We start from the raw sequence: 278,627 nt of genomic DNA on the forward strand, positions 1-278,627 counted from the left end.
TGTGTGTGCACTAAGGTAGTAGGACACGTTTCCTAGTCGTTCATATCACTACCTGCACCAGAGCCCTAGAATAACTTTATTTAAGAATTCAAGGAACATTAATCGTCATACCAGCTCACATTTACATGTTTATTGTACCAAATTATAGGACTCAGGTCCCGCTTGACTCTCTAAGCTGTCATTTTTAAAAGCTGATGCCATCTGTTGCCTTCACTGCCACTGTGGCCTGCACACAGGCCCCCCACCACCACCACCACCCTTGAACGCATCCCTTTTTACTTTTTAATGCTCCAAACTTCTTTTTTTTTATCTTATCTTTATGACGGGTGCTGTGGACCATTTGTCATGCAACAAACAAAAGACCTTCCTGTATTGTCTGAAAAGGTGCTGGTGGTGGTGGTGGAGAGGGAAAAGTGGGGTGCACCTCAATCACCCCTTTGGGGGGTGAAGGGGGGGTGGCATTTGAAAGCTAATTAGGGAGCACAATCAAGGCTTTGCTGTGATATGTTAGTTAAAACAAGGCTGCACATTAAGTTTAATAGATGGTTATGGTGTAATATTTAAATTCCTACATTGGTTATAACTGCCATTATGCTTCTTTTACTATGCATGTGTGAGTTGTCTGTTATCAGGAAAGTACCATAAAAAGTGAACTTTGATCATCAGCATACGTAACCATTCAAGAGTGGAAATATTGATAAGATAGCAGGTCTGCATTACATGTCAAAAAACATGTCCGGTGTAGAGATTAGTATTGACATCGATCATAGTTTGAATGAATGCCCAAAATTGTTTTAGTTTATTATTTAAAGTGGAAAAAAATCATGAAAAACAAAGCAACAGGGAGTTTGTTTGTTTCTAGGTTTTGGTTAGTCATTGTTATGTCAAAGGTGGTGCATAACAGGAAGTTAACACAAACAACCAGCAGGAAGTAAAGAAGTCATCTGCTCTGTGTGTATGTGGAGGTTCGTTTTTGACCAGAAGATACTCCTGATTCCTGATACTCATTCATAAGTAAAAGGGAAGTTACATTAGCGCCATAATCTAACATGTCCATCTCCATCTCCAACACTGCTGCTTTGGTTAGGCTTATTTTCATAGCGGTGCATGTACGGATGTCTGTTAGGATTTGCATGGCATCATTTGCATGGCTTGTCACATATAAACTTGTCTGGTTTTATTTTCCAGGACTTCAGATGTGTCCCCTTCCAGCCAGAGTGGCCCTTCAGTCCTGCGATGGATTCCAGAAGTCAGAGCGACAGCGATGGGGGAGGAGGGCGCCATGGGTGGTCGCCGCCGGGCACCCCGCATGACGAAGGGAGACTGTCTCCACAGACCGATGATGGTCCTCCAGATCCTGGGCTGAACAACGGGCAGCTGCCTCATACACCACCAGTGCTATCTCTGGTTCAGATCCAGATAACTGGAAGTACTAATGACTACACGGAAGGACCCACAGTTGCCCAACGGTCTCCGGCTACTCAGCAAAGGCAACAGAAGGGTGACTTGGTTACGTCACAGGGTTCAAGGACCAGCGGGCAGCAGGAGACTCGGGAAGAGAGGCCTAATAATCTCCGCAACCTGAATTCATTGACTCAGCATGGAAATACTTCCAATTCTCCCAGGCAGGGCGTGCTGCGGTCCTCCAGCGCAGAGGACTCCCAGAGCAGCATCAGGACCAGCGTGGGGAGCTCTTCTTCAGGCCAGAGGCTCCTCAGCAGCCCAGCAAGTGGCGACCAGATAATCCGGACGCAGCCAAAACGCTCAGAGCTGAATTTAGAAGAGCTGAAACCCCTGAACAACGAGGCCAGGACAGTGGTGGCCGTGCCAGGCAGCGGAGCCAATAGAAACGCAGGTATACACTCCAGCAAGTGTGAGGACTGTGGTCGCTGTCAGTGCACAGAGTGCAGGCGCCCGCGGGGGCTTCCCTCCTGCTGGATGTGCAGCCGGCGGTGCATGTGCTCGGCGCAGAGCGCGGTGGAGTACGGGACGTGCGCCTGCTGCATCAAGGGCCTTTTCTACCACTGCTCCAGCGACGACGAGGACACATGCGCAGACAAACCCTTCTCGTGCACACAGTCGCACTGCTGCATCCGCTGGGCCACCGTGTCTCTCCTCTCCTTGTTCTTCCCCTGCCTCCTGTGCTACCTCCCAGCTAAAGGATGCGTGGCCATGTGCCAGAGCTGCTATGACCGAGTCACACGACCCGGCTGTCGGTGCAAGAACTCAAACCCAATCCACTGTGAGGATGTTGCCAAGCCAACGTAGGCGGATGTGTGTGTTGAAATGCAAAGAGATGAAAAGACTGAACTGGTAGATTGTGTAGCTGTCTAGCTGAAAAGTTTGACTGTAGAGTTCTAATAATGCTGTTGTGCTTGTATTTTCCATCTAGACCTTTACACCAGCCTTAAAAATGGTCAATTTCACCGACTGGCTGATGATAATTATTCTACTAAAGGCACTGGAGGTGCATTCACTCACCTTAGCATTATGAGTTTCACATGAAAGGTAAAATAAGGTAAAATAAGCCAAAATAAGCGCTCCACATTTTAAGGTATGAAGATAAATTCAACTACTGGAAAATAATCTTTTCCCTCAAGTGCCCTGATATTGTGTTATATTTGCTAAAAGAGTCCAAAAGGATAGTTTTTTTTGAAACATTTAATACAATTTATATGCTAAGACCAGACTCCTGTTACTAACTGTATGTAAAGTAGTAAATGCAAAAGGGTATGTACATTAGAGATTTTTTATTTTTGTACATATAATACTTCAACTGTGAAAAAAAAGGTTTTCTGCCATACCAGAGGCACCTTGATAAATCCACAATGTTCATTCACACAATGTTTTTACATTCACTGGAATGTAGATCAATCATTTTTATATTAAGGAAAGATCTTATCCCTTCTACTTGTAAATTGTACAGTGACCTTATAAGAAAAACTTTATTTTCTAATTCCAACATTGCTTAGTGTAAAGTTAAAATAATTATATATTTATTTGAAGTTTTATTATTTTATAATGAAAAAATATTTATTTTGAGAAGAAGCATTGTTAACGTCTCACCTCGTTTGGAGCTATTCTGTAGTCACTGCAGACTTGAGATGACCTGTAGGTGTGTCAAAGCTGGATGAGTAGTTCACTATGGATTAGAAGACAAATATATTAACGTTTGAAATTAAACAACCTTGAAGTCTGACAGTGTATTTTTTCCTGTTTCATTTTCCTCTCCATTGTTGTCGTTTCTTTTGTTGCCCCTCAAAATAGGGGGAGCTGGTTTTAACGTGCAAACAGGAAGCTCGTTCGTAACTTTTACTTCAAATAATTGAACCTCGGCACGACATCTGAAACACGATCAGTTGTTTACAGAGATCGAAAGAGGAAACGCATTAATGTTCACCTCTGGCACCCATGTTTGTGTGTGTAGGAATGTTATCATTGCTTCTTTTCCATCGTATAAATCAAACGCTCCACATGTATTTGTGCAAATATGCATTCATGTAAGCATGCTATTAAAGCCTGGCTTCCCTTCAGGTTCAGTTCATACACAGTCCTGCAGATACAAGGCTCCTTTTTCCATGTTGCTTCTTTTAGTTTTTTTTTTTTTAAATCAAAGGTTTGATCAGGAATTCCTGGGTTTTGAATGTCCCCGCAGGCGAAACATAAGCCTGAAACATAAAGCCTCTGACACTTGTTGACAGCATACGGACGTGTTTGCAGCACGGTATGCATTCAGAGCTCTGATTGACATGCTGAGGCCCAACCTGTGCTCACTTGTTTGTTATTCATCCCCAGCCTTGGACTGATGAGGGGGGGGGGGTGGTTGTTTGACATAATTAGTAACTTTTACCTATTTTTACAGAGGTGAGTGGAGGAGATGGCAGTATAACGGGCAGAATCCCATTAGAGACAGTTGATCTTGTGTTTAGTCTTTATCTTTCCTGTCGCAGGCTTTCTCCCCTCTCCATTCCCCCGCATTGTCTCAGCTGTGAATGAAGGAAGGAGGAGGGGAGGAGTAGGTTGTTAAGAAGGGTTAGGAACCGCAAAGGGTTAAAAGCATCACTTTGAATGACAAAGACCTAACAGTTTAGCCCCCGTATTCAGCCCGGCATGCATTCATCCTGTTTTCAATAGTCGGGGGGGTTATTTTGGCTCCCCAACGCTCCTCTCAGCTACCTGCTCCTACTTGGTATTCCCATAAGGAGATGGTTGTCTTGTTGGGGGGTGGGGAGGGCAGTTGTGTTTGAAAATAGTTCTGTTATGAAGTTCCCTGTTTGAAGGACACAACTTTTGTCAAAACATCATGTGCAAAAGTGGCGCATTTTGACCACTAGATCATTTTTGACATTTTTTTTTTTGCCAGGATGCTGATGTAAATGTTGCCATTTACATCCAGGCCAATAAACCATTTTAATAAAAAGGATTCAAAGAAAAGTGAACGTTGGTGCTAGAAAGGACAAACACAAAAGCTGAGAAAGATTGTTTATCCACCCGCCAGTCGCAGAGATTTGGCAGCAGAGAGTACTAGCAGGCAGGGGGAGGAGAGGGAGGAGGGGATATGAATTGGAAGGAAGAAAAAAAAAGGCCCCAGAACGGCTCTCTTTGTTGGTTTTAGCTGCCGTGGCCCCTGCGGTTCATGGCGGCTGTGGGGCAGAGCAGCCTATTCACCCTGCTCACCAAGGCAGAACACAGCACAGGAAGACAGGAAGGAAGCGAGGCTATTCTTCATGGATGCATTGTCTGTCTGTCTGACAGCCAGGCTTAAGCAATCAAACAGCACTGTGAGAGAGAGGGGGGGGAGAGAGAAAACTGGTAAAAATAGAAAGATTATAAAGTGAAGAAAGTTCTGTAGAAAGTGTTTAATACTACTAATAATACACGGGTAAAACTTTATTACATTTATTTATTTGAGGTGTGATTTATTCTAACTTCAAGTCAGCATCTGTGGTGCTTCAACAGAATGTAGGTGTCGAAGAAAAGTCACCACACCTTTCTCTCCTCTACCCATGAAAATGTTTTCTCAGAAGCTGAACTTTTCTTTCTTGTTTTCCAATGTGGGCGGCAGAGACATCTACATCTACAGCTACAGCTCAAAGGCGAAGCGCATCCCCCACCTGACTGTGGTTTTACTTTCCACTGAGTTTGTCCTCTGCTACTGTCACACTTCACTCAGTCGAGGTATAGAAAGCTTTTAGGACTGAACATGGGCCAAGATTTTGGCTGCTGAATGTCCTCTGCTGCATGACATTTTTTTCACCCCGTGCGGTTTTTCAAGATGCAGTTTAAAAATCAAAAATCTCATGCAACGCTGATCTGTCTGACTGACAGCTGAACTACTGTTGTGCCTTAAAGAGGGAGATTACAGCAGCCAGGAAGGCGAATAGAGAGAGCAAGAAAGACACTAGAGCTGCATCTCTCATTAAAGTTTAGAGGGCGTGAAGTCGATGAAGATTGTGTGTGTGTGTGTGTGTGTCTGCAGAGGAAGACACCATACATGCTGCAGACAAGTCTTTGCACATGTTGAAAAGGGTGAAAGCTGGAGCTGTAGGCGTGTGTGTGTGTCTGTTGATGTTCATGTGTATTCTTGGACACGTGTGTGCATCTGTCAGCATAATCAAGTCTTTCGCCCAGACAGTGAAGCCCGACTGGAGGCCTAAGTCTAATAGCAGCACTTAACTTCAATCCACCACAGGAAGTTGGCTCATCTGCACGTCTACACACACACACACACACACGCACTGAGCTGGTCCGATGCTGACAGCCAGTGGATATTTGTTGGCGACACTGTGGCTGCAAGTGTCTTTACAGCTTAGCGGCCAATTGTTGTTCACCCAGATACACACACACACATACACACTAAGAGCTTAGAGCTTCAGTTGTTATCCTGAAAGGCAATCCTGATCCCTGTGCTACACAGTAGGACAGACACACATAAAAAGAGGAATTAGTGCGGTCTGACAGCTCACTATACCACATCACATTTAGAGTGCCTATGTGTGTGATGGTGGCAATTATGTGTGTGTTTTGGGGAAGGTGCATGCACATGTGGATGCATGTGTTTAATCTCGAAGAGACTTTGAATTATATAGTTACGTAGTCTGAGATGAATACTGTTTGCACACATGCGAGGAGGGAAGTGGGTCAGTCACATCAGCGGGAGATCAGATTGTTACCTCAGTAGAAAAGACTTTTTGTAGGCTATTTGATGGCTTTGTAACACTGCAAAGGGAGCAGAGTCCTAAAGTAGTGTGTACTCTAAGATGCTGCAGGCTTTAGGAAAATATATTTCCATATTGGAGTAATGTTTCTGCCTTTTTCTGATCACGATTTGCAAGCCAACTTCTGCATTTTCAGATGCCCCCACTGACATCACCTTTATTCAAACTACAGCACAAGTGATTTGCAAGTCAAATCCTCATAGATGTAACTGCTCACAAACGTACACTCATCCTTTGTTTAAGAACCAAACACATTTCATCTTTCCCCTCTAATATTACTATATATGTCTGTTCCCACTGATGTAAGCAGGAGATTGGGGAGAGAGAGGAGACCATGTGGAACAAAGCTGTGGAGGGAGCAGATATGATCGACCTGTGAGCCATTCAGCTCCATTAAAAACAGATTTCCTCTTACTATAGGCTCAGACTCAATGATGCGTTGGCTCTACCTCAGAGGTTAAACAGCTGTAGCTAAAACGGGCTGCTTTGTGCTGCATTTTGTGCAAAAAGCTAAAATGCACTGGAAACTTTTGTGTCTAAACAAATTTCAGAGTTTGAGCCTTAAAGCATGTTTGGCTTCACACATTGCTTTAGACAACTGCGAATTGCCAACTCAAGTGTTAGCCACAAAATGTGCAGGTTGCAAAGGAAAGGCAGCCTCTGTCCCATTTTATATACACAGGTGATTACTTTGTGTATTGTTTATGTGCACTGGTGTCAGCTTTTGCTAACGTATATGAGACAAGCCTGTGCCGCTCTCCATGCTGGAGGAAATTGATCTCTTGAGTCTGTCATGCAGCTATGAGAGCGCTGCAAGCCACAGGGTCTTGTTACCGTTCACAGGTGCGGCACGCTGACAAGCTGATGATGACAGCCAAGCCAAGGTGTGTGTGCACAGGAGAGCTTGTGTGTGTGTCTGTGTGCACATATGTGTGTGTGCTTCCCCAGCCTGAAGACAGAAATTTGTCAATGGCTGCAGAGATTGTCAGCATACCTGAGATTCCACTAGTTTCCAAACAACCAGTGACAAGACAGGAGGCATAGAGACGAGAGAGACGGAGGCTGTCTGCCAAAAAAATCCACTCTGCAGCGAGCACAGGTGCAATGTTTCACAGGATAAAGGCCCCTCTGTTCAGGGCATGATGTATGGACAGGCAGGGACGTACATTATCATAGAGCATGAGTGACTGGCTTCAATTCATCAGTTTACATGTAGGGCCACGATGCTGTTTATTGAACGCACCCCCTCCGTGTCTGTAGGCTGCTAAGACAGAGATTGCCTCATTGCTAGTTTGAGAAAACGAGACGCACACTTAACGTGTCATTTCACAGTGAGGCGTCTTAAGAAGCAGCACTAAGCTGGCCCCACGCCAAAAGCAACAGAATTCCTTCAGCCTGGAATGCCAGCTTGATTAATATAGAAAACAGAGTCTCACTTGAGGTCATTTGGTGCATAAGTGTGGCACTTTACCGCCTATCAAAATATTTAGGCCCGTCTGCCACGACCAGAACCAATGAATTATCAAACTGCTCATCCTGCAATAATGCACTGTGATTGAGTCATATAATAGTCAAAGCAAAGGCTAAAAATCAATGCTAAAGCTGCTGCACAAACAGGATTGCTAGTTCTTTAGAAACCGAGTGTGTGTACAGGTGATGTCTGCATGTGGGAATCTGTGTGTGTGTGTGTGTGTTTACCTGAAGAGGAAGTTCCTGTGGTGAGACAGTCCTAAGCTGAGCACACACACCACTGGAAAAGCTCTGGAAAACAACTTCCTGTGGTCACCTGCGCTCAATGACCCTGAAGAAAGAGACCCTTACAAACCAAAACTCTCGCTCTCTCACTCTCTCATACACAAGCTGTACGGCAATGGTTCCACGCACACACACACAGACACACAGGGAAAGGTGGATGAATGGCAGTCTCAGAAAAACCTCAGAGTCCTTGCTATCCTTTAAATCTCCCTGACATCCTAAAATAATCATTTCCTTTTCACTCATTCCAAAAAATAAATTTTTGTCATGATAATGGAGCTAATTCATGACACACAACAGTTGTATTGAGTAGAATCTGCATGTTGTTACTACACATCCTCGAGTTAGATTACATACGTTTTCAGCCAATGAAATCATCATGCCTACTTGCTTATTTAACACTGTCGGGTGGACTATGAGGTGCCCACGCCTGTGGGCTTGTTGAGTGGCTGCATTCAAGACAGAAAGCTAGTGTGAAGAATTTTGTATTTTATATGTGAGTGGGGAGGAGAAAGTTGGGAAATGTTCACATTCCTGGAGAAAAAGTTTGCTTTAATCAGCTCAGACAGACATTTTTTGGTGTTTAACACAATGATCTTTTGAGAAAGGTGCAGTATGGTGATAGCAGTGGAAAATGTGTTTATAGATATAAAATATATCAACATGAATCCTTGGAATCTGGGGTTGCAGTGTGTTACAGCTTGTCTAGATGAGAGGTTTCCTCAGCTGAAAGTGATTTTTAGAGCTTAAAAAACTGCCCTTCCTTTGAGCCCGGGAGCTCGTCTCTGACCTTGATGTTGGAGCTGTTTTTCCCCTAAAAATTCAAGCGCCACCGCTGCTGACATGTAAGCAGTCAAGACCTATTTGTTTCCCCGTCCCTGTAGGGAGCACCATGCAGTGTCGTTTTCCAGCCAGAAAGACGGGCAAGCGAGTGAGGACAACCTTTTGCTGTCCTGAAAAAAAAACAACATGCACGAAGGACTGAAAGGTGCTCTCCTCCAAGATAAGACACTAAATCTTTTTGACCTGCACAACAAAACTGCACGGTCAGGGCCATGTTAAGGCAAACAAGATCATTTATGTGCTGCAGGCAGCAGTTGCCATGGCAATGGAGTATATCTGTATATCCAAATCTGATAAGGCTGCTACTGTTAGAAACTACTAGCAGAAACGAATAGAGGGCTTTTAATAAGCAGGGAAAGCAGATGCATTATGGGAATTGTAGGCTGGGTTGAGAACAGAGTCACTGTGTTGCCCTGAACAGTGGATTTGAGTGACATATTGCAGTGAAGTGCCTATCAAGACTTGTGAATATAATTTGTATTCAGTGACTTTTAGGCAAGGAGTCGTTCCATGGCCTATTTTTTATGGCTGGACAAATGTTGTCTTGTTTTTGTTGGCCTCACCATGTGCTAAAAGGGAAGTTACTTATCAAGGATCTGGGCTGCCTGTGCCAAGCTAAGCCTCATGTTACTGCCTCTTTAACCGACCCAATATCCTGTAAGTGTGTGTGTTTGTGTGCTTTCCATATGTTTCTTGGAAGGAGGCTGAGTATGGCTCTTTCATGTTTAGACTGTCATAGACACACAGAAGCTGCTGCTCTTTGAGAGAGCAGCAAATTATTGCCGTAAAATTTGCTGTTGCTATTGACAAAGAAGCCTCTGTTCCTCATTTTGTGCCCCTTTGCTGCCGCTGCCACCCCCTCCTCCCACACATCTCATGCCTTCTCCCTCCTATATCCCGCTTCTCGCCTCTCTCTCTCTCTTTTCTGTCTCTATGTCAACCCCCTCTATTCCCCTCTTCTCTCTCTCTCTCGCTCTCTCTCTCTCTTCATCTCCACCTCTTAATTCAGTTCACTTCTACCCTCACATTTCGGATGTAGGGCAGGAAAAAGGAAACAGCGCCAAGCCCTGTTTAACAGGGGGAGAGCAGGGGCTGAGACTGCGGCAAATGGACTATTTTCAAGGGGGGTGTGTGCTGCATGGTGAGAAGAGTGAGGTGTCAAGGCAGGAAGAGGAGGAGGAGGTCTTGTACCAAAAATAAGGAAGATCTGCTTCACAGATCTGTGTGGGCTCTGCAGGTTTCTGTGCAGCTTTACATCACATAGTAGTGAAATTTGTGGTAGAATGATGAGGCACCTTCACCACTGAACATGAGGCATGTGTTTTTAAGGCATGAAAAGGGGGATTTGTGTAACATGTTGTGTCCACCTACACTTATTTTGTAACTTTTTCTATTTTTCTGCAACATAGCAACCATTACATTACGTGTGTGCATCAGTGTCATGTTCACAGCAAGTTTGTATTGAACACTAAATATTAGATGTAGAATACTTTGCAATGTGGACAAAAAACAGATAGGAAGTGAAGGAGATAAAGACACAGGGTGAGGTCATCTGCCTGCATGGATTAATTGATGGATCTGGGATGAAACTGGAGGAGCAGCGGGGATTGTAGGTCAGAATGTAAAGTTGGAATTAATTAGGGCCCATCTCAGCATAAATGAATGGCTCATTGTTAACAAACACAGACAGCGAGGAAGAACGGACACAGCGAGGAAGAACAATTGGGGCTTTGTGCTCTGAGTTTACCTCTCTGTCCTCTTTCTCTCTCACTTTCTCCCCTCATGCACATTCGAAGGGTACTGCTAAGACATCCATGCTTCGGCTGTGATGCATATGAGTTGTAGTGAGGTCTGTTTGAACTCAGCAGAGGGAAGAATGGGACAGGCAGGTGGCTCTTATCACTGGCAGACAACAGCATGGGGACACTCGCTGCATTGTATTCTCCCTCTCCCTCTCTCTCTCTCACACACACACACACACACACACACACACTAACTTGAGCGCAGGCTGGCTGGCTCGGTACCAACCATCTGCTTTGGACGACAGGAGCCTTCCACTCTTCAGTGGTGATGTATGGTGTCTGGCTGCTACTTGCCACCTCACCCTGCAGTCACAAGTTCAGCACTTCATCATATAGAAGCACAAGTGGGTCAGACTCCAGCGCTAATTACTTTAAATGCTTTGAATTGTTCCTGGCTTGTGGGAAATAGAACTTTAGTAAACTTTTGATATTTTTCCACATCAGGGGTGTGAGTGCTGTGAGTACAAACACCTTAGCACTGTGCTCCAGAGAGCTTTAAAAAATATGTTGCAGCAGCATCCAGATTTATTTTGTTTTAAGTGATTGACTTCAATCCTGCTTTCAATCTCAGCCATCTGCTTGGGAATCAGAGAGCATTTGCTAGTGAGTGCTGTTTATTTTTTCCACCTAATAGGGATCTGTGCATCCGAAAGACTGTTAGACAACCTCTCCTCCCCATTGACATCTTGATAAGTGGAAAATTGGGCCTGGAAATGGAGCTGGAGAAGGTTTACGAAGTCTCTCTCTGCCCTGCATAATTGCAGCTTCGAAGCTGGCTGTAATTAATCTTTGAGAAAACGTGTCAAATTATTAATAGGGCCCTTAAGTGATGGCCCTGAAAGGAGGCCACTGTTCGGAGACGGAGGAGAGGCAGTGCGAGCCTTTGGAGGGGCTGTTTACTGTGAAAATATGAAGAGGTCACTCTCCAGGAGTTCCACAGCTCCACGTGTCAGAGCTCTCCACACATGAAGGAGTTAAAGGGAAACACTTTAAAAACAAGCAAACTTGAAATGTCATCAAGTACAAAGTGCTCGGTGGACACTAAAAATGAAGGACTTTTTTTATGTTTTATGTTGTTGAAGGAATTCTTCACATCTGTGTTGTCAAGCACATATGCGCGCCTCTGCCCCCTCCCCCCTGCTCATCGTGAACACAACGACCATTGTATTCACCACCTCACACCATCCCAGTCTCACTTTTGTATCTTAACAAGCTAATGTAGCGAGAAGAGCAAGTCTATTCACACCTATTTTGTACCCATCAAATGCATGTTGTCTCATTACAGCTGAGATTTATTTTCATTTATCTAGAGTTGATCACTGCTGTCGATTGAGTTAGCTGATAATACACTCTTGTCATATTACTCTACTGTTGGCAGCATGGAAACTAATTACACGCTTGAGCACAGTTGAAGACTAAATAGAAGCTGCATGCTCACAATAATAAACATCCATTTGAAACCATAGTAGAGGAGGTTTTTGCTCTTTTCACTGCACTCTGGCTGCTTTTTAGAACACAGTAATCCCTTTTGCAGGTGGACATGCGACTGCATTGCTTGTGTGTTATTCCTCAACTGGCAGACCAGGTGGCATCCGCAGCAGAATGTCAATATTTGCTGACGTTAAGTTTGTGCCGGAGCGCACGTGACTTCAAGTGCTGTTCCAGAAACACAGTGCTGCATGTGGGAACAAGGTATAAATGGTGCGGAAGTCAAACAAGACTTTAAAAAAAGAAAATTGTGGGTGTAACAGCTGTCTTGGAGCAATATGTGGAGTGGATATTGGTTGGTCTAGTTAGCAAAATTAGCATCTAAACAGTCATTTTATGTAGATCTGTATGTGGCCACCTTCCGTCTTCTCACCCTTTTGCTGAATTTCTTCTTCTTTTGAAGGTGTTGCCCTCTAGGCCACATTGGAGGTGCTGCTTAACCTCCTGGGTTTCTCATTTCAGTGAAAAAACACCAGAAAAATCCCAGAGTGTGTGTTGCTTTGTCTACGTGCCATCTTGTGAAATGTCACAGTTCCACATCTGACATTCAACAACAGCCAGGCATGTGTCCTGGAAGCCGTTCCAAACCTCATTCTTCCTGTGTGTACGAAAAGACACCCGAAGGCCATGCTGTTTGCTGCGCAGTCCTGAATGAAGGAGGCGTGTGAGTACATGTGAACACCAAAAGCGGAACACACAGCTATTCTGCTCTCCCCACAACACCATGTTTCATGCCCACTTGAAAGCCAAAGAAGAGTGAATGTTTCCTCACCTACTGCCACAGGGTTCGGTGTTCTGTTGTTGTTGTTGTTGTGAGTCAGTAGAGGGTTATTACTGTACTTGTAGCATCATTAGTCTTTGCATGTGCAGTTAAATTTCATCTCTACATGGAAAGTTTTAGGTTTGTGGGGTGATAACGCTGATACACTGACAAGTGGTTTTCTTGATAAGCTATTAGGACTTTTTTTTTCCACTACGTCACCATGTCACCAGTGTTTATGTTTAAATTTTGGCACTGTTCAGCTTAAAGAATCACAAATGGCAAAACATTAAGAGATGCTCTGCTCTCTTTTTTTCTGCAGTCTACTTTGGGACCGGGCTGGGCCCTGACGAGGCTCCACCTGGTCAGAACCAGGGCGAGAGCCATCCAGATAGAGCAGCTGAAGCCTGCAAAGTGAGTTCAAACAGGAGAAGAGGGCCTCATAAAGGGAAACATTTGCAAACCGGAAGGGAGTTATGTAAATGGGTTAGTCATTAGGGCTTTCTAAAAGACAGGAGGCCAGATTGGGGCCAGGGGCAGGCGAGCAGGGAACATAAACCCATTATGTGAATGGGCCTCTGTGTTCACCGTAAGCTCCTCTTTCTTTTACTTTTTTCTTTTTTTAGGATAAAAACTGTATTTCTGTGTACACTACTTAGTCATCAGAAGAATATTAATGGAAAAGGTGCACACAGTCATTATTTCCTGCAGAAACGTGGTTCTAACTTGACTCATCCCTCCTCTGCAGCCTCCCCCGGTGGACACTGATTGATATTCACAGCGTAGCTCTCTGCTTTCTGGCTACAGCAAAACCATAAGCAAAAAAAAAAAAACACACACACACTTTCCATACAACATATCAGTCATTTATTACAATGACCACATATTTCTGGCTACCAGTTGCTGACAGTTCTGGCAGCTGTAGCTCACATACCTGCTGTCAGCGACTTTAAAAAAAGACAGAGGACGGAAGAGAGGGGCCGAGGGGGAACAGCATCCTGTGTCTAATGTGACACTTATCAAAACCTGGTGTATAATTTACACAGGAAGGGAAGAGCAACACCTGAGCCCTGTCTTTCAGGAGGCAGGAGACAGCTTGTAGCTCCAAAGATTTCACAGCTTACAGGGAAATGTGGTCTGGCACACACTCCTCACAGAAGGGATCAAGTCAAGTCTTGGCCTTGTGTTGGGTCATTTTTTTTAGGTTTCTGTTCTTTCCCCTTAGTGATACAAGAATAAAAAATAATTCATAAATGAGCTTGACTTCAGGAAAACAGCTAAAAATGCTATGACTCCCTGGATGTTAAACATAGAATGCAGCCAGAGCATTAGGGTGACAGAAACACCACTTAATCTGTAACCACTCCACTGAAGTCAAACTCCAACATTACCATGTCTGTGCTTTCACTTCTATTGCTGATGGTAAAAACAGTGCCACCTTGTGGAAAAACCAGGCAATGGTATAGTAAATTATCTGTATAATATCTGTAGAAACTCATTGTCTAATGGGAGTGTGTTTTTTTGCAGAAATTCCTGGTTCCCAGATGATCTCTATTGCACTCAGACATCCCTTGACTCTCGCTACAGCGCCACCATGAGGTTAGTACTGATCTGACACCTGTCCTGTGATTGATTGCTAGTAAAGTGCACTAACACGTCCCAAAATCTGGAGATTAGGAGACAGCCTTTTAGTTTTGGAGCATGGTAACCTTAGCTTTTATACAGTTACTACATACATTCTCCAGTGTGTCTTTTTATCACATCACTGGTTGAATGCTCTTGTGTCTATTTTCACGTCATCCTGCACAGTCAGTCACTTAATGACAGATTGTTCTGCCTCCTGACGAGCAGTGTCTTCTCACATAAAGCCGAGCTTTTAGATGTTAGCTGTGTAAAGCGAGGGTCTTGTTATTAGCCTGAGGCACTGGGCTGTGAGGACACATTGATCTAGCAGAGAGCAAAAAAGCACTCCCAGAGCAGCTCTAAAGAGCCTCTGGCTTATATTTATCAAGCCTCTGCGAGTGGGACTGCTGAACTTGGATCAGGATTAGGTCACAGTAGTAGGTATTTAAACCTCAATAAAATCACACGGGTGCTGCAGCACAGAGAAACAACAACATAAAAATGTCAGAGCATCAGCCATTTTAAACATTGACTTTTAGATTTTATAGATTACAGATTTATATATAGATTTATCTCAGCCTTTTTCAGATGAGAAGCTAAACCTGAGCCACAAGTGCACCTCAAGTTTTAGAAATAATGTCAACACGACAGACTTTCTTAAGATATGAAAGGCTGATTAAGAAAAAAATAGGTAAAATAACAGTAAACTTTGACGCCATCTAGTGGCCACAATGAACGTAAAGTACTTATCGAATCATAGTCAACACTTTACACATTGTTTTTTTTTTTTTTTTATTGTACACACTGGTTTGGTTAATGGCAGATGTGTTAAAATTAAAACAAAACCAGACTGGATGCAGCAGTCCCAAACATAATCCAACACACATTCATATAAGTGGCAGGCTTTTGAACTTTATTGACAATTTTTGTCTGTCATTTTAATTCCAGGTACGAGAAATACATAACAACTGCTTCAGAAGATGTTACAAGGAGACAAAAAAATAGTTTGGCTGCCGTCTCATGTTGGTTTTTCTCATCATTTATTTACAAAGAAAGTATTTGTACTAGATTAATCCTAACGTTACCCCACTCATTCAGGTGGACAAATCATGCAGCAGAGCTTTAATTCGCTAAAAGATATTGATATTGCTGAAAGAAGCTTTTAGTGGGATAAGACCAGAGTCTAAAAAACAAAACAAGTTTGGCAATACTCAAGCTGTCACAGTTTAGGCTAAAAGCACACACAATAACAATATCATCATTTTGAAAAATAAGTGCAAAAGGCAAATTATCCATTTGGGATGATTAAGAATTCCAGTTGAAAAACTTTGATGGCTAACTTGTCTTTTTCTACCCCTACATCAAGTTAAGCAGATTCAATAATCATACTGTACACAAGTTCTTCAAAGTGCAAATATAATGAATTGGCATAAGCTGGTATATACATTTCATTTTTCTGGATGAAAAAAAACATGATTTAAAAAAATGTTTTTTTATTCAATTAGTTTTGTCTTTGTCCAGTCTGTCCGCATTTTCATGATGCACAACTTCTTGTGCTCCATTAACACTGGACGAGAATCACCTGTCTTCATCGCCATCACATAAATCACAACGTCAGCTGATATTGTTAAAATTAATTATAATAATATGAGGAGCACATCACCAAAAAGCTTCTCAGTCCATAATAGGAAAACAGGACGAAATCTTGTAGCTGCGATCACAGAGAGAGATCCATGTGTTGGGTTTGTCATGCAGAACATGCTTGTTTGTGTTTTCCTCAGATTTTTACCCAATGGTGTTGTTGGCATGTGTAATCAATACCTCAGCTAAACACTTAAATCTGGGCCGAGCCACAAGTGGATCTACATCTGTGATCGTATTAAACTGTTCATCTACATCTAATGTCAAAGGACTTTACATCCACAACATTTGCAGGTCATTACAGTTAAGTAAGTTGCATAAGACTGTTGTACTCCGAGGAGTTTTTACTCAAGCCAGGCGTGTTAACCGCACTGTGTGTAAAATGCTTATTAAACTTCCACAGCACCAAAGCAGGAAGCATCTGCTTTAGGGGCCACCGTTCCGACCGCAGCTGCTCGGCAACACCGTTTCCACAGAGCTGGCACCAGGTCACTCCTCTGTAGCTTATTAATACAGTTTTGCCAGTCTGTGTGTATTTTGGAGTTGACAAACTTTTTATAAGCAAGCAGAATGTTTTCATTTTTCTTTGATTCAATCGGAGCCGTCCATCTTTGTTTAAAGGCTCAGAGAGGAGAGGAATGCCTTCAAATGCAAACAAATCTGAGCTAATCCCTAGATATTTCTTGTCCTATGTATCAAGTCAATTACAGTTAGAGCTCAGGTGTTTGTTTTAAAACCAAAGCACCTCAGTCTGTGATATGTAAACTGATTTGTTCACATTTGATTGACTAAAACCCATCACTTTTGCCTCTTGATTTCCTTCTGGTTGATTATGATGCTACATTATAATTAAGACTTGATCAAAACACCCTGAACTTAGAAAGCAATAGGTCAGAAGTGTCTTCTTCTTGCATGTGTTTGAAAGGGAAAATCTGAATATCAAATAAATAGGTTTCCACCTCCTACACATTTTCCAACCACAGAGGTTTTCTCCTCCGCTTTAGGCTTTTAGCACTGCTGTCACTGTTTACACAGGAAAGCTATGTCATAACTACCAAACTTAGATCCTACTCAGTTTGACACCATTGTATTGTGCTTTTTTGTGAGTCAGTGTCACAGCACTTGAGAGACATGACACATAAGCTGGACTGGTGTTAGCTCCACATGATGAGCTCTGAATCAAAGGAAAATGAAAAACAAAAAAACCACATTGGGGACCTGATCAAAGATTTTTTTTTGGCTCGGTTCAGAAGTGGAGACTTCAGAGTGGGGGATTTTAATGAGACTGCTAACACTTTCTCCCAGCTTCTCTTCTTCATTCCTTCCCTGTCTCCTCTCTTCGCTGCATGGCTCCTAAGTCAGGTCATTCGAGGGGGAGGGAAGGAACTTCACATTGGAAAGGAATGGCGATGGCGTGGAAACCTGAGGGACATTTAATCCAGTTAAAGCAGAAGACCCTTGTCAGTGTGTGGCATATGCAGATTGTTTTCTGAGTTTACCTTTAGTAGAGAAAGAAGAGGCGTGTTCTATGAGACGTGGCCATGTTCTCTGACATGTTGCGGACTTTTAGGTAGTTCACAAAACCCCTGAAGAACAGCAAGAGGCCTGCAGAGGGAGAATCATTGACTTATGATAAGGTTAAGGACAACTGAGTCAAGAAGAGTAGTGTGAGATTAATAATCACTCACCAAGAAGCAGGAAGATCCACCAGAGCCAGTACTGGCCATTGAAGTAGCCAGTGAAATAGTCTGAGAACTGAACACAGAGAAAATTCACCTTCAGGTTAATTATTTTGAAGTGACTCCAAAGGGTTTTATTAAGCGAAATAATAAATGTTGTTATGCTTTTAGTTTAGGTCTGTGTTACCTCATGTAGTAGTACATACCCTCACAATGAGAATCCACTTGATGAGAGAGAGGCCGAAGCCGCAGATTGCTCCATAGCGTCCCGCGATCGTGTTGGTCAGGCAGAAGGACAGACAGAACCCAATCCAGTTGAACAAGAAGGCCACTACAGGGACAAACAGAAAGATTCTCATATAAGACAGCTTTATAAAAAGATGCCATCTGAGTGTAAACATGAGAGACTTACTGAAAAAGGCCAACATGAAGATTCCATCATTTCCGACTCGCAACTGATCTGCGTCACTGAAATCGTCTCTGGGAGGGAATTCGTCATCCTTACGTGGACACAAAGAATATTTGGCACACCTTCTACACTAAAATCAATAGTTGAGTTGCACAACATGTCTCGCCCTTTGACTCCCTTTAATAGGGAGTTGAAAGAGCTGCTCAAGTTCTTTGTCAAGTCTAAAAAAAACTACATGCCGCTGTCAAGTAACTCAGTTTACACAGCAGGTCAATATTCAGAAGAGCTCTCCTGCTAAAACAAACACCTGACAGCCTTTTCTTCTTTGGCCTTACCCGTGGCATCACTTCCACCGTGGAGGCAGCCATGGCGGCTGCTTTAGCCTTCTCAGCTTCGTCATATGTGGGCAGTGAGGTGGCGACGCTGTAAGGTGGAGGCACTGGGAAGTCACCTTGGAAACTAGTCTCTGTGGAAATTACAACGAAAGAGGGGGCTCAGTTTTAAAGGACAGAAACAGAGCTCAGAGAACTAGAGCTCTGCCTATAATGTGCAGATTTTGTCATTGTTATCAATATGACTCATGCGTACAGACACGCCAAACATTACCACAAAACTACCTCAACTTTTAAAACAAAGTTGTTTTGAATAGAAAAGTAATACCAGGTGTTGCAGCAGTTGCTCCCAGGTCGATGGAGGCGTAAGGAGGCGGTGGTGCCTCTACCTCCCCCTGAGACCTTGCTCCTGATGCCTCCGCTGCTGGCGCAGGGTTCGAGCTGGCCTGGGCATCCTGGCTGGATGCACTAGCTTGGGCTGAGGCAGAAGTACACGGCTGCTGTTCACTGGTTGAGGCCTCTGAAGAGTCGTCCTCATTGTGCAACTAGGTGGGAGGAGGAGCCAGGGGTTTTTAGAGGAGTTGGTTCAAACAGTCAGCCAAAAACTGTAGGTGCTCAAGGGGAATGCTCAGACTGTCCCACATTTCTAAAACTGGAAGTGATCTTGTGCTTTCTTTTATGCAGCATGCACGACTTCTTCTGAGTTAATGTCAGATTGTTGAGTTGGTTTTCATTTCCTGTATTCAGGGGATGTCACTATGATGTGGTCTGACATTTGTACTGTTTGCTGAAAGCAGCAGCAACATGAGGTAGTCATTATGTAGCAAAATCAGCTTTGCAGCCTGTTTTTGTTTGTCAGCAACAACTGTGGTCGAGGCAGCACTTAATTTCCTTCCATAGTATTTTCATGGCTGTTTGGTGGTTAATTATTTATCTTGCATTGCAAAACATGGTGTTCCATCAGAACAAGAAAATTAGTAGTAGTGTCTATGGCACGGGGTAAGGGCGCTGCCTCTTGCCCTTGACAGAATGTTTGACGCTGTGGAGCAGGCTACATGAGTATGTCAACAGACAGCCACACCTTTGAAAAGTGATCCACATCTAATCAGTGAGTGTGGGTTTCTGCTACATCTGAGAGAGTCATCTACAGGATTAAGTAGATTCATTTTTGTCAGACCCTGAGTGCCAAGCACCTTCTCAAATTACTTAATCTCCACTATGACTTCAATCAAAGGTGCCCTTATAGAGCTGAACTTGAACCCAGACAGCTGCAGTCCATGTATTCTGATATAACCCAAAGATTAACAATAACAGGTTCAGCAGGTTTAGCTTGTTTGTAGCCTTCAGGCAAATTCCTCCACTGCACAAAATGGATTAGAAGCGGATAACTGCAAGCAAAAGGCCCAACACATGCATACAGGACAGGATGAATCAGTATGCTGAAGTTCTGTTGACTGAGACTGACTCATAAAACAACCCTGTTCCCTGTAATGTTGTAGAAAATTTGAGCATCAGATTAAAGACCTTTCTAGTAAGTAATGACCACAAACTAGAAAGTCACAGATGACTAACATAAGGAAAAGCTTTTTCAAAGAAACACACTCATAATTAACAGAATAAAATAGATTCTCCTGGTAATTTAAACCACATATTAAAGCTCCACCAGTTCAGGGTCGACACACAAGGCAGGGAGCGGTGGACCACTGGCTCAGAATCAAGGTCAAAGCGCAGTGCACCCCCACACACAGGAGATTACATAAGATGTTAACACAGCCACAAACCTCCTCGTGTGTCCAAATATACCCGTAACTAAGGCAGGCCTGCTCGGGGCAGCAGTGCATTTGCAGAAATCAGCCTGATTGTGATGACCTGAAGTTATCCTTGACTACATAGATCAACATTTAATTTCCTTAAAAAGTAAAGTCTTAGTTTCTGAATTTATCAGCAGAATGTGAAAAATTATCTAGTTGCTTGTACTTCCAGGACATAAGTTGTGTAATGCTGCGTACATTGCAGCTCATATGGTGAGTGTGGCTTCTCTAAAGAAAGAAGTTTGTATTTGTAGCACCTTCAAGTTTCTGATTCGCTCAATGTTGAAAAGTTAGACCACTGTTCTGATTTGTTTTGGCTCAAGACTGAATCCTGAGGGATTACCCAGGACCACAGGAATCCAAGCACAAAGCCTGACTGATTCCAACTATTTTATTATTGTTGCTTTACCGGCCTGATACAATACCTTTATTACAGGATTTAACTTCACATGGAATTTTTTCCTAATTATCGTAACTACCCACTCTTTTAAGATGGTTAAACGATAAAAATTAACGTCTGTATCACAGTCCCTTATGACACATTAGTAAGCTAATAATGTCTCCTGCTAACATTAACTAAACTATGCTTGTCAACGCTCGTGTTGACGACAGTAGTCGGGTTTAATGTGTGTTTATTTGTTACCATGTAAACTCAGCTAAATTAATGTATTTTAATTTGTTACAGCTGTTAAATATACATTTTTATTTCAAAGGCTAATACGACTAATCTTAGCAGGCTAGCTACCGTTAGCATAGCCGATGCGGAAGTGGTGGATACGTCACGTTGTCCAAACAAAAAGGAGATCAAAACACAATTATTATCAGTAATAACAAAACAGTAACTATTAACAGGTCCGTGTTTGTTTTGGCAGTATGTTAACAGAATACATACACATGTATTTAATCTGTAAGTGCTTAGTTGTTAGCAAGGCCTTGTTTCCTGTGACTGGCAGGCCGAGCTATCAAACGGTGTTTTGATCTCTGTCCACACTCACCACTTGATATCGACTTGCTGGGTCCATCCCGACGATATTCAGCTGGCAAGGAGGCCAGCCGAGGAGAAACAACAACAGAAAAGTCTCAAATATAAACTTGCGTTACGAAGTCACGGAGAAGGAGACGCTTCTCCTCTCAAGTAACCCTGAAAAGAGTCAGAGCGATGAAAAAGAAATGGCTGCAATCTGCTCAGCACTCGCCTGGAAAAAATACAAAAACGTTGGCCAACAAAGGCAACCTGACGCAGGGTGACGCACTTCCGGATAAATATTTCAAATTAAAAGTATGTAAATATCAATGCGTCACATTTTTGGAAACTTCAATACCAATGTAATAAATGTGTGTTCTTCACCCTCTTCCTTCTTCTTCTTTTTTATTCTTCAGTAATAAACACTGTTGCACTTGTGTCACATGTGATTTGCGTCATTTTTAAATGTAACTAAATAAATAAAAACCACATGAAGCAACAGCCGCTCTTTATCCCATTTATCACTTGTTCTGCCCAAGTAAAAGCACCTGTCTGTATTTATATTAAGATTAAGGAACTTTTATTTGTCCCACAATGGGGATTTTTTTGCAACAGCAGATACAGAAGGCAAAGATAAGAAAAGCTATATACATAATAAAATAAACTACCAATAAAATATACAGTAGAATCAAAAAGAGACATAAATATTAACAAATATTAACAGTTATTGCACAGGTGAGTGGAGGTAGAAGTGGTTTGTAAAAAACTGTACATCATCATCAGAGAACCTAAATAAATAATTTATTGTACACTGTGGTGTGTGAATATTGTACCTATCAAAATTGTTCATTATACAGTCTGACAGCAGCAGGAAGGAAAGACCTTCTGAATCTCTCTTTCACACACAGAAGGTGGAGCAGTCTCCCACTGTAGCTGCTCTGCAGAGCTGACAGGGTGTCCTGCAGGGGGTGATGGGTTTTCGAAGCTTTGTTGAAAGCTGAAAGCACATGATTTAAGAAAATGGTTAATTACTAGATGCTTCAATGACACAGTGCTCGAGTAGGACTTCTAGTGGTGAATAAAACGAATTGCGGTGTGTGTTATTGGTTCATGGATTGTTTGGCATTTGAATAGCCGTGCACAGTCTCGTTCGACTACACTTGAATAAAGGCTGACACAATAAAGTACATTAAATTTTCAGTTTCACTGCACAAAATTGTTATACAAAGTTACATTTGAAGTAGATAAATAATAATTAGGGTTAATCAAACGTAATAATTAATCCGCTTTAGGTGCGAGAGGGTCCGGGTTCGAAACTTATGATATGCGAATCAGCGAGGGGTCCTCCACACACACACACACACACACACACAGAGAGAGAGTTTTGTCTATACAAGAGAAACGTGATCAATAACATATTACACATATTGATATAGCTACATTAATAGGGATGTCCTATCCCTGAACACACTCGATCCCAGCAAGCGATTCACAACCCGAACCAATCACATGACTCGTATGCCGTTCGAAGCTGCTTCAAACGTCACTGAAGTGGTTCTAACGTCACTAGTCACAAGCAAGCCTCGGCACAGTGGCTCGAAACAAATGCTTCATGAGCTGCCGCGCATGTGTCGGAGCTTCGGGTGTCAGAGGACCATCCTTACCTGCAGGGGGTGGGACTCATTGTCCAGCATAGATGCCAGTTTTGTCAGGAGCCTCCTGTAACCCACCTCCTGCACTGAGTCCAGACAGACCTGGACTTCCTGATGACTTTGTCCAGCTTCTTCCTCTCCCTCTCAGTGATGCTGCTGATCCAGCAGACCACACTGTACAGAATGACTGATGCCACTACAGTCATAGAAGGTCTTCAGGAGTGCCCCTTTCACTCCAAAAGACCACAGTCTCCTCAGCAGGTAGAGCCTGCTCTGGCCCTTCTTGTACAGTGCGTCTGTGTTGTGAGTTTGTTGTTGGGGTGAACACCCAGGTACTTGTAAGAGTCCACCTGCTCAATATCCATTCCCTGGATGTTCACTGGTGAGAGGGGAGCAGAGTGTCGTCTGCGTAAGTCCACCACTATCTCTTTTGCATATCCCTGCATTGATCAGGAGGTGGTTTCGCTGACACTAGTCCACAAAGTTCTGCGTCAGTCCTCTGTACTCTGCGTCGTCACTAATGAGACCAGCAAGAGAACTTCTGCAGCACACAGCCATCAGTGCATATTGTTTATATTTATAAAAATTATTATATAATTATTATATATCACATATATATATATATATATATTGTGTGATATATAATAATTATATAATTTATATAAATAATTATATAAATTAATATATGAAAAAAGTCCTGTATGCATTTGACAAAATAAATTAATGATATAAAAATACAGTCAGTGTTTAGGAAGACCCAGTGAAGACACTTACCATGCTGCTGTGGTTTTTTTGCTTTGCAGAACCAGTGTTTCTTCACCTAGAGGGCGGAATTCCTGCGAGTATGGTAGTGTATTTGCAAGTCATACCAGTTACCAGATGGTTCCAGTGAAGATGCCTGCTTACCACTCTGACTTTATTGCTCTGCAGAACCACTGAGTTTGCACCTGGATGTCTGCAAGACGGCTAATATGTCTGCAACTTGTGAAGATTCTGCCAGTGAAGACACATCCCATGCTGCTGTGTGCCTTTTTTTGATGCACAGGACCACTGATTCGTCACCTGGAAGGCTGGATTTCTGCAAGTAAAGTACTGTATTTGCAACTTATCTTATCACATCCTTTCAGTTAACATTATTCATGACCACTGTGGGTTTTTTTTGCTTCACAGGACCACTGATTCATCACCATGAAGTGTTGATTTCTGCCGGTGAGGTGATGTGTCTGCAACTCATCGTAGCACATCCTGCCAGTAAAGATGGGTGCGATACTGCTGTGTGACTTTAGAAGCCAGGATGTGTAGGAGGTATTAAGTCTGCAAGTCATGGTAACTCATCCTACCTGAGCAACTTACTTACAAAATTGCTCTGTGACCATTTTGTCCTCCTTAGGCCTCGAAGAAACTGCGAAGGCCTCGGTGGCCACTGCAGTTTTTTTCAACCTGGTGAGATGAACTCCGCATCACAGATTGTCAGCAACTCACAAAAGGAAGCTTACTATCTTAAAATGGTCTGTCCTCTCCGCCGCAGATGAAGGGCACCCCAAAGCATCAGCGCATCGTCGCCTCTACCTGTCAGCGTGGTCCACAGTAATTGTTGCAGTATTCTGTCTGACCGCGCCCAAAAAAGTCTATTGCAGATGCTGAGGTACTGTAAAACCTTCTGAAACTGTTGGTATTGTTTAACCTGTGTGGTTTTCTGGTGGGTTTTTTTTCAAATGCAGAAACTGTTTTGAAATGTCAAAGGACTTGTTTTAGGTTTGGCCGAACACCAAACAGTGTTTTGCCGTGTCTCCAGAACCCTGATGGGCAGAATTTTAAATGACTCCGCGTCGGAAATCTCACCAGGAATTTGGCTCCGGATGGATTCGGCATGCACCAATGTGCTCTGACTATTTCACTGACTGAGGGTCTGGGTGGTATTGTGTTGTGCAATGTAGGGTCAAGATTGTGGATGTTGTAGCTTAGATCCTAGAATTAGGATCCTGCTTGTTTTTTGTCAATGTGTATTCCAAGGTTTTGCCACTTTGTCCTTGAAGTGTCCGCACTTTGCTGCTGAGTCCTTGTTTGTTATTGTCATGTTAACCTTGTTCAATAATGGTCTTGACCTGCACAGTTTTGTACCAGACTTGTCACGACACACTAAAACGTGCTTTATGTAATGGATCCGTTTCAGTCAATACAGCCGTGTGCAGAATTTGCCTTTGTCGATCACGTCACGCTCGTTTCTGCAATTGGGGCACCATTGACAAGGAATGGTAAGTGTAGCTGGCAAGCAAAGTGTATTTTTAAATGCAGTGTATGTTTGATTTGGTTATTCACTGAGTCTCTGACATGTCTGTCTCTTGTCTTCCAGATGTTCCGGTGACGTCACTCCCCGGCGGTGTGTTCCAGGCTGCAACCGTTCCTTTTGTATTATTGCCATGTTGTGAAATGACTGAATAGAAGTGTGTGATGAAAATTTTTGTTTTTTTGCTCATATTTGTGAGTTTGGAAGAATCTAATGTGTTTGGATAAATAAAGACAGATTTGAAGTTCACACAATTGCATGTGTTATATTTTTGTGTTTTCTGGAGTTGGCGGTCTTGATTTGCAAAACAGCAGACTTGGTTTTACCTTTGCTAATGTCAAAGGGTTGATATTGTAGTTAATAAATTGTCCCATACAAAATTGTGTTGTTGTTGACAATTGAGTGAATGACATTGTTGTGATAAGGTGGCTTTAAAGAGTACAACCTTAAATGTGTCATTAAAGGTTGTACACATACTCTTTGAGTGTGTAAAATGTTGTCGTGCCATGAAATTACAATGGTCACATACAATCTGTATTTGGATAAAAAATGTATGACATGGCTTGTGCAGATATAAGAATCGTGATTGGGTGTCTCAAATGTTTGAAATGCATTGTGTATTCATCAGTTAAATACGTAAATGTATTGCCTGCCACACAAAGCCAAACACTTGGGTGTTGTAAAATTTGTGAATCCTGTGAAAGATGTTATTCAAAAGAGGTACGATGACCAAGCTGACTGTTTGTGTCTTTCCGCAGGCCCACGTCGATGTGGAACTGCAGTCTAGACCTGTAAGAAAGCTAGAGTTGTCCTGTCTTCCCGTCAGCAGGAGGGGTTCTTCAGTGTGAGTTGGGTTCTGACGTTGCTATTGCTATTTTATTGAGTTAAAACTGAATAGTGGCATCAATGTGATTATGTAGAATGTGATTTGTGTAGCCTGTTCTGCATGTAAAGTTGTTTTAAAGAAACCCAGAGCCTGAACCCCAGATAGAAACTCCCTTTTAAAATGAAGAAACCTTGAGCCGGACCTGCTCAAGGTGTGCTCTTGCACATAGTCGGGCCGGGGTAAGATAGAGAAGAAAAGCTAGTCAGGTTGGAGAGAAACATACATGTTAAACATCATACATTAGAAAGGACGAGTGTGATAGGTTGTTGTAGTTGTAGTGTGGAAAAAGTATCTTTTGTATGTTTTGGAGAAGTAGAAGTGGAGAGGAGGATTGTTAAATCAGTGATAGATCAGTGATGTAATTCTTGAGTGAAAGTGAAGTGATGGTGTCAGGGTGTTGTAGGCTAGTTTGGATCCACCTCACCTAGCCTCGCTGGAAAGCTCATCCTCTGGACTGACCACCGGTGCCTCTCCTTGGAGCTATCTCCACACACCCACAAGGTCATTCACTGTAATCCAGCACGCACACATCATTGCTCTGCTTCGTATCACACCGCAGATCCATTCCTCAGCAGTCTTCAGCTGTTGCTTGTGAACCCGGCGTATCCAGTTAGCCGCATAGCCGCTAGCGCTGCCTGTAACTCCCTCGTAGAGAACAACATATTTCCCACAGTCGACTGTATCCTGTGAGGCTCCGGATACATTCACAGAGTGTATTATTGTCCATTAGCTTCGGAGCATCTAGCATGCGTGTGCAGCAGCGACAAGGCAAGGTGACAACAACAGTCATGTGGTCTACGGGTAGTCATTGGGACCAAACCAGCCTCCGAGCGCTGAGCAGCAGAACTGCCTCATTTTTAGGGCCTGAGCACCGAACGGTGCGAGAGCCCTATTGATTTTTTTTTACTTTTACATTTTTTTTAAATAATCTTTATTTATAACATTGCCGTTTACAAATTAGGATGAATGCAGTGCAAAAACATGAAATGTATCAAGAACAATGTAACAGAAGCAGTTGTATAAGAAAACTACAATCATGAATAGTCCGATTGAACGTTGCTGTAAAGTACGGGAAGTGCTCCATTTGTGCGCCATGGTGCGCATGCTCTGTCCCGATCGGCAGTTTGGTCAGATCTTTTTTTTATAGCTTTATATTTTTACTGTATGTCTGAAGAGAAACATTAAAGCCTTCCACTTAACATTGACTGTGTTTATGTGATTGACCAGAAAATCAACTCAAGTAAACAAAGAAGGGTTCTCCATCCTTTTTTATTCAGGGACAAGGAATAAAACCCACAACACATGAACACATCAACACATCAACACTGATCACATTAATCTGGAACCACAGAGTCTAAAGAACTAGTACTCTTCACCAAACCTAGTTAGGATTAATATTCCTCTCCCTCCTCCTCTCCTTCATCACCAAGGCTGTCGGTTCCCACCTCCTCGTAATCCTTCTCCAGGGCAGCCATGTCCTCTCTGGCCTCTGAGAACTCTCCCTCCTCCATCCCCTCTCCAACGTACCAGTGGACGAAGGCCCTCTTGGCATACATCAGGTCAAACTTGTGGTCCAATCGGGCCCAGGCCTCGGCGATGGCGGTGGTGTTGCTCAGCATGCAGACGGCCCTCTGCACCTTGGCCAGGTCTCCTCCAGGAACCACAGTGGGAGCCTGGGAGTTGATGCCCACCTTGAAGCCTGTAGGACACCAGTCCACAAACTGAATGCTGCGCTTGGTTTTGATGGTGGCGATGGCAGAGTTGACATCTTTGGGGACAACATCGCCACGGTACAGCAGACAGCAGGCCATGTACTTGCCGTGGCGAGGGTCGCATTTCACCATCTGATTGGCTGGCTCGAAGCAGGCGTTGGTGATGTCAGCCACAGAGAGCTGCTCATGGTAAGCCTTCTCAGCTGAGATAACTGGAGCGTAGGTGGCCATGGGGAAGTGGATACGAGGGTAGGGCACCAGGTTGGTCTGGAACTCAGTCAGGTCCACATTCAGGGCACCATCAAAGCGCAGGGAGGCAGTGATGGAGGAGACGATCTGTCCGATCAGCCTGTTGAGGTTGGTGTAAGTGGGACGCTCAATGTCCAGGTTCCTGCGGCAGATGTCATAGATGGCCTCGTTGTCCACCATGAAGGCACAGTCCGAGTGCTCCAGGGTGGTGTGGGTGGTCAGGATGGTGTTGTAGGGCTCCACCACAGCAGTGGACACCTGAGGAGCTGGATAAACTGCAAACTCCAGCTTGGACTTCTTGCCGTAGTCAACGGAGAGGCGCTCCATTAGCAGAGAGGTGAACCCAGAGCCAGTTCCTCCTCCAAATGAGTGGAAGATGAGGAAACCCTGGAGCCCGGTGCACTGGTCAGCCTGCAACATTCAGGTTTAATGTGTCAATCGCACACATCCAAATGCTACATCTCCACAGTGTTCAGACAATTTCAGCTCACCAGTTTACGAACTCGGTCTAGAACCAGGTCGATGATCTCCTTGCCGATGGTGTAGTGACCACGGGCGTAGTTGTTGGCTGCATCCTCCTTTCCGGTGATGAGCTGCTCAGGGTGGAAGAGCTGACGGTAGGTTCCTGTACGGATTTCATCTGTGGAGCAACAACAAATGTATTAAAAAGCACTGCACAACTTCATGCTTTTATTAAAATGTCATTTTCCAATCACAACTTTACCGATAACAGTGGGCTCTAGGTCCACAAAGACCCCTCTAGGAACATGTTTTCCAGCTCCAGTCTCACTGAAGAAGGTATTGAAGGAGTCGTCTCCTCCTCCGACGGTCTTGTCACTGGGCATCTGACCATCCGGCTGGATGCCGTGCTCCAGGCAGTAGAGCTCCCAGCATGCATTGCCCATCTGGGCACCAGCCTGACCTACATGAACAGAGATGCATTCACGCTGTGGAAAAATACAATTTAGTTAGTTTTAAAGCAATTTAAGAAAAAAAAAAAAAAAATGTAACATTTAAGCTTTACTTAAGACTGATTATTAGATATACTAACAGAAAAACCCACTCTATTGGAAAAAAAAGAACATTTTAGCAGACGATCCTCAGACACTCTGAAATATAATTCAATCACATGGCAGCTAGTGCATCCCACAGCAGACCAGTAAAAAAAACAACAAGGAAGTAGCATGAACAGCCACGCAACCAGGAAGAGGCTCCCCTGCCTCTGTACCACAGATCCCACCTATGTAAAGTTCACGGACAGGGCGGCGCCTCCCCTCCAAACTACCTGCTTCTTTAAAACCTAGTCTGTCACATGTGCACACATAGCACACACGTCAGCGATTTATCTGGCACCTATTTAGACGTTTACCAGTTTATTCATGCATATTTTACATTAACCGCCATGGTAACTCATTTAACAAAGCGTGAGACAGACACGTGGGGGGAAACAGGGAGGGCAGACATTTTTAACAAACAAGCAGCATTGCGGGCCCTCGCACACCTTGCGATCTGCTGGGCCATCACTGTCTCCTCTCCTATGCTCTCCTCTCCTCTCATTTTCAGAGACGTACAACAAACACATGTTTACAACAGAAATTTCCTGCTGCCAGTAGGTGGCACTGTGACGGTATCATCCTATTAGCATATACACTCAACAAAAATATAAACGCAACACTTTTGTTTTTGCTCCCATGTTTCATGAGATGGACTTGAAGATCTAAACTTCATTCCAGATACACAATATTACCATTCCTCTCAAACATTGTTCACAAATCTGTCTAAATGTGTGATAGTGAGCACTTCTGCTTTGCTGAGATAATCCATCCCACCTCACAGGTGTGCCACATCAAGATGCTGATCTGACATCATGATTAGTGCACAGGTGTACCTTAAACTGCCCACAATAAAAGGCCACCCTGAAATGTGCATTTTGTTTCTGCTTTATTGGCGGTCTGGGGACTCAGAACCAGTCAGTATCTGGTGTGACCACCATTTGCCTCATGCAGTGCAACACATCTTCTTCGCATAGAGTTTATCAGATTGTCTATTGTGGCCTGTGGAATGTTGGTCCACTCCTCTTCAATGGCTGTGCGAAGTTGCTGGATATTAGTGGGAACTGGTGCGCGCTGTCGTATACGCCGGTCAAGCACATCCCAAACATGTTCAATGGGTGACATGTCCGGTGAGTATGCTGGCAATGCAAGAACTGGGACATTTTCAGCTTCCAAGAATTGTGTACAGATCCTTGCAACATGGGGCCGTGCATTATCTTGCTGAAACATGAGGTGATGTTCATGGATGTATGGCACAACAATGGGCCTCAGGATCTCATCACGGTATCTCTGTGCATTCAAAATGCCATCAATAAAATGCACCTGTGTTCTTCGTCCATACCAGATGCCTGCCCATACCATGACCCCACCACCACCATGGGCCACTCGATCCACAACATTGACATCAGCAAAGCGCTCACCCACACGACGCCACACACGCTGTCTGCCATCTGCCCTGAACAATGTAAACCGAGATTCATCCGTGAAGAGAACACCTCTCCAACGTGCTAGACGCCATCGAATGTGAGCATTTGCCCACTCAAGTCTGTTACGGCGACGATCTGGAGTCAGGTTAAGACCCCGATGAGGACGACGAGCATGCAGTTGAGCTTCCCTGAGACGGTTTCTGACAGTTTGTGCAGAAATTGTTTGGTTATGCAAACCAATTGTTTCAGCAGCTGTCTGAGTGGCTGGTCTCAGACGATCTCGGAGGTGAACCTGCTGGATGTGGAGGTCCTGGGCTGGTGTGGTTACTCGTGGTCTGCGGTTGTGAGGCCGGTTGGATGTACTGCCATATTCTCTGAAACGCCTTTGGAGACGGCTTATGGTGGAGAAATGAACATTCAATGCACGAGCACAGATCTGGTTGACATTCCTGCTGTCAGCATGCCAATTGCACGCTCCCTCAATGCTTGTGGCATCTGTGGCATTTTGCTGTGAGACAAAACTGCACATTTCAGGGTGGCCTTTTATTGTGGGCAGTTTGAGGTACACCTGTGCACTAATCATGATGTCAGATCAGCATCTTGATGTGGCACACCTGTGAGGTGGGATGGATTATCTCAGCAAAGCAGAAGTGCTCACTGTCACACATTTAGACAGATTTGTGAACAATGTTTGAGAGGAATGGTAATATTGTGTATCTGGAATGAAGTTTAGATCTTCAAGTCCATCTCATGAAACATGGGAGCAAAAACAAAAGTGTTGCGTTTATATTTTTGTTGAGTGTATATCTGTTCAGACTTGGGTCCATAGTAGTACTGTAAGATTTTGTCCACATTGCATAAAGTATGTTGTTGGTACTGCAGAAAATACAGTGTTTCTTTGTAATGGTGAATGGTCAACTTTGAGGCCACGCCCCCACCACACATGAGTTTTGGAATGCGTTTTTTGTGGACTGTTGACATGGCAACGTACTAAGCTAAACAAAGGGGCTACACGTTAGGGGGCGCTATAGAGCCATTTTCCCATGTGCATTTCAAAAGCAAATTTCAAAATTTTTCAGCTGAATTAATTTTTCTACCAAGTTTGGTGAGGCATATTAAGACCTCCAAAAATGCGATCTTGGGCGGGGGAATAAAAAATAATAATGATCCCAGTTAGATGGAAGGTGCAGGCCTAAGCGCAGGTTAGAGAGATGTTTTTAGGCATCTCCTCAGCCTCTCTCCACTCTGCTACATTCCACCCAATACACACAAATGTTAAACTCAGAAGACACCTCAAAACCACTTTATATTTAATCACCTGCCATTTGAAGACTGAATTTCCAAATTCTGTATGCAAGTTCTGAAGACCAAGATGTTTGAAGTATTTTAAGCTTTGAATGGTTTCTCTATCTTGAAATTTATAGGAGTAGCATTTTCCAGTAGGCATGCTTTGAAGGGCTCTCTCATTGACTCCCATGTTAATTTGAAGGTGGAAAATGTTTAATATTTTTAATATTATAATATTTTTCATTATTATTGAAGGTTTCTGGGTGTCCTGAATGAGCTGAATCTTTTGATTCCAAAAAACGTACGGAATAATAATAATAATAATAATAATAATAATAATAATAATAATAATAATAATAAAGACGTAGAATCAAACTAATTATTCTTTGACGCTCACCATTTTTAAGAGTTTTCCTTCTTCGGTCCGACGCTAAGGAATCAGCAGTTGAAGGCAGAAGCGGAGAGTGCTGCTTGTATTTGTACGTTGTGCAGGGGGCAACCGGAAGTAAACGAAACGTCTCCTAGGCTACGACACTGCCCACGTGACTCTGACAGAAACAGCTCGTGTGTCTGCATCATATTAGTACTACCTCACCATTACCTAATATTCGGCCTCCTCCTCCTCTCCTTCATCCCCGAGGCTGTCGGTTCCCACCTCCAGGGCAGCCATGTCCTCTCTGGCTTCTGAGTCTTTAACATGAAGTGGAAGAAAAAGAAGAGCAATAGCAAATCATCTCAGAGGCTTGGCAGTCACGTGATTACACGTCACCAAACACGGAAGCTAAGTCTCTGCACAGCTAACTAGCCGAGTGACAACACTTCAGTCATTATTAATTATCCGCCATTACATTACGGTGGTAACGTGCAAATACAATATAAGGTATTTATCTTGACCTGAGCCGCGACCGGACTTCTACCCTGTTTGCTCGCTGTTTGTGTTGTCTTCTTCTTCTTCTTCTTTTAGTTTATTGGCGGGTCCTACTCTGTGCATTACCGCCACCTGTATTATACTGGAGTGTGTGAGTGGAGAGAGCAAAACAAAACAAAGAAAAAAAACAACTAAATTCTAAATACTAAGCCTGTTTAGATAACAGCAAATATTTCCAAGGTTTCCCTTTTAGAATGGATGGTATCTGAATTCATTTATGCCTGCTTTCCTTAGGTCCCTCTGGAATTTATTTCTTTCTGTTGTCAATGCTGGACATATGCATAACACATGATGGACTGTTTCTTCTTCATTACAATTCTCGCATAGCCCTGATGTATTTTTACCTGTTAGTTTCAGTGTTTTGTTTAATCCAGTGTGTCCAAATCTTAGTCTTATAATGCCTCTTTCTTCTCTTGTACTGCCCCCTGCTGGTCTCATTCTGCCTACTTCCCTTTGAATTGGGTATTAATGTCTTCCTGTTACTTTCTCATCCCACAGCTTTGGCCATTCTTTCAGGAGATATCTTTTGATTATAGATTTTGCTTCTAGTTTGCTAAATGCTGTTACCATGACACTATCCAATTTAAGTGCTCCCTTTGCTAGTTTGTCTGCCCTTTTATTACCTATAACTACAGCATTTTAGTATTATTAGTAATAATAGCACTCTCACCAAAACTACTACAACAATACATATTAGGCTAGACATGTGTCATGAACAGATGCTTCTGCAATGCCGAAAATAGGAAAAAAGATATGCATAAAACCACCACCTTTGGCTCCATAACCCCTGTTGACAAACAGGTGACTTCTGGTCTTCTCTTACAATGCTGAACGTAGACATTAACCAGAGATGGCACATATAACCAAATGATTCCCATTGTCTGGTTTACAACATGTCTTCAATCACAAGTCATCACTGAAGGGTAAAAGATTTTATTCTGCACGGTGTTATGCAGTTTCTAACATGAAGTTTTTATTTTTATAAGTGACACACATATCAGACCCCCACTCAGACAGTACTGAGCCACCTACTGCCTCTGCTTCCCTCTAGTGGTCATATTTTCATATTGCAATAATTCATCAATCAAACAAGGTCTGCTATATAATTCTGCACCCTTTTCTATGACTTTGGCAGGAAGGGAGCATTACATCAATACAAATTAAAATGTCTAATCTGTATTTGTCCCTCCTTATGGATGATAAACATCAAGCCCTATTGGACGTCAGACCTTCACCCATTTCACTCTTCACTTTGAGTGTTGAAAAGTGTAAACTGTGACATAAGAATCAGACATTACATATATACATATATGTTAACATAAATAATAGACCACAGACAAGTACTAACAGTCAGCAATAAACTGTTAGTGAACAGGTGTGTGTGTTATTGATTTGCAAAAATCTGGCCCTGGTGGCTGCTCACATCACAATCATCTGTCACTTATTGACCCAAATTATTTGTTTCCTTTTGTCATCTGGTCCCAACATTCACATGAACTACTGCAGGAGGTTAAAGTGCAAAGATAAAAAAAACCTTACACTTAAATAGATATTGCGTGAAGTATGACCACCTTTGATCTTTCAGACCTACACGCACACACTAGACTGACACAAGACCTGGGAAACCCAGTTTTAGCACCAACAGAGTTATGATGTGAGCCACAGTGTCACAGAATATGGACTGAAAACAACAGCTGTGTGTATTTTCAGAGCAGCAGCAGGGCTTCACCACAGCCTCCAGCCCTGAAACAGAGAAGCAGAATCAAAGCATTAACAGGACCTGTGATTTCCTACAGCGATCACTAGATGGCAGCACAGCCACACAATACTGACACTATACAGTTTTTTGTCTTTTTCATCAGATTCCTCAGTGTTCACTTCACCTTTGTTTTCACATCACTTCAATGATAGCTGTGGAAATACAGCAGTTGTTCAGCAACAGCACCTACCCACACTGTGAGCTTATCTGCACGTCTCTGATAAGTGAGTCGGTGACAATGGCGTGCAGGATTTTCTTTTTTTTGGTGATGTTTTTAGATTTAAGACAGAAACATAAGAGGACACATTCCTACCAATACAAAGTGGCTGCCACACATGGGGAAGTCTGAGCCACCTGGTGGACAAAAACACAATCTACATCAAGAACAGATCTGATTCCAGATCCCTGTCCAGCATTTGTAATCTGTCATGCCTGGCTCACAGAAGGCTGACAAACAAAATACCAAACAGGAGGGATGCCAATTAAGCTGCAATTTATTAAAACAAATAACACCAAATGATCTCTAATATGTGGCCTATATGGGTCAGATGTAGAATCAGTAGTGTATGCAAGCTTGGATGTGTGAGTGTTGTAAGTGAGAGCTGAAGTGAAACAACCTAAATGTGTGCCCAAACAAAAGAAAAGGTGGCCGGTGGTAAGCAGTCCAAGATATTATCATGCCCTTTTATATATTTTTTTTACTTACTTTTTTTTTTAAAGGCTGCTGCCAAGCAGTGTCATACAATGACTAGCAAGGCGTGCCACAGGCAGGGTGAAGTTTCTTGCCCAAGGACACACAACAATGACTTAGGGAGGAGTTGGGATTGAACCACCAACCTTCTGGTTATTGGACAACCCTGCTATACCACAGTGCCACTGCTGCCCCCTGATGTTCAAATCGTAGCCCTGTAAGAATAGTGACCACCTAATCAACCTCTGATTGGGAGATTTTAAACTCTTTAGAAAAGTCAGGGGGTTGTGATTGGTGTACACCACTAGAGGCGCCACACTGCCCACATAGACTTGTGTGTTGCAACACCCAGAATAATGCGAGCACCTCCTTTTCAATAACAGAATAATTGCCCTGATAGCGATTAAACTTTTTAGAGAAGAAGCATACTGGTCTCATTACCCCATCGTCACGCCCCTGGAGCAGGACGGCTCCAGCCCCGACCTGGCTGGCGTCCATCTGGAGCTCAAAAGTCCTGTCAAACCGAGGGACCACTAGAACAGGGCCAGAGCACAGAAGTGTTTTAACATTTTCAAAAGCTTGTTGGCAATCTGACAACCAGATAAATTTTGCTCGAGCTTTCAACAGCTTTGTCAGAGGGAATACTACCATCGAGAAAATTCTGCAGAAGCTCCTATAATAACCAACAAGACCTAGAAAACATTGAAGTTCTTTTTTAGTGGTGGGCTGGGGAAATTCAGCCACTCCCGCAACCTTGGCATCAACAGGAGCAACCTTACCCTGGCCAACCACGTGTCCAAGGAACGTCACAGTCGCTTGGGCAAATTCAAACTTTGCCAAATTTACTGTTAACTGTGCCACTGTCAACTGCTCAAACAAGGCTTTAATCCTCTGCAGGTGAGAATGCCACATGTCACTAAAAACCACATCATCCAGGTAGACCGAACATCCATCCAACCCTGCTGTAACTCGATTCATCAGATGCTGAAATGTCGCTGGAGCATTTTTTAAACCAAAAGGCATCACAGTATATGAATACAGGCCAGGGGGAGTGACAAAAGAGGCGATCTCCTGGGCACATTGTGACAGCGGCACCTGCCAATCTACACTCAACAAAAATATAAACGCAACACTTTTGTTTTTGCTCCCATGTTTCATGAGATGGACTTGAAGATCTAAACTTCATTCCAGATACACAATATTACCATTCCTCTCAAACATTGTTCACAAATCTGTCTAAATGTGTGATAGTGAGCACTTCTGCTTTGCTGAGATAATCCATCCCACCTCACAGGTGTGCCACATCAAGATGCTGATCTGACATCATGATTAGTGCACAGGTGTACCTCAAACTGCCCACAATAAAAGGCCACCCTGAAATGTGCAGTTTTGTCTCACAGCAAAATGCCACAGATGCCACAAGCATTGAGGGAGCGTGAAATTGGCATGCTGACAGCAGGAATGTCAACCAGATCTGTTGCTCGTGCATTGAATGTTCATTTCTCCACCATAAGCCGTCTCGAAAGGCGTTTCAGAGAATACGGCAGTACATCCAACCGGCCTCACAACCGCAGACCACGAGTAACCACACCAGCCCAGGACCTCCACATCCAGCAGGTTCACCTCCGAGATCGTCTGAGACCAGCCACTCAGACAGCTGCTGAAACAATTGGTTTGCATAACCAAACAATTTCTGCACAAACTGTCAGAAACCGTCTCAGGGAAGCTCAACTGCATGCTCGTCGTCCTCATCGGGGTCTTAACCTGACTCCAGATCGTCGCCGTAACAGACTTGAGTGGGCAAATGCTCACATTCGATGGCGTCTAGCACGTTGGAGAGGTGTTCTCTTCACGGATGAATCTCGGTTTACATTGTTCAGGGCAGATGGCAGACAGCGTGTGTGGCGTTGTGTGGGTGAGCGCGTGCTGATGTCAATGTTGTGGATCGAGTGGCCCATGGTGGTGGTGGGGTCATGGTATGGGCAGGCATCTGTTATGGACGAAGAACACAGGTGCATTTTATTGATGGCATTTTGAATGCACAGAGATACCGTGATGAGATCCTGAGGCCCATTGTTGTGCCATACATCCATGAACATCACCTCATGTTTCAGCAAGATAATGCACGGCCCCATGTTGCAAGGATCTGTACACAATTCTTGGAAGCTGAAAATGTCCCAGTTCTTGCATGGCCAGCATACTCACCGGACATGTCACCCATTGAACATGTTTGGGATGTGCTTGACCGGCGTATACGACAGCGTGCACCAGTTCCCACTAATATCCAGCAACTTCGCACAGCCATTGAAGAGGAGTGGACCAACATTCCACAGGCCACAATAGACAATCTGATAAACTCTATGCGAAGAAGATGTGTTGCACTGCATGAGGCAAATGGTGGTCACACCAGATACTGACTGGTTCTGAGTCCCCAGACCGCCAATAAAGCAGAAACAAAATGCACATTTCAGGGTGGCCTTTTATTGTGGGCAGTTTAAGGTACACCTGTGCACTAATCATGATGTCAGATCAGCATCTTGATGTGGCACACCTGTGAGGTGGGATGGATTATCTCAGCAAAGCAGAAGTGCTCACTATCACACATTTAGACAGATTTGTGAACAATGTTTGAGAGGAATGGTAATATTGTGTATCTGGAATGAAGTTTAGATCTTCAAGTCCATCTCATGAAACATGGGAGCAAAAACAAAAGTGTTGCGTTTATATTTTTGTTGAGTGTATGTGAAATTCGAAAAACCCTCTCTAAACAGAGAGGGAGGGCTGAGGCATCAGCTCTCACCTGTTTACAACTCTGTCCTTTTATCCCTTCCTAGCAGACTTCACTCCCATTCAAACTCTAACGATGGGCCGTCAACTAGCAACTAGTGAGGCAACAGCTCTCACCCGTTCACAACCCTGTCCCTTCATCCCACAGTTTCTGGTCGTTAACTGGCCATTAACCAACTATAGGGATCTTAGTCATGTGAGCTCCTGCAACATCCACCCACAGAGGTCCTAAACACATAAAACTCAGATTCCCAACCAGAAAAGTAGCAGAACTGAAGAAGCCACTTGGGGGAGTGGTGAAACGTCTTCAAAAAACAATCCTTGAGTCCAGTTGCCTCGATTTAAACTCTTGGAAATGACTATGACCTGGATGAATGAGAGCATCCACAGATATGCGTTAAGATGTGTTTAATGTGTAATGTGTTTTCCCGATGCCAGCCACTCCCTTTGTCATCACTGTTCTGATTGGTTCCTGTCTTCCAGGTGAGCCTTTAAAGATGTCTTCTTGTCTGATGCTTGTTTCTGGTCTGTGTGCTTTCCTGGATGCTGTTTCAATCTGTCTGACCTCATGTTCCTTGTTGACCTCTGCAGTCCCTCCCTCTGTGATGTAGAGCTCTGTGTAGATCTGTTTCAGAAGGGTTGGCTCTCCTGCTTTAGTGATACCCTCAAACACACACTGGAACTTCTTCTTCAGGTTAGACTTGAGTTTAGGTCCACACTCTGCAGCAGGAGTTCTTAAACAAACAAAAAATGTCATTAATACGTGAACGCTACAATAAATGTCTAAAATAAATATTTTCTGTCTCCATTAAAATCTGTTCATCAGTTGTAGACAAACAGTTCGTGCTTTCAGTCAGAAGAATGTATAGATGTGCTGCAGATGTTTGCATCATATTGACAGCAGAGTGTGTAAATGTAAACTTCATTTCCTCTTTCCATCATGTTAGCCCTTTGGTGTTGACGGCATCGTATACAATGCGCATGTTTTACAAAGTCGCTAAATTCTCAGGATTGGTAAAAGCAAGAGACTTAAATTTTTTTCTCTGATAAGAGGACACACTCCACCATGTCTCTGTGTTGTAAACAGGCTGTGTAAGTCAGTGTCAAAATGGACGATCAAATGAGATCACAAGGTGCTCAAAATCCAAGTGTAGAGCTACATGGTCGTCTACATGGCTGAAAAGTGGCTCTGAATGCAATAATAGATGCGTAGGAGATGGACAGACAAGGCAAATGTGACACTTCAGGGCTGCTTTGAAGTGACTGCCTGGACATGAAGGACATGAGGACATGAAAGCCATTTTAAATAGAAAAAAGAAGGTATTCAGAGCGGGCGACAGGGAGGAGGTGCGAGCTACACAGAAGGACGGAGAATAAAAATCAGGGAGGCCAAGGAGACGTACAGGAGGAAGCTTGAGTGGAAACGTCGGTAAAACAACACGAGAGAGGTGTGGAGTGGCATGAGGACCATCACTGGTTACAGATCGAGCAGCAGTGGTGTAGTTAATGGTGTGGAAAGGGCAAATGAGCTGAATCCGTTTTTTAAGATTTCATACAGTTACCCCAATTCACCCTGCTAACGACTCTTCAGCAGCAGAGCGACAATGACCAGCCACTTCACCCGCCCTCTCTTCCCCCACAGCTCATCCAGATGGCCCTGCTCACACCTCGTCCTCAGACCCCTCGGCTGACGGTCATCACCTGGGAATTACTGGTTCCCCACCTCCACCGATCACCACAGAGCAGGTGAGAAGACAGCTGCAGAGACTCCACACAGGCAAAACTGCACGCCCCCAGCTAAGTGGTGTACTTCATCATGTCTTCAACCTGAGCCTGAGTCTTCAGAGAGTCCCTGTCACGTGGAAGACATCATGCCTCATTCCTGTTTCAAAGATGCCGCGTCCCAGCGACTTGAAGGACTACAGGCCCGTGGCTTTGACATCACACATCATGAAGACTCTGGAAAGACTCATCCTGATCTGCCATCTCTTTTATCAGGTCGGCCAGAGTGATGAACCAGAGCTAGCAGTGTACCATGGCAGTTATTGTCATCAGGAAGGAGATGGCTCCTCTCCACAGCACAAGTTCTTTATGTACAAAAGCAGTATTGTGATTTGTTTCACATTATTGTGGTAAAGGTTACAAAAAAGTTGTTACATAAGGAAAAGAAATATGCAAAGTCTATAATTGGAGGCTTTTAAATCATTGTTTTTATTTGTGTAAATGTGATGCATTTTGTAGACATCATAATAAAGGTCAATTTAACAGAGATTTTCTGGATTACTTGTAAGCCAAGTAAATCTAAACAAATACATTGTGTGATGAAATGTAATGACCTGCATTAAGTGACATTTTATCTTCTTAGCTGAATGAAAGATTTTAACTTGAGAGAACCTAATAAAATTGCATGTAACAAATTAGTTTTATCCAAAGTAAAATTGTAAAAAAAAAATTCAGGTCAAACTAATTTAATTATTTACATTCATGTCAATGCAATAATATTAGGTGTGACAGATTACTTCAATTTTTTTAGGTTGAGCCAATATTTCAGTTTTTTAGTGTGTTATCCTGTGTTGTACTAGGTGTACTTTTGGTGGCTAACCACTTTCAGGATATTAATATTTGGTAGTTTTGAGCAAGGTTGTAGTTGTTTAAGTGATTTATGACAAAAAAACTAAAAAAATATTGATGTAAATAGCAGTTTAGCAGTTTATGCAAAATGCATAAAGTCAGTATAAATGGCAAAGGAACAAAAACAACACTGGATTTAAAAAAAAATGACTTAAAAAGAAACAATCCATGCCACCAGCTGTACCTCAGCAAAAAATTATTAGCAAATGAAAAAGTTGCAACCAAAATTTACCAAAAAAAGCAGAGGAGGGCACAAGGGGTAAGCTTTAGTCCATAAAAAACATAGTATTTGTCATTTGAACTTATTTGATCGTTCTTCAAGCAAAACCTCCCAAGAAATTTCTCCACACAAATGGTCAGATGGTCAGATCACCCATTTGGCAAACATATGGCTAGTGTAGAAACACTACATGTTGAATGTGCACTCTTTTCAAACAGAGATGTTGTTGTTATGTGACATTGTCATGCTTACATACCTATTCTGTGTAACTTTATCTCAGGCTTCAGGAGGATATCCAGCAGTTTGCGCTGACGGTCCATCTCTTCCTCGTACTGGACGATAGTTTGTTCAAACACTCACAATATTTCAACAGCAGCAGCAGTTAGCCGCTAGCTGATAAAACCTCTCAGAAACTCAACAGCAGCCATTTAGATGTAATAAAACACTCACAGTAGTTACACTTCTGTTCAACTTCTGCTGTCGCTGTCCTCGTCTGTTTATTTCCTCTTCCTCCTCCTTCTTCTTCTTAAATTTTTTTGGCGATTGGAAGCCAACTTCTAAGGCGCACTACCGCCACCTACCGGACTGGAGTGTAGACAGTAAATTCGACAGGATATTTTTTATGTATAAAAACCTAAACTTAACTTATCTTCTATCGTTCTATCGATCTGTCCTGTCCCTGTGGTTTTAACATACTTCATAAATGAGTTTATTACTTTTCCAGAACGTTTCCCTAAAATACTGCTGACAGTCAAGTTTTTATTTTCTCTTAACATAAGAGATAAGATAAGACTATTATCTCATCTGATTATTATCCGCTGTCGCTGTGCTCGTCGTCAGCTGTGTTCCAATTCAGGGTCTGCATCCTTATTGCCTCAATTAGAGTTGAATCTGAAGTTAAATATTTAGGGCTGACAATATCTAAAAACTCAATCAGAAGAGAAGACATCAATATTTCTAACTGTATTATAGATATGAAAAAAATCAGTCAGTCACTGGTTAACTAGAGACCTTACTATCTTTAGTAGGACTATTCTATCTAAAGCTGAAGGTATTTCCAAGCTGATCTACCCCTGTCACTCTCTATATATTTCCTCTAAAAACCTAATTCTCTTGTTTTCTCTGTCTTGTTATGACATCACAGGTCAGTTGCTGTGTTAAAGAGACCTGCTTGGTTGGGTTGTGACATCACTGTTTATTGAGTGTGTTACTGCTTGTTGGTCTTGTTATGACATCACTGTTCAGGCAGCTGTGGCTCAGGTGGAAGAGTGGTAGTCCACTAACTGTAAGGTTCTCAGTGTGATCCTCATTCCTGCAGTGATGGTGACGTGTCCTTGGTGATAAGCAGGCATTTACATTGTACCTCTGGTTCATACCCACACCTTCACAGACAACATGTTGTACCTGACAGTGACCACTTGAGGGCAGTGGTGATTAATGCTATATCTACTGTTTATGAACAAGAGGATTATTAGTGTAGAGAGAGATAGAGGAACAGCTGCAGATATCAGTGTGATCTCAGTGGTTATTACAGAAAGCAGCCAATCAGATGGCTCTGTGGGTTTCTGTGGGTTTCACTGTGACAGAATCATGTGTTGTTGTGTGTTATGTGTTGTAGCTGATATGTTGTTGAGGTTCCATTGAACACATATACTAGATGGAAGCTGCAGCAGGATTGACTGATGACTGATCACAGGTGTGAACATCAGCTGGTGACGAGTGGAGCAGGAGCAGCTGCCCATGTTCCAGAGACACAAACTGCAGCAGCACTCTGTGACCAATGTCCACTCTGTGTGTCCTCCAAACAGTCTTCCTCATGTGCTGTCTCTGCTCATGTCTTTATCAGGACAGCAGTCAGGTCCAGCCCTCTGGGGGATTTCTGCTCTCACCTTTTTAACTCTGATTTCCTGATAGCAGCACTCACGCAGCTCAATGCTATAATCCTTTCATAAATATGCACTGCAGCTAATACAGCAAGAAAACATTCACCCCTTTCACTCTCACACACATACACACACAAAGAAGGAGAACCAGCAAGTACCCAGACCATGACACTCAGTCCGTTATGGCCTTCTTCAAAAAGTGAATACTCAGAAAAGTTGAAAAACAGCTTTTCTGCTAACGATCATGCATCATTACACTTGTTACATCAAACTTTTTTATTGGTTTTAGACATAAACACAATTTAACATGGCAGATCTCAGTCATAGCTTAGTTCACATTCAATAGTATTCTTAAAGAAACCATATACCTAACAGTGTTGAAAACTGAAAGTAAATACAAACATACACCTTCAGCTTTAGTCCATAAAAGCAGAATATGTATATTGTGTATTTATTTGATCATTTTTTTAAACAGAACCTCCCAAGAAACTTCTCCACACAGTTGGTTCACCTGTTTGGCAAACATATGGTGTGTGTGTTGTCATGTGATGAATAACATGGAAACTGTCACTGAGAGGTTTATCACCTGTGTGGGTTCTCATGTGAACAGTTAAAGCACTGTTGTGTCTGAAACATTTCCCACATGTTTTGCAACAAAATGGCTTCTCGCCTGTGTGGGTTCTTATGTGGGCAGTTAATGCATTAGATTGACTAAAACATTTCCCACATGTTTTGCAAGAATATGGCTTCTCCCCTGTGTGGGTTCTCAAATGTACAGTTAAATGACTAACATTACTAAAACATTTCCCACATGTTTTGCAAGAATATGGCTTCTCACCCGTGTGGGTTCTCAAATGTACAGTTAAATGACTAACATTACTAAAACATTTCCCACATGTTTTGCAAGAATATGGCTTCTCACCTGTGTGGATTCTCATATGGACAGTTAAATGACCATTTTGACGGAAACATTTGCCACATGTTTTGCAAGAAAATGGTTTCTCACCTGTTTGAATGCTCTGATGTCTATTACGTTTCCACTGACATGAAAAGGATTTTCCATAAGGCTTGCATTTTAGAGATTTATTCTGTGGAGGAAAATTTTGAGAAGCAACCACGTCACAGCTTGGGTCTGGATGAATATGGTTACTTTCATGAGCATCAGTCACTATAAAGGAGTCAATCTCCTCACTCAGTACATGCTGCTCTCCCTCCTGACTGCAGCAGAGAGCCTGCTGTTCCTCTTTAACCTGTGGGGGTTCTGGTTCCTCCAACATCTGACTGCAGTTTCTCTCCTGGTTATAGAGCTGCTGATCAGCTAGAATCACCTCTTCCTCTTTACAATTATGTTGTTGAATGAGATCTGGGGGGTTAAAGGAAACAAGAAAACAATGTTAAAAATGAAAAATGCATTCTAGTTCAAAACACTGCAGCATCCCCAGTGTAAAGCGCAAACAAGTTGCATTACATTAAAATGACAAACACACACAGTCATGTTGTTGAGGGAGAACTGAAGGGACAAATGGACACAAAGGCTAATGTGTTAATGGAAACATCTAAAACCTGGAACAACCAAATAAATTGATCCAACAATACTAACAGAAAGTATAAACATGTAAGTTCTGACTGATATGGAAAGGATTTTACATAGACTTGGCATTTTAGAGACGTTTTACCTTGATCAATGTTGTGAGAGAGAACCATGTCATAGTTTGCTTCTGGTTGATCATAACTAGCAGTTACTATAGAGAGATCAGTCTCCTCATTCAGTACATGCTGCTCTTCATGACTGATGCAAACTTCCTGCTGTTCCTCTTTAACTTGTGGAGGTTCTGGTTGCTTCTGGACCAGAATGGAGTTCTTCTTCTGGTTACAGAGCTGCTGGTCAGCCAGAACATCCTCCGCCTGTGAATTGTGTTGATGAGGGAGATCTGCGGGGCAAAGGGACAAAAGAAATGATACACTCCTGAACAAATATCTGAAATCATTTGTAGCTTAAAGTTAGGAAGTCACTGTCCTCCTGCTATAAACACTATTTGTAGAATATGCACTCTTAAGAATAGAGACATATGACAGATTGTCATGTTTACATACCTGTTCTGTGTAACTTTATCTCAGAGTTCAGGAGGATATCCAGCATTTGGCGCTGACGGTCCATCTCTTCCTCATATTGGAAGATAGTCTGTTCAAACACTCCCAATATTTCAGCAGCAGCAGCAGTTAGCCGCTCGCTGATAAAACCTCTCAGAAACTGAACAGCAGCCATTGAGACTCTACTAGTGTGTCCGTTGTGTTTTGGTTCTCCTTATAAGTTTAACAGCAGTCTTGTTCTTCTGTTAAGTTTGCTGGCAGCTGTTTTCTTCTTTCAAGAACTTGAAGTGAGGCAACTGGTCTTGTAGAGTTTCTTTAGGACGTTCCACTGCTCCTACAACCAGCTTCATCAGTTCTAACTGTTTGGTGGGGGACCAGGTTTATACTGTCTGTGCTAGAGGAGCTCAGTGGGTGGATCTGTGTGGAACTTACATAACAATAGCTCTAAAGGTCTCCATACTTCCCTGTGTTGGATTTTCTGATTGTCTGTTGAAGCTCAGGTGTGTCTAACGACTGACTAACGATCATGAGACTGCAGGGGGGCTGTGGCAGGCTGACGACCCATTGTTCTTACTGGACGCATGTGACTTGGTGTGAAGCTTCCTGGGTGTGGATGGAAGCACTGCATTGTTGTTACTGTGGTTTTATAACACAATTTATTGTTAGATTTAGTTTTGTCAGCTAGCTAACAAGTTTTTGTGTAGAGAGTTGTCTCAGAAAAAGCCACAAAAACAGAAATGTAGAAGAAAAGAAAAAATATTTATCTTTTAGATGTTGTTGTAGAAGGTGGAGAAATGTTGTATAATATTACAACTTTGGGCATGAAGGGTAGCAGAACTTCAGTGATATCACTCACATTGTGAACACATGATGTTGTTGTTTGTATGAAAGATCAGCAGGGTGTAAATACATTGGTGATGCTGTGAGTAGGTTTTGCACATTGTCAGCTACAAGGGTGTGGCTACCCGAAGTGGGCACTCATCAAAGCCACAAAAACAAAACCCCCCAACAACAAGAAGAAGGACAACAACCGGCGGAGAAAGAATCTCCATTCCATATGTGTCAGGAGTATCAGAGAAACTCCGCAGGATCTTCAACAACCATGACATCCTGGTCCATTTCAAACCGATGACAACACTGAGACAGAAACTGGTTCACCCGAAGGACAAGATTCCCAGGGAGAAACACAGCAATGTGATATATGCAGTCCAGTGCAGTGAGGAATGCTCTGATCTGTACATTGGAGAAACTAAACAACCACTCCACAGAAGAATGGCTCAGCACAGGAGAGCCACCTCTTCAGGACAAGACTCAGCTGTTCACCTCCACCTCAAAGACAAAGGACACTCCTTTGAGGACAACAATGTTCACATTTTAGACAGGGAGGAAAGGTGGTATGAAAGAGGAGTCAAGGAAGCCATCTATGTTAAGCTGGAAAAACCTTCCCTTAACAGAGGTGGTGGCCTCAGACATCATCTTTCTACCACATACAATGCAGTGATTCCATCCATTCCCAGGAAGTTTGCACATACAGCAAGAACAAAGGGCTGTCAACCAGTCCCCCTCCGGCAGTTTCATAGTCGTTAGACACACCTGGCCCAGTCAGCCAGAACATCACAGGTAAGTATGGAAACATTTAGTGCTATTGTTTTTTCAGTTTTTTAAGTTTTTACCCAGACCCACCCACATAGGTCTGTAACCACATTAGGGTTGATTTTTTTGGCAAAAAAATTAATCACGATTAATTGTGGCATTTAGCCGATAACGATTAACTTGACGATTAATTGATGACAGTTGCACTTACATGTTTTTGACTCTAAATTGGCACAGTGTTCTAGCATGATGCCGACAAATCATCAGTCAAGTTAACTACTTCATTCACAACAGGCTAAGCTGGTGATTAGGCACCAACCAGCCATGGAAATATGTATTGATAATATTGAGGCACAAACTGCTTCAAAATAATAATGAAGCAAACATTTAAAGTAACTTTGTCCTTCAAATGTTTTTATCTTAAGGTCACAAAGCATGTCAACATTAAAATTAAACAGACAAATAGACAAACAAAGTTCAGAAAAGTCACATCAGTGATTATTTCAAGTTAAAAAATGTGTCTGCGCAAATGAACCTGTGACTGGAATATGTCCCACACTAGTGCATGTTTTCACTCAGACTGTAGAACAGCAGCAGAAAAAACAAACAAATAAACAAACCGGACAATTTCACATTTAAATGTGTGTCTGTGCAAATCAACCTACGTTGCGTTCTTCCAGCGCTTCGTTTGGTCGTAAGGAGAACAATGACTAAACGTACCGCGGATTCTCGGCTGAGTGGAATTCTTTCCAATATCTGCTGGAGGAGACTTCGCTGTTGTAATGTTTCCTATCTTGCTGTGGAGTCCGTAAATAAAGATCGGAGTTTATTCATTTGATACGAGCAAAAATTCAGTTACTATAGCAACAACCAACGCTACACACTTCACCTAATGCATGTCGCGGCACTATATACAGCTGTAGTGTAGTGTTGTGTCCTCGTTGCGCTTTCTTCGTGCTCGGGCTTATGGTGACAGACGTTGAACTTATGTTAGAAACGTGCTGCTCCGCATTATTTAACTGAACACCACTGTCTTTTTATTGTTATTGTGGGCTCACATGTGCGCGGGTGATGGTGAGACTACGCCGCACACAAAAATGCGTCATCATGACGAGGCACTAATCGCCGTAATCGATAAGTGGCAAATATTAATCGATTACAGTTTTTCTGACGATTAATTGCACACGATACGATTTTGCACAAGCCTAAACCACATATAAACCATGTTTCCCCACCAAACAGTTAGAACAGATGAAGCTGCTTGGATGAGCAGCGAAACGTCTTCTAGAAAACTCCACAAGTCCAGATGCCTTGCTTCAATCTTCTCTACGTATGATGACCTGGATGACTGAGAATCAACAAGGGTGAACTGAGGCACTGAGGCCACTGACACTACTATTCATTCACTGTTATCTTTATATCACAATTGCCACTTTTTCAGTATGATACTCAATATATGCTATATTTCTTGATTTATTTTATTAGACTATTTCATATATTGCAAATTAATTTTACATTCTTGTGTTCATTTAATAGTTCCTTGTAATATAATTTCTTACTGGGTGTCAATACTTCTGGTCTGATCTGTCTGTGCTGTATAACATCTGTAATATCTGTTATATGTCATGTTGAGGAAATAATAAAATGGAGTCCCTGTTTTTTTCCCCTCGTGATCACATCCTGACAGTCAGATGAAATCGTTTTAAAGATAATAGTTTAACAAGAGGAAGCCAACTCATTACACTTGTTACATCAAATCTTGGGCTTTTTTATTGTTTTAGACATAAACACAATTTATCACAGTCACAGCTGTCAGTTCACATTCAATAGTCTTCATAAAGAAACCATATACCTAGGTAACAGCTTCTCATACGAGGCAGTTCTCCTTCAACACTTTTCCCACTTTTCACTGTGATATCAAAAGTCTTCCTGAACTTCAGGCTGGAGGAGCCACAGCTCTGTATGGACCTGTGTGTAACAAAGTCTGTAATAAAGACTGTGAAGAAATGGACCACGGAGGCAAAGCAGGACCTACAAGACTGTTTTTTTCCTGCACAGATTTGGGTGTCTTTGAGGCTGCAGAGCCTGATATAAACAAACTCACACTGTGACCTCTTCAGTTTGTGTGAGGATGTATGTGTGCCAACAAAGTCTTTTCTGCTTACAACCATTCATCAGTGTCGAGATCACAAACCACAGGAGACGACCTGCCCCACTGTTGATGACCTCAAGACTTTCTACTGCAGGTTTGAGAGGGACCACTTCACACCCCTCACCTGTACCACAATGACCCCACTCAGCAGAACCCCTAGCAGGGACCACCATCCCCATCACAACCACCAACATAACGACCCCTCTCTGCAGCATCTCCATCATAATGACCACCAGAGCGACTCCACTCAGCAGCAACCCCAACAGCCCCACAGCCATCAGTGCATCCCTTCCCCCTGACACTACAGCCCAAATTAAAATCTATCTATTCAGATGTGTTGTCAATCAATGGAAGATGTCAGCGAGTGTCTGTTTTACTTAAACAACAGTGATCAAAGTCTGAACTTCACGTGTGTGGAAGTGTATAATGGTATAATAAAACATGACCATCTACACAAATCCACATCTATCTATCTGTCTGTCTATCTATGCAAGGAGAAAGTCACGGCTGCAAGAATGACAGTTTTTAAACAGGCTGTGCACTTTGATTGATATTGTTAATGTGACCTTCTCCACATTGCAGACCATTCATTTGAAGTAAAGCAGAAGAAAAAAGTTTTTGGTCTTACCTTTCATAAAAATGTGATGTTTAATTATCTGACTGATGTGTAGTTATTATTTCTGGTTGTGTGTCTGTGGTGCCCATCTAAAGTTCAAATGCAGACAAAATTCAACTTAAGCCCTTGATGAACAGATTAAATGAAGGGGTTAAGTTTAGCTCAGGATGATATGTGGTAAAGTTGGGGAAGGTCTTTTGACCAGTGATCTAACAAAGACAGCAAAATCCAGCTCAAATCCCAGCAAAAAGATCAGCAACGACAAAGAACAGAGGGCCAAAAGGAACAAACTCAGCAGAGGCCGCAGGAGGACTTCTCTGGTCTAAAGAGCTCAGGTCTGGTCCTCTGGTTCAAAGCCTTGGTCCTCCACACTGTGATCCTTTGTTGTACCAGGTGTAGTTTTGGTGGCTACACATGTGTTCAGAAACTATTCTGTTGTAGCAGCTGAGCTTACTCCAATCCACTGTCACCACAAACACTTCCCCCTCTCTTTTCTTCTTCTTCCTCTGCCTCTTCTTCTTCTTCTGTGGTGTTTTATGGCAGCTGACATCTATACAGTGACATTTCTGCCTCCTCCTGTCTTTGGTCAGTCTGTTTCTCTTACAGTCTGTAGAGTGAAGGTAACCACACACACCTGTGTGAGCCACACTATAATTTCTAACAATTACATTGTTACATTGAGTGACAGCAAAGCAGTGAGCCACCTGCTGGTGATCAGCTGCATGTACCAGAAGCACACAAAGATTTCCAATATGATGTTAAAGGTGTCACAGAGGAGGATCTGACTGTCTGACATCTGATTCTTCTGTCGACATCAGACACATCACAGTTTGATCAGTTTTCAGATCACACACAGCAGTATAAATAATACTGAGCAGACGTTACACACACACACACACTGCTCACTTATAAAAGGGATAATAAGTAAAGTTCTTTACAATAAATTCACATTTTTATTATCGCTTCACTGCACAGTATATATGGCATCAAGTTAAAGGTGGAATATGTGGTCAGAATTAATACTAAATATTGTCACTAGGTGGCAACACTTCAGCTAAAAGTTGTGTTTCATCCTCTCCTCCAACCCACTGCTGCACTACCAGCACCACTCTCAGTGCTTTTTGTTTCCATTTACTGTACAACATGATTCAATTCAATGCTATTTATATGAAAAACTATGTATAAGTATTGAATGCTCTGATGTCTATTACGTTTCCACTGACATGAAAAGGATTTTCCACAAGGCTTGCATTTTAGAGATTTTTTCTGTGGAGGAAAATTTTGAGAAGCAACCACGTCACAGCTTGGGTCTGGATGAATATGGTTACTTTCATGAGCATCAGTCACTATAAAGGAGTCAATCTCCTCACTCAGTACATGCTGCTCTCCCTCCTGACTGCAGCAGAGAACCTGCTGTTCCTCTTTAACCTGTGGGGGTTCTGGTTCCTCCAACATCTGACTGCAGTTTCTCTCCTGGTTATAGAGCTGCTGATCAGCTAGAATCACCTCTTCCTCTTTACAATTATGTTGTTGAATGAGATCTGGGGGGTTAAAGGAAACAAGAAAACAATGTTAAAAATGAAAAATGCACTCTAGTTCAAAACACTGCAGCACCCCCAGTGTAAAGCGCAAACAAGTTGCATTACATTAAAATGACAAACACACACAGTCATGTTGTTGAGGGAGAACTGAAGGGACAAATGGACACAAAGGCTAATGTGTTAATGGAAACATCTAAAACCTGGAACAACCAAATAAATTGATCCAACAATACTAACAGAAAGTATAAACATGTAAGTTCTGACTGATATGGAAAGGATTTTACATAGACTTGGCATTTTAGAGACGTTTTACCTTGATCAATGTTGTGAGAGAGAACCATGTCATAGTTTGCTTCTGGTTGATCATAACTAGCAGTTACTATAGAGAGATCAGTCTCCTCATTCAGTACATGCTGCTCTTCATGACTGATGCAAACTTCCTGCTGTTCCTCTTTAACTTGTGGAGGTTCTGGTTGCTTCTGGACCAGAATGGAGTTCTTCTTCTGGTTACAGAGCTGCTGGTCAGCCAGAACATCCTCCGCCTGTGAATTGTGTTGATGAGGGAGATCTGCGGGGCAAAGGGACAAAAGAAATGATACACTCCTGAACAAATATCTGAAATCATTTGTAGCTTAAAGTTAGGAAGTCACTGTCCTCCTGCTATAAACACTATTTGTAGAATATGCACTCTTAAGAATAGAGACATATGACAGATTGTCATGTTTACATACCTGTTCTGTGTAACTTTATCTCAGAGTTCAGGAGGATATCCAGCATTTGGCGCTGACGGTCCATCTCTTCCTCATATTGGAAGATAGTCTGTTCAAACACTCCCAATATTTCAGCAGCAGCAGCAGTTAGCCGCTCGCTGATAAAACCTCTCAGAAACTGAACAGCAGCCATTGAGACTCTCTACTAGTGTGTCCGTTGTGTTTTGGTTCTCCTTATAAGTTTAACAGCAGTCTTGTTCTTCTGTTAAGTTTGCTGGCAGCTGTTTTCTTCTTTCAAGAACTTGAAGTGAGGCAACTGGTCTTGTAGAGTTTCTTTAGGACGTTCCACTGCTCCTACAACCAGCTTCATCAGTTCTAACTGTTTGGTGGGGGACCAGGTTTATACTGTCTGTGCTAGAGGAGCTCAGTGGGTGGATCTGTGTGGAACTTACATAACAATAGCTCTAAAGGTCTCCATACTTCCCTGTGTTGGATTTTCTGATTGTCTGTTGAAGCTCAGGTGTGTCTAACGACTGACTAACGATCATGAGACTGCAGGGGGGCTGTGGCAGGCTGACGACCTATTGTTCTTACTGGACGCATGTGACTTGGTGTGAAGCTTCCTGGGTGTGGATGGAAGCACTGCATTGTTACTGTGGTTTTATAACACAATTTATTGTTAGATTTAGTTTTGTCAGCTAGCTAACAAGTTTTTATGTAGAGAGTTGTCTCAGAAAAAGCCACAAAAACAGAAATGTAGAAGAAAAGAAAAAATATTTATCTTTTAGATGTTGTAGAAGGTGGAGAAATGTTGTATAATATTACAACTTTGGGCATGAAGGGTAGCAGAACTTCAGTGATATCACTCACATTGTGAACACATGATGTTGTTGTTTGTATGAAAGATCAGCAGGGTGTAAATACATTGGTGATGCTGTGAGTAGGTTTTGCACATTGTCAGCTACAAGGGTGTGGCTACCCGAAGTGGGCACTCATCAAAGCCACAAAAACAAAACCCCCCAACAACAAGAAGAAGGACAACAACCGGCGGAGAAAGAACATCTCCATTCCATATGTGTCAGGAGTATCAGAGAAACTCCGCAGGATCTTCAACAACCATGACATCCTGGTCCATTTCAAACCGATGACAACACTGAGACAGAAACTGGTTCACCCGAAGGACAAGATTCCCAGGGAGAAACACAGCAATGTGATATATGCAGTCCAGTGCAGTGAGGAATGCTCTGATCTGTACATTGGAGAAACTAAACAACCACTCCACAGAAGAATGGCTCAGCACAGGAGAGCCACCGCTTCAGGACAAGACTCAGCTGTTCACCTCCACCTCAAAGACAAAGGACACTCCTTTGAGGATGAGTATGGAAACATTTAGTGCTATTGTTTTTTCAGTTTTTTGAGTTTTTACCCAGACCCACCCACATAGGTCTGTAACCACATATAAACCATGTTTTCCTCTTTTTCAGTATGATACTCAATATATGCTATATTTCTTGATTTATTTTATTAGACTATTTCATATATTGCAAATTAATTTTACATTCTTGTGTTCATTTAATAGTTCCTTGTAATATAATTTCTTACTGGGTGTCAATACTTCTGGTCTGATCTGTCTGTGCTGTATAACATCTGTAATATCTGTTATATATCATGTTGAGGAAATAATAAAATGGAGTCCCTGTTTTTTTCCCCTCGTGATCACATCCTGACAGTCAGATGAAATCGTTTTAAAGATAATAGTTTAACAAGAGGAAGCCAACTCATTACACTTGTTACATCAAATCTTGGTCTTTTTTATTGTTTTAGACATAAACACAATTTATCACAGTCACAGCTGTCAGTTCACATTCAGTAGTCTTCATAAAGAAACCATATACCTAGGTAACAGCTTCTCATACGAGGCAGTTCTCCTTCAACACTTTTCCCACTTTTCACTGTGATATCAAAAGTCTTCCTGAACTTCAGGCTGGAGGAGCCACAGCTCTGCATGGACCTGTGTGTAACAAAGTCTGTAATAAAGACTGTGAAGAAATGGACCACGGAGGCAAAGCAGGACCTACAAGACTGTTTTTTCCTGCACAGATTTGGGTGTCTTTGAGGCTGCAGAGCCTGATATAAACGTAGAGAAGGTTAAAGCAAGGCGTCTGGATTTGTAGAGTTTTCTAGAAGACGTTTCGCTGCTCATCCAAGCAGCTTCATCAGTTCTAAATGTTTGGTGGGGAAACATGGTTTATATGTGGTTACAGACCTATGTGGGTGGGTCTGGGTAAAACTTTAAAAAAAACTTACAAACAATAGCACTAAATGTTTCCATACTTACCTGTGATGTTCTGGCTGACTGGGCCAGGTGTGTCTAACGACTGGCTAATGACTATGAAACTGCCGGAGGGGGACTGGTTGACAGCCCTTTGTTCTTACTGTGAGTATGTGCAAACTTCCTGGGAATGGATGGAATCACTGCATTGTATGTGGTGGAAAGATGATGTCTGAGGCCACCACCTCTGTTAAGGGAAGGTTTTTCCAGCTTAACATAGATGGCTTCCTTGACTCCTCTTTCATACCACCTTTCCTCCCTGTCTAAAATGTGAACGTTGTTGTCCTCAAAGGAGTGTCCTTTGTCTTTGAGGTGGAGGTGAACAGCTGAGTCTTGTCCTGAGGAGGTGGCTCTCCTGTGCTGAGCCATTCTTCTGTGGAGTGGTTGTTTAGTTTCTCCAATGTACAGATCAGAGCATTCCTCACTGCACTGGACTGCGTATATCACATTGCTGTGTTTCTCCCTGGGAATCTTATCCTTCGGGTGAACCAGTCTCTGTCTCAGTGTTGTCATAGGTTTGAAATGGACCGGTATGTCATGGTTGTTGAAGATCCTGCAGAGTTTCTCTGATACTCCTGACACATATGGAATGGAGATGTTCTTTCTCCGCCTGGTGTCGTCCTTCTTCTTGTTGTTGGGGGGTCTTGTTTTTGTGGCTTTGATGAGTGCCCACTTCGGGTAGCCACATGTTTGCAGGGCCTTCCTGATGTGGTGTTGCTCCTTCTTCTTCCCCTCTGAGCCGGTTGGTTTGTGCTCTGTGCTGTAGGGTCCTGATGACTCCCAGTTTGTGTTCCAGTGGGTGGTGTGAATCAAACAACATTTAGTGCTATTGTTTGTAAGTTTTTTTTTAAGTTTTACCCAGACCCACCCACATAGGTCTGTAACCACATATAAACCATGTTTCCCCACCAAACAGTTAGAACTGATGAAGCTGCTTGGATGAGCAGCGAAACGTCTTCTAGAAAACTCTACAAGTCCAGACGCCTTGCTTCAACCTTCTCTACGTATGATGACCTGGATGACTGAGAATCTTCATCAACATGCAGCCTGATATAAACAAACTCACACTGTGACCTCTTCAGTTTGTGTGAGGATGTATGTGTGCCAACAAAGTCCTTTCACACATACAGCAACAATGAACCATGTTTCACTGCCAGATACATCTTTGCAGGCCAAAGAGGAGGTCTACAGGAGTGGGGACAAAGTCCTGTACAGGCAGGAGAGAAACCCTCTCACCAAGGAAATCAAGGTGGTAAAAAGGGAATACTCAGAAGAGTTGAAAAACAGCTTTTCTGCTTACAACCATTCATCAGTGTCGAGATCACAAACCACAGGAGACGACCTGCCCCACTGTTGATGACCTCAAGACTTTCTACTGCAGGTTTGAGAGGGACCACTTCACACCCCTCACCTGTACCACAATGACCCCACTCAGCAGAACCCCTAGCAGGGGCCACCATCCCCATCACAACCACCAACATAACAACCCCTCTCTGCAGCATCTCCATCATAATGACCACCAGAGCGACTCCACTCAGCAGCAACCCCAACAGCCCCACAGCCATCAGTGCATCCCTTCCCCCTGACACTACAGTCCAAATTAATATCTATCTATTCAGATGTGTTGTCAATCAATGGAAGATGTCATTGAGTGTCTGTTTTACTTAAACAACAGTGATCAAAGTCTGAACTTCACGTGTGTGGAAGTGTATAATGGTATAATAAAACATGACCATCTACACAAATCCACATCTATCTATCTGTCTGTCTATCTATGCAAGGAGAAAGTCACGGCTGCAAGAATGACAGTTTTTAAAAAGGCTGTGCACTTTGATTGATATTGTTAATGTGACCTTCTCTACATTGCAGACCATTCATTTGAAGTAAAACAGAAGAAAAAAAGTTTTTGGTCTTACCTTTCATAAAAATGTGATGTTTAATTATCTGACTGATGTGTAGTTATTATTTCTGGTTGTGTGTCTGTGGTGCCCATCTAAAGTTCAAATACAGACAAAATTCAACTTAAGCCCTTGATGAACAGATTAAATGAAGGGGTTAAGTTTAGCTCAGGATGATATGTGGTAAAGTTGGGGAAGGTCTTTTGACCAGTGATCTAACAAAGACAGCAAAATCCAGCTTTTGTCCAAACTTGAATTAAAGCAGAAAGTCTAGACTTCACTCACATCTTGACTGTTTCATTTCAGCTTCAATGTATACCACAGCAGCATCTTAACCAGCTCAATGTATCCTGGAAACTAAACAAACAGCCAAAATAAAGTGTACAGAGAAACACTGTGTCCTCCTGTCTGTACCAGATATTCAAATTCCAACATAATAATCCAAAATACAGGCTGCTATGTCAAAAACATTCTCACATGATACAATTATATAAATACATCAGCAAAATACTGCAAAAAGATCAGCAACGACAAAGAACAGAGGGCCAAAAGGAACAAACTCAGCAGAGGCCGCAGGAGGACTTCTCTGGTCTAAAGAGCTCAGCTCTGGTCCTCTGGTTCAAAGCCTTGGTCCTCCACACTGTGATCCTTTGTTGTACCAGGTGTAGTTTTGGTGGCTACACATGTGTTCAGAAACTATTCTGTTGTAGCAGCTGAGCTTACTCCAATCCACTGTCACCACAAACACTTCCCCCTCTCTTTTCTTCTTCTTCCTCTGCCTCTTCTTCTTCTTCTGTGGTGTTTTATGGCAGCTGACATCTATACAGTGACATTTCTGCCTCCTCCTGTCTTTGGTCAGTCTGTTTCTCTTACAGTCTGTAGAGTGAAGGTAACCACACACACCTGTGTGAGCCACACTATAATTTCTAACAATTACATTGTTACATTGAGTGACAGCAAAGCAGTGAGCCACCTGCTGGTGATCAGCTGCATGTACCAGAAGCACACAAAGATTTCCAATATGATGTTAAAGGTGTCACAGAGGAGGATCTGACTGTCTGACATCTGATTCTTCTGTCGACATCAGACACATCACAGTTTGATCAGTTTTCAGATCACACACAGCAGTATAAATAATACTGAGCAGACGTTACACACACACACTGCTCACTTATAAAAGGGATAATAAGTAAAGTTCTTTACAATAAATTCACATTTTTATTATCGCTTCACTGCACAGTATATATGGCATCAAGTTAAAGGTGGAATATGTGGTCAGAATTAATACTAAATATTGTCACTAGGTGGCAACACTTCAGCTAAAAGTTGTGTTTCATCCTCTCCTCCAACCCACTGCTGCACTACCAGCACCACTCTCAGTGCTTTTTGTTTCCATTTACTGTACAACATGATTCAATTCAATGCTATTTATATGAAAAACTATGTATAGTATTTCTATGTGTTTAGCTGACATGTTGTTTAGGTTCCATTGGACACATATACCAGATGGAAGCTGCAGCAGGATTGACTGATGACTGATCACAGGTGTGAACAATCAGCTGGTGACGAGTGGAGCAGGAGCAGCTGCCCATGTTCCAGAGACACAAACTGCAGCAGCACTCTGTGACCAATGTCCACTCTGTGTGTCCTCCAAACAGTCTTCCTCATGTGCCGTCTCTGCTCATGTCTTTATCAGGACAGCAGTCAGGTCCAGCCCTCTGGGGGATTTCTGCTCTCACCTTTTTAACTTTGATTTCCTGATAGCAGCACTCACAGCTCAATGCTATAATCCTTTCATAAATATGCACTGCAGCTAATACAGCAAGAAAACATTCACCCCTTTCACTCTCACACACATACACACACAAAGAAGGAGAACCAGCAAGTACCCAGACCATGACACTCAGTCCGTTATGGCCTTCTTCAAAAAGTGAATACTCAGAAAAGTTGAAAAACAGCTTTTCTGCTAATGACCATGCATCATTACACTTGTTACATCAAACTTTTTTATTGGTTTTAGACATAAACACAATTTAACATGGCAGATCTCAGTCATAGCTTAGTTCACATTCAATAGTATTCTTAAAGAAACCATATACCTAACAGTGTTGAAAACTGAAAGTAAATACAAACATACACCTTCAGCTTTAGTCCATAAAAGCAGAATATGTATATTGTGTATTTATTTGATCATTTTTTTAAACAGAACCTCCCAAGAAACTTCTCCACACAGTTGGTTCACCTGTTTGGCAAACATATGGTGTGTGTGTTGTCATGTGATGAATAACATGGAAACTGTCACTGAGAGGTTTATCACCTTTGTGGGTTCTCATGTGAACAGTTAAAGCACTGTTGTGTCTGAAACATTTCCCACATGTTTTGCAACAAAATGGCTTCTCGCCTGTGTGGGTTCTTATGTGGGCAGTTAATGCATTAGATTGACTAAAACATTTCCCACATGTTTTGCAAGAATATGGCTTCTCCCCTGTGTGGGTTCTCAAATGTACAGTTAAATGACTAACATTACTAAAACATTTCCCACATGTTTTGCAAGAATATGGCTTCTCACCTGTGTGGGTTCTCAAATGTACAGTTAAATGACTAACATTACTAAAACATTTCCCACATGTTTTGCAAGAATATGGCTTCTCACCTGTGTGGATTCTCATGTGGACAGTTAAATGACCATTTTGACGGAAACATTTGCCACATGTTTTGCAAGAAAATGGTTTCTCACCTGTTTGAATGCTCTGATGTCTATTACGTTTCCACTGACATGAAAAGGATTTTCCACAAGGCTTGCATTTTAGAGATTTTTTCTGTGGAGGAAAATTTTGAGAAGCAACCACATCACAGCTTGGGTCTGGATGAATATGGTTACTTTCATGAGCATCAGTCACTATAAAGGAGTCAATCTCCTCACTCAGTACATGCTGCTCTCCCTCCTGACTGCAGCAGAGAGCCTGCTGTTCCTCTTTAACCTGTGGGGGTTCTGGTTCCTCCAACATCTGACTGCAGTTTCTCTCCTGGTTATAGAGCTGCTGATCAGCTAGAATCACCTCTTCCTCTTTACAATTATGTTGTTGAATGAGATCTGGGGGGTTAAAGGAAACAAGAAAACAATGTTAAAAATGAAAAATGCACTCTAGTTCAAAACACTGCAGCACCCCCAGTGTAAAGCGCAAACAAGTTGCATTACATTAAAATGACAAACACACACAGTCATGTTGTTGAGGGAGAACTGAAGGGACAAATGGACACAAAGGCTAATGTGTTAATGGAAACATCTAAAACCTGGAACAACCAAATAAATTGATCCAACAATACTAACAGAAAGTATAAACATGTAAGTTCTGACTGATATGGAAAGGATTTTACATAGACTTGGCATTTTAGAGACGTTTTACCTTGATCAATGTTGTGAGAGAGAACCATGTCATAGTTTGCTTCTGGTTGATCATAAGTAGCAGTTACTATAGAGAGATCAGTCTCCTCATTCAGTACATGCTGCTCTTCATGACTGATGCAAACTTCCTGCTGTTCCTCTTTAAGTTGTGGAGGTTCTGGTTGCTTCTGGACCAGAATGGAGTTCTTCTTCTGGTTACAGAGCTGCTGGTCAGCCAGAACATCCTCCGCCTGTGAATTGTGTTGATGAGGGAGATCTGCGGGGCAAAGGGACAAAAGAAATGATACACTCCTGAACAAATATCTGAAATCATTTGTAGCTTAAAGTTAGGAAGTCACTGTCCTCCTGCTATAAACACTATTTGTAGAATATGCACTCTTAAGAATAGAGACATATGACAGATTGTCATGTTTACATACCTGTTCTGTGTAACTTTATCTCAGAGTTCAGGAGGATATCCAGCATTTGGCGCTGACGGTCCATCTCTTCCTCATATTGGAAGATAGTCTGTTCAAACACTCCCAATATTTCAGCAGCAGCAGCAGTTAGCCGCTCGCTGATAAAACCTCTCAGAAACTGAACAGCAGCCATTGAGACTCTCTACTAGTGTGTCCGTTGTGTTTTGGTTCTCCTTATAAGTTTAACAGCAGTCTTGTTCTTCTGTTAAGTTTGCTGGCAGCTGTTTTCTTCTTTCAAGAACTTGAAGTGAGGCAACTGGTCTTGTAGAGTTTCTTTAGGACGTTCCACTGCTCCTACAACCAGCTTCATCAGTTCTAACTGTTTGGTGGGGGACCAGGTTTATACTGTCTGTGCTAGAGGAGCTCAGTGGGTGGATCTGTGTGGAACTTACATAACAATAGCTCTAAAGGTCTCCATACTTCCCTGTGTTGGATTTTCTGATTGTCTGTTGAAGCTCAGGTGTGTCTAACGACTGACTAACGATCATGAGACTGCAGGGGGGCTGTGGCAGGCTGACGACCTATTGTTCTTACTGGACGCATGTGACTTGGTGTGAAGCTTCCTGGGTGTGGATGGAAGCACTGCATTGTTGTTACTGTGGTTTTATAACACAATTTATTGTTAGATTTAGTTTTGTCAGCTAGCTAACAAGTTTTTATGTAGAGAGTTGTCTCAGAAAAAGCCACAAAAACAGAAATGTAGAAGAAAAGAAAAAATATTTATCTTTTAGATGTTGTAGAAGGTGGAGAAATGTTGTATAATATTACAACTTTGGGCATGAAGGGTAGCAGAACTTCAGTGATATCACTCACATTGTGAACACATGATGTTGTTGTTTGTATGAAAGATCAGCAGGGTGTAAATACATTGGTGATGCTGTGAGTAGGTTTTGCACATTGTCAGCTACAAGGGTGTGGCTACCCGAAGTGGGCACTCATCAAAGCCACAAAAACAAAACCCCCCAACAACAAGAAGAAGGACAACAACCGGCGGAGAAAGAACATCTCCATTCCATATGTGTCAGGAGTATCAGAGAAACTCCGCAGGATCTTCAACAACCATGACATCCTGGTCCATTTCAAACCGATGACAACACTGAGACAGAAACTGGTTCACCCGAAGGACAAGATTCCCAGGGAGAAACACAGCAATGTGATATATGCAGTCCAGTGCAGTGAGGAATGCTCTGATCTGTACATTGGAGAAACTAAACAACCACTCCACAGAAGAATGGCTCAGCACAGGAGAGCCACCTCCTCAGGACAAGACTCAGCTGTTCACCTCCACCTCAAAGACAAAGGACACTCCTTCGAGGACAACAATGTTCACATTTTAGACAGAGAGGAAAGGTGGTATGAAAGAGGAGTCAAGGAAGCCATCTATGTTAAGCTGGAAAAACCTTCCCTTAACAGAGGTGGTGGCCTCAGACATCATCTTTCTACCACATACAATGCAGTGATTCCATCCATTACCAGGAAGTTTGCACATACTCACAGTAAGAACAAAGGGCTGTCAACCAGTCCCGCTCCGGCAGATTCATAGTCGTTTGCCAGTCGTTAGACACACGTGGCCTAGTCAGCCAGAACATCACAGGTAAGTATGGAAACATTTAGTGCTATTGTTTTTTCAGTTTTTAAGTTTTTACCCAGACCCACCCACATAGGTCTGTAACCACATATAAACCATGTTTCCCCACCAAACAGTTAGAACTGATGAAGCTGCTTGGATGAGCAGCGAAACGTCTTCTAGAAAACGTAGAGGAGATTGAAGCAAGGCGTCTGGACTTGTAGAGTTTTCTTCTGATGACCTGGATGACTGAGAATCTTCGTCAACATGTCTTCTAGAAAACTCTACAAGTCCAGACGCCTTGCCTCAATCTTCTCTACACCTCAGAACAGTTTGATTCCTCTGTAAATCACTTCTTCACCTGCTTTCAGGTGGACTTTGAAGAACCTAAGGATGTGCTGTCACTGCCCAGGAGAACACCACCTATTCCAAGCCATTCATTCCATTCTAATCAAATCCAAAACATCCCACTCTTCCTCATTCCTTTCCATTCGATCCCATTTTATTGAACAGCAAATTCCATTCCACTACATTTGAAGCCAAACATCCCATTTCATTCTCTTTCAGTCTATTTCTTTCCTAGGCATTCCAATCAAAATTCTTCTATTCTACTGATGAGGAGACAAACAGCAGTTCATAATCATCTTTGATAGACAGAACGTTCATCTCATCAGTAGTTTTAGTTTGCCCATTTTAAAGACTTTCCTGGTGGTTGGTCCTGTGCACCAAACTGTTCTCATGTGTTACTCTTGTTACTAAGGAAGAGTCTAAACAAAGCTTTGAACGAGGGACCTTTCGCATGTGAGGTGAACATGATAATACTACACTACAGAAACTTACATCATACTTGTTTTAGAAAACAGCAGGGTAACATTTCAGTGCTCCTGTTAAACTTTCTTCATGTCTCAGTCAGTCGTAGACAGTCCAGGCTTTTATGTGCAGGTGTGGTTGTCAAGAGACACAAAGTGCGTCTTTAGCCAGTAAACATTTATCACTTCACTCATATATGCATATGCACACACATACAAAGAAGGAGAGAAAAAGAAAGGAGGACAACCAGGAAGTACGCAGACCATGACACTCAGTCCATGTCAGACACACAAATGTTGACTTGCTGCCTTATATATCACCCACTGACAGTTGCTATCTCTGTTCAGACCCCGTTTACACATAGCCGGATATTTTGAAAAAACGAAATATTTCCTTCCCTCCATTTTCCAAAATAACATCGTGCACACATCATCTTTTTTCAAAATAGTTTCTGTTTACATTAACCCGCATAAATATGAGCCATCATGACTACGCCAGACCTGTGGATGGCAGTGTAGGAAGGAGAAAGCCATTCAATCCAATCAGAAGCCTCATTGATGCAGTCTGGCTCTTTGTGTCGGAAGTTGTTCCAAAACTGAACCTCGAGACCTAACTTACACCAACAGAAATGCAAACGCCACCCGGAATGCTTCCATTATTAGACTACAAACTGCTTTGGCAGCCGTACTACACAAAAAAAAGGTTGCATGAACTGACATGCAGACTGCCGCAAACCCTGTTTCAGCTCAGGGTGATATGTCATAAACTTGGGGAAGGTCTTTTGACCAGTGATCTAACAATGACAGCAAAATCCAGCTTGCTGATGAACATTTTCTGGTTGACTAGAAACATTGAAGAGTCATGCAGACCACACATACTGGTTCTTCATTGCATGTGCTGCTGTCCCACCCAACCAAAACTATACTGTTCCCACACAGCTAAACAGCATTAGGGTGAGTGGGACAAAAATAGCTCAAATGGTTTAAAAGAGAATAGTTTAACAAGAGGAAGCCAATTCATTACACTGGTTACATCGAAACCGTGTGTTTTTATGTTGTTTTTAGACATAGACATCAGTTCACATTCAATAGTATTTATAAAGAAACCATATACCGTATTTTCGCGACCATAAGGCGCACCGCATTATAAGGTGCAGTGTCAGTTGCATGGTCTATTTCTGTCCTCAGCGCATACACAAGGCGCACCGTACTATAAGGCGCAGGTTACGCTAAAACATACCAGTACGTAAATTCAGTAAAAACCGGCTGGATATCAGCGAGGAGCCGGTGCAGCCTCTCTCTCAACGGTGGCAGCGACAGAGAAACAGCGTGTGTGTTTCTATGGGCAGAGCAGTGGCTGCTGCTGAATGCCTGTTGTGATTCCAACTTTATCTTTACACTTTATTAACAAATAAAGACTGTCATCGGATATAAATTGCACCACAGTGATTCCTAAGTCATTATCGCTGCCTCCCAGTCTTGGTAAAGCTGTGCTCGTCGTCTGCCATCCATCGCTCCCACAGCTTAGCTTTAAATGCCCTGTTTACTCCGATAACGGCAAGCTCCGAATTCGTCTGCTTCACCTGTTTTTTTACTCCAGCGGTGAGATGGGCGCGCATGGAGTGATTCCAACTTTATCTTTACACTTTATTAACAAATAAAGACCATCTTTGGATATAATTTGCACCACAGTGATTCCTAATTCATTATTGCTCTGAAATTACGCCGGCTTTCACAAAAGCTCGGACAACAGTCACTGAGACGCTAAGACGCCAGATACCAGTACGTACGGTAAATAAAAAGGTAATGGGACAAAAACGAGTTAAGTCGAACTTTATTACAGCTATGTACAATACACTCACATTTTAATCAATCCTCTCCCACAAACCCATCAAAGTCCCCATCTTCAGTGTCAGAATAAAACAACTGTGCGAGTGCTTGCAACCAGCTTCCCTCTCGTCACTGTCGGAGTCACTGTCACTGTCGTTGCCGGCTGGCTGTTCTGAAATTACGCCGGCTTTCACAAAAGCCCGGACAACAGTCAATGCAGAAACATGAGTCCATGTGTCCACAATCCACTCACATATGGTGGCGTAACTCGCCCGACGCTGCCTCCCAGTCTTGGTAAAACTGTGCTCGCCGTCTGCCATCCATCGCTCCCACGCCGCTCGCAGCTTAGCTTTAAACGCCCTGTTTACTCCGATATCCAGCGGTTGAAGTTCTTTGGTTAACCCTCCCGGGATAACGGCAAGCTCCGAATTCGTCTACTTCACCTGGTTTTTTACTCCAGCGGTGAGATGGGCGCGCATGGAGTCACAGATCAGCAGCGAGGGTGATACGTGGAAAAAACCACCCGGTCTCTTTACGTAAACTTCTCTGAGCCACTCTCCTATTTTCTCCTCGTCCATCCAGCCCTGATCTGCGATCGGACCCTCGCATCTCAGCTTTAAGCTCCGCATCCTCCGCAAGCCGCTCACATCTCTATCAGCAGCGATTCAGTAAAAACCGGCTGGATATCAGTGAGGAGCCGGTGCAGCCGCTCTCTCAACGGTGGCAGCGACAGAGAAACAGTGTGTGTTTCTATGGGCAGAGCAGTGGCTGCTGCTGAATGCCTGTTGTGATTCCAACTTTATCTTTACACTTTATTAATAAATAAAGACCATCTTCGGATATACGTTGTCCCGCATTTTAATCAGATGCACCACAGTGATTCCTAATTCATCCTTACCAGTGGCTGACTGTACAGAACATTTATTACAACAATAAACAGGAAACAACTGCGCGAGTTCAAACCTGCCAGCTTCCCTCTCGTCGCTGTCAGAGTCACAGCCACACACGTTGCCGGCTGGCTGTTCGGAAATTATTATTATTATTGTTCGGAAATTATGCCGGCTTTCACAAAAGCTCGGGCAACAGTCACTGCAGAAACATGAGCCCATGTGTCCACAATCCATTCACATAACTGACGTAACTCGCCCGGCGCTGCCTCCCAGTAAAGCTGTGCTCGCTGTCCGCCATCCATCGCTCCCACACCGCTCGCAACTTTACTTTGAACGCCCTGTTTACGCCGATGTCCAGCGGTTGGAGTTCTTTGTTAACCCTCCCAGGATTACGGCAAGCTATGAATTCATCTGCTTCGCCTGTGTTTTTACACCAGCGGTGAGACGGGCGTACGCGGAGTCGCGGATCAGCAGCGAGGGTGATGCGTGGAAAAAACCATCCGGTCTCTTTACATAAACTTCCCTGAGCCACTCCTCGTCTCCTCATTTCTCCTTAACAAAGACTCCTGCTGGAAACATTTCTTTAGGCAGAGTCTTTCTCTTCCATAGGCGGAAGTTTCTGTCCATTACCATCCAGTCCACCACTACAGTCCGTATTGATACCGTGCTGGTCCCCATTCTCTCCACAGTTTGGTTCACGGGGATGTCGAAAGTGAGGTGGACTTCATCCATGTTGGTGATGTGGCTGGGCTGGATGTTTTTGCTGGCAATGTTGTCACTGCATAACGAGGAAGCTGTAATCCGCTGGAAGTTGCTGCGCCAGTACCGTAGCATTCAGCTGATTGGTGAATTGCAATTCACCAATCGGCTGAACCGGTGTGTTACGTAGTATCCATCTGATTGGTTCATCGCTGCTAGCGTGCGTAGTGTACGTATGACGTAGCGTTCAGCTGATTGGTGATTTGCTGCCAGCGTACGTACTTTACGTATCATGTCCCCGTGTCTGGTACTCAACCCATACACAAGGCGCACCGCATTACAAGGCGCAGGGCCGACTTTTGAGAAAATTTTAGACTTTTAGGTGTGCCTTATAGTCGTGAAAATACGGTACCTAACAGTGTTGAAAACTGAAAGTAAAGGCAAATATACACCTTCAGCTTTAGTCCATAAAAGCAGAATATGTGTATTTTATATTTGATCATTCTTCAAGCAAAACCTCCCAAGAAACTTCTTCACACAAATGCTTCAGATGGTTTACTTGTTTGATATATGGCTTCTTCTGTGTGTGTCATCATGTGATGAATAACATGGAAACTGTCAGTGAGTGTGGGTTCTCATGTGGGCAGTTAAATAATCTTTTCAACTAAAAGATATCCTACATGTTTTGGAACAAAATGGCTTCTCACCTGTGTGGGTTCTGTGGGATTATATAAGGTTAACTACACACTGACATGATACAGAGATCTTTTACTTTTTATGTACTCTTATGTATGCTTTCACTCAGAGAAAAAGGGAGACTCTCTGCACACACATACCTTACAGAGAGTTAGGGAGGATATTGACATTCCGGGAGCCCTTTTGATGCGGTGAAGACCGAAGCACTGGAAGGCATCGGAGGTAAGATAAATCGTCAGACATAGGAGTGATACAGAGTGTTCCACAGAAATCTGTTAGACCAATTATAATCATTAGTAGGTGGGGATAAAAGGGTAACATTTCCCAATATGGTAAAACTGTTTATCTATTATGCAAATGTACTTCCACTTTTGAATAAAACGAGCCTGTATCCAGGGAGGGGCAGAACACTTATGGAGGGGAGTGAAGCAGACTGAAAGGCCTGTGTTCACTGAGTGTTCTCCCTTTTGCAAAAGGCGAAACTATAAACCAAGTGTATTGTCTTTCACTCAATGTTCTGATTACAGAAGACGGAGTCTGACAATCCGGGGTGACCAGGGAAGGTCACAACAATTTGGGGGCCCATCCGGGATCAAACAATTCTTCTAAGATCCGTCAATCGAACACAGGGGTTGATTACGAACAGACAGAGGACACGTGGCGCGCCAACAATAAGGTGAGCAGACCTTTTATATCTGCATTGACTACTCTAAAGTGTAACGTGTCCCGAGTCATAGTAGTAATCTGCCTGTAAATTATACGAACATTGACTGAAACAAAAAAAAAAGAGGTTAAAGAATTCTTGTAAGAGTAAAGATAAAGAATAAGAGAAAGGAAAAAAGGGGTTGCAAAATCCTGAGTGTGGCGACTCCACCGGTGCTCTGACGAGAGGCCGGAAAAGCTGGGTTTGAGTCCCGGGGCTTGAGGAACCCTAAATCACTAAAAAAAGAGAGAGGAATAGAACAAGAACTGGCAAACACAAGGTATGGATGTTGGAACGACTGGAAACTGAAACAACAACCACATTAGTTAGGCGGAAGTTGTAGTAAGTCAACAGGCTTCCAAATTACAGACGTATAAGATTCTGGTGTCGTGGAAGAGAGGCTAGTCTCAAATCCACTGGACTGAGTACTAGGGACATAGCGTGCCATATTTCTCAGTTGGCTTGAATCTAGACAGTGAAGAACACTGTTATTATAACTGTGAGCCGTCTAAAAGAGAGACGGCAAGAACAGATGAACTGTGAGTAGTCGGACCGGCTACAAGAACAGAGGAAAGTCCTGTGAGTTCAAAAGCACCCCTACTGAGACACACAGCTGAGAGTGAAGCTGTAACACACACATACTGAGCGCTCGGGTAATGCATGAATGAGAAATGTGGATGAGTGCCAGGGACGTGTGAGCTGAAGCAGCAGCACTGCTGGAAACCTAACCGGTGTTAACGTAAAGCAGTGGTCTGTTGAAGTAGGTTCACTCACGAACTGGATTAGTTTTTTTCTGATGTGTACATAGTTTGGTAGAAGATATAGAAACATTGTAACTGTAGTTTTGTAAATTTGAATTTGAACTATAGTTTTGTAATTCCTACGTGACCACAAGATTAAGACTTTAATGACTGACGACATGGACTTAAGTGTGCACCGAGACATGACTGACGATGGGTGGGGTCCGCACAGCCCACTAAAGACGGTAGAAGAACAGCTGACGGTCTTAGGCGAAATACTGAACCAGACTTATGACTCTAAGACTGCAGCGGCAGAAGTGATTCTTATGAAGGACGCTGTAGATAAGTTGTTGGCAGAGATAGGGCGAGGTGTGAAAGATAAAGGAAGTTTGCAAAAGGAGTTTTGGAGAAAAGAGGGAGAAGCGAGGTCAGACAGAGAGAGGGCCAAGAAAAGTGCAGAGCAGTGTGGTTGGACTAAGAGAGGAAAATTCAGAAAAGAGCAGGAAAAGGCAGAGGAAGAAAGAACTCAGTGGGCGAGATGGGCTTTGTTATGTCAGGGTGTAAATCACCTCATGAGAGGAAAGCCCAAAGCAAAGAAAGGGAAAACAGAAAAGAGTAGCGACCCTCCTCCCTACACACAATCTAATATACTCCCCAGTGCACCACCTGGTGATCAGGCGGCTAGACTGTATCCAATTTTGGGGATAACTCAAGGTAAATTGTCCGTAACAGAACAACCAGCTACTGTAGAGGCAGGAACTGAGGACAGCTCCTGCAGGTCTGAAGTTAGCAGTGTGTCAGCAGGATCTCCTAGTACTACCCATAGTGCTCGAGAGGGGTCACCAGCGGCCCAACCTTTTCAGCTGAGACGAGAGAAGCTGCAGCAGCTCGAGTTCAGGAGGTCAGAGCAGAGAACAGAGACAGCAGGAATAAGATTACACAGGAAGATGCAGACAGGATGCGGCAGGTTGAGGAAGAGATAAGGAAGTTACAGGTTGTAGTAGCTAAAGAAATAGCACAGCATACACCATCTAGTCTACTGCGTGGAGAGGTAAATCTCCAAGCGGAGGGTGTATGGCTTAACGGACCACTGGCAGGGAGATCAGTTGATGTGCAGATGCAGGCTGAGGGTGAGTGGTCCCTGGAAGAATTAGAGGAGCTTGCAGAACTAAACAGACAAAAGGAGGAGCAGGATGGGCAGCATAGTAACACTGTAGAGTGGGTGAGAGCACAACACAGAGCTGACGCACCTAGACTACATCACATGCGCACGAGATCACAAGGACAGGATTACACACAGACATCTCTTCAGTGTCCATTGACACAATTTGGCCCTCACACAAAATATCGTCCATTCCCTCTAGGGGACATTCAGGCACTGGTGGATAAATTACCACCCGTTGCCGAAGGAGGCGCAATGTGGCTGAGTCAACTAGACAGTCTCACTGCAGGACACACACTTGCTTTGGGAGATTTTCGGGCTGTGCTTACCAGGTGCCTCACAGGGTCAGAAGTGAGAGATATAGAAGTAGACGCGGATACTGTCAAGAAAAGCGATAACATTCCTTTCACTGAAATAGGCCAGGCAATGAGAGCTAAATATCCTTTACCTAGTGGAGCAGCCTGCCCCACCTTAAAATGGGATCTGAAACAGAGTCCAAGAGAATATATTAATCAAAGCAAAGACGCATGGATTAGACACACAGCTCTGATGACATTGTTACGGCAGATCCGATGTTGTCTATGCGAGTAGAAGATGAGACACTGCCTTTTCTGGTAGACACAGGGGCCACCTGTTCTACTCTGATTCATACATCTTCTAAGAAACTGTCAAATGACTCTATCACAGTGATGGGCTTCTCTGGGGAGAAACAGACTCTGCCTATAACCACTCCAATGACTGCTCAGCTGGGACATCAGACTGTGTCACACTGTTTTGTATGTTCACCCACAGTGCCTCTGAATATACTGGGGAGAGACTTACTGATTAAGCTTGGAGCATCTATTTTGTGCAGCCCTGACGGGTTGACAGTGACACTGCCGGACGGCACCATGTTCCACTGTAATGCCTCTGGCACAGGTGGACAGTATCTTGTGAGACCTTTAACTGACCCTTGTGCGGACATCTACTGGGGTCTGTTACATGCAGAAAAGCCACACGACCCGGGAATTCTCTCTGCTTACCTGCAGTGGAAGCCCTGGATAGCCCAGCTCGAGCCATATGTCTCTCCCCCTGACCCCCCTCATGTGACTTTGTTTTATGACAGGCGGCAAACTGATTGGTATCATGATAACTTCACATGCTCCCTAGAGGAGAAAAACTGGTTGATTTCAGTCCGAGACATTTTTGTGGCATCGGAGGGCGTAGCAGCTGGTGTTCTTACACTAGAACAACAGGCTTGGTACATGATGGGGGATGAAGGACATCCCCACGTCTCATTAGCTGTACATCCAAAACATCAGGCAAAAGAATTAGGTGGCATGGTTAAACGTGCCATAGCTCAAACAGATTGGCAACCTACACCTATAGCGCAAATCATGTACTCTCCATCTGCCAAAGCATATAGAATACATGTTTCAGCTACTAACACTGTCACACTAGCACACGAACAGCTGTCCAGACATCATGGAAGAGAAAAAACAGACCACCCTCTTGCTCAGGCCTTGATTAATGACTTGCCGACACATTTATGGGCAGAAGGCCCCACTGATGTGGGCTTAGTGAACTGTGAGCCTGTGACATTCCGGGTTAACACATCTGAACCTTTGTGGGTTCGACAATATCCTCACAAACCAGCGGCTGAAGCCGGCATTGCAGACACTATTGAAGGGCTGATTCAAAGTGGTGTTCTGGAACCTTCCCACTCAGACTGGAACACTCCCATCCTACCAGTAGAAAAGAAGGGTACAGGTAAATTTCGTATGGCACACGATCTGCGAGATATCAATTTCATTGTGACTACTCCCACAGTGCCAGTCCCTAATCCATACGTAGCACTGGCACAGATTGATCCCTCACAAGCCTGGTTCACATGCATAGATTTGGCTAATGCTTTCTTTTGTCTTCCATTGGCTCATGAATGTAGAGACATTTTTTCATTCACATATCAGGGCGTGCAGTATCGTTACACCAGGCTACCACAGGGTTTTTCACTCTCTCCTGGCATTTTCAATCAGGTTCTAAAACAGGTCCTTAGCAAATGCACTCTTCCTGAAAACACTACACTCATTCAGTATGTTGATGATTTTCTCATCGCAGCTCCAATGGCAGCAGCCTGCCTGGAGGCAACAAAAGTTGTTTTGCAATATTTGGCCACGACTGGGTTTAAGGTCAGTAAATCTAAACTCCAGTTGGTAAGAAAACAGGTTGCGTTTCTGGGACGCATGGTTTCTCAAAAGGGGGTAAGCATGTCACCCTCACATAAGTCTACTATTTTACATCATCCCCGTCCGGACAAAGTGAAAGACATGCTCTCATTTCTTGGACTGACTGGCTACAGTAGAAACTACGTTGCAAACTACACTGGTCTCACACAGCCTCTTAGAGACCTAGTCAGAGAACATGGCATGCGTAATTTAACAGCCCGCCTAAATTGGACACAGGAAGCTGAACGCTCTTTCATTGAACTAAAACAATCTTTGGCTACAGCAGCAGAACTAGCCACGCCGGACTACACTTTACCATTCTATTTAGATGTCTCTGGAACGGATACCTGTGCAAACGGCATCCTGTTCCAGAGAAAAGGGGGAGAGAGAGTAATACTGATGTATATCGGTGTCCTCTTAGACAACATGGAAAAACGACACCCTCAGTGCACACAACACGCAGCAGGAATAGCTAAGCTAATTCAGAAAACTGAACACATGGTCATGGGACACCAGCTGTATGTACTCACAACACATAGTGTAGTCGCATATGTAAACTCAGAGACATTCACACTCACCCCACTGAGACAGAGGAGGATGAGCAAGATTTTGGAAGCACCAAACATTACCTTCACACATGATGGTATAAACATGGCAGAACAGATAGGAGCTGGAGAACCACACACATGTGTAGAGAGGGTAACCAGAGAAGAAAAAGTCAGAATGGATTTACAGGCCACACCACTAACAGAGGCTAGAAATCTGTTCACAGACGGGTGCTGTTTCAGACATGACACAGAAGGACTCAGAGCAGCATACGCAGTTGTTGAAGACACAGGGGAAGAGATGATAACACTGAAAGCAGAAAGACTGGAGGGACAGCAGTCAGCACAGAGAGCAGAGGTGAGAGCAGTGATTGAAGCACTCAAAATAGGGGAAGGACAACACATCAATGTTTTCACTGATTCAGCATATGCAGCAGGAGCAGTGCATGTGGAGTTGGGGCAGTGGCTGAGAGTAGGATTTCTCACTGCAGCTAACAAACCCATAAAACATGAGGCAGAAATGAGAGAACTTGCAGAAGCCCTGTTGTTGCCTAGCAAGTTAGCTGTAATAAAATGCAAAGGTCATGGAACAGGCGCTGACAGGATCACCAGAGGAAATAATGCAGCAAAGCAGGCAGCAGGCTATGTTGAACAGATGATTTTGATGTGCTCAGAAACGGACTTACCTCCCCCTGTTGACTGGAATGACTTAACACAACTACAAAACAAAGCCTCTCCACAGGAAAAGACTTTGTGGAGAGCGAGGGGGGCAACTGACACAGGAGGAGTATGGAGGGGACCGGATGGACGACCCACACTGACACCTGGATTGAGACAAACTGCCATGGAAGAAGCACATGGGGTCGGCCATGTGGGAGTGGCTCAGATGTTAAGAAATCTGGAGCAGTGGTGGCACCCGTACATGAAAGACATGGCTCAGTATTTAATTCGAATGTGATCAGTGTATTAAATACAATCCGAGACCAACCATCAAACCAGAAGCAGGACACTACACACTAGAGGCCAAAATGGGCAAAGAAATCATCATTGACTACACTGACATGATTAACTCTGTGAGGGGATTCAGATACATTTTGATGTGTGTTGATGCATACTCAGGATGGCCAGAAGCCTGTCCTGCTAAAAGGGAGGACAGCAAAACTGTCATTAAATTTCTGATTAATACCTACATCCCTAGACATGGTTTTCCTGAAAAAATCAGATCTGACAATGGAACACATTTCAGAAATAAAGACCTCCAGCAGGTGGAGGCTATGTTGGGACTGAAGCATGCTTTTGGTACTGTTTATCATCCACAGTCTCAAGGAAAGGTGGAAAGGATGAATCAAAACTCAAACAAAAATTGGCTAAAATCTGTGCACAGACCAAATTTATATGGGTTCCAAGTATTATCTATTGTATTGATGTTCTGTTAATAACGCCATATAATCTACACCCTATGAGCTTCTTACAGGTCGACAGTTTCCTGGACCAGCTGGCCGGCTGAGACTGAAGAAGCAGGCAGTATGGTATTAATATAAACCATAATATAATGAATTTGAAGCTTTGGTGTTAGAATTTGTATTACAGGAGAAAGGAGAGATGGTGAGTCCAGAAGGAGCCACACACAGCCGAGTGGGTCCTCCTGAAGGTGATAAAAGGAAGTGGTCGGAGAACAAGGTGGACAGGTCCCTATCAGGTGACGGAACGCACCTCACAAGCGGTTCGGCTGAGAGGAAAGGGGGACACCTGGTTCCACTGGAGCCAGTGCGCAGCTGCAGAGGAGCCTCAACGATCTCTACAGGACGTCCACGCTGATCTGAGGGCGCAGAAGTCTGAATTGGCTGATTCAGATACGGATCCTGTCACAAAAGGGGCAGAATAATCCCCTGACAGGAATCCAGGATCCCGGGTAGTCTAACCCCAGGGATCCGAAGAAAGAAAACACATCCTGAGGACCAGAGGACCAGAGAACCAGGCGGGGCGCTGTACGATGAGGCAGACGGACAGGAACACATACATGAACTGATAAAAACACAATTTTGAACATTTTTACTGTAGAACAATTTTCATTATATTTGAATTGTTAGGAGTATCTGGGGGCGGGAACGGTGAAAGACCGACCGATTAAAATACCCCCACATACTAGGATGTATAACATGTCGTACCCTCCTTCTACTCGTTCTCTTGTTGGGATAACCATATTAGGGCTGCTCATAATTTCTTTGATCTACTGGTTACACTGCGAGTTCCCTGGACAGAGGTGTAATACTACATATTAATTTTTATACTGTTCTACTCGTCACTCATATTACTTTTAAATTATTCTACTGGTTACAATCATGGTTGTGGTTCTATTCCTCCTGACTGTCTATGCGCTGCTACAGACAGGTCAACACACTGTACTATTCGATCCATGCACTAACACTACTAATACTTCCCGAAACACCGAATGGCATCAGGTATTTTGGTTTTGCTACACTGGAAAAATTGATGCACTGATTATCATCCCACGTACTAGCCTGACCAACGCTCAGCGCAGCTCTGCCCAGGGGTGGCAGGGTTATCGCATGTACTTAGATGCAACATCTGCCCCTCGACCAGGCCATGCTGATTGGAGAAATGTCTTTGCTACCACAGCAGGTTGGTCTTCAAGGTCATATGGTTATGGAGGGGCTGCACAGCGTTGGAAGAAGGTGCTTAGCAATTTCACCGTGAATAATAAAATGATATCATTTAGGCTAAATACAACCTTGTTTGATCTACCCCACGTACTGCCTATGACTGGGCACCCCTTACCCTACTGGGTAGGTCAGAATGCCACATGGTTCCTTGTCTGTGCTGTGTTTGCAGGTCATGACCCCTGTTGGAAGGTGGGATTCTGGCGAACACATAGTCTGCCTAACACAACCACCTCCACAACCCCAGAGAGTTCAGCAGTGCAGGGGAGCTTAGTGACTGGTAAGAATAACGCTAATTCAGGAGGGGTGGTTATTGTATCTGGAACAGAAGGATTGTCTACTGATCAATGGTTTCAGGTTGCGACAGGAGTCACTGGCTACAGAAATAATTGGCTTTTATTAGCTGAACAGTCAGCTAATGCATCCCACAACCCCTGATTGTGTGGTATGCTTGGGACCCAGACCTTTGTTACAGGTGGTGCCAGCTTCTCTGACCACCGACTGTTTTATACCAGTTATGACTCGCTCGGTTCCCCCTAAAAAATGCATGGAATGGGATGTTATATTCCCCATCACTAAACCATCTGTGAAACATCCTGTGTTTTCCGCAAATGTGGCCCCTGGACATTTTTCTTGTGTAAAGCTTACTGGTACAGGTGCAAGCTTAGGACATATTAACGAGACATGGTGTAACTACACGCATCGGACGACGGGTGTATTTTCGCCAGTGTTGCGTGCTGACATCTGGTGGTGGTGTGGGGGCGTGCGTCTTTTTGACCGCCTGCCCACCAGAGCCACTGGTTTGTGTGGTTTGATTTCTCTTTTACTGCCAGTATCCATGTTTCCTATGTCAGCTGACCAATTACTCCAAGTAGCAGCTGATTCCGGGAATCCTGGGCTTTTGCCGACTCATCAGAAGAGATCTTTTGCGTGGCTGAATCAGGGCGACCCCACTTATATTGATGCAATTGGGGTTCCACAGGGTGTTCCTGACGAATATAAATTGGTTGATCAAGTTGCTGCAGGCTTTGAATCTGCACTTTGTTGGTGGTGCACTATTAACAAGAATGTTGACCGCATTAATTATGTACATTACAACGTGCAGCGACTAGGCAATTGGACTCAGAGTGGGTTTGAAGCAGTGCATGGGCAATTGGCTGCCACATCTTTGATGGCGTTCCAGAACAGAATCGCAGTTGACATGTTGTTAGCCAAGGAGGGAGGTGTATGTGCTATTTTTGGTGAGCAATGTTGTACTTTCATTCCTAACAACACGGCCCCTGATGGGACATTAACTAAAGCTTTGGAGGGACTCAGAGCACTTAATGCTAAAATGAAGGAGCACTCGGGGGTGGACACCTCCATGTGGGATAGCTGGATGGAGGCATTTGGCAGGTATAAATCATTGGCTTCTTCCCTCTTGTTGTCACTCGTAGTGTTTGTAGCCACACTCACAGTGTGCGGTTGTTGTTGTCTACCATGTCTCAGGACTTTGCTTACCAGACTGATTACTACAGCTTTGCCACCTTCCTCGAAGGATCAGGTTAACATGTTTCCTCTCTTGGCTATGGAAGACCCTGAGGATGGTGAGGAAGATTTGACCGATCACTAACTCTTCACTAACTTTTGATTAGCTTTGAACACATGTTTACTGTTTGACTGCTCACAAACTTTTACTTATATTTTTGACACATATAACCTTTGTCACAGTTTTCTTTGGGTGTTGGACTCTAGTAGAGTCCAAAAGGGGGAGTTGTGGGATTATATAAGGTTAACTACACACTGACATGATACAGAGATCTTTTACTTTTTATGTACTCTTATGTATGCTTTCACTCAGAGAAAAAGGGAGACTCTCTGCACACACACACATACTCCCTTACAGAGAGTTAGGGAGGATATTGACATTCCGGGAGCCCTTTTGATGCGGTGAAGACCGAAGCACTGGAAGGCATCGGACGTAAGATAAATCGTCAGACATAGGAGATCCGCAGAAATATGTTAGACCAATTATAATCATTAGTAGGTGGGGATAAAAGGGTAACATTTCCCAATATGGTAAAACTGTTTATCTATTATGCAAATGTACTTCCACTTTTGAATAAAACGAGCCTGTATCCAGGGAGGGGCAGAACACTTATGGAGGGGAGTGAAGCAGACTGAAAGGCCTGTGTTCACTGAGTGTTCTCCCTTTTGCAAAAGGCAAAACTATAAACCAAGTGTATTGTCTTTCACTCAATGTTCTGATTACAGAAGACGGAGTCTGACAATCCGGGGTGACCAGGGAAGGTCACAACAGTTCTCATGTGGGCAGTTAAATGATGTTTTCGACTAAAACATTTTCCACATGTTTTGCAAGAGAATGGCTTCTCACCTGTGTGGGTTCTCGTGTGGACAGTTAAATCAGATCAGATCAGAAATCAGATCGGAAATTACTTTATTTATCCCCGAGGGGAAATTCTTGTTTGTTACAGACACATAGAAGAAAAAAGAAGAAAGAAAGGATAATTGAAATGAAATAGAAATATATAATAAATATCTAAATACCTAGACAGCATTTAAATCCCTGAGTTGTTACCTAAAGAACATACTACTGTATAAACCTTTACATAGTAAAGAGCATGACATGAATGTACCAGTATGAATGTACAGTGTCTGAGTGACTGTTACAGTTCAGAGTTCAGTAGTTTGATTGAGACAGGCAGGAATGACTTCCTGTGTCTCTCAGTGGTGCATCGTGGGAGTCGGAGTCTGTTGCTGAACGAGCTCCTGTAGCTGGTCAGCACAACGTGGAGCGGTTGGGAGGGACAGTCACTAATCACTAACATTACTAAATCACCAACATTACTAAAACATTTCCCACATGTATTGCAAGAGTAGGGCTTCTCACCGGTTTGATTAAAACGTTTCCCACATGTTAAACAAGAAAATCGTTTCTCACCTGTGTGGACTCTCATGTGGGCAGTTAACATACCTGTTTGATTAAAATGTTTCCCATATGTTTCACAAGAAAATCGTTTCTCACCTGTGTGAGTTCTCTGATGACTTTTAAGGTTCCATTGACATGAAAATGATTTTCCATAAGGTTTCCATTTTAGAATTTTTTTTTCTGGAGGAGAGTTTTGAGAGAGAACCACATCACAGCTTGGTTCTGAATCAATATGGTTACTTTCATAAGCATCAGTCACTACAGAGGGCTGGGTCTCCTCATTCAGTACGTGCTGTTCTTCCTCATGACTGCTGAAGAGAACTTGCCTTTCCTCTTTAACCTGTGGGGGTTCTGGTTCCTCCCAGTCTTGACTGCAGTTCCTGTCATGGTTACAGAGCTGCTGATCAGGTAGAATCAGCTCTTCCTCCTTACAATTGTGTTGTTGGGTGAGATCTGGAGGGTTAAAGGAAACAAGAAAACAATGTTAAAAATGAAAACGCATTCTAGTTCAAAACACTGCAGTATCCACAGTGTAAACAAGTCTCATGGAATTAGAATGGCAAACATACACAGTGATGTTGTTGAGGGAGAACTGAAGGGACAAATGCACACAATGTGTTAATGGAAACATCTAAAACCGGGAACAACCAAATAAATTGATCCAACAATACTAACAAACACAAAATATAAACATGTAAGTTCTGACTGATATAGAAAGGGTTTTCCATAGACTTGACATTTTAGAGATGCTTTACCCTGATCGAAGTTGTTGATCAAGGTTGAGAGAACCATGTCATGGTTTGGTTCTGGTCCATCATAAGTAGCAGTTACTATAGAGGGATCAGTCTCCTCTTTCAGCACATGCTGCTCTCCTTCATGACTGATGCAGACTTCCTGCTGTTCCTCTTTAACCTGTGGAGGTTCAGGTTCAGAATGGAGTTCTTCTTCTGGTTACAGAGCTGCTGGTCAGCCAGAACATCCTCCACTTGACAATTGTGTTTGAGGGAGATCTACAGGGCAAAGGGACAGAAGAAAACAGAGAGTTTATGTGATCTCCATGATAGAAGCTCATTTGTCAAAAACTGAACCTCAATGATTCATCCAGGTCATTTGCTTTGAAAAGCTTGCAGCAGGACAACTGGACTTGTTAGAGTTCCTTGAAGATGTTTAGCTGCTCCTACAAGCTGCTTCAAGCCTTTGAACAGTTCAGCACCTTCTTATACTAAAACTAATGATACACTTAAAACCTTTGTGTTTTTACAGTTGGTTTCACTTTTTGGTAATATTAGAGCCTTTATTTAAATATTTATTCAGAATACAGTTTATTCACATACAATTGATGAAGAATCTGTCTTGTGATGAAGAATCTGCTTTGATTACCATTTGCTAACCTTTTGTTGTCTACCCCATTGATCAAGCTAATATACATTTCTTTGCTAAGGTGTCGCAAAGCGTCTAGAAACCTGGACCTATTCCCTACCCCCTAGTGGTTGAGGTGTTACTCCTCCTGTCTATTGTTGACTCTCCCAGACCCCAGACCTTGTGACTCCACTCATTTGTTCCTTTCATCCTGTCCTTGTAAAGTCTCTTCCTGACCCCTACCTGTGAACACACCCACCACCCTTTTATCCCACCTGTATAAATGCTGTATCCTTCCACTGCTCTGGGTCGGCTTATCATCTCAGACCCACTCTCTGTGATTGTAAGTCCACTGTATACTGGTATGCTATTAAACAACCCACTACAGCAAACTTGGTTGAGTGAAATTCTTCAACACAGTCCACCTTTACTGTCAAATCACGTTTAATTACTTAGCAGCACAAACATGTTAATCTCTCCAGTTTCAGATTGCATGGTCTCCTAAATTAACATGTTGTGCTTCTGACCTCAACAGTAATCTGTTAATATTATTTGTATTCTAGAAAAGCTGTTTAATGCTAACTAGGAATGCCAGATTACTGATTACTGATTACGATTTCAAACCACTTTACAGTGGCACTGTAATCTGGCCTTTTTTCTATCTTTAGATCAAATAGAATAGAAAATCCTCAATCAGCTTTTCACTAATATAATGTCTGTTTACAGAATTAGAACAGGTGAACAGACAATCTTCAAGTCTAACATTATATAGGGGAGCAGCTATTTTCTATATAGCAGCAGATCATAGCAGAAGTCATTTAAGGTCCTTGTTCTTTTATTAAACAAACTAAACAGCCTTATGTTATTTATCTTGTTTGACAGGCAGCAAATCATTCATTAATTCACTGATTAAATGTAACTTCATACTGTCTGCATATAGGACGCATGGCACGTACACACACACGCATGTGCGCACACTCCCACAAGCGAATATAGAGCGTTTTGCTCACTGTTGCTCATGTTGGACAGACTGAACTTCATACACTCAGGTCTTCACATATCTTCCCCCAGTTCTGCACCAAATGGTGTCAGCTCAGCTGCTGTTTATTTTACCTTATAAGGTACTGGTCAGGACTGAGAATCAGGGGAAAAGCAGGAAGGAGATGGAAGGGGGTGATCATAAACCTGAGTTGAAAACACACTTCCATGAGAATAATTACTTTCAGTGAGAGAGTGGTTTTATCACACGCCATTAAAGCTTACACCTCTTACTGTTTTCTCCACATGTAAGTGAGGCCCCGTTCACACTGGGGAAAAAAATGTGGCTTAAGCAGGATTTGGCCGCATCCAGATCAATCCAGATGTGTTTTTTCCAATTCGGCTGAATCCAGTTTAATTTCAATCCTGCTAGATCCACCCTCGAGAGGTGGATCTAGCAGGATCACACAGTTGTGTCCGCACTCAATCCGGCTTCATCCAGCGTTTGCTGTTCTCCAAACCACTAGGTGGCGCCTCGTAATATGGCTAATAATGTGGCTAGCCGGATTCGCTAGCCACATTTGCGTTCACACCTGAGCCACATTTGAGCCAATCCTGCTAGATCCACCTCTCGAGGGTGGATCTAGCCAGCTTGAAATCAAACTGGATTCAGCCGGATTGGAGGTGTTCACACTCAGAAAAAAACACATCTGGATTGATCTGGATGCGGCCTAATCCTGCTTAAGCCACATTTTTTCCCCAGTGTGAACGGGGCCTTAATCTCATAGCTTGTGAGTCAGATCTGGGGATGATCAGGAGGAGTAAGACAGGAGAAAGGAAACTCATAGGAGGGGGTCGTAAACTGGCCTCTAGGAAGCCCTCAGGAGACGGAAGTAGCATGTCGTAGCTGCATTTGCGTTCAGACCTGAGCCACATTTGAGCCAATCCAGCTAGGATATATCCCGAATCTTGCTCTAGCTGGATTGATTTCCCCAGTGTGAACGGGGTATAAGAGAACAATGGAATTCCACACTTCTCAATGCATTCAATATCCTTGACTTGATTGTCTTTAAAACTTACTAACACATAAACACTAATAAAAACACAATATAGTAGTTTGTATAGAGTAATAAACACTTACAAGAATGAATACTTCATGTTAGGGACACACTTCTAGATATGTGAACCCACACTGCATGATAACATCGTGCAGAATAAAATCTTTCACCCTTCAGAAATACCAGCAGCTGCTCCGTAGCTTTCAACGTTAAATAAACGAAGCACAGAGCAGAGAGAGAAAAGCTGGAGGGACACATTTTTAGCTTCAAGGCATGAAGTTAGTGTCTCCTGTTAGAAACACTAAATGTTGAATGTGCACTCTTTTCAAACAGAGACGTTGTTGTTACGTGACATTGTCATGTTTACATACCTATTCTGTGTAACTTTATCTCAGGCTTCAGGAGGATTTCCAGCAGTTTGCGCTGGCGGTCCATCTCTTCCTCGTACTGGACGATAGTTTGTTCAAACACTCCCAATATTTCAGCAGCAGTTAGCCGCTCGCTGATAAAACCTCTCAGAAACTCAACAGCAGCCATTTAGATTTAATAAAACACGCACAGTAGTTACACTTCTGTTCAACTTCTGCTGTCGCTGTGCTCCTCCTCCTCCTTCTTCTTAAGGTTGGCGGTTGGAAGCCAAATTGTAAGGCGCACTACCGCCACCTACCGGACTGGAGCGTACACTGTAGATTCAACAGAATTTTTTTTATCTCTAAAAACCTAAACTTAATTTATATTCTATGTCCTGTCCCAGAACTTTCCCCTAAAATACTGTTGGCAGTCAAGTTTGTATTTTCTCTTAACATAAAAGATTTTTTGTTCATGTTGGTCCAGACCTAGCATCCAAAATCCCTGATCATGTAACAAAGCTAAATATCAGAACCATCAATAGTGACTCAATCGTTCTGTCTTCAGTTAGTGAGCAAGAAGTTATCAATATTGTCAACAAAGTACAATATGTGAAGATGGCAGTTTTCTTCTAGGTGTCTTGACATTGCTTGTGGTGTCCACCAGGGGTCAGTATTAGGCCCTACACTATTCAACTTGTACATGAATGATGAAATCAATGTATCTCAATGGTTAGCATGCATATTATTTACAGAGGACAACGATATATTTTACTGTGATGACAACTATAATAACCTTATAAACACTGTAAATAATGAACTTGGTAAAATTAAAAAATGGATGGATAATAATAAATGATCATTAAATTTAAATCAAACTAAAGTCATGATATTTGTAAAGGACAAAATACATTCAGAACTACAAGTAGTCATAGATGGTGCACAAATAGATAATGTATCTGAGAATGCATTTTTAGTTTAGTAAGTAATAATAGACAGTAAATTATCATGTAAAACACACACACATCACACATCACACATCACCAAAAGCCTCTCAATAATAAACAAACAAAAAATCACAAAAAGTCACAAAAATGACAATATGTATCATACACAAGGTGCTTGGAACACACAGATCCACTTTTTCTGCAGTCAAGGGTATTAATAATCCATCATCTTGTTACATTCTGCACAGCACAGATCCTGTTTAAAGCATATAATAACTTATTACCTGGCAACATTCAGAAACTATTCACTCTGAGAGAGACGTCTAACAGTCTGAGAGGTTATGAGAACTTTAAAGTACTGATGGTGAGAGCCACCAGGTAGAGTCTATGTGTGTCTGTATGTGGAGTCAAGGGGTTAATACTAATAATCAATTCTATTAGATTATTGATGATTCTTGTATATTGTTTGATTCTATGTTTCTATGCATAGATTCATAGTGTGGTGTTGTTACGTATGGAACAGTATGACAGGAAGCAGCTATACTGGTTATGTTCTGATGGAGACGGGGTGGAATCAGATCAGTTCTACTTCCTTCCGCTCCCTTTGAAGCGCATATAGTGTAGACTTTATGTACAAGCATGTATCCAGGGTCAGTTCTGCAGGCTTGTTACACTGGCCCTTACACGGTCCTAGAAAAAGAAAATGACTGTGATTACATAGTTGCCACACCAGACCTTAGGTGGAAAAGCAGGCTGTGCCACATTAATATGTTGAAACCATACTTACAGTGGCTGTTGACTTCACTGTCTCCTGTTACTGAGGAGAGGCCTGTTCTGTCACTGTCTGGTGCTGAAATCACTGACCCGCTGTATCCTGGTGGCGCTGTCCAGTGCTGAAACTGCTAGTGGGGCTGCCCCTTGCTGATGGTTGTGATGAACAGCTGGGGACTGAGGGTTAGAGTTCAGTAAGGGAAACTACAAAAACAGACAATTATTTGGTTAAAATTAAGTCAGCTGGAGACAGTGGAGACAGTGCAGTCAGAGTCCAAACAGTGTGTCTGACTTCATATCAGGATGCACTTTATCATTACACAGCTTTCCTTTGACTGCACACAGTGTTCAGACAAACAGGAAGCAGTGACATGGGTTTACTGGTGATGTGAGCTGTTGAATGTAATATCTGTTTGTGTTATAATGTCATCAGTAGTGGTTTGATTACACAAACATATAGATGCTAATCTAAAAAGTCAGCCAGTCACCATTATCTGATCTGAGGAGGACAAAGGCTCCAGTGACCCCTACCAGCAGCAAAGGGGTCAGTGTGGAGGTGGTGGAGGAGTACAAATACATGGACTGGAGTAAGAACGTGGACACTGTTTGCAGGAAGGGCCAGAGTCGCCTCTACTTTCTGAGGCAGCTGAGGTCCTTCAACATCTGCAGGACGATGCTGAGGATGATCTATGTTCTAATTTATCTTTTATTTCTATTTGTCTGTAACAAAATAGAATTTCCCCTCGGGGATAAGATCACAGACTCTCCCTCTCCCCTGGATGCACTCTCTCTCCTCTCCCGCAAACATTTCTCACTTGCTCCTTTTGTACCTGAGCCACTCCAAGGGGACGGGCCAGAAACAGGAACGTTTTTTCCTAAACAGGAAGGAAGTGACCCATATATCCACAAATACACATCCATGGCTGTGTTCAAAATCCCTCCCTAATCACTATATAGGGCCCTATATAGTGCCTTCGCCATTTTGTAGTGCTGTCCGAAATCTTAGTGAGAAAAATTAAGACCCCATATGATCCCTCAATGTATCCCACAATGCATCTTGAAAAGTAGTGTCCATCCGATGGTCATTACTTTTAGCGATATGTACCATCATGCATTGCGCAGACTGGCTAAAAGAACAGGAACGGAAACAGGAAAAACCCAAGAAAACAACTGTAAGTCACATGCTTTTATTCTTGCAGGAGCAGTCACATACACAGACATAAGTCTCAGAAGGAATACGCAAGGTCTTTCCCGAGCAGCTTATGACAAGGAAAAACAAAATTATATATCAAGGTAAAAAAATCTACATGTCACATGTAACACATGGGGAGGACATGTGCTGCATTTTCACTGACCACTTTTTTTAAAATCTAAGAACAAGAGCAGGACTTCATGTGTGGCTTCTAATGTGGACAGCTAGACTATTGGACCCAAACTGTTGCTTGGACTAAAATGTTTCCCACATGTTTTGCAAGAAAATGGCTTCTCACCTGCGTGGGTTCTCATGTGAACAGTTAAATTACCATTTTGACTAAAACATTTCCCACATGTTTTGCAAGAAAATGGCTTCTCACCAGTGTGGGTTCTCATATGGCGAGTCAAATCATCATTTCGACCAAAATATTTACCACATGTTTTGCAAGAATATGGCTTCTCACCTGTATGAGTTCTCATATGGACACTTAAATGACCAACATTCCTAAAACATTTCCCACATGTTTTGCAAGAAAATGGCTTCTCTCCTGTGTGGGTTTTCATATGGCAAATCAACTCATTATTTCGATCAAAACATTGGTCACATGTTTTGCAAAAAAATGAATTCTCTCCTGTGTGGGTTCTCATATGGCGAATCATATCATAATTTCGACCAAAACATTTGCCACATGTTTTGCAAAAAAATGGCTTCTCACCTGTGTGAGTTCTCATATGAGCAGTTAAATGACTATGATTCCTAAAACATTTGCCACATGTTTTGCAAGAAAATGGCTTTTCACCTGTGTGAGTTCTCATATGGACACTTAAATGGCCGACATTCCTAAAACATTTCCCACATGTTTTGCAAGAAAATGGCTTTTCACCTGTGTGAGTTCTCATATGAACACTTAAATGATCAACGTTCCGAAAACATTTCCCACATGTTTTGCAAGAATATGGCTTCTCTCCTGTGTGGGTTCTCATATGGCGGATCAACCCATAATTTCGACCAAAACATTTGCCACATGTTTTGCAAGAAAATGTATTTTCACCTATGACAACTCTCTGATGTCCATTACATTTCCGCTGACATGACAAAGATTTTACACAATGTTCATATTTTAGGGATTTTTTTCCTGGAGAAGAATTTTGAGACAGAATGATGCCACGGTTTGTTTCTGCTTCTACATGGTTACTTTCAGTCACTATAGAGGGCTCAGTATCCTCATTCAGTACATGCTGCTCTTCCTCATGATTGCTGTAGAAAACCTGCTGTTCCTCTTTAACCTGTGGGGGTTCTGGTTCCTTCCAGGCCAGACTGCAGTTCCTCTCCTGGTTACAGAACTGTTGATCAGCTGAAATCTGCTGTTCCTCCTTATAACTGTGTTGTTGAGAGAGATCTGGAGGATTAAAGGACACAAACACAGCATGTGATGATCAGAAAATGCATTCTAATTCAAAACAATTGCAGGCTCCACAGTGCAAACAAGTTGACATAAGAATAGTGAATGCACACAGGGAAACAGGCTTTAATGACGCAGGATGCGTCACACGTTTTACATGTAAGATAACAACAACTGTTTCACATTTTTTATCATTTTTTTTTATCATTGACCCCAATAAAAATGTAGCACAGAGCTAGCATCCTCCATGAGTCACAGGATTCACTGCTTGTTTGTAGGTTCACATACCTGTTCTGTGTAACTTTATCTCAGGTGTCAGGATAATGTTCAGCAGTGGGTCCTGATGGTTGATCTCTATTTTGTATTGGATGACAGTCGGGTCAAAGTGGTCCAGACTAGAACTTTTTTCCTGGTTACAGAGCTGCTGGTCAGACAGGATCTCTTCCTCCTTACAGTCATGTTGTTTAGGGAGAACTGAAGGGACAAATGGACACAAAGACTAATGTGATGATGGAAACATCTAAAACCTGGAACAACCAAATGATTTAATCCATCATTGAAATACTAACAAACAGAAAATATCATAAACATTTAGGTTCTGACAAAGAGAAAAGTTAAGTTCTGACAGATATTGAAAGGATTTTCTACAAGTTTGACATCTTAGAGACGTTTTACCTTGAGGAGCATTGTGAGAGAGAACCATGTCATGGTTTGGTTCTGGTCCATCATAAGTAGCAGTTACTATAGAGCGATCAGTCTCCTCTTTCAGTTCACGCTGCTCTCCTTCATGACTGATGCAGACTTCCTGCTGTTCCTCTTTAAGCTGTGGAGGATCTGGTTCCTCCTGGTCCAGAATGGAGTTCTTCTTCTGGTTACAGAGCGTCTGGTCAGCCAGAACATCCTCCACTTGACAATTGTGTTGTTGAGGGAGATCTGCAGGGCAAAGGGTCAGAAGAAAAGAAGAAAAAAGAGTTTATGTGATCTCCATGATAGAAGCTCATTTGTCAAAAACTGAACCTCAATGATTCATCCAGGTCATTTCCTTTGAAAAGCTTGAAGCAGGACAACTGGACTTGTTAGAGTTCCTTGAAGATGTTTAGCTGCTCCTACAAGCTGCTTCAAGCCTTTGAACAGTTCAGCACCTTCTTATACTAAAACTACAAAAAAAAAATACTAAAACGATACACTTACAAAGAAATGTCGTGTTGCACAGCTTTGTATGCAAGGACAGTGCTAAACCCCTTGACAGGTTACATGGGGCTAATAAAAGTGCAACACATACACAGTCAATGCATATGCATATATATATATATATATATATATATATATATATATATATATATATATATATATATATATATATATATATATATATATATATATTAGCCCCATGTAACCTGTCAAGGGGTTTAGCACTGTCCTTGCATACAAAGCTGTGCAACATGACATTTCTTTGTAAGTGTATCGTTTTAGTATTTTTTTTTGTAGTTTTAGTATAAGAAGGTGCTGAACTGTTCAAAGGCTTGAAGCAGCTTGTATATATATATATATATATATATATATATATATATATATATATATATATATATATATATATCCTCACTGCAGTCTGCAGTCTGCAGTCTGGCCTGGAAGGAACCAGAACCCCCACAGGTTAAAGAGGAACAGCAGGTTTTCTACAGCAATCATGAGGAAGAGCAGCATGTACTGAATGAGGATACTATATATATATATATATATATATATATATATATATATATATATATATATATATATATATATATATATATATATATATATATATATATAGTCATTATTAATTTATTAGTTTACACATCATATCCCGATCATAACAGAAGTCGTTTAAGGTTACCTTTTCTATAGAACAGGTCTATTGTTATATATGTCTAACAGAATAAGAACCTAACCTTATGTTATTTGCCTTATTGCTGTGTCTGCATGGCCACACACAATTCACTGCTGTTGTCTACACACATGTGCACTCACACACAGGCATGTGCACACGTATGTATATGCGCATCAGGCTACTGCATAGACAATTATGCGCCACACACACATATACATACAGTAGGGGTGGGACAATACAGGTAACTCATGAATCGATTCTGTGGCGATATGTAGCCCACGATATCGACGATTATCGATATCTAACATAAGCGAAACAGCAAACGTGCAGATATCCAGCAATCTCAACAGCTACGGACATATACGCTGCGTTGTCAGTCACCACTGCTGGCTCTGTCTCGGTGAGCTTCCACTCGTCTGCAGCCTTCTTAATCACCTCTGCCTTGTGAGCACCAGTAGGACTGTCTCGTAAAACCCGAAGTGTCTCCACACTTTAGAGTTTAGAGTGGAAACTAGCGGGTGGGTCTTTCATTTGTTTTTCATCATTTTCCACCATTCTTCTCGCTTCTCTTTTTTTCCTCGCTTCTTCTCTGTTGTTGTTAGCTAGCTTGTGTTCTTCTTCACAAATTCACATGCCACTGTTTTCCTTCACTTTACCCCCATTTACTCGAATAGCACCCCCAACAAACAGAATGGTAGATATTGGGTAGTGACAGTGACACTGACAACGGGTAATGTGTAATAAAATATCGATACTGGCCGTCAGTGAATCGATTATTCATTGCCACAGAGAGCACAACAATATATTGCAATATCGATTTTTTTCCCAACCTCTAACATACAGACATGTCCACTAGTGCTGGGGGGTATACTGGTTTGAACCCAATACCGGCGTTTTTTTGTGTTATGATATGAATTTTTTTATATACCGGCAACACCTGTTTAAATGGCCTAAAATGTCTGGAACTCAGCACTGTGGTAAATTGTTTCACAGGGGACGTTTTTCATTGCTGCACCACTGCAAATGCATGGAGCAGAGCACAGGTATTAGTGGTGTTGTTGGTGAAAATGGACAGGGGAAGTTCTGAACCAGGAATGTGTGTGTAGAACTTTTCACACAGCTCTCCCACTGCAGCGCACATCACGCTCACACACACAGTTTTGAAGACATGCTGAAGCAGCACTTTAGGTATAATAAACATTTTTAAAATACTTTTATTTTAAAGATATTGTCCTTTTCACATCTATCTAAATGCAAGTGTAATTAAAAATGAATAGCAACAGAATAAAATTACATTTTAGACATAGCTCACTGGTGAGTTGTGCTATTTTTAGAACGTGCCTGCGGGCGACTCATGTGATCCTTGGGGGTGACCTGGTGCCCGCGGTCACCGTGTTGGTGGTCACTGTTCTAGTTCAGAACAACTGCAGCCTCCACGAGTCACAGGATTCACTGCTTGTTTGTAGGCTCACATACCTGTTCTGTGTAACTTTATCTCAGGTGTCAGGATAATGTTCAGCAGTGGGTCCTGATGGTTGATCTCTTCTTTGTAAGGGATGACAGTCGGGTCAAAGTGGTCCAGACTGGACCTTTTTTCCTGGTTACAGAGCTGCTGGTCAGACAGGATCTCTTCCTCCTTACAGTCATGTTGTTGAGGGAGAACTGGAGGGACAAATGGGCACAAAGACTAATGTGATGATGGAAAAAAAATAATAATAAAACCTGGAACAACCAAATGAGTTAATGCATCATTAAAATACTAACAAACCGAAAATGTCATAAACATTCAGGTTCTAATGGAGAGAAAAGTTAAGTTCTGACTGACATGGAAAGGATTTTCATTATTAGTTGTACCTTGAGGAGCGTTGTGAGAGAGAACCATGTCATGGTTTGGTTCTGGTCCATCATAAGTAGCAGTTACTATAGAGGGATCAGTCTCCTCTTTCAGTACATGCTGCTCTCCTTCATGACTGATGCAGACTTCCTGCTGTTCCTCTTTAACCTGTGGAGGATCTGGTTCCTCCTGCTTCAGAATGGAGTTCTTCTGGTTACAGAGCTGCTGGTCAGCGAGAACATCCTCCACTTGACAATTGTGTTGTTGAGGGAGATCTGCAGGGCAAAGGGTCAGAAGAAAACAAAGAGTTTATGTGATCTCCATGACAGTAGCTCATATGTCAAAAACTGAACCTCAATGATTCACCAGGTAATTTTCATTTGAAAAGCTTGAAGCAGGACAACTGGACTTAATAGAGTTCCTTGAAGATGTTTAGCTGCTCCTACAAGCTGCTTCAAGCCTTTGAACAGTTCAGCACCTTCTTATACTAAAACTAATGATACACTTAAACCTAATAATATTAGGGCCTTTATTTAGGTATTTATTCAGAAGTTGACTGACTGTGGCTGCTTTTAATCAAACTCCACATCTACAGTCCACAGCAGCTCTCATTAACCCTTCAGAGTGCTGAAGTGAAAAATGAACACACCTTTACTGTCACATCATGTTAAATCATAAAAGTTACTGCCGTTGTTAAACAGTCAAAACATGTTTTAATCATGTAATTTCCTACATTTGTACAATGCATGTTTTCCTTATTCTGACAGTGTCTGAACAACTTGAAAATTAACATTTCTGTGACACCAACACAGAACAATGTTGGTAGCCACAATAAAATATGTAGTCACATCTGTGAAGTGTTGAATGACAGCAAACAGGATAAGGAAAGTGACGATTAAACAGAACAGACACATAGCTTCAGACAAGGCAACTCAACCCATGACGCACACTCGCACACTATCAGTAGAGGGAGAGACATCCCCGTTCCCCCCTTGTCCGTTCCATTTGGGAGACTGTAATGAAGCGGCTTGACTTTCCAAGTAGAAGGCTTGAGACATTGGTGGAAGTTAAGCCGCTACACGGTCATCCTAACAGAGACCCGGGGTGAACTGTCCCCTGCACCCCCCTCCCCTTCTCACACAGCTTCTGTGTACAGCACCTTCTCAGCAAAGCAGCTTTAGTGCTGCTCATGCTGCACGCCAGCAAAAATCAGCATATCTGTCTTTTTTTTAACAAACCAGGAAGTAAACATCAGGATTATACTGCTGTCTGTGTCTGTCATTGGCAGACAGGAGCCACAAATCTTCTGTGGATGTTAAGCTGTCAATACTGGCTGTGGTCTGTGGAGGTGTGCACCACGGCACTGCGTGGAATTCACCTAACCAATCCACCCAAGGAAAGCGGTGGGCCCCGACATGGTGCCCTCTCGTCTGCTGAGGACCTGCGCTGCTGAACTGGGGGAACCACTCCAGCATGTCTTCAACCTCAGTCTGCAGCTGGGGAGAGTGCCTACCCTGTGGAAAACATCCTGTGTTGTTCCAGTTCCAAAGAGAAACTTCCCTCAGGAGCTGAACGACTAAAGACCGGTGGCACTCACATCACAGCTGATGAAGACAATGGAGCGGCTCATCCTCGACCTCCTCAAGCCCCAAGTGCATCAGGCTCAGGACCCCCTACAGTTTGCCTATCAGGCAGGTGTGGGTGGGGAGGATGCCATTCTCTACCTCCTACACCGTGTTCAAGCTCATCTGGACAAAGGGCCTTCAACACCATCCAGCCCCTGCTGCTACTGGACAAACTGAGGGAGATGTTAGTGTTTACACCTTAAGCTGTATCCATACTCCACGAGAACAGAGAACTCCCTTCCCCCTGCCGACGTTACGCCCACAAAATGACGTCATTTTTCTCTTGGACCGCCCATTGTGAAGCGCTCTCGGACACATGGCCTGGGCAGAACTTTTTCTCTCAAGGCTGTGCGTCAACCATGCTGTGATTGGTCGGAATTTATTGTGGGCGTGATGAATGTGGTGAAGCTCAAGAGCTTCTTCAGGTGCAGAACACACAGACAGAAGGAGGAAGTACAACGACGATGGACAGTTTAGATGAGCAGCTGGCAAACAGCTCCTGGAAGGTGAAACACGGCGCACAGAGGAGAGTGTCTGTCCAAAAGGTGGCGTTAAAATTAATCCCAGTATTGATCACGGCGTTACAGTGGCTCGCGCAAATTAAACACCGGGAGACGGGATGTATTATTGCAGACGTCATCCACACGTTCACAGAATTAAACTCACACAGACCAGAGGTCTGCTACAGTCAGCTACACTGATCTTCTATTGTCATGCTATGCGCCCTCTTCTTCTCTTCTGAACATTATCAGCTCGTTAGGCCAGGTAACCACGACTGTGCTCACAATTTACAATACAACTGCATTGTCACCCTAGTGTGACGTGCGCTGCGTAGGAGGGCCGTATGAGGAGTTCTGCACACACACGTCTCGCGGAGTATGGTACCTCCGTGCCGAAAATAACTTTTTTTATCTCTTACCACCCGTGGAGCGAGTTCTCTGTTCTCTGTCTCGCGGAGTATGGAACAGCCTTAAAGCTGAGCTCCAGCTGACAGACTTTTCATTCTGTCTGTTACAGTTTTATGTATGCAGATATCATACTGGCAGACAATGCTCCACTAAAGCAGGATAATAACAATACTTTTTAAATGGGCGTTCGTCGTGTAACCATGTACTATAACTCCTTAAAACCATCTGACTGCTGTCAGAGTGACTCAGCCTTCATGGATGAACTACGCAGGTCAGATGATACTGTCCGTCAGACCTGTTGTTCAGTCTGTTATAACGCTACGAGCACGTCACGCCCCCTCCCTGAACATTACCGGCTCGTTATCGTCACTTATTCAGGTCAACAGCAAATTAGCAAACCCGCATAGTAGCAACAAATCCTGCTCCTCCGCTGCATGTTCACCTGAACATCACCTTTCTGCAGCGAAACGTCTTTAATACCTGTTTGTCTGTGTGTCTGTGTGCGCGCTGCGCGGTGCAGTGAGAGGGCCGTATGAGTTTTGCACACACAAACACTAAGAAAACTTCTGGCTATTGTGGACGATGCCAGTCATCCTCTGCACACTGTCATCAGCGCTCAGAGGAGCCTGAACAGTCACAGGCTGCTTCTCCCCAAGAGCAGGACCAACAGACTCAGACTCCTTTGTCCCCCGATCCATCAAACTTTACAACTCTACTTTTGACAGGAGGGGGAGAAGGAGGGAGGTGCAATAATTTATATGTGCAATAATCCATCTGTACCATTTATCCTGCTGTGCAATGTTTGTACATAATTCCTCTTATCTTTTATTTTTTACTGTACTATATTCTATTTTATTCTATTTAACTCTTGCTCTGACTGTCGGTATTGTATTGCTGCTGGTACCCAAATTTCCCTGAGGGACCTTCCCAAAGGGATTAATAAAGTCTAGTCTACTCTAGTCTAGTCTATTCTATTCTATTTGATCATATCAGTGCTGCACTGTTCACTTTTTAAACCTGTAGGTTAAACCACAACTCAACAGTGTACCACACAAACCATGATGATGTCAACAACATATAATAATGTACGTGCATTCTAAGCAGGTATTGTCTGTATTGGATTGTTTAGTGCTGCGGTATTTTTGATCAGGCAGATGCGCGGTCACCAAAAACCTCTGTTGACACCGCTTTACTTTTTTGTTGTGGACAAAAACTCATATTGTTGTTGTTCAAGTCACGTTTGAACGGATGAACCCCAATAAATGAAAACGTTCATCAACTTGGGCTACATCGATAATGCTCAGCTCAACAACTGATGACGTACATAGTGGTAACGTGCGACGGTCTTCACCCAGCTTGACTTAAAGTCATGAAGTCAGTGTTCTCCTGTTAGAAACACTATATGCTGAATGTGCACTCTTTTAAAACAGAGACGTTGTTGTTACGTGACATTGTCATGCTTACATACCTGTTCTGTGTAACTTTAGCTCAGGCTTCAAGAGGATATCCAGCAGTTTGCGCTGACGGTCCATCTCTTCCTCGTACTGGACGATAGTTTGTTCAAACACTCCCAATATTTCAGCAGCAGCAGCAGTTAGCCGCTCGCTGATAAAAACTCTCAGAAACTGAAGAGTAGCAATTCGGATGTAATAAAACACTTACAACGGTTAAACAATCTGTTCAACTTCTGCTGTCGCTGTGCTCGTCTTTGGTTTCCTCTTCCCCCGCCTTCCTTCTCTTCTTCTTCTTCAGTTTAATGGCGGCAGCCAAATTGCAAGGCGCATCATGGTTACATGGGCAGGCGTTATTAAAAAGTTGCATTTGATATTTTTAATGAGGAGCCCTTTCATCATGGGAGTGCATGTGCCTCACTCCCTTCTGTGGCCTTGGCTGGCATATGAGTGATAAAGAGTGGAATGTGCAAAGATCAGAATATACAGACTAGTTTTCTAACACAGAGCAAAATATGATACAATTTACCTACATAGCCCCAACATTCTCCCCTGTGTATCATTTTTGCACAGAAAACATCAGAAAATATTCAGCTACTTCTCAGTACTTTCGAATATTCCTTCATTCGGCTAAAAATGTGCATAGGTGTTTGAGAGTTCTTCTTGCTGGAGCATGGTATACTGAACAAGACTCTGACTGATCATTTTACCAATCAAGGTTTTCAAACAAGGAATGCAACAGGTCACAAGAAGACAGAACAGTACAAGAAAAATTATACAGATTATACCAAACACGACTAACTTCTGCACCAATCCTCCTTCCCACAACCAGGATAGCCAATTTGGGGACACACTAGCATAGTCCTGAGTCATTACTTTCTGCAGGTTTCGCAGAGACGTCATGTGACTGGAGTGTGGACAGTAGATTAAGAGCCCTGACAGAGCTCCATTACATGTTACATGGACATTTCAACAATCAGCATCCCTTTTTACTGCAGACCATGTTAGTGAGAAGAGCTAGATACTGACATAACCTGCAGCTGCAGCTCTGGACTCCTCCCAGGATATGTAGACTTTACCTTTCACTGAACATGTATCCAGAAGGATCCAGTGGTTTACAGATATGATGTCACTATGATGTTTATAGAAAGAACACAGGAAGATGTTCAGCTGCTGAGGAGAATGTTCACTTTAGTTTCGACATTTGATTTAGTTCTCTTAAAGCAGTGTGTGATCCTGAGAATAATGTTACTAAATGTGATAGTGTTTATCCAAGTAAAAGTCATGTTATGCTGTTTTATACTGTATTCAACATTCACCTTCCTCCCTCTTTGTATTATGTCCTTCTGCACTGTCAACATTCTTCACGTTGAGGAACAGGGTAACAGAGAGCTCAAACACTCAGAAAAGGGAGCACAGGGCCACCACTCTGGTCCTGGCAGTCCAGTGTAATACTCCTATTGGAGCTGTTGTTTTTTTCATGATATTCATGATGTAGGATGTTAATACACCACTGTACATATCTCAGCTGAACATCTTATGGTTATTCTTATTAATATTTCATTATCTTTAATGCTATTTTTAATTCTAGATTATTTGTTATTGTTGTTTCTAGTTTTTAATGCTTCTCTAGTAGCACACTCTGCATTGTCTTGTTGTTTGTTCTGCTACTTGTTGATCCCCAGAGGGAAATAGAATATAATTTAACTTTCATATATATAACAGGTTTTTCTATTGAAAGAAAAAACAGGACAGGCAAACGCAGGACGACTGTTCAGATTCCAGTCCGGCAGGTGGCGGTAATGCCCCTTGCAAGTTGGCTGTCAACCGCCATTAAACTGAAGAAGAAAAAGAGGAGGAAGAAGGAGGAAGAGGAAACCAAAGACGAGCACAGCGACAGCAGAAGTTGAACAGATTATTTAACCGCTGTGAGTGTTTTATTACATCTAAATGGCTGCTGTTGAGTTTCTGAGAGGTTTTATCAGCGAGCGGCTAACTGCTGCTGCTGCTGAAATATTGGGAGTGTTTGAACAAACTATCGTCCAGTACGAGGAAGAGATGGACCGTCAGCGCAAACTGCTGGATATTCTCCTGAAGCCTGAGCTAAAGTTACACAGAACAGGTATGTAAGCATGACAATGTCACGTAACAACAACATCTCTGTTTTAAAAGAGTGCACATTCAGCATATACTGTTTCTAACAGGACACTGACTTCATGACTTTAAGTCAAGCTGGGTGAAGACCGTCGCACGTTACCACTATGTACGTCATCAGTTGTTGAGCTGAGCATTATCGATGTAGCCCAAGTTGATGAACGTTTTCATTTATTGCGGTTCATCCGTTCAAACGTGACCTGAACAACAACAATATGAGTTTTTGTTCACAACGAAAAAGTAAAGCGGTGTCAACAGAGGTTTTTGGTGACCGCGCATCTGCCTGATCAAAATACTGCAGCACTAAACAATCCAATACAGACAATCCCTGCTTAGAATGCACGTACATTATTATATATTGCTGTCATTATCGTCATGGCTTGTGTAGTACACTGTTGATTTGTGGTTTAACCTACATGTTTAAAAAGTGCTAGTTTGAGACCCCTGGACTACATATTTTATTGTGGCTACCAACATTGTTGTACCAACATGTTGTGACAGTAAAGGTGTGTCCATTTTTCACTTCAGCACTCTGAAGGGTTAACAAGAGCTGCTGTGGACTGTAGCTGTAGAGTTTGATTAAAAACAGCCACAGTCAGTCACAACTTCTGAATAAATATCTAAATAAAGGCCCTAATATTATTAGGTTTAAGTGTATCATTAGTTTTAGTATAAGAAAGTGCTGAACTTGCAGCTTGCAGGAGCAGCTAAACATCTTCAAGGAACTCTAACAAGTCCAGTTGTGCTGCTTCAAGCTTTTCAAAGGAAATGACCTGATGAATCATTGAGGTTCAGTTTTTGACAAATGAGCTACTGTCATGGAGATCACATAAACTCTCTGTTTTCTTCTGACCCTTTGCCCTGCAGATCTCCCTCAACAACACAATTGTCAAGTGGAGGATGTTCTCGCTGACCAGCAGCTCTGTAACCAGAAGAACTCCATTCTGAACCAGGAGGAACCAGAACCTCCACAGGTTAAAGAGGAACAGCAGGAAGTCTGCATCAGTCATGAAGGAGAGCAGCATGTACTGAAAGAGGAGACTGATCCCTCTATAGTAACTGCTACTTATGATGGACCAGAACCAAACCATGACATGGTTCTCTCTCACAACGCTCCTCAAGGTAAAACTAATGAATAATGAATGAATAATAACCTGAATGTTTATGACATTTTCTGTTTGTTAGTATTTTAATGATGCATTAACTCATTTGGTTGTTCCAGGTTTTAGATGTTTCCATCATCACATTAGTCTTTGTGTCCATTTGTCCCTCCAGTTCTCCCTCAACAACATGACTCTAAGGAAGAAGAGATCCTGTCTGACCAGCAGCTCTGTAACCAGGACAAAAGTTCCAGTCTGGACCACTTGGACCCAACTGTCATTAAATACAAAGAAGAGATCAACCATCAGGACCCACTGCTGAACATTATCCTGACACCTGAGAAGTTATACAAAACAGGTATGTGAACCTACAAGCAAGCAGTGAATCCTGTGACTCCTGTAGGGTTCTAATGTTCTAATCTGAGCTCTGAGCTACATTTATATTAGGCTCAGTGACTAAATCTGTGAAACAACAGGGCTCTAGGCTAACTTTTAGCTTTGGTTTTTTTCTTAGGTGCACCAGCACAAAAGTTAAGTGCACCGCATCACAAGTAACCCCGCAGATTGTTTTTTAATTGCTGTCCATATATTTTTGTACAGATCATTTTGTTTTCTTCAACACGTTTCTAATGTAGTTACAGTATTCTCTTCTCTCATCTTCCTCACCTCTCTTCCTCTCTGCCCCACTTTCTCCTCTCTTTCTAAAGCTGACCAAAACCTCTTCATTCTGTCTGTTACAGTTTTACATTGTTTACATTTGCTTGAGTAACTTTTTGGGAAAAATTTACTCATGAGTCATTTAAATGTCTGATACTTTTGCCTTTTACTTAGTAAATTTGTGAGCAAATAACGCTACTCTTACTCCACTACATTGGCCAAATGTGCACTCGCTGCTCGTTACATGCGTCATTCTGCCTCAGCCAAGTGAAGCAGCGGAAGAATACTTCCCTCTGGGGGGCTGTGACCACCTGACCATGTTCCGCCAATCAAACTTGACCCCTGGCCTCACATCGGCAGCATGTTCAGCTTGCGCAAAGCGCAAAAAACCGCTTTCTTATGTGGTGCCTGCTCTGCCTTCCAAAACAGACAGACCTTTCGGCAAAAACTCGACATCAAACAACACACTTTAACACCCACATAAGTATAAAATATATAACAATCTCTTCATGTTTTTACACTTTAAAATTTTGTTGATATTTTTCTTTATACAGAGTTAAAACTTGTGAAATACATTTATTTAAGTTATTTGTAAAGATGTAATATTATTTTTTCTCATTATTTAAGGTTTGATACAAAATAACCATTCTGCTGGAAAATACAAGAATTTGCACATTTTATTTATTTTACTTTTGTCTGATTACCATAAATCAATACAAAGTATAAATATGATATTACTCCAACATTTACTCAGTACTTGAGTAGTTTTTTCACCCAGTACTTTTTTACTTTTACTTGAATAAAAAATTTGGCTACTCCACCCACCTCTGGTTTTAGCTGTATGCAGATATCATATAGCAGTTTAATAATACGTTTTACTTTTTAATAATACTTTTTAAATGGGTGTTTGTCATTTAACCATGTACTATAACTACTTAAAACTACTTGACTGCTGTCAGTCAGAGTTAATAAGCCTTCATGGATGGAACCATACAGGTCAAATAATACTGTCCTTCAGACCTGTTCAATCTATTGTAATTCTAGTTGATATTTAGACCATTGTTTTTGTCATGTTATAATATTCACAGACACTATCATGTCGCTCTGCACATGTCCTGCGCAGAGAGTGACACTGAACACTTGGGAGTGCAGTTTCTCTAAATGAACATGTCTCTGAACATGTATTGTACAAATGTAGGAAATTACATGATTAAAACACATGTTTTGACTGTTTAACAACGGCAGTAACTTTTATGTCTTGGAAAGAAACTAACATGATGTGACAGTAAAGGTGTGTCCATTTTTTACTTCAGAACTCTGAAGGGTTAATGAGAGCTGCTGTGGACTGTAGATGTGGAGTTTGATTAAAAACAGCCACAGTCAGTCACAACTTCTGAATAAATACCTAAATAAAGGCCCTAATATTATTATGTTTAAGTGTAGTATTAGTTTTAGTATAAGAAGGTGCTGAACTGTTCAAAGGCTTGAAGCAGCTTGTAGGAGCAGCTAAACATCTTCAAGGAACTCTAACAAGTCCAGTTGTGCTGCTTCAAGCTTTTCAAAGGAAATGACCTGGATGAATCATTGAGGTTCAGTTTTTGACATATGAGCTACTGTCATGGAGATCACAAACTCTCTGTTTTCTTCTGTCCCTTTGCCCTGCAGATCTCCCTCAACAACACAATTTACAAGTGGAGGATGTTCTCGCTGACCAGCAGCTCTGTAACCAGAAGAACTCCATTCTGAACCAGGAGGAACCAGAACTTCCACAGGTTAAAGAGGAACAGCAGGAAGTCTGCATCAATCATGAAGGAGAGCAGCATGTACTGAAAGAGGAGACTGATCCCTCTATAGTAACTGCTACTTATGATGGACCAGAACCAAACCATGACATGGTTCTCTCTCACAACGCTCCTCAAGGTAAAACTAATGAATAATGAAAATCCTTTCCATATCAGTCAGAATTTAACTTTTCTCTTTGTCAGAACCTGAATGTTTATGACATTTTCTGTTTTTTAGTATTTTAATGATGCATTAACTCATTTGGTTGTTCCAGGTTTTAGATGTTTCCATCATCACATTAGTCTTTGTGTCCATTTGTCCCTCCAGTTCTCCCTCAACAACATGACTGTAAGGAGGAAGAGATCCTGTCTGACCAGCAGCTCTGTAACCAGGACAAAGGTTCCAGTCTGGACCACTTGGAGCCGACTGTCATCCAATACAAAGAAGAGATCAACCATCAGGACCCACTGCTGAACATTATCCTGACACCTGAGAAGTTACACAGAACAGGTATGTGAACCTACAAACAAGCAGTGAATCCTGTGACTCCTGTAGGTTTCTAATGTTCTAATCTGAGCTCTGTGCTACATTTATATTAGGCTAGGTCAGGGGTCTCAAACTCAACTTACCCAGGGGGCCGCTGGGGGTAGAGTCTGGGTGAGGCTGGGCCGCATTAGAAAAAAGGGTTTCAAATATTCCAAAAAAGTACAACTGGTCCAATCGTCTCAATCTTTATTAATAACAGGTCAGAATAGGGATGCAAATTATTGATTAATTCAATAATCATTAGTTGAATGACCTTATGGATCGATTAACGATTAATTGATAAGAGGTGATTTTCCTGGGCCTGATTTAACCTCAGTTTCACTAAGACTAAAATCTAAACATTGTTTACTAAATAAACTGCATGTCATATTCCTTAATGAGTGATTTGCTGTACCTTTACAGTACAGACAATGACATTTATGTAGGCTAGTATAACAAAATCAATTGTGAATAGAAATTAAATAAAACATGTTCAGCTGCTTTAACATGAAAATAAGTTGTTCACTGGCTCCTCACACAGACACATGTCAGGAGTCAGGCCTGTGCGCAGCTTGTTCACAGTGAGGGCAGCTACTGAGAACACAGGTTCTATTCAACTAGCATCCTGATTAAAAAGAAAGAAAGAAACAAATGGAAACAAATGGAAATGCTGATTAACACGTGGCAATCTCCTACTTTGATCCATTCTGGGACTATATTATGACGGAGCACTGCTACATGCGCACAGAGATCACGCAGCACCTGAAAACAAACACCGTCAACATACCAGCATGGCTAGGCTGCTGAGAACTGTCCAACAGACAGCACGTCGCTTGACACAGTTTTCAATGCGCGCTCTCATTCCGCTGGTGCAGTACGCTGGCATGTGTGTGCGCACGCCTGTGTGTGTGTCGGGGGGGCGGAACTCCTCTGCAGTGGAGAAATGCGCGAGCATGCAGAGACAGAAGCAACGCGCCGAGCAGAACGGAGGCTGCCACCCCTCAAAAACAAAAATTCAAACTAAATATCAGAGAAATACTGACGGGGCAATTAAACTTTGATGTCACTTTGAGGCCACAAAATATCGGTATAGGCCGAAATATCGGTAGAAATCTGTGAAACAACAGGGCTCTAGGCTAACTTTTAGCTTTGGTTGCTCTGGTGCGCCTAACATTTTTTCTTAGGTGCACCAGCACAAAAGTTAAGTGCACCGCATCACAATTAACCCCGCAGATTGTTTTTTAATTGCTGTCCATATATTTTTATAAAACAGACAGACCTTTCAGCAAAAACTCGACATCAAACAACACACTTTAACACCCACATAAGTATTTTAAGTTATTTGTAAAGATGTAATATTATTTTTGCTCATTATTTAAGCTTTGATACAAAATAACCATTCTGCTGGCAAATAAAAGATGATAGAGGAGGACTGACTTAAATAACACGGTCAAAACTAAAGAAATATTCAGCAAACCACCGGGCCTGGTGTCTATCTGTCTCTAGTGGGTCGGGCTAAACCAAAGTAGTGAAAACAAGGGGGGTGTTCAAAGATAGACTGTTACCTGTGAATCAGCTGCACTGAAAACACCCCCATTAGCACTTGGTACATTCCTCTTGATGAAATTAACGCTACAAAAAGTCGACCAATCAGAATTTTGGTCGAGCCAGAACGTATCGACCAATAAATCGACCAGTCGACTGGGAGATTACAGCCCTACTGGCTAGTTATCATCCGTCATTCAGGTCAACAGCAAATTAGCAAAACCTGCATAGTAGCAACAAATCCTCCTCTGCTACATGTTCACCTAAACTGCGGTTTGTGCTGTTCAGCAGTGAAATGTCTTTAAAACCTCTCTGTCTGTTTGTCTGTCTGTGTGTGTGCACTGCATGGTGCAGTGGAGAGTTCTGCACACGTTTCAACAAGTCTGGGCCGAAACAAATTTTGTTTTTGTTCTTGTCACCTCGGGAACAAAAAGAGATTTCTCTGTTCTCGTGGAGTACGGAACAAACTTTAGCACACAGCATCAGCTCTGCGCAGAACGTTCATGTTCTTCTGGGTTTCCTGTGCTCTCAGTCTGACTGCAGTACACACACAGAGGTTTACACCACAATATGAACCTGATGTGTGTCTGTTGTTGGACAACAGGGAGACTTTTAAAATTTGCATAGAATGTATTTCCCTCTAACAGCTTGTCGTACCGGTGCGACCTCAGATATTTTTTGGTTGCACCATTGAGAATTTAGGTTGGACGCTTGTATTGTTTTACAAGCATATAGTTGTAAATTGTTAATTTTGCTTGACTGTTAGTCTGTTTGGCTCCCCCTACTGGTATATATGTGTGGCAGCTCTTGAGGTCTCTATTTGATGACATCATCAGTAGGAGACAAGGCTGCCTTCCATGTTGGATCTGCCAAGAGCCCACATGTATTTCTGTATCTTAAATCATTCTGGTTTATGGACTTTTCAAAGCATCGTTGGTATGTTAACTGAGTCTTTGGGTTGATTATTTGTTTTTATATATGTATATTTATTTATGATTAATGTATGCATGTTTTCTTTTCTTGTTAGTTTTACTCTACTGCCAGTTGCTACATTAAAGACGACCAACGCGGTATTTCCTGGTCTTTGTAGTTATTGGGGATGGAGTTATCTGCCTGTCAATTCATGCAAGGTGTGTGAAGAGGACAGGACAACGCTAGAGCCCTGTTCAATGTTTCCCTGTGTGCATTCATAGTGAATGCACACAGGGAAACATTTTATTTGTGCTAATGTCATGTTACTTGTTTGAACTGTAATGTATTTCTGGTCATCACATTCTGTTTTCTTGTTTGCTTTAATCCTCCAGATCTCTCTCACCAATACAATTATGAGGAAGAGCTGATTTTAGCTGATCAACAGCTCTGTTGCCAGGAGAAGAACTGCAGTCTGAACTGGGAGAAACCAGAACCCCCACAGGTTAAAGAGGAACAGCAGGTTCACTGCAGCAATCATGAGGGAGAGCAGCATGTACTGAATGCAGAGACTCAGCACTCTATGGTGACTTCTGCTTCCGAGAGTAATCGTATCAAATCAGAAATAAGCTGTGACGTGATTCTATGTCCTCCAGGAAAAAAGAATCTAAAATGTAAGCCTTTTGTAAAACCATTTTCATGTAAGAGGAAAGGTAAGGCACATCCATTTTCTTGCAAAACATGTGGGAAATGTTTTAGGAATGCTGGTCAATTAACTGTCCACATGAGAACCCACACCGGTGAGAGGCCATTTCCTTGCAAAACATGTGGGAAATGTTTTAGTAATGTTAGTGGTTTAAATGTCCACATGAGAACCCACACAGGTGAAAGGCCATTTCCTTGCAAAACATGTGGGAAATGTTTTATGCAATCTGGTGATTTAAATGTCCACATGAGAACCCACACCGGTGAAAAGCCATTTTCTTGCCAAACATGTGGGAAATGTTTTACTCGAAATGGTGAGTTAACTGACCACATGAGAACCCACACAGGCGAGAAGCCATTTTCATGCAAAACATGTGGCAAATGTTTTAGGATTACTGGTCATCTAACTCGCCACATAAGAACCCACACAGGTAAGAAGCCATATTCTTGCAAAACGTGTGGGAAATGTTTTATTCAATCTGGTGATTTAACTGTCCACATGAGAACCCACACAGGCGAGAAGCCATTTTCTTGCCAAACATGCGGGAAATGTTACACTCAAAATTCTAAGTTAACTGCCCACATGAGAACCCACACAGGTGAGAAGCCTTTGTCTATCCCAACATGAGGGAAGTGTTTCAGTAGTATTTAAAATTTGATGCTATTTGTCACATGAAGAACCACATAGATAAAGGCTGTTCCATACTCCACGAGAACAGAGAACTCGCTCCACGGGTGGTAAGAGTAAGGTACCATACTCTGTGAGGTGTGTGTGCAGAACTCCTCATATGGCCCTCCTACGCAGTGCACGTCACACACAAAAGGTTGACAGTGCAATTGTGTTGTAAATTGTGAGCACAATTTTCGTGGTTACCTGGCCTAACGAGCTGATAATGTTCAGGGAAGAGGGCGCATAGCATGACAATAGATAGAAGATCAGTGTAGCTGACTGTCGTAGACCTCTGGTCTGTGTGAGTTTAACTCTGTGAACATGAGGATGACTGTCTGCAATAATACATCCCGTCTCCCGGTGTTTAATGTGCGCGAGCCACTGTAACACTGTGATCAATACTGGGATTAATTTTTATTGCCAACTTTTGGACAGACGCACTCCTCTGTTTCTCCTTCCAGCAGCTGTTTGCCAGCTGCTCAAACTGTCCATCGTAGTTGTACTTCCTCCTTCTGTCTGTGTGTTCTGCACCTGAATCCCTTGCGCTTCTCTAAAATTCATCATGCCCACAATAAATTCCGACCAATCACAGCATGGTTGACGCAGAGCCTTGAGACAAAAAGTTCTGCCCGGACCCTGTGCACGAGATCGCTGCACAACGGGTGGTCCGAGATAAAAAATGACGTTATTTTGTGGGCATAACGTATGCAAGGGGGAAGGAGTTCTCTGTTCTCGTGAAGTATGGATCCAGCTTAAGAAGCCATGTTCGCCAGAAGAGAATGTGCATCTGTGTGGAAAAGTTCCTTTGAGAAGTTTTGTTTGAGTCAATGATTTAATATACATTTTTTTTTAAAAAGAAAGAAAAAAAAAAAAGATTGAAAGGATGCAGAGACCTAACTGGACAGAGGAGCAAAGCTCACTCTGAGCACAGCTGATGAGAGAAAGAACGCTTTACAAGCAATCTCAGAGACAGGCACTAGAGGACAGAGCAGAACATCAACACTTCCTTTTGCTCACAGTTTTGTGAGGAGTGTGAAAAGCCGTGTCTGCAATGTAAGATGAGGTGGATGTATGATGTGAGTTGATGGCTGTATGCACGGATTTTGAACCAAGTTTACTTGAAGCATAACAACATATTCCCTGTCATTGACATCTGTCATGTTGAATTGTGTACATGTCTACAAAAAAATAAAAAACACATTCATTTCATTTTTTATTTGACCAGTGTAATGAATTGGCTTCCTCTTGTTAAACTACCGGTAATCTCTTTAAAACTATTTTAGCTCTCTGTCAGGAGGCAAAACATGCTGGGACATATTCAGGCTGAAAAGCCCCTGCATTTCTGCAGTTTGTCACTTCCTCAAACTGACATCATTTGTATAGCCTCTGGTGTATTAGGACGTATTAATCGGCAATAATCTGTCAAAAATCTGATTGAAAAAGCATTCTTAGAAATAACAAATAACAATATCATCATAAATTAGTAGAACACAGACAAAATACACAAAAACGTGGGAAGTGCTAAACAGTATTGTAAAGAAATCTAGAAGAGAAAAAAATTGTTGAAAGAATTTTGTGGAAGTTTGATTTTGACTAATGTAGGCTATATCAGATATTTTAAAAAGTACCTCACACAGACTTTTATTTTGGTAACTGTAACTTCCTGTTCCTGTCACCTTTGGCTCTGTGCGTCACAGATGAGGGCTGTGGCTCATAGGAATGTAGGAATGAACAGGCTGTAAGAGAAACAGTCTGACTAAAGCCAGAAGGAGGCAGAAACACCACAGAAGAAAAAGAAAAGTGAGGGGAAAGTGTTTGTGGTGACAGTGGATTGGAGTAAAGCTCAGCTGTTACAACAGTACAATAGTTTCTGAACACATGTGTAGCCACCAAAACTACACCTGGTACAACAAAGGATCACAGTGAGTGGAGGACCAAGGCTTTGAACCAGAGGACCAGAGCTGAGCTCATGAGCTGGAACATACATACTGAAGAGTTGACATACTGTATTTACAGTCCATTATATAATGTGTATGTACATATATACAATAAATGTCTATGAATAATCTTTATAATGTTGTAACAGTATATTAAGAAACCTGTATTGGTCCCACAATGGGGAAATTGCTTAAGGCACCCCAGCAAAGATTGCCACACACCCATTGGACAACCCTGCTATACCACTGAGCCACTGCTGCCCATATATGATAATAGATGCATAACATGAACTAATCAATCATAACATTCTGATCACTGACGGGTGAGCTGAATAACACTGATGATCTGGTTACCATGGTAACTGTCAGTGGGTGGATATATGAGGCAGCAAGAGAACATTTGTAGGTCTAACATGCACTGAGTGTCATGGTTTGGGTACTTTTTCTTCTCCTTTCTTCCTCTCTCCTTCTTTGTGTGTGTGTGCATATTTGAGTGAAGGGGTGAATGTTTTCTGGCTGTATTAGCTGCAGTGCATATTTATAAAAGGATTTGATTCTTCAGCATTGAGCTGTGTGAGTGCTGCTATCAGGAAATCAGAGTTAATAAAGTGAGAGCAGAAATCCCCGGAGGGCTGGACCTGACTGCTGTCCTGATAAAGACATGAGCAGAGACGGCACATGAAGAAGACTGTTTGGAGGACACACAGAGTGGACATGGGTCACAGAGTGCTGCTGCTGTTTGTGTCTCTGGAGCATGGGCAGCTCCTCCTGCTCCACTCATTGTTGGCTGATTGTTCACACCTGTGATCAGTCATCAGTCAATCCTGCTGCAGCTTCCATCTGGTATATGTGTCCAATGGAACCTGAACAACATGTCAGCTAAACACATAGAAATACTATACATAGTTTTTTATATAAATAACATTGAATTGAATCAGGTTGTACAGTAAATGGAAACAAGAAGCACTGAGAGTGGTGCTGGTAGTGCAGCAGTGGGTCGGTGGAGAGGAGGAGGAAGGAGGAGGTCCTCCTTCTGTAGGCCAGAGAAGTCCTCCTGCAGCCTCTGCTGAGATTGTTCCTTTTGGCCCTCTGTTCTTTGTTCTTGCGGATCTTTTTTGCAGTATTTTGCTGATGTATTTATATAATTATATCATGTGAGAATGTTTTTCACATAGCAGCCTTCCAAACAATCAGGCCAGCCATGTGTCCACGGCCTGGCTTGCTGAACAGGCCCACTCCTGTGGCTGGGGTTTTTCCTGGTCGCTGCTGAACATCCAGGATTCCTTAATCTTCCAAAAGAAGTCTCTTTGACTTTTGTAGTGGTTGATTCTTTTCTTATTTTGTCCTAGATTATAAACACTTTGGTGGCAGCGCAGTTAGTCTTGACGCTCACATAACTTATCCAAACTTTTTTAAGAAGATTAACTAAGAATTGTACAACAACAACAAAAACAACCTGATCTCACAGAAATATGTGACATAAACACGGATTGTTAACACTGAATTACGTTGCTCTGACAATTCACACATTTCTCTAAGCGATTTGGCCCTTAATAAACCTTTTTAGGAAACGATCACTATTATTATTTAACACAAACGAACTGGCCCAACACGACCATCTATGTCGACATACACGTTTATTTGATCGATAAAAGTTGTTTTCTAATGCAACAGTGCTTGATATGATTGTGTGCGACAGCATTTCCTTATGAAATGACAGGAAATGGGGCATGTAGAAGTAACGTGGAGACACTTGTTGAAGTGAGCATGTGGTTATTTTTGAGAACGACTGGATTGAAAGACGGTGAAAGCTAACGTCGGTTAGCAGTTGCTCTGGACGGAGCTCATGTCCGTGGTGTCCACACGTATTAAAACCTGTGGTGTCCCTACGAAAATACCCCGCATTGACTTTCTATGGAGACAGTTTTCTGTGGTGCCTGCATGTAATTTCACTACTTTTCGTGTCAGTGCCACGTAATTCAGTGTTAACAATCTGTGTGTATGTCACGTATTTCTGTGAGATCAGGTTGAACAAAAATATCTTTCTGGCAGGAAGAGGAAGTGAGGTCAAAGAGACTGTCCTCCTGCTGACCACACCCTCCAAGAGATGGCTCCTGCCTTTATCCACTCGGTCCAACCTAAATTCATACTCAAACATTAATTTTCTATAAATTATTCTTTGGCTCCTACAATGGGTGCCTCCTAAACCACAAGATGCAGCATGTGTGTCTGTGCAAAAATAAAAATGACATTTTATTTGTGTGGATGTGTGAATGTGAGCTGTCAATAAGGCCTTTCTCACTCATGAAACATGTCAAGAACTTCCTTCATTTGTGGTCACGAATCCATGTAGCATTGAAGCATGTGGGGGTAAAGGGCTGATACATACAAACAGCAGCATCTTTGCAACTTCCTGGACTGTTTCCATCAACTTTTCTTGCTTTTTTCTTACAGACAGAAAACCAGTAACAAGTAGCTGTAAGTTTGGCAAGTATTGCAACATGTGACAGAGACCAAGTGAATTCTATGTGGACCTGTTTGTGAAGTTTTAATGAGCACATCTTCATTCAGTTGAAACAACCTCACTGGTCAGTGTTTGGAAAGATGACTTAATTAGTTAATTTGTTTTTGTTTTTTAACAGACCCAACAGACATACCCACCCTCTAATCCACTACCACCACACACACACACACCGCTCCCTGAGTCCCAGGAGCTTTTCTGTGTTTTGGAGCCTGTTAGCTGCTCCTAATGGCAGCACTCTGAACCCCCTCCAGACAGAAAGCGTGTTCACACCTGCATTGATGAAGTTCGGATGATGACATCTCAACCTCTGAGGGGTCACTGCAATCAAAGGTGTTAGAAAAACAATACATGATGCAGCCACCACACCAACATGTGATGCAATAGTTGGTGAAACCTGAGAAAGTTGTTTTCTCAGAACTCAATACCCACAGACCTCCATGTTAACTTTTTTATATTATATTGATGTGCATGATTGAGTTACCTGTCTGCACACATTGATGTGTGCGAAGAGATTACCGGTATCCTTGTACACAATATGCAAGTCTTAGGAAAAAAACATCATTGTGTGCATGTGTGTCGTATGGACATGTATCTATCTTAATCCTGTGCACAGTGATCTTTGGCCTTTATAATATGAGCAACTCAGTCATTAAGACTAAGATTAGGAATTACTTCATTAATCCCCTTTAAGTTAAGTTCTCACCACTAAAACAGCTAAGTTAATTTGTTATTAACATTGATTGTTATTTTATGTGTTTGTAACATCTGTGCTTGTTATTACATTCTCACACTCTTCGTCCTCCCTTCCTCTGACTCCTCTATGAAGACGGATTTGGGTGCTTTGATTTCTCTCCTTGTAAATGTACAAAGGCCTCCCATCACTCAGCAAGGTAAAACCTCAAGTCCCATACACACAATAAGACCTTTAGATGGTGACTGCTGCCCACCACTAGAGGCCCTACAGTACCACAATCAAATACTGCCAGGTATAGCTGGCCATTGATTCAAGAACACAGTCTTCACTGCTGGACACATTAGCTGCAACCATGTGGTAGAAGAAAAGAGTGCTGGCAGATAATCTGTGAGTCATCAACAGTTTGCTGTGGCATGGAAATGAAACAGACAATGGCAACTTTTGTGAGGTCGTCCAACCTGTGTGAGGTCTGATAAGCCAGGCTACATATAACTGCACATTGTCTGAGCCGTGTGGTGGTGGTATGGCCAGCTAAGGTAGCTGCCATGCCCCCCTGCCCCCCTGGAATCACAGCATTCATGTGACGATAGATTATAGTGAACTCCACAAACTGAACTACAACAGGACAGGAAGTCCTTAATAGACATTAAAGGCCTATGAAGGACAGACCTATTTAGGCGTTCAATAGATGCTGTCCCTGAATTGGGAAGTAGGGAAGGCTCTCATGAAGACCTGATATCTGTACAGTCCTGATGTCCTGCAGTCCTTCATTGTGGACATAGTGTTCACTAGCAAGGCCAGTCACATGAGGTCCAGCCATCGGCATCTGGACTCAGCCAGACTCAAGGGCTGTGTCCTTGTGAAGGGTGCAGTGAATGGTTCCACAAAGTCCACCATTCAACACCACAGCCTGCATTGATTAGAATTCTGTAACCGTATAGGCCTCTAAAAGTGAATGGAACTTTCTGCTATGCTAAAACTCAGTATAGGTGAACAATAACATAGCCTACCAACTTATCATCAAGCCCCTAGTGGCTGCTGGGTGAACTGCAATCATGTCTGCATTGGCTTCAAGTCTGAGCCCCAGAGGTTGCTATGTTGGTTGTAAAGAGACTATTGGAGAGGAGGGATTACAGAAAGAGATAAAAAAGCTATGCTACAAAGAGTTCTGAGTCCTGATGATGGGGGCTCAGGCTGGAGTGGGGCTCTGCTTCCCACAACTCCTCAACGCCTCCTGCAGGAAGCCGACACTTCCCTGGACTGAAGCTGTGCTGCTGAACAGCGTGCTGTCGCTGGTGTCTCTGATGACTGTATCTCTCAATCTGCTCGTCATCATCTCAGTCTCCCACTTCAGGCAGAGATGACCTTCTTAGCTGAAATTTATGTCTTTAAGTGATCAGCAATACTCTTTGATGTATTTGAATCATAACTGTAATGTTTCTACTGCTGTAGCTGCACCAGTGTGATAATGTATTTATTCATATAGACATGATTAATGGGTAACTGATGCTTCTCATTCTCCCTGCAGGCGGCTCCACACTCCCACTAACATCCTCCTCCTCTCTCTGGCTGTCTCAGACTGTCTCGTGGGTCTCCTGCTAATGCCAGGAGAAATCTTTAGAAAAACCTCCTGCTGGGTTCTTGGTGATATCATGTGCTCTCTATACTTTTATCTGACCGGCAACATTGTCTGTGCTTCTATAGGAAACATTGTTCTCATATCAGCTGAGCGCTATGTGGCTATCTGTGACCCTTTGCATTACCCCACCAGAGTTACTGTGACAAGAGTCAAACTGTGTGTCTTTGTGTGTTGGCTCTGTGCTGCTCTCTACAGCTGTTTCTGCAATAAGGATGTCCTGATTCAACCAGGCAGGACTAAATCCTGCCATGGAGAGTGTGTGTTAGTCAGTGATCATGTTGCAGGAACTGTTGACCTATTTTTATCCTTCATTTTTCCAGTGACCTTCATCATATTTCTGTATCTGAGAGTCTTTCTGGTGGCTGTGTCTCAGGCTCGTGCCATGCGCTCTCATGTTACAGCTGTCAGTCTGCAGGTTTCAGCCACAACAAAGAAGTCTGAGCTAAAAGCAGCCAGGACTCTGGGTGTTCTTGTGGTTGTGTATCTAATGTGTTTCTTCCCATTTTACTGTTACATTTTTGCTGTAGGCAGCGTGATCAATACTTCATTTGCATCTTTTATGGTCTTTCTGTATTACTTTAACTCATGTTTGAACCCTGTGATCTATGCATTGTTCTACCGCTGGTTCAGAAAAGCTGTTAAACTCATTTTGACTCTGCTTATTCTGCAGCCAGGCTCCCGTGAGGCCAACATACTGTAGAGAGGCTGAGGAGTGACAGAGAGATAGTGCCTGCTCCACAAAGATTTCCATTCACTCAATACAAACCCTGAAAAATCGCATTTTGGATTGATTAATATTAATTGCTTTTAACTAAGATTAATTTCATCATCAATAGTTCAACCCTGTGATTGTGGCCCATGTTCTCTCTGTTCACAGCTTTGTTATTGCACACAACAGTCATAAGCACTGCTTTATTGTCATACCTCCCCCACAGCAAGTTAGAGCTCAGACCAAGAGCTTTAAAACAGACAAGAACTGTCCTGTCTTCATCAAGCATCAATATATATTAACAAAGCTTATGTATCTTCAATATACACATACAGGATGGCAACTAATATGGATTAATCTGGGTTTACATGAAAAAGTAAAAAATGAAAGCTTACTTGAATACTGTATATAGACCATATTTATATTCTCATGACTGTACATGTTTGTATTGTTTTTTTAATATCTTTCATACATCTCTTTTTATATACTGCTTTGTTGCATTGAAACTGGATGACAACTTTAATCTCATTGTACTTGTGTATAGTGACAATAAAAGGCATTCTATTCTATTCTATTGTCATATTCAGATTCTGTGGGCTCACTCCTCTGATGCATTCTGATGTCACAATGTTACACACTAAGAAAACACAGTGTATGTGCACTTTATAACAGTGCAGGGCAGAAGTTACTGAAAGATGACAGTGGATAGGGCAGTCCATGGTTAAAGTTTGCTTTTAAAGTATTGAACTTTGAGAAAAGATGTCTGCTGTGACTACACAATTCTGCATCAGATTGTGGAAGTGGACAGTCTGAGTTCGTCTGACACTGTAGAATTTAGAAAAAGACCTTGGGGTCTGATATCAGTTCATTTTGAATTCATGTCGATGTAAAGTAGGGCTGCTGCTTAAAATATTCATATTTATTACTTTATCTGTCTGTAAAAAAATCTGGTTTAATAGCAATCAAAAGCCTTAAAAACATATTAAAATATTCAGCCTTTGCTGTTATATGAATAGTGTGAATACTGAATAATGATATATATATATATATATATATATATATATATATATATATATATATATATATATATATATATATATATATATATATATATATATATATATTCATGCATTCATACATATTCATGCACACACAAAGAAATTAATGTGTGTGTGTGTGTGTGTATACATCAGAAGGGCACTTATATCTGTGGTGAAAATATTAGAATAGAATATTGATCATTTTCCCTCTTGATGTGCTTTATTATTTCCCATCCATCTATCTTCTATTCCCCTGCTTTGTCCTGCAGTGCAGGGTCACGCTGCCATTTAATTGAAATGATTATCCATGCTTTGGAACAAAGGAAAATATAATTTACAATATAACATAACCAGACTAAATTAGTGCCTGTCTCTGAGTTCTCCCCCTGAGTGCGCGCTCATCCTTTTGCTGCCTGGCTGTGGGATCTGATCTCATTCTGCCTCCAGACTTGTTTGGCCAGACAATTCTAATTTTGGATAGTTTGGTTGGTTACCTATATTGTCCTTTGTTGTGACCCTGCTAATTTAACCCCTCCTTTCCCCTTTGCAGCTGCTGGAGGCCGGTGGTGGCATCCAGTGTCGTGGTCACAGTGTTCCCCTGGGGTTGAATTATTCACTGAGAGTGTATCTGCCAGGTGTGTTTGGGGTGATTTAAGTAATTTTTTTTTTCTCTTTGCAGATCCCTCCCCTGCTCCATCTCCTGTCCATAGGCTCCTAATTAGGTTTCCCTGCCCCCCCCCCCCTTATCCTAACATGAAGCCTTTTCATTGTACAATGGTGACAGTTGGCAAGATTTATTTGTTTTTCTTTAAAAAGGATCATAGTTTCAAATGATGTTCAGTTAACAAATGAAACAGACTCACACACCTTACAGTCAATGTTTCGTTGCTCTTTTGTATGAACACACAAAAACATTACTTTGTTTAATCAACTATGCTCCCTCTTTAGGCGGGTCAGGCTCCTGTCCTATTGCACAATGCTAATAACATTAACACTACTTGGTTAGGTGTAGGTACAAATTGTGGTTTGCGTTAAAACAGACCATTTCAAAACGTTAAACATTAAACACATATTTTCACTTGGTGATGTCGAAGAGCAAAAACTCTTCAAATGAATTGAAAACTTGACATATGCTGTTTAAAGAGTATTTAAATGTAGAGTACTGTGTGATAGAAACTCAGTTTTGTGGGATGTTTTTGGGGATGTTCCATTTACATCCAGTATTAACTGTTTCATCTCTCAGCAAGGAACATTTTGATTTATTATTTAGTTTGTATGAGGTGCCAGGGTTCTTATGCAGTATGGAAAAGTATGGAATTTGATTTTAGTGTTTTCCCGGTCTGGAAAAGTATGGAAAAGAGAAATTAGGGTATGGAAAAATATTGGTGTTTCCAGACCTTTGTTGCTACAGCTCAACGTTTCATAGACCAATGGAATACATTCAATTTAAAAAGAAATGTGCTGAATGCATGCAAAGGGAGAGGTTCATTGGGGTGAATACACGATACAGAGACCAGAGAAGTGTAAACCCAGGGACCGTAGAGACAGGGGTTTACAAACACTGCTCCCGGTGCTGTTAAATAGAGCGTTTACTTCTGTAGGTAAAATAGTTGTTTAACAACCTGTTAAAATCCACTACAATGCAGGAAATGGCATTTAATAAATGAAAAATTTCCCGGGGGAAGACTCCCAGACCCCTCATAATATTATGGCACTATATCATTTATAATAATTAGATTTTAATGCTACTGATGCCCATGCAAGTAATGACTGTTCTGACAGATAAGTAGGCCTACCTGGATACCCAGCTAGGTTAACTAGTTTGCCAGTTCAGTCAATTACAACATTCCAACAAATCAACTGGATCGCCTTCAGTAGAGCGGAGAAAGTGACATTGCCCTGCTGGCATGTAAAATTAGGGTAAAGTAGAGTCCCATTCACCACCAAGTTCCATACAGTTCAGAAAAATATTCCTGTTTATTTTGCAAAGTTGCATTCAATAAATATACTCTACTAATCTGCTACTTCATACTTTACGCTCTGAGTGATCTGGTTGGACTGCTACGTCGTACGTTAGATCAACATACAGGGTCATACAGGGCCTTCATATAACACAATAGTAAATACAAGAATGCTATAATCGCTGTTTTCACTTCCACAACATATGTGATTCACATCTTCACATCTGTGGTTTTGTGTGTCTTAAAGTGTTTTCTGAGTGAGGATGTGCGTCTGTCAGGGAGGGATCATGTATTTTGAGTAATGTATATAGGGATGACAAAAGACAGGGCACTAATACAAGTTTTAGGCCCCAGCTAAATATGATATGAATGTTGGTGATATGCCACAATATGAGCATGTGTCTCCAAAATCTGAGAATTTGAGTATGGAAAACGTCTGGAATTTTAAATTTGAAAATGTGTAGGAACCCTGTCTCACCTGAGTGAAGGTAGAACAACATCACACACAGGACAACCAGCAGTGACACCAAAACAAAGCCAATGGTGAGATAATGCATCCAGCTGCTGGGCTCTGAGCAGAGACAACAGCACAGCCGCGCACCTCTGCTGCCACTGTGTGGTGAATCACAGTACTACAGCACACTGGGACTTTTCCTCACCTGCAACACTCAGGGTGAAGCTGTGTTTGCTGCGCATTCTCAGGGACTAATGGGAGCCACTGCAGGTAAACCGTTTTCCCCAAGTCTCTGAGTGGAGCCTGGAGGTTGAAGAAAGTTGCCAGAGCAGGTCTTGTCTGGGTTGTGTTTGAGGATGGACAGCAGGACAATCACTGCTAGTCACTGTTGTGTGTTCTTGGGCAAGACACTTCACCCTAGCCTGTGGCGCGCCTTGCTAGTCATTGTATGACACTGCTTGTGCAGCAGCCGTAACGAATTTCCCTCTGTGATTAATACAGTATCTAAAATAAAAAAAAAAAAATAAAAAAAAAATCTTAAGCTGGCGAGAGGAGCGCCAACCCTCCGGCCTGCTCACTCCAAACTATCTCCACATCCAGCTGCCCCCACATTAAGGAGAGACGAGGAGCCTCTGTAAGTTTCAGAGAAAAAAGAGTAACAAACATGCACATTTATGAGAACATTCAACATTTTTTTGTATGTCAGTGAAGCATTTCTCAAGTGAAAACATTTAAGAAGAACTCAGCAGAAGAAGGGCAACTTTCTTCCCGCGGTGGGCAACTTTTTCAGCCTGCGAGTTTCATGCCCAAACCGGCCCACTTTTGCCATGGAGCATGTGCTTCATGTGCTATGTGCTTCGAGGCCTACAACACCACCTCCACTTCCAAAATCACTGCTTCACCAGATGAGATCCCCTTCACTGTTACAGTTGCAGAGGTGAGGACGGCTTGATCTCAGTCTGGGTGTTGAGCTACTGTATGTCATTGTATGTGTTCTTAATTGACCCAGTGACCTAGTTTCTGGAAGTGGGCGGGGTTACACACCGGCGTGCAATCATCAATAAATGACTACTGCTCAGTCTCATGTGCTGTGTGCATGCAGGCCAAAGGTAACCTGGCTGTGTTAGGTCATTCCTCCATCATGAATTGCCGGCATTTTCAGCTCTTTTAAAGAATGGCTGCGCTACTGGGTCCCAAAGGACTGTGTACAGCAGCACCACAATTCTGTCTCTGAGCTCTCCAGGCAGTTCCTTTGACCTCATGATTCTCATTTGCTCTAATATGCATTGTTAAACACAGCTGGACTCAAATGAAGGTGTAGAACCATCTGAAGGATGATCAGAAGAAATGGACAGCAGGAGTTCAATATATGAGTGTCACAGCAAAGGCTCTGAATACTTAGGACCATGTGATATTTCACTTTTTCTTTTTTAATAAATCTGCAAAAATGCCAACAATTCTGTGTTTTTCTGTCAACATGTGGTGCTGTGTGTATATTAATGAGGAAAAAATTAACTTAAATGATTTTAGCAAAATGGCTGAAATATAAATATATATAATATATAAAAATTTAAGGGTCTTTTCTGTACCCACTGTATGAACATAAAAAATATGCATTTGGAGACCTGTGAATCTTTGGCCTTGCAGCCTAATGTTGGTCCCATAGACCCTTCTTGTGTGTGGGAGGTAATGGTTCTCCAGGATGGAGGTGCTGTTTCCATTCAGCAACAACAGTGGTGTTTTTCCTCCATGATGAATACCGGCACATACCATCAGTGAGCCACCTCCTCCTTGAGTGGTTTCCTGGATGCAGTCATTGTGGAGGTTTTCACCATGTAATCACTGCTCTTTGTCGTTCATCTATACATCTCAAGCTCTGTGCTCCCTAGCCCAGTGAAGCTGAGGAACTGTGTGTTCAACAGTTAGAAATGGAGACTTAGTCGTTCTTCTTGCTCTGTAACCATGCTGAAGAAATCTTCAATTTAAAGTTTGCCTAAATGCCAAAGGGCAACTGAACACATCCAATAATTTGCTCTGCTCTGAGTTCATGTGATTTGCACTAAACTCTCACACTCTGCCTGCAGCATCGCTGGAAGTGTCCTCCTCTGTCTTCTAAAGTCTGATTTAAATGATGTCTGATATCAGCAAACAGTGGATTTCATGCAGCTTCAATGGGAAATAAACACTAACACGACAGATAAGATCGAATATAACATCAAACTCTTAGGCTCCACAAACTTTGAAACTACTAAATTCTTCTTGTAAAGCATAAAAAAAGAAAAGGACCACAGTGTCACTGGGTTTAATAGTGGCTGCAAAAGAGCAGAAATCTGCTGATCCTAAACAGTATAGGTGAGTCCTTAGTATGGATGTGGATAAAAGAGTCCTTAGGTTGTGCTGCTTTCACAGCAAATCAAGCTCAGGTGCACGGAGGAGCTCCTGTCCTAACTGTGACTGTCGTCGTGCAAAGAGTGTAACACCTGAACTGTAAGCTGCAGGGATCCTGATGTGCGTTTGCTGCTCTGGTTCCTTTTCAAGGACCATAAGCCTCACCTGACCTGCAGAAAGAAGGGTAAATGTTGTGAAATATGGGTTGTTTAGTGAGTGCAAAGCGTATATAACAGGCGCTTCACCTTCAACGTCAAGGGCCGACCACCGTGGATCAACCTTGTGCTCTGAGAGGCCACACAGAGAGCAGTCTGGCATCCATCTCTGCAGCACGTCTTCTCGACGAATCAGCAGAACTGACTCACTGCAGAGTCTCTGGTGCAACTCCTCCTCACTCACTGCAACAAAGAGGAATAAATAAGTCTCACAGCACGTTGCTGCATGCATCCTTTTCCCTTTACTCACCTAAGTCTAACGGGTTGGTCATAAAAACTGCATTCGGTGCAACCCCGAATATGAGTTGATGGTGCCAGGCGTCAGGCACCTCCTCACCCTCGGGTACAGCCAGCTGCATGTTCATGGTTGCCACGGGGACAGCTCCTTTTTGGATCCAGTGAGCGAGCCATGGGACCAGTTTTACCTGCCGGCGGGGGTATAGGTGGAAGAAACGACCAATCACCTCCCCATTACTGGCCTGTTCTGCTCCTTGGATAAGCTGAGCGTGTGTTGCACCTAAAAAAACGAAATTATCAGTTTTAAAGATCCTTGTGACATACATAGTTTACATGCCAGTAAAAATCTCCTCTGAGGGACGTAAACTTCCTTAAAAAATCCAAAAGTCAAACTTGCAAAACCACATAACTCTCATCCACATAAGTCAAGTCAATCACCTGCTTCGCTTCGGGACAGCAGGTAGTCCGGAAGCGGTGAGTCGTTCCTTCTCAGGTGCGTCTTTACGCACCGGTCAGCTTCCTCCGGAGCAACATCCACGCCAAGGGCTTTCAGTACGTCCACCACCGCCGTGGCTCCACAGGCGGACGCTCCGATCTGCAGGGTCTGCCTCTCCAGAGCCTCCTGGATGGACCACAACATGGCTGTGCCGTCATGTCCAGACTCCTCCTGCGCTCTCACCGCCTCCATTTCAGAGCCTCGCCTGCTAAAAGCGGCTCTATGATGGTATTAGTGCAAAAAAAGTGCAAACATCACAAACTGAGTTTGGAGATAGTTACTACCGTACCATGCCTCCTAAAAAACAAAAAGCAATGCGCATGCCCACAACGGATGTGGTTTCATCTCCGCCGCTTTCAGAGTAGGAGAGTGAGACACAAAGGCAACTACCCCCCTCTGCTGGACACCTTTAGTAGCTACATCTACACCTACTGCATTTTTGATGCATAGGTGTCATGTTTATTGCTTACACTATATAAGTATTTATTGCTCAGTAGCAACCGATGCAAAGACAAATATGCTTCAAGATGAGTGATCTTCATATTTTACTCAGGTATGTGTTTCCTACATTTTGTTACTATGGAAACAGGAGTGACCAAAAGCAGCAAAAAATCAGAATAGTCCTCACTGGTATGGTAATAAGGCTACAGATCAAACAAATGTTTTTTTTGTCAGTTAAAAACAACAATTTCCACACACAAAAAAACTTACCACTCCTGCAGCTCAGGTGAAGGGATGAGGCCCGCAGTGCCGTTCTTGGTGTTCTCCAACTTTACCTGCCACCAGTTGTGGTCGTCTTTAGAGATGATATGAGTGATGCCACCTACCTGTGTACACACATGACACAACATTAAACATTCTGCTGCTTTCTGAGGATGCTTTCACATCAGTAACAATCAACCACGAAACGTCTGATAAAACAAACCTATAGCTTCCTTGACTCCTCTTTCAAACCATTGTCCCTCTCTGTCTAGAATGTGAACATTGTTGTCCTCAAAGGAGTGTCCTTACTCTTTGGGGTGGAGGTGAACAGCTGAGTCTTGTCCTGAGGTGGCTCTCCTGTGCTGAGCCATTCTTCTGTGGAGTGGTTGTTTAGTTTCTCCAATGTACAGATCACAGCATTCCTCACTGCACTGGACTGCATATATCACATTGCTGTGTTTCTCCCTGGGAGTTTTATCCTTCGAGTGAACCAGTTTGTGTCTCAGTGTTGTCATCGGTTTGAAATGGACCGGGATGTCATGGTTGTTGAAGATCCTGTGGAGTTTCTCTGATTCTCCTGACACATATGGAATGGAGATGTTCTTTCTCCGTCGGTTGCTGTCCTTCTTGTTGTTAGGGGGTCTTGTTTTTGTGGCTTTGATGAGTGCCCACTTGAGGAAGCCACATGTTTGCAGGGCCTTTCTTCTTCCCCTCTGAGCTGGTTGGTACAGTTTGTGCTCTGTGCTGCAGGGTCCTGATGACTCCCAGTTTGTGTTCCAGTGGGTGGTGTGAATCAAACAACAGGTACTGGTCTGTGTGTGTGTGGGTTTCCAGTACACTTCCACATTGAGGCTCCTGTCCTCCTCAATGTGTCTCAGACATCATCTTTCTACCACATACAATGCAGCTTCCATCCATTCCCAGGAAGTTTGCACATACTCACAGCAAGAAAAAGGGGGCTGTCAACCAGTCTCCGGCAGCTTTTAGTAGTAGTTTAGTAGTAGTAGTACTTTTAGTAGTTTCATAGTCGTTAGCCAGTCGTTAGACACATTGACACATGGAAACATTTAGTGCTATTGTTTGTAAGTTTTACCCCGACCCACCCACTAAGGTCTGCAACCACATATAAACCATGTTTCCCCACCAAACAGTTAGAACTGATGAAGCTGCTTGGGTGAGCAGTGAAACGTCTGCAGATCAGTAAAGTACAGGTCAGTAAAGACATTAATGCAAACGGGTCTTCTTCTGGCTCCATCAGACACACAGGCAGGAAGGAATTCAGCTTCCTGCTACAGTCACTGTTTCACACAATGGGATGTGTAGATTTTCTTAGGCTATAATATTTTATACATTCGTTTCCACACATATGAAGATCACACTGAAATAAGAAGAGCTTATACACATTAGAAAATGAGCACACACCCACACATTATTGCCAATAAAACTGAACATACCTTCTCTGGTTTATTTATTTATTTAATTGTATTTTTAGCAAGATTAAGGCCAAAGGGCGAGAAAGGAGAGTTTAACAGATGCATGGCATGCTGAGGCAACATTTATTTGGTCCCATTGACAGGAGCCATTGTTGTCAAGTTTTCAAAAAACACCTAAGGTTATATCCCCCTTAATTGATGATGTTTTTCCATATTTGTATGCAAATGCATCATAGTAAAGTATAAGGAACCAACTTATAGGTCTTACAAAATGGAAAAAAGGCATAATATAATATAGCAGAAAATGGCTTAAAAATGGCTTAAAATACCAATCTGTCATCCTGAACCACAGGCACAGCAGGTTAGTCAGTGTGAGGAGGATGCGTTTGAGCCTGGGTTTTCTCTAGAACTCTCTGAGCTATCACCTTCACAGCGAGAAGAGCTTCATTGCAGGCACGAGAAATGCGAGAAGGTGGCAACAGGAAGCCGTAGCGCCCAAGGTCCTGGAGCTCAAACGTGAAGGCATATTTGATGCCGAGGATGTAAGCCCAGTCATCAGAGCCACCGGGGGCCAGATCTGAAGAAAATACAGTGACACTAGTGTTTGCGGGTGCCTGAATCAGTTATAGTGACATCAGTTAAAGAGACGTCTTACATATTGTCTTTGCTCCAGCACCGTGTTTGTAGATGTTCCTGTAATATCTCTTGATTTGCTGTGCAGCTTCTTGGGTCATCTCAAGCTGTAAAGACGAAATAATTTACCCACAACAGAATTACAAAAAGAGCATCAGTGCTGTGAATAATGGAACTGATCTCACCAAATCACTGTGGTTCTCTGCTTCATCCAAACGGCATGAATATGGGAAGAGCAGCATCTGAGAGTACGAGTGGATGGTGAGGTAAAGCTGAACAGAGTCCTTGTGACTGCGCAGGAAGTCAGCCACAGCCTGAGACTCCGGCTCGGACTCGGGGAAGGCCCCACAGTAGATCTCCGTGCAGGGGTCATGAGAAGCTCCCTCGGCTGGATACAACACTGAGTTATAATAAAAACTGCCCATGTGTTAAAATGCAAAGAATGAAAACAGAAGACTTACTGCACCAGTTGGCATCGAAGTTTCTGTTGAGGTCGACTCCTATGCAGGCGCTCCTCTTGCTGAGGGAGCGGTTCTTCCTCCACATCCTGTTCTGAGACACAAACATCAGAAAATAGTACCACAGCTGTATCGAGATATAAAAACAGGTTTCATGTGTTCTTACTGTCGTCCACGTGTACTTGTATCCATCAGGGTTCATTACAGGCAGGACGTAGACGTCCATGTTGTCCAGGATGTGAGTGATGTCTGCATTTTGCTTGTAAAATGACAAAGACTGTGAAAGAACAAAGTGACAGTTTAGAAGTTAGTTTGGATTTATTCAAATCTGAGGCTCAGGTTCTAATCCAGTTGAAGCTATCTGGTTGTTTTACTGAGCCATGTTGGTAAATTCATCCATCAAACTTCAACCCAAGTAAACTTATAGCCATGCCATTGTTGTGTCTCCCATTAGAGGTCTACCAGGCATGGCCCCTGATGGTTTTCATAAAGAATCAAAAGTTGGTTGACATCAGTTCACATCAAACAATTAGGTCAAAGGTACTCACATAGTGCACAAACCAGAGGCAGAAGGCTGGAGAGATCCACTCCCTGGCATGGATCCCGCAGTCGATCCACATTGCTTTCTTATTTGGTCTGTCGTTTAAAGACAGCTGAGGAGAAGGAGGTCAGGCGTTATCATCAGAGATGAGTAGACTGACTCATTTGATGGCGGTCAGTGGAGCTTTACCTTGAGAGCGTACAGTGGTCGCTTCTCATATGAAGAGCCAACAAGAATGGCTTTGACTGTGTTGGGGTTGTCGTGTGTAGTCCTGTTTATCCAGTCATAGATCTAGAGTGGAAACAGAGGGTTTGGACATTAACTGCATGCATTATTCAACAGCACAGCAGTCAAAGATGGAAAGCATACATCCTCCAGACTGTGATATCTCTCGTAGAAAGTGGAGCTGCTTCGTGGATCGGTGGAGTCGTTCCTCATCTGCATTTCAACCAGCTCATTGGCGTTGGCCAGCAGCACTCTGAAACCAACACGCAGGTACGAGCTCTACACTCTGACGTCACAACATTTTTTTTTTTTACTAGCAAGTCACCTACTCGTGTGTTATGGCGTGTCTCTGCAGCAGATCTTTCACCGTCTCTGAGCTGTTTGCAGGAACAAAGAGGTGGACCTGTGCCTCTTCTCTGATGTACTGAGGGGAAACAGGCTGCCATAAGGATGTCTAGGAGAGAACAGCTAACTTTAACAGAAGGCAAAAAAAAAATGGCAGCATAGAGATGAAGAAAAAAAACATACATTTGTACCTCATATTGAGTGGAGACATTCTTCAAGAGGTCCACTTGTTCTTGTGTTTTTGGGGTGATAGACAAAATTTGGTCACTGAATAAAAACCAGAAAAACAAATCAACAAATCTGTTTGTGTGTCTGTGTGAGTGTTTTTTTACTCTTTCCCACTGATAAACAATGAATTAACAGTAACAGTAACAGTAACAACCTTAACAGTAACTCACCGTGTCTCTGCGCAGTGTCCTGTCTTCAGGAATAAGTCCACATTCATAAAAACTAAAAAAAAACAAAGAACCGTCATGTTGTCAGGATTCGGACTGGAACTGACAGCTCGTATGTTCAACCTGTGGGGGCAGGGACACATTATTGATTGAACATGTGTGTTTATTTAGAAGATAAAGCACCAGGGCACAGATCAACTGGGGGGGAAAATGATATGCTAGTTTATCATTTCTATTACTTTTACAACAACACTACTGTATTATTCAGAATCGTCTAAATTAACCTGACAAAAGTTAGATGCAACAGAAGGTATTAAAAGTCACTGTAGTAACTCCTCCTTGCCGCTAGGGTGCGCTAGCTGACAGGCGGATGGATATAACCAAGGAGGAAGCCCGACAGGCTAAAAAGATTGTCACAATTCTGTTGGCAAGATGTCGGGCCACGATCAGCTGGTCCACTGTTTGTGTGAAATAACAAGGTAAGATATATTTATTTAGAACTATATAAAGCAAATGGTACATTTTAGTTATAAAAGAAACGCGTTAGGTTCTTCGTTTCCTCTTTAGCAGCTGCTGCTACTAGCTAAAAGCGGCGGTTTAATATTGTAGACCATATCAATGTTTTTAGCTGAATATAGGCCAGTTCTTTACGGCAGTTTGTGGAAAAATTATCAAATGTACGTTCCTCAGTCTGACTATTACAGTATCAATTTGGAATCTCGATACACGCATTCATCAAGTATTTCACGTGTTTAAGTACAAATGGTATTAAATATTTATAATGAATATTTAGCAGTGGTTTTGCTCAAAGGTAGGAAGGTACAGATTGTTTCTTTAGAAGATAAATCACAGAATGTATTGATTTCCAGACTTTCCGTCAAATAGTTCTATGTATGTCTATAAACAGATTTAATAATCTTTTACCCTATCCATCATATCAGAGCTTTTCCTTTCCTGTTTTAAAGAGTGCCACATAAATCAGACCTGCAGCAGGATTCAGCTCATTGTACATCTGTGTTTCAGGTTGCTGTGGAAGTTGCTGCTGCCGCTGTTGTTTCTCTGCGTGCTGCTGATTGCTGTCCTGGTCCTGCTGGTGCTGGCGGTACGCTTCTGGCTGCAGAGCAACAGGAACGCCCGGCGGGCGAGAGAAGGTCGTCCCACAGTTGCATTTTTTCACCCTTACTGCAATGCTGGTGGTGGAGGAGAGAGGGTGCTCTGGTGTGCCATCAGGGCACTACAGAACAGGTAAAGTTGATTATGTGACATGAGTAACACTTAAAGGAATTAAAGGTATTTTCTGCTAACATGACTTTTGGGGTGATCTTGCGTCTCTGCAGCTATGCAAACGTGAACTTTGTGGTGTACACGGGTGACCTGGGTGTGACGGGTCCACAGATTTTGGATGGAGCACGGCGTCGCTTCAACATCGTGCTTCCACGGCCTGTTCAGTTTGTGTTCCTGCGACACCGGCTGCTCATAGAGCCCAGCCTGTTTCCTCATTTCACTCTGCTGGGACAGAGCGTGGGATCCATCTTCCTGGGGTGGGAGGCACTGACAGAGTTTGTTCCTGACATTTACATAGACTCCATGGGTTATGCCTTTACTCTGCCCCTGTTCCGGTACCTGGGAGGCTGCAGCGTGGGGAGTTATGTTCACTATCCCACCATCAGCACTGATATGCTGTCTGTGGTGACAGACAGGAACCCCAGGTAACCAGTTGGTCTTTGAAAATCAGGTGATGCAGCTAATTCATTAAAGCTATATAACACTAACTGTGTTTCAGGTTTAACAACCCAGACTACATCACCAGCAGTCTGTTCCTAAGTGCCTTCAAGGTGGTTTACTACTGCCTGTTTGCCCTGCTCTACGGCTTGGCCGGTTCCTGCAGTGACCTCATCATGGTCAACTCCTCCTGGACCCTCGATCACATTCTCTCACTGTGGCACTCTCCCAACTGCACCTGCATAGTCTACCCGCCCTGCGACGTCAGTGCCTTCCTGGACATCCCGCTGGAGGAGGACAGTGACAGGAAGTGCCACTCAATTGTTTCCATTGGGCAGTTCAGGCCGGAGAAGGATCACCGACTGCAGATCCGAGCCTTCAAGAAGGTACTGGACAGGAGGAGGGAGGGGCCAGGTGGCAAGGAGGCACTGAAGCTGGTTCTGATTGGCGGGTGCAGAAACCAGGAAGACGAAGATAGGGTGCTGATGCTAAGGGGGCTGTGTCAGGAGCTGGGAGTGGCTGACAGGGTGGAGTTTAAACTGAATGTGCCCTTCGAGGAGCTCAAGAGAGAGATGGGAGAAGCTACTATTGGCCTGCATACCATGTGGAACGAGCACTTTGGAATAGGTAACCGACCAGACTAATGTTGCATTCAGCCAGTCTTACTTATTGCTAAATGCTAAAAGTGCATCTTTTCTCCTTCCTAGGCGTTGTGGAGTGCATGGCAGCGGGGAAGGTCATCCTGGCTCACAAGTCTGGAGGCCCCAAACTGGATATCGTGGTACCTTTTGAGGGTGGTCAGACCGGCTTCTTGGCTGAAGACGAGGATGGTTACGCAGAGGCCATACAGAGGATCCTGGCTCTGTCACCTGCCACCCGCCTGCAAATAAGACGCAGTGCCCGCCAGTCCGTGGCTCGTTTCTCTGATCAGGAGTTTGAAGGCTGCTTCCTGGCCGCGATGGAGCCTCTGATGGGAACACTAGAATAATCAGAGGAGGACTCATTATGTCTGTGTGGATATCTAACAACTTGAGCACCTTTGATTATTGACTACTTGACTATTTTTTAGTTACAGGTATGTATATATTGTGGTAATAGAGGTTTTAGGAAACATATTGTATATGAGAGTTTATTTCCATTACCAAAATGTAAATTATTTTTGATATGCAATAAAGTTACATCTGAAGGTAAATGAATTCTCATTACTGTGCTCATTTAATTCAAGCTGGGATCAATAGTGTCGGACAAAGGTAACAGCAGGCTGGAGGGGTTATGGAGTGTAAGAGGCGGTGCACGAGTTCATCAGAGCTCAGCTGAATATATTTATAGGGGTGGGAGATGAAGGCCGCCCTCACTTGATGGAGATGAAGTCCTGCGTGCTTCTATTGTCCCTGCTGCAGGCTCTGGGATGCACAGGTCAGCAACTTTCTGTGTGCATCACTTCAATGTGAGACAGTATCTGACTGTGTATGACTTTGCAGGCATCCCACTGTACAACCCTGAGCTGGAGTCATTGGCAGACAGAGGTCTACAGGCGGCTCTGGCAGAGGTGAATTCTGCATTTGCTGTCAGCCATCTTTACCGGGCAACCCGAGGCTCTGTCACGAGGGTGAGGCTACACAAACGTTGGAATATTTATCTAGGTTTTTACAGGGTGTGTTTAATGGTCATGTGCTCCATGTTAGGTTATTCCTATGAAGAGTCTGAATACTGTTGACCTGCTAATAGTGTTTGCCGTTAGAGAGACAGTGTGCGCAAAGACTTCCAACAACAACCTGCAGACATGTGCATTCAGGCCCGGCTTCTTTGTGGTAAGATTTAGAACTCTGCTGTCATGCCAGTGTAAACAGCATACTGTTTACACTGGCATGAATTCACTGGGACACCATGTGTTGATCTACTGAGGGAACAGCAGCTCAAACTGATACAGAGCTATGACGCAGCATATTATCTTTTCCCACCTTTGCTCCAGACCTCCTTCTCCTGTTCCACCCGGGTACGTCTGTCTGCCACCTCCACACAAGTGGTCTCCCTCCAGTGTGGCCATGATAGCAGTTCCAGTTCAGAGTCCAGTGAGGAGGTGAGAACACATAGAGTTGGAGAGACATTACTTTGGGAGTTTTGCATTACACTGAATTAGAACAAGGCACGAATAATACCACAAGGCTGTAATTTTAACAGGTATATACAAGGAGAAGACACCAGCTGAGTGCCCCAATTGTTAACACAGGTAAGAAGTGAAATATCCCATAATCCTTCTTAAAACATAGACAAAAGTATATAATGTATATGCAGCGTGTTGTTCAGCAGCTTAATACCTGCAAAACCTTTGACAGGCCCTGCTCCGTCTGCACCACCTGCTCAGCCTGGTGGCTCCTTCCAGAAACCGACGGTGGACATCCGGCCTAGAGGGGACACTTTCAGCAACTACCTGGAGTGAACTGCCTGGAAACATTTGGGTGCTGATGAAAAAACAAACCTAAAATAAAATATTTTGCACATCATAATGTTTGGATGCTGGCTCACCAAGATAAGACATTCATTATTTGTCAATCTCAGTTTTCACAAGTTAATTTGTTTGTTCAGTGTTATGGCAGGATACGACCCCTAGAGGGAGCCAGAGGCCCACAGATCAAACGTGCAACGTGTATTGTTTAGGCATCACGGTAAGTACAGCTATTCAGCAAAATGAGGACACTGAGACAGGTTGAAGTCAGCTTTGAACATTTATATTGTGATTTATATGCAAGAGAACACGTTTACTCTTATCTGTAACCATTTTTTCTTCATTTCATTTGGCCCCCACGTGTTCACATCAGCACATCAATAACTTACATACTGTACTGGAGCAAACATGGATAAAATTCGAGCATGTATATGGAGTCAAAACCTCTTCTGACTTCTGACACACTACAGCCAGTTTAAAATGATCTGAAATAGTAATGATATGTGATCCTGACACATGAGGACATGTTGAGAATGAGGTCCTTCCATGATCCACTGTCCACATACAAAGGCTGACCTTCATCTCTGCTCAGGCTTAATGGCACCATGAAGAAACATAAGACACAGAGTCTCTCTACATTATTTCTACATTAATCAGACATCCTTGAAAGATGAGTGCACCTCACATGGCTACATCCAGGAATGACTTCCTGGATGGTGACACCATGTGACTGCGACAATTAATGGAGCAGCAGCTGCAACTGTACAGGTACAAACTGAAGGATAAGGTCCGAAATTAAGCCAACACACAGGGAATTCACACAAAGATACACCACGGACCTCCTCTGGTTTACAAGTTTTGGATTAAATAAAAAAAGTTTTTTTTCCAGCTGCACAGTCCTTTGGAAGATATCTCCTTCTTCTGTTTTGACCTCTGTGCAAGACTTTGGGAATAAGGCTTCCTTCTGATTTGCATTTGTGGTGAAAAATACTTGCAGCCTTTCAAATTCAAAAATGTCTCCCATATACATTCTATTGTGCCCGAATAGTCGGCCTCCTTTCTTGGCTTTATTAAAAGACACTTATAAAAACAACCTTCTGTTTATTAGTCATTAAATAATTTTATATAAAAGCAAAGCTAACTGCTCCACAAAGGCCTTCTCTAAGTACTACCTTTTCAAAATCATACATGTATGCATGTGCACAATGCATGCATGCATATTCTGCCTCTCTCCTTCTTCCTCTCTCACACACATGCACACACACACACACCAGAACAGCTTCATCATTTACAGCTCGTTGTTACACGTGGTCCATGCAGTACCGAAGCGGAACGATCCCGACATGTTTTTGTTTCCTTTTTTTTTGTACGTGGCACAAACGTATATGGCAGAAAAAGAAAGCAGATAACATGATTGTGGCTCAGACCTGGTTCCAGTTACATTTGTTTTAACTTCATTAAATCCGATTGGTGGAGTTTACAATGCTGCAATCACAAGCCTACCTGCTCCTAATATTGTAAACCCCACTGATCCAGATTGCCGAGCATGTTTTAAAAATGCAATACTTAGCAAACGCTAACTGCCCATGGTCTGGTTTGGCTTAGGTATGTACAGAGTCACTGTGACCCAGGAGGAGGTCACTCCTAATCCACTAATGCATGTTCATTCATATTTATTAAGTCAACACTCTCCTGTGAGTTTGGTGCCATCCCCCCGTTTGGGTGGTGCAGGTGGGGGTCCTCGTCGTAGCGTTGCATAGCCTGAGATGTTTCCTGACATGTAGCCACCGTTTCCACCATTGCTATGCGTTCCCTGGTCCAGGAGCAGCTCGGGAGGGGGTGGCGGCAGCGCCATGTCGTCCATGGTCCCAGTGGGCTCCAGCTTTCCCGAGAGGCCGGCCGAGTTAACCGAACCCTGACGACCCACTGACTTGCGCTTCAGTGTCCGGTTGAGATCCTCCAGGAAATTGGGCTGGCCTGAGCTGCCCTTTGGGGACGTAGGTGGGGGTGGTGAGAGCGGAGGTGGGTCTGGGGTGGTGTTACTACGTCGTGCTAGTGTAGGTGGAGGAGTCTTTTTTAGTGAGCTTTTTCCCCAGGTGGAGTTGCTGACTAAGGAGACAGGTGGTGGAGGAGGGGGAGCCTGAGGCTGCGGGTTGACCACGGCAACCCGAGGAGGACCTCCAATGTGTGCATCATTACCTGGAGGTGGTGGAGGAGGGAAGAGCTCAGAGGCTGGGGGAGGAGGCGGAAAGTAGGCGCACTCAGGTGGCGGGGAGGGGAAGTCACCGCCGGACTGCTTCGCCTGGCTCACTTTAGCCTGCAGTGCCGGGGGGAGGTTAGACAGGTTAAGCTTGCCTGGTTTTGGAGGAGCAGGTGGTCCACTTGCAGGGTCTTTGAAAGGAGAGCCATTTGAAGAGGAGGTGGGACATGGGGTAGACACAGAGGTGTTGCTCTGGGGAGCAAACTTGCTGAGTAAGTTTCTTCTGGATTCCTCATAGAAGGATGAGGCGTTGGTCTTGATGCTGGAGTTCCTCTGTGGGGTGGGAGGGGGTTTCTTGCCTCCAAAGTCAGAGGGTCCGGAGGGTGACCTCCTTGTGGGGGAGCCCAGGTTTCCAGGAGGAAGTGGAGGTGGTGGTGGTGTTGGTCCTGTGACAGGAGCTGGGGGAGGTGGCGGAGGAGGAGGTGGTGCAGGAAAACTGGCGTTGTTGTCTGGAGGAGGGGGAGGGAACTCCGGAGACTGGACCTGCTGGCCCCCACCTGGCTGCCATTTTGGTTTGGTCTTAACAGCTGGTGGGGAAAGGGGGGCTTTGGAGATCTCTGTGTGATTGGCTACTTGGGATGAAGCTCCAGGAAACTGGCTGGCTAACTGCTTCACCAGAGACATGGTGGGAGGGGCCCCTGTGGAGATGGATGCTGGCTTGGACAGGCTGTGCTGCTTGGGCAGAGTTGGAGGAGGGTGACTGGAAGTGTGGCCAGCTTGAAGGCTGAACTGCTTCTTGAGGGGTGCAGGTGGAGGAGGGGGCGGTGGTGGTGGTGGTGGTGTTGGGGCTGGGCCACCGATGGCAGCAGGAGGCGGAGCAGGAGGGAAGGGAGACACCGGTGACATTGGCTTGGGGGCTGTGTGAGGGACGAAGCCTGGTGTAAATGTTTTGGGTGGCGCTGGTGGGGGTGCAGGAGGAGGTGGAAATTGGGCTGGCACTGCTGGGAACTGCTGGGGAGGAGGTGGAGGTGGTGGTGGGGGCGGAGGTGGAGGTGGGGGAGGGGGAGGAGCTGGGGCAGGTGGTGGAGATTCCTCGAGACCTCCATTTGGTGGCAGAAGGTCCCGCGGTGGGCTGGGGAACCGCTCCTTCAGTGCCTGCTTCAGCCCGTTGGAGTGCACGGGCTGACTCATGGGGGTTGGAGCAGGTGGTGGTGGAGGAGGTGGAGGAGGTGGAAATGCCACTCCATTGGCCTGAGGAGCAGGTGGAAAAGGTATAAAGGCAGGTGGGGTGGCCGGGCTGGGAGGGCCATATTTCAACATGGCCATCGCTGACCCGGGGGTCGGCATACAAGGTGGAGGTGGCGGAGGCGGCGGAGGGGGAGGCGGGACGTTAGTCCTTGCTGCAATGTGATTGACATTGGGTGGTATAACGTGGGCTGGGGGCTGAGATGAGGGCAGGACTTGCTGAGCGGTGGCGTGGAGGTGAGCGGGTAACTTGTGGTGATTGGATGCTTGGAAGGCCTTCTGGTTCTGTAGCCTGTTGATGGTGCTGAACTTGTACATGGTGAGGGCCGGCGAGTGATGCGACACCATTTGCACTGGGGGTAGGGGAGGGGGTGGTGGTGGTGGTGGCGGTGGAGGAGGAGGAGGTGGGGGTGCTGGAGCTGGCTGCTGCGGCAGCTGCTGCTGAGGTGGTGGCGGTGGCAACATGTGGTTGTAGCTGATGACATTCTGCGGACACTGCGGCGACGCCTGAGGAGCCTGAGGTGGAGGCTGTGGGGCCGGCTGAGGAGATGGTGGCTGGGTAGGCGTGTGGACCTGCATTGGAGGATGCTGAGGCTGTGGCGGCTGCTGCTGTTGTTGTTGTTGGGGCTGCGGCTGTGGAGGAGGCGTCGGGGCCATGTGGTCCACTGAATGCTGGCTGTGATGGCGGTGACTGTGGGAGTGTGGCAGCGTGGCCCCCCTGGATGCCTCCATTCTCATCTGCTGGGGAAAAAGAGGGCATCAGATTAGTGATCATGTGATCATGTGACAGATTTTTTTTTAATGCTGTGAAGTGGTACCTTAGAGTTTTCCTCCATCTGCGTGCCTCTCTTCCAGGCCTCAGAAAAGATGGAGCTCACCACACTCTGGGAGCGGCCGTGGGAGGAGCCTGTGTCCACCCCGCTGTCCGAATGGCCTGAGTGGTTGGACTGGGACTCTGACAAAACACACAGAAAACTGTGAGCCTTTCTGATTGAAGGCCTGCAGATTATTGTGAAGTTAAAACTCTCTGAGCTGACCAGGTATGCTGGCCGAGCTGGAGCCGGATCGGATGCTGGCGGTAGAGAGAGAGGACCAATCGTAGGCCGCCTCTGTCCTCTTCATGGCTTCCTGGTAGTTCATGTACAGCTGCTTCCCATACTGCACACACACACGCAATTAACATTTTTGCTTAATTTGTACTTAAATCTTTTTTAGGCTGACTTACTTTGGCGATGCGGATTCCGTTCACCCACTGGTGCAGCGTCCTGACGTCATCGCAGCACAAATACTTGATGTACTGCGACTTCTTCTGGATTTGTGGATGCTGAAAGGAAACAAAAGTAAAATCATTACATGTCATTCATGCTGCACCCTCTTCATAAGCGATGAGGGCTTCACCTTCAGGGCCAGGCAGTAGTCAGTGGGAGCCTTGTATTTGCTGCGGTAGTCCTGGCCGTAGTACACATTAACGTGGTCCAGCTGCAGGAAGCACACCAGATCTCTGGATGCCTGCAGAGACATGTCAGTGTTGATACCCACAAACAGGAAATACCACAGAGCAGACCATGACACGACTCACTGACCTTGGCTTTGCCTTTGGGGACATAGTAGATCCCAGAGGCCCTGAGGAGGAAGTAGCGCTTCTTCCACGACTTCTTCCCATCCTCTTTGAGCCACAGGATGCCCTCGATCTCAGGCACGGACACCGAGCCACCACAGAAGCATTCCTGTCAGACACACTAGTGATTCTCTGCTCCTGAATATCCAGCATATTTGTTTCTGTGCATCATCTTACCTCTAATAAAGCCTCTTTATTCCTGTCAGCCATTTCTGATGTCTCCTTCCGCCCCAACAAATAGTTCTGGAAGTGACAGTGAGGAGGATGTTGAATAAATTATTCAACTTTACTCGCTTTGACCTACTTCTGGCTCTCCTACACAAACACATTCTGAGGCCTCCCAGCATGCATAAACAATGTGTGAGCATACAGCAGAGCAGCGTATGTGCATGTCAGGGTGTCACAGTCAGTCACCTGAGGGTTCTTGAAAAGAGCGTATTTCTCGATGCGTTCGATAAACATAAGCTTGTTGTGGCTGTCCCGGGTCCAGTTCAATAGATTCTCCACCAAGTTCTCATGATCCTCAAAAATACGCTCTGAGGGAAAAACAGAGGAGTAACAATGAAGATGGAATTCTGTGTAATTCTTCTCTCTGGACCTCATGTTTGTCTGCCTCCATTACCCATCTGTAGCTCAGGGATGGTTTCCACTAGAGACCAGTCGGGGCTGTAGCCACAGTGCGACTTGTCAAGCAGGCTGTCCAGCACCTGCCTGACCGTCTGTCGCTCGTCCACCATCATGGTCTTGGAGCTCTCATCTGACATGTGGACCCTGATCACCAGCTGAAAAAAAAGGATTTCTGTGTCACTTTGAAACAATACGAGCCAGCTGACATGAATACATCATGTTCACCATTACATTCTGCTTCCTGTCACTTATTTATTTACATTCCTGTCCTGGTCCTTTTAAAAGGGGGGTCACCATGTCCCACTAACACCCAACAATCTGCACCTTTAAGCAACCATAACAAGCAGGATTAAACTAATCTGAACGTGACAAAGACACGTGCCAAATCCGCATCACAGCATATGTATTGTTAAGACCCCAAACTCCTCAACCTCCATCTAAAGGGGGGATTGGGCTGACCTACTTTTTTCCTCAATAAACCCCTACAACAAGCAATCAAACTGAGAATCTTTAGAGTTTTGATGTTGCTGCATCCTTTATCTTCTCATTGACGCTGCTGGGCTTCTCCTCTCACTACTGAACACCCACACTCACACACAGTTCATTCACATGCTTTCCGTCAGAGCCAGACACACACCACTCCAGTTCTCAGCCCGAAATTGTTCTCGTTTGGTGTAAATGTGTAGAATGTGTCTGTATTGTCTTTTAACACACGCCCCGTGGTTTTTTCCCCTCTGATGCCTTGCTCCCTCCCCAGCAGATAATCAAACACCGCAATGACCTATTTTCTCTGCGCTCCGCCGCCTCGCTGTGAATGAAGTTCAAAAAGAAATGCAGAGAATATGACGAGACAGCAGTGAATAAATGGGTTGTTTTCAACAAAACAAAGAGCTACATGTACCTTTTTGACCTGCGCCTCCTTTATTTTCTCCAGGGCGACTCGGATCTTCTCTGCCTTCAGTTTGGCAGCTTGCTCCTCCTGCGTGGACACACAGGTTAATGCATCTTCTTACTCCATCAGGAACAGGACACACTCAGTTAGCAGCCCTCTAAATGCACAAGCATGACAGCACCATGTGCAAAGTCTCCTCTTCAGGTTCCTTACCTGTCCCCTCCAACACGACGCCATCACCTCCATTCTACAGGTGTGTCAGTGTGTTATCAATGAAGACCACAAACAAAAGGATGTGATGCTAAACCACTATGTGACATTGGTGCCTCAAATATGGCGCCCCGTATGCAGTTTATGGTTTCATATGGAGCTGCAGCGGCTTCCTTTGATCTTGCTATACAGCAGACGGGAAACAATAGTAGGAGATCCCCAAAGGGCGCAGGGCTGCAGATGAACGTAGGATCAGTTCAGAGAGTGGCGGTGCCCTCAAAAATATTCGTCCATTATTTATTACAAAAAAAATGTTTTTCCCCACAAAATAAAGACGTTATTCCACCGTGATCCTCAGTAATCTATCTATCTTCATCCATCATGCTGGTCAAGCTAGCCGAGCAGAGACTTCACTGACATGCAGACATGTGCGCCCGATTTGACTGAAAAGTGAGACAGTGGTGAGGATAAAGCCCCTCCCCCTTCCATCTCCTACCCTCTCCTCCTGCTCCTGCTCCCCCTCTGCCGCTTCCTCTCTTTATAACAGATGCAGGGGTTTGGGAGCGTGCCCAATCGATGGAGCATAATCCCCACAAAAATACTAGACCAACCAGCCAACCCCGTTTACACAACCCTGCAGCCAATCAGGATGAAGGAGGGAGACCGTGACTGACTCTGGACCCCGGAGTTAAAACTACACCGACAAGAACTGAGAGTAGAATTTAGGTGAATGAGAAGCTGAGGTGCTGAATATTTGAAGTCATACAGGAGAGGGTGAGGGGGTATTAACAACCCCAAGCCTCTTATCTCAAGAAGCACCCCCTCTCCTCCTCCTCCTCCTCCTCCTCCTCCGCCTAGACCCCTTTTCCACATGACCAGTTCCAAGTGCACATTAATGCAATGGAAGCTGTTGGGTCAACACTCCGATAAAAAGCAACAGAGAGGGGAGGTCAGAGGGGTTGTGTGTATTACAGTGCAGTCACACTTCAGGTTTAACCCCAGAAACAGCCATTATTCCCTCTCCACATGACACCTGCACCAACATTAAAAAAGCCTCTGAAAAAGGAAAAATCCTGACACCCTCACCCTTTGCACTCTATCCCAGACATCCTTCGAAATTCTTTTTTTTTTTGCAAGAAGCTAGAAGAGAGGGCAAATCTGGAGTGGATATGAGCTTTTGGCACAGACTAACTGAAAAACCAACAAGTATTCCCATTGTTTTTATAAATACAAAAGCGTCTGCAGCTCTACAAGTTCGGCTTCAAGAAGAGCCGAAGAATTCGATCTTTGTTTTGAAGTCACAATCTCATCCTGGATTCCAGTAGTTTGCACTTCTGCTGTCGTGAACGCACATCTGATCGGCACAAGTGCAGCACAGGAACCAACAGATGTGAAACACACTCTATATGTTGGACTGGAAGGGCTGGACAGCAGAAAAAAAACCTCTAAATACCTCTCTCTAATAATGATGCTTAGACAGGAGTGCAAATCAAAACCATGGAGAGAGATGAGAGAAGCATGAAGGAGAAGACAATCAAGTGTCTTCAATTTATCTGCATTGTGATGCAGCGGAAAAATCCATTCCGATGAGCTTAAAATGAAAAAAACATGTTCCTCAGCATGGATTTTTCCTACAAAAACATGCAGAGAAGAAGAAGAAGAAGAAGAAGAGAAGAAGAAGAGCGGTGCACACGATAGAAGAAAAGCGAGTGTATGTCAGTCACCTTGGTCAGGAGGTGAGAAGGCTTTCCAGCTATGCTTTTCAGTATGAGCGAAGTTTCTCGGTCCAGATAGGAGTGCTTGGGGTGAAGAGAGGAGAGCAGAGAAGAAAGAGAGGAGAGAAGTCAGTGCCAGATGATTCTCTGCAGATTATTAATCGCATGTGATTTGTTTTGAAGCGTGGAAGCAAGAGGAGGATCTATCAATGAAGCAATGATCCTGATGTAGATATACACAGAACAAAAACACACTTTATATTTGTAGTTTCTCTTATTTACACACACACACACACACACACACACACTGCATGCAGCAGCACATCATGTACAGTGTGAGACACATGCACATGCACTTACAGTGGCCCGATCCATTTCACCTTCTCCCGAAGTGAAGTCAAGCTGCCGCCTGGCTGGCTTACCATTAGCCCGTCGCAGTGTGACATGCTGGGGAGTGCAGGGGGCATGTGTGTGGACGCAAACACAAACAATGTAAACACATGCAAGTGGGCGTGCAACAAAACATTTTCTCAAACACACTTTAGAAGATGTTTTGTTAGGCAGAAAACAGCAGGTGTTATTCCGAACGCACTGAAAGCATGCAGTTTCTTCCAACGTCATGCTTTGTGTTGGATTCAAACACATTCTCAAGAGTGTGTCGTACCTCTGTGCTGGTCTGGTTCTGGCCCTGTGTGCTCGGACTGCTCTGACCGTCCCCCTCGCCTCCTATCACTTTATCAGTGTCCAGGGAGTCCATGCTGGAAGCTGAGGCACATGCTGAATTTACACTGGACCGCTGAGAGGGGGCCTCCTGCTCACTGACCCCGCCCACCGAGCCTGTCCTCCGGTGATGCCCACCGCCGGATGACCCGGATGAGGGGCGGCGGAGGGTGGTGGAGGAAAATGAAGATGAGGAGGAGGAGGAAGAGGAGGACGTCTGACGTGCTGCTTCGTCCATGCTGAGTGAGGCCTTTTCCAGCTGGGAGGTGATGTCATCCAGGGAGATGTTGGAGGCGGCGGGGCGGGAGCCGACACTCCCTCCTCGGACTGTGTTGGCTGGCGAAGCCCTGGTGCTACTACTGGTACTTCCTGTCGAGGAGAGGAAAATACTGGTATTATTTTTATTAATTACTTTTACTACTTTTACTACTTTTACTACTTCCAAAATGGACGTCAGTCTGAGGGGATACCTCCGCTGCTCCCCCCTCCACTGGTGCCTGTAACCTTGGTGCTGGCGCTGCGGCCCGCCAGCCCCCTCTGCTGGCTCTTATTCTGGCTGCGAGAGTTGGGTTTGGAGATGGTGCTCAGCTCCTGCTCGATGGAGCACAAGTCGGCCATCAGGGCATCCAGATCCACTGAGTCACCCTGGTTCAACGCCTCTGCAGGGAGGAGGCTAGTTAGGAGTTATATGACACCTGTGTGTGTTGTTGTCATGCTGATGTGTATAAGTGCAACCTCACCGTTTATGTTATACATTGAAAAGCGGTAGGAGAAGTTGGCCATGTTGGTCTCCTGCCTGAGGGGGGGCTTCTGCAGGGCTTTCTGCGGCCTGCCATCATCCAGACTCTGTAACACACACACACACACACACACACACACACACACATTACAGCCAAAGCACAGAGATCTAAACAGCCATGACTGCCTCACACATACACAGTGACGGTGGGAGAGGAGTTGCTAGGATACCATTAAGGGAGGCAGGATTAGCAGTGTTAAGGTTGCTATGGATACGGCCCATTCCGTTCTATCTGCTTTTCTGCCTGTCTGTGTCTCTGTGTAACCCACCACCCTTTTCTTGTTAATGTATGTGTGTGTGTGTGTGTTAACCTGTGTGAGCTTGTCCAGCTCTCCTAGCCAGGCTCCAAACATCTTGTCCAGATCCTGGTCCTCCTTATCACTGTCCTCTTCTGCTCCATGATCCAACTCGTCATCCGACACCTGATCCATCTGCACACACACACACAGATATAAAAATAAAAACGTTAAATATTTCCACACGTTTACATCGGGTCACACCCACACAGCTAGGAGGGAATAAAATACTCAGCTCATGCCAACCTCACTGCCTGTTGCCATGACAACCACTCTGGACCCCTAGCGGGCACCCTATGTAGTGGGGGAGGTGAAGGAGGAGGAGGAGGGCATCTTCCTCTAGACAAACCTGCATATATTCTAATATGACCTACTGGCCCACAGACAGGACACTGGGAAAACAACAGGTGTAATACATTGTCCAGCGTGATCAATGGGAAGAGAGAGGCTGTGGGAGCGCTGCTGTCATTGATGGTGGCACAGCTCCCTCTAGTGGACAGATTGCAAACTTGTGCAGCTGCTACTTGCAAGTTCAGCAGCTGTAACTAACCACAAACAGTCATTTTCCAGCTCACAACTACTGAAAACACAATGTGCCAGCATCATTTCCTGTTTCTTCCCAACGCCCACTCAATTGTTGGTAGAGTCTGCTACCCCCAGCGCAGCCCAGTCAGATGGAATAACACGGAGTAATCCCATTGATGTTTTCAGAGGGGTGTCACTCCCTCTTGTTATCCACGCTATGCGGTGTCGGTCACTAGTTGGGGTTGTACCAAACCTGGATTAACCCCTCATATGACCCCTGTGCTTTTGATCGGGCACATTCCAGAGAGCAGCTCCTTAAAGTCACTGTACATATATACAAACACAGTACATGAACTAAACATACAACAACAAGGCTGCCACCGCTGATGGATGGCTTCCTGCTTGGGCACTCTCATTAAACACATAAGGAGCTTGTCATCTTGTTAAGAAAAATGGAGTCTAAATATGTCAACAAAAAAAGTCGAACAAATGTGTGTTTGAAATTACATCTGTGTGTGTGTATGTGTGTGGGAGTCAGAACAGGAAATAGCCAGGATGTGCAGAATTCCTAATTTCCCTCACAGCCTGTTTCTTGGCAGGAAATGCCAGCTGTCCTTCGGTTTGTCCATGCCACTTGTCTGAAGGAGGGAGGGAGGGAGGGAGGAGGAGGAGGAGGAGGAGTTCAGGGCCTGAAAGTGAGCTCCACTTGGGGGCCCCATTAGGCCATCTATTTGTGGTTTTAAAAAAATGTGAGGAGGAAGAGGGACCAAATATTCTCTGAGGTGCTTCCACATGTAAAAATGAGTCACAATGCAGAGGACTCCACACACACACACACACACAGGTAAGCTAATAAACACTTTAAAAATAGAGCAAAAACCTCTGAAAAAAAACGAGGCTGCCGTCAGCCTAATGGAATCACAGCCTCACCAGCAGAAGCAGCAGCAGGTCTAAGTGAATTACCACCTGAGGCCCTGCTTTTAAGCTTATAGAGCATGACCTAGGAGAGACACGGGCGCTGCAGGAAGCTACGTGCAAACACACTCCTGCAGTCATCAGCGCAAAGCAAACACCAGATACTGCACGGCCCCCCCCCCCCCCCGCCTTTCTCGGTCTGAGCATGACCAGCGCAGTCTCCTGTGGCTGCTGGGAGGTCCGGGGTGAAGGGTTAAAGGTCGAAATGTCTTCCCAGCAGAGATTTGTTTCTCTGTGTAAACACTGACCATTCTTGATGCAGAGTGTGTTCTGGGAACACGAATCTCTCTGAAGAAAGCAATGCGAGCATCCGGTGATGAGGAGGAGGAAAGAGACAGATCTATCTTTAGTCAATTAGATCAAAGAGTGTCGACAGGACTGAAGATGGGGAGAAGCATGAAGACTGGATATTGTGTCCATAATTTAGACAAATATTGACAACACACACACACAGAAAGCAGGTTAACATGTGTGACCACTCAGAATGACTGAGGGCTGTTTTCACACCAAATGTGGTACTCACATGTTGTCATTCCAAACTACAGACAAGCCCTCAGAGCAAGTAACAGAGACAATTTAAAGGAGACGTTATGAAGTAAACTCTTTAACATATTAGGTGAAGAAACTTGTGGCAGCTGTAAAATGTCTAAAGTGTTCACAAGGACTCATCCTTTCAGCACTTCACATATTGAAATGCCCTCATCTTTTGCTGCATGATTGTCCTTTAACAAAACTAAACATATTTTGCCTACATGCTGCAACCACACCAGCAGTTTGGCTCCTTCCTAATTCAGTTTGGAGACAGAGCGCTGTTGTTCATTGGGTTCACATTAAACTGCATCTGGCACAAGTTTTACAATTCGGCGTGCCCAGAAGCAGCTCGCTCACATCACAGTCACTGGAGTGAAAGCTGGCAGCATCAGCTCCACCTGCCCTGACATTAAAATGACAAATAAATCCTTTCATATATCACTCACACAGGAAACAGGAGGGCAGGGATATGGAGAGTGACCTTAGCTGTGTAAACACTATTGTGTCCAAACACTCCACCTAACTACATTCTATGTGTGCCAGTTTCCTCCTCTCTCAAATGATCTTTACAAAAATAATTTTGTGTCTGACACGTCTCTAAAAATACACCAAAGCGGAGCATGCATGGAAAACAGCACCATGCTTATAGTAGAATCTATGAGCCAGGAGCACCCAGGCTGTGGTGCATTGACTGTAAATAGAGGGTGGGAATACTTGAGAGTTTAGTGGGACACAAACAAGAGCCTGCAGAGCTCAGAGAGGAAACAGGAGAAACATTTGGCTGGGAATAGCTGCAGCAGGGACTGCTAACGGGGGCCAGGAATGATTATGTGTACATTCACAGGCACACCCTAACTGTATGTGCTCACGTGCACAAAGATGCAAATACTCATTTGGCCAATGTCCTGCCGACTTCCTGGTTCAAAACTGTCAAAACTTAAACAAACAAACCACACATTAAACGGCTGCTAAGAATTCAGAGCCTGCATGGGAGAAATGACACCCTGAAGCCAACATGCATCATTTTCGGAGAACAAAGCCAGCTGCAGTCAAACGCTTGGTTTCACTATAAAACAGATACTATCTCATGATCGTAAATGTGACAGTGCGTAATCATTTCCAGGCTCCTGTTTGCAGCAGACGGTTTTTTTTTTGCTAATTTCCGCTCTACATTCGTCCTTCAGGAGAGACATCACTACAGAGTTAAAAGTAGAAACAGGAAGCTGGTCAGTCAAAGAAGTCTTTGAACAAGAGAGCAAAGTCTGACTAGGTGTGGTTGGTTTGCAGCTGACGCACAAAAATGACATAATAGCCCATGTGTGTGTGTGTGTGTGTGTGTGTGTGTGTGTGTGGATGAAAGGGAAAAAAGGGTGGATGCAGCTTTAAAAGCTAAAGAAGCAAGATTTATTACAATATGTCAGAATCAAATAGGTGGCACATAGGAGAAAGAGAGAGCAGGGGAGGCAACAGGAGGTGATGGATGAGTACAATAATGGAGGAACAGAGCCAGCCATTAGGTTGTGAATAAAAGGGAGGGACTGATAACCAAAACAACTACTCCAGCGTCATCAGTCACAACAGCCTCATGGCAAAGGATGAATCTGCACTCATATGCATCCATAAACACATTCAGGCTCATCCAGGCACAGCGTGACACAGTGAGCCACTCAGGCTCATCCAGCCAATTATAGGAAGGAGGGGCAGAGAGAGGAGAAAGATGAGGAGGATGTCAGAAGCAGACAGATGGAGAGAGAGAGACTGGGGGAGAGGAAGAGCGTGTGTGAAAGTGCACAGTCACACACACATGGTGGGCGGCATGTGTGAAGATTTCACAGCTCGCCCCAGTATCAAACTTTAGCTGCACAGCATTTTATTCCAACAGGCGTTGCCGCGGCAACACGCATCTAAATGTTGATGTGCAGTTATCACATAGCTCTTCCTCTTATTTCTGCGTCAGCCTGACACTGAGGATGCGTCTGCCTCCGCCTCCCTCCAGGGCAGCAGTCCAAATGTGAAATCAATAGTCAGGAGATCAGCTTACATCCACACACACACACACACACACACACACAGGCTCAGGTGGTCTGCTGCAGTGGGCTCATGTACACCCACACAAACTTTTCAACATCATACAGCACTGCAGCAGATAACAAGAGTCTGAGGAGGACCAGACAGGGAAAGAAGAGGTGCTCACAGCAGTTCTGCGGTCTAAAAAGTCTAAAATAAATAAATCACTAAATATAAAGTGTAATAAAAGATCCTGTAAAACACAAAACATTCTGCAGTCGTCAGTGCAATCACAAGTCATGATTGACTGATTGTGTTACGCGACAGAAATTCACTGATTATCTGTTACTACATTTCCCATCTGTCCCTCTGTCCTTGCAGCTGGTGTGTGTTTACGTGCCATCACCAACACACACACACACACACACTTCTTTAAACAACAGAGGGGGAGATCACTTCAAGGACGGTCTGCTTTAAGAAAGCCCCAAAACAGTTGCCATGACAACCATGTCAAGAGCGCATGCGGCCTGGTTCGTACACAACAGCTGAGCGCCAGCAGGTGTGATGAACACGTAACACCGTGTCAGGCAGATCTCCCCGCATCATTATCCTACATGATTTCCATAAACAAAAAAAAGAGAAGCCATTTTTTATAGTGTGTTATTGGACTGCTTTATCTCAAGAGGAAAAGAAGGCGATTGTGTAAAAAGCTGAGAAGAAAGGCATATCTCTTTCTGGCAACCACAGCTATGCTTCACCCTCACATGGTTCCACTTAAGCTAAGAATTATCTCCTTCGGCGAGGAAGACTCCCCTGACGGGACCCTCAGAGGTCTGACTCCTCTTTCATTTGGCCTTAATTTACAAGGCTGTCTGAAGCCTCCCTCGCTGCCAACAAACAACACAAACACAGATGATAGCATGCCACAGTGACACTCCCCAGAAAGAAGCTCTTACCTCTGCAGTAGCTTTCTCTTCTTCCTGCTGAGGTCAAAGGTCAACAAAGACACAGCCCAGCCTCCACGCTGCGCCTGTGCTGGAGAAGAACAACACAATATTCCGTCAGAACCGCTGGAGGACCAGAGAATGCCGAAGATTAACCCACAGAGGGTGCTTGAGCGAGATACTTAACTAACAAATGACACAAAAGCTCTGAAAGCAATCAAGCGCAGCTCCCTCTTCATTAGAAACTCGTGGCTGCCAGATTAAGGCTGTGACAGAGGCCTGACCGCAGAGCCTGTCACACATGATTCAGAGCAGAAAGCTTGTCAAAACTCTGACTCACCTAAACTCATTCACAAGAGTGCTGACTCAGCTCCTGAACGCAAACTACCTGCTGAATCACAGCCTGACAGTAAAAAATAATAAGGATGTATCACAGCTATCATTTGCAGGCGGCTCATGTTGTGGCTGTTCTCGCTGCTCTCAGCTGTTCCTTCGTTTTTCCACGCACCAACTGTTGTTCAGCCACAGTATGCAGTGTGTGTGTTTTTACAGCAAACACTCCTTGTAACAAGGAAGGAGCACAAGTGTCATGACACTACTGCCTGCTCGGGTTACAGTGTGATATCACTCCGTCAACATGAGACCGTTGAACAGGTGTGGTGGCGACACTTGGTGCCTGCTGCAGCTGCGGGGGTAGAGAGCAGTTGCTGCGGCGCCGGCAGCTGCACCAACCAGTGCTGAAAACAAAGCAAAAACACAACATTGCCCTTTGACTGGGAGCTGAGGTGGCACTAGTTTTAACAAACCAAAGGGGTCCAGTGTGGTGGACACAGGTGTGTCCTTGTCCACCCACGCTTCCCTCCACAGCACTCCTTTCGGAGCAGCTCATTTCCTGTCGGGACAGGAAGTGGGAAGGAGGGCAGGGCACAGAGGGTGAAGCGAGAAGTGGTGATGATGTCAGGGCAGGAAATAAAGGCAGGATTGTTGAACTTGTGTTGACAAAATAACAGGAGCGAGGAAGTGTGAGGCAAGCCATCAGTCAGCTGGTTGATGCAGGCGCATTAGTATTGATCAGTGTCTCGCTCCCATCCCACCTGATGTCCAAAATACCTAATCCACAAGAAGAGCCACACAGCTACTGAGAGGATGAATGTTCCTGCAGTGTTTTTCCATAAAACACACAAATGCTGCCCTTTATGTGGTGTGTAAACACTGAAGTGCCCCTCCTTTGGGATGACATTATGAGCAGTGGCTTCAAGCCAATCTGAGTTTCTGTCTTTCGGCTTTTCCTACATGGTGACGTCTGGTTGTGATTACAAGGAGCTGATCTCCTCTCCATGCTGGGATTCTCCACGGTCCGTGCAGCGAGCGCTCGGCTCTGGAAAAACCACACATGGTGGGAATTATGGAATAATGCTGCGTCAGGAATGTTCCCACGATGGCCGGTGGGATCTGATGGAGGTCCCTGCTGCCTACAGTGTTGATAATGTAACACAGAGTTACAAGAAAATCAGCTCTGGATCGCAGCTTAAGGACAGAATTCTCACTTCTCATTTACACTCTTTAATCTCTCTCTCAGCAGCAGTGAGGGGGCAAGCTACAGAAGAACCACAAATGTGCCCTCACAGTGGCTCAGAAAGGCGGCCACGGTGCCACTCAGTCACACGAGTAGGGTCGCCTTAATCACTAGAGAGTGAAGATCAGTGGAGCAGAGAGAGATTAGAAAGCCACTAACTTAACCCAGACTCAGCTCACAGAGCTGCCAGGGTATTAGTCAATGAGATTTGGCAGGAGGCATTCACACACAGAGTGCTATTTTGCGAGATTAAGCGTGCAGGTTTGAGTAACTGTCAGGGGATTCTCTCACAAAAAAATGTGTCAATCTACTAGTGCTGCATTGTAGGTCACTGCAGATCCTGCTGCAGATTCCTCCAGTGTCCTACATGAAGGCAGAGAGGAAAGTGGAGCAGCCTTTGCAGCAGCCACTTGTGAAGATGACCTCAGTGTTTCCAATTCATAACATCAGCTGCACTGAAAGATATTTTATTGGCTCTCTTAGCATTTACACCCTCATCCTCACGGGCGTAGAAGCTGAAGAAACTTTCACGACGGACGCCTGCACCTGTTGGGGTTGCACTGACACAGAGACACAACAAAAGAACAACTTTCTCTGCCACTGTGGTCAAAAAAGCCGAATCCTCAATGGATTTTCAGAGGAATGCAACCCAGAGGTAAATAGATGGAAAGCAGCAGAGGTCATCTAAACATTTTTAGTGCAGGCGTTTCACAGCATACTGAGGGGAAACGGTACACTTTCATTTGTTTGCATTTGGTGTTTCCCTCAAACAAACAGGAGAACTGCAGCACTTTAATTCAAATAGTGCAGCAGCACAGAGAGGAAGGAAATAAATCCACTCTCCTCACACAGATCATACATCACCCTCAGTCGCTGATGCTTTTTCTACACAGCAGCCAGACAGCTGTATATTTCCTCTGAGTTTGCACTTTGCATGCTCTCTCTCTCTCTCTCTCTCTCTCTCTCTCTCTCTCTCTCTCTCTCTCTGTAAGCACTCCTGCCTGCCAGGAGCATTTTGAATCGTCTCTACGACAAAGAGCCATTATCCAGAGCCCACTTCTAAAGGCTGTCCATCCACACATCCCATCCATCAACTCCCATGACTGCTGTGGTGGAGAGGAAGAAACAAGATCCCACAAACTACCTCCTCTACCTCCTCCTCCTCATGCTCTCCTGATATCTGATGCAGCAGGCTGGAATTCCAGCTGAGAATTCCCATTTGGATGAAATTCCCTTATTCAAGATCAGGTAGCTGAACAGATAAGTGCTGCCTCAGGGTGCTGGCAGGTGTTGATCACGCCGACTCCATGTGTGAAGAGACCAACAATAACAATAGATTTTTACAGGGCCCCACAACTTCCTGTCACGAGCACTGTTAAGTTAACAAAGCCTCTGTGATACAGTACAGAGGAGAGAAGAGGGGGTGAGAATCGGCCACCTGGCATTGTCAAAGTCAGTGATTAATAGCTGCCTAAACAAACAAGTGGCAACAAAAGGGACAATTAATGAGTGAACAATACAACATGCGTAACATGCATCATAACAGATCAGACGGAGAAAGAGGTCATAGAAAGAAAGCTGTGTGGAGACTCAAAGACCCCATTAAAGGGCGTGTTAATGACATTTTAATGGGACGATGGGTTCGAATTTTCTATAGATGCCGAGCAATTACACACAGAGAGAAAGAATGACAAAAATCCATGTGACTGCTGTATCAGCCTGATCTGTAGACGACCAGTGAGTAAGGTTAGAAAAAGGGCAAACAGTTGAACATCTACAGGTACTTGTGAAATCAATAATCAAAGACATATATATAATTATGTTTTTTTTATGATTTCTGTCTTTATGTGCGGATCCAAAAACACAATTTATGCCATCTGACTAAATGTGGGCTCTCCCTTTAAGAATGAGAGAGAGTCCCACCAGGACTGACCCGTGCTAAAAATGTTGATACTGCATTCACCCACTGGCACAGATATAAGGACCGACATGGGCAGGAGATCCAGTTGTAGGTCAGTGTTAGCTGTATGAATATGAGTGCACCAAAAGCAGAGGAGGAAGAGGAGGGTGCCCTCTTTCTGCCTGTTCTAATCACAGGCTGCAGGTGAGACTAAGAAAGAGGAAACAGAACGTCAAAAAAAAAGGGCAGCAGGAAGAGAGGCGCACTATCAGGAGCAGCAGAACACTTGTTTTTGTTTGCAGCTGCCACCAAAGGTCAGCGAAATGTTTCCAGAACAAGGCCGCGCGGAGGCCGCCACCACGTGTCTGTGACAACGCCCGGGTGGACTGAAACACTTTCTCTGCAGTGATGCAGCTGCTGGCCTCCACCTATCAGTGTGTAGACATATCCCGTTACACTCCATCAGTCCTGCGTTTGAAGTCCTGCACCTTCACCCCTCCCAGCTGTAACACAACCTGAGTAAACTTACACCAGCCGCCATCACCACCCCCGGCCAGCTCTTTGGAACTTTTGTGCACAGGTGAGGGGGGTGGGGGGTGGGGAGGGTGGCACAGGGGGGGCTGGATGGACCACTTGCACGACAGAGAGACAGAGGAGACGCTAAGATGCACACAAACCAAGAATAGCTGCTCTCTGTGGATCAGACCTCAAGACTAAAATTGATTTGACAACTGTTTTTCTCATTGAATCATCTCAGAGAAGACATTTTTCTCCTTAGGCACAAGAGAAATCCATGTTTCTGCTGATGTACACCCCCCCCCCTCTCCCTGGGATGGCCTCCAACGATAGTAAAAAAAACTCCCTGACGTGCTTTTAAACAGGGGCAGTGAAATGACACATGCTTTACCTCCATGGCTGGAAATTCAATCCATGACTGGGCTTTTTACGACCAAAAAAAAAAAAAAAAAACATAACAAGCTCAAAGACATCTGCCTGAGGTGGAGCCACCAGAAGGCCTGGAGTTATTTTCAACCCATTAACTTCACTGTAAGCGGAGGGATCACATTGTTGCTGCACTGTCTCCATGCCCAGAATAATGTGCTTCCAGTCTTTGTGGATGCAAATCAAGTGTGCCTTAAGGTCACAGACGGTCTATTATAATGCCACTATGGGGAATAAAGGCTGGGCCAAGTGGCTGCTTATAGGGGGGGGGGGGCGTTGTTGTGATGTTTGTTTTGTTGTGTTGACTCAAGAATTAAGTGTGATAGAAAAAAGAGCATCACCTGGCTCTCAGTGAGGTTTGAGCACTGTACAAAAATGATGCGTCTTCTCAGAGGACATTTTCCATTTCAATTCGGCTAAAAAAAAAAACAGAGCCGTCACTTCCTGCTCACTTAGGGGAGACAGGAAGCATCATGTCATACGTTCCCATAATTAAACACTTTGTTACTTGAACAGAAAAAAGTCAGTTCCAGCAGGAAGTGATGTGATTGGCTCTTTTTTACAGTTTCCTAGCAGACACCACAGTCACATTGTCAATGTCCTTCTGTGGTGCATGTGCAGTATGTCTCCCCACTGATGCCCAAATTGATGTTACACAGATCCTGATCCAGATCGCCTTAAAGTGACATGCGCATCATAATATTACGTATACTGGCAAGTTTCTGCCAGTATACGCCTCATATGGAAAACAGGCACAGACAGACAAACATGGCAAGCAGCTCCTCTACAGATGACCTTTGAACCCTGCAGTCAATGCAGGTTACTTTTCCAGCAACATAGTTCGAGGGGGAGATTCAGCCTGAGCTCAGAGCAATGGCCTGGTCAGGTGGATAATTTGTTCTGAAACCTGCAGTTAATTCTGCCACTAAACACAACCTGTGTATGTGTGTGTGTGTTTTGTCCTTTCTGCCCAAACAAAGCAACAGTATGAGGACAAACATGTCACCTAACAAAGGCAGAGAGGCACCACACCAGCAAACACATCACATGTTGATAAAGACACGAAATGTGCCGTTTCATGAACGCACCAAAAGGACAAACAATACCATCGGCCATTACCAGGAGCTGATAGCCTCCCGCCGCTAAACAGGGTGGAGACCAGCTCAACATCTTCCACTCCATCTGGATGCAGAGAATGACTGATATTTTAGAAATACCTCGACACGCACACGGAGCTCATCTTTGGATGACACCAAAATCAAACCAGACATCACAACAAAGGGGTTCCTGGGCATTTGTCACTCCCATGGAGAGCTGCGGCTCTTTTCCCAGTCGGCCCCAAACGCTCCCCAAGAAAAGGGATTGTTCAATGGCCGCATTCAGCCACCATTCAAACACACTTCAGCACACTCACAGATGGATGGATGGAAAACTGGTTCAGATTTAAAACAAGTCTGGAAAACCTGCCTCCCTTCTTCCCAAGGACAGAGCCAGGGATGGGCTGCCAGGACACGCTGACAATCAACCTGTGATTTCCACTGATAAATACACAGAGAAGGAAAACATGTAGTGAATAATAGAGAGAAATCTACTTACAGTGAAATGGGATTCACAAAGAGGCTCCTCTCCTCTGCTGTCCCTGCCCTCAGGAGGAATAAAAACCAAGAAAAGTCTGGATCCGGCGCGCGTAATGCCTGATTTTACAGAGAAATCCTGTTCAGAAATCACACACTGTCCTCATGTTTTCACACGCCGCCTCGTCTGCTGCACATCCTACAACAATCCACAACCCGAGTCCTCCTTTTTCCCATTCTTCTCTCCCGGAGCTGCTGAGGAGACACGCTGCGCGTCTCCGTCGTTTCCTGTCCAGCCCAGGATCCAGGAGTGCCTTCACGGACTGTGGGAAACAGGAGAGATGGGGAGGAATGACCCAGCTAAAAGACAGATGACTAAACTGTATATACAATACAACGCAAAACTAATCTCTATATTTTAAATAAACATAAGAAAAGTATATTTTTACAGTTTAGAAGCCCATGAAGGCAGCACCTAACGGATATTTCCAATAACAATAATAATAGTAATAATAATAATAGCAGACAAAAGGCGGGTGTCCAGATTAGGAGATTATTCTCATCCATACAGATACACACTTGTTAATGCTTTAATCCCCATTTGACAATCCCGTGAAGCTTTCACCGTATGTGTTGCAACACAGTAACTATTTTGTACCCTTTTTTGCCCCTAATCCCTAAAACCACACAGAAGCAAGTGTTTTGTCGCCACCTCGTGGGCACTGCAGCGACGGAAAAAAGTCAGGTCGATCAAGTTCAGTGAAGTTAGGACAGTGTGGGTCACCCCACTCAGACTGTAGCTGTTACAGAGCAGAAAAATGTATATATTTATGTTGTTTTTCAAGATTATTTTTATTATTGTATTTTTGTGCAAAGGTTATCAGGATTAGAAAAAAACGTATAATTAAAATACATCCTTTACAGCAGGGAGAAAACGACATGTCATATCTGTTTAATTTATATTGCTCAGATATTTCAGAATTAATTTTTAATATTTCGCAGATATAAAAGGTCACAAACTTTATTACACAGCGGAAACTTCACAAGGAGGAGGTGCTTTCTGCTACAGGATGTTTTCACTAAAGTGTGTGAGCTGTGGGAGTTCTTTAGTCAGAGACAAAGTGAGAACATGATGGGTTACAGCCACAAGAACACGTGCATGGAACTGGAGTAACTGCTTCGGGCAATGAGGAGGCAACTTCACACTCTCCACCAAGATGAGGGTCTGCTGGATGTTTGTGGTCCTGCTGGGGTGCAGCTCGTCCCTGCTCACACGGTCTGAGAGCCCCTGTGACTGCAATGGTGAGAAACTCCAAAATAATAATACTGGAGACAGGGGAATTGCTGTTTTTAGCCTATTCTAACACATTTGATGCAGTAGGGTGGTCTAGGTTGAGGTGCAGTTTCACCTGGATAAATAATAGTACAGTATATGCATAAATGTATATTGCAAAATAATGCAATGGATTTAGGCTGGCAGAGTGGAATCTATCAGTCAGGAGGTGACTCATGTGTGCCACTTAGAAAAAGTCTGTTTTTCATGTAAAATGTGGTGATGCTGTTGAAATCAAACAAATTCCGTGCGCGGGTGGAGCTGCAGTGAATCAAACTTTGCAGGAACGGCTTCTCCTGTTCATGAAGCCATTTCCTCTGCACAAGGTGTCACTTATACAGACATGCTTGTTTTGTTGTGTCTTCAGGACAGGGTGAAACCCTCTATTTTATGGTGAACGCCAGCTCCTCCGTGACTGTGCCATGCCGCAACATGACCAAGTACGAAGTGATCACATTCAACCTCTTTCAGGATGAAGTGGTGATTTACAACTTCAATCACAATCACAATCACAGCAAAGATGAGCAATCCCCCAGCAACACACACCCTCAGACACTCTCCTGGAAGAATGTGACGCTAGTCAAAAACGCACAGGGTGAATTTTTGGGATTCAAACTCACTGGAGTGACCGCCAGCAGCCAGGGCATCTACAGGTGTCAGGGAATCAGCAGGTTCCCCCCTCCTCTGATCAAAAACTGCTCTCAGAGGGTGGTGGTGATTCTGTCACCCTCACAAGGCAAGTATTCCTCACAGATGCTGTAGAACAACACTGCCTGTGCAATAACACCAACTGTGACCCTACAGTAGACCAAGGCTACAAGCTTCTGTGGATCTGGATTGTGGTGGTGGTGCTTCTGACCGCCTACAGCCTCATAATCACCGTCTTTGCTGTGCACAGCACGGTAAGAGTTTATCACTGATATGACTTAATGAATCCAGGAAGGAAAATTCACCACTGTCTCTTTTGCAGGTGAAGCTGAGGAGGACAGAGTGCAACAACGATTACATGAACACCAAACCCAGAGCGCCCAGGGGCCACAAGAAGAATCGAGGGATTCAAACTCCTATACCACGGCACTTCTGAGCCTTCATCATGTCGTTTTGCACAGCCAAACACAGTCCTGTATATTGTAGCTTGATGTTTTGTTGTCAAACTTGTAGCAGTTTAACCCCCTTTTAAAGTTGTGGTTTTATGAAGCAATAAAAAAAATGTTTGTATTGGGTCACTTCCTGTGTCAGTTTCTCACAGCTGTTGGTGGGAACCCCAGTCTTTGTGGTCGAAACAGAAGGTGGTGTTACTGTGAGGGGATGTCACCACATGCTTAATTCAGATAGTAAATCAGTGTGGCGTAGAGTAACGGCACAGGCTCTATATAAACCGAGCTGCCATCTCTGCAACAAGGAGCAGTGCACACACTTCAAACGGCAACATTTGCACCATTTCCTGCCTTCCCTCCTCCTTGGTGCTTTTTTCTGCATATGCTGCAGCTTCAAAGGGACTCCACCTTCACCTTGCTCACCTTGCAGTTTCTGTGCAGAGCTCGTGCTGCTTTTATTGGTTTCACTTGATCTTACTCAATAGCTACCACAAGCCTCTGAAGGATTAGTGTGTTGTTTCTGTTCAGGAGCTCCAGTGGATGATTAAAAACATTTACCATAAATGTTACTCCGGCTGGCTTCCCGCACTTCTGCTGCACCACAGAAGAAACTATGTTAAATCTTCAAATTCTGCATGAAATATGAGCAATTGTAAAAATGGGCACAGAAACTAAAATCCTTTTGAATACATTCATATGTTTTATCATTAAGTGACACACAGTCCACCATGCACACTCAGGCCCCATTAAACACTGGCATCAGTCCTCACAGTCCCAGTCCTTCCTTTTCAGTTCGAGGTTCAGACATGTGGTGTTCTGGAAAAATCTGCTCCCTGAGGGCGTCAGTCCTTCTTTTCTCAGACAGAAGCTGCATCTCCTGCTCCATCACCTGAAGGATGACATCAGCTTTGACTGGCATGAACCCAACAAGCATACCTCTGTAGTGTCATGCACTGAGAAGATTTGGTGTTAGTGAGTCTCACCAGGACTGGTGTGTATCCCAGGATCTTCAAATGGCGAATCTTGACAGCCAGTGCACCGCGGGGGGTGGTCGTACCAAAGCAAAAGGCTGACGGCAGAGTGTAAAGGACGGCGATTCTAAAAGATCGACAACATCAGCTTTAGAAAAGGTCAGAATTTAAATGCAGCTGCAGAAATGACAGAATAAAAGAAACTGAAACCTGATTGGTGGATAAAGAACACAAGCAGCCAGAAACTGTAATTATCTGACTTGCAACATTTTGGTTACAGTATATATATTTCATCAAAGCCTTTTTTAGGTTTATGTGTCATGTCAGTAAAACAAAAAATAGACATGTCTGACTTTATACTGTGAGAATGGTGAGAAAATCCAGGCTTTCACAGGAAGAAAAGTCAGACAGTCTTCTGTGTTGTACAAAAAGTTGTGATACTTGATGTTCGTGATTGTGGCATGAAAAAGAAGCACAAACATCCTCTAAACCTGCTTTCACAGCATCGCACTTTGCCGAATGTGGAAACTCAACCCTGCTGCAGATCATCTAAAGATTGAGTCTGATGGTATCATCATCCACACTCGAACTCTGAAGTCTTACCTCTGACTGCTCTCTGCTGGTGAAACCTCTTCCCCTGCAGCGCTACTCGCTTCTTGGTTCAGCTGAGTTTTGGTTATAACACCGTCTGAAGGACACAAATTCAGATTCTAGTTTCTGAAGCCTAAAAACAAACAAGCAGCTACAAACTTTCTGTCTTTACCGATGACATAGACATTCTCCACCACCAGCATTTCCTGCAGATTCCACTGCGCCTTGTCTCCCAGCACTTTCTGCAAGCTCTGAGAGAGACAAGGATTGACTGGCAGGCTGACGGCTGTGGGGTCTCCCAGGACAGTTGCAGGGACAGAAAGCTGCTGAGGAAGAGGAGGACGGTCGAGCCGGAGACACAGGTCCACCATCTGAAACATCCCCTCCCTGATCTTAGAAGACTTTGAAGCTGAGGAGAAACAAAAGAAGTTCAGCAGGATAAACGTCGGATATGTGCATGTGTGGACTTTTACTGTCTCACCTGCCAGCTGATCCAGGACACTACTCTGTAAGAGCTGCTGCAGAGGTGCAGAAGGGAAGTGTCCCAGTAGACAGAGACAGTACACACACTTTAACAAATCAAAAGCAGACATCTTTGGCAGGTAGGAATGCACGGCGTGGCTGAGGCTATCCAGAAACCTGAAGCAGTAGAAACAGGGGCATCAAACATCACAGAAAATGTAAGTTGTTGTAACGTGTGTGACGGTGGACTGAATGCTGGAGACGTACTGCTGCCTCCGGTCCTGCAGATCATAGTTGAGCGAGGAGTACACCTTGAGGACACATAAGAGGTCCTTACGCGTCAGGATGTTGGGGTTGGCGATTACTTTCTCAGCAACAGCCTCCATTAAGGAAGCAGGACAGAAGGCGAGGCTTTGAAACATAAACAGGAAGAGAAGCAGCTGAACAGGAAGTGTGAGACTTTTATTCATAAGACTATGATTACAGAGAATGTTTAAAGACATCACAGCACCTGTTTGTTGGTCCAAATGTCTAGTGTAGAAACAACATAGTCTGAGATGGCATTGAAAAGATCCAAGTCTCTGTAGAGCAGCTCCTTGCAGCACAGCAGCAGTCTAAACAGCCTGCTAAAGGGGACCCCATGCAGGTTTTCTAGCAGAGAGGACACAAAAGGACCAGTAAAATCACAAGGATGCATCCGAGCTGTAATTATTTTACCCCTTCTACTCATCAAAGAAAATTACCTGCGATTTTTTTACTGCAAACATCCAGCAGTGGTTTGGAGTAGAAGCCTGTGGTTGCCATAGTGGTGATCATGTACTGGGTGTTGGGAAGGCTGAACTGGTCTGTCATTGATAAGGCCTTTTTCTGGGGGCAATCGTGGAAAGGAAGGGATGGATTCAGCTACAGATAATTAACCAATCAGTAATATTGACGACGCACAAACTGACCTCTAGTTTAGCTTTGAGGTCCTTTGGGGCATCTTTGCCCACCACACGCATCATGGTCTGGAACGCAATAACGCTCTTGATGCCAGGAAGGCGGGCTTCGACTATTACCCTTAAACACAGCAACAGTAAGAATTCATATAGTAGTAAATCATAATCCAGACAATCTCACATCATAGCATCCACTTCTAAATATCTAATGCTACTGTTTTTGGATCCATCTTCATCATCATACCTCATTCCATCCTTAAGTCCTTCAACATTGGGGCTGCTCTCCATCTGTCCAAGGCAGGAGGCCAAGATGGACAAACTCTTCTCATCAAACTCATTCAGCTTCTCCTGTTGATTGACAATCAAACATATATTTATGCAGAATTACCCTCTTTGCTCTGTAGAATATTTATGACCACCTACCTGACAGATTCGAAGAAAAGTCTGGACCACGCGGCTCTGCTGAGGAACACCTAGATTGACCATGCTCAGGAGAGAGTAAGCCACGTTGTCAAGGCGCATGTGCTTCACAACCTTCATGGCCCTTTGCAGGAGACTGTCAAAAGCTGGATGCTCAAACATCAGCTGCAGCTCGTACCGCCGCTGCTCCTCTGACATCTTCTTAGTGGTGGTCCACATGTGGTTCAGGCAGCTACTGACCTGTCGGTTTGTGGGTGAGTACTGGCAGGTGAGGTCCAGCACATCAGATGGGGAACCACAGCGCTGCAAGAGGTTGAAGAAAGGGGACTTCATCTGTATGAGCTCAGGGGATGTCTCATGTTGGACATCAGCCAGCAGTGAAGACAGCTGCTCCTTCTCCTCCAGCTCAGTGCGATTCCTCCCCTGTGAGTAGAACCTTACAGACCTCACATGGTCCCAAGAGAACGACGTGTGGCTCTGCGCTGGTGCCAAAATCGGTACTAACTGTTGACAGAATGTGTTCTTGATTGATGCCGTCTTCAGGATGCTGCGCTGTTGCCATAGAGACCTGCGGCTGCAAAATCGCAGACCACATCTCATGACCTCCTCTGTCACCCTGGCAGACATCACCCAATAAGCCAAGCTAAAATAGGTGCGAGTGTAAATAAGACACAAGTTCACTTCATCATCGCCCCTGTGAGCACAAATAGTGAGTCACAATATGACTGTGCTGCCACCAAGGTCAACAAACGTCTTCCTTAAAGTGCTAAGACGACAAGCTAGCCGCTAGCTCCCGTTAGCTAAGTGACGCCTCTTATCTTTGTACTGTAATTCCACACACATACAGTCAGTTACCCTAACAAACGCATTGTTCGAGACAAAAGTCACAACGACAAAGGAAGCGGCGCCGCAGAGGTTAAAGTAGTCCTGTCCATGTTAGCTTTCTGACATGCTGTTTAGTGTCGGGTCCGCGCCCGTATTTCGTCCCCATCACAACATCTACAACTCCTACAGTGTTCCACGTCGCTCACTTTAACACACGTAATTCTTCCCACTCCCCTTTTTGAGCGTATAATGTTGATGTGTGGTGAGTGTGTACACATACGACGGCGTATTAATTAGGGCCATTGTAAGAAAAAAAATTCTGACCCGGAAGAGGAGGGGGGCTAATATTCTGAGATTTAAAGTCGCAAATTTGCTAGAAAAAAACTCAGAAATTTGCATCCGTTTTTCCTGGTCATGGAATCATGTCGCGTTTCCAAGACATTATCTTCATTGCGTACATGCACACAGTTTATGTGTACATGTAAACTGGATGAAATGCAACTGTTTAAACAGGGCTTTAGTTTTTATCACGGTGTTATGAGAGTGGTAGGCCTATATGCCTTATAATAGGAAGGCAGCGAGTACGTGTGTGTGTGTGCAGGATTGTGTAGGAGTGGGAGAGAAGATGACTTGATAGCTTGAGAGAGGGGCGATTTATTAACAAGAAGTGTTTGTACAGCGTAAAGACAGTGTTATCTTCTTCGCAGCATTGTCACAACTTGATGAGCTTTTCCACGGCGACCGTGACAGCAAGCAACGTCTCTCCAGATTTGCGACTTTATAGCCTAATGTCAGATCATATCTGAGGTTTTCCCGTAAATCTCCGAGTTTTTTTCTCGCACATTTGCGAGTTTTTTTCTCGTAAATTTGCTACTTTAAATCTCAGAATATTAGCCCCCCCATCTTCCGGGTCAGTATTTTTATTTTCTTACAATGGCCCTAATACGCCGTCGTATGTACAAGTATAAGTGCGTATGGATTAATTGGCACTGATGTATTAGTTTTTATTTTACACTGTAACCCTATTTCTGGCTCAAAATAAAATTAGCCCTCGTAAACAAAGCGGAAACCTCGGTTTCCTAGCAACCATCGCGTTCCGTAAATAATGGCGAAATTCGTGCTTGCTGGTAAGATTTAGTTCTTCTATCCTAACGTACTATATTCTTTAAAAAGTATTCGTCATGCATACTAGTCATGCTCCACAGGGAAAGCGGACTGCCCTCACTACGCCAAAGCGGAACTTTTAGCGGACACTCTGAAGCGGTCCCTGCCAGACTTCAGGGTCCATAAACTGTGCATGCATCCAGGGGAGTGGAAGGTAATCTCTCTAATGTTTAAAGCAGTGGTAAATTAATATTTTTGCGGCACGCTGAGCCCTCACCTCTCCACAGGAATGGCTGGAGGCCATGTGCGAAAGAAACGGCTGGAAACATGAACATTCACCTTTAGTTTGGAGGGAACTAGTGGAACAAGGAGGCAAAGGGATGCTGTTAGGAGGCTTTAGTGACTTCCTAGACCACTGCCAGGTACGTATAGAATTCAAATCAACATATTAAAATCAACCCCCAAAACTTAAATGGTCTTTAATCAATAACAGGACTTCTACGGCATCACATCAGACATGAGCACAGATTTGATGCTGAGCATTACTGCAGAGAATGTGGAGGCCAAGATGAACCTTATCGCTGAAGAGCAGCATCATGTCAGCCTGATCAAACCCCTCCACATATGGATCAGCGGGTGGGTTAGTCTGTAAACCAAAGACACATTTACTACATGTGAAGTGCCCTAAGAGACAGATGTGTTGTCTTTCCAGTGCCTGCAGCACAACGTGTCAACTCCTGATCCCCAGCCTGCTCTCTGCTGAGGTGTTCCCCGGCATCTCTGCAGTCAGCCTCCACCTCCTGCACCTGGAGGGGAATACAGAAGAGCTGTGTGGGCTGAAGATGGAGATTGAGGACCTGGCACTCAGTATGCTCCACCAGGTATCACCACTGTCACAAATTCAAAAGGAATAATTGCAGCAGAAAGAAAATGAAACTTTTCCCACAGGCGACCGTTCATACAGATCTGGAGGAAGCATTCCAGGAAGCAGACGTGGTCCTGCTGCTGGACGATCGGTGCTCTTGTGGAGAGAACGAGGACAACCCAAAGGAAATCTCAGAAATCTACAGACAGTACGGACGACTGATCGACACCCGAGCCAACAAGCAGGTGAAGGTGATCGTGTCCGGTGATTTATTTGTCAACCTGAGATGCTCGCTTCTAGTGGACAGTGCACACTCCATCAACAGCCACCAATTTGTCGCTATGGCAACTCAGCTGGAGAATGAAGCCAGGGCTTTGATTGCTGAGCAGCTGAAAGTAAAGGCAGCAGGTATTAACTGAGCATTGTTTATCCTCTGAAATAAATCTTTTAGAATTCTGATTCATCTTCTTCCCCTGCAGATATCACAGACGTCATCGTGTGGGGAAACATCAGTGGCATTTTTTACATCGACCTACAGAGAGCCAGGGTTTTCAACTATGATGGGGCAATCAAAGGGCCAGCTTTCTTCTCTCTACCAGTCCAAGAGGTTTTTTGTGACAGGTCTGTTATCAGCACAGGAGTGGATGCAAACAATGCTGCCAAAAAAACAATTATGTCCTCCGTCTTTCCAGGAAGTGGTTGGAAACAGACTTTCAACACTCGGTACGCCATCAACGTGAAGCTGTGGCTGCAAAGACCGGCCAGGCACCCGCCATGTCTGCCGCCAACGGCATCCTCACTCTCTTAAAGGCCTGGAATGGCACTGGAAAACCAGATGAGGTGATGTCTCTGGGTCTGCTTTGCCCAGGTACGTCTTGTAAATGACAAACAGCCAAATGTGTATTTTAGCTCGGATTCTGCTGACATGTTTACTTATGGCTGTTTGCAGGCTCCTACAACCTCCCAGAGGGCATTGTGCTCTCAGTTCCAGCGACCTTTACAGATGGTAAATGGTCCGTGCTATTTGATGTGAGCATTGAAGACAAACTGATGGAACAGCTGCAGCAGTGTGGAAATGAACTGCAGCAGGTATCTGAACTTACATCACATTTTCATGGCTACAATACTGTGTGTTACTACACAAGGTCTAACTGTGTTTCCTTCCCCAGGAAAAAGAGCTGGTATCAGACAGCTGCAAATAAAGAGTGAGGTTCTTTAACATAACTTTAAAAAGTGCTCCAAGGTTTGATTCAGTTTGTTCTTTTATTCTGTAACTTTCACATGTGGAGTTGCATTTTAAAATCTTCTTTTTCCCGTTCTGTGAAACTCATCTGTAGCAGTAGTCATGTTCTAAAAGATCAAACTGAGTACTTTATGGAAAAAGGAGAAATTAGAAAATATATTCCTTTTTTTTTTTTTTTAAATTGTACAGTTTGGTAAGCGTCTTTCTTTTATAGTTCAAGAAGCAGTATTTAAGCGTAAAACACACTACTACCATACACAAGCTAGTCTGTTAATATCATCCTCTAATTCTGATGTTCTCACTTGTCGCCTAGTTCCATTTATAGCCAGGTAGTCTTTTAAATTAACGTCAAAACCTTTTCTACTCGCATCATATGTCAGTAATGAAATATTAAACTGACTTAAGTTAGTGAGCTTTTTTTGCCTGAAACATTTAAACAGATTATTTTCCTCCCAAATTGTGCAAGGAGACAAGGAGAACAGTTTTAACATGCAGAATATACACTTTCCTTTTTTGATTTGCATTTCTACACTATACACAAGGAGGCAATGGCTGAAGAAAAAGGAGAGGTTAGTACAGGTACAGTGCACTACGACAAGTAGGAAAATGGACACATATTCTGCAGTGTTATATTCACTTTGTACAACCCACCCCTGAGATCTGGATGCTGAGTGGTTCAGAAAAACTAAAATCAGTCTGTTTAGAGCAGTCAGCCATTTCTTTTTTAAACTATTCCCAGCACAGATGATCAGAATTTAAAGTCAGAATCTGAGGAGAGAACATGAATATCAATGTGAGGAAATTTTAGAACATATTGTTTCCAGTAACTCTTTTAATAAAACTGACCTCGACTGATCGGATCATGGTAAACACATGCGCGATGCACGGCATGCATGAACGTGTCGTGGCACAGAAGATCATTCTGGGGTAAATATATACATATCCCTGTACATGGGCCTTTCAAAGCTGAACTCAATTATATATTATATATATTTATGGGTGAATGGAACCAATAAAAACCAGGCATCCATCACAGAGGAAACACGGACATATTTCTTTTATCTTGCCATCTGAAAGTCACTTACGTGTATGGGCAAAGATCTACTAACATCCAATAACGTCAAAAGATTCCATCTTTTTCAGGCAACAAGTGAAAAACCACCAATAACTGTATGCTTCCATCTAAACCTGCAGGTAAAGGGGAGGATCAGTATGTTTTTTTAAGTTGGGAGCTAAGATTTAAACCCGCATGTACACAGTGATGCTGTTAAAACACTTACAATCATTATGGGCAACTGATGGGATAAACGTACTTGAACTCCCCCTCAGATTAATAATAATCCACTGACCATTAAATTAAATAATTTATAGCATATATTAATAGTTATGAACCAACATTTTCAACTCTTCATAATACCATCTAGTTAAACATCTGCTTCTGAACAAAAACAAGGTGTAAGCCGAAATATTTCTGTACCAAGACCTCAGAAAATAAAACCCCAAACAATGACACCGTCTCCATAACTGTTAATCCAGGCTAGGCCTTGATCCCGTTAACATGATGGTCCTGCTCGGGTACAGAGGCTGGACAGACCCTTGTAATGCAAGGCTATGAAAGCAGAAACCTCCAAGAATCTTAACCATCTGCAACAAAACTGTTGTATCAAGCGTCAAACCCTCTGATAAGTGTGTTGAATATAGCCGTATGTATATAATGTACTTTTAGCATACAAATAAAAACAGTTGAAGGTAGGGGAAGGGGGGGCAACAGGGCAGCTATGACTGTGGTGGATGATGGGGAGATGACGAGTCTGGAGCTCCTGCCGCCAGCTGTCTGTCTGAGCCGAGGTCCAGGCCCTCGTCCACCTGCTCCAGTTCACTTTGGTCCAAAAGCTCAAAGTCCTCCTCCTCCGTCGGGACTAGTGTGTCATCGGGGAACTCCTCACCAGTGCTGCTCTCTGTCGTGATTGCCTCATCCCGGTCCTCATCTGGACCCAGCACACCAACTGTAGTGACTGTAGTGTTAGCAGTGGTGGTCTCCAGAGCGCCCGGTAAGCTTTCAGTGGGCAGGAACTCAGCCAGGGTGGGCTCCTCGCTGGCCTCACTGGAGCGCAGCAGGGCCGACAGAGTGTTCTGGACAACAGCAGAGATGGCTGTGGTCACAATCTCCTCACTCAAGGCCTCCAAGGAGCGCTGCGTGCCCTGGGTCACCACGGCTTCCTTCCCCTCTCCCTCCTGCCCTCTCCCTGGGACAGGCAGCATGCGCTCCTCACTTCCCGGTGGCCGGCCATGTCCATTGAAATGCGTGTTCACAAAGTGGAGAGGGGACGCTAGGTGCTGGATAAGGAGGCTGGCAGGGCTCAAAGGTTCCCCTTCTAACTGAGCAGCAGCTCCGTCTCCCTGACCTCGTAGAGGGAAGTGAAGCAGACTGTGCTCAATGGACGGGAACTCCTCCACCGAGGGGAACTCAGGGAGATCCCGCAAGTAGGGCTCCTCTGGGTCACTTTGTAGACTCTGCTGGTCCAAGTCTGAAGCAGATTCAGGGATAGTTTTTAGTTTTAAAACAGCTGAATACAGCAAGCAGCATATATTAACAATTCATTACCTTCAGAGAAATCAGTGAGCTGAGGAGTGGTGGCTCTGGACACTGAGAATCCTCCACTCTCCAAGATGGATGCCTCTTCATCCGACAGTTCTGAGTCTGTGATGGCCATAGCCAGCGCTGTAGTCTTCACATCCACCTGGACAAAAACAAAAAATCTCATAATAACATGCAGCCTCGACGGTTACCAGATAAATAACTGTTATCAGTGATCACAGCATCGCGACCGAATACATATTAGAGTGCCTCTGATGGAATGTGGTTGTAGTTGAAAGCCAACCCTCCAAGTCATTTGCTACACCACATCCCCACATACATAAAAGGTTGATGCTGACCTCAGCCCATCACATATGCTGCTGCTGCTGCTGCTGGTGGTGATGTTGTGGTTTTTAAGCTACACACTAGTCTATTCTCTGTATAGCTGTCAGGTGTGTGTCTGTACCGTTGGAGCAAAGCAGCACAGCTCTTCCTCACTCTCACTTTCGGTTTCAGCTCTGGGCTCGTCGCCCTCCTCCACCTCCTTCTTCACCTCTGTTGAGACACAAACATTGCACACACAATAAGTCATGCAGGAGATGGCATGTGGACATTGAGCAACACCATGACAGCAGTGACGGATGACTGTAAGGTTGGGTGTCAGTTATGCCGGGCTCAGACTACGGAATGCCTGACTGACTTTGATGTTGGATTGCATCACACACATATGAAGAAACGTTTCAGGTGTGCTCTTTGTAGTCTCAAAAATACACACAATTTCTGATAAAATATCACAAATCTAATGTAGCAATATCCAGAAACATTACATATAATGCATTCAAGAGCCATACTGCTGTAAAAGAACACAAACCCTGGGTGAAGATGGCACTACTATAAACAGATGTGTCTCAGTAACACTCACTCCTCTTGTCATGCTTGCGGTGCTCGGTTTCTCCTTTCATGCTGTAGTCCAGTTTCATCAGGATTGGTTCCAAGCCCGTGTACATCCTCTGGATTAGCTCATGGTAAACCACCAACGGCCACAGCAGCACACTCAGGACTGAAAAAGTGCATGTAAAAAGCTACTGTAAAAAACATATTACACAGAGGGCTGCTTTTTTTGACTATTATGAAGTTACTCACCTATAATGTAGGAGATCATTATTCCTGGAACATAATGTCCAACCACAGCAAGCACAAAAGAGCCGCTGCACATCATCACACAGAACTGTGAAACAGAGCGGAGTGAAAAAAGAATGCACAGCTGCATTACTTGCTGAGTTTTTAAAATCATAATATTTATATTAAACATCACGTGTCCTACCTTGCCGTGGTTTTGTCGTTTGTACTGCAGCATCTCCTGCAGATACAGGCAGCAGGTCAGGTAGCTCTCGACCAGGTGGTGACTGAGCTCAGGGACACTCAGCAGCCGTTGCTCCACACTCATTGTTTCACTGCATTCAGGACAATCACAAAAACAATTTTAGGAACAAATAGACATGGAATCCTGTGCTACCAGCATTTAAAATACAGCCTTAAGTATAGTAAATGTGTTCTAACAATGGATTGAGACAACAAGAAACAGCTAATCATAGTGTGACATGAGGTGGAAAATGTTGCAACATGGACACAGTTATGTCTTGCAGCTAAAAAGGAGCAAAAAGAATCACACACCTTTGTGCAGGTTGAGCCTCTGCATGCTGAACTGCAGACAGAAAGACATATTTTTTAAGTCTGTGCATGCAGATCAACACAAACAAAATGTTAAAATATACATGTAATAATCTTAAACAACTTAAAATGTACTATTCGCTGCATCCAAAAACAAGCATGGGCTGCTCACTAGTAATTATGGGCAACTTGGGCTTCCATCTCTCCAGCAGCATGAGTCCCAGCAGGGACACACTCAGCAGGAACAGAGGGCGCAGGGAGGTGGAGGACAGGAGCCTGTAGAGACATATGACTTCCCTCACATAAACAGACAAACATACAACATATACGAGCTCACTCCTACATGCTAGCTGTAGCTAGCTAGCTTCTCTGTTTGTTTTCCAGTGTGTTAACAGAGAAAGTAGCAAACTGTCACTGACAGCTGGCTGACAAGGCCTGGGCCACCACTCTCTATATAACATAAGTGACTGCTGACAGTACGTTAGTGACACATGTAACTCTAAATAACTTTGTTTTGTGTGATATTGTTTACACATCTTTACACATTAGCTGCCCTTACAAGGAAGTTTAAACTGGATTCGAAGCTACGTTAGCATTAGGCTAAAGACGTGGGATTAGCTAACTTATCTTGACATTCACTCGTAATATCCTTGCTAACATTAGCCTGCTAGCATCTAAAAAGAAGCTCTATCGCCATGTAAAAGGTAAAAGGTGATTAAAAACACAGCCTCGACGGTTACCAGAATAATGTGTTGAGTGTCAGGGCGACAGAGATGCTGTACAGCGGCCTCTCCCAGACCAGCAGCCTCTGCACCCATAACAGCAGGGGCTCGTACTGCGATAACCAACCCTGGAGACGCTCCCGCAGACGGACAAGCTCGGGGTTTCCGTCCCCGCAGGCTTGCTCCGATGTCCCGGCAGGGAATAAAGCCTCCAGGCCAACCGAAGAGGAGGTAACCGAGGGGCGTCTTCTGGCCTCCTCTCCGCTCGCCATGTTTCCCCACTTTTGTTATGTTGTTTTGGAGATCACGGGGTGTGTGGAAAAATCTAGGTCAAGCGCGACAGACCTAATAAATACAAGGCTTCCGGTAGGAACTTTCAAAATAAAAGTGTACCGGATATAGCGGACTGGAGATTATTAAATGAACAAATGGCATTTTGAATGTGCATATTATGTAGTGCATTGTATAATTACATGTTATTTTATCTATAACTGTAACTAATGCTAATGTCACAGAATAAAATAATTTTTTTAAATAGTTTTTTTCTTCAGTAAACACCGTGCTGTTTCACCTGTTGCTCAGCAGATGGCAGTATTTACCCATTTCGCTGATGCAGAAATTACACTTTCTATTGACTTTTGTCAATACCTCAGAATCCCATATTTCTTTGTGCATGGGCACAGTCAATTTAAGGAAAGCATTGTGATGTTTTATGTGTGTAATTTGGGTAATTTTTTTACACAATATGTGGAACAATGAAGGGCTTATTCTGGTGTTTGTCTTGCTAAATATTATTTTTTCACACAGTACAGAACTAGGACAACCTGTGGCTAGGGACACAGAAAAACATTGTGAACCAAAATAACCAAAAATGTTATTCACTTTTTTTTCCATTTCTTTGTGAGAGCTCTTCAATTAGTCAAATTGAGAGGTCCTTTGTGCCTTTTTCCACATGTTACCCAAGTGTCTTTACCTGCAGACCTCAAAATATGTACTAAGCTTTAAATAGTTTTATTTGTTGTCTGAATTCTTTTAGAAAACATCCCAGAGAGGAAGCATGTGATGTACGCTGTCCCAGACGCAGCAAACCCACACCCGTAGATTTATGTCTTCCCATGTTTGGAGACACTTTGATCAGACAAATCTTTTAGCAAGTGAATGTAGTGGATTAACCAACTTTAAAGTAGGAGGATTAAGTTATGTTGGACTGAAGTATAATGGTCACTAAGGTCTGACAACCATTCAGAGTAATAAAAAAGTAGTAAAAAAAAGTGTGTTTTCAGTGAAAACAAGCAGAATTTATTCAAAATTCTGTAATATTTATGGCCTCGGTGCTCCACTTTCCCAGTTTCTAAATGGGAAAAGGGTAAAAACGGAATTCGCATGAATAAATAAATTAATATAGTGCACAAGCGTTGTCTATTTTGGTGACCCTGTGGTTTTACCAGCAAATTAGACAGGAGAGCGGAGCTGCTCACCGGACTGTGAACTATAAACACTACCCAAATAGTGTCTGTTAGAGGCAATGATGTGTGAACTCAAACATTTGGGAGCACACTACTCTTTTATTAAAAGTGGCTTCCTCAGCTTCCTCAAAATAATTATTAAAATAGTTCCCAGAGATTGATTGGATAATAGTTGAACTTTTTGGTGGCCTTGTGAGGCCTTGTCCAGGATCATGAGCCAGGTTTCCAAGAACTCAGCCTATCAGTGCCTTTTATCTCCCAGAGGAAATAATCCCAGTAGCGCTAATCCTCCTCACTAATCTATAAATCGGAAGATGACATCCTATGCCTTATCACGTGAAGTGAAGTTTCTGTGCAGATAACTTTTTCCCTGGTAACATCTGGACACTTTGTCTGCACATCACTTATTTCTCCATGTGCTTCTATTATTCATCAGTAAAGCTATTCTGACCTGCCTACAGAAAAAAATAGAACCACTATACTGTACAGGCTGAGATGGGCACCTGAAGACTTACCTGGCTTCTCTTATGCAACATCAAATATTAAACAGATTTAGGAAGTGTGGGGACTAAAAGAGGAGCACCTGGTGACCTGTGTCCTCCGGCTCGTCAACCCACTTCAGGAGATAAACACACATTAATATAAATGGTCAAACAAACATCAATGTTGTGTATTTTGTTTTTAAAGGACATGGAACCAAAATATTGGCACCAAAACTGATTTATTTATTCTCATACAGTGTATAGTATACAAAAATATAAAGTACCAAAAGTTCACAGTGTCAAAAAAAGGCAGTGTTAGGTCAGACTCACAAGCAGACGTGTTCCATTTCGATCCAAACCACAAGTGTGAATGGTTCTTACTTGTAAACACACACATTGTCCAGCTGTTTGTTTCATGCCACATAACACAGAAAACAAAGGTGAGAAACACCTGAATTCATTTCATGGTATTTACAATTTAGAAACACAAGATATGACAAATACTTTCACAGATTAACTTAAATATTAACAACACTGTCTGAAATTATTTTAATTGCAGGTATTTGATTTTTAATTTACAACTCATTTATTAGAATTTGGTTCAATTTAAGGTGTGTGAATTTACGAATGAGCTGTTTCAGAATTTATATTAAGAATCTTATGATTTCCTAATAATAATTTTTACCATTTCAGGTAACACATAACCCACAACGATGTGGAAAACATATACACAAGCACCAAACGTGTTACCCTGCATATAACCATAACCTGCATGTTTTTCCAGGGGTACAGGAAGTACAGCCACAATAAAAGGCCAAATATGGATAATATGCTTTTTACTTGTACTATAATTTACTGAATATGACTTCTGAAATGTACTTTTGATAAAAAACAAACAAACCTCAGCCATGACTCAACTAATTGCAGCTTTTCTACAAATATCTCCTGTTTTCCTGCCTATCCTCTCTTTTTGCATTTTACTGTGAAGAAACAAGTTCATTACCACAATTACTGATGATGTTGTGTTGCTATTTTGACACTGTGTGGAAGATATGAAGGTATAGCCATAATATATTTGGTGATTTCATACCTTCAATGCAATAACATTCACAACATGGGGATGTGAAGGACCGGGTATATTTACACAATTTAAAAGGACCTTTCTCAGGCCGCAGACCATCTGCTGAAAGAAAGTCCCCTAACATGCATTGTTTACATTATACAGTACATACTGAGGTGTGTCGAGAATCTTCATTGTGGTAAAACTTAAAGCAAATAAGAGTCACTTCTTCACTCCATTCTGCGAGTTTCTCATCATGCATGTGTTTCAAATCAGTCTACAGTGAGGACAGTCCAAGCCGACCATCAAAAGTCCAGTGCAGGTGCATGCAATGTCTGCAGACTAGCTCCAGGCCTGCAGGAATGGTTTCACAGCCACGGCATCTCAACATCAACAATCTAAACACATAAATGAAAGGACTGCAGTCGATGTGACAACACACAGCTCCTCAATAATGATTGGTTTGCTGCTAGTTGAGTCAGCGATCACTTCTTCCTCAGAAAACAAGCAACTCTGTGTTTTGAAGAAGAGCAGGGGAAGGGAGATGCTCAAGCCAGAATAGCTCTTTAACCATTAAAGAACTCATTATTGAATGAAAACCTGCACATTCTGCTTGTAAAGGCTAAAAAAGGTGAACCGACCCTTCAAGATGTGACTGGTAAATAAAAAATGACATTTTGGAGTTGACCTGAAAACAATCTGAGTGACCTGGTGGAGGTGGTGGTTCTTCTTCTCAGCTGTGCATGTAGGTCCTGCAGGGGGAGTCTGCATGGAAGTCGTACTTGCCCAGAGTCGGAGGATAGTAGGTGGTGGTGAACACGTTGCTGGAGGGCAGCGGTGAGGAGAAGTGGTTGCACGTCTCATCATTCACATGGAGGTTGTTCTTATTTAGGGTCTGCAGAGTGGAGCAAAAAACATTTTTTTCATATAAAGAAAAAAACACTTTTACAGTTATATCACGTTTCCTCTATGGTGTGCACAATGTACCTTAAACTCCATGGGGATGTACTTCTCATTCTTTGGCGTGTTGCCCTGCTTGTTGTAGGTGAGGTGGTTGGGTGTGCTCGGGTGGATGACCGCTGACTCTGCTGATGGTCGGTTGAGGTGGTGGCAGTACGTGTAGGCCAGTGCTGAGAGCAGGGCTGCAGCAAAGAAGCTGGCCGAGCCAACAGCTACCAGCTGGAACAAGGTGAAGGCTAAAAAATGGAGAGGCGCTTTAAAGCAATGAGACACACGCATGGCTGATAATAAGCTTAGAAATTAAGGTTAAGAGTCCATCTAGATTTGATTTTAGGTTTGGATGGACATTCCTAATGACATAAGGGGAATTGTTGCTAGCTGGTAGCTTCAACAAGTATTAGAGGTGACAAAAATCCTCCTTTGGGGGCTGCACATGTCAACTCATCTGGCTAGTGCATGTGAGCTTTGGCAACCTGGGGAGAAGCACTGATACACAAACGAATGATCACCTGAAACTCTGCTGCTGGAGGATCAGAATGGAAGTTCTGTCTAACTTTTTCAAAAGACCAAAATCGATGGCACGTTTTGGCCACATAGGGCCAGAGAAACATCAATATGGTACCACATGAGGAGAAAAAAAATAAATTAATGAAACTGCCGATTTGGTTTGGATGTGTTATAAAAGAGAAGCCCAGCAGATGGGACTTGAGGAGTTCAGAAGTTGTGTAATTAATTTGAGTGGAAAAAAAAGACACTCACTTCCACAGCTCTGGTCCTCTTGGCCAGGCAAAATAACTGCAGGGAGACCGAATAAAAGGAAAAGACATTAATGTAGTGAAGAAAAATCATTGCAGCTCCAGAAGATCAAACTACAAAAAGGAGCAGTTACTTGACCGTTCTCAAAGTGGGCACACTGCTGACATTAACTCCATGTGCTTACCTGGCACCTCATGAGGCTGGCACGGCCTGGACTGGGTGATGTTGCCCTGGCAGGCGCTGACCTCGGCCTCCTGGTCATCACTGCAGCGACGGGTGCGATGCTGCATACCCTCCTCATCACAATACCCCCACTCGGTCCACTCTCCCGAGCCTGCAGACAGAACACTTCAGCATCAGCTGAGGAGTTTGATTACAGAACAAAAGTGTTTAACTGGTGAGGAGTTGATTGCACCAATTTGCTCCCAACGTCTCTGACTAAAGAACTAAAAGAGATGCTTTGGTCCACTTTTTACATAAATGCTTAAATTTGAAGCTCTGTCCTGCTCACATTTGAGCACATCTGAGTCCTCTGTTCTGCTTTCAGCGAGTGCATGCTGGGTTAAGTGTTAACAGCTACATTGTTTGAAGTCTCAGCACAAATATTGATTTGCAACTGGCTGTGAGGAAGAGATTTCCCACCAGGACCAATGCAGGCACCGTTATTTAATCTGGTGGAGACAGGGTGGATCTATGAAGCATATTTATGCTGAAACAATTATGAAAAACATCCACTTTTCAAACTATGATTTACTACCTTCACAGACATGTGTATTACAGAGAGCCTCTTCAGTATGCAGGCCTATACAGATGTCTCCTCCATTGGCAGGTGGTGGGCTGCTGCATGTCCGAGTCCGCTGGTAGTGACCGCCTCCACAGCTGGATGAGCAGTGGGACCAGGAGGACCAGCAGGACCAGGCACCACTGACTAAAAACAAAACATTTCAGCTATGTAAATATTTCTGCTAATGAGACTGTGTGATGGTCAGAACCTCAATGCTACCTGGGCAGGGTTGAGCGTTGCAGTCCTGGTACTCCACAGGAGATCCCACACAGGCGCTGGGGTTGGTTCTGCCCTCTACTGTGGAGCAGCTACGCTTCCGGGTTCGGAAGCCACTGGAACACTGCTGAGAACAGCTGGACCACATTTCCCATGATCCCCATTGGGCACCTTGGGGTAGGGACAGAGCTCGACCACTTGTCTTCACTAAGTCTTCAACCAAAGCTGCAATGCAAAAAACATCAAAGACACACATCAACCCAAACAGGGAAAAGTATTCAAGTGGAGCCAGACATGAGGTGCAATGTGGGACACGGTAAAAAACAATTTCCCTGAACACATACAGGCACCCACAATTATTTACTTATGAATTACCACTGCAAAGTTGGAGAAAAATCACCGATTTAATACAAAAAAAAACAACTCACAGTCAGTCTGGCAGGCCCCGGACCCGTCGTTGGGGCAGAATCGTGTCTCCACCTTCTTCTTGCCCATCTGGAGCTGCTGCGGCTCATGTAGCAGCGCCCGGCATGTGTACCTGAATCTCTGCTCCTGCCGCGAGCCATCTTGACTGACATTAACCGGCATCCATGGTGTCCAGGGGGTGTTCCGGCGAACCTCAGGACAAGCCTCCAGGTTACAAGCCTTATACTCCTGAAAGACAGGACAGAGGAAGCTGATTCCAAACACTAGTTTTTGGTTGTATTTAGATTGAGAGAAAGCCATTAAATCATTGCAGCACCATTGCACATCCAGGACAGTTGTTTCCATTCTCACAGGTTCTGGTCCTGGAGTGGACCCCTCCTCCACATTCAGCGCTACAGTGAGCCCAGGAGCTCCATGCCGTCCACAGCACCGGCAGAGGACAGGGCTTTTTCTCATTGCACAGTCTGGAGTTACACACACAGAAACAATCAATGACCTCATCTCATCAATGAGAATGCTGACTCCCTCACCTCTCCTCTCGACCCTGGCCTACACAGATCCTCCCACCGTGCCGAGGTGCAGGGTTGTTGCAGGACCGCTGCCTCACTTCAAATCCAATGCCGCAACTGCTGCTGCACTGGCCCCATGAAGACCACGGCGTCCAACCTCCATTCCTGGGAACCAAAAGGTCAGACAGGGACTGTGAACACCACCCGACTCAGCATGGAGACAATAGAGGTCTGCAACAGAAAAACAACTGCACCTGGAGCAGTTTGCCACCTGGATGGTCGGACCTTTGCATTCAAAACCACCACATCTGGCAACCGGTCCGTCACATGTACGGGACCGACACATGCAGCTGCTGATGGATCCCTCGCCGTCGTTGTGGTTACAAGGTTGCCATGGCGCCCAAGGTCCAAAACCACCATTCTGTGTCAGGTTCCTCAGCTCCAGAGAGGAAGATGACACTTTTATGGTTGATAAATGTCCTTTAAATGTTAATTATTTTTAAATAAAGAGACAGACTGCGTCTTACTGGGCACTCTGTGATGTTCTGGGTCCACTGGTTCATGTTGGAGCTCTCCTCAATGGTGGTGCAGCGCTTCTGTTTGTGATCCCAGCCACAGTATGGATCTCGAGCCTCCATGCAGGTACTGTGAGAGAAGAAGAAGAACTTCTGTTGTGTTTCAAGAGCTATTAATACTGACTTTATACAATATTTTAAAAGCCTGTCAACACATTCCAGCAGTGTATTTATTGCCAACAAATTCATTAATAGCCTGCTTATGTAGTGTCTGCAGTGCTGTGCCAAAATACAGACTGACAGTTCAGAAACAGGCAAAATAAAATGGCCTCTTAACATAATCATTTTTGTCAGCATTTGCTTTCAGGTTTGGACACCCTCAAAAGTTTGTCTGTTTAATGGCACAGCTCATAAATCTATTTGAGCAATAATCAGTAAATCTACACCGTCACCCACAGCACCAGAAAACAAATGGCCTCCTTCTTGACCTTGTTCTGTGCTTGCAGACTGTGGGATCATACCGTTCAGTTGGATAGTTGGAGCAGCGCTCTAATGGGATCTTCACCAGCCTGTCATCGAGCCCCACAAACAGCGATCGGTCCGTGTGGAGGATTTTGAGGCTTTTTATTGGTCCCACCTGCCCCTCAGGGAGGATCCTGAGCTCCTCCAGGTAGCAGCCATGAAGGCTCTTATTGGTTGTGGAGAGAGTCTTCAGGATGGTGCCGTACTCTGATGGTGACACAACTACTTAGTCACAAGTTTAATTCAGACGTGATTATTTATTTTTTCTCCTCGTTTACCGGTGCCGATGTACATGACGTGGTACAGAGCATCCCGGCCCTGCACGAGGTCCACCACCAGCTTGGAAAAGCGCAGGTTGTCCTGGGTGAGCAGAGGGTTGATGGTGACCGGCTGGACCACATCATTCATGAGGAAGAGCCGCTGGGCGTCCTGGAGGCTGCGCTCTGTCAGGTTTCCACCAGGGCCGCCCTCCTCCAGCGTGCCACACTGAGATGCCAGGAAGAAGGTATTATCAAAAACTAGTGGGTGCATTTCTGTTCTTACTTCAATTTAAGGAATTACCTGAAAATTGGGTATAGGGTTTGGGGTGGAGAGCCAAGCAGTGCGCGGGTTCTCTTGGTAACGAAAGGGTCCATTGAAGGCCTGGGTGATGGAGCTCAGATTGAAGGCACAAACAGCAGAGGCAGATATACTGTTCCTGAAAGAGAGGAGAGTGTTATCATGAGCACATATCAAAGATACTGTCCTTTGATGGAGATCATCACTCACACATTGGTGGTGAAGATGCCGTAGATCAGGTCTTGCTCTGGTAGGTAGAAGGTGCTCTGCAGCTCATTGTAGTAAAAGGGGATTTCTCCTGAGCGTGAGCAGTTGAGCCGCGCCTTCATGAAGGTGGTCCATGTGTCCTCCAGGAGAAAACGGCCTCCCATGTCGTTCTTGCAAACCCGAGCCACCCGAGAGAACACCATCTTCCCACAATCATTTTCCACAGCAGTTTCTCGCAGGAAGAAGTAGGCGAAGCGACCGATCTCGTACACAGACACGAAATGAGGCTCTGGACGACGTGAGAATTGGGAAGATAAGACATCTGCAGACATGTTTACAGGTCTGAGGAAGAGAACGTATCGGTGCAGTGCTCTGCTCACCATTAAGCCATTTGGAATTGTATTGTGCTGTGCGCAGTGGCGGCATGTTGCCTAGGCTCCTGTAGATGACAGGATCACGCCCAGAGAAGTCGATCACCGTGGCAGCGTACAGCTCGCCTTTTTCCGTTACCATGGCAGTGGAGTTGTGGCGTGGGTCGTAGGGACATCGGGCAACACCATTCACTGTGTCCAACACCTGACTCATGTTAAAAACCTGACACAGAACGAAAAGGCTTTTTTTAGAGAAAGCTTTTACTCACAAAACTTTTAATTAATGATCTGTATCTGAACATAATAGGAACATCGATTGATCAAACTCCGATTGGACCCCAACAACAATGATGCTGTACCAACCTGCCTGGTTATGCAGACGGGGGTAAAAGCATTGGTCCCACATGTGAAGAGCATCCTCCCACTTATCAACAAAACCCGGATGTAGTTCTGACATTCATCCTGCAGGTGAATACATGCAAAGTGTACATGAACAGCTGCTTTGTTGATAATCTAACAAAATAAATGTCTGAGTAAAAAAAATGTACCTCAGATTTGCCTTTGCTCTGGCATGAACGCTTCGTGTCTTCATCTGGTGCCCATTCAGTAGCCTGAGGAGAAAAGCAGTGGGTAATTGTCTGGAGTGCTGTGATAACTGTCATATGTATGCTAATTTCCAACAAACTGATAAACCTTACCTGTATGAGGGAGGCGTTGCTCAAACTCAATCTGAACAGGTAGTTCCTGTTTGAAGGATTTTTCATGTTAAGGTCAGTTATTACACTTTAATGTGATTCTGTTGTGTTCTGGTTGTGTTTTTTGTGTCACCTTGCTCCTACAATCAGCTGGTTTCTGTGCAGGTCCATGGTCAGCTGGGAGAAATCCTTCACTCCTGGATGGGAGAACTCCGACACCCATGTCCTGAGTGCTGCATGGATGAAGGGAAAACAAGCAGCAGAACAACAGGGAAGGCGTTATGTGTGCGGTGGAATAAAGGATGCAGTACAACCAAGGACTACATTTCCCTCCCATAACTCAGCTGACCAGCTGATCCTGCAGCATGAGAGCTCCCCATGCTCTCTGAACCTGATGCGGGAATGGAGGCTCAGTCAGTTTTCCAGGAAGTAAAACACAACTTGCTACAAATCTTCAACACACAGACGGTGTTTTTATACATCTGTTTCCGATGAGAAATGGGAAGCGTGCATACACCACATACATAAGTGCAACAAATTAATCCTTCCCTTAGTGTTTTAGGCAAATTACTGCTGCCGCCTCAATCGAGTGAATGCTTGTTCATTCCATTTGATAGCCGGTCTGTGGGACAAATGCATTCAAAACAATAACAGAGCCAGCGAAAGCATTGAGCTGAATTTAAACTGACATCCAGTCAAAATAATACCATCAAAGACCCTTTGTTAGACAGCTGAGGAGGAACATTTAATGAGACCACGCTGCAGACATGACAACAAAATGTTTATTCATTTCATATACAGCTTTACACCACCCTTTAATGTGGTCCTTTGTAAGCCTTGATGCGCAAGTAAACACAGAAAAATACTATTAATGCTCATTAATTCCGCCTGAAAGCCTTTTTTTACGCTGCCAGACTTTTTATTATCTTATCGCATCAAACCTCAAGCTCTGTGTTATTTTTTATTCATCTCACATAAAATATGAAGCAAAGGCACCTGGTCTCAGTTCCACTCTCTGAAAGAGGGCAACAATACAACCTGGATACAAACCTTCCACTTGAACAACAGTGATTTTCAGAGAGGCGATTGAATCCAAATTGCTTTTGTGCACCTGCCCGTGTACATAATGAAGCAGACAGGCCATGCACACAAACAACAAATTCCTGAGCCTGTGATCACTTAAATACAATATATAAGCAAGGACATGTATGGGTGGAGAGGGACTCACCTTGGTAGGAGACAACAGGATGCTCCTTTCTACTGCACTCTGCAGGTTTAGTCAAGGGCTGCTGGCACAGACACATGGATGCACAGATGACCAGCACGAGGCCACAGGGGGAGAGGGCCCGCCCTGATGTTACCATAGCTACACCCACATCCAGTCTTCTCGTAGGTCCTCAGGAAACACCTGTTAGAGCAGAGGCGATAAAGAGGCTTCGGCTTGCACACCCCTCCCTTCTCTGCGTCCATCCATCTACATTAGTCCTGCTGCTGCTCAGCCTAGCAGCGCCTCTGCTGTGGGTGTCCAGGCCACACTGTCAGCAGGGCTCGGTCACAGTTAATTCACCTCAAAAAGGCCAGAGCCAACGATCGCTCTCAGGCTGACTCTTGAACCGAGGGTGCTGTCAACAGAGCTCATTTTAAAAAGAGCCACATCAGATCTGCTTAAAGATGGTGATCTGGTGATGATCACCAACTTCTTATGAGTCTATGCTCATGTCCAACAAACTGAATTTGAAGAAACTTTCTCAATTCCCGTGGTATCAAACTTGTGTTTTCCCTATAGCTGCTTCTTTCTTTGGAGGAATGGAGGCAGTGGATGTCTGGCTGTGTACTGGGAGGACTGAATGTGTGTGAAGGCAGAAGTTTTTCAACCTGCTGGGTCTTACATTGCTGCTTAATGAAGCGATGGGGCCAGAGCCTCCACCGCTGGCCCTGCTTTTGTTGTGGGGCCGAGCTGCTCTCCCTGCCTAATGTTCGGGGGTTCGTCTGTTCAACACAATGAGGGGGAACAACAGCCAATGTCAATCAGATTCTTTGGGGGTAGTAGAACATGTACAGACTCTCTGTACTCTGTGATTAGCCTGAGCTAGAAAGATTTGATTTTCCTAGCCAGACATCAGGAGCTCCAATTTTGCAATTTGTAGAAAAGTGTTGCAGACATTATCTTTCCTGCAGCCTTGAGTGTATCAGAACATTCATTAATGCATCCACCCGTGTTGGAATAACACCATGAAGCCTTAACAACCTGTGTAGAGATTGGAAATAGAGAGCCTCCAATGTCTCATGTGACCTGTCTGTGTTTGGACTGCATGTGACCTGTTCACAGCAGGAACACAGCTAAGACTGGAGACTGGGAGGTTTTCACCACTTACTGACAAGTGTAGCAGCTCTGTGATTCCTCTCCTGGAGGAAACACAGATGTGAAATAAAAGATACACAGCAAAGCACAGTGGAGGAAGGGGGCAGTTGTCTGCCACCTACAGAAACAGATTACTTCAAAAGCTTCAGTTCATTTACGCACCAAATTATCCTGGAATTCCTGTTTTATTTTACACTAACGCTGCAGAATTTTAAAGGAGCAGCTGCAGCGTCAGGAGTTCAGTTAAGTTGAAATGTTGTGACACTTTAACAAGTGTTTGGACAGAGTATCAAAACCTCTGCAGCACAGTTATACAAACTTTACATAGCACAGACGTTTCTGTCACCTAAAACAAAACCTCAATTTTTCTTTCAACGTGAAGCCAATGGCTGGAATTTTGTTTCTCTACTGAACCAAACAACTACAGAATGCTGAAGCCTAAACAATTATAGACACACCCACCACAAAGAATCATCCGACATTAAAGAAACATGCAGTGCTTTCTGCTACCTGTGCTTGTCTTTGTTTCCGGAATGTCTCACTTGGATACTTTCAGTGTTTTTAAAAGGATATGATGATTTAAATTAGGTGTCAATGGCCCTCTTTTGTGGCCATTTGACCAGCAGGTTCTGTTCACTCATTCTTTTTTGCAATAGATAATTATATATGTCATGTTCTGGCCACAAAGGATGCACTCGAGAACCTTGAAAGTATTTAACAGTGCGTCCACCAGCATACCGAGACACTGCATGTACATGTAAAGTGTGCTTCATTAAAATCTGGACTAATCATCTTTACTGGGAGGATATATGACAGGGAAATTAATTACAAGTGATATTTCTTTATTCAGAAGCCCTGTAATTTGTTCCTCAATGGCATCTGAAATAAAGGGAGGTAGTCCAGCATCTGACCCTTGTATATCAGCCTCTTGTTTAAACTCTCTCCACCAGAGTGCTTGGAGTCCATCCAAGTATCATGAAAAGAAACAAGAATCTCCCCACCGTCCTAAAAAACTGGGATTTCAAACTCTGAATTCCTCCTTAATTAAAAAAAACTCAGAAAACAACAGCAGCCATCAGATCCACAATGCTTCTTCTGAAATCTGCTTCTACTTCACACGGCTCTTACCTAACAGTGATATTAATTACCAATGAAGTCAGTTCATGGAAATTTGTTACTTGGAGCAAATGGACACTGAGAGGGCACCCGAAGTCTTTCCATCAAAATATTCAGAGAGGACCATTTCCGAGGCAGTGTTCTCAGCTCCTTCCTACCGGGGTGAATGGCCTCTCTGTGCAACCTGCCAACTATCTGCCAATGGCTGCTCTCTTTTACAAGTGAATAGACTGAGTTTAGCCACAGTTAAAAAGACACACTAACGTGCCATGGCTGCGCCACAATGGCCGCTCGGGTAATTTGCCAAACCTAATGATGCCGGTTTGGCCCCGGCAAGAGGAGGTAGAGAGCAGGAATCCTAAAGAGGCGCGCAGCTGCACTGATCTCCCCCTCACTCCTCTCTGTCTCCCTCTGTCCTCTCATCAACACGGTCCATTTTCTTTTGATACAGATGACACAAATATGATGTAAAGGCATGCAGCTGCAGTCCCACCCTGTCAATACACACCTAAAGGTCTCTATCGGTGATTGGAAATACTTGTATCCGTGCATATGGAGGGAAAAGAAGGAAAAACAAGAAATGTGAAGTTGTCTCTTTTTCAAAGGTGGGTATATCACCTGAAAGTGCTGATCACAACACTGATGTGCCAAATCACAGAAAACTCTGGTCATGGAGACCACAACAAAACTAAGATGAACACAAATCAATGCTAACTAATAATACTTCACAGATATGCATATGAAAGGAATGCTTGCTTTGAATGAGGTGGATGCTGTTGCACATCGTTGGCTGCCTACCTTAGCATCACCTGCCTGGCTTGACTCCAACTCATGAATCATGAATGGATGTTCCCTGTTAAGTCACATGATTACAACTGAACCATTTCTACTACAACTCTTATTCATTCAGGAAGACAGCGAGAAAGAATATTTATACTAAACCAGCATCCTCCTCTCTAAGAGAATGTTTAATGTGCCATTAAAATTAATGATACACACAAAGGAGCATTTCACAGATTTGTAAACCCACTATTATTCCTGTAATTGTTATTTGTTAATGTGATAAATAGATAAGTTAATATAAATTACATTTTCTGCTGAAAAAAAGATGTTCTTTTTATAATGGGGAGTTTTAGTAATCATCCACTGTCGCACACAAGGTGGTCCCTGCTTGACAAAAGGTTCATCAATTTAATAGTCAGGCTCTAAAAACACACACATTCGAACAATTTTTCAACCCAGACTGAGGTTATTGATCGTGGGTCCCGCTGCCTCCCCTCTGCTCCTTTCTCCTACACCATCCCCATGCCAATTTTAGCACTTAAGCCTCAGACAGAACAAAGGAAATTTCTATACCTGAACCCTGCTGAGTATTAACAAATGGCTATCCGTGAAACATGTTGTCTCCAAAGGCAGAGACAGAGGGCTATGCTGGGTGAAAAGGGAGGAAGGAGAGGTGAGGGGTCACAGTATAGATCATTTGAGGAGAAATATGCCTGCAGAGAGGAAACACGCAGAAGGAAAGGTAGCTGAGTTAGAGAGAAGCAACACAAAAGAGTAAGCAATCGCACAGCAGGGGAAACGTGCACACACACGCACACACACACGCACACACACTGTTCAAAGATACAGGAAAATAAACTTACTAGTTTACCATTCCACCCCGCAGATTCCGTAGACAGTGGAGTGGCCCCGATCCCGGCGCTTCACATGGTGAGAAAAAAAAGAAGAGGGCGAGAACTTGTTACACATGGGCACACAGTACCACGCTGACCAGAGAGAGTGTGTGTGCAGGGAGGTGGGGTGTGTGTGTGTGTGTGAGGCATTTGTGTTTGTGCAGAGCAAACTCTCCCAAGAGAGTGAGGTCACATTAAGGTGGTAATCGGCTCATGCATTTGGATCATTTGTGTTTTGGTCCCTAAAGTTCAGAACTGTGGTGTTTTTGCAAAGCATTAAAGATACCTGATACACACTTGCTGTTAAATATTAAAGATTCTCAATATAGTTCTAAAATGCCTACTGCTGTTTCCTGTGTGTTGTATGGACAAACCTCATAACTACTCTAAGGCCAAGCACCAAAGTTTTTATGAACGTAGCATTAGCCAAGAAGGTGCAGTATAGGCGGCCTCAGGATGAGCCTATACCCGGGATTCGTTACCATGGCAGCCCAGAAAATGAAGGAGAATGTGTCCACACAGCTGCAGTGTCATCATGACTGTGTGAACAGAGTCAATAGTAAACTTCATTAATGCAGACAAACATTTTGTTTGCCTAAACAAACAAATCCGGTCTTGATGACCAACACCACAACACAACACCATCACAATAAAGAATACTGGAAAATTATGCATACTCAGTTTTTGGCACGCGCTGTCCTTGAAAAGGTAAATAGATCAAGAGGCGCTACAATGGACGCACATCCTCTTCATGCTCTATCAACCCCATTCCTGTCTGTGTCAACAGGCAGAAATTATGACAGGTCCTCAAACATCTGACAGAGACACCAGTCAGGCGTGGCTACAGTAGTGGCTGCCAATTTCATAAGGAGAAGGGGCGACCTCTCATTCAGAAATTAATAGCATCAATAAATCACAGGCAGTGAAAAACGACAGGCTGCTTTAGTCTGTGTGTGCCCAGCAGAGCATAACAAGACAAATAACACTTCCTGACCTCATCCCCAAACTTCTACAGAGCAGGATATTCATCTCTCTCAGCCTCAGTCTCACCACAGCAGAGAAGCAAACCCTGCTGAGAGGATGAACGGCTCCTTCCTATGCAAACTTCAGGATAACCTCCTCCAGCTCTGTTTTTACAGCCCTCCTGTCACTGCAGAGGCTGACAGATTACAGACATAGTGAGACGCAGGGGAGAGCAGGGCTATGAACAGTGGACTTTAGGGGGGCTGAAGACAGCCAACGAGCTGTCAGCTGAAGAAATGAGTATGATGGTATGATTCTTAAAATGTATAGGGAGTTTAGGAACCATTTTAAAGTCCTTTTATCACTAACACAGTGATCGCTATAATCTCCAAAGGCCTCCATTAATCCACGAGCAGCTGCAGAGGAGGCCTACAGTGGTTACCCAACAACTCTTAACCCCAAAAACCAGAGCACCCGCCCCCCCACATCACTGCCCTGAATGGAAGCCTTGTGCAGCAGCACATACTGCTCCACTGTGAAAGAGATCTGTGTGTGTCACAAAGAAATATTGACTTTTAATACTTCAAACATTCAGCTCACTCCGTTTTAAAGGCTGGCTGTGTTGATTTTTTTTAAGAAACCCTGCAGTCACTGAGGTTTACCTTTTTACTAGCGCAATAAAACTCTGCACACAGGAGTCTCACACACACAGACGGTGCAGTTTAGAAGTTAGGAAGCACCCCAATGACATTTGAGTGGTGAATTATATGCATGTAAGTTAAACTGCATGACTATCTAAGAGATATGCTAATTTGAAAAGTGCAAAAATTAGGTGTCAAGATTAGGTAAACTATTTCTTAGCTGATCTTGAAAGAAATTCAAGCTCCAAATGTCTTATTTACTCTTCATATATTTGTTTATTTACTTGTGTAGAAAATAGAAAAAGCTTTGGAGCTATTTCTTGACCAAGGTCTATTGTAAAAGCAAAACTTTAACTGTAAAAACGAATGAGTTGTTAAATGTCTGCAAGGTGCAAAATTCCCATGTACCAAAACTGAAATCCTTTGGTTTTCCAGGAAAAAAAATAAGGCTTTAACAAGTTTCCCTGAATAAATACAAGTGAAACACACACACAGCCTCAGAGTCTTCCATGAATTTTGGTCTGTGTGAGTGGAGAAAACCCCAACACCCAGCCGCCTGTCCATCATAGCCTCAGCTCTGAACTCGCTCTTTTTTCCTTATTTTTTCCACTTTAGGCTGACCTCACGCAAAACTGTGGAGGTCTGTGGGCACACATTCAGGCCTCCGGTTCAATGATTTAATGCCACTTCCATTTAGGGGGTTATACATTAGCAGCAGTGGTGCTGTTACATATGGTGAGAGTTATTAGCAGCTCTGTTTCCATTTGACTCTCTACTACTAATCTACTCCACAGTCCACAATATTCTGGTCATCATGTAACAATTATTGGGTTAAAAACAAGAGCAAAGCACATTAATCTGTGCCCTAACACTTAATGTCTTCACATATTGCTAAAGGAATAAGAAATATATTCAATGTTTGGCAATTGATGGAAATATGTGAATACAAAAGTGTCCCAATATGGCTGTACAGAAAAAATATATTTGCTGTAGACTAGCATAGAATCTAGTCTCGTCGGTCACATAGGAGCAATGTTCCCCAAAAACATAATAATAACTGTTTATTATTATAGCGCCGATTCAAAAGCTGGACATTTAAGTTAAAATGTGTCCCCCACTCAAAAATAAAAGTTATTTTAAAATAACTTTCATTTTTGAGTGGGGGGTTGGCGCACAATCCATCAACATCGCGCATAAACTGAACAAAAACGCGGTGAGTGGGCTAATCCACGCCACTGACTTCAGTAATAAATCAGTGACTAATCAAATGAATCTGTGGCTTACCTTTCACCTTGGACTCATCACTGAATTCCTGCTGATTTAAGGCGTCTGCGCGCACACACAGCCCGTTACGCACAGCTGTGCGCTCTGCTGCGAGCCTGTGAACAGGAGCACCTTATGAGTGAGGTTTAAGCACCAGTAGGGGTGCTGTCAAGAACACACGAAGGTCCACATGTGCAACAAACTCTGTAGTTTCAGCTTTTAAGTCTCCCCTGTCTGAAAATAACTATAATAATAATTTTAATAATAATAATGAGTCTGTGTGCACAAAAAACATTTTCTTCTATTACCCAGAACATCCCAGAACAACCACAGACACATGGCAGCAGACTACACTGATTTAAACATGGAGGTTGTGATGAAAATGACAGATTATCACTTATCTCCGCTTACATTTTTTATTTATACTCACCATTATTATTTCTAACTTTGGTTCATTGAGGAAAGGAACCCAGGTTTTATCATCCAATGACAAGGTTTGTCTGCCACCTAGTGGAAGAACATCGTACTAGCCTACACAAACTGGCAATGGCGTAAATAACAGTGTAATTATGTCAACAAGTGCTATTATAATGCCAAAAAAATATATATACAAAAATAAAATAAATCTATATATACAGGCTTCTAAATTTCACAGGGATTCGCAGGCTTTTTAATATCACGACAATAAGGGAATAAATACATTAAATGTACTCTATTCACAAAAATACGACAATATCCACGTAAAATGACAAATAATTTTAAAATACTACTACTACTACTAATAATCATAATAATAATAATAATAAGAAGAAGAAGAAGAATTTTACGTGGATACTGTCGTATTTTTGATAATAATATAATAATAATAATAATATTTTCTCGTTAATTACCACTTTATACTAAATTTAAACAGGACTTAAGACACAAACTAATAAACCATAAGCACAAATATTTGCTCAGTTGAGCAATTAAATAAATTTAGGCTTAGTTGCAATAAATAAGGCAATAAATTCCCGCGCTTTACTCACTCTTTATAAGCTCATGGTAACAACGCATTCACTTTCCCGTGTCTGCTTCATCCAATTCCTGCTGAGAATCCACGTCAGCCAATAAGCGTGTGTCCGCTGCAGGTTTCTGCTCCAATGAGATGTGAGCTGTGTTGATAAAATGTGCCAATAGGACGTCAGCAGCATTGTGTGACCTAAGCAGTGTCTGCCGGGTTCATTTCGCCGCTTCTTCACCCGGCTGGTCTTTTTGGATCTCACTGCAATGGCGGAACAGCAGCAGTTCTACCTCCTGTTGGGCAACTTGATGAGCCCTGACAACAACGTCAGGAAACAAGCGGAGGTAAGAGGATGGATCGGGGCTGTTTTCATGGCTGACAAGTTATGGGATTGTCGAAACCCGCGCCAGGTTAGCAGAAGCTAACCGCCTAGCTGCCCAGCCTGGCCGCGCGCAGTAAGCACTCACGTCAGGCTAGGTAGCCCACGTGCAATGTGAATCCGAGAACTAGTCAGCTAGCGCTAACTACCTCCACCATATTGCGTAGTTACGGGGACATAAGGCAGTTATTACACATACGATCCCTGTCGTGACATGGTGTGGTTATGCCTGCGTGTGGGTCTGTGTGAAGGCCAGGCGGGTTGATTTTTAAAGTGAAATGATCCGTTTGTCGGGTACCAATCTGAAAATCTCCAGCTGACGGTGAAGCTAGTCCTTAGCATGAAGCTAAGTAGCCACTATAGAACATTGCTAGTTTGTTAGCTAGCAAGCTAGCGCTGGTCACAGTGGCTTACCAAAAGATTAAACACATGAATTGAATGTTGACATACATACTACTTTATTACTGCGATGATGGAGCTTAATGCTGTCGGGATAGATGGCGTTATCGAGCCAGTTCATTCAAAGGGCGAGCTTACGAGATGGCCTTCAGTGTTCTGAACTGAAAGTCAGTCTTAACATAGCAGTTGTAAACGCGCTGCTGCATTCTGTAGTTCGGTTTAATGTTACTCCCAAAACTAATTATCTCAGTTTCAGGCACGTCAGTACACATGCTCCTCTCGGGTCATCCCCTCACTGGATTAGCTTCTCTGAGGATTTGTTTGGGCTGCATCTAGCTGGCCTATTCACTTTTCCCACCATGATTACCCCTCTTGCCGCCGCAAAGCCTTGTTTCCACAGCTCGACTTTTGGATGAGGTGGTTAAATCTTATCACACTCTCCCCCCGCCGCTGGCAGTCAGCGTTTTTCTTTTATAAAACAGACTGTCTGCCGGGATGCTAAGCTCATTGGAATTCATCCTTTATAAAGAGTCTGCCTCTCTCTGTCTTACACACATAATGGAAATTGATCCATCTATAAAGGGCTTAAAGCCAGCTGCAGCTTCTCAACATTAATAGGTGGCTTCAGAGTTTTAATTGAAGATATGGTGAGAGGAAGACCTGATGTGCAGGGACACAGCCTGGAAGTTGTATAGTGAACGTTTCAAAGCATTTAGCTTTGAAAACGTATTGTAATGTCTTGATAAACAAATAGATGTGTGGAAATCAGGTTACAACATGAGTTGCCTATTGAAGTAGTGGGATATTCAAATTCTACTTAATAGTAGTAGTAGTAATCTGATTTCTGCCCACACCACTGTTGCCACAGCAATGCTCCCGCCCATCGTGTGTTTGTTATGCGAATGCATCCACTTGACGACGCCCAGAAATCCATTGAGGATGCTTTATTTTTAAGTAAATGCATCAATTGTTTTTTAACCCTGTAAAAAAACATCCTGCTCACACATGATTGTTTAATATTTTAATCAGAACACACCCTAACAACTATTGCTCCCTATAGAACCTCATGTGAGTTTGCATTTCTTATTTGACTAAACACTGGGAACTAAACAAATCAGCGGCACGCAGTGTGTGTTAAATCCCCATAGACGAGTGGATCGCAAAACATGATTAATAAAATTGCTTTGTTTACTTTTGTTTGACCATGACATCTGTTCTAGTGTGGAATTCCTGCCATGTTTAAAATGCCATTTCCCTACAGCTGCAATACACTCAAAGTGACACTTGTCACAGTCTGGCACAGGTTAATTCTGGCCGAACTTGAGTGCCTTATCTTCACCACTGTGTGTTCATTTTCTCTGCAGGAGACCTACGACACCATCCCGGGCCAGAACAAGATTACATTCTTGCTGCAGGCAGTCAGAGATGCATCTGCTGCAGAGGAGGTTTGTACATTAATCGTTGATATATCTGTAGCTTGACCGGGTCATTCTTATACTATCCTTGACATATCAGGTCATCTGATGACGATGACTTGAGTCGGATATGAGTCAGTTGTGTGGCATCTGGGCGGTTATGTTTACTCTGAGTTCACCAGCTGCTTGGTCCCTATGCTTCCTTCTCTTTACCTCAAGGCTGGTATTTTTAGAGTCCTGAAATGGGAGCAGGTAGAGGTGCTTGGCCCAGACAGAGTGACTCTGCCTTTTAGAGATGCTGCAGGTTTTGTTGGAACAGCAGCATCATAGTGTCACATGATGCTCTTTAACTGTCAGAACTGACATTGTTGAAAGCATGATGTCATGATGCCCTCTCAGGTCAAACAGATGGCGGCTGTGCTGCTGCGGCGACTGCTGTCCTCTTCTTTTGAGGAGATTTATCCGGGCCTGACCATGGAGATGCAGACAGCCATCAAGACAGAACTGCTGGCCAGCATCCAGCAGGAGACCTCACCAAACATCCGCAAGAAGGTCTGCGACATTGCAGCAGAGCTTTCCCGCAACCTAATTGGTAACTGATTATCAGATTAGATTATTTGCTCTTCTCTTCAGTCATACAGATAAATAATTCTTCCTTTATTATAGATGACAGTGGGAATAACCAGTGGCCAGAGTTGCTCAAGTTCCTGTTTGACTCTGTGAACTCTGACAATGTCAGTCTGCGAGAGGCTGCTCTGCACATATTTTGGTAAGTTTCAATTACATCAAGTCAAATCACAGCTTCATGCCGATGCACCACTGGCTCACTGGTGTGCGTCTTTCCTTCATTTTAGGAACTTTCCAGGAATCTTTGGCAACCAGCAGCAGCATTACATGGAGGTTATAAAACGCATGCTTGTTCAGTGCATGCAGGACCAAGCAAACCCACAGGTAACATTTTTGGATGGGGTTAGAACATCAAAAAGGTGTGCAACACTGGCATGTGATCACAGTGGAGTCCTTTCCTGTCCATAAGTGTTTTCATTTTTCCTCACAGATTCGTACCCTGGCAGCTCGGGCTACCGCATCCTTCGTCCTGTCCAACGAAGGCAACACAGCCCTGCTGAAACATTTTGCTGACCTGCTGCCAGGCATCCTGCAGGTAACACACCAGCACTGTGAAGTCTTTGAGGAGAACATAGTACATTCATTTGCGGCGTTAACTCATCTGTTGTTGGTCAGGCGGGGAATGAGTCGTGCTACCAGGGAGATGACTCTGTCCTCAAGTCTTTGGTGGAAATTGCAGACACGGCACCTAAATACCTGAGACCCAACCTGGAGGCCACACTACAGCTCTGTCTGAAGGTAAAATAGCCACTGCTGCTGTTAAGCACTTCATCATCCGTTTGGAACTGTTTGGCCAACACAATTTCCTGTCCTCCCAGTTGTGTGCCGACACCAACCTGACAAACATGCAGAGGCAGCTAGCACTGGAAGTCATCATCACCCTGTCGGAGACGGCAGCAGCCATGCTGAGGAAGCACACGGCTATTGTAGCTCAGAGTGGTGAGGATGTGGTTCACCAATTACATGGTTTTTGCCATGGATGGTTAAAATGAGCAGGGGAGTTTATAAGACAATATCCATGTTTGATTCACAGTCCCTCAGATGTTAGCTATGATGGTGGACCTTGAGGACGATGATGAGTGGGCAATGGCTGATGAGCTGGAGGATGATGACTTCGACAGGTAAGGCTTTTTTGCATCACAAGCACCCCGCAAAATATTACCCATAAAATATTGGCCACAATTTTTCACTGAGTTATGTGTTCTTGTGACTGACCAGTAATGCTGTGGCTGGGGAGAGCGCTCTGGACAGAATCGCCTGTGGTCTAGGAGGAAAGATCATTCTGCCCATGATCAAACAGCACATCATGCAAATGCTGCAGAACCGTAAGTATTGAATTAATCAATTACGCCCTAAGACATGAAGCCCTCAAATTAAAACTGTATTAATCCTGTGTTTTATTAGCTGACTGGAAGTACCGGCATGCTGGGTTGATGGCTCTGTCTGCTATTGGTGAGGGCTGCCACCAGCAGATGGAGGCCATTCTTCAGGAGATCGTCAGCTTTGTCCTGCTGTTCTGCTCTGACCCTGTAAGAGTTTCTTCAAGGCATATTTTTCTTTCTTCCCCCCAAATATTTGGTTGCTGACATTACAGACTTGTGTGCACAGTAGGTGCTCTCTTGTATGGTGGTTTTAAATTTGGCCTCCTTGTCCCTCCCTAGCACCCAAGGGTGCGTTATGCAGCCTGCAATGCTATTGGACAGATGGCCACAGACTTTGCCCCAACCTTTCAAAAGAAATTCCACGATAAGGTGATCTCAGCCCTGCTTCAGACCATGGAAGACCAGAGTAACCCTCGGGTGCAGGCACACGCTGCTGCTGCCCTCATCAACTTCACGGAGGACTGTCCCAAATCACTGCTCATCCCTTATCTGGACAGCTTGGTGCAGCACCTTCATGTCATCATGGTTGCCAAGCTGCAAGAGGTACAAATAAATGTCTGCACACACATGGAGCTCTAGTGACTGCCTTACTTCACTGCATTTTAATTTATCCAGCTGATCCAGAAGGGCACGAAACTGGTCCTGGAGCAGGTGGTGACATCCATTGCCTCTGTTGCTGACACTGCAGAGGAGAAGTTTGTGCCATATTATGACCTCTTCATGCCCTCACTCAAACACATTGTGGAGAACGCTGTGCAGAAGGAGCTGCGGCTGCTGCGTGGCAAGACCATCGAGTGCATCAGTCTCATTGGCCTGGCTGTGGGCAAGGACAAGGTGAACACATTGATTTTAATTCGTTAAAAGCTTTTCAACCATGTCTTCAGGCTTTTAACAACCATTTCTTATCTCTTGTACTAGTTCATGCCAGATGCATCTGCGGTCATGCAGCTGCTCCTCAAGACCCAGACAGACTTCAATGACCTGGAGGATGATGATCCACAGGTAGTCCTCTTAACATGACTCGGTACCATCCAGTTTGTGACTGCACAGTCACCCTGTCATGATGTTCGTTTTAGATCTCCTACATGATTTCAGCCTGGGCTAGGATGTGTAAGATCCTGGGGAAGGAGTTTCAGCAGTACCTGCCTGTGGTGATGGGCCCACTGATGAAGACAGCCTCCATCAAGCCGGAGGTGGCTCTCCTTGACAGTAAGTTGTTTTTAAAACTGTATTGTGGACAGCATGAAACCTACAAATGAATAAATAAAAATGTCTCCCCTACAGCCCAGGATATGGAGAACATATCAGAGGATGAGGGTTGGGAGTTTGTTAACCTGGGAGACCAGCAGAGTTTTGGCATCAAGACAGCTGGGCTAGAGGAGAAGGCCACTGCTTGCCAGATGCTGGTGAGAAGAGCTCTGAGACTTGTCCCCGAATTGGATCTTTCTCAGACTTGTTATTAATATATGCTGTTTTGTTTTGCTAGGTGTGTTATGCCAAAGAGTTGAAGGAGGGGTTTGTGGAATACACAGAGCAGGTGGTGAAGCTGATGGTTCCTCTACTGAAGTTCTACTTCCATGATGATATCCTTTTTTTCTGACTAGTGAGACTGAAGTAAGATTTAATATGTGAGAAAATCATTTGGTGTTGTCCTTAACTACCTCACGTGTGCGAGTGGCGGCCGCAGAGTCGATGCCTCTCCTTCTGGAGTGTGCTCGGGTTCGAGGACCAGAGTACCTCACCCAGATGTGGCACTTTATGTGCGACGCCCTCATCAAGGCTATCGGCACTGAGCCAGACTCAGACGTGCTGTCAGAAATTATGCATTCTTTCGCCAAGTGTATTGAGCTGATGGGAGATGGCTGCCTGAACAATGAGCATTTTGAGGAGCTGGGTGGAATCCTCAAAGGGAAGCTGGAGGAGCATTTTAAGAACCAGCAGCTCAGACAAGGTGAGGCGTCACCACAGAATACATATGTTTTTTTTTTTTCAGTCACATGTCAAATCCTCAGACTGAGTATTGAGTGTTGTTGTGCTTCACAGCTAAAAGAGAGGACGAAGACTATGATGAGCAGGTGGAAGAAACCTTACAAGACGAGGTAAATGTTTTTTCCAGACTTTTCCGAGGAAATGTGTAGATACAGTATTGCAGGAACTGACCTCATCTTTGTGTATGTCAGGATGAGAATGACGTCTACATCCTCACCAAAGTCTCGGACATCCTGCACTCAGTGTTCAGCAGTTACAAAGAGAAGGTGCTGCCATGGTTTGAACAGCTGCTGCCACTCATCGTCCAGCTAATAGTAAGTGCTTCCTGTTTTCAGATGAGTGAATGAAGCTAATGGTCTCACACAGCAGGTGTCTCTAAACCATTATGCTCGTCTTTAGTGTCCTGAGAGGCCATGGGCTGACAGACAGTGGGGTCTATGCATCTTTGACGACGTGGTGGAGCACTGCAGCCCCTCCTCCTTCAAGTACGCAGACTATTTCCTGCCACAGATGTTGCCGTCACTGTGTGACCCGAGCCCTGAGGTCCGGCAGGCCGCCGCTTATGGCGTTGGCGTGATGGCCCAGTATGGAGGCGAAAGCTACTGCACGTTCTTTACAAGTAAGTCACTGATCCCTTCTTTTCTATGTGGCAGCTTTTGTGGGTGGCTAAATTATATCTAAACATTTGGTTGTTCAGAGGCCCTCCCCTTGCTGGTTGGAGTCATCCAGGCACCTGAGTCGCGCTCAAAGGAGAATGTCAACGCTACAGAGAACTGCATCTCTGCTGTTGGAAAGGTCACGAGGTTCCGGCCGGAGTGCGTCAATGTGAATGAGATTCTTCCTCACTGGCTCAGCTGGCTGCCCCTCAACGAGGACAAAGAGGAGGCTGTCCACACATTCGATTTCCTGTGTGACCTAATCGAGAGGTAGGATGCCTAAAATAAGATTTTTCTCCTAGCTCCAGAGATGGAAGTGTCTTTGGAATACTTAAACTCCTGCTTCTCTCTGCAGCAACAACCCCATCGTCCTCGGCCCAGACAACTCCAACCTCCCTAAGATTTTCCTTATCATCGCTGATGGGGTCGCAAACGAGTCGGTGAAAAGTGAAGATGCATGCAGCAAACGGCTTGCAAATGTCATCCGTCAAGTACAGGTGAGCCAGCGATGCCACAACTGCTCTCATTTTAAGTACAAGAACACCTTCAAAAGTTGACAGTTATATTTTGTTTCTCCAGGTGTCGGGAGGATTATGGACGCAGTGCGTATCTACGCTGAACGAGACACAACAGAAAGCCATACAGGACCTACTGAATACAGCCTGAACCCGTCACCTCCCTGCTCTTTAAAAAAACAAAAAAAAGCCCATGAAGAAAAGCTGAGCTTGTGGATCTCCTCCATACACTCCCCCTTCCTTCTGCTCTGATTTGTAGTGTGTATGGACACCAGCTTTACCCATATCATCCACCCTGCCCTTCTATTATACGATCCCACCTACATTCAGCCGACTGGGGAAGCAGGTTCTATAATTACATATGACAATGGAGAACATTGGCCATCTACCTTAAAGACGTTAACCCTGTATCCAAGGAAGTGGGGGGGAAAAGATGTCCAACAGTTGTCCCAGTCTTCTCTGTCTTCTATAAGGATGTTTTGTTACCAACCGTTTCCTGATGCGTAACTTGTCTCGCTGTGCCCAGAGGAACTCATTACCTAAAATGCCCAACATGAACTCATTGGACAGATAGGCTCAGAGGGGCCACAGTGGGGGGAATGGGGACAGGACATTCTAGAGGACTGAGCAATTTAACATGGTGGAAATGCACACTGGGTGATCACTGCCTGTCTCCTGTGAATCTGTTTTTTTTTTTTTTTTTTTTTTTTTTTGTATCTTTATTTTATTCATTTCTGTGTTACCGGGGGGGCCTGTGTCTGCCACAGCTTTAGAGGGCGTCTTTCAAAAGTTATGGCATGTTTGTTTAATGGCTAACTTTAGAAAATATACATAGTTAGGAAATTTAAACCATCTTTGTCAGGGAGTTGATTTAAGCAGCTTTCCTCCATAGCCTTCCAGAGAGCTGCCGACAGAAAGTGAACGGTTTAGCAGCGTGATGAGGTTCTTGAAAGAAACGCAATAATAGATGGTCACAGCCACAAAGTAAAGACACGTTAAAGGAACAACCATTGTAGAGTAATGGAAAAAGGAGTGCTACCTAAACATGACGGTTTGACCCTTTGCAGTCCTGCAGGAATGTGATGGCATTCCAGAAATAACAATAAAGTTGGAAAATTGATTGAATTGAGGGTTGTCGTTAATTGATTTTTCTTGCTTTTCGTGTCGCAGTGGTATCTGTTAACTGTGACTAATACAAACGTTTCAAGGGAAATCTCAAAATCTAGTTCAGTCATAACTTACAGACATGCACAGGTGTTGGTGTTGAGCCCAGACAGTGTTCGGGGAACTGCTGGGAAGCAGTGCAGTAAACCCAGTCAGACATGGGGAATCTGTCCACAGAAATTAGCCATGCTTTATTAGGACATCTACACCAACAGATACGTTTTAAATTAAAGCTTCACCCAACTGGTGTGTGATGGAACCAATTTCACCTTTTACAGATTCTCAAAATGTACACAAGCAAGTGGAAAGACAGTGATCACCGAGTCGCCAGCAGAAACAAAACCTAATTACTTCTACCGTAAAACTGGCACTTCAAATTTCAACTTCTAGGTTCAATCAGTGAAAGCAGGCGTGACATTAGTTGTAGCCAGGTGTTTCCAATTAAATGGAAGCTGAGCACACAATCAATGCTGTGGCATGGTATGTTTTCTACACATTTAAAGACTGCAGCTGATTCACTTTGGGACTTTTCTTCCCCAGGCCAGCTAGGGAAAATAAATGAGAAGCTGTTTACTGCTGCTAAGCAGGACTGCTCTCCTGATTTACAGTTCAATTAGGTCTGAGAAGGAACTCACCCACATGCTTGCTTGAGTTTCTTTCAATTTCTAACAAGCCTGTGGCTGTGAGTTTTTTTTCCTCTAAGTGGGCACTGCCCACTGGTGGTCACAGGTAAAACCTGAATCTCCTGACATCCTAAAAATGAGAACATAAAAAGTGTCTGCAAGAAACTAGACTCACCTTCATTTCCTCAGCACTTACAACACCTGCTGTAAGGCCAAGACCACTTTTTAAGATTTCAGTTTTGTAGGGAAAAAAAACTGTACTTACATCTAGCTCTGATATGATCACAACGGCTTTGTATACATTACAAATCACATACCCATAGTTTAGTTTAAATTTTTTTATGTGGATTAATTTGTCTTTTTCATGGTTCATTCATAACTGCAAGCATCTTGTATTGGATTTCAATAGGACTGTTCTCCTTTATGTTGCACTGCTATAAATCTGATATATATCTGATTTAAGACCAGACCCTGAAATAACTCAAGTCTAATTCAAAAAATTAGGAATGATGAATGGATTTGTGTATCTACACAGACTTGGAAAAAAATCTGATTTGAGTCACTTCAGCTTGAGAGTCTGGATCTACACAAAGATCACGATGTGGAGAACACCTTCAAAAGCCTGAAGTGTCCATCAGGGAGGGAGAAGGGTTCAACTAGCTTTACAAAAATACAATGGGCGTGTCTGTCCTTGGATTTGCATGGCTGTCAGGAGAGAAAGATAACCCAGCAATCTTTTGATCACACACTGACGACGAGCAGAGTTGTGCCACACAGCAAATAAAGACTCAGTTTGATTAACACTACCAGACCAGAGGTGGAGGTGTGTGAGGAGATAGTATTTACAGTGACCATCTGTACAAACCGGAGAGGAAAGTGTCAAGGTGATAAACTTCACGAGTCTCCAGTCAGCTTCTCCCTCTCATCCTTTTAATATTTTCTCACAGGTAGTCCATCTCTACTCTTACTTGTCTTCACTCCTCTTATCTACTGAAGCATGTCCACGAAAGCATCAAACTCGTCAATGTTCTTCTCGTAGACACGCAGTTTTTCTGGCAATGAGTCCTGCAGGAAAAAAAAGAACACATTAATACATTCCTGCAGTACTGAAAATTGTCATCAAAAACTGAATTTAAAAAGTTTTTTTTTTACCAGGTCATCTGCCATCGACTGGGAGCTGATATGTAGTGAGAGGCTGGCCAGCTGTGGAGGGTTCTGAAACTCTCTGTAGAAGGTGCCCAGATCCATTGGCAGCAGGTCGTCTTTAGAAAAGGCTGGACGCTACAAAGAGACGCCTAAGTTATCACTTATTTCTAAGTTCTGAGCCTTGAGCAGAAAACCCTGTATTAAGTACGTACAAAGTCAACCATGACAAAGTCGTCCTGTTGTCCAGATCCCTCTGAGCCCTGAGAGTGGAGGCTGGCCTGCAGGGGTGACGGGCAGGGAGGAGAATCTGGAGGCTGCACCTAAACACACACACACAGGAAAAATATTCACTGTATATCAGCCTAAAGCACCATTATGAGTAAACTTCTTCTTTATCAAGTTTTCTAGCGTGTAATGTGATTTTTGTTACCATGCGGTCACTCTCTTCTGATTCCAGGCATCGAGGAGCAAACGCAGCAAATGGCAGGTCCAAACTGGCTGCTGTTACCTACACAAACACCGTGTACCTCTGTGAATGTATTTTACTGGGGAATATAACTGAAAAAACATTAGATTATTAGTTACCTGTGAGCTGGGCTTGTTAACAAATGCTCCAACCTTTCGTGTGAAAGCGCTGAGAGCCTCCACTGGGTCAGAAGGAGAAACACTTCTCCTCCCTTCTACGCTGTGTGACAGACCGTCATCATCGCCACTGTGAGGAGAGGGAGAAGGGAAGGCTGTCAAACAGAGCACCAGGAATGAACTAGTTAAAGTAATGAAAATAGAATTACCGTACCTGCTACTGGGTGTGTTGGGGGCGTGCTCTACTGTCAGATGGGCATCAGCTCCGTGAGGAGGCTGAGCAGGAACCAACACAACCCCGCCTTCCCTCCCAGCATGCAACACCTGAAGAGAAAGAGCAAAGAAAGAGGGGGGTTAGAATGGAGCTGAAACCCCAATGACTATTTTTCAATATTAAAAAGCATCTGTAAATTGTTGTAACCAACAAACCTGGTTTGGATTGGAAGCAGGTTGGCAGAGCTCAGGTGCTCCAGCTAAGCCTGGAGGCTGGTAGGATAACCTGGAAGTATACAGCTAAAGATGGAGAGGCACAGGGAAAACATGGTGGATCTCAGGTTTCCTGTATGACATTTGCGGCAGTTGTGTCAAACATTAACAATGTTTACTACTGTGACGCATGGGGATGAGCAAGATGAGAGTTAGTGAACAGCAGCTACAACACATCAAGCGGAAAGTGCAAGAAGTTGATGGAAAAATAGATGAACATACACTCAAAAGCAAATACTAAGTCTGAGGGAGCTGTTACTCTCATAATCCAGAATAGACTCACAGTGTGAGTGACAAGTCCAGGAACCATTGGGAGCTGCAGACTGTCCAGAGGGAGGGGCTTAGACAGTTTAGAGGGAGACGGACTCAGTGTACACACACACTGACAGAACGCAAACACACACACATACGCATACACATACACATACAATAAACAGACGACAGGAAAGAAAACAGACAAGGAGAGAAAAGAGAAAGTGAAATGAAAAACAGGTGTGAAAATGGACAGAAGTTATAGGATAAAGAAAGCGACAGTAAAGGAGAGCAGGGAAGCGTCCTCTTACCTGAGAAGGAGGGGAGGTGGAGAAGGAGGTGGTGCAGACCTCCTGTGAGTCCTGAACTCCACCAAATGCTCCTCCATCCTCCTCTTCTGTAGCTCTGCACACACAGAGACATCATAATGAATGTGATTTTTGCTTTATGTACAGTCTGGAGGCTGTTTAAATGTAATAATGCTGTTTATTTTAAGAGCTTTCCAAACGTACCTGTAGTTGCAGGGTTGCCCCATGTTTGCTGGACGGTGGCTGTAGGGGGGATCCACAAAGTGATCCACAACGATCCCCATGATAGGCACTGACCTTTCAAACTGCCTGTAAAGGGCAACAGTTGTTAGTATTTTTAATGCTAATAACCACCACAAAACTTCAAGATATTTGTTTCTTGGTTACCTGTTAGACATGAATGCCAGGTTGGTGCGGTAAGCACATGAAAGTGTGACTGTACCAACAGGCGTGCCAACGACACCAACGCGCACAGTTTGGAAACCTTAAAATAAACATGTCTGGTAAGTGGACCAAAATATCAGCAAGTGTAATTATTGTCTTTATTTAAGCCCTGCTTTTGTGTCTCCTTATAATAGTGCAAGATAAAACTAGTGCATACTGCCATGTGTAAACTGGTTTTGAAAGCATGCAGAGGCACGTGTTGTTCAGGCACACTACAGCCTCTTGCTGTGAGTTCTGGATCACCAGTGATTTATGATGTGTCAGTGAAAGAGCAGTTACCTTCTCCTAGTCCACTCAGTTGGACTTCACCAAAGTAGATCCTTAGCGGAAAGAAAACATCAGTTTAGATAACTGGATTGATAGATCACTGTAAAAATAACGATAAAATAATTAGACAGAAGAGAGATTGTATATATTTTATCCATACAAGTCACCTGTATAATATAACATAGTCGTGTCCCTGCATTCTGGACAGTTTATAGGCAGGTGTTACTCTGGTGATGGCGAGCAGAGACTTCAGAAGGACAGAAAGACGATTATAGACTGTGTATGACACCTTGATGTCCTTATCACACCTGCAGCAGAGGCAGAAAATGCAATGTTCATTACAACACAGCAGCTTGTTATTTTAAACATAGGGCTGACCTTATATTCCAAATATCTGCTGACGCATTTTTGGGCTTGTGCAATGTTTAGCATGAGCGTCAGGCAGCCAAGTGCCAGAAAGTGCATCACATGATGAAGTAAAAACTGATGCAACTTATTCCATTGCAACAGATAAAGGATTTTCAGCCTAACCCTGTATATTCCTTATTTTAAAGACACACAGCCCATTAGAATTACAACACAGTCTGCACTAGCAAAATTTAAAACAGACGCAAAAAACAAAAATCCACTCACTTTTCATTCATCTCCAGGCACCATGTCTCTAACTCCATTGAGTCACCCTGAGTGAGGAAGAAGGTGGCATTCTTTTAATTTAATCCAAGCTTAAAAAATGTGGTATTATTTAAAAATAGGTGGTATGGGGATCGTTATTTTACCTCTGATGTCTTTAGGGAGATCTCAACACACATGGAGCGCCCGATGCCTGGAAGCTGACCAGCCAGTGCCTTCTTGGCTTCATGAGTAACCTCAGGGATGTCTTTGATAGCCAAATTAAACTAGAAAGAATTTTGACAACCAGTTTTTCACCCACCGTTAACTTGATTCAAAACAAATATTACTAAAGAAACAAAAGTACGAGTTATTTTACCCAGTCAGAACCGGTAGGTGATGACGATGAACGAGTACAGATCTTCTCACCAAGGCGGGCTTGGACTATCACCTGGACAGTCTACAAATACACATAAATGCAATAAGAAACCCACCCTGGGTAATACCATCCCAAGCGTCTCTTCAGAAACACATATTTCATTAGCTATAAAGACATATGGCATGATAACAATTTCTTACTTTCAAGGCAAAAAACTTAATGAACTTGTCCAAGTCTTTTTTATCCTGGGGATTCAGGTCACTGTCCATGTTGTAACTACCCTGCAAACACACCAGAAAACACAGTAAACAATAAACATCCCTTCAACAAAAACACCTTGAATCTACCAAAACAAAGCAAAAATCAAACCAAAATAAAGAATATTCAGTGAATTCTTGCTATCAAATTATATATTTCTTACTAGACACAAATTGTTCATCATATTTGTTTTTAACCTCCATTTAGCAAAGTGGTTTTTAGGCAATCTAGCAAGAGGCCCTCCACGTTGACATGGAATTGTCCATGTATATTTGGAGGTCATTTTAAACAACAAAACGCTGACAGCCTCATCATAAATAACAACACACCGACTGAATTATGAGGACGATATAATGACGTATTTCCTGAAATCGTTACTAAATGGTTGTGCTTTGCAACGACGCAGCAGAGGCATTGAACAGTGACTGGCCAACCAACTAGCATTAGCCTACAGCTAACGTTAGCTGACTAGCTAAGTAACGCGCAGTTTGACCTCCTCACAAAACATGAAAACTTAAAACTTACATTAGCTATTTCCTTATCAGAGAAGCGTCAATAAATTACACATTAACTTAGTAAAAGTGCAAACGAACGCTGTATTCCACGGACATTTATACGCCCCTTTAGCTGTACACAACGTCAACAGCGACTTTTCTGTTTATCTTCTCCATGTCGACGTGTTTGTATAGCAGCACTTTCACACCCGCACTTTCGTTTAATATTTTATAAATGCGTATTCAAATCAAAATCATGAGACCAGGCACCAGACAAACCAAATTATCGTATTGCGCACAGAAATAGCAGTTTTACATTTAATAACAGTCGTTCTGTTTGTATTTACTGTGTCGAATCTGTGAATGAAAAGCGCGAGTTACATGTGCGAGGCTGCTGAGAGTTGTTTTGGTTGACAAATGCTGCAGTACTCACCTGAAGGTAAAGTTGTGGCTCTTAATTGTGTAAAAGGAAATAAATGATATGTTAGGTCTTGCAGTAGTTCGCGAGTTATGTGTTATTAGGTGTGGAGGTAATACCAGAAGCTTAAAATACAAACAGATTAAATACAGAACAGCTAGCTAGGTAGCTTGCAAGCTAGCGCGCAATTTAAATTTACACACATCTGTGGGCATTTACGTTGCCACATCATATGCAGTTTCTTAATATGTATATTTAAATCCAAATGCACATTGTTATTAATGGAAGGACACGTGTAGAAAAAATATCTATTGATACATTTTCCCTCACCCACAGCATGGCAGTTCCCATAGCCATCTTGGACTGTGATCTTCTTTTACATGGTCGAGGCCACAAGACCCTGGACCGATTTGACCTGGATTCAGTCTCTGACGACTTCCTTCTCACTCAATTTGGTTTCCCCAGAGACTTTATCTTGTATCTGGTGGAATTACTCAGAGAGGTGTGTATGTTAATCTGTGTCTCCATTAAAATCCGCATACACTACTCTAATGTCTTTTCTGTGCCTTAGGCTTTATGCAGACGAACCCAGCGGTCCAGAGCCATCAGTCCTGAGGTCCAGGTGTTGGCCGCATTGGGCTTCTACACATCTGGCTCCTTCCAGACGTCTATGGGGGACACGATTGGGATCAGCCAGGCGTCAATGTCAAGATGTGTGTGCAATGTGACTAAAGCTCTGGTGGAGAAAGCTCGACAGTTTATCACTTTCAACAGGTGTGGTAGAACACAACAATAGTACTCATTTAAACATCTAAATCTCCTGATAGTCAGTTTTAAAAACCTCAGAAGAAGATGATGTAATAACAGCAATACTCTTGATTTCCAAACAGAGATCCCTCTAGCAGAGAGCAGTCATTCCAAGAGTTTCTGAGGGTGGCAGGATTTCCAGGAGTTCTGGGGGTGCTAGACTGTGTACAGGTTTGTGATGCAACACTGGGTATGCATGTCTTGTGAGGTTTTTATTAGATGTAGCTGATCCCTCTTTTCTTGTCTTCATCTCCAGGTTGCCATCAAAGCTCCAAACAGTGAAGACTCATCATATGTGAATAAAAAAGGGTTTCACTCTGTGGCCTGTCAGCTGGTCTGTGATGCCCGAGGCTTGCTACTTAGTGCAGAAACAAATTGGCCTGGCGGACTCCAAGACACTGAAATTCTTGAGAGATCTGCTGTCTACAAGCAGTTCCAGGACACAGAGGAAGGCTGGCTGCTGGGTGAGAGGTGGATTTTGAGTGTGACATTTTTATTTGTGTAGAGGGCTGTGGTTAAATGTCTGTTTTCTAGGCGATGGTCGTTATCCTTTAAAGAAGTGGTTGATGACCCCGGTTGACTGCCCAGAATCCCCTGCAGAATTTCAATATAATCTGGCCCACACAGCTACACATGAGATAGTGGACAGAACCTTCAGAGCCATCCAGACCAGATTCCGATGTTTAGATGGCACTAAAGGATACCTACAGGTACATTCATTTTATCAGCTGCCCTTAGCAAGGTAGTCACATTACTCTGACCAGAAGTGTCTTCACATATTAAAGGATATCTTCTCCATGTCCAGTATTCTCCAGAGAGGAGTTCATCTATACTGCTGGCCTGCTGCGTTCTCCACAATGCCTCCCTGCAGTCTGGGTTAGACGCCTGGACTCTGGAGAGGACAGAGCCATTAGAGCAGCCAAAAAGCCTCAAACAGAGACCTGAGGACCGTGACATTGAGGCAGAGGATCTCAGAAAACAGCTCATACTCAAACACTTCAGCTAAACGAAGCTCATGTCATATGCCAATATGTTAAAAGGTTCAAATTAACATCACAATTCAAAGCAAGAAAGTGCACAGACACCATGTTGCTGATGCAGTTTTTTATATTTTGCTGATTTCTACTCTACTGACTATACTAAGATAACATAGTAATATATGGAGGAACATGCAAGACGCTATACAACAAACCAAGACAACAACACGTACCCAGACACAATTCAAATGAGTGACTGTGCTTGATTATTCTCCCAGGACATTCAAATATTCATGGAGAGGAGGGAATAATCAGGCACCTCCTGGAGGTGTGTTACAACTATTCAAAGTGTGTGCAGCTGCTGTGTCGCCCAGGTCTTTTTTTCCCACCTCCCTCCCACTGATTTTACTTTTTTTCCACCCGTTTCCCCATTAGAAATCCACAGGTTAAAATCTTGGACTATGTCACAATACAAAAACAAGGCCCTTATTTACAACAACTGCACATCAAAGGTGGTCATTATTTATGTACACTGGTGTATTAAGACTGTTATGGGTGAGAATAGCAGAGTGTATGTGCAAGGGGCTGCAATCAAATGATGTTTTTAAGCACACTAGGACAAAAGAAAATAGATATACGATTCTGTACGTTTTGTTTAAAAGTCATAAAGACCGGGAAATGAAGTGTTGTATCTTAGGAACACCATGACATTCAGATTCTTTATGAATAGTGGTGATTTGTTTAATGTCATAGATTTCAATTAAATTTATGAAGTAAACAAAACTAGTGGTGTTTTACATCCTGAAATGTATTAGTCCCCTGATTGGCTTCATCAATATATACACACTTTCTACAAACATGAATAAATACAACATACACTGCTGTCGCATGAAAACATTTAACGTCAGTGTTCCTACATTTCTTCTGCTGCTTAGCCATAATTTAAATGTAGTTTCATTTCACCTTTTTGGCAGTTTTGGAGTAAAAAGTTATTTAATTGCACAAATGAAATAATGCAGAGGAAATCGAAGAGGATTCATGCGACAGCAGTGAAACAAACACTGTATTACAGTTAACAGACAAAGCTTTACACTTGAATGTGTGTAAAACTTCACATCATCTTAAATGCCAAAACAACACAACACATATTTCTTCTTTTTTTGTTGCATAAAATAAATATGCTCTTTTTTGATGCTCAGAATATATTATAAGTTGTATTTTTTGTATTTTTTAAATATTATTAAAAAAACAGAGACACTAAAAACACGTTTTTTTGTTGCATAAATTAAATATGCTCTTTTTTGGATGCTGCAAATATATTACATAATAATAATAATTCAATAAAAATACTTTTATGTCATGTTTCCCAACCTCTTTATGGTCCCCTGTATGAAAATATGGTTTAAAAAAAACAATTTTTGGTCTGAAAAAGGAGTTCATCTGCTTCCAGCTAATTTTCTTGAACAGGAACATCATCTTTGCACAAAAGAGTTTAAATTCCACACCCTCAACCAACCTCTGATGTGGCGTGGTCTGGTAGGATCGGGTTGCAGCTCTGTGTTAGTCAGATTCATTTGAAACATGTAGAAGGCACTTTTAAAAAAATGGGCACTGCTTTTTTTTTTACATTTTCTGACCCAGTAAGGATTTGCTACATTTTTGTTTTACTCTTCATCATCACAATGTTCATCAATGCAACACTTTTGGGTTTCCTAACAACATATTAATGATAATGTATCCATAACTAATGAGAGTTAGTTGCAGCCCTTATGTGATTGGTTTCAAATTAAAGTAAAATACAAGCACCGCCTGATAAAACTATTGTAGAATCCCACAGTGGAGGTTAATGAAATGTCTTTACAACACTAAGTCTATCAAATATGAGTTTTTTTTTAAATTAAACTGAATAGTCATCAAGTTTTGGCTGAATAGGAATGGATTAGTTGGGAGTTGTAGTGCATAAAAATGGAAAATCCCAACCATTTAAAATCAAGACCATTCAAGTATAACAGTTAAAGCAGAGGAGTGAAGCCCTACATACAAGCAGGACACCAGATGTTTGAGGTGTGTGAAGCCTCGTTTCGAAATTCACTACGGGGGGGGGGGGGGTTTGACACAGGCAGGTTTTGGTCCAGCTGGATGTTGGAGTGACAGCAGGGGTCAGAGGTGAGAAGTGATGAGGAGGAGTCAGGCTGTGTCAGAAATGTTCTGACACTCCGTCTGGTTTTGTTTCTCTGAAAAGAGAGCAGGAAGGTGGTTAACGCTCAGCACAGAGCACGTGCAGGTCATTAGTGGAGTTTGTGTGTACCTCCGGACTAACTCAGGCCTAGTGGTCTGGTTGCTGTGGGCGTCAGCTGCGTATCGGCTTGTGTGGATGTGGGAGTGGCCTTCTGACTGTAGCCTCTCCGCTTCTGATGGCACAAACGTTTCCTCCAGCGGAGAGCCTTCGTTGTAGAAGAGCAGGCTGCGGGAACGGACTGCAACACACACACACACACACACATTGGTCGTCCTCCTGTAGGATGGGGTTTAGCTTTTAGCTGAATGTGTGCTCAATTTTAAATGGTTACAGTCCATCAAACTTTTTCCCACACCACTGAAGATGGAGTGAATTTATAGAAAAGTGCAGTGCAGTGAGAAATCAAAGTATGACCTGTCCACAACCCTCACTTTTGACTTTTATTTGGAAGGCAGATTGCTTTCTATTAACAGAAATGTGACAAAGCTGGCCTACCCTGAGTGGTGGTGTAGAGGTCCACCGACGGAGAAGGATGAGAGGAAGGGGAGGAAGGGGACAAAGAGGAGCTGTGAGTGAGCAGGGAGAGGGGGGAGAAGCAGGGGGAGAGCGAGCCCAACACCAGGACGAAACACACAGCCACCATCTGCACACAGAGAAAGAAAATATTATAATATGTGGCAAAAAAGACGATCAGCGTTCACACTGAAGAGCAGCAGGAGTAGTAAAAATTTACCATGAGGCATGTTCCTGTTTGAGTTGAAGCCATTTTACAAGAACGGGGGACAACTTTGCCTGAAATAAGGGACTGGAGCTTCTGGAGCTGCTGTAGGAGAGACCTGGAGGGAGAAACAGAGTGAGGGCTTACAGAGCAAGAAGAACAGCGGGGTTGGACAACGTACACCAGCAAAAACCATGAGGAAACAGTGCTTTAGTGAGAACTGGAGAGCAGGGTTCTGATGGTATGAGCTGCTGCTGGCTGCAAGGACACAGTCTGACCACTAGGTGGAGACAGAGAAGCAGGTGCTGCACTGTGGAGCTATAACACACGCTGTATGTCGCTACAGCATTTTCCATGCTGCAGTCTGTCACATAGAAGCATGAAATTGTATTTAAAGCAGATCTTCTTAGGCTACATGCTAAGCTACGCTAATCGTCACCCCTCCTGGACACACAGGAATAAATTTAATGCTATAATGTAAATTAATTTGACCTATAAACTAGTGACACACACACACACACAGTTCTGAATCACACCAAAATAAACACTGCATGGAGAACAAAATGACCGCTAATAACTGCATGCAGGCCATTTTTAGCAACTTAAATTTAGTTCAGTCATTTAAATCTTTTTAAAGAACCGCCCCTACACTGGAGTTTATAACATGCTGACTCATGTTCTCTAGTTTGTGCCAACTCATTGTTCCTCCATGCTGTGGTTTAACATATCTATTGGTGTGTGAGTGTGTGTGTGTGTGAGTGTGTGGTGGGAAGGGAGGCGGCTGCCTTCCATGATGAAAGCCACTGTTAATGACAGGCTGATGCTGCCACAGACAGACAGACAGACAGACAGACCCCCTCCACACCCACCCACCCATCTAACCACCCACTCCTGGATAATAGCAGATTGGTTTCATATTGTTATAATAACAGAGGAGACAATGGCAGCTTGGTGAGTTTATACATTTCAGCCTATAATTATCTCAGTGCAACACTCTGAGACAGTTTATACATTAATGAATGGCAAGTCAGAGTTACTGGTATCTGGAGACGAAGCAGGAAGAGTGTGTGTGTGTGTGTAATGCTCACCTGTTGGCCGTCTCCAGGTTTTCTACTTTCCTCCACAGGTCGCTGTTTTCTGATGTGTAACTCTCCACCCTGATTCACACACAGACACAACAGATCTTTGTCATGGCATCTTTTCACATGTGAGATATTAATCGTTTCTGGCTCCAGTCTGGTAATGGCTATAATGTTTATAAAAGAAGATTAGGGATTATCTAATCCTACAGATCTCTGTTATCAATATAGCATCTGGCTAATCTCTGTCTCTTTCAGTCATAATCCTCCTCCTGTGTTGAGCTTGTCTATTGTTGCTTCATACACATTCTTTTCAGCGTATGTCCTGCTGCTTTCTTTCCGAGGCATCATCCAGTAATCCTGTCCTTAAGCCCCAGTTAGAAACAAAACCACAAAGAGGTGATTTTGATGGTTTTTGTTATTATGTGAGTCGCTCTCTGAGCAGTTATTGTTATCACTTGTTGCGATGGAAGTGAATCTGACCCATGTGTTCAGCAGGTTATTGGAGGCCTGCCAGTTGAAAGGGAAGGCCGGAGGAGAAAAGGAGTTTCTGTTAATGAGATGCACCCTGTATGTTCACTGGACATTTGTACCTGAGTTGGCTGTGACTGTGTCAAAGCTCTCGTGTCTGTAACCACACTCCAAACCTCTAAATAAAAAATGTGGCTCCTAACTGAGCTGCCAAGTTCACTTCAGCATTATACAACCCTATTTTTTTTAGTCATGCACATCAAGAGCGAGCACAGGGCTCTGTGTAATAACAGCCTCTGGTTAGAGTCAACTCAGGGGGAAACCTCAAGAGCTAACACTCTCATCCTCTGCACATTTTCCAAAAAAATTCAAACTTTTTGGATTTTTTTAACATGATATTTGACATTCATTGTACAAATGTCTAGAAATTTATTATGGAAATAAATGGCGTCTCGGATGATTGATCACCACAGACCTCAGTGTACAAATATTGACTTTTACAGCAGAAATATAAATGATTAAAAATGTACTGCTTGTTTATAAAGATATATTTTTACAGGAACCAAAGGGAGCCTTACTTTTTCTCCAGACATTCCACATATTCCTTTTTCTTCCTCCGACTCTCCTGAGCGGAAATCTGGTGGAGAAACAGGCCCATGTGATTCTGATGTTTTGGGTAAATTAGATTAGATGATTTGAGCTGTGTGCAGCGCTCACTTTGTTTTTAATCTTCCGTCTGACTCTCTTCAGTGCCTTCTCTTCGCTCTTTGTGAGAGGAAGTTTGTTAGGGACCGGGTAACCCTCTGCAACCAGGGTCCTCTTCTCTTCTTCTGTCAGCATGAGGGGTCCTGATCCCTGCAGCTTCTGCAAGCAAACAACATTTAGACTCACTGCAGTTCAACTCTATCATTACAAAATTGTGCTGACATTCAGTTATTCCCTATAAACATTTGGTCATAGGGCATTACACTATGGCCTACCTACGACTGTGATTCATTTGTTCAGAGAAAACTGCTGAATCAGACCCACGATGGTCAGACTCAACAAATTATAGGACAGATTTAACCTCAAACAGACCCCCACTGTGCATCCAAAAGAAGAGAACAAAGTCTACAGTTTAAAGCTACAGAGCGGAACATGTTACCCCCCCTTCAGGCACTGAGAGTAATTACACAAACACTCCGCTACGAGCTGAGCTAATGCTTCACTCACATGTGGTGCAGTGAGGAGAGGTGAGGAGGAGATGGCTGAGGAGGAGGAGGAGGAGGAAGAGGTGCGACCTCCTGGCCTCTGTTGCGTCTGAGGGGAAGATGGTGGCAGGGCGAGGTGTGGAGAGGATGGCGGCAGTGAGCCGTCACTGTCGCCATGGTTACTGCTGGGAGGGGTGGGCGGGAGCTGGAGAGCATCGTCTGAGAAGAAAAAGTGATAAATAAACACTCCTGTCTTTAAACACTGTGTGTGTGTGGCTGAGTGTGTGTGTGTACCGCTGGGCAGGCTGAGGTACTGTCCGATCTCTCTGGGTTCATCTTTTATAGTGACAGGCTTCACATCTTCTGGACTGCGCTCCTGCACACACACACATTTAAACAACAGTGAGCATCATTCATAGCCCCTTAATACTGAGAACTGACTCTGATGGATGCTTACCGCGTGTTTCCATGACGATCCTCTGTGTGGAGGGGCCGGACTAAGAATAAGAGGCGGGCCTTCCAGAGGTTGAGGATCTAACCGCTGACCCACATCAGGCTCCTCCTGTTTGACCAAGATGGCTGACAGGTCTTGACTGAAGCTCCATTCAAACTCTAGAAAAGACACAGAACATGCATAAAAGGCATCATAAGTACACAGTCGAGACTCCTCTTCAGGGAGGCTTCGCTGTAGGTCTTCTATTCCAATGGCAAGTAACTGGTAGCTTTCTGTATAAATCACACTCTGAGAGAGCTTCCCCAAAATATTTGAGCACTTCCTGACAAGGCTGGTTATTATAGGCTGCTGGACAACGTCGCTCTGGCAACCGCGGTGCATAATTTGTCTCCAGTGAGTGTGTATATATCCTGAAATAAAAGACAGGCCGAGCCAGCCTCCCGTCTTCATTACCCTTTACTGAGAAAAAGAGAAGCCGCCTTTAAACACTGCAGACAATATGCATAATCAAATACAATTTCAAAGGGGAGCCACTAAAGTGCTTCTCACAGGTGACTTATTGTTTAGTCTGCTCAAAGAAAGTATCTGCAGGGAGTGCCACTGCAGGCCTGCAGAAGGGCTGGTGGTCCAGAGACCATGCATGTCTAACTTTATGGATGAAGATTTCTTCTCCCGTCTGCTGTCATCTTACTGGATGATGGTAAAGGATAAATCCTGGAACAGCTCATTTTTCAGTCCATGTTTTGACTATCCCCAGATCCTTCAATCAACATTATTACATAACAATGAATCACATTTCTCATGAAATTGTGTTAAAGGAGGGTTCGATAACTTTTGCAGAGGAAATACACACCCTCTGGTCAGTGGAGGGTCACAGCACATGCTTTGCATTAGGGCCATTTATAGGTGAGCTGCTTCAGCGGAACCTCGTTAGCCAAAATCCATTCATAAAAGCTTTAAGGTAACCGCAGGTGGAGGAGGTGCAGGAGGAGGTGTGCTTCATCAAGTCAGCATTTAGGGCCAAACATCAGGCCCGACACTTTGATGTTCGTCACAACTAAAAGGTTCCCAGGGTGCATGGAAAGAGAGAAGAGGTTGTTGTGTGTGTGTGTTAAAGGGCCAGCGTCACATTAATCACCTCCTGGTTTCCTAGCAACGTTCTAGTGGTAAAACACTGGCGAAACTTTACAAGCTGTGCGTGCAGAGGCAGAGACGGGGTGGTGCTGTCTCGTTATCCTGTCCATCACAGAGACAGTCCACTGTAAAGACAAGTCCCCGTGGACCTAAGGCACTAGTTGTGTCAACATCAAAACTAAACAGTTTAATCTAATAGTTGGAGCACAGATACTGCTGTACTCTCACTGCCATATCCTCTGAGAGCTAACTTAAATGTAGTCCTAGGCTAATTATAATCAATTAACCTCCTGCAACATGTGAATTATAGGTGTATTTTTTAGCTGGATACTCTCCATCCTCTCCTCACTGTCCAGAAGTTTGATTAGAACTTCATCACTCTCTGCGCAGGAGTATCCGCCACCCTCTCTGCTCCCACTTTCTGGAATTTTCCCGGCTGTTGTTAATAATCTAACACAGGTAGAAGTCCTGTTAATGACCAAAGGCTGCAGGCAGTTCTGGCAGGGGGTTCATGGGGGAGAGGTGGTGGGTGTGTTTGATCTCAGTGGGACAAGAGCAGTAGCATTAAAGCAACAGATGCAGTAAAACAGTTTGTGCCATACAACACACAAATCGTCACGTTTAAAGTCCCATCAAATTTATACAGACTGACAGGTCAGGTATCTTTCTAGCAACCACTAATTGGTTTCCTGGTTTCCATGTAAAATATATAGTAAATATGGGGCCCCAAAAAAAATTCATCTGGTCCTAATTGGGGACAAATATTTTGACTGTAGAAATACTATTTTCTTTATAAATTGTCATGCTAAATGCATCTGTGTCTGTATCTTGTAACTCTACTTATTATAAACCTTCACAGTGTTGTCTGGGTTCTTTTCAAACAGCCCAGGTTTCTGAAAGGTCAAAACATCCAACATTCCTCAGTGCCTAATTAACCTGATTCTTTGTGACAAATGGGCAGTTCGTGAGGAATGCTCTGCACTGAGCCTCAATACCAGAAACTGACACAACACTATTTATGGCTGAATGTTGCCAGAACCGACCACAGTTTCAGGGAAATATGCATATCACATTCCAGAACTTTGAGCTTGAAATATCATGCCATTAAATATATATTCTCCAAACTACATGTTACACAGCTTGAAAAAGCAGGCTGATATCCAACCCTGCAGTGACAGTGATGATCCAAAAGGAAGCGGCAGATATTTACCAAGTGGCTTTACTTTACTTTACCATAAAATCAGAGCCCCAAGTGTTTTATAAATAGCTCCGGGTGTTAAAATAGATAAATAAAAACAAGCGCAAGATATATTCATGCTTCATTCTGATCACTGTTCATCCTCTGTGCGTCATTCAAACAGCAGATCTGCTTCAATCTACTTGTCATGTGCATATTTTATGTGTGTTTGAGAGAGTGCACCGACTACAGAGCAAATGGTCAAAGGGGGCGGTGGCAGGGGGGGGGCTCTGTTGCCGTAGCAGCAGATGAATCAGAACATCAGTTGCCTCATCAGTGAGGTCAGGATGGTGAAGAACAGGCTAGCTCCAAAAACAAGTATTTCCAACACACACTTTTATATGTACATCCTCATAAATTAATCCGAAGCAGACTTGGAGACCTCCCAGCTTATTTTAATGTGGAGCAACAAAATGCATAAAAAAAGTGACAGTCGCTCGAGTGCTCCCTTTCTGCATTTGCTCTGTATTTCCGTCACCTGACCTTTTATTCACATTTACTCTGGAGTAACATCCAGGGGTGAAAATCTTAAGACATCTGGGCTTAGACCCCAATGAGGGGGAAAGAAAGCATCAGAGTTTGTACTCGGACTTTATGAGGCATGCAGACGTTTGTGTAACATATGTGAGCTTCGGTTATGCAACAGCAGAGGAAGGCAAGAAAACTTTGTCCATATCTGTTGTGTTGATGTTACTTTAACATGTTATTTTAGCTTTGATGTCCTGTTTAGGATGCTCTTTGTGGTAGTTTGGTAGTAATCTGATATTCAGAGCGGTAAAGTGGGTTTAATTGGATTAAGAAAGGAAGAGAGAAAGACAGAGATAACCTGAAACAAGAAAGGAAAAGAGTGAGAGAGAGAGAGTTTCCGCTGGCTTCAGCTGAAGCTGCAGACTTAAAACCATATGCTTGTCATAGAGTGTGTGTGTGTGTGTGTGTGTGTGTGTGTTTGGTGGGCAGGGCTTAGCTGGAGGAAAACTGCTCAGACTGGGCTCCTGTTGCTCAGACAGCAGGATCCCCGGGACAAACGGAGAACAGACAGCAGGCAGACGCACAGAGAGGATGATGACAGCGAGGAATAATGAGGAAGAATAATGAGTCAGAAAGACAGAGAGAGGAAGACGGGCCAAGCAGGATCAGCAATCCACAGTGATTTTAATTTGATCTGCTCCTACAGGAATCACTGACAACAGCGCACATTTGCTAAGATAAGCAGAGGATCCAGCCAATCAGAATGTGTCATATCTGTCAGACAGGGTGAGACCCAACTGAGCCAAACCAGATAAGGAACCAGACTAAACAGAAGCTGCGGAGTTTTGATTGGCTCTGCCCAAAAAAAAGATTCAAATATGAAAGTCAGCGACATACCAGACTCTTGGTCCATTTTGATTGACAGGGCTGGGCTCTGGGGGGCGGAGTCTTCACTCAAAGAGTAGCTGTGCTCTGCTTGAATATCTGTGAGATTAAAAAGCCCTTTTCAGGAGGATGGAAATGGAACTGTGCCGCTTTAGCTCACGCTCAGACAGGAGGCTGACGTTGTGCTTGCTAACAGCCAGTTATATTCATGCAAATGCCCCTTAGGTCACACACAGTTCTGTCCTGCAAAGCAGAATTTTAAGTACTGTTATATTTTTATTGCTTCGTCCTGGGAATGTGTTGACTGTGGCAACAGCTGACAGGGATTTGTGTCCGGTGATGAGCCTGACAAGAGAGGAGGGAGGCTTCGACAGACTGAACCGGCATCCAGAAACAAGTCCCTAACAGTAGAGGTCAAACCACAGAATCTCATGAGGTTTGACCCTTCTGTGCTGGAGGGTGAAATAACAGTTTGACACAAGCTTTAAAAACCCCAAACCAAGCAGTAACATTTGGATCATCTCTACCCAAAAGTTGGCAAAGGAGCAGAGCAACAAGCTGCTGCACTGCTGGTAAACAAGACGGTCATCTAAACGGCATGTGCAAGAAAAGCTCTCATCCAATCCCTACATCTGGTATACTGGACATGTACAAGTGTGCACAAACATGGTGATCAAAGAGGAGCTGACCTGGGCTGCTGTCCATGTCAATGTGTAAAAGTGAAGGTCTGTCTGGCAGTAGGGGGCGCTCTAATAGGTGGTCGTCAAAGAAACTGTTGAATAGTTCACTGCTGAAGTCGTCCATCTGATCACTGGAGAAAGGCTGAAAGCAGAAAGAGAGAGAGGAGGATGAGGATTTCTGTGAACACAATAAGAACATATTCTGCACACAAAGATTGAAACTGTCTCAATAATCTGCAGGTGGGCATATCGAATGGTACAGATTATCTGTGTGTGTGTCAGAAACTAGACTGTTTTCATGGCTGGTTTCATGGCATGTAGAGTCAGTCAATGGGAAACAGCACTGATTAATCCTCGGTGTGGATGAATGAGTCACTGAGATGGTGTTCTGGAAGCCTGGGACAGCATGGTGCGCTGATTTTACTGCTTTACACACACACACACACTCAGAACATGAGTCACCCTGGTCTCAAGCAAACATGTACAAAGCAGAACAAAAGCAGACACACACACACACATGGGTTGGTTGGAAGCAGACACTGCACACTGACACGAACAGTGACAAAAACTTAATAAAAATAATAATAATTAGAAACAAATACAACAATTGATTTATGTGTTTTATTCATGGGACTAGCTTAAGCTTGTCTCCAAAAACAGTCATGGCAGATCAGATCAGTCCAAAAGCTACATTAGAGACAAGACTGGGATAATAAATACATGGATGGATATCAATATTTTTTTTTTGGTGAATGAATGGGTTCTTCCTTTAGCCTCTTTCAGCTCATTGTTTTGGAGTTCCATCTGCATGTGCAGCACCTACAAACAGAGCTGAGATGCTTTTATTTTGAAAGATAATGTATTGATCTTGGACTATTTTGAAGCCACAAGTGACGATAAGAGAAGGATTTGGTGCCATTGTAGTGACTGTTTGTGCCCTCTGTGTTTTTTAACCCTGGTCTGAGACTGTCAGGTTGTGACAGTAAACATGCCTGATGTGTTGTGACTTTTATTTCTTTTCAGAAGCCATTATCTCAGCATGTTTGTCTATATTTGTGACTGAGGTCAGCTGTGTCTGCAGTACTCTGGGACACATGCAGCTGCCTGATGTAAACACGTGGAGCAAACACACACTTAGATACACATGAAGATGTTTTGGAGCTTGAAATATGAGCTGAGAGGCTTATGGGACTTTTCTTCCATATAAGAAACTTAAAGGTGTGGCGATCCATTCATGGATCGCCACTGCACTGAATGTCAAAACAATATCCGCCTAAATAACCTCAGTGCAGCCCTCTTAATTCGATTTAAACCGGCCTTCTAAAAAATAAACAGAGAAAGTTTCCTAATTGGTGTAATAGCAGGAGAGAAGGAAAGGGGATCTAAAATGAGCTGTATTAGCTTTTCCAGCTCTCACCTGCTACGACTAGCACAACCCTGCTTGGGGCTTTTTCTGATCCCTCACATGGCAAGATGTCCTCCTTAATAAATTTACAAAAAGGCACCAAACAAGGGAGGTGGAAGGGGGAACATGGCTAAATGTCACCATCACACAGCATCCAAACAGCAGCCCTGACATTCCTGACATGACCTTCTCCACTATCTTTCCCCTGTAGCACGTCTAAAAGGCAAGCTTTAAAATCTTAGAAAACACAGTCTACGTGATGCGTTCACTGCACAACTCAAGATGGCTGCTCTGCACAGTAAAAGCTGTGGTAATACACTGATTATTAGCACTTGTGTCTCTATAATCAATCACACACAGTATTTTGTATGTATGTATGTAAGTATGACAATGTAGTGTTTCCATTGTTCTGACAAAAGGTCAGCTGACTAACAGTCAACCAGTTGCACATGCAATAGTACTACCTTATTCCTGTCATCATTACCATACAGCACAGAGAGATAAGAAGCAGCTGCTGTTGCTACTGTTAAGACAGGAAGCTTAATGAGCCCTGAGAGAGCTGCTGCTGGAACAGCTGCAGCCAGTGTGAACAAAGGAGCTGAAGCCTGGACCTGTCATTACCTGAAACACCTTCCTCTCCACTGGGAAAGGGACGCATTACGGAAGAAAGCAGTGTTAAAAAACAGTTGCCATTTTTATAGCTTATTTCAGTGCTGGGGTGTCATTAGACAAACACACACACAAGGAGACCTGGGAAAGATGCATGCAGGGGGTAATTAGAAAGGTAGAGAGAGGCTCTGTTATGCCTGTTATTAGCCATCTTACATCTCTCTCTCTGCACTAATTTAGGTAAAAAAAAAGAGGAGAATTAGAGCAAAACTGCTCTTTCAAATCCAGATCTCCTCTCCATGACAGTGATGCAGGGAAGCAGAGGGATAAACCGGGGAGCTAGGCCAACACTCTGTGTCATTATGGAATGAACACTGCAGTGGAAACTGTCGTAAAAATCTTCAGAACAGCATGTAAAGTTCAAAAGGATAAAAAAAATCTTCATGGAGGCATGTAGCTTCACATTTAGCCTGCAGGACCTCAAATGCACCGTCACTTCCTGTTACTTCATCTTACAGTTCAGTCACTACTGTCTAAAACCATAGCTTTTAACCCCATTAGTAGACAATGTGTCCAAATATATGGATATATTACAAGGTAAAGCATGTGTGTGTAAACAACATTTTTCCTCCCATTTTTATTTGACATCATTAAAAACAGAATTTTGTGCAGGCTGCCCAGGTTTTTTTATCATCCTGCTGTAATCCTGGCTGCCACAGATAAGAAAATGGCAACGTTCTCCATCTGACTTCATGTGGTGATGTGTTGCTGCAGTAGATTGGCTTCACACATGAACTTAAGCTGACAGAGCTAGTGATGTGTGTGCGTGTGTGTGTGTGTGTGTGTGTGTGTGTGTGAGAGAGAGAGAGAGAGAGACAGACGGGAACTGAGCTATAGTTCCCAACAAAACAGGAGTAGAGAGAGTGTTTTTCCTTCTCTCACACACACACACACACACAGCTGCATGCCTGCACACATTCCATCTGACTGCTGAGTGGCCAATCAGCGAGCAGGATGCAAATGAGATGGGTGTGTCTGTTTAAAGCTGGAGTCCAGGGTCTGAATGGAGAGTAGAACAGAGTAAAATAGAAGAGAAGAGGGTGAGTGGACCAGGAGGAAGAGGAGCAGATCATGAAAAGAAGGGAAATAAAAAGGAGAGAAAGTGTGTATAGATTTAAGTGTGCTACACCAATCCCTCTAAAGTATTTCTAGGCAAACAGAACAGAATGACATAGAACACTATAATACAGCTAGAATAACCTGCAAGTGCTCACATCTTCCTAAACTCTTTGATTGCTTTCTTCTTTCTTAATTGGCAGCCAGTTGTCTGATGATTGATTAATTGATTAAATTTAAAACAGGGTATGAAAAGACAAAACAAAATATAGATAGATAAAAAAAAATGTATTTTAGTTCAGGCTGAGGAGGCCATGTTTATCCCTGCACTCTCTTATCTGTGCATTTTATTCTATTATAAAAATATTATATTTTTGAGATTTCCCTAATTTCAACGACTCCTTACAGCCAAAACTGAGCCAAAATTAAATTGAGGAGCCATAAAGGTATCTAAAAAAAGAAGCCAAACTCACATCTATTGCACTACAATATTTATGTTTGTGCAGTGCTCAGACACTGGGAATAACCTCTGACATTTCTTTCAGTGCATCCATCAGCATGCCATCCTGCAGGCCAGCCAATCAGCCCTGCTTTCCCATGTCCTCAGTGATACAGCCCAGCCTTGTGGCTTCACAGCAGAGTGGATTACTTTATTTAGAACAGACATGGGGGGGTTAAAACCACAGGCAGACATGCTCAGCTGACTCACTGACAAGAATAAAAGTCTGCATAGAGTCATCCTAATTCACATCTCCTTACTGTGTTTACATGCAACATTACTGCTTCAATCAGCATTATCGATTAACCAGCATCACCACATCCTGTTGTTGTCTCACAGTCACACCTATGGCTGAACTCAATGATGCATTGAAGGGATGTGGATCAGTGCAAACAGGTGGCTTTGGGGGGAGGTACTAAATACTGATTATTATTACGTTAAACGGGGTTATTATTATTTATGGTTTCATTTGAAAACACTGTGCAGACATAAAACACCTGTCAGCTGAACACACGCGCAAACATACACACACAGGTTAACCAGTAACTTGCCAGCCTGTGCCGGTGTTTCCAGTCTTACATATTAGTTTACTCAATTAAACACACATACACACGCAGGATAGGGGGCCCGGATGTCAGTCAGGATGTACTAACAACACCGCCCTCCCAAAGGTCCGGCTCCGGGCGGAACAGGCAGGTGGAGGTGCGTTTGATGGTGCAGCTGTGAGGACTCACCACGTTAGTGAGGAAGTCTCCGTCGCTGAGTTCCTCCAGGTCCAACAGGTTGGTGCCTCCAGACGGGTAGAGTTTCTCCGCTGTCAAACTGTCTAAGATTGACTCCATCATTCTGTCTGTCTGTGTGCAGCTGAGCGGACGGATGGACTCTCTGCTTAGATCATAAAATGAGCCACCTGTGTGAGTCCAGCTGCTGCGCTCTTCCACTGACAAACACGAAAAGCGTGGAAATGTCACATCCTCCTCCTGCCACTGCTGCTGCTGCTGTCTGTGATCATCCAGCTCCCTCCTCGTGTGCGCTCTCAGGCACGCCCACTGTATATTACATGAGACCCGGCCCATGACGCACAGACGCACAGGCCACGCCCGCAAAACGCACTATTTACTGAAACAATTTGCACAAAATATGACAGAACTTAAATTTATACAGTATTAATGTATTGTTACAATTGTTACACTTTATAAGAAACTATAAAAGCACTATGGGGAAAAATAAAAATAAGTATCAAGTGCTGCCTAAACTTATTCACCTCTTTCCTCCTTTTTCCTACGGAGCCAATAGTGCCATCTATCGGTGGTATTACATAAGATAAAAAAGCAGTGTTGTCAATGTGTAGTATTTCTGTGATTTTGATCTTTAACTCATATTCTGTGGCCCAACATGTAATTCATCATCATACAGTCACATGATATTATTGTTATCATATCTGGCAGAATGAATGAACACACCTGTGCAGGTGAGTCAGCTGATCAGAGGAGCCCTTGTTAGAGTTATCAGCTCCATCTGAGCTTTTCTTTCTTTGACAAACCTAAAAGTCAAAGTATTGAGCATGAGATTATGAAGCAGTCTGACATCCCTGCACACTGCCTGCAGCTGCACACATGCACACCAACGTGTGACATGCAAGAGATATTTATGCTGCTCAGACTCGCCTCTATTTCTTTTTCTGTCCCAGATATTTTCTCCTCTGAGACGCAGACTGAAACCTCACAGGTGTAAATATGCTCTGACCTGTTACATAATCTGGGTAGATTTCAGTGAATGTAAAGAGGGGCATTTTCAAGGTTTTCATTTTTTTGATTCTGGCATTGTTCACATGAAAGTCAATGCAGCGGGTGTGGTGAGGGTGAAGAGGCAGCATAATAAACAGTGATTATCATCAGCTGTTTGTGTTTTATGTTCTGATTCAAACAGCACGTTGTTATGTAATCATCTCCTCTTCCACTGCTTTGTTTACTGCCTTTTCCTTATCGATGCTCGCTCTGATTCCACCTCTTGTCGTCTCTCTCCTTCTACATATCAGTTTACGGAGGTGTCCCAACCCCAAGGGGCCCGGTGTCTCTGTTTTTCCTCTTACACAGACTGGCGTTGTGTAACTTGCGGTGACCTTTTGTTGACCACAGAAATTCCCTCTTAAGCTGCACAAATTCAAAGGAACACCTGTGGAGCTCAGGAGCTAAAGATCTGCTAATTGCTAATTTAATAATATGGATCAGTGCATCTTTAGTGCACCTTAAATCACTGCTAATCCTTCATTCATACAAACTGCAGCTCCATGATTCATCTGTTGACAGGTAACTCCTGATTGGCTGCTCCTGCAATGATGCAGGTATGACTCATCTTCTGTTCCAAGCTGAAATGATTGACACAGGGTCTTGACCTTTCATCTCCTTGGTGACCGCCGTGATGGCGTCACCCCCTCTCCCTCTCAGGTTTGTGACAGCAATGTGTGTGTGTGAGTCAGTGATGGGTTCACTCTCACCAGCGGACGATTACTCCTCACATAATGGCTCTGTCTGACCCTGTTAACAGGCTTAAGAGTATTCACTGCAGCTCCCGCTCATGCTGCTGAATATCATTTCAAACATTTAAAACGGGTTTTTAACATAAACGTAGAGTCAAATCATGCAACAAAAATGAGACAAAATCTGTGGTTCTCTGCACATTTTCATCCTCTGTGTTTATTTATAAAGCTCACAGGGTATGTGGTTGGTGGTGGTGGCTGGGTGGAGCAGTTGATGTATGATAAATGAACAGCAAGCACACATCCAATTTCGTACGTGTTTACAAATCACAGCTCGTGTTCTTCTTTCTGTACAAGATGCCAAAGAAGCCGAGTGTTTCCCTCCTCCACTCTGCTCTGTTTTGTTCATCAGAGGATGATCAAAGGGTTCAGAAGTTCAGAGAAACTGGAGATGCATGAGGAGAATCGGCGGCAGGACTGTAATGAATGCCAGTCTCATTCTTTACACAGCGTTACATCATCTACACACAACAGGTTTAACTGTTGTACTCATAAATAAAAGAGCAAAAGTATGTGGACACCTGTAGGTTACACCTCAGCATCAATCTCAGTAAGACCCACTAATACACACAGTCATGATGTGCACCTCTGTCCTGCGCTGCTGTATGTGCAGAGGACAGGACGATACCGCCCCCTCCTGGACAATAGTAAAGTAGTGCACAAACCCCTGGCGATGCATCTGTAACTGTTGGTTTCACTCTCACTGCCGTCACCACTGCATGGTCTTGGACCGGGTCAGCTTCCTGGTCAGAGCGTGGCGAACTGTCAACATGTAGGAGCGGCGGTCAGGCAGGGGGCGCTGCTGATCCAACACCAGCCTGCCACAAAAAACATCAGCATCAACATGTCAATCAAACAGTACCTGCACAGACATCAGAGTCATGATAACAGAAACAAACCTAATGAGCTGAAAAACTGCTGCTTCCACTGATAACACCGCCTCAGCTACAGACAGCTCTCTGAAACCACACCTACACACACAGGGAACATACTCAACTTTTTAATAGCACAGACTAACAGATAAAGTATTTAAACACAAACCTTAACTCTTTGGCAAGTCTCTCTCCTTCTTCTGTTGTGACTTCCCTGCCGATTTCCAGGTCTGCTTTATTGGCTACCAGTACTGCAGGAACAACTGACACACACAAAGCAGCAGGATGATGCTGCGGCATGCAGAGTATGGAGTGTACCTACACAGCACAGGAGGGTCTACCAAACATGGAGTGCACTGTGCATGCTGACAATAGACAGACTTCAAGCAGAGCTAGAACAGAGACCTTTTGTGAACACATGCTCTTCCTGTGGAGACCAAAAATGAAGTTTCCCTACCCAGACTCTGTTTGGTTTGGTCGATGAGCGTCTTCAGTCGTGGGACCTCCATGAAGGTGAGGCGTTGTGTGATGGAGTACAGCAGCAGGAAGCCATCGGCCCAGCGGATGGAGGACTCCAGAGAAGCAGCAGAGCTCTCCTGGAAGGGAAAAAAATGTGTCATTAAAACACTGATCACACATAAAAAAATGTGTTTCTTTGTCTTGGTTTATAAATACCTTACAAGTTATGTCCAAAATCTCCAGATCTACAGCTTCCTGGTCCACTGTTCTGCTGCATCTGTATGTCACCTCTGTGGAAACACACACACACACACACATCTTATTTATTTCACCCTGCAAGCGAGTAATGACAGAAAAAAAAGATGCATGAAGAATCATAATCCTGCTCTTACCCTTTTTATGGTCGTATTCACCGATAAAGCGCTTGGTTATGAAACGGACACACAGTGCTGCAGACACAAAACAGACACAACAGAGGCTGACAAACCTCACACACACAGCACTCTGTGAATCTGATCTGTCACTGCCACTTTCAGAGGAATCCTCTTTACCTGCTTTGTTTAAACAAATGCACAAGTGTTTGAGTGGAAGGAGTCTGGAAGGTTCATATTTGTGTGGCTCTTGCATCTGCTGTTTAAAGCACTGCCTGTGTTTTAGCAGGACGCATTAAAAGGTTATTGAGCCGTCCTTTCAGCCGCTACCCCCATGTTTTTCAGTCACTTTCAGGTTGAGGAGCACCTGGAAAGTTTTTAGTAACCCAGGTGCAAGATCCTGCATTATTCTTTTTTGTGAGACCTTCCTGGAGGTAGAAGAGGTGGCTGGACACATCTACACAACCATTTTTGGTAGCCAAACTCTTTGATTCACTGTTACACAGTACAAAACATATCTAGGTCTGCTTCTTGGTTCTTCTTATAATTTACCTGTTTTTCCAGTGTTCTGAGCTCCCAGAATGAGAATTTTAACTGGAACCATTTTCCTGCTGGGTCCACAATGAATTCTCTGTCTGTCACTTCATAAAGGCACTGAGGAATAAGCAGAGTCAATGACAAAAAAACATTAAGATACAGAACCGTAACCAGTAATAGTAACAGGACTGAGCATGAAGAATAATTCCAGATATGGAGAGAATAATGAACTCACTGAGCAGTGTGTAGAGATGCCACTGTCTTCTCTCTTCTTCTGTGTTTGGTTATAAGCTCTCTCTCTCTCTCTCTCTCCTCTCTTTTAGGGAACAGTGACAAGAGCCATTTGTCTGGAGGGACAGTGTCCAACTTCTACTCCATGCACCAAAGCCCAAATATAAACATGCCGTTAACCCCAACATTGACCCCAAATTCAAAATGTTCCTCACAACTCATTGTAATGGTTTTAAGGCACAGATTAGAACCAAGAGGATGGGACCACTTTTCTCTTTTTTGCTATAAAACGATGAATTATTTTGTAAATTTCTCTTATTTCCCCTTTTGTTTGTATGTATATTTGATTTGCTGTTAATTTAAATGCATTTTATTATGGTAAATGTTATAATATTGGTACTTTTTAATGTTTTCAACTGAGGTTTGGCACATTTTGTCACCAGAAAAGCAACAAAATGAAGAAACTCCGGTGTAAAGAGTTCATAGTAGTTTATTCATATGTTTCTTTATTCAACAAAGCTCGTTCTCAGGACTGAAAACGATTCAACTGTGTACAACAAGCATCAAGGACAACTTTAATTTAAGGACTTTGTTCAGAGAAGTGTGTTGTTGCCTCAGAACATGAGAGAGAGTTACAGTTGGGGTGGGGTATTCAGCAAACAGATGGCTCGTCGATGGCGGCGGCTCCTTCTGTGACGGCTTTGACACACTTGGCCATCGTTTGAGAAGCTCTGCTGATAGAGTCTAAACACAGGAATGACATTTAAGAAAATTGTTTGGGATGATTGCAGATTATTTTCTTGGATGTTTATTCAGAGACACACCTGTCATGTAGAAGTCCTTCACTGTGAGTTGAGGCGGCACGAGAGGAGCTGCTATGAGATCCTGGGGAACAGTCTGAGAGGAACAAAGTGAGGAAGTGGTTGAGTTGTAATTCAGATACAATCTTTAAATGTAGAGCATGTGAGCGTACCTTAGAGAGTTCATTGGCCTGTTTGAAGTAGTTTGCCTCCTCTATGTCGTCATAACGGACCAGGTTGGGAGAGACCTCGGCTAGCCTGGATCGCACCTCATCCAGAGAGTCATAGGGCAGAGCTACACCCGCCAGCTGCAAACACACAGACACAAACATGTTGTTGTAAAATGACAGCACTCCAGTTTTAGTGTTACTGTCTGTCAATCCTTACTTCAGATAGAGCTCTGATTATCTTCCAGTCCTCTCTGGCCATTCCGGGTGCAGTCACAGCCACCCTGGTGTGCTGGCTGCGGCCCTCTGTGTTCACATAGGTGGCATTCTTCTCTGTGTATGCAGCTCCAGGAAGGATGATGTCTGCCATTGGTGCTCCTACATCACCGTGATGACCTGTCAGGAAAGATTTAAAACTTAGTTCTTTATCTCACGGTGAATGTGTGCATGAATGTGTGTGTGTAAATGTGTGTACCCTGGTAGACAACAAGGGTTTCTTTAGGCAGGTCAGCTCTTGTGATGCAGCCAGCATCAGCTCCCAGCAGGAACAGGACTTTGGGTGGATTCTTTCTGATGGCATCCACACCAGCCTTGTAGCCCAGATCCAAGGCTGCCACCTGGCTGGCGACTCTGCTCACACACACACACACACACAGAGACAAGAGTATGAGGACTCCACTGTACTTCACTCCATGAGGTGTTTTAGGAGAAAAAAATCTTCTAAAGCCTGCACCTGTGCAGGACATTCAGGACTTTCCACCCCTCCTCCACACCGCTGCTGGCTCTGGCATTCTGAGCAATGGTGGAGACGGCACTCAAGATGGCAGCCCCATCTTCTCTTTGCAAAGCGCTGCTGCCCACAACCACCACTGGACGCTTGGCATCGGAAAGTACCTAGAAAACAGGGAACAGGGCATCTGCATTACAAAAAAAAAACAACACTCCTTCCACACTGATCATGTGTATGTGTTACCTGGAAGAAGGGGTGTGTGCCATTAGCCAGCTCCTTCAGCACTGCAGTCTCCTCTCCCAGATGTTCGTATGAGTAACTGAGGTCAACATTGCTACCCACCAGGGCAACACTCAACTCATTATGCAGCCAGCTGACAGATGAAGACAGGGGGAGCAGATCAAACAAAATTTTTTGAATAAACCACTTTATTAGACATGACGCATAGCCTTACCTCTTGCGGATTCTGGCATTGAAAAGAGGGGCTTCATAGCGTGGGTTTGTCCCTACAAGCAGCAGCAGGTCGCACTCCTCAATGCCGGCGATGCGGGAGTTCAGCAGGTAGTTGGAGCGCAGGTCAGTGCTATAGAAAGACCAACAATACAATAGTGTCAGCTGAGAATAAACTGATCTTTAAGAATAAAAAGGAAGGCAGACATGCTCACCCTGCTCCTGCCATCGGGAAGAGCTCCTCTGTGCACAGGTTCTCTGAGTTAACCCTGTTGAGGAGATCCTTGAGGGCGATGAGAGACTCAGCATCTGCCATCCCACCTGCTATTGCTGCTACCTCGCTGCCCTGCACGCTCTGCAGCTGCACAAACACACAAAATATTTACACATACTAATTCATAAAGACTATATATATATGTAAAGACGAAACACTTACTGCTCCGGCAACACGAGTGAGAGCGTCCTCCCAGCTGGTCACAGTCAGCTGACCTGCAACGTCTTTAACCATTGGTTGGGTCAATCTCTGCCTCTTCAGTCCATCATATGCAAACCTGGTTTTATCAGAGATCCACTCTTCATTGACGTCTTCGTTCAGCCTGGGCATCACCCTCATCACCTCCCCTCCTCTTGTGCTCACCACAATATTGCTGCCCACAGCATCCAACACGTCGATCGATTCAGTTTTTCTGTAAAGCCGGAAGAAGACAAAAAGTAAAGAGAACAGTTCCACACAGAACTCAAACATGTTTTTGAATTATTAAACCCTTTCCAACCTGGTTTCCCATGGCCGAGCAGTGAAAGCGTAGGGTTTGGAGGTGAGAGCTCCAACAGGACAGACGTCAATTACGTTCCCCGACAGCTCTGACATGAACATCTTCTCCACGTAGGTCCCAATTTGGAGGTTGTTTCCTCTTCCAGTTGTACCCAGGTCTTCGACTCCAGCAATCTCACTGGCAAAACTATGCAAAATACACAGAGGAAGTTAAGAATGTGTTCTTAAAGGACTGCCAAATATATCACTGCATCCCACAGACGTATGTGACACACTCACCGGACGCAGCGCGTGCACTGAATACAGCGGGTCATGATTGTTTTGATGAGAGGCCCAATGTTTTTGTCCTCAACTGCTCTCTTTCCCTCTGTGAAACGACTGCGGTCTGAACCGAACTGCATGGACTGATCCTAGAAGCGTGGAAATTTTTTTCCATTTAACTCTGGCAGCAGGTGTATCAAAACTAAATGTAATATCTGAGTACTAATCCAAGGTTACCTGCAGGTCACACTCGCCTCCCTGATCACAAATAGGGCAGTCCAGTGGATGGTTGGCCAGAAGGAACTCCATCACTCCCTCTCTGATAGCATACAAAATCACCAGTCAGCAGTGTTTACTATGGTTGGTGTTAATATTTAAATAGAACACCACTGAAGGTCATACCTGGCTTTCCGTGTCTTCTCTGAGTTGGTGAGGATGTTCCAACCCTTCATGACGGGCATAGCACAGGCTGCAACCGGCTGACCACACACAAAGATATTAGGGATTCATTCTAAAACATATACAGTGCTGATGGCAAAGAATGTTCTATCACCTTTGGAGCTCTCTCAATCTCCACCAAACACATGCGGCAGTTTCCCGCTACAGACAATCGCTCGTGGTAACAGAATCTGGGGATCTGAATTCCTGCCTTCTCACATGCCTTTTGGGGGAAAAAAACATACACACTTATCAACTTGATATTTGAATTTCCATGGCATATTTTGTTATAACAGTAACTGAATGGCTTCTGTCTTACCTGCAACACAGTGGTCCCAGGCTCCACCTCCACTGGCTTCCCATCCACAAACACTTCCACCATGTTACTAGCAGCCCGCACTGGAGTACGCACTGAAAATGCACAAAGTGTGTATTTTTTCATGAAAACACTGTTTTATGCTAGAAACAGTGATTTAAGATTCACGCACCACAAATGTTGTCTGCTACCCTAATCTTAGCCCACACACACAGAAGCCTTACCAGGGTTGGAAGAAGCCAAGCTGCCCTTGGCGGCTCCAGCAAGAGCTCGGCCGACGGTCGGCAGTCGCAACATGTTGCTGTGGAGACAAGAATTATTACCTAAGCCAAATACCAAACTGCACCCATCTGCTGATAGCGCCAGTTATTTTCTTGATTATCTTAATGATAAATTATCTGGTTGATAGAACAACCCAAATTTACCAAAATAATGTATTTACCTCAATGGATTATTCGGCATTAATGGTTTGTAAAGTGAAAGCTTACATCTGATCAGGATGTGTGGGAACAAGGTTGCAACACTAATGTTTACAATCCAAATATACACCTGGAATATTTTCACCAGTTTATTTGCTCTGTACACTGGACATCCTCAAACACTGCAGACAACACGTCTTGTAAAACATGATCAAGTGCAAAATGCATGCACCTAACTGGTGCATACATTTAATTAATTAGCTACCAGTTATTTGCAACCTTGTGACAGTACATAACAAGAGCCATAGCGGCTAATAGCAGCTAGTCTGTTAGCTGTCAAAAATAACCATTGTTACCTCTTCATTAGAGTAAAGAGTAAAGAGAGAGTGTAAAGAGGTTGTCTTAGGTATTATATACAGCAGGAGAGGCTAGTAAAAAGCATGTACCTTCCAGGGAAAACATGCTAATGGCTGGCTAGTGGTTAGCAAAGAGTACTACTCAAGGACACGGGCATTGCATGTTGATAGAGGGTAACTGAAGTAATGCGGTCAAACACCTAACTTTTCACTGGCCTCACGATTAAATGACACATGGAGTTTTGACCTTTAATCAATCCATAGTAGGTTTCTGGTTCTTACCTTTCGCTATTTGGCCTTCTTGACCAGAACAGCGGTGATCTTAGTTATACCACCAATGAAATCGCTATTGGATTTACCGGAAATGACATGCCCCGCACTTCCGCTTGAATTTCCACAATAAAAGACACCTTCATTCTGCACTTTAGCTAGCTCTTTCTATACGTAAAATAAAAGAGCAGGATTTTACGGTTTTATTCAAAAGTAAATACATTAATAGAAAAACAAATAAGTATGGCTATGAACTAAACCCTGAAATAAATAAATACTGTATGTATTTATTTATTTAGTGCGACTTTGCTTTCACAATACCAAATTTACTTCATGATAATCAATGATATATTTATTTCATATTACTAAATTAATAAAAGTTTATTTGTGTCTGCATATAACCAATAAAGAGTGGGATTTTTTGGCCATGCTTTTACATTACTAAAAAATTGAATCGTCACCAACTCTCACACGGAAGTTCCGACGTGGGCATTTTCGCGACAGTTCCGGAAGTGTTGGCTAACAGCTACACAGTAACGAAGGCTGGTGCTTTCTCCTGTGAAGGAGTACACCAAAACAGGTAATGTTCTTTTGAGTTTAGAAATATACCTCTTTGTCAATTGCTAAACTGCCACTGCACCGTTTAGTTTGTTGAACAGAAGAACTAACAGGCATTCTTATTTGGGTAAAGCAGTTAGCCACAAGCTATCCGTCTTGCTAGCAAACAGCGTCAACAAACTAGAAGATCACATATTTACTGTTTGTTTACAATGTAACTACTATTATACAGTAGCTGTCCTGTTATATTTGTGTATATATTTTAACGTAAACAGTTTTTGCTAAATAAAGTTAGCATTTCCTGAGGCTCATCATGCTATAAGACATATGTGTTACCTTATTAAAAGGGTATAATATGCATCTGGAAGTCGCAGGAGTTTGTGACATGATGTAAACAGGTTACAACTAAGCTATATGTTGTAGTAACTGGAGGTGTAGCATTGGAACTAACCAGAACTTTATTCCTTATTATGATATCACATTTATTTAGCAAATCAGGTGCTATATTGTTGAGAATGTAATGATCATTTACATGCATAACACAGTGTGTCTACAAGGTTTTATATTGTGCCTTTCTCATTTGATTTTCAGCACCATGTTGCCAACCACCTCGCCACACAGTAATGGCTCCCTCAGTTCCCGGGATGCTGCACGACACACAGCAGGTGCAAAGCGCTACAAGTACCTTCGGCGGTTGCTTCACTTCAGACAGATGGACTTTGAATTTGCCCTGTGGCAGATGCTATACTTGTTTACATCACCGCAGAGGGTCTACCGCAACTTCCACTACAGGAAACAGACCAAGGATCAGTGGGCCAGGGATGACCCTGCTTTTCTGGTCCTGCTCAGCATCTGGCTGTGTGGTAAATCTGTCTTCTCTGCCTAAAATGGGATAGAGAGCAACTTGTCAGGCAGAATGGTAATATAATTATATTATTCCCCTGCAGTTTCAACAATAGGCTTTGGTCTTGTGCTGGAAATGGGTGTGCTGGAGACTCTGAAACTACTGCTATGGGTGGTCTTTGTTGACTGTGTAGGAGTCGGCCTGCTCATATCAACCTTAATGTGGTGAGTAGTATTGAGTCTTATTAATTAAAATGAAATAAGGCCATTCTCTTGACACATTTTTTGTTTCTAGGGTGATCAGCAACAAATACCTGTTGAAACATCCCAGCAAAAGCTTTGATGTTGAGTGGGGCTACGCGTTCGATGTTCACCTCAATGCGTTCTACCCACTTTTAGTCATTCTCCATTTCCTGCAGCTCTTCTTCATTAACCGTAAGTGGATTCAGTCTCTGTGAGATTTGTGTTTGGTGTAGTATTTCGATTTTAAGGCCATATATAACTTTTGTTGTTTGGTGTGTTTCAGACATTGTTGTGATAAATTCAGACTGGTTCCTAGGATACTTTGTTGGGAACACTTTGTGGCTGATAGCCATTGGTTATTATATCTACATCACCTTCTTGGGGTACAACGGTAAGTCTGATGCACATCGAGACTATTTCCTACCCAAATAAATGATAATTTTATCAAAACATGTAACCAATATATTGACCTATATTGATCTGCAATGCAAGAATGAGGACATTAAAAAGTATAGTTTTAAAACAGTTTCTAAACATGAGTAAGTTTTAGGATTTCAGGCACTCTAGGTTGCTGCTGGTCAAATGGTCTAAACATTGAATTGAGATCTCTTCTGGCCTTCACAGCTTTACCCTTCTTGAAGAACACTGTGGTGCTGCTTTACCCCTTCGCTCTCCTCGGCCTCATCTACATCCTCTCCGTCTCTCTGGGCTGGAATTTCACCCGAGGCCTCTGCTGGTTTTACAAATACAGAGTCCAGTAGGACCGGTTTGACTCTTGAGTTTGAACACTAGGTGGCTCCAAGGCGACTTTCAGTGTGTTAAAAAGAATCTGCTTTCAGCTGCTGGGACTGATTTTGTTGTTGTTCTGTTTGGCTCTTATGTTGAGCTGGAGCTCAGTAAACAGTGATATGATTGGACTAGTTTCACAAAGAAGAAGGCAGCAGCTTTTATCTTTTGTATCATTTGTAAATATTACTGTGGCAGGTTGTAATATATACACAGACAATTGTTTCTGAAGAAGTTTAAGTTTTCTTAAAAAAAAGACTGAAACCCTTCTTATTAAAGAGAAGAAAAGAATGTGGAGGAACATGGGACTTTTTTTTCCTGTTTATTTTTTCTTAAAGTGTACATTCCAATGCACTTTCAATAAAAGGTTTTTATTAAGTTAAATGTTATCTTTGTTAACGATCTATTTGTGGGAAATACTACCATTGCCGTTAACACTGATGCTCCAGTTTCACATTAAATAGAAACCACAGTGTGGTCTGTTAGCACCGGGCAGAACTCTGTAAGGTTTAAAACAATGAGTTACCGTGGTAACAGACTCAGAATGAATTACCTTGTTTTCGCAAATGGTTTGACTTGCCGTTCTGTTTTGAAACATTAAACCTTATGTTTTCCTCATTTTTGTGAAACTGGTCCCAGCACCACCATGCCTAAGGGTTTAGGCCCCCTCCAGCTCCAAACCATAACTGCCACCTGAGAGAAGATGAGAGTTTGTGTCTACCCTGTGTTTACCCTAATTTACATATGGTACCGGTACACAGATTTATCGCTGTATTTTTTGGTCTAACATGTAGCTCCTCTGGCCAGTTTGACACAACAACATTAAAATTGGCACACATATGTATCACAAAAAAGAACAGGAAGTCCACCATTTTGGCTTTTGAGGCCATTTTTGGCAATTTGTGACCCTCCTACAAAACTTTTCATGCCTCCCATATTTAATCCAATTGAGCTGAAAATCACCTTGTCCACTCAGGACACCATAGGGAATAGACGCATCCACAAAAGTGTTACGGTGAGGCAGGGGCGTGGCCTCAAAGTTGCCCATTGGTTTTGAGGTATTTCTTCATGATAAGGGCCTTGTGCTTTTTCTTCAGCAGCGCCATGTAGTTTAGCACCATCATGCCACCTCCTCACTCGCGGTTAATAATGTGCTGCCTGCAAACCTGTCACAAAAACTATAAATGGCTGCAATTAAAGTAAAGGATGTAAAGGACCAACATTTCACAGGATGAATCTGCACATGAGAGAATTATGGCTCATATGAGCAGGACACCACTGCTAGTTTATATTCAGACATCAAAACAAACCAGCACTCCAGGCCAGGATTGGGGTAAACTGTCCCAGTGACACCATATAAATTCTTTTTTTGGTCAGTTCTCTGCAAGAGGCTCAAGCTTCAAGCAGAAGCTTCCAGACAAAAACAAGAAAAAAATGCAGAAAATTATGTTTATTAATAAAAAAATATTGAATCCAAACATTGCTTGAAAAGTTGTTTTAACAGATATCCTTCAATGAAATGGTGCATCACCCTCCCCTCCACGTTCAGAGTCTTTAAATTACCAGCTAACTCCAGTTCTTCCTCATTCATTCACTCTCCTCTGTGTCAGGTTTGGGCTTAGCGAGGTCAGCTCTGACTCGAGCCTGGTCCACAGCATCCAGCAGGTTTTTGGAGTCAAGCGCCAGAGTGTGAGCAGCCGCCAGCATTTGCCGCTGACACTCCTCCTTCAGTGATGTAACAGAGTTCTGCTGGGCCAGTCGCATCTTATTGATCAGCTCCCCCAAATCCTTGTTCAGCAGTTTCTTTGTGCCTTCGATCTGAAACAGAGGACATCACATGAAAACGGCGTGCTGCAGGTCTATGCACATTTCCCACAAAAATGAGGACACATGGTTTAAACCTACCTCTGTTGTGACAGAGCTGTGTAGAGACGGCAGGATCTGATCCACACTTTGAATGAGGCTACGCAGAGTGATGCCCACTGACTGAGAAGGCAGGGGACAGTAAACATAACAAGAATGGTGCCCTCGTGTTTTTATTTCACCGACACTCACCTTCACAGCACTGGGATACTCTGAGGGGGGAATTGTGTTGACATCATTCTTCAGTTGGACCACCTGCCTCACCATTGCCATGACACCGGTGTACACCTGATCACCTGACCGGTCTAGTTCCGCTGTGGCACGAGACTGAAAAACAAAACTTGAAAATTTTTTCTGACTAAATAAAATAAATAAATACTGATGAGGATTGCCTACCTGTGCGACTGCAGGTGGCATTGGAGGCTTCTCTGGAGGTCCTGAAACACACATGAAACAACCGTGACATGAGATGACACATCAGTTATTCACAACAAACTCCTACTTTATGCAAGACGACTAAAATCACCCACCATTTTCTGGCATTTCTTCAGGAGGCTGCAAAAACAAAACATAACTAGGTTGTAACAGTTAAGTTAAGGTCGTGCAGCTGTTGATCTACAGCTCCATTAGGCTGCATAACAATATAAATGTGGAAACAGTCTGACAGTAAATCTCCAATGGTGCATTGCTCATGCACTACACAGGATTATTACACCAGAGACCTAGGAATTGTCATTGTACCTTGATTTTTGAATCCAGTCGCGCAACAGGATCCTACACAGAAACAGTGAAAACAGTCAAGAGAGCACCACCTTCAACTCAGGATGAACTCATAGGACAAACACTGCGTCAATTTACTGTAGTATAACTTTTAGTATGTGTTATTATTTCTGATATAGACATATCTTCTTATCTTTTTATCATGTCAAACCTCAAAGCACACCCGACAGAAGAGTGTGATCATACCAGCTGTCTCTCTTCCTGCTCCAGCCACTGTTCATCCATCAGCATCTCTCTTCGTTGTCTCTGCAGTGTGTCCTCCACCGTCTCCTTCTCCCATGCCGTCCTGATGGACTCTGCTGCCTATGCAAAAAGATTTAATGTTTTCAAACAGACTTGTTTAGTTTGTGGTTTCTGTAAAAATGGTGCTTGTGTGTTTTGACACCTGCACGCTTGTTGACCGACGAAGGGTGCCGCCTTGTTTTCTTGATGGCTGGTGAGATAACAGAGAAAAAAGTGAGACTGTACAGCAGCCTTCTTCTCAATGTATTTTCAAATGTGCTATGACAAGTTGTCGATCCTTTTATCTCTGAATAAGGATGTGCATTTGACCTCACATTCTGGTTTTAGTTCAGAATAAAATGTTGGTGTTTTACCTTGGGTGGAGGCTCCATGTGGCTGGGATCAAGTAATGATGGGATAGAGCGTGACCTGTCTCGTCTTGGGCACTGCTCCTGCTCCAACTCCATCCTATGGATATCACTGTTAAACAGACATGAGTTGGTGTATGTAATACATTTGAATTCTAACAGGTGACATTTTTTTACCCGAGTAAACAGAATAGCTGGCTGAAGGAAGGTCGGCCATGTGGCTCATAGGCCCAGCAGCGCGTGAGGAGGGAGTAGATGGTCGGTGGACAGAGCTGCGGTTTGTGGAGTCGAACGCCAGACTCCAGCTGATTGATCACCTGACCGTTCTCCAGCCAGAAGAATGGCTGCTGAGCCATGGAGAAGATCTCCCAAATGCACACACCTGGTTCAACAAAGCTGATTTATTCCACAGAAACCATCAAGAAAAAATGGACGAGTATTTCTTCCTTCCTCACCAAACATCCAAACATCGCTGGCTGTGGTGAAGCGTCGGAAGTTGATGGATTCAGGCGCCATCCATTTGATAGGTAATCGACTAACCGAGGCTGTGCACAAAAGAGACATCCTTCAGACAAATGCACACATTTCTGTTGCTGTGACATTTCTGTGCAAATGTACCTTTGTAGTATTCCTGCTCATCAATGTAGCGGGACAAGCCAAAGTCACCCAGCTTAACACATTTAGGAGACGCCACCAGCACATTTCTCACCGCTATATCTCTACAGCACAAAGCAACTGTTAGCTTAAACAGGACTGCAGTCTGTTTATAGTAAATGTCACTAACACATGTGTGTGTTACCTGTGCACCATGTTGAGTCCCTCCAGGTAAGCCAAAGCTTTGCAGATTTGTACACAGTAAAGGATTAACGTCGCTGTGGTCAGGTTGTACTGTTGCTTCACCAGGTAGTTCCCCAGCTGCCAGGAAAACAGATGTTCATACAATCAGATCATGAAAAGCAAATATTCTGTTTTTAAAACTGCATTAAAAAACACACCTCTCCATGTTCATAGAGCTCCATTACAATCCACACAGGATCGACCTCGATGACTCCAATGAGACGCACAATGTTGGGATGATCCAGGTTTTTCATCAAGTCTGCACAAAGACAGGTTAAACCTGATCACTCAAACAGCACATTGGGGCTGCTCTGTCTGACAAGTAAGAAAATAATAACTCACGGTTATGTTAAAAAATAATGAATCACTTTTAGAAACTTTGTACTCATCTGTTGCCACAGGTTTCTGTCTGAACCACCGAACAAAGCCACAAACAGGCAACAGGAAGTCAACAGCAAGCCAGACTGATGGAACATGCAAAGCAGACACACTCACCGGCTTCACTGAGGAACTTTTCTTTCACATCAGCTGAACAGTCTTTACACGTTTTGATGGCCACACAGATCTTATCCCCCGTCTGCAAACACACACGCGTCACTTCCTTTTCTGTGGTTTTGAGACCGAGTTTGCACAGTAGGTTAACTCACGGGGCTTGTATAAATGCCATCATGAACCTCTCCAAAGAATCCCTCGCCCAGGATATTACCCACAACAATGTCATGCCTGCAGATCCCTTCGTACTTTTCTGAGGACATAAAGGAGTGTGTGTTACACACTGGGGAAACACCAAGCTGTGAATGCACCTTTCTATTCACCAGTAGAGGTTGCAGTGCCATCAGGAATTTCAGCATAAATATCAGAACCTGATGAAAACATTCACATGTCAGTTTTTACACTATTAAAAAAACTGAAGCAAAAAAAGAAGCCAAATCTGGATGAGACTCACTTAAACCTCTGTTAAAGCTGTTGGAAACTCCACTGAAAGACACAGTCAATGACATTTCTATTACAAATCTTTCAACTCTATCTTTTAAAATACTGTCACTGACATTAACAACCAGCACTTACCATTTTGGGATGTCAGGAAGTTTCAGGTTCTGGTCTTTCCCTGTCAGAATCAGATGTTTGGTTTAGTTGAATTTCAGCACCCTTCGATATCTGAATGAAGCCTTTTTTTTTTAACACGCTGTTACTGCACCTTTGCTGGCCCGGACGATAAGTGAACTCTCGGCACCGCCTTCCAGTCGACAGTAGCCATCAATCAAGTCAGCCATGTTTTCTGCTACAGCCAGGGAGGAGGTGTTCACAGAGAGCGGCTGGAGAGTTGAAGATAAGATTAAATCCTGGATATGTGTGGGTAAGTTAGATCATCCACAAAATGGTCACCTGTTTGGTTCCCTCGATGTGCACAGTAAGCAGAGCCTGACCGTCAGTCTCTGCAGAGCAGGAGATGCTGCGAACCTGACTGAACTTGGCCAGACAGGTGGACTGTTAAAAAAGGAACGGACAAGTCAACAACTGTAACATCAGACATGAGATCAAGAAAGCCAGGAGTGAAAGAGCTGAAGCTTACTGTTGAATTCTCATTTCGTTGACTGATGCCGTCAGGACTGATGACCAAATCTATTGTTAAACTCCAACCCTGCTGCAAAGAGACAAGAAAGTTGTAAAAACCTGCAAACAACCTTATCAATCCTCAATCTGCCAAATACTTACCACTAGCCGACAGGCAAAGCTTTCCTGTGTGTAGCTGTAGCACTGAGCCAGGGTGGTGAAGAACTTGACCATGCACTGATGCTGGTCCAGAGTTGAATAGCCTTGAAAGGTCTGCTGGATCAGCCGGCGCAACTGCTTGGGCTAAAACAGAAACAGTGAATTTAAAGCTCTCCATGGCAGAGCTACTGTAACATGTGTGCTTTCCTACCTTCATGCTGTTGATGAGCTCTCTGGGAAAAAACAGATCCAGGCCCACATCCTTCCTAATAGAGACGTTTAGAGAGGAGACATTTTTTAATCTTTGTGACCAGTGCAATGGGCAATGTGAAGGAGGAGACTTACTCCAGCAGTTCAAAGTTGGACTTTTTCTCCAGCCCATTTGGATTCATGTCTTTGTAGAATCTCCTGAAAGCAAAACATTACAGACAGTTTTAAAAACAACTCTTTCCTTCCAGTTCAGGCATCCATGATGTTCAGCATTACCTTATTTCGAGACAACCAAGCTGCAGAGCCATGCCATCGCTGACTTTTGAGGCGTAGTGCTGCATGTAATCACTTCTCACCTGTGAATGAAACACTTTTAAATAATTACAGCTGAAACTTGTGAATTCACCACCAAAATAAACCTGCGACTAACCTGCTGGTAAAAGTACAGCAAAGTGGTTCTGTCATCTTTGAACTTCTCCATGAATTCTGATGGGATGTATCTGATCCTTATGTCGTATCTGAACACATACATGTTATATATAAATATATATAATTGATGCTGTGAGTCGGTATACATTTTCACAGAGGTACTGACCTCCACTCGGCCTCTAGATGCTGCTGTTCATAGCGCTGGGTGAGATCAGACACACTCATATCTGGGTGCAGCCAGTGGATCTCTGAGGACTTGAGGTGTTTGAGTAGCAGGCCATAAGAGAGGCAATGTTTGATGCCTGGGCCCACACAGCCACTGGATAGCACGGTGTTGATAATGTTCTGGGGTAGAAATAATTATACAGTAATGTCCCTGGGGTGTTGCTAAATATACCAATACAGTAGAGTAAATATGAGAATATACCTTGACAGTCCAGCCCTCCTCACAGCGAACCAGTTTGAAGTTCTTCCCCAAGTTGGAGCTGTTGCTGAGGAAGCACACTTTGATGATCTTCACTGGGAAGACATTCTCCCTAGCAACAGTCGCTGAGGGAGATATATCCGAGGAGTCTGACTGGCTGGCGGGAGACATGCTCCTCCAGGACAGGGTGCTGGTGTCTCCCGACATCACAAACGCACACACAAGACACTCACAGTGGCAGTCACCATTTCACTCTCCCTCACGGAGAAAACTTGATGACATGGATTGGAGCTAGAAGCACATAAGAGTTGGACACACCGACATCACATCAAGCTTTTAAGTTCCAACATATTTTTTTATCAGTACGTAAATGATTCCGCACCTTGCCTCTGTACTCACCAGTCTTGCACAAGCAGCACACAACTCGGCACATAAACTTTGATTCCCAGTCTATCAAATGATCACAGATTGCATCCACAGCACTTTGTAAAGTGCAAATTTGTGTTGTTTTGTCCTTGTTGGCAGGCAAAGTACAGCTCTTCTCCTTCGAAGCTATGTGCTGAAGAGAACTTGTATCAGTTTGCGAAAGAGGAAACAGCTCTGACGAGCGAATAAGGAAGTTGAAGAGCAGAAAAACTGATGCAACTGATGAAACCACTGCATGTGTCACCCTGTGGCTCACATGCAGTGGCACAGTCCATAACCCACCTTTGTGCATAAAGTGGCACAGCCCACAGAATATTCACTTCCCCCTCCACAACAAACACGACAGGTGGTTTTCAGCACAGGTCTGCGTAACCAGTCCATTGGCACAGCAGTAAGTTAACCTGCGTGGGTGGAAAGTTGATGTGGCGACTGGCAGGCTGCTGCTGATGGAAAGTTCTCTGGCCCACTGGTTTCACATTCTACCTCACTGGTTTTGCTTTACCTTTGCTGACCAAAGTTTTGACAGACACAACGTGCATGAGCACTGCTAGATTCTTAGTGTGACATCCTGTTGATGCATGTTCAAACACCCACAGCCCAGCCCAAAGTTTGATGTGTGTCTGAAGTTCTGAATGATCACAATTTTATATATTGTATTGTATATTGTTGTAATATATATTCTACTGAACTTTATGTTTATTTGGGCCATTCTAGCAAGCTACTCATCACCCCTTAGTCAATTAATGTGATGCTCTCTGCATGACTGAAAGTTATTGACTGAATTAAGTGCATTCATTCATCCAGATGGCTTTCTCTGAGTCAGTTTTGAAAGGTTTTAACATTTTGTCATGCACTACCCCCTGCAGCTTCCTCGTTAACAGGAGATCTAGTTGAACCTGATTGAGATTTCTCAGATTCTCAGATGTATTAAAAAAAAACAGGAAAGTGGCATTAATGTTTGGATCTTCTATGAGAATAGCACCCTCTTGTGTTCCGCACATTTCATCAATACTCACCTGCGCTGGGATCCTCTTGAGGCTGCAAGCGTGTTGACATCATTCTCCAAAGTGGACTCAAGACCTAGTGGAGGCGGCATCTGCTCTGCACCCTATAGAAAGAACAGACAGAAGCAGAAGAGAGAACTCAATTCTAACTTTTATTACTATAGCCTATAATCAGAATTGTCCAGCAGAGGGCAACAGAGCCCAGCCGGCCACAGTGGATGATAACAGGTCGAATAACTGATGAGTTTTTCCTCATGGATTATCAGCCACATGCTTCATTATGCTATCAAAACACTGATGAAGTGTTTTTATTAAATTTCTGTGTGCCTCATATATAAAAGTGTAGTTTGGAGTCTTTGGTCTGTTTATCATCACTGGAAACGTCCTGTGAGGTTCAGCTGTCAGACTCCTGGAAGACAGCTGAGGTTAAAACGGAAGTAAGTCACTGTGGCCTTCAAACTAAAAGCACAAAATTACTTGATGTCTGAAAGAAAGCTCAACATACAGATAGGCAAATAAGGAGCCTTGAACCTTTATTAGCTTGTCTTTATAGCTAAACCTTGACATTGAATTAGGCTACTATCACTATTATTCATTAAACCGTGATTTATAGAGTGGACCTTTAGTTTGAAAAGAGTCAAAGGAAGTCATTTAGTGCAGCACCTGTGTTGCTGATGTTGCAGTACTGCTATAGCTGCGCACGAGCACGCAAAGGTGATGCCAACAGCCGCCTAGAGAGAGAGAGAGAGAGAGAGAGAGGGGGAAGGAGAGGGGGGGGCAGAGAGAGAGAGAGGGGAGGGAGAAAGAGGGGGGAAGGAGAGGGGGGGCAGAGAGAGAGGTGCGGGGCATTGTGAAGCTGTTAAAGGAAGGAACAGCTTCATTTCCCACATCCACCTTTCTATTCTTCAATGTTTGGAAACCAGCCCGAGCATCCAGCCAGTGCGCGTTGACTGTAATGTTCAAACCAGGCGGGGCTGAGTCTGCTGTCTCATTTTGGACAAACCACAAGTAGGATAACGCAGACAGTAACGGGGAGAGTGCTCCTGCTGCTGCTCCTCCTGCGACTGCTGAAACCCAAACATGAATTCGGCCGAACAGACGGTAACGTGGCTCATAACCCTGGGGGTCCTGGAGTCCCCCAAGAAAAGCATCTCGGATCCAGAGGCTTTTCTCCAGGCGTCTCTGCAGGATGGGTCGGTGCTGTGCAGGCTGCTGGAGCGGCTCAGACCCGGGACGGTGGACAAAGTAAGTAGAATACAAGACTAAAAGACAGGACAAAACGAACCAATTATTAGATCAGCTTTTTGTTAAATAAAATCAAAAAGAAATTCAAAGTGTTTCCAGGATAGCCTTAAAAATGAGACATTATGATGAAATATGAAGCAATCTGTTCTCAATCTTATAACCCATGGAAAGACTATATATCTACTAAAATACTTAACATGTGTGTTTTTACATTGCTAAAGGCCAGAGGAAACATTACATTTTATATCACACTATGGCACTGTACTGCTTGTGAGTTTTGGTCTATCTAACCAGGCAGTAAGTAGGCCTAATTTGAATGTCTCTCTCTCTCTCTCTCTCTCTCACACACACACACACAAAACAATGGACTATGAACCTGTCAACGTCACATCCTCCTCTGGCTTATCCAACTTCCCTGGCAGATTGTAGACCTGTGCCATTATTAGCCTTTGTTTACACTGCACTGAGCGAGGAAAAACTACTTTCAAAATAAAAGGCTGACACATGTCGTCGGCTGTGAATCACGCTATTTACTTCTTATGTTACGTTGTAGGAACATGTTGGCCATAGCTATATGTGAAAGTAAAAAACTAGTATGAGTTTCCATGATTAAATACTCTTAATATTACGAAAAAATACAGTTTCGCGTTAATGTTTGACACATTTTCACAATTAAAGCTTTATTGTGAAAAGTTCAAACGGAAGTGTGCCTTATTATTCTTCCTGCAAACAGCTAGCTTGATCCTAGAAAGCAGCAAGTGGCAAGTGCAGCAGCAGTGGTTGGAATTAAAGAGTATTTCAAGCGGACAAATCTTCATCACAACATCATTTGTCATTTTAAATGTAGAAATAGAACTTGGAGCAGGTTTGGTGACTTTTTGTGTGCAGTTTTTCCAGGAACCGAAGAGCGAGGGCGAGTGTCTAAGGAACATCAGCGAGTTTATTAAAGGCTGCGGGGCTTTCGGTGTGGAGGTGAGTTTACACATTAATAACAGGGTTAGAAACACGCGTCATCGAAGGGAACTCTCTAAAAGCAGGCTGCAAAACACATTTAAAACCGTATTTGTTAACCTGACTGTTTATTAGTGACGTCTTTATCCTGTTAGCCGCTACTAAGCCTTGTAAACATGTAAATACCAACCATTACTTTATAGGGGGTCAAAGGTCACACCACAAAATCTGAATAACAGCTTGAGATGATTTCACACATGTCTGTTTATATTTACTACAAACAAGGGGATGTTTAAGAATGGTTAGTAACACGCTGACAGCAGGCAGGGAGAGAGTTTGTTTCAGTGTTTGAAAATGCTTTGAACCTGCAGATATTCCTAACTGTGATTCATTTGTAGTTATGGAAACAAGAAGCAGTGATAAGCAAGGACACGCTGTTTTCTTTTTTGACTTGACGGTAGCGTTGAGTAGGTGTTTGGCAGATCCTGATTTAGGATAACTGCAGTCCAGGCAGTTGGTGATTTCCTGCTCCGAGATGGGATTTCATACACTTAGTGTACATGGTGTGACACCTCAATATAAGGGTGTGTGCACATGTCTGTGTTTGCACAACAGTGGATCAAGCTAGGTTTTATCCTGAAAAGCGAGCAGAGACACTATTGACCTTAGCCGTGGAATCCTAGTGGAAAAACACACACTCCTGCTAGTGAACCTTTAACGAGGATTTAATTGGACGTAATTGTAATGAGGCAAAAAAATCTTGGATCCATGTTAAGAAGAGAGAGCAACAATATGAAATGAGTGAGTGAGTGGGCTGATGTAATGCAGCACGCCAGGCAGCCAGTGGATTTTCCAATCAGGTTGATTAGAGGCATGTCAGCCATGTTGCTGGAAGCCAAGGTCTCCATTACGAGCAGACTGACATCAGAGTAGTAATTCTCCCAGACAGCCATCGGACAAGCGGGGGACGAGCCAGACTGTGTGTCCCGTAGAGGAGGAGGATTACAGAGTGGATGACAAGTGGCAGAGTGGACCAAGTCTGTCCATGGGAGCTGCACGATTAATCGATCAGAAATTCAGCTATTAAGTAAGCCTAATCGAGTTAGGTATTGATTTTGTGCGTTTAAAAAGGCTTCACTGCAGCATTGAATCAAGCGCCCCTGAGGTAAGCTGTTTGACCAATCACAGGCTTTGTTTACTAAGCTGTTAGTATGTGTTCTCTGACTTCCACAGCTGCAGTATTTCCAAGGGGCTGCATCTAAAAGTCATTTTAACTATTGGATTGTGTAGCTGTGTAAAGAGTGGACTGCTTTTGTAGTTGGAATTCTGGCGGTGAATAGGAAACATGTCCTCTGTCCGACTGCCTATTTATTTCACATCAGGATCAATGAACTGTTCTTCTCTCCATCAGTAAGGAATACGGTCGTCCTGGAAGCCTGCTTTTTGTTGCTGACATTCTACATGTGGATCAAACTGTAGTGTCAGATTTCGCTATTGATCACTGAAGGGACAGAAACAGCTACAATAAATGTGTGCAGACGGTGCAGTTCTACTGCAGGACTGAATATGATGACTGTATCTTTGGGCAGGTGCCAGTTGGAAAGGTGAAAGTGTGCATTAACCGTTGGGTCCACATTGCTCTGACTATTAATCAGCCTGTGTATATAAATTAATCTTAGAAGAGAGACTGCTACCTTTCACTCTAAATAATTATTAGAGTTTAGTAACTGCACCCTTCACGCCTTGGGAATGTAGAAGTCAGTCAGTGTGTATGGTGTACACAAGATTAGGAGCTTCAGCAGCATTTTGATTATGGCTATGTGTGTGTGTGGTGGGGGGATTACAAGGAGGGGGAGCTCAGTCTTTGAGTAATCCTGCTTCAGACTGCAGTTAGAGCATGAATGTAAACCCCCACTAAACTCTGTGTTTTAGACTTCAAATAAACTCCATATTTCACATGTGCAGCTATTTCAGGAAGATGGCTTTGTATCCTTTTTGATGTGATGCTTCATATATTTTTTATGACTCTTTTGGCTCCTCTGTATATTGCTCACATTCTTCATTTTGGTTTCTCCCCTTTAAGCCTTTTGAGGTCAGTGACCTGCTGCAGGGACTCAACTTCTCCAAGGTGCTGAACTGCTTGGTCGCCCTTAACAAAGCCACTGAAGGTCAGTGTCTTTATTTTTTTTTGAGGAAATACGTCCTTGTTTTTGCAGTTGTTGAATTTCTGATGTTTCTTTTTGTGCAGTTGAGGATTCGGGTGTTTCAGGCGGCGGCGTCTGCGTGCCACATTCCTCCACCTCGAGGATCAAATCATTTGACTCTCTGAACATTCAAAGCCGCTCCTCTAAACTGCTGCAGCCTCAGTACCGCAGCCTGGTGAGTTACCACGACAACGCCAAGAACACAACGCAAGTAACAACTAACGGGCGTTACTGATACACTGTAAAATACGTCTGTTGTTCTCCAGGACATGTCTGAAGGAAGTGGGTGTAGCCAGCTGCTGGTCAAGGCGCGCTTTGCCTTCCAGCAGACCAATGAGGACGAACTCTCCTTCTCCAAGGGTGACATCATCGGTGTGAGCAGGCAGGAGGAAGGGGGCTGGTGGGAAGGCTCGCTGAACGGCAAGACTGGGTGGTTCCCTAGTAACTACGTACGGGAGCTGAAAGGAAGTGGTGGGTGCAGCTCTAACGGTGCATCATTAAGGGTCCCTGTAGGGTCTAAAAACGCGTATTTTTGTTTTTTCACTCCAATTACACACAGATACACGGACTTCCTGCACGTCTGTCCAGCCTAAATATAACTTCCTGGTCTCTTTATCTGTTCCAGGTTATCCTTGGATCACTCATTTTTTGTTCTTAGTTACATACTTATAAAATGCCAGTTAGTTTTTGTCTTAGAATGTTGATCTGACTGTGATTTATTTCATTTGTCATCCTATCACATCAAACTATGTGCAATTCTGCACTCAAACAGAATGTGTTTGTAAGAACCACATCCTCATGGGCCTTTTGATTGTGTTGGTTAGTTGTGTTGCTTTTCGGAGGGAAGGCAGGAAAGAAGGAAGAGCACGTCACGAGCACACAAAGACAGGAAGCTCCAGACCTGCTGTATAAAGAGGAACTTCCTGACTTATAGAAAAAGTAAAGATGAGAAAACAGCAGCTCCATGGGCCTGTCATTTTGCTTTACTGACATAAATCAGTGCCCATTATACAAAATAATAGTCTTCTGCAATGGCTGCAGAGGCTAACTCAAAAAAGACCTTAAGAGAGTTTGAAAGGACTGAGAGTACCAGAAATGCACCACATGATTTCACTAAAATTGTCCTTTTGTCCATTTTATTCTGAATTTTTAGACAAAACGCCAGAGAAACCAAAGTCGGGGACACTGAAAAGTCCACCTAAGGGCTTTGACACTACAATCATCAGTAAGACTTATTACAATGTGGTGAGTATATATAACAGTTATTAACCTTCTTAAAATAATTGTGTTCACCTCTGCATTTGCTTTCCATCTCTGTGGGTGCAGCCATTACTGCCAGACATAGTTCTGCTAATGGGTGTTGTCACATGTGTGCTCGCTCCTCTGGACTGTCACAATCAATTATTTGTCATCCACACATCTAATTAACGGCCGTCTAGCTGTGTCTGTCTGTGTGTTAGCATGTAGTCATTTGTGGAGCCTGCATGGCACCCCCTACATGTGTCATCTCAGAGAGAATGCAGCAAATGTAATGTAGGTTATTTCTTCCATTCCAGTGGTTTCTGGGGCAGCTGTGCCGCAGGGTGTGCTCCTGCTGGCCTCTCTCTGTGTGTGTGTTTTAATAATGCAACAAGCTGCCACAGTTTCTCTAGACAGTCTGTCCTTGGTTTGGTACCTGAGTCTCTCTCCTGCACAGACACTGCCTGAAGTCAAAGCTGTTCCCAGAGAGATGGAAGTGTTTCTTATAAAAGAAGATTGAGGATTGTACAAGTGATGTTTCTGCTTAAGGTCTTTTCCTTTGTTTGTGTGCGAGTTTAAAATGTTTCTGTAGCCGATACCTGCACGGGCATCCTACTGTGTCGTCTGCAACGCTGCATTCATGGGCTTGTACTGCCTCCTGGCCTGTAGAGAGACAACAAAACAACATGTCTTAGTTGCAGCCCCTAAAAGCCTCAAAGTCTACATACTATTATTTTGTGCTTTTAAAATAAGAAGAAAAGTATACACAGAAAGTTTGAGACGTTTGTGTGTGTTTTGATGTCTCTTTCAGGTCCTGCAGAACATCCTGGAAGCAGAGAGTGAGTATTCCAGGGAGCTGCAGAGTCTCCTTGGTTCATACCTTCGCTCACTTCACCCCACAGACAGGTAAAGTTATTTTTACACTTGTTTTGTTCAACAGATTTGCATTTTAGAAGCTATTTTTTCCTCATAGAATGTATGGCTCTCTCCTCTCTTACAGGCTCAACAGTGTCGACATCAGTCACATTCAGGGAAATCTGGAGGAGATCTCCACTTTTCAGCAGATGCTGGTTCAGTCCTTGGAGGAGCACACAAAGTCAGTGTAAATCTTTACAGCTCCACTGATACACAGTAGAACAGACATAGAAATGTTTTATCACTGTTACCAGGTTATCATGAATGCTGTGCAAACAGACAAACATCCTGTTTGAGCAACAATACAGCTTCTCCAAAGAAGTGAGCTGCAGAGTGCAGAGCAACAGGGACATCTAGCGGTCAAGTGAGGTGTTACAGCCTATTTTCCTGGCACAAAGCAGCAGCTGTCAGGAGATTATTTGTAATGAAAATCTTAAAAGCTGATTAACAAACACAGGAACCGACTTCATGTTGATTTTGCATAAAGTTTATTTATTACTTAAGCTGAGAACTGTACTGTATGTGTAATACATGGGCTTCAATTGTGTGTAGACTTCCTGAGAACCAGCAGAGGATTGGGGGGTTCTTCCTGAGCCTGATGCCCCAGATGAAGATTATGTATGTGGCCTACTGCTCCAGTCACCCCTCTGCTGTCAACGTGCTCACACAACACAGGTAGAGTCTGAGAAATACAAAAACAGAAAGCCAAATGACTGCACTCATACAGTCATTGCTCTCTGTGCATCGCAGTGAGGAGTTGGGGGAGTACATGGAGTCTAAAGGGGCATCCAGTCCTGGGATCTTGACACTGACAACAAGTCTGAGCAAACCCTTCACCAGACTGGAGAGATACCCAACACTGCTGAAAGAGCTGGACCGACATATGGAGGTGAGATTAATGCTATTACTGCCTGCTGGTTCATGCTGGGTACAACTGTTTTAAATATTTTCACATCTTTTAGGACCAACACCCCGACCGAGCGGACCTCCATGCTTCTATGGCGGCCTTTAAAAACCTCGCAGTAAGACACACGCTCATCTGATGGAATAATATTAACAGTAAAATAGTAGGCTGACATGGATGTGTGTTTGTGTGTGTGTTCAGGCTCAGTGTCAGGAGGTGAGGAAGAAGAAGGACCTAGAGCTGCAGATTTTAAATGATCCAATCAGAAACTGGGAGGGAGATGATATCAAAACCCTGGGCCCCGTCCTCCACATGTCCCAGGCCACAGTTCACACACAGAACTGTCAGGTACTCATCACAACCTGCAGCTCAGTTACAGCACCACCGACTAACAGCCATTCACAGAGTCTGAGTGTAACTTGTCTTTCAGGAGTCAAATGAACGCTACCTCGTCCTCTTCCCCCACACTCTGCTCGTTCTCTCTGCCAGCCTGAGAATGAGTGGATTCATCTACCAGGTGTGTTTACAGTAAACGTGTGTAGAAGGCTCCTTCTCTGAAACACTGACTGACACACAGTGTGGGTTTGCAGGGGAGGATGCCATTATCTGGAATGCTCATCTCCAGAATAGAAGATGGAGAAAATTTGAGGAATGCATTTGAAATATCTGGTCAGCTCTCCGTTTCTCCTCTTTACAAAATAAAAACCATATTTCTCAGGATCCTGGGAAACACAGCAAACTAGCAGCTCAATATAACACAAAGTAGTGTGTTTGTGTGTCTACAGGAGGCCAGTGTGAGCGGATGCAGGTAGCGTGTAACACTCAGCAAGAACTACAGGACTGGCTGGACCTTCTCACCAAACACACACACACTACGGGCGCTCACACACACTTGCATAAGCCTCAGTCGATCTGCCACACAGTAAGACTCCGTCTTTACTAAACAGTTATTTCATGAGCTCGTCAGCTGATCTTCATCTGCCTCACAGCCTTCCTCTGTGTCTGCACTCTGTAGTTGCCCTCTCACCCCGGCACCCCTTCCAGACACTCCGAGTCTCGAGGAGGCAGCAGTGGAAACGCTTACCACACCCTTCCTCACCCCTCCTCTTATGGGATGGGTCACAACAGTAGTCCCATGTGGGGACCCCTGGAGCCACCAAGTACCCCTAAACCTTGGAGTCTGAGCTGCCTGCGGCCTGCACCACCGCTCCGTCCTTCTGCTGCTCTCGGCTGCAAGGAGGTGCTTCATGTTAAAATCAATAAAAAAGACTTAGAGACTTTCTCAGTTTGTGTAGATGAGTAAACTGACTGTAAATGTCTTTGAAGGACATGAGCAAGAGCCCGAAGAACATGAAGAAGCTACTTCCTAAGAGGAAACCAGAAAGGAAACCTTCAGAAGAGGACTTCACTACCAGGAAGAGTGAGTACAACAACAGTAAAAATGAATTATTGTGCATGCAATGTTTGTAGTTACATGTATTTATTCATTCATTTTGTCCATCTGTATCAGGCACAGCAGCCCTAGAGGAGGACGCTCAGATACTGAAAGTGATCGAGGCTTATTGCACCAGTGCCAAGACACGACAGACTCTCAACTCCAGTGAGTACACACACACACACCTGTACATCAGCACACTTTAAACACACTGTTGCAGCATAGTGACCACGTGTCTAACCACTTGTTCTCTGCTTCTGGTTCTAACAATGTTTTTCTCTTCTTTCTTTATGTCATTCCTCGACCCCTTTGCTGTCCTCTTCTTCTATTCTGTTCATTTAAACCTTACCATCCACCCCTCTGTTTTCTGAATGCCATCTTCCACTTCTCTCCTTACATTTATTTCTTAAATGTTATTTTATTTTATGTATAAATTACATCCCACATCCTCATATCCTTTATCCGATATGGTTTGTACTCCTTCCCTTTCTCTCCCCCCTACAACATTTAACTTGGTTTGTTCCATCCCATCTATTTGCTGGTTATTTTATGATACCGTAAAGCCTGGCAGGGAACTGACCTCATGCACAACCATGTGCTCGCTGACACCAGCCTCACAGTGACTGGTTTACCTGGCAACCTGCCATGTTCTGACCAATCAGAGGACTCGGATTATGACAGTATCTGGACTGCCCATAGTTACAGGACGGCCTCATTTTCTCGTAAGATATTGGTGTTGCAAACGGCTGGCGGAGCTGCTAGTTAGCGATAGATCTGCATTTATTGTTCAAGCCTCTTATGTTTCTGTGTTCCACATTCTTAGTACTTGTCTGTGCTCGTGTGTGCGTATAATAGTAGAGTACATTTTTGCATGTACGTAAACAAATAGCAAAGAAATCCGCACCCAGTATCCCCTACAATTTGGAAATAACATGAGTTATGTGCACATATTGTGTGGTAATAACTGTTGTTCATTCAGGCTCCAGTAGGAAGGACGTCCAGATGTTGTTCCCAGAGGAGGAGAAAATTATTGTGGAGGAAACCAGGAGTAACGGGCAAACTGTCGTGGAGGAGAGGTGAGAGATTTGTGGGTTCTTTGTCACGGATGATTTCGGCTTTGTTTGTTTGTTACAGCAGCACAAAATACTCTGTTCCTGCAGGAGCTTGGTGGACACTGTGTACAGTCTGAAAGATGAAGTGCAGGAACTCAAACAGGTCAGTCTCTATTCTTCCTAAGTGGACTTTCTTTCTATGTTTATATGCTTATGTTTTCTCTTGTCCTCCTCCAGGACAACAAGAGGATAAAGAGGTCACTGGAGGAGGAGCAGCGAGCGAGGAAGGAACTGGAGAGGATTGTCAGGAGAGTTCTGAAGAACATGAACGACCCAACCTGGGACGAGACCAACCTCTGAGATCAACGTATATACCAGCGCCACTAAGTGACTTTTAAATGACCACTTAATGACCAAAAGACAAAAAAAAAACTGTGGTGTGGACAGAAGCTGCCATGTCTCCACAAGCTTTGACCTTCACAGTGACCTGCGTGCCAAACTGAGGACCACGAGGAAAAAGCCTGCCAGCCATCGACTGACCGTAAAGCTGTGAAGCCACACCAGCTGGTAGGCGTGATGACATCACTTCCTGTCATGCTCCTTCACAGAAATCTTCCCATAGTTTCTGTATTCATCTCCACATCCCTCAGGACAGAGTTTTGCTGACAGACTTACAGTAGAAACCAGTCACAGACTACAAATTATGAAATTAATTTTCCCGCTCCTGCATTAAAGATTTTCTCAGGGTAGCTTCAAATTGACATCTATTTGAAATGTGACAGCCTAAGCAATATTATAAAAGGTACACAAATGCTTATTTTGAATTTATTCTGCAGAATCCAAACAGTGATGCTGCCACATCATCTGCCACACAATCACCCTTCTCCCTCCTGCTGTTGCCAAGATACAATCAAAGACATTATTGTTTATGTTGTATATATTAAAATGCAACTCTATAAAGTACAAGAACATATAGTATGGACACTGAAGGTTATATTTTAAATGCAAGCTGAAAGAGGAAGAGATAAGCACTTTTACTTTAAGTTTTCCCTCAGCAAGACCACTCTGTGCTTTTTTCTTTCCATGACCAAAGTCAAACAATACCACACTGGAACATGTTTTTATGATGTCTATATGCAACTTACTAAAAAAATGATTTCTTATTTTTTATATTTGTTGTTATGTTTTTACTCAGGCTTTTAATTTGTAACATTATTTTCTACTTAAACTGTAAAGCTTCATCTATCCAGGACAAGAACCACACTAATGTGAGCTGTGTATTACAGTATGTCAGGTGTATTGAATTGATGTAAATGTAATGTGTGCTCAGATGATCACAGTATGACAAAAATCATCCCTCCTTTATTTATTTCATCCCTAGTGAATAAATTACTGAATCAAACTTGGATCTTTGTTTCAGGATCTGTATATTAAGCCGGAGGAACAAAAGTTTTCACTGACTTTGAGGTACAGACAGTTTGATGGTTTCCATGGTAGATGTCTGTTATCAATGCAATCAGTAACATCACATGGCCCGATTGCCAAGAGGCTTTGGCAGGACACCAGTGAAAGCATTATTCCCATAACAACAGAGAAGAAAGCAGTCTTTGTGGAGTTGTCCTTATGAAATTGACGAGGCCTTTTACAGCCTTTGATACAGGCTGGCTGCCTCACACAATGGAAGGCATATAAATTTGCAGATGTCGTCTGGAAAGCTCAAATGTCAACGCTTTTCACAACAGCACCGGAGCCCTGCGAGAGGAATAATTGATCGGTTCACCTTTTGTCTTGAGCCAAATATTCATCCAGGAGGATGAAAAAAAAAAGGATGAAAGAGCATCTTCTACGTCACAGTGCTTGTGTGTTTATGTTAAACTCAACGAAGATGGATTAAATACAAATACACCTCAGGAGCACTGGATGACCATCCAGCTCAGCGTTTGTGTTTAATTGAACACACTGGTCCATTTGATAGCACTGCATCTCCGTCTAATACATTTGGCTGCTACAGTGAGTGGAGTGAGTTAGAGTAGAAGAGTTAATGCATGCACACACACACACACACACAAAATCGACAGCATCCATTGTAAGTGAACTGACAGCATGTCACTGGAGTTGTATTGTTTTCTGAGCCAACAGGTATCTGTCTGTGGAAACTACTCACACATCACACACATTCAGAGTCCTACAGTACCTCTCTGTCTCTTCAATAGTGAGTTATAATTTATATTTGACTTGCATCGGTGCATTGCGTCTCCCTCTTTTCTCTCTCTTTTTCCTTCCTTCCAAAGCCTCGCCATTAATTTTCAGCTTCTGCAATTTTCTTCTCCAGTAGCAGAAAGGAGCAAAAGAAAAGATGACAAAGACAACACAGGACCCCCTCTCCCCCCTCCTCCCCCTTTGAGCCCTTTTATTGTACAAAATAGCCAAGCAATAATTTTTTGCCATTGGTTTACTCCTAAAAGCCCATTTGACGTTGGTCCTGAAAAGAAAGCAATAAAGAAACCTTTTCAGTGGAGTAGAATGAGCGAGGGAAGGAGGACTGAATCCCTCTGGGACTTTGCGACCGGAGAGGCCTTTTTATTTTCTTTGCTCTGGTAATCAAATGGAGCTGAAATGAAAATGGAGTTTTCTATGAAAATAGGGGCCTTTGTTGGCTTTGGAAGGCTGGTAATTCATAAACAATAAGCCGGCTCCTTTTGTTTGGGTTATAATATATTCCTGCTGCTCTGAAAGAGGTCTCTCTCTCTCTACACACACACACACACACACATTGAAGGCAGTGTAAAAGCCAAAGTGAGGCAGCAGGGGAAGAGAGAAAGAGAGAATATAAAAGGAGGCAGAGAGGCAGGCTTTCTATTCATCCTCCTCTCAGAAAGACGACAGGATGCTCGAGTCCTCTGAGCTCCATCCTCTTCACAGTGCTAACTTTCTCCTGCTTCAACAGGTGTTACTTTCATCTATATCTGAGGGACGATTTTCTTCTTCATGTGACGCATTTCAAGGCATCTTCGATCCGTGAGGTTTTTGTGAATCACTGGAGGATCACAAAGCACTGAGAAAGAAAAAGAAGACGAGTGACAGAGACGAAGGCGAGCCTCAGCATCAGCAGCAGGATGAAACAACACTCAAGTTCCAATGAGTGAAGAGGACATGACGAAGGGTGGAGACCGCACTTCTGGAATTTCAACTTCAGTATGTGGAGAATAACTTGTCTGCACGAATGAACAGCAGCACCCATGTTTTGGACTTTCATAGCATATTCACCACACAGAAAAGTATGAATGGAATCCGACTGCTGTCAGGAAATCCACATGGAGTCAACTCACGAAAAGGTATGATTGCACTCCTTAAAGATCACACACCTGATGTTAAACCAGCAGTGTGTATGAGGGAGACAGAAGCAGCTTAGGAACAGCTGGAGTAAAAGTTTCATATTTCTTTAAATGCTAGCAATAACTTCTTGTAGCGTAGCTGCAGGCAGGTCATGTGACAAACGGCGCCACAGTGATGCACAGATGAGTGAATAAATAGAACGTCTCTTGAATGCTAGTGTTCAACAGCTGCATTTCTTTGATTAATATAAGTGGTTGTGTTTTTCTGTTCGGCCTCTTGATGGCACTGTAAGACCTCAGTCTCGTTATTAAAATGAGCAACAGAAGACATGATTCTGCACATGGGTAAACTAGGACAAAATTAGAGACTCCATGTCTGACCGGGGGGGGGGGGATGTCAGGAGGAGGCAGACTGGAGGGAAACCCCACAGGACAGCATGGCAGGGAAGCCTGAGAGAAAATATGAGAGACAGAGCTGCTCAGAACTCTTTTTAAGGTCTGCAGCTTCAAGCTAAATTATTAAATGAACAGAAAAACCTTGGTGTTTTACACCGAGCTAAATAATCCTGCCTTTGACTGGATGGACACACCTGCTGAAGCGATTTGGAGGTAAATACTGGATAGATGACTTCACTTTGATGAGCTGTACGTTTTTACAGTCCCATTCTGACAAAGTGTACACTCTCCTCCAACCACTAGATGGCAGCAGAGTCTAACAAACAGGAAACTAGTGTTAGCCCTAAAAAAAACTTATACAAGTTTTTCCACAAAATTAGCATTTGTCTATCAGCCAGCATCAAGCTTTACCCGACTCCACTAACCTACCTGAAGTTCCTCACGTTTTACATTTTTTTAAATTCCCAAGATTGATCATGATCAAAATTTATATATACTGTGAGAAATATACGATCTGTTAAAGGGTTGCTCACACAGAGAAACACTCCTGTTTAATGCAGAAACTCTCCACTAGAGGGCGCCTACTGTCCACCACAGACCCGAGGCAGGCCTCTGAGTGTGAGGATGTCATCAGATGCAGAAAAGTCAAAGAGGATTAAACAGAGACTTTTAGCACTGTATTAAACCATTTAAAAAACAATGTTAATGTTAGAAAAGTTAGCCTGTTGCTTTGCTCCTTTTTTTGCATACAAATTTGAAATATTTGACATTTAAAATGTGTTTTTCATGATTTTTGGGAGACAGGACACTGTCTTAATATTTTAATAAATAAACTTTTGGCACATTTCGCCATTAAAAATTCAAAAAAATTAACATTTTATGATTTTATAACCTGGTCTGTAAGCACAATGTGCGTCAATTAAGAGGAGAAAAAATATGAAAGTATACGTTGAGAAATGCGACATGAAGTTGGAGCATTTCTGCACCGACCTCCTTCACAGACTGCACTGCATGCTGTTCCTTTCCTTCCAGAGGCAAAAACAGATTCAAATATGAATAGCCATTATACCATTTCTTGAGCTGTTATTTAGACTAACTGTACCATAATGGCCAAACGAGCGTGAGTGGAATAAAGACTGCCATTATGTGAGCTCGGAGCCTCGACCTGTTGATGCGCCATTAGCTTCAGCTCTCAAATGTGACTGGATTGTTAGATGGTGTTGTTCACTCCTGGCAAAGACTCGGGTTAACTGGGTGTAAAGATGGTAGGAAAAATAAGATGGCACTTTGTCGTCCACAATGATGCAGGGAAGGTCTGCACGAAAAACAGGACATATAGATTGGAGGTATAATATCTGCGTCTCCATACGCAGGCAGAGCATTCACATGTGCACTGAAACTGCTTGTGTTTCATGCTACACGCAAAATATTTAGTCTAGAAGTGATAAATACATATTATGAGCTGCATGAACAGACCTGTTTTTGTCACTTTAAGCAGCATTTGCCCAAAAACAACAGTATTTATAACAAACTTCAGCAGGTTGCTCCCATTAAAATGGATTATTATTATATAATAATTACAATTCAACAGAGCGTTTAACTAAGAGAAAGTTCTGTTTTGAGTCTGACTGATTGTTTTCTATAATAATTTGCCGAAAAAAGGCCACATAAATTAAGATTGCATGTTGAAGAATAGGTTCCTGTTTTTGCCATTTTGTGAGAGGAGATTTAGATTAAAAAGGATTTCTAACTAATATTTCACTAAAAGCCAAAATATACAGCAAATAAACAACAAAAATCTACCTCCAAGAGGACTACACTGAAATTATTTTTAAAAATAAAGCAGCAAACTCAAGTAGGCGTGGAGCGTTTCTGTAGGAAAAGGCATGGAGCAGTGGGATATTAAGCCTTCCTGTGGACCAAATTGCCTTAGAGTACAAGCCTGTTATCAAACTGTGTTAATGTGATGGTTATCCAGCGTTCTGCATTCGTTCTCCATGCAGTAAACATGGCAGCTGACAAACAGATCCTGGTGAGAGGGCCTCCAGCATCGAGCAGCCCTTCTCTGCCTCTAATGCACTGATAAATGTAACCTGGGTTCAAGTACATTTATGTACAAACACACAAACAGACACACTTTCTGTTTACCCAGTTTTCTCTGAATAAGAAGCTCCTTTGTCTTGATGTGACCGGGGTGCTGTTTTTAGTGGATGTTTTGTTAGTTAGCATGATTTTTTTATATTATTCTATTGTGTAGAACGACTACAGTGAGACCATAAACTGCAAAGCTTCTTTCCCTTTTTTTTGGTCACCATAGAAACAAGTCCCGCCTCTACAAAGAGGTTTCACAAAACTTTTTTACCTCACCACAGGAGGGCGCCACCTGAGTAAACAGTTGTAAAAAAAAATGAGGTTTTTCAACTAAAAATGAGCTGCAAAATAACACAGATGTCGAGATTTATTTATAATCCTCCAGTCTCTTTCATTCAACAAACTAAAAAACAAAACAAAACAAAAAAAAACAAGATATTACGTGCAACAAAATGGCACAACCAATTACATTGACCTGAAAGAGCGTTGTTTGCATTAGTGTAAGGAAGTTGCACTGCCACTTTCCACGCTGCTGAGAATTGAATCTTCAGTATTTATAATGGATAGAATGGCAATTAGCAGGTCGATGTAACTCCCTGTTTGGCCACATATCACACGCCATTAAAAAAAGTCCACCATTATATATATATGTATGAAATCTCAGGGCAAAGTTGAATTCAGTCTCTATTTTCAGCTTTTTCCCAAAATCTATAAATGCAGCTCTAAACCCGGGGCTGAGAGCTGGCTGGGCAGAGGGTTAAAGGGGGTCCACGCTCAGGTTAACTGCCGTGTCATGAAAGCTTTTGTCCTCTGAACTGCGGTGCAGTAATGGTTGCATGACAGACAGCCCAGCCTGAAGTGATCTGGAGGGTGGTCGGTTTGAATCTGCACAGTAAAAAGGCCCTGATACAGAGACACAGCTCTCTTTCACTGAGCACAGGCCTGCTGTCGCTTAGTAAAGACAAACATTTTGTTGTGTGTGTATATATATTTTTTTGCTGTATGATCAAAATGCATTCAGGCCTTAAAGCCGGAAGTAACCACAACAGAAATGCCTCTCCAGCCACGTATCATAGCTGTCTCACAACAAGCCTCGCCTCAAAATAATTTCTTAATCCATTAATTGGCGTGGAGCAGGATTCGGGGCAGGGCTTTTTGTTCAGTATGTTTTTCAGAGATGCATACTAATCATATAAAGTGATCCTTTGTACTCAGGTTGACAGCAACAGCAAGGGCTTTTAGACACACACACACACACACACACACACGGCGAGGCATGTGTCTGGGAGCGCCGGCGGCAGAATGAGTGTATTATTTTCCCTGAAGAGTGTTATTTTCCTGTCAAGGCTTGATGGCAACGTGCCAACAGATGTGACAGGGAGCGATCATCCCTCCTTCATACAGTACAGAGAGAGAGAGAGAGAGGGACAGAGGGAGAAGACAGAGCTGGGTTTCCATCCAGGAATTTTTATGCAAATCGTGATGTATTGAATCTGAAAAGCAGCATGAAGATGGACAATGCTGATGAAATGTTCTCACAAAAATGAAGTTTTCTGCAAGTTGTGATTGGACTGCACTGCTGGTTTAGCTGCTCACCCAAAATGACTTTCTGAATGCTAAGTTAACGTTTACACGGCTGACCCACAATACAAACAGCGCTTGTATCTTCAACCCTGCTGATGATAAAGTTCAGGTTAGACTCTCCTGGATCTGGAGTTCCCTTCCAGTTCCTGAGAAGTAAACTGTGCCGCTCAGAGCTGCCTGATAAATCGCAGCTGCAGCAGATCAGATTATAGTGTGTGTTAACAGCACTGTTGTCTGCTAAAGTCGCTAGCCGCCAGTATCCCTGCCTCTCTTTGCTCTTTTACCCTCTTCATTTACTTCTCCCCTAACTACAAAAAACAAAGAAAAGCAAAACAAAGCAGCTGGAAACAAAAGGAAAGTAAGAGAAACATGTCATTACTGGTTCTCTCCCTGCAACAGCACAATACCCTGACCACCCTCATCAAGTGATCGAGAGAGATTGCAGCCAAGTAGCAGAGAGCGACAGAGCCCTCGCGTGACGAAAGGCAGTTTAATTTAGATAATTATCTCACAAATTAACCACAAACTCCTTCCCTGTTAATTACCTGTCTTAGGCAGCAGTGCAGGAAAACAAAAAGCAGAAGCAGGGAGGTCTTTGTTCACATCTTCTTGGCGGGGGGCATAAATTGGTTACGCCCCTGCTGAAAGGCCAGATAACCCTCAGAAGGAACAACCACTAAAGCATTTGATAGGCTAATGGGGAATACCAGTTTGTAATTGGACGTCATAAATCTGGACCAGGTGACGGGCCAACAAAAGAGGGGTTTTGTCTGGGTGTCGAGGCCACAGCGCGACTTGTAAATCCTTCCCCTTCCTGAATGGCACTATCTGACGTTCCACATATGGCTACAACACGAGATGCAGGGCTACAGAGTCTCCCACATCGATCCTCCTGGGCATGTATGCATGCATACGTGAATATGTGTGTGTGTGTGTGTGTGTGTGTGTGTGTGTGTGCTCCAGCAGCACTAATAAAAAGGCCTTTTCTTATCTGGGTGTCTGCTGAAGGTGATTCTGTCAGCTGCTATTAACCTTGCCTTTATAATGGCAGCTCGCCTGATTAGTTTCAACACTTAAAGCTCTGACATTTTCAATTTCACTTGCTTATTTCTCTTCTGCTGGTGTTTGTGACATGAAATACATTTTGCACATCTTTATCTTCTCTAATTATGTCTCATTAGAGTTCCTCATTTAAACATTAAAGGTTTTTAAACTTTTTAAAAAAAGAAAAAACAAACAAATGTGCTCAGAAGAAAATCAAAAAGGTAAATTAATTTCAAAAGTGTCTTTTAAGAGAAAAGGTAAAAGCACAGTAGGTGGTCAGACCACTTAAAAAATCTGGGAAACAGATTATATTTAATTTTTTATTTAATTTTTTTTTTAATTTTGTGTGGGATTTGACAAGGTTAGTGGTTTCACAAAAGCTCCTCAGCTTAATTTCCCTTTATGTCTCCTCTTAAGTGCTAATGAAAATACGTGTCTTTATCTTTGGTCAGTGGCAGGGAGGTATTTTGTTATCTCTCTTTATTTCAATGATTTTGGAGCTTTAGTGTGATTAAGCTGAATATCATCAGAAGCTGGGCTGCCGGCTCACACCTTTTATCTTTATCTGGATCATCTAGTTCGCAGTGCATGCTGGCGTTACACCACCTGCAGCCAACACACAGAGGAATGCACAATGGTCAAGAGGTGGAGCGTGAGTGGAGCAGTGGACCTCACTCCCTTAACTGTCATTCATTTAACCTGTGCGTCCAAACTAACACCTTTGTATCTGCTGAATATTCTTTGAAATATTATGAAATATTAACAGCACGCAAGTTCATATATCCCTAAAAACTATCATGGACACAGCTGTCACAAAGATACAAAGCCAACAATCAGAACTTCTGCTGTTGTGCCCCTTTACACACTGGGTTATGCATAGGAGACACGTGCTACATTAAAAAGCCTCACATCACAACATGGCAGCTGTTTACAACAAGCTAAACATCCTAAAACCCGGAGCTGAGGACATGTTAGAATCTTTCTATCCCTGTGAGTACATGTGTAAGGATAAAGCCCACACATAACACTGCTGTTCTCCAACCCAGGTGTGAAACACATGAGAGTGCACCCATACGTAAACAAACACACACAAGCTGCCCACACTTAACACACAAACACACACGTACACACAGAGCGACAGGCAACGAGCTGCACCAATATTTGTGTTTTGCTGCTATTTGTTCAAGTCCTCGTCTCTGCTCTCCACGTCTACCGGCAGCAGGTGTGAACAACTCTCGTGCTGAGAGGGACGCACTCTGCTGTCACCCTGTCAGAGAGAGAGAGAGATGCACACACACACTCGCAGGGGAGGAGCGGTGGGAGAGATCAATAGTAGTGAGTGTGGAGTTTGGATAATTACAGTTGTTAGCAGGGAGAGGAGAGCAGCTATAGTGGCCTCTCCACTCAGAGTCTCTTATCACTCTCTGGCCTGTCATTACAGCTTTAAATGCTGCTGTGGCAAAGTGGCAATGCTGTGTGTGTCCCTTTTCCTCTCCTCTTCATATCTCCTCTCCTTGTTTCCTCTCCTCCTCCATCCTCTTTTTCTTCTCTCCCTTTTCGTCTGCTCTCTTCTCTGTCTTGATCTCTCATCATCTCTTATTCTCCTCACCCTGCACCAAGAAGACTTCTCCTCCTCTCTCTCTCTTTCCTGTGTCAAAGGAAGAGGATTTTATTCCGGAGATGGACGCTCTAATTTCTCAGAAAGAGGCAGAGATGGAGAGCTTTTTTACTGTCCAGCCAGATGGGATTTACTTAGTTGTTATGACTTGACACGCGACACTAAAATAGGCCCCGTAAACTGGAGCTAAATCCGTCCTTTGGACGGCTCGACATTCTGGGTTTTTTGTTGATCTCCACTGATGTTGAAGAGCCTTGTCAGACATAAGAAGGAGATGAGAATGATGGAGAGAAGGATTAGATGGATGCAAAACAACAGCGGTTCGTCCCCTGCGGGCTGTTTGCTCTGATTTAGATGGAGCAGGATTAGCTGAGGATGAGGAGATCAGAGTAGTGTGAAGTGGGCTGCTGATATGAAGACGCTCCAGGCAGAGCTGTCAGATATACGACCGATTTTTCTGCTCGTGTTCCGTAGGTGGTGGATAGTGCACCATGAAGGATGAACTCACACATCATGCGCTGCAAAACATGACTAAAAACAGCAGGAAAAGTTGTTTTTTTTCACTAAAAAGTGAACAAAATGGTGTGAAGAACATTTGAGTGAGGAAATGGTGCCACTCATGCAACCAGGCCGTCAGCTGTCTCTCATATCCCGGCCTGCGTCTGCAGCATCACAATAAGACAGGAAATCACTGCACAGATACACAAAAAACTCTCCCTCCTTATACAAAACACTCACAAATAACTCGCTAATCTCTGCCTTTGCCTGTGTGCCATTCAAGGCTTCCTCCAATTAAAAGGCATCAGGGTGTCGAACCCGCCATCTTATTTATCATATTAATTAGAAACTCCCCTGACAACAAAGACAGGCCTACAGCTGTGCTGCAGAGTGGAGGCCTTGGAAATGAGGGATGGTTTGATTTGTTGTCTTGCTAATGTGACACCTATTATACAGGTTAGGCCTCAATACAAAGAAGCCACAGCAGCATATGGTAATTTGGAGTGTGTGGTAAACACAAAGGATTTAGCATAGTAATAGTTTTTTGCACACATTCACGCATTAATCACTGATACATATATACTTCAAACTGGATTTGGATTCAGCGAATCAACCTTTGCTGTTATGGATGAAGGGATTCAGTGAAGACATCTGTACTTTCTGTCAGACAGGGCCAAAGGTGTAAAAAGAGGGTGATGCACTGTGTAATCACAGGTCTATTAGCCTGCGCTCTGTACAGCCATGATGGCGCTGGAGCGCTGCCCTATGGAAGATAAATGCTCAGCTGACAGGTGTGTGTGTGTGTGTGTGTGTGTATGCGGGGCCACTTGTGTGGATCAGTCTTTGTGCTCATCCTTAAATCAGTTCCTGAAACAGAGATAAAAGTAGTTTTGTACCAATAAAGGGACAGTTCCTCTCTAAAGAGAAATCAGGTCTGGTTAAGTTAATGGTGTGAGTCGCTGTCTGTGGTGCTGAAGCTGAGAGAGTGTGTGAGAAGCGGAGGAGCTGTCCACGGTGCTGCTGATGAATCTACGGTATGTAAGACAAACTGTGTGTGTATTCATTAAACTTCATTAAGTTTGCTCTGAAACTGTGTGTGGGAAGGACACAAACAGAGAGAGATGAACTCTGGAGTGTTGGATGGATTGAGAGATGGATAGAGATCTAGAAAGAGACAATGATAAATGGCTTCTCCATACTCTGTGTGTGTGTGTGTGTGTGTGTGTGTGTGTGTGTGTGTGGCAGCCACTGAGCTTTGATAGGCGCTGTCAAATGTGTATGTGTATGAGTGTGTGTGCAAGTCCAGCCATCTGGTTAGCAGGGCATTGTTTACTCTGTCACAGCTCAGTATTTGGCTATCCATCTCTTCATCAAGTGTGTGTGTGTGTGTGTGTGTGTGTGTGTTTGTATTAAACTGCATGTGTGTGTTCATGTAAATCAGAAGTACCTCACTGGTACCTGCACATTAGTACAAGTGCAGAGATTCAGGACTAAATCTGTGTGTGTGTGTGTGTGTGTCAATGCCAGGGTGTAATTTTCCATTTGGCAGTGGGACAGGAAGATGCATGTTAGCTAGACAATCTACTTATTGTGGCGCACACACACACATGTCAGCATGGAGATCCTTGCTATTATGTGGCTTTCATGTGTTTGTTTGTGCGAGCATAAAGCAGCACAGCAAACTAAATGCACTGCTTTGACATCCTGCAACAGCAGTGCACTTAACACAGGCAGGGAAACACATCTTACACATGGACAGTATTGCTCCTGTGGATCTCATGCTTTCTCTCTCTCTCTCGCTTCTCTCCATTCTCCATCTGCCCTTCTCTGATCTTCTGCTGCCGTTTGAGCATCAAAAGGTGTTGAAGAGGTTTGCCATCTCACCTTCCTCACCACAGATCCCTTCATCTTCTTCAAACAGCAAAGTGCAAAGGCTAACTGTGGGTTTCAGATATCTTCTGTTCTAGCAATTGCTCCTTTGTCCTGGCCTTTGCTATCAGAGTGTGTATAAAAATGGTTCATCTTCAGATGATGCTGCCATGACCTTGGCTCTCTGGTTTTTTAGACTGAAGCAGCAAAAAAAAGTAGTCACACAGTCACGCTTTTCAACCCTTTACACATCATTCACACATGTCAATCTAAGCAACATGAGAGTATGAACATGCATTTTTTTGTAGTCGATTATGGCTGCTGTGTGGGCAGGACGTTAATGAATTTTTTTTTTACGAGTTATTGAAAAAACCAATGTTGTTGCCAAATTTGAGTGACACTAAATAAGCCCTTCAGCTGATTGTTTGTGTGTTAGAGGGCCATCAAACATGTGAAAAGTCTGTCTGGAGTGGGATATGATGATAATTTGTTAAAATTCTTGCAGCCACAATAACACCAACGTGCTGTCCGTTTTCAGGTATCCACACAAGCGAGGCTATTTAACCATGTAAAACTAATTATATACAGAAAAATATTTCATGAATAAATTTTATCCGCCATGTTATAGCAACAACAACATAAAACAAACAATGTATGTACCAGGATTGGTCATTATGTTGACTTCATTATGACTGTACATACAGCTGTGTGTAAGACCTGCGACCTGCCACTGATCCTGGCAGCTGCTCTTCACTGTGTAAACACACACCCACATGAGCTGTTTGCTGACTGCGCTGTATAAGCACCTGCCTGCCTGACGAACACTGGAAATCCTTCGCTCCTCCTAAGAAATGTTACATCACTATAATCTGAGGAATAATACAATATTAGTAGGATTATATGGGATTATTTGCCTTGCTTAACCCCCCTTGGGTCTGACATTCAAAAGAGCCCAAAGGCCCAGACCTTACATCAACATCCACACACCCCACCACACACACACTCCAACCTTTACCCTAAACCCATTCCTCATCTCAGCGACTGAGTGAATAGCCTCACTAAAGGCTTTTTAATAGACTGCTTTGTGTGGGGAGAGCTCTGGGTGACAGACGGGGGGAGTCCCAGGGGAGACATGGGGGGAGGGGGAGGGAGAGTGCTGCGTCCTTTAAGACATTTAAACACCTTTTTATAAAAAGATTACAACGGCATCTGTGACATTTCATAAAGATACACACCGCAGCTCTGCTATAACCTGTTGTGACAAACATCCACAACAATCTGCACAGATATTGATTTTACAGCACACCAAATAACTAGTTTTTTCCAAGATATAGTGGCCTGCAGCAACACACACACACATCTATCCCACCCTACAGAATATTCAGGCTTTAAATTATGCACACAAACACACAGTACACACAACAAAAAAGTGTGTAATCAACTTTGATTTAACTGTGATTGTGCATCTAAAACCTGCTAGTGTGGCACTACTTGCAGTTCCTGAAGTGGCCACTTGGGGGTATTTTGAGGACTCAGGTGCCACTGAGATTCACAACTGTTCTGACAGCCAAAAATGGCGGAGAAGCTTCCTGTAGATGGCAGAAGTTTGCCAACAACTGCAGAGGTGTTGGTTTAAGACTGATGCCACAATTTTGGGTAAAAACGAGGAGACATGGCTGCCTCCTCCTCGGGGAGGGCGATGTGTTTGCCGCTGCTGTCCCCTCTTCACTGCAGAGTGTGCGAATGAAGACATTTATTACATTGGAGACACAGAGGATTAGCAAAGGGCTTAAACCATTCTCATGGTAATGCACAGAGCTGGGAGTGCACAGATAACCACAAACACTCACCTTATCAAAACACCCAGACCTGAAAGACTACTTCTTAACAGCATTGACTGAGAGACAGCGACAGAGAACAGGAGGTGCAGAGAGAGGATGTCAGCTAGCAGTGGCAGATTAAGGCCTCATTCACAAATACTTGTCACAAAATTATTATTATACTTTAACGCAGAGGGTGTGACGGTATTGTCCAAGTCCTCAGTCAGACATTTAGAATTAAATGGAGCAGTTTTGGGGGTGCACAGAAAGTAGAAGATGGACTAAAGATGACATCTGAAGATTGACCGGTCAACAATAATTGATTTAGCCTCTTCTTCCTCACATTTTGTGAAAGTTTTTGATTTATCTGCATCTTTTTACAGCCTCTTTCCCGAGAGACGTTGTGGTGGGAAGATGGAAACACAGCACGGAGGCCCATTCAGAAGGCTCAAATCAGGGGATGATGAGACGGATGGCATACATGGCAGGACCATTTTGCAGCCTATGAAGTAAAAATGACCGACAGCAGCAGGACAGTAAGCTCTCTGTCACTGTCTCCTCTCTGCTCCAGGCGATCTGCTGCCTTCTCTTCTCACTGTGACAACACACTTGTCTCTCCAAATCTTTTTTAATTTCACTCACTTTTTCAATTTTTTTGGGTCCTTCATAAAAAGATGGTCCATTTTTATATCCCTCTCACTCAATGTTGCACATGCTGCATGAGGTTTTTTGCAGTCTTAAAAAAGCTGGTATGACTAAAAACATCATCCCTCAGTCAGATCTTTAATCTTAGTGTACTGTTCCATTCCATGCTTTTAGAAGCAGGTTTACAGTAGAGACAACATGCTTTCCCACAGTCCTTTGGCGCATACACACTTCACAGTATCGTTCTCTACTGTTAAGATACTGTCCAAATGACAAAAGTGTGTTACAGCTCTCAGATCTCTCCCCTGCCACCTCTGATTAAGGCCGCTGTGAGTGAGACACACCTGTACAGCTGATGGGAGACAAAGCCGCCGCTCGCTCCTCCAGATTGATTTTCTCCATTAAAACAGCCCCTTTGTCTAAAATCCCTGCACCCTCTTTGTTATGCTAAAGAGAAGATGGAAGATTTCCAATTCAATTTGGGCTGAGCCAAGGGCCGGTCAGCTATATGGGCCTCCATTGTCCTGGCCGAGCCCACTGGGACAACGTTAGCGTCTCCCAAACGCCAATTAAGCTGGACGCAGAGACGGACAGAGGATAATTGACAGGCGGGAGAAAGGCGGCCTTCTTCCTCTCAGTCTCATCATTGGAAAAGAAAATCAAAGAGAGAGGAGAAGAAGAGAGGGATGAGAGGGAGGAGAGTAATAACCTGTAATATGTTGCCCTGAGTGTTGTGCTCATGTGGACCAATTGGGTGCCAAGACAAGACAATGAGTACTATGATTAATAAGAGAGAAAATACCTGGTGCTGCTTGAATTTGTGAAAAGTTGGGTTGGGATGGGACTCTGCAGCAGTCACAGGTGTTTGTCGGCACCACAAAAAAGTGGACATGCTAACAACCAGACACACATGCACTCAGTCACCATCAAAAATATTAAAGTAGGACCGAGTTCACTTCTGAAAATAACACAGTGGTTTGCAGCTGGTTGTAAAATAAGTGAATCCCCTCATCACATTCTCACTGTTTTTCTCATTATCACTCTTTTCTGATTCTGACATCTTTTGGTCCTTCCCTCTCTCTCATTCCCCCCACCCTCCCCCCTTTCTCTCCCCCTTTTTGCTGGCTCGTGACAGACGGCCTAATAGGATTTAATAAGCCCTATTTGCATGTCAGCCTTTTAGATTTTCTGTAAGAAAGAAAGGTGATGGGAGGGAAAGGGGGAGGACGTGGAGGGGAGGTGGATAGAAATTATAGAATAGAGATTTTTTTTTTAAATTACACTAAGAAATATATCGTGCAATCCGTTTATAATATTTTTATAAATCATGTGCGATCTTAATGGTTTTAATTCAATATTTGATCAGACAGCTTCACGTCACTTGTGCTGAGTGGCTTTTGTGCCGTATTTGTTTGTATGAGGGTGCAACAGAGAGCCTGCTGGTATTACCTCACAATCAAATGTCATCATGTTGGAGGAGCTTATTGTTCCCATCCTTTCTGCAATGCTATTTCATCTTTTATAGTAGGCTTTTGTACATGATGTTGTTGGGGGTCAACAGAGCCAAAAAGCTGACAAACAGCCAAGTCCACGAGCTTTTAAAGGAGCAATTTGTTTAAAAGAAAAACGCTCTGCGATAACAAGCCATGTTCCTCCAGGATGTGCACATATGTGGGCATATTTTGGGCATATAAAAGCGATTAAATGAAACATTAGCTGAGTTGATACATCACTATGGATGATAACTAGAAACTAGCACTAAATTACGGTTTGTTTTTAGCCAATTACGGCCTCTATACTGACTTACTACACCATCTAGTGGTATTATTTTAGCTCCACGGCTAGCTTGTTAGCATGCAAACATCAGTACATATCTTTAAAAAACAACTTTCACAACAACAGAAGGGCTAATATTTTAGGACACTGAATTTAATTTGACATTTTTAAAAAAACATAATCTAAAACATATTTTTACAGCTCTGTTTAATGGGGAGCTAAAAGGAAACTGTAATCTTTTGGCATCAAAAGTTTACAGTACAGTAAATTGTGCTACTGTGCATGTGTGTGTTGGTGTGTCATTTCCTGGGGATTATAAGAGGTCCAGCCAAAAACCATGAGTGTTGCACACATATCCACACACTCTCCATAATCCCCATGTTGGTAGCTGATGTTTATTGCCGTGTAATAGGATCAGGATGTGGCAGCGTCAATATCAGAGCAAACATCTCACACACACACACACACACACACACAATCGCTGATCAAACATAGCCCAGGAAACATTGTGATCCAGGAGAGATGAGAGGGCTAATCCTTTTAGCCTTCCAAGAAGACTCTCCTCCTCTTCTCTCTATCCGTTCAAGCCCCAATCATTCTTCTTCTTTCACTCTGCTTTCTTCCTCTCTTTTGCTTGACAACATTGTTTTCCAATCTGCCACTTTTACTGACAAGAACAAGGCTGAGGAGACAGAAATAAATATACATACCGGTGTGTGTGGATCTATGCATTTAGAGGAGATCTGCTTGGTTTGTGGAGAGATTAGGCCTGGTGATAAATCCTCCCTTTAAACCAAACCCACCTCCCTCTTCAGCCTCCCACCTACTGCATCCATCTGTCTGTGAACATTCTTTCAGACCCACCATTATAATTTAGGTTTGTTCAAGCTGTTTACAGTTTAAAAAAGATAGCTAATATTGGAATTTTGCAATTAGTTTTAGTTGAAATCACGTGATTTTTCCACTGAAGGAACTGCAAAATCAACACATCAACAAACTTTACGTTTCCATCTCCTCTTCCTTTGTTGTGTTTTTTAAATGTTAAATAGTATTTTGTTGACTGTAGAGTTCTTACAGTGGTAAAAAATGCCTAAAGGTGCTAATTCTCCTTCTGGTCTCAATCTGTGTCACACTATACAGCAGACAGAGCAGGGTTAGCCATTAATTCCTGGTGAATCATTGTGCTATGATGTCAACATGTCTCAATTTACATATTTAAATGATCAATATAAAGCAAATATACTAAGCGTGACTAAAAGAGTGTTATCCAGTAGTTTATACCTTTAAAGCCTGTGTTATTTGTTTTGAGGGTGGCCATGCCCACAAGTGCGTATCACAATCATAGCTCCATGCTCACCGCTGCAAACAGAACATGCTCACAGATGTGTATGTGTGTGCACACGTGTGTGTGTGGCTTCAAATAGAGCTGTGAGCGCTTAATGAATTTACTTTGCTCTGATTGAAAATTAATTAAAACAGCCTCAAACAGACAGCCGCCCACAGAGAACCACTGGCAACACACTGACAGACAGATTACTGCTCTGAGGAGGGAGAGAGGGAGGAAGGAGGAGCGAGGGAAGGGAGTTTACAACTATCTGATGCACTTACTACAGCCCTGCATGTACTGGAGCAACATTAGCCGTCATGTTGGTGCCATTTATGAATCTGCACTTTCAGTAGAACTGTAGTCATCTTTGTCAGAGAAAAGAAAATTCAGCTATTGGTCACAAAATAAAATCTCTGGGATACATATTATTGATGCCTAAATGCTGAATAACTGAAACATAACTTACATTTCAGTTATTTGCGAGGGAATAAAAAGGAGGAACATATCAAAATAACAAAAGGGTGGAGAAACATCTAGAAACAGGAAGGTAAACAAAAATGCAGGTGGTCCATGGAGGTCTAAGGAAATTACTCACTCTAGGAGCCAGCCTCATGTGGCCATGTGAAGAACTGCAGATTTTAGAACTTAAGATTTAGAATTTAGTCTCAAACGCTAACAAACTTCCAATTTTACTTTGTCACATAAAAAACTGTGCTCACGTCTGTGTTGTGAACAGCCATGAGATTGTCTCCATCCCATGACTCTGCAGCAGATATTCTATGAAATGAAGCTTGACCCGAACTATTGAAGTGTGTGAGACCCTCTGCTCAGCCTCTGGTTCACGAAGTGTTAACCGGTCCAGCTCCCTCAAGCAGACAATGATGTTTAAGACTAATTGACGCGCACTTTAAATAAGTCCTAATTAGAGCACGGCTGGTAATAATTGGGCAGGCGGTCTGAGCTCTAATTAGCGTTAAAAAAAAGCCCCAGTGTGTGTGTGTGTGTGTGTTACTATGTGGATGAATGATCTCTGCAGGGGGGGCTGATGAAGCCCGCACTTTTAAGAAGCAGGCAGAGCGAGTGGAGCGAGAAAGGGAGATGGAGAATGGAGAGAGAGTGGAGACAGGCCGCCGCCTCTCTCCACTCTTTTGTGATAGTGTACGGTCTGCGGGTGGCCCTCGCTGCATGGGAGGGAAGGCAGGTGTGTGTGTGTGAGTGTGTGTGTGTGAGCTGAACTTGCTCCTAACAAGACTAATTGATTCTGTAGCCTCTCTTTATCCGTCCCCGTCTTCCCCTCACACACTCTCACTCTGTTTTTCCTCCTCCTCTAATTGTTTTTGCTGAGAGGAGCCTAAAAAACGGCAGTAATAGATTTCCCACCTGCTGCAGAGACACATTAGTAACACACTCAAATGACTTGTTTGCCTCTCCCTGCTGTTGTCTGTTCATTGTTTACCGCTCGTCCTTTCAGCTGGTGACCCAGCTGCACTGATACCCTCTGGTTCTCAGCCAGGCTGCATATTAAAAATTATGCTTTTTTATTTATTTTTACCAGATCATATTCTGTTAGTCAGGGTGATGGTTAAGGAAACGGCTCTAGACTACAAATGTGTATGTTTGTGCAGCCATGTTTAGCACATTTATGAATTGAATCTTAGCATTTAAGAAGGAGTCAGAGAAGTTTGAGTGACACCAAAGTTAGAGGATTTATTATCCGTGCATGGTCGAGAGTTGTGGACCTTGACAGTGAAAAAAGGACAATTTTATACGTCCCGTGAAGCTTGGAGACACTTAAACCTGAATATTTTGATCAGAGTCTGTAGGCGTTACACCCCATCCCAGGTAGCACTGATTTTCCCAGAACTTAAATTCGTGTCCCCCTGGCCTTAAGCACAGCAGGACTCATTACTCACAAAATTACTTCAAATACTAATTAATGGCACTGCAGAGCCAATCCAAAATTGGCTGTCTGGTTTGAACATGCCAGCTGTACAGTTGTTGGTCTCTAATTGCTGGTTAATTAATTAAATATCCAGTGGATTAGAGGAATTATGGCCAATTGTCCCTTAACGACTCTTAACAAGGTCTTGATTAGTGTCTTCAGCCATATCCTGTGGCTAAAATGATCCTTCAATTAGTGATGGAAAGCTCATGAAGAGCGAGCGTCACATTATGGACGGCAGGAATGAGATTTTAGAGCATCATTTCAAGAAAATGAGAGCAAGAAAATAAAGTTTAGGAGAGAGAGAGAGAGAGAGAGAAAAGTTCAGCAAAGAAGATTTAAATGTTTGACAACTGGAAGCAAACACGAGTCTTGTGCTGCTACAGCCTCAACACAGCGTTATGCCCCCACATTTCATGACAGTGACAGGACGTTTTCTCCGGCCTCTGCAGCCCTGGCAGCAGATGATTGTTGTAGATCACCTATCATGCACACACACATACACACACACACGCTGGCTGCATGGAGATAGGGAGGTGGCTGACATTTGTGGTGACTCGGGTGAGGACATGGCCTTTTCTCCTCATTCTCACGGCCAATCACCCAGACTGAAAGGGTAAAGGGAGATAAGGCCTTTTGTTGGGCATGACAATGTCCCACTGATACTGCCATGGGAGATGGTGCAGGGTGTATCCCACCCCTTTTTATGATGGGGAAACCCTATCAAGGATTACATTATTACAGGAGGATGTCAGGGTCACACTCAAAATCACAGAACCAGTTTTAACAAAGATGGCGGAAGATGTTTGCCTCCTGTACAACAGACAAACTGCTTTGTCTTCACTTACCGTGTTGAAGCGTGTTAGACTGATGTCAGGCCATATCATAGATTTCACATTGTTAGCAGTAAATGCTGTCAAGATAGTGTCAGGTGGGAAAAGGAGGAATGCTCTCATTTAAGACCATATCACTCCCTGAAAAAGGGGCAGCAGCAGCAGCCAAACGAGCGAGCATCGATAATTTTATCAAATTGCCTGCAGCACTTTGAGGTCTTTCCGTCAGCTGCTGAACATCTTAAAAAAGATCTCGGCATAATATATGAAACCATCTTCATAATGTATCAAAATTGAATGGCTAGAATGCCACTTAAGGTAGTGGTGGAGTAATTGGCACTCCAAAAATCTTAATAGTATCATATATCTTGAGCTGGGCTTTTAAAAGGAGCTATTGTGAGATCCTGCCTTGATCTCTCTCTCTCTCTCTCTCTCTCTCTCTCTCACACACACACACACACACACACACACACACACACACACACACAATGCATTCAAGCTGTCATTTCATCTTGGAATTCCCAAGCGTATCAGGACACCACATGCTAAAATGATCCTCTGCAAATGGCTTGGTTGGACTGCTAACTTGTGTAAATAGTGCAGGCAGAGACTAATGTACTGTCTTTGTAATAGGGGGGAATTACCTGCCTATTACAGCAAGACCCAGAGAGGAGAAGGAGAAGGAAGGATGTGATTGATGAGGAAGATGAAAGGAGAGGAAGACTTCATTGTGGAAGGGTTCAAATCTTTTGATTTGTTGAGGCTGCAAGTTATTATTATTATATGTGCACCTATGGCTCTTGCCTTAAAGCTATAGGGGAGATGTTTGTATTCAAGCTCTGAATAAGTTCAGTGTCTATGGTGGCACTGAAGGCCGTAACCATGGAGTCAGAGGATGGTCCTTATAAAAAGAATGTTTCCAATAAAAAAAACTTTTAACGTTTAAAGTTTAAACAACAAAACTCCAGAGACAAAAGCTTGTTATTAAAATGGAACAGCTACATTGTGCATGTGGCTGTTGGGTGAAAAATAAATGGGGACTCCCTGAAAGTGTCACAAACAGCCATTCAAAGTGTTAATCTGTTTAAAAAAATACCTCTCTTTAATGAATCTCCTATTCAAATCTGGATTTCAATGCTGACAAAATTCAGCCTTTATAATACAACACTATGTTTTGTCATGCTTCTTTAAAGAAATTAATTGAAAACCTCCACAGAGCTGTGCACTCATTTCCTTCAGCCTAAATTGGCAAACACTCGCACAATGTGTCCATGTGAATAGACAGTTTAGATCGCTGTTGGTTAACAACATTTGTTTGCCTAGTTATTGTATTCACGCAGACAAATATGAGGCATGTCTTTTTATGCAGCTTCATTCCTTGTTAGTTGTTTGCTATTATGATAACAAGGATCCATTTGATGTCAGCGGGCCTTTTATCTTCAAATGAGCCATTTAAATGTCATTACTGCAGGCCTGCGTGTGTGCACGTGTATGTTTGATCATTACATTTACATGGCCCATTCATTTTTCCTATTAAGTGACATTACTTGCATCCACTCTCAGCAACAATATTCTGTTTTAAAGTGAATGTTCACTCTCTTAACTTGTTGACTGCGTAACCAGGAGGCCACAGAAGTCTCTATACACACAGTTATATATATATATATATATATATATATATATATATATATATATATGTGTAATCAGCTCTGACCGATGTTCCTGATGAGCTCAGAGCACCTGACAGCACTGGATGCATGATATCCGCCTTATTGGCTTCATGTTCCACGGTGCTCTAACCTTCATAGAAAGAACACGGTCTGTTTGCTGGAGTGGCAGATAAGCTATAGGGCAGCCCTTCCAGTGCACTACTGGTAATTTAGGAAATCCTTACTGGCAGGTTGAGATGACAAGGCCACTGTCTCTGTGGCAGTGCTCTGTAATTTGCTTGTTTTCCACTCTGCCATAGAGCTGACGCAGTGCAGGAGCGGGCAAGCCAAGCAGCAGCGCTCTCTCTCTCTCTCTCACTTCCCCTCTCTGTCTTCTTTTCTTTCTTTGCTCACTTGCCCATTAGCTGTGCTGTCTCTCTCTCCTATTGTTGTCTCAGCGTTATTCAGCTCAGCGCCGCGGCCTCCGAGTTAAAAAAAAAACAGTATATTTGGGGGAAAAAAGTCTGAATAGAGGCAGTACAGCATAAAAGCCTCACCTGAAAAAAATCCCAAAACATGACTTTGGTCAGATTATTTTTATATTTTACTCATCTAATGACAGGAAATTACAGCCTTATTTCCGCCTAATAATTGTGTAAATAAATGTCAAAGAATTGTAAACAGCAGAAATTATATGAGCTCAGCCATTTGAACCATTTTCCTTCTTCTGCATCTGTTTACGTTCTCTGAATAAAAGTTCAACTGCTATTATTTCACAGGAAACACAGCTGCAGCGCCATGTACAGTACTGTGTACTTGTGCGTCAAAAGAACTTTGACAAACAGCTCCCCTGTTTACCATGGTGACGCCATGGCGTGTGTTCTCCCGTCTCTACGGTAACCAAGGCCCTGAGCTGCCTCTTATTGGCTCAGCCACTGAACCCCCAGCTATAGAACAAAGGAGAAGGACCCCGCACTGGTAATTTCTTATCACCAAATCCCATTAGGCTCAGGGTTTTTTTTTTTTTTTCATTAACCCACACAAATGTAAAGTGGAAATTACCGAGTTGAAATCCTCAGCCCCTTGTGAGCCTGACTCAGCCACCATATAGCATCACTCTGCTCTGCCATGTTAATACAAGAGAAACTTGCAAACAAACATTAATAGACCCTTTTTAAAACTTTATTTTAACATGAATGCTGATAAAAATGGTTCTGGAAAATTATATGTGAAGCTAACACCACCACTGTAACATCACTTGTTTATATTATGCTTATATAGAAAAATGTGCACACAGCGTCACAATGATTCAACCAGGAAATGTGGAAAAGTTATAGAGAAACCACAGTGGTTTAATGAGGCTGTCTGCCAACAAACTGATAGATTTAGTAATGATGGTGGATTTGTTTATTACACTTAAAAGATGATGCAAATAGTGAATATTTTATAGGCCTCTAAGTCAAACATTGCATATCTCTACCTCTGCATATTTCTTGTTTTAAGTCAGCCTTATGCAAAAAAGAAAAAAAATGCAATGGTTTGAACCACATGATCTAAATTTCTAGGAAAAGCGGAGAAATTAAAGTTAAAAAAATGGAAATTTCATTGTAATTTCCCTTCACAGGAAAGTCATTTCGCAGGAAAATGGAACTAAGTGAAATAATAATCAGTAAACTGATGAATACCTTTAGTATTTTTCTGACATTTTAGCTTATCAAGTCATCACTTTAGTGCTACACTTCCATCTTTCACCTGTCACCCTTCCTATTGCCAACAAACGGAGTGCAGGAACGGGCCCTTGCTCTACCAGATCTGACACCTCTCAGCATACTGAATGGGCCTGATATACCTAAGGCCATAATCACTGCACGTGTATGTTCTGGTAGGTGGTGGTTATGTGTATCTGCTTCTGCCGTGTGATAACTGCCTCTATGAAGTCGAATTGACAGACAAACCTAATCGCTCCTCAGCTCCGGCAGCCAAACAGCTCAGAGGAAGTATTGACCCATAAGCACCATAATCCCCTTCACCTAACACGGGCAATTTCATGTAATACCTGTAATAACACACATTCAGCTCAAAGTAGTCATCAAAAGAGCTTTGAGCATCTGATTTTAAGAGGTGAGCCATTTGAATAAAGCCAAGCTGAAGAGTATATCAATCTGTAATAACAACACTGCAGCCTGGACTCACTTTCTTCTCACCGCTCCTCTAAATGTGTCATGTTACTTCCTGCTTTTGGAGTTTTCAGCTTTTTTAAGAAACATATGGAAACTATGTGTTAATGACATTTGAAATTTCTCTGGTACAACTTTGCATCATTATTATTATTTTCCCTGCCGTCAGTAAAGTTTTTAAAGAATCACGCAAATGTTTTCCTGCTGCACACAGAGTGTGTATAATGGGAGGCTTAGCTCAAAGAAGTGGTGCACATGAAGGAGTATGAGGTATTTTCTGTGTGTGTGTCGCATCCCATTCACATAACTGGCGACAACAAAAGAATCACTAGAATTTTTACTTTAACAATTATATATATATAAAAGGTTGCAGACCTAGGTTTTATCAGATAGAATCTATATGGTTATATTTTACCAAGATGGCAGTACTGATTGGTTTTGTGGGCTGATGTTAGTTTCAGTAATGGTTAACACTAGTAGCACTTGTAAAAAGCAAACTGAGAGGCTAAACTAAAAATATGGGACTGTTGAATCTTCAGAGAAACCTGTTTGTCTCAGTAAACAACATACACTCAGAGCTTTTTGTGCCATAGATTTGCCTGAAATGTGATCTACTCGCACACACCCATCATCGTCATCATCAGAGCCTCAATCATTCCTGTCTGCGCGCACGCACGCACGCACGCACGCACACACACACACACACACACACACACACACACACACACACACACACACACACACACACACACGCACACACACACACACACACACACACACACACACACACACACACACACACACACACACACTTCTTAGCCTCTGATTTGGTATTCATGTCACAGAGATTAATCAACCTGCTCATCCCTTCTGCTGCTACACACTGATACACACACTCTGTACCTGAACCTAGGTGTGTGTGTGTGTGTTGGGCGAGAGGGCACGTTTGACAGACGGTGAGAGAGGCCTCTATCACCAATCTGCATATCTGCATATTAACACTGGACCATCCCTTTAATTTCCTACAGCAGCTGATAACCGACGTGTTCTCTCGGCCTCTTTGTCGCTCAGATTTCATAAGTGTGTGTGTTTGTGTGTGACAGGAATGGCTGTTCGCTGGGTAATATTGTTGATGTCAGACAGACATTGACATTCTGTTGATTTACTTTTCTATTTAATAAGTGAAACCATCTGTGAGATATTAAAAAAAAGCTGCAGGGATCAACTAAGCCAGGGAGGTGTTTAGTGACAACAGACATTCAGCTAGAGGGTCTAGCTGTAATAGGCAGTGACAAGTTTGCCTTAAAAACAGCTGTGATTGTGCTGTTTGTGGTGGATTGAGTCCATCATGATCAACTGAACATCTCCCAGGATGCTGTTACACATCAAATTATCAAGCTGGGTTAAAGCTAGTGTCTGAAGCAGATCCTGAGAGATCATGGGTTCAAGCAGAGACTAAAAAAACACCCCTTTCTATTACTGACAATTGATGACGTTGATGCAGATGGGAGAGCCTTTATAGATTACATGTTTGTGTAGGTTACATACAGCTCCGAACTAATAACAGCTTCACCTTAATTAACTCTGGGGAGTCTTAGCAAGTGGCCTTGCAGCAGCCTGTGTGTAGGCGAATGCTAATCTGCCGTTTCCTTTTATTCAGCAAGACCTTGGGTGAGACAAGAGGATGGAGGCAGAGGTGGGGGAGAGAGACAGTGGTGGAGAAGAAGACAGGGAGGCTATGACTGAAGGCTCTGTGAATGTGCAGGAGAATAAATGGCAAAACGTTGCAGAATGTTGTCATTAAAAAAAATTTCAGGAACTAAATGTGATCCAAGTTTCAGGTTAAATGGCTCAGGTGAAAGCTGCCTAAGGCTCTTTGTGCAGTTTATACAAAAGCCACCAGTTTACAGTGTCTTTCTGCTGTGTTTTCCAGGACACACGTCACACTGAAGCTGACAGCAAAGCATCCGACATTCACACCTCCCAAAGGTAAGAATAACAGCCCACTGAAAAGGGATGAGGTCGAACTTCTGAGGTTACAAAATAATCCAGTGAGAAAGATCTGCTTCCTGTCAAAAAGATCAGGATCTTCCCGACAGTCTGGTTTGAAGAAACGTCTAAACTTATACATATTTATATATTTGGTCTCTTTTATTCCATCTCATTCAGCCTAATTCAGCCTTCTCAAGGCTAATAATCTGTACATGTGCATGTGTGTGCTTACAGTGAGATAAACACTTGAAATACAATGAGCTACAATGTTTATTACCGAGGTCAGTCATTGTTTCTCTCTGCCAAAGTGTGTGTGCAGAAAGTGAATGCCTCTGTTTACGATGAAGGATCTTTTAAATGATGGTCTCTTAGTGATGTGAGGCTTACATTTGTGTGAGTTTCTGAGGCTTCTAGCAGAAATGTGCTAATATTTGTCACTTTTCTTGCTACATGAACAATTAAAGCCTGATTTAACGATTTAATGTATAGAAGGGGTGACATTATAATGTAATAAAAATGGAAGGGGTGCTAAAGTGGCGCCAGGACTCTGTTTCTGAAAATATGTTGTCTGTCAGACCAAAGGATGAGTAATGGACATCTTATCAGCACAGAGTGACAGTGTGTGCTCTTACATGTGTGTGTGGTCCAGGAGTAGACTGCTGACAGTACAGCGATGAGATGATAATGTATGTTCTTCAAGCTGAAGGCAGACAGAATGACGGACACAGCTGCTTCTCCCTCTTATCCTAATCATCTGTCCAGTTTGACTGACTGTTGCTCTGCAGCTATCAACCTGCCTACACCTTTTTTGCTTAAAATTTCCCTCTTCCCTCCACCTCCACGCTCCTTGCGTTGTCCTCCTGTCACAATCCTGATCTCTCCATCGCTTTATCTGGTCACCCTAAGCAACCTCTCTCATCTTATTGTCTTGCTGCCTTATTGTCACTTTGATGAGGGGTCAGCAGGGCAGCGGCAGGGCTAGTCATTAGCAGCGAGCGTGCATGTGGAGTGTGTAGAGGTGTTCACAAGTCAACAAGGATGATTTTATGGAAGGTTGGAATGTTTAATATATAAGACTAATTCATAAATGAGCTGTGTATAGATTCTTTCCACCTGAACTGCCAGGCTTGTCCTTTCTGCTGCCTTCTATGCTGACCAGTCGCTCGCTCTCTCTCTCTCTCTCTCTCTCTCTCGCTTTATCTGTGTCAGTGGAACAATAGGAACCAATAGGAAACTGCTGATGCTGTCAGGGTTGTAGTAAACAAACAGAATCCAGAGCTGTCCACAGCCTTTATCTTTCACTGCTCTCTAACATTTATGTCTTAAAGTTAGCCTCAATAATATTAAAAAATACGTACACACTAATATGTGTGTGTGTGTGGGGTAATATGAGCTGCTTCTGTTTGCCTAATGTCCTACATTTGTTCAGCTTTACCTGCTTCCTCAAGGTTGGCTTGCTCACAGCAAGAAGAGGAGTATAATACTGTGTGTGTGTGAGGATGTGTGTTTGCCTCAGGGAATAGAATCTAGTGTAAACACACATGTCCGTCTCTTTCCCAGGTGGAGCTGGATGAATGAATCCAGAGATATTGACAGGCCAGCCAATGATGTGGAAGGGGCCTGAACCTCCAAATTAAATGTAATTTGTTACTGAACACTGTGTCACTTAGGAAACAAATTAAATAGACTGATGTTAGATTGTGTTGTGGGGATTTTTTGCTACCTCGAACATCACATGCCAGCTACAATACTCTGCCTCCTCACAATTTTTACTGAACTACACCCATAAACAATCTCACTGTGCAGAAAACAGTGTGCATCTACTAATGACGAAGGGCTTGTGACATTACATCTATTGTGTGCAGTGATACAGTTTTTGGGTGTAGTTTAGTTGAGTGCTATTTTGATGCAATATGATGCTATATCTAAAAAAACCTAGATAGAGAAAAAGCAATGCAGACCACAAGAAAATATTTACAAATATTTCATTATAAATTAACCATCCTGAGAATTACTCTAGAAACTAATGATTCAGCATGGAAGCATTTTGTTCAATCTATCAGAATTCTGGTGCATCAAGCTGCTGTGATAACGTCTCTCTCTCTCTCTCTCTCTCTCTCTCTTTCTCTCTCTCCAAAGGGATAAAGGGGCTTTTTTTCCCCTTTCCACATGCCAGACAACTCACAGCGGCCTCTCTGTTGACATAGCTGCCACAATGGGAACTAAAGGCCTGCCATTGTGAGCCTAACCCCGGGCCCAGTTGCAGCACTGCAGGGTTATCCAGTGCGGGCCAGTCGGCATTGGCCAAAGCCCCCTCGAATATTAGGCTGGACACATAAGACAGGGCCCCCTCCCCTGCCCCCTGCTGCATTGTTCAGCGTTATTCTGCTCCCACAATAGGACATCACACTTTGGAAGTAATTTCCAAAAAGGGGAAGCCAATCAAAAATAATGGTACTTATTGTTTCTCTTTTGACACACATTGCTGAGCGGCCTGCCCCTCCCTCGTCTGTGCCTTTCTCTGCCCCGTGTTGCCCTAAACCCCAGGCTGCGTTCACGTCTATTATACGGACAAATTAAATAAAACCCAGTATGGGTTTGGAGGGGAAGCGGAGAGCTACGCCAGCCGTCGGTGGTGGCGTTAGGAAAGAGTTGGGCATGGGAGGAATGCACAAGCAGAGTCAGGGGCAGTTTTAGGAAGAGGCCCAGGTGAGGGCCAAGACAAGGCTGGGTCAAGACAAAAAAGACAGAACATGAGAAGGAATACATCTTTTTGCTTTTTAAAAAGTTCAAACATGACTCATCCTTTATGGACTCAAGGACAAAAAGGATACGTGGAGCCTCTACTTCCTGCTTTCTGGCTTGAATATATGGATGGTTAAAAAGATGGAAGGTATGTGACCAAAAGAAACATCAAGGGATGTGTGTTTCTTTCTGCTTTAAAGAACCTGTTTGCTAAAGCGGAAGCTGTTATTTAGTTATGCTGGAGTTAAAATAGGCCCACACATGATTTGAAAAATAACACGATTACATCCACTTGTGGCAGCGACGCTACTGTGAGAAGCGTTTTTGGGGAATCCTGCTGTGTTATTTTGATTTGTCAGCTGGAAGATCAGCATCTACATTTTATTTGCCTCATTTTTTTGATGCTTGTACAGTTTTAGTTAGAACAGACTGAAACTCAAAGAAATGTGAGCGCGGAAGTGATGAAACCACAAAGAAAAGGTTACTGAGGGAAGGGGAGGAAAGGGCAGGTGGAGAACTGCTCTTTGGGGTCTTTGAAAGCAGCTGGTCCTGGCTTGAAGCTTGGCCCCATTTAGGAGGAGCGAGAGACACAGATGAACTGTAAGGAAGAGAGACAGAGAGAGAGAGAGAGAGAGAGACTCCTCAGCCTGGCACTTAAAGGCCCTCCACAGGAAGTCCTCATTCTTCCCAGAGCCGACACCCCCCACCAACAGCTGCGAAAAAGCCCTCATTAAGGATGAGTGGAGGGGAGAGAGAGGGAGCAAGGACCCCCATCCTCCTCTGAGGGGGGTCCTGATATCAAAACTTTCCCTCAGCAGGGCAGAGAGAAATGTCAGAGAAAGGGACGGCTCTACTGTCACTGGATTTCAGCATTGATTTGTGTGTGTATACAATCAGCACATCTGACCCTTTAATGGAACATTTATTCAAAATTGATCCGTGCACATAAATCTGAACTCCTGCAACTACAACGTTTTTTTTTTTTTTTTTAGGGGGAAATTAGGCGATGACACACAGGACTAGTGAGTAGGATTAGCTGTGGCCACTCAAACACTCACACAGGCACGTTCACAGTCAGTTGTTTCTGTGCTGCTGCTGTGTGTGTTTGCTTTAGTCGGACAGGTTGCACTGATGCTGAACACTTTGATGTCTTCATTTTGTGTGTGTGTGTTGGCTGGGACTGACTGCTGTCTCAGAGGGACTATCATTGCTGGTAATCCTCTTCATGGTCGGCTAATCTGTTTTCAACGGGGTCACTCCATCCCAGCCCTGCCTCCTTTTTTTCAGCCCTCCTCAGCAGGAGTTCCTTCCTCCTCCCTCAAAAGGTCACTTATTCTTCCCTCCTTCCTTCCCTCCTTCCGCCCTTCTCCTTTTAATAACACTAATCTTATTACACAAAGAATCAAAGCATCCATGTTTACCTCCTGTCCATTTGAAAATCAACCCAATAATGAGAAGTTAAGGGCCTCCCTTCTCCTCTTGTCCTTCATCCGTCCACCTCAGCTTAGATAATCTGAATTTTTTTAACCAAGTATCACAAAACCTTCCCTGCTTACGTCTGCTCTCATCGCTAACAAAACCACAATCAGATTTCTTGCCATCTCCTCCACACACACACACACACACACACAATAAAACACGTGGTCTAATGATATTTCTTCCTATCTAGAAGCAATCAGTGATAGTGTTGGCTGCTCCTGAGCGCCTTGACAATACTGGCAGAGAGGGAGGCCACACATGCTCTAATTAAATTAAATGTGTGTGCCGAAATGTGTGTGTGTGTGTGGACTCTGTGGAGGCACAAATACAACAGAGCTGCATGTAGAAGCTGTGTGCTTTTACAGCGTTTTTTTTTTTTTAATTCATATCAATAAACCCTGTCTGACACAGGGTGGATGTCTCACACAATTACTGCTGAAGACTGTTAGCAACGAATGATGTGGCCACTCATTAAGAAAGCACTCGGACAAGAGACGCCTGTTGCACACATGGGGCAGATGTGTGGATGTCAACGTACTTTTAAAATGAAGAAATAAATGGTGCTAATGCTCCAGTGTGAACGCTGCCTCTTTTGCCTGCAGCATGGCTGTCTGGCAGACAGGCAAAAGCCATTAGCAAGGCTCTGTTAGCGATCGTCTTGTAAACCGAGACCCCAGGCATTCATTAAGCATCAATCAAAGGATGAGGTGTGATGATTAAATGATGAGTGCAAATGCTTAACAGTGTTCGGTACACCAGGCCACTTTACTCTGACAGTTGAAAATGGAGGAAAATGGATAGAAAAAAAAGATGTTAGTGTGGAACTGGTTGGATGGTTGCAACTGGTTAATTTATTCACAGAAGTTATTAAAGAAAGTGAAAGTCAGAGCCTGGCAATGCCCCCAAATGCTGGTGGAGCACTCTCAGTGCTCACATTGGCTTTCAGTAATCATCGTAAAATTACACTCGATTTAGGGATATCAGCTCAGACTTAGTGCACATTAAGATGGCTCCAAAAATGAAGCACAGGTAGTATATATATAATAATTTCTGGTATGATAGAACACTGAAAATATATTTGCATATACATGAAATATATCCTTGATCCTTGTTCTATGGCTATAACGTGGCACAAGGGAGTCTGAAGCTCTCACAAACCATCACAAACGCACAACAAATAGTAGCATCTCCAAACAGGGGATTGGTTGAAGCTGAGCTGTTAACTTAACGTGACGTTGCACATCTGTACTGTATGCATGCATGCATGTGTGTGTTTGTGTGCGCTGTCAAAGCTGCTGTGCTCCAGTGGAGCTGACAGCTTGCTGTGACAGAGAGCCTTAAACAAACTCACTGGGTCGGCTGCTGCACAGGAGAAATGCCTTTGATTCTATTAGGCCTGTCTGTGTGTAAGTGTGTGTGTGTGTGTGTTCATGGCCTGTTGACTTAGAGATTTCAGGCCTAATATCAGGTTAAAGATGTAAAGAACATCCTCACTGCTGTGTGTCTTTGATCCTCGGCTCTCTTAGAGGGCGAGTCCTGCATCGACTAACTAAAAAGCTACACGCAGTATGTACCAGGAATTAGACACATCCGTTAGAAGTAGCAAGCAAGAGAAACACAACTTGATCTGATAATATGACAACTAATCGGTGCCTCCTAGTTCCTGAGTTTGACCTCAGTAACCTGCCGCCGCAGCAGCGGAATAGATTCCAGCACCATCCCATGGACAAAGGCTGTCAGAGACCTCTTGGTATTCCCAGTCAGCCCTGACGCTCCTCTTTCCATCATATTTGATTGATAATCTACTAAAGTACTAATTTCTTGTTCCAGATGTGGGAAGCAGATTCCAGCCCCGTGGTGGACCTAATATTTCATCATCTATCTCCTGAAAACACTGGATGAGTCTTTCTCACTTACAACCACCAACTGGATATATGCCTTCAGATTACAAAGTAATCACAATATTTCTACGTGATTGTATAGTAAATACACTTTTATCATTTAATGTTTTTAACAAGGGACAAATGTAGCCAGTAAGTTTGCATGGCATCACACAGAGATACTATATGATCTGATTCAAACCTCCAAACAAATGTTTCTCTGAATCTTGAGTCCTCCAAAAAAAGTGAATTTACTCAGCCTTTGCTTGCTGCTGGCCATGAAATCAATAAGAACAGATATTAGGAAACAGAACACACTGTGGTCACTGTCAATTCTATGATCTTATTCCTGCTGTTTGTTTTCTACTGTGTGGAGGTTGTCAGTCAACACTTAACAGCTGGTTCAACAACCAGAAGAGAGCCAGAGGAGGATCCAGTCATGGCAGCGCCGTGCCAGCGTGGCTCGCTGAGAGGCGGCTGGGCCACCTGACAGATGCCACTCAGGAGCAAAGGGCTGAAGCAGAATGCAGCAAATGATATGGTTACTTCTTTTTGACTGCGATCCAAAGCATGGAACAAAATGCAAACAAAATTAAAATTTAGAAGCTGTTTATTTTTTTATTTTACATTTCTTATATTTCATTTTTATCTAATCTGCAGATAAATCAATTGTTGGAAAAATGCTGCATTTTATTATTATTATGATTATTATTAGACAAAGAATAAATATTAAACATGTATTATTTTCCAGCCTGCAGCAGTAAAAGCTGATCATTACCAGCCGGTTACATTTGTCCCTCAGTCTCTCGTGCTCGCCAGTGACACAAAACAAAAGGGGAGCTTTGAATGGCACGTGCTCCGGGCGTCAGTCACCTGTTTCCTAGCAACGGGCACAACAGAAAAGGCACCTGTGGCTTTGAATAGGAGGCTCAGTTTGATTTAAAAAACGGGGACATTTTTTTTTTTTAAGTCTGGACTATTATCTACTTAGGCCTCAATGAAGCCTGTTAATGCGTAAAATTCCACCAAATAATTAAATTGACATTATTTAAGTTAAAAAAATAGTTTTTATTAAATAAAAAAATGTATCTGTCTTATCCTTGCTTTTGTTTTGTAAAAAAAAATACACTGAATGCTTATTGTACTATTTTGATGTCCGCCATGTTTACTTTATGTATTATATTTGTGTTTGCTGCCTCTTCGTTGATGTGACATATAAAATATCACGAGGCATGCGCAAAATGATGCGAATTAAACTGTTGCGTGTTTGCCAGCCACATACATACACACGCGCGCGCGCGAGCGCAAAACAGATGACAGAGGGAGTAATTTTTTAGGTCTCGCGCTCCGACGTCACCAGAACCTCTAGCCTCCCTGCATGCAAATCACGTTCACGCTCGAGCCTCTCCATTGGCCGGCGCTCGCTCATTTAGCTGCTGTCAAAGCGCGCGGCCCGGGCACGCTCCGGTAACTTTTCCCAGTACAGCTTCAACCAAAGTCAGCGCAGACACGCTGCCTCCATTCTTCTCCGCGCGGTGGATGACAGGGGGAAAAAAAGGCGGAGAGAGGAAGCCGGAGCGGAGCTGCCTCTGAGTGGATTTCATTCTGAGACCAGAGACCTTTTCATTGCTTTATCTTCCTCTTCCTCGGAGGTTTCGCTGCGCGCGGGTCAGCCTGAATGTTTCTGTGAGTTTGACTGGTGTCCCACTAAGACGAGGTGAATGTACAGCATCATGATGGAGACGGACTTACATTCCCCCGTGGTGCCCCAGACCAACCCATCCAACCCGGGGGGACACGCGGGAGGAGGAGGAGGCGGGGGGCCCGGAGGCAAAATCCCCCAGGAGAGGATCAAGAGACCCATGAACGCCTTCATGGTGTGGTCCAGGGGCCAGCGGAGGAAAATGGCACAGGAGAACCCTAAGATGCACAACTCGGAGATCAGCAAGCGGCTGGGCGCAGAGTGGAAGGTGATGACTGAGGCGGAGAAGAGACCCTTCATCGACGAGGCGAAGCGGCTCCGGGCCATGCACATGAAGGAACACCCGGACTACAAGTACCGGCCGCGGAGGAAGACCAAGACGCTGCTGAAGAAGGACAAGTACTCGCTGGCAGGCGGGCTCCTCGGCTCCTCGGCGGGTGTGGGAATGGGCGGCGGGCAGCGCCTGGAGAGCCCCGGAGGGGGCCACGTAGGGGCCAGCGCGGGCTACCCCACGCACGTGAACGGCTGGGCAAACGGCACGTACTCTGGCCAGGTGGCAGCAGCGGCTGCGGCGGCGCACGCCATGATGCAGGAGGCACAGCTGGCGTACACGCAACACCCGGGCACCGGGGCTCACCCGCATCACCCGCATCCGCACCATCACCCGCATCACCACCCGCACAATCCGCAGCCCGTGCACAGGTACGATATGAGCGCCTTATCTTACAGCCCCATCTCAAACTCTCAGAGCTACATGAGCGCTTCTCCGCCGGGCTACGGCGGGATCACCGGCTACACCCACCAACACCAAAGCTCCGGTGTTTCCCCGGTGTCCGGAGCCATCGGAGGGACTTTGGGGTCCCTTGTGAAATCTGAGCCTAGCTTGAGCCCGCCGGTGTCCACCGCGCGCGCACCGCCATCGTGCCCCACGGGAGACCTGCGGGACATGATCAGCATGTATCTGCCGACCGGCGAGGCGGCGGGGGACGCCTCCGTTCAGAGCAGACTACACGTGCTCCACCCGCAGCACTACCAGAGCAGCGGCTCCACTCCGGTAAACGGGACGGTTCCTCTGACGCATATTTAAATCTTTAAATGTAAAAGCACTACAAAAACACAACCAAATATTTAAACTCTAGATGTGGGCGAGAGCTGCTGATGAATTGTAAATTTTAGGCGGTTATAGCCATAAAAATGCAATCAATTTGAACAAACTTTTTTATTGTTATTATTTTCTTTCAGTGATGGGTTTTTTTTGTCTGTCCGAGCTAAAAAGGAAAAGCGCATCCGATTTACATTTGCTCTCTGGAACAGAGCATGCCAAGTTTTGACACGATTTAAATTATAATCCGTGAAGGCTGGTTGCATTTTGAAGGTTATTTTTCCAGACTTTTTTTCTGTGGAATTAAAAGCACCAGCTGTGTGTGGGGAGGGGGGGGGCGTATAATAAACGAGGGGCGGTGTGGAAGATGTGTTTAAAAAGTTTCTAGGCTGCAGTTTAAATTGATTTCCAGTTTTAATGCTTGTAAACATACATGTAAGTCAGTCGGTGTAATTTGAATTTGTTTTTGTTGTTGTAAAATCTTGTAAATTGTGAATAAATAGGCCTACTGAAAACGCCTTTTATGCAATTCTACATAATTTATAAAAAATGCGCAAGGAAAGACGCATTTTTTGGGTCTAAGACAAAACGATTTTGCGCTGAGTTAAATAAATTTTCCCAGAATTGCTTCTGTCTTGGAGAAAGTGGGTATTTGTTTATGTTTTTTTTTATTGCATTTGTGAAATATGTTTAAAAATGCTGACATCACTGCGGTGTTTAGTGCGGAATTATTATTGAAACATAAAAAAGATTTAATAGACACGTGATAATATTTAGTTTTTCATTCTGATCAGAAAAAAAATGTTTAATTTATCTACCTTTAAAATCCTATTAATTTACATCATAATAAATCATAAAAAGCTGCTTTTATGTCTTTATGTAATTGTACAATGATATTTATGACATCAATATTTGGATAATAAGTCTTAATTACACAAATAATTATCTTAATAATGTTCTGATGAGCCTTTTTATTATTATTATGTTTAATCATGAAGCGATATTTTCTATTTTATGAAATGTGCAGTTTTATGTTCTCTTAAAAA

The 278,627-nt window shown here is 43.5% G+C and overlaps 27 protein-coding genes and 2 long non-coding RNA genes across 42 annotated transcripts in view; 13 read left to right on the forward strand and 16 right to left on the reverse strand.

The window, feature by feature from the left end:
• Positions 1-3,199, forward strand: part of spry2 (sprouty RTK signaling antagonist 2) — a 3,907-nt gene extending 708 nt beyond the window's left edge. Inside the window, exon 2 of the mRNA XM_028400916.1 lies at positions 1,189-3,199. Within this exon, the coding sequence (XP_028256717.1) occupies positions 1,237-2,268 (1,032 nt within the window). The 5' untranslated portion in view covers positions 1,189-1,236 and the 3' untranslated portion in view covers positions 2,269-3,199. The remainder of the gene's footprint in view (positions 1-1,188) is intronic.
• A 12,182-nt stretch (positions 3,200-15,381) lies between these two features.
• ndfip2 (Nedd4 family interacting protein 2) lies at positions 15,382-21,595 on the reverse strand. Its single transcript, XM_028396134.1, has 8 exons — positions 21,357-21,595; positions 18,879-19,095; positions 18,554-18,684; positions 18,222-18,309; positions 18,016-18,140; positions 17,819-17,885; positions 17,630-17,735; positions 15,382-17,552 (listed from the first exon to the last, which is right to left on the reverse strand). The coding sequence occupies exons 1-7, from the start codon at positions 21,381-21,383 to the stop codon at positions 17,632-17,634; spliced, it is 759 nt and encodes a 252-aa protein (XP_028251935.1). The 5' UTR covers positions 21,384-21,595; the 3' UTR covers positions 15,382-17,552; positions 17,630-17,631.
• A 5,946-nt stretch (positions 21,596-27,541) lies between these two features.
• On the reverse strand, positions 27,542-32,581 carry tuba8l2 (tubulin, alpha 8 like 2). Its single transcript, XM_028400472.1, has 4 exons — positions 32,479-32,581; positions 28,836-29,058; positions 28,603-28,751; positions 27,542-28,522 (listed from the first exon to the last, which is right to left on the reverse strand). The coding sequence occupies exons 2-4, from the start codon at positions 29,014-29,016 to the stop codon at positions 27,542-27,544; spliced, it is 1,311 nt and encodes a 436-aa protein (XP_028256273.1). The 5' UTR covers positions 29,017-29,058; positions 32,479-32,581.
• LOC114444710 (gastrula zinc finger protein XlCGF17.1-like) lies at positions 32,479-76,501 on the reverse strand (the record flags this gene model as incomplete). The annotated part of the gene is made up of 4 exons (XM_028419462.1): positions 32,479-32,567; positions 43,348-43,782; positions 58,027-58,459; positions 76,397-76,501. Coding segments are annotated over 4 exons (1,062 nt in total), but the record flags the coding sequence as incomplete, so codon positions are not given.
• Positions 76,502-76,834: 333 nt separating this feature from the next.
• Positions 76,835-88,856, reverse strand: LOC114451647 (zinc finger protein 420-like; the record flags this gene model as incomplete). Its single annotated transcript, XM_028430426.1, has 3 exons — positions 88,807-88,856; positions 85,374-85,559; positions 76,835-77,481 (listed from the first exon to the last, which is right to left on the reverse strand). Coding segments are annotated over exons 1-3 (861 nt in total), but the record flags the coding sequence as incomplete, so codon positions are not given.
• Positions 88,857-100,632: 11,776 nt separating this feature from the next.
• Positions 100,633-105,663, reverse strand: LOC114432502 (uncharacterized). The gene is made up of 3 exons (XR_003670282.1): positions 105,652-105,663; positions 105,061-105,063; positions 100,633-100,708 (listed from the first exon to the last, which is right to left on the reverse strand). It is a non-coding gene; the product is annotated as an uncharacterized LOC114432502 (long non-coding RNA).
• On the forward strand, positions 101,580-102,936 carry LOC114432500 (gastrula zinc finger protein XlCGF17.1-like). Its single transcript, XM_028400550.1, has 2 exons — positions 101,580-101,663; positions 101,838-102,936. Exons 1-2 carry the CDS (start codon positions 101,633-101,635, stop codon positions 102,773-102,775), a joined length of 969 nt encoding a protein of 322 aa, XP_028256351.1. The 5' UTR covers positions 101,580-101,632; the 3' UTR covers positions 102,776-102,936.
• A 3,490-nt stretch (positions 105,664-109,153) lies between the features above and the next one.
• On the forward strand, positions 109,154-110,311 carry LOC114444756 (trace amine-associated receptor 13c-like). Its single transcript, XM_028419556.1, has 2 exons — positions 109,154-109,326; positions 109,501-110,311. Exons 1-2 carry the CDS (start codon positions 109,154-109,156, stop codon positions 110,309-110,311), a joined length of 984 nt encoding a protein of 327 aa, XP_028275357.1.
• Positions 110,312-116,089: 5,778 nt separating this feature from the next.
• On the reverse strand, positions 116,090-117,430 carry LOC114432501 (uncharacterized). The gene is made up of 4 exons (XM_028400551.1): positions 117,054-117,430; positions 116,629-116,895; positions 116,409-116,561; positions 116,090-116,333 (listed from the first exon to the last, which is right to left on the reverse strand). Exons 1-4 carry the CDS (start codon positions 117,301-117,303, stop codon positions 116,179-116,181), a joined length of 825 nt encoding a protein of 274 aa, XP_028256352.1. The 5' UTR covers positions 117,304-117,430; the 3' UTR covers positions 116,090-116,178.
• Positions 117,431-119,252: 1,822 nt separating this feature from the next.
• On the reverse strand, positions 119,253-121,966 carry cpb2 (carboxypeptidase B2 (plasma)). Its single transcript, XM_028400486.1, has 11 exons — positions 121,847-121,966; positions 121,640-121,715; positions 121,433-121,557; positions 121,248-121,356; positions 121,068-121,169; positions 120,886-120,990; positions 120,504-120,614; positions 120,341-120,431; positions 120,065-120,267; positions 119,902-119,986; positions 119,253-119,823 (listed from the first exon to the last, which is right to left on the reverse strand). Exons 1-11 carry the CDS (start codon positions 121,921-121,923, stop codon positions 119,609-119,611), a joined length of 1,299 nt encoding a protein of 432 aa, XP_028256287.1. The 5' UTR covers positions 121,924-121,966; the 3' UTR covers positions 119,253-119,608.
• A 259-nt stretch (positions 121,967-122,225) lies between these two features.
• alg11 (ALG11 alpha-1,2-mannosyltransferase) lies at positions 122,226-124,757 on the forward strand. Its single transcript, XM_028400485.1, has 5 exons — positions 122,226-122,322; positions 122,867-123,088; positions 123,181-123,552; positions 123,627-124,192; positions 124,273-124,757. The coding sequence occupies exons 1-5, from the start codon at positions 122,276-122,278 to the stop codon at positions 124,551-124,553; spliced, it is 1,488 nt and encodes a 495-aa protein (XP_028256286.1). The 5' UTR covers positions 122,226-122,275; the 3' UTR covers positions 124,554-124,757.
• Positions 124,758-124,920: 163 nt separating this feature from the next.
• On the forward strand, positions 124,921-126,069 carry spp2 (secreted phosphoprotein 2). The gene is made up of 6 exons (XM_028400487.1): positions 124,921-124,981; positions 125,047-125,174; positions 125,251-125,376; positions 125,538-125,645; positions 125,747-125,795; positions 125,902-126,069. Exons 1-6 carry the CDS (start codon positions 124,924-124,926, stop codon positions 126,003-126,005), a joined length of 573 nt encoding a protein of 190 aa, XP_028256288.1. The 5' UTR covers positions 124,921-124,923; the 3' UTR covers positions 126,006-126,069.
• Positions 126,070-126,278: 209 nt separating this feature from the next.
• Positions 126,279-147,630, reverse strand: raph1b (Ras association (RalGDS/AF-6) and pleckstrin homology domains 1b). Of its 7 annotated transcripts, none has more exons than XM_028400630.1 (18): positions 147,330-147,630; positions 141,328-141,401; positions 136,349-136,468; positions 135,979-136,084; positions 135,709-135,897; positions 135,183-135,607; positions 134,879-134,965; positions 134,528-134,602; positions 132,603-132,680; positions 131,697-131,856; positions 131,489-131,610; positions 131,252-131,317; positions 131,040-131,183; positions 130,855-130,965; positions 130,682-130,780; positions 130,494-130,614; positions 130,275-130,411; positions 126,279-130,197 (listed from the first exon to the last, which is right to left on the reverse strand). In XM_028400630.1, the coding sequence occupies exons 3-18, from the start codon at positions 136,466-136,468 to the stop codon at positions 127,693-127,695; spliced, it is 4,545 nt and encodes a 1,514-aa protein (XP_028256431.1). In that variant the 5' UTR covers positions 141,328-141,401; positions 147,330-147,630; the 3' UTR covers positions 126,279-127,692. The 7 variants fall into 7 exon arrangements, with proteins under 7 accessions (XP_028256431.1, XP_028256433.1, XP_028256430.1 ...); XM_028400632.1 differs by having other exon boundaries at positions 126,279-130,194; positions 141,328-141,406; XM_028400629.1 differs by having other exon boundaries at positions 141,328-141,406.
• A 784-nt stretch (positions 147,631-148,414) lies between these two features.
• LOC114432562 (T-cell-specific surface glycoprotein CD28) lies at positions 148,415-149,858 on the forward strand. The gene is made up of 4 exons (XM_028400639.1): positions 148,415-148,609; positions 149,008-149,376; positions 149,445-149,542; positions 149,611-149,858. The coding sequence occupies exons 1-4, from the start codon at positions 148,525-148,527 to the stop codon at positions 149,722-149,724; spliced, it is 666 nt and encodes a 221-aa protein (XP_028256440.1). The 5' UTR covers positions 148,415-148,524; the 3' UTR covers positions 149,725-149,858.
• Positions 149,859-150,460: 602 nt separating this feature from the next.
• Positions 150,461-154,108, reverse strand: fastkd2 (FAST kinase domains 2). The gene is made up of 11 exons (XM_028400637.1): positions 153,123-154,108; positions 152,944-153,047; positions 152,712-152,820; positions 152,505-152,628; positions 152,273-152,412; positions 152,029-152,201; positions 151,781-151,938; positions 151,472-151,708; positions 151,312-151,396; positions 150,721-150,835; positions 150,461-150,626 (listed from the first exon to the last, which is right to left on the reverse strand). Exons 1-11 carry the CDS (start codon positions 153,744-153,746, stop codon positions 150,504-150,506), a joined length of 1,992 nt encoding a protein of 663 aa, XP_028256438.1. The 5' UTR covers positions 153,747-154,108; the 3' UTR covers positions 150,461-150,503.
• A 751-nt stretch (positions 154,109-154,859) lies between these two features.
• Positions 154,860-157,115, forward strand: mdh1b (malate dehydrogenase 1B, NAD (soluble)). The gene is made up of 10 exons (XM_028419567.1): positions 154,860-155,071; positions 155,150-155,262; positions 155,336-155,470; positions 155,542-155,684; positions 155,761-155,929; positions 155,997-156,321; positions 156,393-156,534; positions 156,606-156,781; positions 156,863-157,002; positions 157,083-157,115. Exons 1-10 carry the CDS (start codon positions 155,050-155,052, stop codon positions 157,113-157,115), a joined length of 1,398 nt encoding a protein of 465 aa, XP_028275368.1. The 5' UTR covers positions 154,860-155,049.
• A 204-nt stretch (positions 157,116-157,319) lies between these two features.
• retreg2 (reticulophagy regulator family member 2) lies at positions 157,320-162,462 on the reverse strand. Its single transcript, XM_028400638.1, has 9 exons — positions 162,146-162,462; positions 161,578-161,681; positions 161,409-161,439; positions 161,059-161,188; positions 160,878-160,962; positions 160,657-160,794; positions 160,201-160,289; positions 159,762-159,897; positions 157,320-159,684 (listed from the first exon to the last, which is right to left on the reverse strand). The coding sequence occupies exons 1-9, from the start codon at positions 162,397-162,399 to the stop codon at positions 158,933-158,935; spliced, it is 1,719 nt and encodes a 572-aa protein (XP_028256439.1). The 5' UTR covers positions 162,400-162,462; the 3' UTR covers positions 157,320-158,932.
• A 1,993-nt stretch (positions 162,463-164,455) lies between these two features.
• On the reverse strand, positions 164,456-180,774 carry LOC114432633 (semaphorin-5B-like). The gene is made up of 24 exons (XM_028400766.1): positions 180,704-180,774; positions 179,697-179,791; positions 176,779-176,836; positions 172,883-173,062; positions 171,788-171,887; positions 171,658-171,703; positions 171,508-171,570; positions 171,323-171,421; positions 170,969-171,182; positions 170,592-170,877; positions 170,385-170,520; positions 170,102-170,309; positions 169,823-170,030; positions 169,314-169,431; positions 169,041-169,225; positions 168,808-168,951; positions 168,594-168,741; positions 168,280-168,505; positions 167,855-168,076; positions 167,609-167,779; positions 167,036-167,185; positions 166,855-166,890; positions 166,123-166,331; positions 164,456-166,030 (listed from the first exon to the last, which is right to left on the reverse strand). Exons 4-24 carry the CDS (start codon positions 173,016-173,018, stop codon positions 165,869-165,871), a joined length of 3,267 nt encoding a protein of 1,088 aa, XP_028256567.1. The 5' UTR covers positions 173,019-173,062; positions 176,779-176,836; positions 179,697-179,791; positions 180,704-180,774; the 3' UTR covers positions 164,456-165,868.
• Positions 180,775-180,857: 83 nt separating this feature from the next.
• On the forward strand, positions 180,858-189,165 carry kpnb3 (karyopherin (importin) beta 3). The gene is made up of 24 exons (XM_028400765.1): positions 180,858-181,022; positions 182,821-182,901; positions 183,271-183,463; positions 183,538-183,640; positions 183,726-183,822; positions 183,929-184,033; positions 184,114-184,236; positions 184,317-184,437; positions 184,532-184,619; positions 184,717-184,823; positions 184,903-185,027; positions 185,160-185,423; positions 185,496-185,714; positions 185,799-185,882; positions 185,957-186,089; positions 186,165-186,286; positions 186,367-186,463; positions 186,547-186,831; positions 186,924-186,979; positions 187,061-187,183; positions 187,269-187,488; positions 187,567-187,795; positions 187,881-188,022; positions 188,105-189,165. The coding sequence occupies exons 1-24, from the start codon at positions 180,945-180,947 to the stop codon at positions 188,189-188,191; spliced, it is 3,282 nt and encodes a 1,093-aa protein (XP_028256566.1). The 5' UTR covers positions 180,858-180,944; the 3' UTR covers positions 188,192-189,165.
• Positions 189,166-190,150: 985 nt separating this feature from the next.
• On the reverse strand, positions 190,151-195,242 carry atg13 (ATG13 autophagy related 13 homolog (S. cerevisiae)). 4 transcript variants are annotated; one of them, XM_028400771.1, is made up of 18 exons: positions 195,168-195,242; positions 194,501-194,581; positions 194,301-194,381; positions 194,089-194,208; positions 193,946-193,992; positions 193,480-193,620; positions 193,325-193,365; positions 192,989-193,085; positions 192,806-192,910; positions 192,605-192,698; positions 192,325-192,423; positions 191,985-192,068; positions 191,770-191,879; positions 191,559-191,685; positions 191,404-191,481; positions 191,186-191,293; positions 190,980-191,108; positions 190,151-190,892 (listed from the first exon to the last, which is right to left on the reverse strand). In XM_028400771.1, the coding sequence occupies exons 2-18, from the start codon at positions 194,567-194,569 to the stop codon at positions 190,815-190,817; spliced, it is 1,608 nt and encodes a 535-aa protein (XP_028256572.1). In that variant the 5' UTR covers positions 194,570-194,581; positions 195,168-195,242; the 3' UTR covers positions 190,151-190,814. The 4 variants fall into 4 exon arrangements, with proteins under 4 accessions (XP_028256572.1, XP_028256571.1, XP_028256568.1 ...); XM_028400770.1 differs by having other exon boundaries at positions 195,084-195,237; XM_028400767.1 differs by lacking the exon at positions 195,168-195,242 and adding an exon at positions 194,722-195,037.
• A 186-nt stretch (positions 195,243-195,428) lies between these two features.
• Positions 195,429-197,435, forward strand: harbi1 (harbinger transposase derived 1). Its single transcript, XM_028400180.1, has 7 exons — positions 195,429-195,491; positions 195,807-195,972; positions 196,042-196,244; positions 196,361-196,448; positions 196,534-196,741; positions 196,812-196,987; positions 197,083-197,435. The coding sequence occupies exons 2-7, from the start codon at positions 195,808-195,810 to the stop codon at positions 197,281-197,283; spliced, it is 1,041 nt and encodes a 346-aa protein (XP_028255981.1). The 5' UTR covers positions 195,429-195,491; position 195,807; the 3' UTR covers positions 197,284-197,435.
• A 649-nt stretch (positions 197,436-198,084) lies between these two features.
• Positions 198,085-212,315, reverse strand: creb3l1 (cAMP responsive element binding protein 3-like 1). 3 transcript variants are annotated; one of them, XM_028400177.1, is made up of 13 exons: positions 212,173-212,315; positions 207,819-207,951; positions 207,142-207,228; positions 203,409-203,563; positions 203,246-203,327; positions 202,974-203,170; positions 202,479-202,625; positions 202,340-202,398; positions 201,300-201,368; positions 200,227-200,329; positions 199,989-200,136; positions 199,563-199,731; positions 198,085-199,488 (listed from the first exon to the last, which is right to left on the reverse strand). In XM_028400177.1, exons 1-13 carry the CDS (start codon positions 212,281-212,283, stop codon positions 199,452-199,454), a joined length of 1,497 nt encoding a protein of 498 aa, XP_028255978.1. In that variant the 5' UTR covers positions 212,284-212,315; the 3' UTR covers positions 198,085-199,451. The 3 variants fall into 3 exon arrangements, with proteins under 3 accessions (XP_028255978.1, XP_028255979.1, XP_028255980.1); XM_028400178.1 differs by lacking the exon at positions 207,142-207,228; XM_028400179.1 differs by lacking the exons at positions 198,085-199,488; positions 199,989-200,136.
• Positions 212,316-214,686: 2,371 nt separating this feature from the next.
• LOC114432285 (ras-related and estrogen-regulated growth inhibitor) lies at positions 214,687-216,470 on the reverse strand. The gene is made up of 8 exons (XM_028400196.1): positions 216,452-216,470; positions 216,232-216,333; positions 215,701-215,757; positions 215,525-215,598; positions 215,307-215,445; positions 215,019-215,112; positions 214,877-214,948; positions 214,687-214,795 (listed from the first exon to the last, which is right to left on the reverse strand). Exons 2-8 carry the CDS (start codon positions 216,281-216,283, stop codon positions 214,687-214,689), a joined length of 597 nt encoding a protein of 198 aa, XP_028255997.1. The 5' UTR covers positions 216,284-216,333; positions 216,452-216,470.
• Positions 216,471-216,919: 449 nt separating this feature from the next.
• Positions 216,920-221,571, reverse strand: ndufs1 (NADH:ubiquinone oxidoreductase core subunit S1). Its single transcript, XM_028400145.1, has 18 exons — positions 221,439-221,571; positions 220,606-220,682; positions 220,385-220,476; positions 220,181-220,288; positions 220,030-220,106; positions 219,865-219,946; positions 219,646-219,776; positions 219,368-219,553; positions 219,031-219,280; positions 218,810-218,955; positions 218,599-218,727; positions 218,388-218,517; positions 218,148-218,308; positions 217,890-218,044; positions 217,635-217,810; positions 217,421-217,555; positions 217,272-217,344; positions 216,920-217,191 (listed from the first exon to the last, which is right to left on the reverse strand). Exons 2-18 carry the CDS (start codon positions 220,676-220,678, stop codon positions 217,100-217,102), a joined length of 2,196 nt encoding a protein of 731 aa, XP_028255946.1. The 5' UTR covers positions 220,679-220,682; positions 221,439-221,571; the 3' UTR covers positions 216,920-217,099.
• Positions 221,572-221,902: 331 nt separating this feature from the next.
• On the forward strand, positions 221,903-224,240 carry unc50 (unc-50 homolog (C. elegans)). Its single transcript, XM_028400146.1, has 6 exons — positions 221,903-222,006; positions 222,576-222,847; positions 222,932-223,052; positions 223,123-223,262; positions 223,354-223,461; positions 223,695-224,240. The coding sequence occupies exons 2-6, from the start codon at positions 222,580-222,582 to the stop codon at positions 223,829-223,831; spliced, it is 774 nt and encodes a 257-aa protein (XP_028255947.1). The 5' UTR covers positions 221,903-222,006; positions 222,576-222,579; the 3' UTR covers positions 223,832-224,240.
• A 1,051-nt stretch (positions 224,241-225,291) lies between these two features.
• On the reverse strand, positions 225,292-231,321 carry LOC114432719 (protein-tyrosine kinase 2-beta-like). Its single transcript, XM_028400906.1, has 30 exons — positions 231,102-231,321; positions 230,706-230,993; positions 230,445-230,623; positions 230,280-230,367; positions 230,126-230,205; positions 229,985-230,047; positions 229,851-229,905; positions 229,643-229,783; positions 229,500-229,571; positions 229,313-229,414; positions 229,125-229,242; positions 228,995-229,034; positions 228,873-228,904; positions 228,742-228,789; positions 228,574-228,671; positions 228,422-228,503; positions 228,085-228,185; positions 227,889-228,004; positions 227,708-227,808; positions 227,545-227,634; positions 227,267-227,471; positions 227,096-227,201; positions 226,885-226,932; positions 226,686-226,802; positions 226,461-226,493; positions 226,250-226,274; positions 226,116-226,156; positions 225,912-226,046; positions 225,762-225,842; positions 225,292-225,674 (listed from the first exon to the last, which is right to left on the reverse strand). Exons 2-30 carry the CDS (start codon positions 230,907-230,909, stop codon positions 225,444-225,446), a joined length of 2,832 nt encoding a protein of 943 aa, XP_028256707.1. The 5' UTR covers positions 230,910-230,993; positions 231,102-231,321; the 3' UTR covers positions 225,292-225,443.
• Positions 231,322-233,000: 1,679 nt separating this feature from the next.
• On the forward strand, positions 233,001-242,551 carry arhgef7b (Rho guanine nucleotide exchange factor (GEF) 7b). Of its 3 annotated transcripts, XM_028400910.1 has the most exons (22): positions 233,001-233,377; positions 234,266-234,349; positions 236,412-236,496; positions 236,577-236,707; positions 236,799-237,003; positions 237,686-237,777; positions 238,583-238,677; positions 238,772-238,867; positions 239,239-239,361; positions 239,437-239,575; positions 239,649-239,708; positions 239,792-239,938; positions 240,021-240,107; positions 240,181-240,259; positions 240,376-240,512; positions 240,606-240,830; positions 240,917-241,010; positions 241,101-241,190; positions 241,589-241,760; positions 242,015-242,101; positions 242,186-242,240; positions 242,315-242,551. In XM_028400910.1, the coding sequence occupies exons 1-22, from the start codon at positions 233,213-233,215 to the stop codon at positions 242,435-242,437; spliced, it is 2,571 nt and encodes an 856-aa protein (XP_028256711.1). In that variant the 5' UTR covers positions 233,001-233,212; the 3' UTR covers positions 242,438-242,551. The 3 variants fall into 3 exon arrangements, with proteins under 3 accessions (XP_028256711.1, XP_028256709.1, XP_028256708.1); XM_028400908.1 differs by lacking the exon at positions 241,589-241,760 and having other exon boundaries at positions 242,005-242,101; XM_028400907.1 differs by lacking the exon at positions 241,589-241,760 and having other exon boundaries at positions 233,244-234,349; positions 242,005-242,101.
• A 14,290-nt stretch (positions 242,552-256,841) lies between these two features.
• On the forward strand, positions 256,842-270,301 carry LOC114432220 (uncharacterized). The gene is made up of 3 exons (XR_003670236.1): positions 256,842-256,868; positions 268,615-268,670; positions 270,234-270,301. It is a non-coding gene; the product is annotated as an uncharacterized LOC114432220 (long non-coding RNA).
• A 6,197-nt stretch (positions 270,302-276,498) lies between these two features.
• Positions 276,499-277,758, forward strand: sox1b (SRY-box transcription factor 1b). Its single transcript, XM_028398522.1, has one exon. The coding sequence runs from the start codon at positions 276,499-276,501 to the stop codon at positions 277,564-277,566; it is 1,068 nt and encodes a 355-aa protein (XP_028254323.1). The 3' UTR covers positions 277,567-277,758.
• Positions 277,759-278,627: the final 869 nt, after the last annotated feature.

This window comes from Parambassis ranga, chromosome 2 (assembly GCF_900634625.1).
Source record: "Parambassis ranga chromosome 2, fParRan2.1, whole genome shotgun sequence".
NCBI lineage: Eukaryota > Metazoa > Chordata > Actinopteri > Ambassidae > Parambassis > Parambassis ranga.

Bases quoted from the DNA above. Each gene is read 5' to 3' on its own strand.
- ndfip2 (XM_028396134.1), bottom strand. From the start codon at position 21,383: ATGGACCCAGCAAGTCGATATCAAGTG. The intron at 19,096-21,356 runs GTGAGTGTGGAC...CCTCCCACCTAG, and splicing joins CAGCAAGTCGATATCAAGTG to TTGCACAATGAGGACGACTC. The intron at 18,310-18,553 runs GTAAGGCCAAAG...TGTCCACGTAAG, and splicing joins CGGTGGAAGTGATGCCACGG to GATGACGAATTCCCTCCCAG.
- tuba8l2 (XM_028400472.1), bottom strand. From the start codon at position 29,016: ATGGGCAATGCATGCTGGGAGCTCTACTGCCTGGAGCACGGCATCCAG. The intron at 28,752-28,835 runs GTAAAGTTGTGA...GTTGCTCCACAG, and splicing joins CCTAGAGCCCACTGTTATCG to ATGAAATCCGTACAGGAACC. The intron at 28,523-28,602 runs GTGAGCTGAAAT...TGAATGTTGCAG, and splicing joins TAGACCGAGTTCGTAAACTG to GCTGACCAGTGCACCGGGCT.
- LOC114432500 (XM_028400550.1), top strand. From the start codon at position 101,633: ATGGAGTTATCTGCCTGTCAATTCATGCAAG. The intron at 101,664-101,837 runs GTGTGTGAAGAG...TTAATCCTCCAG, and splicing joins TGCCTGTCAATTCATGCAAG to ATCTCTCTCACCAATACAAT.
- LOC114444756 (XM_028419556.1), top strand. From the start codon at position 109,154: ATGGGGGCTCAGGCTGGAGTGGGGCTCTGCTTCCCACAACTCCTCAAC. The intron at 109,327-109,500 runs GCAGAGATGACC...TTCTCCCTGCAG, and splicing joins ATCTCAGTCTCCCACTTCAG to GCGGCTCCACACTCCCACTA.
- LOC114432501 (XM_028400551.1), bottom strand. From the start codon at position 117,303: ATGGAGGCGGTGAGAGCGCAGGAGGAGTCTGGACATGACGGCACAGCC. The intron at 116,562-116,628 runs GTGAGTAAAGGG...TCTTTGTTGCAG, and splicing joins GACCAACCCGTTAGACTTAG to TGAGTGAGGAGGAGTTGCAC. The intron at 116,334-116,408 runs GTGAAGCGCCTG...TTCTTTCTGCAG, and splicing joins GTCGGCCCTTGACGTTGAAG to GTCAGGTGAGGCTTATGGTC.
- cpb2 (XM_028400486.1), bottom strand. From the start codon at position 121,923: ATGACGGTTCTTTGTTTTTTTTTAGTTTTTATGAATGTGGACTTATTC. The intron at 120,432-120,503 runs GTAAGAACACAT...TTTGTGTCTCAG, and splicing joins ACAAGTACACGTGGACGACA to AACAGGATGTGGAGGAAGAA. The intron at 120,268-120,340 runs GTAAGTCTTCTG...TGTTGTATCCAG, and splicing joins CTTCGATGCCAACTGGTGCA to CCGAGGGAGCTTCTCATGAC.
- alg11 (XM_028400485.1), top strand. From the start codon at position 122,276: ATGTCGGGCCACGATCAGCTGGTCCACTGTTTGTGTGAAATAACAAG. The intron at 122,323-122,866 runs GTAAGATATATT...TCTGTGTTTCAG, and splicing joins TGTTTGTGTGAAATAACAAG to GTTGCTGTGGAAGTTGCTGC. The intron at 123,089-123,180 runs GTAAAGTTGATT...GCGTCTCTGCAG, and splicing joins ATCAGGGCACTACAGAACAG to CTATGCAAACGTGAACTTTG.
- spp2 (XM_028400487.1), top strand. From the start codon at position 124,924: ATGGAGATGAAGTCCTGCGTGCTTCTATTGTCCCTGCTGCAGGCTCTG. The intron at 125,377-125,537 runs GTAAGATTTAGA...CCTTTGCTCCAG, and splicing joins TCAGGCCCGGCTTCTTTGTG to ACCTCCTTCTCCTGTTCCAC. The intron at 125,796-125,901 runs GTAAGAAGTGAA...AACCTTTGACAG, and splicing joins TGCCCCAATTGTTAACACAG to GCCCTGCTCCGTCTGCACCA.
- raph1b (XM_028400631.1), bottom strand. From the start codon at position 136,468: ATGGATCAGGTGTCGGATGACGAGTTGGATCATGGAGCAGAAGAGGAC. The intron at 131,318-131,488 runs GTGACTGACTGT...TGTCACTTCCAG, and splicing joins CTCTTTTCAAGAACCCTCAG to AACTATTTGTTGGGGCGGAA. The intron at 130,615-130,681 runs GTAAGTCAGCCT...GTGTGTGTGCAG, and splicing joins ACGGAATCCGCATCGCCAAA to TATGGGAAGCAGCTGTACAT.
- LOC114432562 (XM_028400639.1), top strand. From the start codon at position 148,525: ATGAGGGTCTGCTGGATGTTTGTGGTCCTGCTGGGGTGCAGCTCGTCC. The intron at 148,610-149,007 runs GTGAGAAACTCC...TTGTGTCTTCAG, and splicing joins GAGCCCCTGTGACTGCAATG to GACAGGGTGAAACCCTCTAT. The intron at 149,377-149,444 runs GCAAGTATTCCT...GTGACCCTACAG, and splicing joins GATTCTGTCACCCTCACAAG to TAGACCAAGGCTACAAGCTT.
- fastkd2 (XM_028400637.1), bottom strand. From the start codon at position 153,746: ATGTCTGCCAGGGTGACAGAGGAGGTCATGAGATGTGGTCTGCGATTT. The intron at 152,202-152,272 runs GTGCTGTGATGT...CTTCCTGTTCAG, and splicing joins ACATTTGGACCAACAAACAG to CTGCTTCTCTTCCTGTTTAT. The intron at 150,627-150,720 runs GTGAGACTCACT...GTCATCCTTCAG, and splicing joins TGGGATACACACCAGTCCTG to GTGATGGAGCAGGAGATGCA.
- mdh1b (XM_028419567.1), top strand. From the start codon at position 155,050: ATGGCGAAATTCGTGCTTGCTG. The intron at 155,930-155,996 runs GTATCACCACTG...CTTTTCCCACAG, and splicing joins CACTCAGTATGCTCCACCAG to GCGACCGTTCATACAGATCT. The intron at 156,782-156,862 runs GTACGTCTTGTA...GGCTGTTTGCAG, and splicing joins TCTGGGTCTGCTTTGCCCAG to GCTCCTACAACCTCCCAGAG.
- retreg2 (XM_028400638.1), bottom strand. From the start codon at position 162,399: ATGGCGAGCGGAGAGGAGGCCAGAAGACGCCCCTCGGTTACCTCCTCT. The intron at 160,963-161,058 runs GTAGGACACGTG...TCTGTTTCACAG, and splicing joins AACGACAAAACCACGGCAAG to TTCTGTGTGATGATGTGCAG. The intron at 159,685-159,761 runs GTAATGAATTGT...AATCTGCTTCAG, and splicing joins GCTCACTGATTTCTCTGAAG to ACTTGGACCAGCAGAGTCTA.
- LOC114432633 (XM_028400766.1), bottom strand. From the start codon at position 173,018: ATGGTAACATCAGGGCGGGCCCTCTCCCCCTGTGGCCTCGTGCTGGTC. The intron at 171,704-171,787 runs GTGACACAAAAA...TCCTTCAAACAG, and splicing joins CAGCTGATTGTAGGAGCAAG to GAACTACCTGTTCAGATTGA. The intron at 171,422-171,507 runs GTACATTTTTTT...ATTCACCTGCAG, and splicing joins AGAGCAAAGGCAAATCTGAG to GATGAATGTCAGAACTACAT.
- kpnb3 (XM_028400765.1), top strand. From the start codon at position 180,945: ATGGCGGAACAGCAGCAGTTCTACCTCCTGTTGGGCAACTTGATGAGC. The intron at 184,034-184,113 runs GTAACACACCAG...GTTGTTGGTCAG, and splicing joins TGCTGCCAGGCATCCTGCAG to GCGGGGAATGAGTCGTGCTA. The intron at 184,824-184,902 runs GTAAGTATTGAA...GTGTTTTATTAG, and splicing joins CATGCAAATGCTGCAGAACC to CTGACTGGAAGTACCGGCAT.
- atg13 (XM_028400767.1), bottom strand. From the start codon at position 194,841: ATGACCTCCAAATATACATGGACAATTCCATGTCAACGTGGAGGGCCT. The intron at 194,582-194,721 runs GTAAGAAATATA...GTGTGTTTGCAG, and splicing joins TGATGAACAATTTGTGTCTA to GGTAGTTACAACATGGACAG. The intron at 190,893-190,979 runs GTAAAAAAAAAA...TTTTTCCTGCAG, and splicing joins AGTCGATGGCAGATGACCTG to GACTCATTGCCAGAAAAACT.
- harbi1 (XM_028400180.1), top strand. From the start codon at position 195,808: ATGGCAGTTCCCATAGCCATCTTGGACTGTGATCTTCTTTTACATGGT. The intron at 196,742-196,811 runs GTGAGAGGTGGA...TCTGTTTTCTAG, and splicing joins AGAGGAAGGCTGGCTGCTGG to GCGATGGTCGTTATCCTTTA. The intron at 196,988-197,082 runs GTACATTCATTT...CTCCATGTCCAG, and splicing joins GCACTAAAGGATACCTACAG to TATTCTCCAGAGAGGAGTTC.
- creb3l1 (XM_028400177.1), bottom strand. From the start codon at position 212,283: ATGATGGAGTCAATCTTAGACAGTTTGACAGCGGAGAAACTCTACCCG. The intron at 203,171-203,245 runs GTACACACACAC...TTTTCTTCTCAG, and splicing joins GTACCTCAGCCTGCCCAGCG to ACGATGCTCTCCAGCTCCCG. The intron at 202,399-202,478 runs GTGAGCGCTGCA...TTTCTCCACCAG, and splicing joins GACGGAAGATTAAAAACAAA to ATTTCCGCTCAGGAGAGTCG.
- LOC114432285 (XM_028400196.1), bottom strand. From the start codon at position 216,283: ATGGTTCCAGTTAAAATTCTCATTCTGGGAGCTCAGAACACTGGAAAA. The intron at 215,599-215,700 runs GTAAGAGCAGGA...GTGTTTCCACAG, and splicing joins TGAATACGACCATAAAAAGG to AGGTGACATACAGATGCAGC. The intron at 214,796-214,876 runs GTTTGTTTCTGT...TTTTTGTGGCAG, and splicing joins GCAGTTTTTCAGCTCATTAG to GCTGGTGTTGGATCAGCAGC.
- ndufs1 (XM_028400145.1), bottom strand. From the start codon at position 220,678: ATGTTGCGACTGCCGACCGTCGGCCGAGCTCTTGCTGGAGCCGCCAAG. The intron at 220,477-220,605 runs GTAAGGCTTCTG...GTGCATTTTCAG, and splicing joins CTTGGCTTCTTCCAACCCTG to TGCGTACTCCAGTGCGGGCT. The intron at 219,777-219,864 runs GTAACCTTGGAT...CCACGCTTCTAG, and splicing joins GAGGCGAGTGTGACCTGCAG to GATCAGTCCATGCAGTTCGG.
- unc50 (XM_028400146.1), top strand. From the start codon at position 222,580: ATGTTGCCAACCACCTCGCCACACAGTAATGGCTCCCTCAGTTCCCGG. The intron at 223,053-223,122 runs GTGAGTAGTATT...TTTTGTTTCTAG, and splicing joins CTCATATCAACCTTAATGTG to GGTGATCAGCAACAAATACC. The intron at 223,263-223,353 runs GTAAGTGGATTC...GGTGTGTTTCAG, and splicing joins GCAGCTCTTCTTCATTAACC to ACATTGTTGTGATAAATTCA.
- LOC114432719 (XM_028400906.1), bottom strand. From the start codon at position 230,909: ATGTCGGGAGACACCAGCACCCTGTCCTGGAGGAGCATGTCTCCCGCC. The intron at 228,186-228,421 runs GTGAGTGTGTCT...GTCTTTGTGCAG, and splicing joins AAAGTTCCTCAGTGAAGCCG to ACTTGATGAAAAACCTGGAT. The intron at 227,635-227,707 runs GTACATTTGCAC...TTTTGTGCACAG, and splicing joins TGAGCAGGAATACTACAAAG to CCTCGGTTAGTCGATTACCT.
- arhgef7b (XM_028400910.1), top strand. From the start codon at position 233,213: ATGAATTCGGCCGAACAGACGGTAACGTGGCTCATAACCCTGGGGGTC. The intron at 238,868-239,238 runs GTCAGTGTAAAT...AATTGTGTGTAG, and splicing joins TCCTTGGAGGAGCACACAAA to ACTTCCTGAGAACCAGCAGA. The intron at 240,831-240,916 runs GTGCTTCATGTT...ATGTCTTTGAAG, and splicing joins CTGCTCTCGGCTGCAAGGAG to GACATGAGCAAGAGCCCGAA.
- sox1b (XM_028398522.1), top strand. From the start codon at position 276,499: ATGTACAGCATCATGATGGAGACGGACTTACATTCCCCCGTGGTGCCC.